The sequence below is a fragment of the Anolis sagrei genome, chromosome 3 (assembly GCF_037176765.1).
Source record: "Anolis sagrei isolate rAnoSag1 chromosome 3, rAnoSag1.mat, whole genome shotgun sequence".
In the NCBI taxonomy this organism is placed as follows: Eukaryota; Metazoa; Chordata; class Lepidosauria; order Squamata; family Dactyloidae; genus Anolis; species Anolis sagrei.
In genome coordinates, this window is record NC_090023.1 from 248,798,649 (window position 1) to 249,086,283 (window position 287,635).

At 38.2% G+C, this 287,635-nt stretch overlaps 1 protein-coding gene and 1 long non-coding RNA gene across 2 annotated transcripts; one reads left to right on the forward strand and one right to left on the reverse strand.

The window, feature by feature from the left end:
- Positions 1–3,801: 3,801 nt before the first annotated feature.
- On the forward strand, positions 3,802–11,133 carry LOC137096665 (uncharacterized). Its single transcript, XR_010909606.1, has 3 exons — positions 3,802–4,041; positions 5,502–5,643; positions 10,372–11,133. It is a non-coding gene; the product is annotated as an uncharacterized lncRNA (long non-coding RNA).
- A 17,228-nt stretch (positions 11,134–28,361) lies between these two features.
- SI (sucrase-isomaltase) lies at positions 28,362–211,317 on the reverse strand. The gene is made up of 71 exons (XM_060767585.2): positions 211,087–211,317; positions 156,363–156,480; positions 151,444–151,517; positions 142,811–142,931; positions 142,124–142,233; positions 141,143–141,294; positions 138,259–138,430; positions 133,966–134,065; positions 131,580–131,692; positions 129,516–129,641; positions 125,305–125,436; positions 123,191–123,310; positions 120,364–120,477; positions 119,259–119,343; positions 111,901–112,018; positions 110,395–110,566; positions 109,076–109,192; positions 108,825–108,979; positions 106,438–106,522; positions 104,574–104,630; positions 103,692–103,816; positions 103,027–103,115; positions 100,247–100,296; positions 94,792–94,962; positions 93,794–93,943; positions 91,968–92,174; positions 90,680–90,834; positions 86,285–86,453; positions 85,368–85,464; positions 84,568–84,680; positions 84,347–84,472; positions 83,469–83,597; positions 82,333–82,440; positions 81,242–81,304; positions 80,385–80,519; positions 77,993–78,077; positions 75,662–75,800; positions 68,710–68,843; positions 67,617–67,651; positions 67,400–67,516; positions 65,906–66,054; positions 62,878–62,962; positions 62,712–62,768; positions 60,171–60,295; positions 58,764–58,852; positions 58,159–58,208; positions 57,497–57,670; positions 55,439–55,591; positions 54,784–54,990; positions 53,805–53,959; positions 53,441–53,609; positions 52,373–52,469; positions 52,158–52,270; positions 51,726–51,851; positions 48,931–49,059; positions 48,209–48,319; positions 47,935–47,997; positions 47,362–47,478; positions 46,656–46,740; positions 41,581–41,719; positions 41,300–41,433; positions 40,880–40,914; positions 40,652–40,768; positions 39,483–39,631; positions 38,650–38,734; positions 38,475–38,531; positions 37,528–37,652; positions 36,783–36,871; positions 33,890–33,939; positions 33,096–33,263; positions 28,362–28,918 (listed from the first exon to the last, which is right to left on the reverse strand). The coding sequence occupies exons 2-71, from the start codon at positions 156,478–156,480 to the stop codon at positions 28,841–28,843; spliced, it is 8,118 nt and encodes a 2,705-aa protein (XP_060623568.2). The 5' UTR covers positions 211,087–211,317; the 3' UTR covers positions 28,362–28,840.
- Positions 211,318–287,635: the final 76,318 nt, after the last annotated feature.

The following is a 287,635-nucleotide window of genomic DNA, read 5'->3' on the forward strand; positions in this document are numbered from 1 at the left end:
TTCATTGTTTTCATTTAGGATTTTTTTGGGAGGGGGGTAGAGTTAGGGTTAGGGTTAGGGAGAGACAATAATCCAGCTGGTTCGAGCATGGGGAGCAGGCATTGTTTCAATATGTGATGTTGTGGGGAACAAGTGGTTATCACAGTAGAAAATCCACATTATCTGATTAGAACTGGGTTATCTTGGGACCCTTCTACACCACCAGTTAATCCAGGTTATCAAAGCAGGAAATCCACTTTATTTGATTTGAACTGGATTATTTTAGTCTACACTGTCATATTATCTAGTTCAAAGCAGATAATGTGGATTTATACAGCTGTGCAGTAGAAGTCCTGGGTAGAGTCAACCCCATCATGTGCCATATCCAGCACTTTGCACCACCTGCAACAACCTCTCACCATGTATACCAATAAAAGGTACCTTTCCCACAGTACTATTCACCACTCAGAGTCAGGTACATATTATTTTCTTTAGGAAATCCTATTGACATATAATTATGTTTTCCAATTATCTGATTTCAGTTTCTAATATAATTTTTATGCCCACAGGATCTGGTGCACTGTGTCTGTTGTGTCTCCAACGAGATAATTTGGAGCATATTGTTTCAACCCTACAAATTCTCATCCAGAAAATTACTCACACTTTGCCATCAACTATGATATTATCATATTTCCCCTGAAATGATTAGCTCACGTTGGTTTGTATAATATCTACAACTGGGCTAATTGAATTATGTCAGGAGGATATTACTGCATAACTGAGGAAACCTTGCTATTTCGTTTCTGTAGCGTTTCACTTGGGTCAAGTCCTTCACAGGGTAATCACTTGGAAAATATGCATTAGTGATGTTCTTATTTGGGCTGTTATCAGAGCTTGAAAATTCTACTTCAAGCATCAGAGCTTCAAGTATAAGAGCTTGAACATTCCTCCTTTTCGGAATATAAGTCCCAGATTTTTTTTAGTCAGTATAGCCAGAGACTTTATGGATGGATATATCCTACTACATTCATTGTATAGGAGCTATCTGCTAACACCATGCATCACTTATCCCTGTACCACAATATTCCTGTGAAAGCCAACCATATGCTCCCTTGGTCATTTATCAGCCAGGGGAAGGATGAGGAAACAGCATCTGGCTATAGCCAGAAGGAAAAAAAAACAGCTGTCCCAGTCCTAGATTTCCACTGTACTCACTGGAGATGTAAAAAGGAGGCAGATTCTGTTTGGTCTCAGCTGCAGATACGCAGCCAAATGTTGTCCAAGAAACTCATTTCCTAGCACCCCAAAGAGTAAATGGCAGATGAAGGGCCCTTCCACATAGCCATATAACCCAGAATATCAAGGCACTCCACAGTGTCTGCTTTGAACTGGGCTATCTGAAAGCGCATCGAGAAAACACCTAAAGTGCACGCCTTCCCACATTTTCATGTGGGGAGTCCAAATGATGCCCCCAAAAAGTGACTGCATTCAGCACAAATCAGGAAAACCTTGCTTTGTGCTGAGAAAATTTGTAAAAAGGAAATACATGGTTCTTCTTGAAAGACCCGCATCTTTCCTGCTGTGTGCGGAGTCTGGACAGCCCTCTCAGAAGTCCTGGAACTTCTGAGGGGGCTGTCTGCACAGGCCTCTCATGTATTCCAGTCTCCATGAGTCCAGAATATCTGAGAGAGCTCTAATGCTCTCCCCAGACCCCCAGAATAGTGTTTTAAAATCAAATAACTTATCTGGCCACCATTAATGTGTTGCAGAAGCTCTCTTGATGCATAGGAATTAGTGCCAAAAGAAGGGGGGGGGAATTGCTCCTGGCCCCCCTTCTCCTGGCACATTATTCCTACATGCACAAGAGAGCTCTGGCAGCACCTTAATGGCAGCCAGATAAGTTATTTAATTTTAAATCACCTTTAAAATGGGTTTTGGGAGAGGTGGAGGCTGATGCCCAGTCCTCCTGGAAGGTTTCCCAAGAAAAGCATGCACTTTCTTGGGGTGGGTGGGGGGGGGGGGAGGGGGAGGTGAACTTGATGGTGGAGTCTAAAGTAATGTATGAATGAAGTTATCTAAAATGGGGCTTCTTAAACTTTTTCTACTCGTGACCTGTTTATATACCATACAGGTATATAAAATAGGTATAAAATCAAACATCAATGATAAAAATTTTGCAAGACTTGCTAAACATGCTGATTTCCCTTTTTGTGAAGTACAGCTGAAGCATTTTCAGCAGTCTACTGTAAACACTACATGGTGTGGCTAACAGATTGGTGTAAATGGGTGGTATCCAGAAACCTTTTACTGTTGCCAAATTATTGTGACCCCAGCATTAAGCTAAGTGGACCCCATTTAAGGTTGGGATCCACAGTTTAAAAGCAGTGGTCTATTAGGGATGAATATATCCACTTTTTGATTACTCCTGTTGCTTATGTTTTCAATCATACATATTGTTTATTTTTTTTCCATTCTTCTGTTTCTTCTCCCCCATTTTTGGTGCATACAAAATCTTCTAGATGGGAAAATGGTGATGGCAACTCTTTGAAGGCTCCCCAGAAAGGAGAACCAAAAGAATTCAGGGAGGCTATATCTAAAGTGACCCTCAACAAGTCATATCAAAATCCATCATTTTGACACCAAAACTGCCCTTGATGCAAACATGAGGCCGACTTATACATGTGTATGCATTTTTTGCATATGCATTTTTACACATCAAGTTGAAAGCATAAAAAGGTAAAAAGCCCAAAGGAGAATTTAATTTTGAGGAAAGTGGATAGTATAAAGTAATAATGATTGTCTTTTGAGAAAATAAAAAGTAGCTAGTGATATTGCTACTTGTATTATAAAGATACAACTTTAGAATTGAGGGGCTTTTTGAAAGACTTGAGACCCCCCCCCCCTTTTACATTTTAGGTATTTTTAAGTACTAAGTAAAGAGAAAAATGAATAACCAGATAATCCTAATTGGATTACACCTTGAATCCCAAGATGGAAGAAAGGTGGAGTATCAAACAAACAAACACATGTTTTTTTAAAAAATGTAGATGTAATGGTAATTAGTCATTTAAAAATAACTTTCTAAATTCATGGTTCCTGGTTGGCATATTTATCTGTTTTTTAAAAGATGTAACAAACTGATACACACACTCACACATGCATACTTTTCCCCCAAGATTCTGCTTCTTTTAATAGAAGCATGGGATGTGCCTCGAAATATTTAGTCTGTTCTCCTCTGTTAAAAAAAGCCCTCAAACTTCCTTCTTTAAAATCCTTTCTGTCTCCTTGGGCAATACTACCAAATCTGTTTAATCTTTCATAATCATTTATAGAGAATGTAGGCATGGAAAGATGTCAGCATTTCCGATAACAACCTATATATCCAGAGATTTATAATACCCATGAAACACGCTCTCAGGCATGATATTTGGCCTTAAAGCTTTCTACTGAATCCTACTGGTTTTTCTGTTGATTAAGAGGAGAATAGAGGTTGGGTTATAATCCTGCTCAGTGAAACAGAATGGGTGAACCTATATATTTGAAGCTTTTTTCCTTTCCCTCGCTGCACACAAAATGCTTTTTTAAAAATATCTTGAAGCATGGTCCTGCTTTCCATCATTCTGTTTTGGGTAGTAATTTTCCTGATGTCAGGGTTAGAAAGCCAGTTTAAGGGTCCAGCTCTGCTTTTTCTCCAGGAAATCACAACTGCATTCCATTCTGTGAGTGTGTTTAGCTGTGACTCCAGACATAGTCTATTTATTAGTCATGTGCACTATTTCTGTTCCATCTGTGTTGTTATGAGGAATGTGTTTCTCTGGTTTTGGAAACAAGAGTGCCAAGTGGTTTGTTCAGTTGGTTCCCAATATGAGATCTTGGGAATGAGAATAACAGGCAACAAGGCTGAGATTCCATCTACTTTGCCAAATAATGCAGTTTCAGACTCATAATGTCTGTGAAGATGGGGCCTGAGACATCACCCAGCCCTTCCTGGTGTCAAGCCCACGATCTGGTGAGCCCATCAATCCTGTCATCTTGTAGCTGTTCCTCGGCGTGGAAGACATGGTGGGTACTGACTATCAAATGAATCTACTCTGTGCACTATTCATATGATTTTATTCATCTCCCAGACTTCATTCAGTATTATAAATCAGTTGACAATGTAGATTAAAAGATACTCCAGCCAACTTGTTGTGATGGTTTGGACATTGGACTACAACTCTGGAAACTAAGGTTTGAATTCCTACACAACCATGGAAATCCCTTGAGCAAGTCTCACTCTCTCAACCTCAGAGGAAAGCAAAGGTAAACCTTCTCTGAAATAATCCTACCAAGAAAACCCTCTGTCTCCAAGATTATATTAAAATCTTCTCTAAGATTGTATTAGCAAAAGGAAAAGTCACTATATGACAGGTCAAAGCAGAAGGACATGGGAAGCAAAATGGAAGGGTCTCATTTACAGAATAAAGGGGAAAGATAAATATACGGTGTTAAATAAGACTATTCTCAAGACTGAACAATTGTAATAAACACAGAAAAAGTACTTAACTGTTCCTGGGTGGGTGGGTGTGTGTGTGTGTGTGGTGGTGGTGGGATTGGGAAAAATACTGTTAATTTCAAAGATGGTATGTTTCTATGTATTATACAAAAAAAAAGAAACCAAGAAAACCCTCTGTCCTGGAAGCATCCTAGGATGAAGCTGAGAACACAGGAAGAGGCTTCCTGAGTTTTCATGAGTTAGAACAGGGCCAAGCATAGGGGGAGGGGAAAGCAACAGTTTTTTCCGTGTGATGTCCTCAGCGATGAGGGCAATACAGAGTGTGGGGTGATGGTTTCCTCCACTGCCCCATGGATTTACCATGCTGCCTGCTGAATGCTCCCACTGTTGCCTATATTTGGGACTTCAGTGTGTTGAGGTCTTATGACTGATCACAGTGGAACTCACTTATACAGCACACCTTATTAAGAAATCCTTCTGTGTCAACCAGTTAAAAGCCACAGACCTGTCTAAATGCAAAAAGTCTTCACCTGTATCTGAATAGAAACCAGGATGAGGTCAACAGAGCCTCCTGTGAGAAGGAATCCCACTATCTAGGACTAGCCAATGAGGATGTTTTTCTCCTGTGTCCTCACCAAATGTGTCTCTGAAGGTGAGAGCCAATAAAAACTCTACTCAAAATACCTGACAATTAAATAAGGCTCATATAAGTTTTTTTAGATATTCTAAACTTAAACTGTAGGCCAGGTGTTGTATACTACTGCACTATGTTTATTTAATTCCCTTCTTTCTCCTCCTTCTCTGTCCTCCCATAATCTCAGGATGAATACTATGTGAGTAACACGGTGATTTGCTATATTAACCCCATGTAAGTAAGTGGGTATGGGTCTGTAGAGCTTGAACTCTATTAAAATCCATGGGATGTATAAATGTCTACATGCTGGGATCTCAAGCCTGATCTCAAGTCCTTAATTTTGTTTTGTCAAGCATTATGTCTTAGTTTTTTTGTGTGCGTTCTTTCATGCAGTTGATAGTTTGGTGCTGTGTTGCAAAATAGAACAAATTAGAAGAAAATATCAGCCAATAATGCAATGGGATGTATATCTTCTGAGAAAGCCCATGATTCACCATGTAGAATCTGTGAAGGATGAAACCTAATATTTCTGAAAGTAAATATTTTTTTTACTTAAATCTTCCATGAAAGCTTTCTTGTTATCAAAATAACCGGTATGCACTTCAACTGATGTTACTGTTAAAAAAAGAAAGGAAGTTTGAGATTGCAGTTCTAATTTGTTCACCTCTTTGAACTTGTTTTTGTAAAGCTCCCATTCACAAAAGATGTGCCATTATCTTTCTGTCTAAAGTCCCAGTTCTGTCACTGAAAGCTTCTTGAGTTGTATAGGGGCACTGATTTTTATTAGTTCTAACTTTTAAGGGTTCATTTTCCCTTTGAGAAAACACATCCCTTTGTGGATGTGAGCTCTTCGTAATATCAAGAAGATACTCTTTAAAATAAGAAGTTAAGTGTCAGTTGCTTTGATGACGGCTATTTCAGGTCCATGACATTCAGTTTATTATACTTTTTCCCCTTTTTTCTATGGATTAGATTGTGTGTGTTTGTGTGTATTTGTACACATTGTCCTTTCCTGCACAATAATAAAACTGAAATTAAATGACTGGAAGCAGCGCATTGCTAAAATTAAAGTCAGTAGGAGGTTTAACCCAAACCGTAGTTCATGAGATGTTAGGTAGATTATCTAATAGCCTACATTAATGGCAATGATTTTTATTGCATTATCTCCCTTCAAACATTGATTCTTAGTATGCTACATTTAGAAGGGAAAGGAAAAAGAAAAACAAATGATGAGCTTCTTCTGCCCTATAGTTGTTCCAACTAGAGTAAACCTATTGAATAGCTTACAGAATGGTAAGTAAATGCTCATACAAATGTCATTGATCAAATGGTTTTATTCTATATAGGATAAGCAATTGAATGTATATGACATTTCGCCTGCATCTATGGCAAGCATCCTCGGAGGTAGTGAGGTCTGTTTTGGTCTATTCTGATTTGTTCAAACATAATCTGAAGTTTCTTCTACATTGCCATATAAAATCCACATTATCTGCTTTGAACTGGATTATATTAGTCTACTCTGCTATATTATCCAGCTCAAAGTAGATAATTTGGAGTTTATATGGCAGTGTAGAAGGGCCTTAGTCAATTGATCTTGGTCTCCCCCAGTGGGAGCTATGCTGGTTCCATTTTGATAGGGTACAGAAGCACAAGAAAGAAAGACCAAGTCAGATACAATTTCTCTTCTTCACTCTGCTATCCAAAATAGACCTTTGAAACCTTATAGTTGGATACATTTTTAAAAAATTCTTCTTCTCAGTTTTATGTTCTATCACCCCAAGTTAAAAATGAGCAAGTAAAATTGGAAGAGGGGACTAATCATTTTCCATGTCTTTCAATAAAAGACACACAAGACTCTGGGAAGCCATTATTCCATTGTGTGACGTGGCCTCATTGGCTATTGCATCCAGACAGTCTCTTTAATGTGGGAGTTCCCACAATTAAAAGGGGTCCATCCAGATGACATCCCAGAGAAACATGAATTCATTCACCACAAACCAGTAAAACCCTAGTTTGTCATGAATTTAATTGTTAGTGAGTTTATTCCATGCCTTTTTGGAAGACGTAGGATAAACCCATTACTTCCACTGTCTGCTCCTTCAAAAGTTGTGGGATTTTGAGGAGACAGTCCAGACAGTAGTTCCATGGTTTTCTGGGCTAAATTAGCTCAGAAAACCACAAGAACACCAACCCCCTCTCTAAAACCCCACAGAACCCCTTTTAAAAATAAATAACTTACTTGACATCCATTAATGTGGTGCTGGGGCTCTCCTGGCATGTGTGGACGAGGACCTGAAAACATTCACAATTTTAAAATGTGAATATTCCTGGGTTATAGAGTTGTCTGGATGCACCTCATGTGTGTTGCAATACTGTCTTCTCCAGTTATATATGAAGTTTTCAAATCATATGGAAAAAGATAACCATGCTAAGGTTATCGGTCTCTAGAAAAGTGAGTCAGTTTTGTTTTTGTTTTTTGTGTGTGAAAGTAGTCATGAGTATATCTCTTAAAATGTACCACATAAAACAGATAAGATATCAATTTCCCTATGATTGGATTTCACAACTTCATTGAGTTTTTGTGAAAATGAACAAAAACTTTAAAAGTATTATTTTAAAAAACTTGTGTGTATAGGTGTCTGTGTTTGTATATAATATTTTTAAATTGACAGCTATATGCATGAGTGATAGGTGTGTCCTATATCATCAGTTATGTTCACTTTCAAACCGTGCCCTCAAACATTAGATGCTGGAGACAGGCAATAGAGAATGTCTGTTTTTATTATTTAGTCCTTCATAGCAAAATGCACAGATACATCTAAATAGCAACTTTGTAAATGTTGGACTGCATGGGTTGTTTGTTTGCCTAAGATTACAGACAAATGTGTTTCATTCACATTGTAATGCAAACACACCAAATTTGTATCTCCTGAATACAAACTGAAACAAATAATATTTATCATACTCTTTAAGTTTCAGTGCATTTAACTATTCTGAAATTGTGTGTTTTGGTAGAAATTATACACAAAAAAATTCGTGAATTAGTTAAAGTATCACAGAAAAATGCATTATAGTCACTGTTTTGTAGAAATTTGCTCTCCCGGCATTGAAATAATGTGACCAGACAACAATTTAAACTTTATTGATGAATTACAATAAACTCATTAAGGGGAATGAACTTGATGTTGGATAAGCTGAGGCAGTTGGCTCTCCCAAACCTCCTCCTCAGCTAATTTGGGTGAGACACCTGAGTCTCTTGAGTGCACTTCTGCTTGAGTTGTTCTCAGGGTGACCCTTTAGGGAAGCTTAGAGTATTTCTACCCCAAGTCACAAGGCTTAGTGGGGCTAAAATTCTCACACATCTCCAAGGCCATTCCCATTTGCACCCATTTTGTTTATCTGAACACACAAGTGGGGATGTCTGTTCCTGGTCTTCACCAATACAGGGTACCCTAGGTGTACATTGAAATGTAAACTAAATCTTATTTTTTCTGCTGGACAGCCTATTTAAGGCTCCACCGTATCCAATTTTAAATTCTTAAACAGTGTAGGGTATATAAAGAAATCATAAATAAGGGGGGGGGGGGAATCCTAGCCAGTCCCAAAGCAACCGCATAAATACACTGTTTTTAGGGCGGGAGGGTGGGCCAGCATTAAAACTTGAATGTGAGAGTTGTGGGCCTGCTGTCATTAAATTGACAAGCCTCACCCCATGCAAGTAGTCCCAGCTGGGGCTGCTTACCTATAGGCCTCTTTCAAATAGCCGTCCCTTCCCAGCTGGCAGGAAGGGGAAACATAATTCTATAGGAAGGCAATTTTTTTAAAAAGAAGTGCAAACCAAATGGATAAGCAATTTCTTTTTAATTTTTTTTCAGAGTGAGATTAAGCAAATTTGGTTGGGAAAAATTATAATCTGAGAGAAAATAAAAGTAATAGATCAGAAATGATAATTGTTATATGCTTAGTGTGTGTACATGCACACATACACACTAATAGAAAATAGAATCTTGCTTTTCTGTCTTCTGTCAGATCCTGTTAAAAATTATATTTGTGCATTATTTCGTTTCTATGTCCCATGTGGCTCCTCTTACATAACCCAGTGGATGTGCACTTCATAGCAGGTATTTTGTGTTTTAAATCTGAATGGCCCACTGACAGAGCCATTATTTTCAAAATGTTTCCAACATGAGACTTTGTTCCCTATGGTGTGAGTTCAGAAGGGGGCCTGACATGCTCTTTTTAAAGTAATGCCCTCAAGTTAAACTCACTAAAGAGTTCAGAACCTCATTCTGCGGGAAGCAGTGGCATACACACAGCCTTGTCCTGTCCTGATGGTGCATCCTGCTGCTCAGTAACTGCTGGCTAATTTTCGCTAGCTTATTTCACATCTTTTAACTTGAATTATCTTTTAAATCTTGAATTGGAAGGCAGTAATTGCACAATCAGTCACCTGGTGAGAAGAAATGTCCCCCTCCCTTTTCTGAGATGGAATATAAGCCATAAGAGGAAGGCAACACTGATGCAGAACAGGACTTGTGGCTCCTCTGTGTTGATGGAGTCATAATGCTTTCATGTCTATACATTAGAAGATCTTTGCTCTTTAGTTCAGGCAACATTACAGACAGGTCTGGGTTCTTGGGTTCTTTTCATAGTTTCGGGATTCAAGTTTTCTAGTTCTTTTTATGGTTTCGGGATTCAAGTTTTCTGGGACTTTTCTATGTTCATGTTGGTTATCCTTGCTTAAGTTTCACCTATGGACTCAAGGTGCCTTTGGATTTTGGACTATTTTTGACCTGTCTTGCAACAGGCATTTGATTTCTGACTGTTTTAATTTTACATCTGCTTTCTTTATTTCTGCTGTTACTACCTATAACTTTTATGTCCTTTTTACAATAATCTGTTTACCGTTTTTCTGGACTCCTGTGTGATGCTCTGGTCATAGGTGGCTTCAGGTCTGGGGTGTGACACTGAGTGATATAGATGCCACAGGAAATGTTTCATGGTGGTATGACTAAGGTATCTATTTCTGGTGTCAATAAGCAGGATATATGAAATATTAACTGCAGTTGCATGCATAGGATGTGTCATTCATATAAATACACCAAGTCTGACAAGAAAAAATTACATTAACACAAGTGGTCCATCTTGTCCCACTGAAGATGGGATAAGACGGACCACTTGATGAGATATGTGAATATGAATCCCAAGAGAACTGCAAGCTACCCACATTAAAATCTTTTTTTTCTTTTTTTTTCTTTTGCAGAGATCTTCCAGGCAGAAGAAAAGTCATATTCTAAGCCTTTCACCCTTTCTGGCTCTTTGTTTCAGTGGGGAAGGATTGATCTACCCCATTTTCAAGTCTGGAATTGATTTAAAGGGGTGTATCTTAGGAAGGTATAGGCATAGCCTTTCATCACACCCTGAACATGTCCTTAGTATGGGTTATTTTCTATCTTCTCTGACATCAGAGCTTCAGATGAAAGTCAAAGCAGGTGTCTGCAGTTATCTCTTCTCCTCTATCAGTGCACTTTTCTCTCTGTCCTCAGAACAACAGATACAGCATATCTTCTTGCCCATAGAATTTCACATGAGTCCAAAAATTCATATTTTAATGTCTATCAGGCTGTGCTATTTCATGTCAGATCTCAATAGAAAATTATAAAGAAGAAAGAACAACTCTTTTGAAAATAACACATTGCTCTAGAGGTATAAAACATGATCAGTTTATATTATCTGAACAAAACCATCAGCACTCCAAATGTAGGAATTCTCTTTTGCTTAAAAGTAGACCTAGCCATCTACAATTTATTCAATACAGTATTTTGCTTGAGAAATACACCAGTATTAATTTGTGTAAACTTGCATGACAGAAACAAGATAAGACTTCTCTATTCAGATGTGTCATATGGTTTAATGGTATTCATAATGCAAATTTGGACTGCAATGGCAGGTGTTCACCAGTCCATAAATTAAACAGATGTTTCTGGGTTTCAGTTGTTTAGTACTATTGTTTTATTTTTTCTCTCTGAACACTATGAGTAACATAAATTACTATTTAGAAAATTAAAGCTTTCATGAAATCAGAAGTGTTGACTGTTAACTCGTCTATTTTACTAAGGTTGAGAATCTTCTTCTTTTTAAAATACAAGTTAGGAATGTAGTCCTAAATGTCCAAGATAGCCAAGGGCCAATTGAGGCAATACTAGGTTAGCTACAACTGTACTGAGTCCAAACATCTCCTGGTCTAGCAATGTTGGGAATTGCTTAGCACTCTCTTTGCCCTATGCTAATTTTTACTGATAGTAGGAATATGCCTCTGGGCTGGATAAGGCTGGGATCTAGTTTAATCCTTCTCTGCTATTTCTGAGGCTCCTTTATGGTCAGATCTTACCTAGTAGAACGGGTTTGGCAGCCTCCAGCTCAGTTACTAGATCTCTTATGTAACTTACCACCTCATCACACAAGGTGATTCTAGCGTCTTAGGATGCTGTCAGAATATTTGCTGCTTGGAACCTCATGCCACCCATCACACAATGTATGGTGACTTCCGGTGGGGTTTCTTGGAGGAAGCCCTCAGAACACAGAAGGCTTTTGTGTTCTATAGACAACCACAGGGGCAGCATGGGGGGCAGCCTTGTGGCGACGCTTCCCCAGGTGAGATGAGGAAGTATCAGCTGTGGGTGCTGTGGGGCACAATGCAGAGGGATTGCCCTGTTGCTTGTGCAGAACATGCTGCTTTCTGTGCAAAGAAATTATGCACAAATTCTGTTCAAAGTAAGTCCTGAACTGCAAAGAATCTCAAAGAATCCAGATTTCTACATGTCAAGAAACACATTTCTTATCACTTCTTAAAAATATTACCACCCCTATTTTGGGTTGCACTGCCTATCTTGAAAGCATTTAAAATCTAGTCAGTCCATATTCTACAAAATATATATTACAATACACATAACAATGCTCAAAATATAGTGGACACAAGACAGGAGTTTAAAATTCATGATTACAACTGGGTAGACCTGCCGGAAGAGATAGATAGATTTATGTGTTAGGGGCAGATTGTTCAGAAAAAGGTGATCCAGTAGATAACCTGGACCCAAATCATGCAGGGCTTTAAAGTCAAAACCAAGACTTTGTACTTTGCCTTGAAACTAATTGGCAGCCAGTGGAGTGACTTTAATATGGCTGTAATATGCTCACTCCTGGATATTCCTGTAACAAATCTGGCTGCCGTAGTTTGAACCAACTGGTGTTTCCAAACTTGGTACAAAGTTAGCCCAATTTAAAGTGCATCGCAGAAGTCCAACCATGAGGTTACCAGCACATACACTACCATCTTTAGGTCCTCCAAATCTAGGAAAGGGCACAGCTGGTGTATGAGCCAAAGCTGCTGGTAAGCACCTCTGACCATTGCATCTACCTGGGCTGACATTTGGAGAGACTGATCCAGGAGCACTCCCAGGATGTAAACAGGTTTTTTCAGGGGGAGTGTAACGTCATCTATAACTGGTTGGCACACCTCTATTCCCAGATTAGGACCCCTGATGGAAAGCACCTCTGTTTTGTCTGGATGCAGTCTCAATTTGTTTTCCCCCATCCACCCCAATATTCCTCTAGACATTCATTCAGATGAGACACACTATCCTTAGCTGAGGCTGTTTCTGAAGGCATGAAGAAAAATATTTGGGTGTCATGAACATACCAATAACACCCCGGCTCATGCCTCTGGGTGATATCTCCAAGTAGTTTCATGTAAATATTAAAAAGCATTAGGGATAGAATGGCACCTTGTGGGTATAACAGCTTTTTTTTTTTTTTTTGTGGAGCAGCTACACTCAAGCATTTGAAATCTAGTCAGTCCATATTCTACAAAATACGGACAACAGAACAACTGAAACACAGTGCCTCGAATTCCTCTCCAAGCATTCCAGAAGGATACCATGGTCAAAGGTACTGAAAACCACTGAGAGGTCTAGAACCACCAACAGGGACACACACCCATTATCCGTGTTAAGACAGAGATCATCCACTAAGGTAACCATAGCAGTCTCAACTCCTTATTCTGCTCCGAAATCAGTTTGACATGGGTTCAGAAAATGTGTGTCACACAAATGGATGGCATTCAGAAACTTCATTATTGCCAAATTTTTCAGAACCCAAACATTGTGCTTAGGAGATCCATAGCTTAAGACTCAGTGTTCTCCTGAAAATTGTCAAGCAAATTTATTTTTAAGAGAATGGTGAAGATAAATATATATATATATTTCTTACATGGATGAAACAATTGTTTCAAAGTAGCTGTAACCCTGGGTTACTAACCCAGTTATAACATAAACCACTGTAACTGCCATGCCAATATCTTTAGGTTTGTACTTTGATAAGCCATGACAGCGATGTATGAAGAAAATCTGCAAACTCCAAGATTTCATAGCCTGGAAACTGTGGCAGTTAGTGGTGTTTTAATACTATCATTGTAGGTAGTGAAAGGGCCCAATGTGAATGAAACAAATTTCCACCACTATACAGTTCCTAATGGTAAACTGATTCAACGTCTGCCATTCGCAGGGAGAAAGAGAAGGTCCCTGAGGTACTCCAAGAATATTTATGAAAGTGTTGTGACATGATAGGAGCTCTACCAAACGTAAGAGTTTCAAATGAAGACTTTCTGATGTGGTATTGATTCTGTCCACACAATTACAGTAAATATATAAGATTAGGTTGACCCTCACACCTTTGGATTTCTACATTATAAAAGTATTATTTCAAAGAAAAACCCTTTATTAAAGACTATAAGGAATGAAGAGAAAATAAATTAACAAGGATAATGTTATAGATAACAACTGTATCATACACATACACAAAAAGCACATATTTCAAAGATACTGATATCTTAGGGAGTTATGAGCTCTCAAAGAGGTATCTTATGTTGTTGCTTGAGATCAAAATAATATACGTGAGTCATGGGCTCCAGTTTTTACAAGATATCCTCAATGTAATGGAATAATCAACTTGTCTGGATACATTGTCATTAGCTCAAAAGAGAGTGTCATCCCCCTCCCATTTCTTTCTTTCCATGACCAGATCTTTTGTTTAGCATCTCTTGTCAAAATGTCAGCTGCAGAGAGCATGAAACTTTCCTCCGATGCATCAGGAAATAGTCTTAAAAGATGTTGCTAACTTCAGAATCTTTGTATTGCTTTAAAGTGGGAGCTTTGAAGTAATGTTGTTATATTCTAAAGTTGACTCTGGGGTAGATGATATCTGTTCTTGTTATCACTGAACTCTTGTTCTTTTCAAGTGAAGAAAGAGAAATGATATGTTTTGGGCATAATAAAATGCTAGTATTCTCATACCTTCCAGCTTTCCTACATTCTCACTTGCTGTTACATATTTTTGTTCATGTTGAATCAAGCCTCAAAGAAAAAAATGTAGCTTTTTGAGAAAGATAACTTACACTGTACCAGAGAATCTCTATGTGCTAATGTTGGGTTGGTAATCTAACTATCTTGAGCTCGAGTGTTAATTGACTGCAAATGTCGAAACTGTTTAGTTGCTCTGAAGTAAACAAAGTGAAATCAGAGAAAAAACAAATAGTAAAATGGACAGAGATGATGGGCCTGGCAGTTTGGAGAATAAAGCAGTCTGCTTTTTAAAAACTATTTCCTATTATTATATAACACATTTTCTTTTATCTCTGTAGAGGGATTTCTAGAAATTGCATCATGGCCCCCTCCTGTACAATTAAGTCCCAACTGTTTAATTTTGCACAATGTTTCCCGTATTTAATGGCAGTAATTATTAAAGGATAGTGAATGGATTTGAATTAAAGGCACAGAGCAATTCCTTGGAGGAGGATTGGGTCTTTACAAACAACTGAAGCTCCATATTTTTATTACATTGCACATTTTAGTATACATATTCAGATTTATAAGCCCTATTCAGGTGTTCTTGTTCTGGGTACAATGAATGCCCCCTGGAGAGCTCTGATACATTCCACACCCTCTTCCCATTCTTGTTGCTCTCTGTATTGAAAGTAAATAATGGCAATGAACAATCTTTTGCATCTATGTAAATTCCTTAGAACAATGGAATTTCAGGTATTTACATCACATAGGGAGCTTACCACAGACACAAAAGGTTATCTCCTGCTAAGGTGATGCTTATGATATTTGGAGAGTAATGATTAATGAAAAGGATAAGGATAGATGGGTGGTCCTAATTTATCTGGAGGTTTGGAGTGAGATGTCATTTGCACACAGATGATGTTCAGCTCTATCACTCCTTCCCACCTGTTACTAAGGAGGCTATTCAGGTCCTGAACTGGTGCTTGGCAGCTGTGACAGTCTGGACGAGGGCAAACAAATTGAAATTGAATCCAGACAAGACACAGGTACTCCTTGTCAGTCGCAAGGCCAAACAGGTCATAGGGTTACAGCCTGTGCTGGATTGGGTCACACTCCCCTGAAGACACAGGTTTGCAGCTTGGGAGTGATCCTAGACTCATTGCGGAGCCTGGAACTTTTTCACAATTAATACTTGTGTGCCAGTTGCACCCATACCTTGGGAAGTCAGACTTGGCCATGGTGGCTCACGTTCTTGTTACATCCAGAATAGATTACTGCAATGCACTTTCTGTGGGGTTGCCTTTGAAGACTCTTCAGAAACTTCAACTAGTCCAATGGATGGCAGCCAGGTTGATTACCGGAGTGGCATACAGAGAGCATAAACCCCTCTGCTACGCCAGCTCCACGGGTTGCCAGTCTGCTACCGAGCCCAATTCAAAGTGTTGGCTTTAGCCTATAAAGCCCTGAACAGTTCTGGCCCAGCTTACCTGTCTGAATGTATCTTCTGCTATGAACCATCACAAAGTCTAAGATTGACAGGAGAGGCCCTGCTCTCAGTCTCAGCATCCTCTCAAGCGTGATTGGTGGAGACAAGAGACAGGGCTTTCTCAGTGGTGGCCCTTCACCTGTGGAACTCTCTACCCAGTGCCCCCCTCCCTCTTGGCTTTTAGAATGAAACTCAAAACCTCATTCGGGACCAAGCGTTTGAACACTAGAAGCAGCAATTTAGAATGAGACCCATTTTGTGTGAATGACAATGGAGTGACCTGGACTATGATTTCAAACCTGTGTGATTTAAGCAATGTTTCAGTTTTATGTTTTGATTGCTTTTATAATTTGTTACTGTTGTTGTCATTGAATGAATGCCGTGCTGAGTCCCCCACCGGGGGTGAGAAAGACAGAATACAAATATGAAATAAATAAATAAATAAATAAATTGCTCACTCTCTCTCCTCCTCCTCATGTGTAACAACTGATGGCCCCAAAGGCAGCTGGTAATATCCACAATAACATAATACTTGATTTACTCCAAATTTAAGTCCAAAACATGGAACTATAGCAAAGCTTTTCACTAAATTTCCTATCTGTGGCTCCGAGTTGGGAACTTTAGACGCCTTGGTTGTTCATTTTAATTTTTGCCTTGTTTTCAGACCTTTTTAAAACACCTTTAACATTTTAAAGAATTTTTGACATTTGAATTTTGAACTACACAAATATTATTTTGCATAACAGGAATATGGGGTATTAAATACTGACACGTCCAGCCTCCTCTTGTCAGCAAAACACAGTACACTGAGGAGCTGCAACAGTACTCCATAAGCCTTCCTGCTTTTGCCTTTCACACTACAACTCAACTGACAGGAGGGTGCGAGATATGTCATTATTCAGCATTCAGCTTGTCATCACTGTAGAACTCCATCCCTTAGTGTTTCTTGGATTTTAGAATGGGTGTTGGAGGGTCAGATCAGAAGACAGAGCATAGCCACTAGAGTTGGGTATTTGGGTAAACTGGCTCCCCTTCCCATCATTTGTGGGCATCATTTGTCCTTCATTAAGAACTAGATTAAAAACACCAGAGTTAAGATACCACTCTTTCTGGGATCATTTGTCCTTATATTCTTCATTAAAACCTGGATTAAAAACAACAGAGTTAAGATACCACTCTTTCTGGAATCCCTTCTTGTCTGTCTTTAGAGGAGATCTAGGTTTAAGGCAGGGGGTTAAGAAACCCTGCTTCCTGCTATCCTTTCCCTTCTGTATTTAGAAGAAACATAGGTCTAAGGCAAGGGCTTAAGAAACTTCAATTCCTGTGATCCTTTCTGTTCTGTCTTTAGAGGAGACCTAGGTTTAAGACGAAGGCTTAAGAAATCCCAATTCCTGTGATCCCTTTCCTTTTAGTAGCTGCCTTCCTTTCTGCATCCCATGTATAACCAAAAGAAACCGAGAGCAGTCAGTTTTTCAACAGCCATTGCCTTGTTGTTGCCAAGAGAAAAAATGACCGTGGAGCCCACACCGTTATTTGAACTCCCACCATGAAATAAAGAGTCAGACAAAAGAAAATGGATCTAAAGGGCCATTTTCTGACCTATTTATTGAAAGAATTTGCAGTAAGCTGTAGAGGGAAAAATCTGTAAAAATGCAACATATAACTCATGGCTTAATGGCCACCTAGTGAGCCTAGTCCCTGGGCCAGGTGTCACTTCCTCTGACCACCTCCAAGGACAAGCGTGCACCAAGGATCCCGAGGGCCAAGCAAAATTCTTTGTCTGCACCTCTCGGCCGATCATAGTTGGAAGGCCATCATGAGGGCGCTCCCTCCCAAACCTCAGAGTTTTTAAAGAGTGAGAACCCTCAATCCAGCCCCAAGGGTAGCTCCCATTTTATGAAAACTTATGGGGACTTTTGTGGGAGTCCACCCTTCACCCCCTAAGGCGGGGGTGCCACGGTGCCTACCATAACCATTTAACCCTTAACATGCCATGGAAACTTATTAATATTCAAGGAAACCTTTTTAAATGACACCACCCAAAAGCCAATTACCACACCCATCGGAAACAGTATGGGGTAGGCGAAAAATGCAAACTTGGGGGAAAAAAATTCCTACCCGGCCCTTGTGCGAGCAGTCTATACTCAGCTGTCCATAGGGAGGGAGGGTAGGTCATGCCATCAAAAGGAAACTGAAAGAGAGGAACAGAGCAGCCTCACCCAACTTGCTGCCCCACCCCCTCACATGCATGGGCCAGTAAACTAGCTAGCCCAAACCAAGTCTGCCTCCTTCATGGGGTAATTCAAAATGCACTCCCACATCTTAAGCTTTACTTGGCTGTGGGTGGGGCAACTGTTTGATCCAGGCAAACCAGGCAAACATCATCTTTGTAAATTGAGTGGTGCACAACCCTAATAGCCACAGTATCATAGTAGCATATCCAATCCAGGATCCCAGCCCACATTTATTTATCTTGTGTTTCCCAAAGGATTCAACTTTTCTGAATATGTTTTGTTCTCCATATGTGTTATCATTCTTATTGCCCTCCTTCTGAACTGAACTATATCTTTCTTAAAATATAGCACCCAGATTGAGGCTTAATCAGCACAGAATGTAACAGAACTATTACTTCACTTGTCTTGGAAAGTGTGCTTCTTTTCGTGCTAGTTAAAATAGCATTTGCCTTCTTTGACTTAACAGCACACTGCTGACTCATAATCAACTTATGATCAACAATAACAGTAAGGTCCTTTCTGCATGCAGTACTACAAATCCTTATCTTTTTACCTGGGCATTTAGTTCCCCTGGTCTACATGTAGAAATTTGCATTTGCTTCTGTTGAATTTCAATTTATTAATTTCTGGCCAATTCTCTAGTTTATCTAGATACTTTTGCGTAACACATTGACATTCAACAACAATCTCAATATATGAGCAAGCAGACGTGAAGGTACATTATATTATCCTCCACCAAATGAAGACACAGTGGCACTCCCTGTTTTCAATTATGTGTAGAGAAACTGTCTTGATTGACAGTTGATGGTTACAAGAATGAGAGGAAAGTAGGTCTCACAGTCGTCATTTGTTGCCAAAGGATCTGGGGGAATGTGTAAGTGTCTTGTTATTTATTTCTTTTTCTTTAAAGAACTATTCCTTCTCATAAGAACTATTTCTACTAAACAAGTGAAAGGGTATTGAAAAGAAACAGCATCATACTGAAAAGGGAAAGTATATCTACTCTCTCCAGAGATTACTCCAGATAATTTTGATGAATGGTCCTCTCATCCACTGCTTTCAGAGTGTTTAGAAGTGATTTCTTTCTAAAATGCGATTGTGCCACTAGAGGTAATATGAGCACATTTTGTCTAGCTTCATGGTTGCTCAGTCTGGGAAAGCTACAGAGGAAAAGAAATGGACACAGCTGTAGTTAAAGTTAAAACCTTTGCCATGGTGATGAAATGCATTTTTAAAGAAGGGAGAACATCTATTCTCTTTTCCATGAAGAATCAAAGAAGCTTTAAACTAGTAGAAGCAGCAGAAGGTTGGGAAAGAAGGAGTAGATTTAAAGCCTGGAAACCGCTTCAAGATTCCCAAAGCAGTATGGCTATAAGCAGCACTGGTTAGAGGATTCTGGAATTGCAGTCCAACAATTCAACTTTAGCTTAACTTCCAAGACAGGATCTGGCACTTTTAAAGTATTTAGGTTTTATGGGATATATATGTTTAATAAGAAGATTGTAGGGGGTCAGTGAGGGGAGAGCATATCACAATGGCTTCATTGGGCCTATACGGGGAGGGATGTTCTTTCAAGTATCAACTTAGAGCTTTAAATGTCACCACAAGCCCCTTGGATTCAGACTGGAAATGCATTGGCAGCCATTACAATTTTTTGAAGTCTGCCGTGATATGGTGTCTATATGTTTTTCCTGTCAGCAGTCAAGCAGCTGCTTTTTGTGCTACTTACAGCTGCTGAGTCTTCTTCAAAGACTGCTCATATGCAACTCATTATAGCAGAGGTTACCAGTGCATTAACTACTATGGCTAGACTATCTCCATCCAGGAAGGGCCATAACTGGCATAAACTCGCACCAAGCACTCTGAGCCAGAGTCCACTTGAGAGATAGGGATAAATCTAAGTGTACTCCCAACCTATGCACCTGCTGCTTTAGGTTGGAAGACAGACTGTTTACTCAATTCCCAGATCCAAGAACTACTAATCCATAGAGCAGTGATTCTCAACCTGGGGTCCCCAGATGTTTTTGGCCTTCAACTCCCAGAAATCCTAACAGCTGGTAAACTGGCTGGGATTTCTGGGAGTTGTAGGCCAAAAACATCTGGGGACCCCAGGTTGAGAACCACTGCCATAGAGCCTCCACCTTATCAGGATTCAGCTTCAATTTATTCTGCCCATTTCAAGGAGAAATAGACTCAAAACCATGTTATGGCCTCACACAATAGTTTTATATAGATATTGAACAGCATGGAAAACAAGATGGAGTATTTGTCACTCTAGAGCTTAATAGCCATAGGGCTGAACAAGAACCACAATCACCTCACTGGAAATAGCCACCTAGATAGGAATAAAATTGCTCCAGAACAGTGCCTTACTGATCCAAAAAGGTACCACAATCTATGGTTTCAAAAGCTACTCTCAAACCAGGAAGAACAAAAAAGTAGCAGTTCTCCCATCTTTTCTCAAAATAGACTGTTAATCAGAGCAACAAAGTCAGTCTAAAACCAGACTGAAATGAATCCAGATAATCTGTTTCCTTCAAGAGCTCGTGCCTTTCCATCTCTTAATTCCATAGTGAAACTAAAGTCTCATGAGAATCACCCCCCCCCCCCCGCCCCGGCTGTCAGGAATCCTGATGGCTGACATGAGTGATCTCCACTGCAGAAGTCTTTCATAGCCTACCTTACTAGATGCCTCCTGTACTTCAAAGTCTCATGGCTATTATTCTCTACGTCCAGTTGCTGATAATCTTCTTTGCATATAATCTCCTATGTATATGACAAGCCATATGAAAGATGTTGAGAACTCAGGGCCCACCCAGACAGGGCCCAAAATGTGGGCCCTGTCGGATTTTTTCCTGAGGCGCCCAAATGATGCCTCAGGTGAAAGAGGAAGAATTTGCAACAAAGCAGGAAAACTCTGCTTTGTCGTGAATTATTTTGATACTTCATTAGACCCGGGTCTTCATGTGGGACAGACTATCGAGTAGTCTTGGGCTACCCAGTAATCTATCTCCAAATCCTAATTCACTTCTTCAGGCCCCATGGGCCTGGAAAAGCTAAAAGGGATACTCAGCCCCTCCCCAAATCCCCAACTAAAACCTATAAAATAAAAGAAAAACTTACCAGACCACCATTATACCTCTCTGCATGCTTCCTGGTGCATACCAATATTGTGCTAGAAGGCTGGGGAGGGATTACTCTTGCTCCCCCCCCCTTCCTGACACAACATTGGTATACACCAAGGAAGCCTGCAGTGAGGCATAATGGCATCCCAGTAAGTTTTTGTGGGGCATTTGGGTTGTCCCAATTCCAGCGAGGTAGTTACTATGCTGTAATGGGGACAAGTGACAGGAAAGCATGGGTGCAAAGCAGGGTACTTTAACCCATTTATGTATGCAATAAATTTCTGTCTTGAAGTGCCCTCAGTCTTTGGGCTACAGGTGTTTGAATTCCACAGCTACTATGACCATGCAGAAAAATCAATTTCAATAGACTCTATTGAGGCTGAGGTCAAAGCATTGGGAACTGAAGAACACTTAAACCACCAATGTTGCCAAATGTTGTTACCTCTGTAAGAGTATGTGTCATTGAGTTTTTAAAAAGATACTTCAAGTGCCAGTTGAAGATACTATGAGTCACTGCAGTGTCATACATAGACTGTTGGATAAGAGAGGGTTCAAAGCTCTACTGGTTCTCTAGGACCAATCCAACTTAGAATCATAGAATCAAAGAGTTGGAAGAGACCTCATGGGCCATCCAGTCCAACCCCCTGCCAAGAAGCAGGAATATTGCATTCAAATCACCCCTGACAAATGGCCATCCAGCCTCTGCTTAAAAGCTTCCAAAGAAGGAGCCTCCACCACACTCCGGGGCAGAGAGTTCCACTGCTGAACGGCTCTCACAGTCAGGAAGTTCTTCCTAATGTTCAGATGGAATCTCCTCTCTTGTAGTTTGAAGCCATTGTTCCGCGTCCTAGTCTCCAAGGAAGCAGAAAACAAGCTTGCTCCCTCCTCCCTGTGGCTTCCCTCACATATTTATACATGGCTATCATATCTCCTCTCAGCCTTCTCTTCTTCAGGCTAAACATGCCCAGTTCCCTAAGCCGCTCCTCATAGGGCTTGTTCTCCAGACCCTTGATCATTTTAGTCGCCCTCCTCTGGACACATTCCAGCTTGTCAATATCTCTCTTGAATTGTGGTGCCCAGAATTGGACACAGTATTCCAGATGTGGTCTAACCAAAGCAGAATAGAGGGGTAGCATTACTTCCTTAGATCTAGACACTATGCTCCTATTGATGCCAGCCAAAATCCCATTGGCTTTTTTTGCCGCCACATCACACTGTTGGCTCATGTTTAACTTGTTGTCCACGAGGACTCCAAGATCTTTTTCACACGTACTGCTCTCGAGCCAGGCGTCCCCCATTCTGTATCATTTCATTTCATTTTTTCAACTTGTCTAGTTAATTTTACAGATCTGTTGTGTAAAAACAAAATGTGATGACTCAATGTGCACCACCAATGTACACCATCCATGGAAGTTAAATGTCATCAATAGATCTAGACAGATAGTTGGATGTCTTTTGGGGGCATTATTTACATGTGTAGGGTGAATGTATAGGAAGACTCACACAAGTCCTTGCCTCAGTCAAGTTTCCATTGATCATTGCAGGCAAAGTGTTACTTTTTGAAAAGTGTCTTCTAGTAAGCTTTCTAAAAAATGAGGATATCTCCCTCAAGATATCAGATTCTCTCTACACATTGAAACATGTAAAGAAGGGGATGGGGCTAGCATGTTCCACCTCAGTTTATTCAGAGATGAATGAAGGAGGAGGAAATGAAAAAGAAAAGGGACAATCAGTCAGTTGCTATTCCTGTATCCACAGGGAACGAAAAAAAAAATACCAGAAGGTAAATAAGCAACAGAGTCTTTTGATCATCAAAGTCTTCAGGTTGACTGTGCTACAGTTTTGAAAGACAGATCTCCCAGCATGCCAGTTTCTGCAGTACCCTTGTGAAAGTCAATGTGATCTGTTAGAACCATCTGCGAGGCTGTAATAAGAGTTCATCCATGCAGGCAACGTCCACTGTGTTACAATTACCCGCTGAGTTGTCTGTGGCAAGCTACAGCTGCAGCACAGCACTTGCCAGGTTTTGCGGTCACGTGCCTCAAACAAAAGCTGCCCGTACGGAAGGATGCTGTAGATTTGCTTATCAACATGCTCATCCTGTCGTGTTTCTAAGCAAGAAGAAATAGCATCTAATGTCCTCTTTTCATTGTGGGAGTTGGGGAAGCATTTTGCATTCTAGGGTCTTTTGGGGTAGCTGAGGATGGAGCAGAGACCTTCCACCACAGTTTGCTCCTGAGATTCCCAAGGAATTTGTAGGAAACAAGGAGGATTTGGAACATAAGAGTAGAAAGAGAAATTGCAGCTGATTGAACATTTAAAAGGCACTTGCTCCTTTACAAATATAGTGCTATGATTCTCTGTGCCTGCCATGGTCCTATCCTGTGGAATCCTGGGATTTGCAGTTTAAGGAAGGTCATTCAAAACTCAAAGCTATATGTCTTACCAAAATACAAGCTCCAGGTTCCCATAGGACAGAACTATGACAGTTGAGCTAGAATCATAGTTGTGTAGTTCATGTAATAGTGATAAGTGGATCAGAGACATTTATGTGGAGTTTTGCCATAAATGCTGTGCTCATTTATAGTGTAGAATCAATGCAGTTTGGTACCACCTTAACCGCAATGGCTCAGTACTCCAGTTCTGTCAGATGGGCCTCTGACAGAAGTCCAATGACATTGTGGGATGGGCAGCATCCTTGGATGCTTTCCAAGGCCCATCTGATGAGGTGGTTAGTTTCCTCAACTTTTGATGTGGAAAATATTACAGTTTCTAAGCCCCTTGCCAGTGCACCTTCGGAACCACTAGCTGCAAAGCAGTTGTTGAGGAGGACTGCAAGCTCTGCCTCTGAGGGTGTGTGTGTTGCGGGGGGGGGGGGGTGTTCTTAAAGGGAGAGGATCTAATTGAAGTTCCAACCAACAGAAAACTATACAAAAAGGAGCTAAACCTATTCTAAATAAAGGGACAATTGAGGCACAAGAAAGAAACAGTAAGTCTCTGTGAGAGCATGACAACTACAGAATACAAAGAGTGTCTTACATTCAATTGGGAACAGCCAGCTCGTAATTCTTATTGTACTCCTCGCCATAATAGATGCTATATGAACCATTGGACTGACTCACCATTCAACAACTGATTCAATAGGTCTACTTTATTTGGCACTTAACCAGGTAATTTAAAAGACTATTTAAAACAGCTGGGAGAAGAACTACATAGGATATGAAAGAGTAAAGTACTGTTTTTCATGCCCTCTGACATGAATTGATTTTACAAGAGATTCAGGAATCTGGGGCTATTTAGTTGTGTGCATTTGTGAGCCATTCACAAAAGTTCACTTTTTTTCATGAACACAATATTTCTCCAACATGCCCTTAAACTTTGCAAATTTTTCTCATGAGGTACATGTCTTCTCACAAGGGGTTTAGGGAAAAGTAAATACATTACTTTGCCATCTGAAATCAAAAGCCATTGGGGGGGGGGGGGGGTTAAAGTTAATATCAGCAGTTTAAATAAAGCCCTGATGGTTTGTGGTTTTGGCTGATGAATCTACAACCCCAAGAAAAAAGGAATAAATGAAGCCAAATTCTTTTAGATTTAAAGCAGACTTGATTCTTCAAAATTGACATGAAGGAACAAATTAAGACTTTAGTCAGTATTTCTAAATTCTTTTCATATAACACAATGTCTCATGACAAGTGTTCTTTGTCTTTTTCAGTGCTGCAGTCAACTTTATCTTGGATATTACTAAGACTCTTGGAGAAATCTCATGATTAATCTCTTTCAATACAGTTGTCTGGCTAACCTTCTCACTTGCCCATATTTTGTAAGCTACATTGTCTTTTGAAATAATCTCTTCAACTCTGAATCTGACAGTGCAATTGTTTGGGCATTAATAATAATCTCTTTGAGAAATGCCTTTAATGATAACATAATATCTTCATAATGGCCCATTGCTCTTTGAAATTTGTATCTCAAGTGAAATCTTGCAGAATATATCCCGTACAGCCTTTCTGTCAGAACTAATTGCTCTCTGCTTAGAATTCCAGTGGTGTCTTAAGTTTTTTTTCTCCATGGCTTATAATATGCTGCACTTTGGTGAGGCATATCTTTAACATGCTACGTTTATTGGGGTTGGAATCAACAAATGTAGAACATCAATTTACCTTGTTATCCATCCAAGGCATGGATCTAGCATCTATCATCATCTACCCATTTCTATCTTATTAACATGAACTTTCACAGTGATGTTTGTATATTGCAAAACCTCCGGAGGCAAAATCTAGTTTACCTACAGTAGTAGATTTCCATCAGAAAATCTCTTGACCCCCCAGTGGCACATTGGGTTAAACCCTTGTGTTGGCAAAATTGCTGACTGACAGGGTCAGCAGTTTGAATCTGAGGAGAGCAGGTTGAACTTTTTCTGTCAGCTCCAGCTCCCCATGAGGGGACATGAGAGAAGCCTCCCACAAGGATGGTAAAACATCAAAACATCTGGGCATCCCCTGGGCAATGTACTTGAAGACAGCCAATTCTCTCACACCAGAAGTGACTTGCAGTTTCTCAAGTCATTACTGATACCAAAAAAAAGAAAGAAAGAAAGAAAGAAAGAAAGAAAGAAAGAAAGAAAGAAAGAAAATAGGGAAATCTGATTTGGACTCAGAAAGCATTAATGCCAATTGTCTAAAAAAAACAATGCCAAGCTCCATGATGCAGTTTTTCCTCCTAAATCTACTTACCCACACTGTAGACTTCACATCTGTGGCCCTCCTACAGCTGCCCATTCTAAATGAGATGAGGGAGGTGAAAAGGTTGAGGGACCTAAATGTTAGGGAGAACTTCCTTATGGTAAGAGTTGTTCTGCAGTGGGATGTGCTGACTTAGAGTGCGGTGGAGTCTCCTTCTCTGGAGGTTTTAAAGCAGAATTTATATGGCCATCTTCTGGAGATGCTTTGATTTTGTATTCCTGCATGGCAGGGGGTAGGACTGGATAGCCATTGTTGTCTCTTCTAATTTAATGATTCTATTATTGTTTCTGAAATGGCCTCTCCAGATAGATTCACCTGGTATCTACATTATGTTCTCCATCTATACCACATTATGTTCTGCACACTGCTTGGTTATTGGGTCATTTATATGTAGTCCCTAATGAATAAGTGGATAGTTTCCTTGCAGTAAGCCAACATATTAACCTGAATGTACATAGAGTTCTCGAACAAGATATTAATCACAATTTTATTTTTTAATTGAGAACATGTTCTTTATTCCTCGTAAGTCTCCTTGAATAATTATGACTGTAATTGTTTAAGAAACATATATTTCCCTCCTAACCCCACAATTTATTTTGAAAGATGAAGCTGTCGCTTATTTTAAACAATATAGCAAATACATACCTTCAAAGTAATGTATAAATAATGTTTAATTAGAAAAGGGAGATACAGAACATGATTACAACTGTACTTACTTAACAATCTTCCAACTCCTTTTTTTCTCAATAAGACATATTTATATATTACTTTTAATGCATATGCTTGCCATATCCTTTGAGATCAGATTATTCAAGATGTTGTATTTATATTCTGCAGCTGGTTGGTCTATGGAATATGGCGTGGGACTTCAAGGGCTTATAGTGTGATCACCCCCTCCACTTATAGGAAAAGGGTGTTGGGGATGAACGTGGTGGGACTGACAGATCAGTGAGCATGATATTTATCTGTAACACAGATCAAAATCCAAGATGAGAAAGTGGAAATATGAACCTCAATCTCATTCTGTGAGTATTGGTTTATTTTAGGAGTGGAACTTTTGATTACTATATATACTAGGCTTGTGCATTTCAGCTGATCCTTAATCTGTTTTTGCTGGCCAGATACCAATAGACTCCCATATCCATTTCAACATGCCTCTTGAAAATGGGTGAGTAGCCTGATAGCCATTTTTGCTTGCAGCTAATAAATGCAGCTAGATCCGGCCCACTGGCGACAATGGGGAACTTACAAGGCTCCTCTTTCTGTTCCTGGGACCCTTTCCTTTTTTCCCTTCAAGCAACAGGGTTGAGAAAGCACCCTATCTGGCCCAATATGGGGGGGGGGGCTTCCCACAGGCTCCCTTTCCATATCATTTATTAAGATACCACTCTTTCTGCAATCCTTTCCCTTCTACTTGTAGAGGAGACTGGGTTTAATGCTTCTTAAAGCTGTTTCTACTTTAGAGGAGAAACGCTGCAGGCAGCTGCACTCTGTCTTTCCCTACAGCACATCATGCAGCTTTCCAACACTCATCCTGCACATCCCCAACTCCCAGTCCGTTCCAGTAAATAAAAAGAATCAAGAAAATAAAGGAAAATGAAGGAAAATAAAAAAGATTAATCTGTGATGCCAAATTAGGGAGGAGGAGCTGAGATCGGCTGCCATGTGGTCCCATTACGGCCTGGAATCCCTGACAGCTGGGTCTTTGCCATTATGGGCACATGAACAAACTGAAAAAGCTGAATTGGCTGAAGGAAAGTGCTAAAAATGGATCCATGATCAAGCCTACTATATACATGAAAATTCACACATAGCATCAGAGTTAGTTACTACATCAGAAACAGAGAGTCCAAGGAAGTTATTTCAGCTTATGGCAACATTTCAAAGGGTGAATGTACAAGTAAATATTTCTCAGAATTCTTGGGGGCTTCACATTTGAGACCAAGTAAGAATCTCACTTCGCTTTCTTGCCATGGTTTGATATGATGGTATCACTGCCCATGGAAGAAAGAAAAGCATCCCTGTGCCTTTCTTTTCCTTTGTTATCAGGGGATTAGGATTACTTCACCTACTTAATGAAATGGGAGAAATGATGGGAAGAGTTGAGAATACTGGTGGGAAATATGACGAATAAATGCTGAGGATCTTGTTTGGTAAGGAAAGGATTCATCCATCACTCAGTTAAAGTTCTTAGCTGTAGAAGAACTGAAATGAGCATGATGAATGCATGAAACTCATTTCAGAACTGAGAAGCACAAGTCTGATATCACACGGAGATACATACACTGAGACATCTATGTAATGTAAACATTATGACACTGTTAATTACATTTTATTGCTAAACTGGAATAAATTACAAAAACTACACAGAGCTTTAGAAACATCATCATAAGGAAAAATTACATAGTCCATCATGCTAGTTATTTAGCCTCTGCAAAATAGAACAAAAAAAATTGATTCATATCATACAGTTTTGCTGCGATAATTCATCTTCAAAAAAACTTCTACTGCCTATTTTACAGAACTATTACCTTTTGTATTTCAATAAATTAAACATCCTCTTTTCATTTTTGTCTAATTTAATGGCTATAGCAACAATCCAGAATTGTCACAATTGTATATGTTCTCCTTTTTTTATATAAAAATAAAAATTAAAGTGTTTTATTACAAATATTACATTCAGGGCACAGTCATTTCTTCATTTATGTGTTTCAAACATACCACCCTGTCCCATACAGTGTAATTGCAAATAATTGTTTCACTATGGAGATGTCCTTGTCCTGTTATTTTTTCACAGACAGCTAAGTGGTCGTCACCCATTTCACTTCATTTAATTTGTAGATAAGCCAATTTTTGCCAGTGAGGTCAACTTCAAGTATCTGAACAAGAAGAATTAAAAGAGAATTAATTAATCGTACCTTTGAAAAAAAATCATAAAATGACACATACATGTTTGATGTTACATAAGGACTCATTAGGTGGTGAGGGGGTATGCCATGGGTATGCCAAGAACAAGATCTAAAAGACTCACAAATCTGTATGTCTGCAGACATTATGTCTTAACTCTAACCATTGTTTTCTTAGAGAAACATGACTGATTTTTTTTTATTTAATGGACAGGGTCTTCATATTTGGGATGGAAAGAAAAGTGTATGTGTGTGTGTGGGGGGGGGGAGGCTGAATTTCTGCATTACAGTCTAGAACACACACATTTACAAATCTTCAGCTGCACTGCATAAGTCAGGCAAAGCCCTGCTAGTGAATTGCCAAGATAGTACTACAATGTGCATCATACTGATTTCTGATGTGCATTGGGTACTTCTCTGATGCACGTTGACTATTATCATTCACATTCGGCACTTCATATGCAAGCTAAGCTGTTCAATTGAAGATTTAAAGAGTAAGATTTGCAGAATTTCTTTCCTCTGCTGAACTCTCAATTTCTCATTATGTATGTAAGATTTAAAAGACAGCCATATTAGCCTGAAATATCAGTGTAAAGGGATCTTGTTGTGCCTTTGAAACTAACTAAAATGCATTGTTGTTATTATTTTTATTGCTATTATTATTACTACAAGATTTATTTTTACCCTACTTTTTCCCAGGGATGGGACACAGCATGGCCAACAATTTAAAAAGTGAAGCGTTAAAAACATATAAATATTAAAATCAAATTAAACAAATTCAGTTATTTAAAAATCAAATTAAATACAATTATAAGATGAATAAATAAGCTGTTAAAACAATTTAGCACCTCATAACCCATTTCTGTATTAAAAGCCTGTCTGAATGACACTATCCACTAATTAGTTTGTGATTACATACACATGCCCCAGTAACCATTCTAGCCTCCTTGAGAAGGGAATTCCAGAGTCCAGGGACAACCACCAAGAAAAGCTCTTTCACGTCCACACCAACTATGCTTTAAATAGTGGTGGGACTAAGAGAAGGCCTTCTCCTGATGATATCAGAGCCTGGGGTGGCTCATGCAGAGAGATACAACATGTCAAGTAGCATGGACCTAGCCATAATGCAGGAATCCCCAGCATGATATTTTGTGTTTGATTGTGCAGGAAGAAATTGAGCCACTGTAGAACAGTGCCTCCAAGTCCCTTTCCAGCAAGCCAGCACAGAAGGATAACATGGTCAATTGTATCAAAAGTTGCTGAGAGGTCCAGCAGAACTTCTCAGTCTAGGTCATTTAAATGTGTCTCTGTCCTATTATCAGGCCTGAAACCAAACTGAAATCAATCTATATAATCCATTTCATTAAGAAAGTCCTAGAGTTGGGAAGTTATCACACATTCCAGTTTTTGGCCTGTGCAAAAAATATATATAGAAAAAATAGACACTGGGTGGTATTTATCAATTACAGGAGCATTCAGAAAAGGCAATCATAGATTTTTGTAGCATAAACTTTTTATACTTAGTCTACTTGCAAAGGTATCACATTTACTATTCTTCAGTTGCCACCTCACCAATTTCATTACATACTCTGTTGTGTGATCCAGTACTACTTCTCAGATTTCAAAGCAATATGTGTCTGCAGCAAATATTTTTGCAGGTAGCATCCCCAAAGAAGTCATTATTTATTTAAATCATTTTATTCAGCTGTTCTGCTGGAAAGGCTCTAAAACAGCTTGCAAATATTATTACAATAATAAGCCTTGCTTTTGTTACAGGTTTTTACTATAAAGATTCATAACAAAAAGAACAGAAGAAAATGTGCAAGCTCAGGCACTAGTACTTAATTATAAGCTTGCTGCTGGAAGAAGTTTATAGTTCAAAAACAAAGATTTCAGAGGCCCTCCAAAGCATAAAGTTATATTTTTACTTCCTCGGCCTCATAACAATTTGCTTCTGATGAGAAATAGGGACCAAGCCCAGGTGGTAGAAGCTTTATTTCCCATCATAAATCGACCTCTTTTAAAGGAATTAAATGTTATTGTCTCAGCCCTCAGCACTTTCCATGCATGAGGTTTCAAGTTATACATTTTAACCATATACATTATAAAATACACATTTTATTTAGCAGACACATTATATAAGTTTTGCAAATCTGTGCAATCTGAAGACAAGACTGAGTTTTTGCATCGAGATTGGTCAATTCAATGGGATGCTTTTCCATCCATTTTTGTTGTGGTTGTTATTCTTATGTATTCAAGTCATTTTTGAGTTATGCCAACACATCACAGGGTTCTGTGGGTCCAAAAGACTCTACCATGAATATCTGATGGTGTTCATAGCACAGCAAGGATTTGTACCCTAGTCTCAAAAAGCTGTAAGCCAACATTCAAACTACTATGAATGCTGGTTCTCTTTTCTAGCTCTACTGTTGAGTTGCTTGTATAGACTGGCATGAATTTTTGTTATCATTTGCAGCCACATTAGGAACACCTTCTGCTTGGCTCAAGATTCACATTTTTTTCAACCTGTGGTAATTTTCAGTGTAAAATAATAGTTTTGTTACTGTGCTGTTATAGTCTAGGAACTTAACAGGAAAGCACTGGATTGCATTTGAAAAGAACATGCAAAGCAATGTAAACCATTCTGTTTGATTTGCGATTTGAACAATTCTATAGTGTATTATAAGGTAAAATTATGCAAGACTGAAGGCAGAAATGGGACAAGGATAACAAAGAAAGGATAGTCATCCAAAAGTTCAAAGGTAGGCAGATGATCAAAGGTTAAACATGAGAAAAGAAATGATTCTATTCAAGTTGAAGATAGGACATTGTAACCCAAATAAATGTTTAGCTTCAATTAAAACTCTTGGAAACAGACTTTTGTATGCCAGGAAAAGTTCTCAAAGTCAGAACTTAGATTTCTTTCCTCCCCACTTTCCAGCTTCAAATGCAAGATGTCGAAAGAAGAAGATTTAGCTATCACTATAGTCAGGGATATCTCAATTTCATTTAAAAATGTCGCTTGTTATAAAAAGGAGAGGGCAGGGAAGATAAGATACCTTTTAAATTACCACATGGAGATGTGGAATGAAAATAGTTTAGCTTTCTAAAGCTGGTGAGGAAAAGATGGAGAAAGCAAAAACTTAAAAGGTTTTCCTTCATACCGATAGCAGCAGAAGGTCAGGAGAAGGAAGAAAAAGACTGGCAGCGAAAATGAGAAAAAGAAGAGCAAGGAGAGAGATTAGCCCAATATGAGATACATTTTATTAGAAGGGGGAAATCCAAGCTACTGGCTCACAAAATTACTAACATTTTTTGTTTTGTTGATTAGCAATTGGTTCATTAATATTTGAATAAAAGCAATGCGAGAAGGCAAAAACAAGAGCACTTCCATTACTACTTTCAGGAGAAGTGATAACTAACCTTCTTTTTTAGAATTCTGTGCTGGCCATCATTACCCATGGCTAACCAACTTTACTACAGAACTTTATAGAGATCACCTCACTTTCTTATCTCCAGTTGTGGAATATATTTTTCTTTACCGGAGGTAGCAGCAATGGAGACTGAACAGAAGGAAAATGATGCCCCTTCCACACATCTGAATAAAATCCCACATTATCTGCTTTGAACTGGAATATATGGCAGTGTGGACTCAGATAACCCAGTTCAAAACAGATATTGTCAGATTTTCTGCCCTGATATTCTGGGTTATATGGCTGTGTGGAAGGGCCCTGAGTCTCTCACACCAGAAATCCATTTGCACCACACAATTATTGTGCTAAAATCCACTTTAACTATCATGGGTGCATCCAAAGAGCACATGAGCAATATGTTGTGCATATCTGGTAATTCTTATTTAAGTTCTATGTGGCTTGCACAGAATGAAGACACCGATTGTTTGCTATTTATGAGGATGTTTCCAGGGTCTGTCACTGTTGCCATTACTCCAGAGAGGGTGGCTTAGGGGAATATTTAGACCATTTCTAGTAAAGTGCAAATGGCAGAGTTCAATAAAACAATAAAATCATGAGTGAGATGCCAGTTATTGTGTCAGAGTTGAGGTCATCAGGCTAATTATAACTTATCTGTTGAATGTGTTTTTTCTACTTTATGCCAACAATGTCACCAATAATTCGAATATTTGACATACCTGATTTGTTGGATCATACTGATGACCAGCATTTTCCGTCTTCCCATCATAAGTAATATTAACATTAGTAACTGGTGCTGTGATTCCCCAGACATGCAGGGAACCAATTGTCAAATTAACTGTGTCAGTTAAATAGTTGTTGTGGACCACAGAGACAGTCAGAGTATTCTGAAAAGACCATAATGGATTTATACGAAAAATTTAGGTATAGACTTAATATACTTCAAGCAAATTACATCAGTTCTAACTGACTTTAAAACCAGCCATAAGGACACAACACAAAATTTACACTTTTTTGTTCAATTTACAGTCACTGCATATCAAGTGACGATGTCTGAGCATGAAGCCTAGTTAAGCAGTTTAGCCTGGTATTTTCATGTGAACTCAAAATAATGGCTGATATCCAAAAGTTACTTCCAACAAAATGAGTTACTTCCTTTGTACAACTCCCATGACATACTACTGATTTTGAAATTTTCTTCAGTTATTCAAAACAATTTTGCTATACCAAAGGGAGTTCCACTGCAACAGAAACACACATCCAGTTCAGGTATGATTGCTGGCCAATTTTCCGTCATGAAATGGGGCAGCATTGCCAGGAAAATTATTGGGCCTTGGACCCCCTGTGGGGACCCAGGTTTGATCTACCACACTTATAGTACAGAGACATGATGTGGAAAATAGTTTTACAATGGGGCATGGCATTCAAAACATTTAAGAGTGTTTAGGAAATGTGTTATAGAAAATGCTTATTTTCCCTTAAATCATTTGAAGGGAAGTGTTAAGGCACATACCTCAGATACTTGAAATCTTGAGAAGTAGTAGTTGCCATTTTCATATGTATCTGCAAAAGAAGAACAGATTTTTTTTTTACTATTGCCTTTTGGATACTTGGCTAAACTTTTAGCATGGGTGAGAAGAAGCACAAGTGAATCTAGGATTTCCAAGCAAAGCTAGGGAACAGCCACAGATTTTGCAAAATCCTCCACTTAAGCAGAGAGGCTGTACTTTTGATCCTGAAATTACTGTTAGATCGTATCTTTGGCTCAAGAGATGAACATCCAAATCAGGATTAAGCCTGGAGTCTATGGTGTTCAAACCCCAGGATAGTACCAGTATCATATGTGATGAATAAGCCCAATCTATTGAAACTAAGAAGAGATTATGTCCATACAGTTCAAAAAGGTTTTAGATTAAGCTCCCTGTTCCCCTCCTTAAAATTGCCCACAAATACCTGCCAACATGAAGTGGTCTGATTAGGCATACCTTGCATAAAAAATGTAGGGATTTTTATATAAGTTGGTATATATTTTTTACTAGTTGGCCGTACTAAATGACATATGGACATATGTGGAAGGGGGCTCTCCTTCCGAAGCCCTCACTCCCTCATTGGGCAGTGGAAAGCTGTCCATTGGGCACCATTCTCAAAGGATAGATTGTCTTGATTCCTCCTCCTCCTCCTTCTAGATTGATGAATTACCTTTATGCATAAATCTCTGCTGCTAGGATTTATGACAACACACATGCATGGTCCTCATCTAATGTCAGTTTGGGGAATTTTGGAATTGAAATAGTTAATACAATATGTATTTTTCCTATATGTCTTTGACACCTCCTTTTTAATATTTAGGAAATCTTTATATGCTTATGTTTATCCTAATTCTGTCTTGTTCTGTATAAGATATTTCCATGACCAGCTTTTTGTGATCCAAAAGGATTTAAGACTGAGAGTGGCAATACTGATCTGGGTCTTCCCAAGCCTGAGTCTGTCATATAATCATAGAATCATGGTTGGAAAAGACCTTGTGGGCCATCCAGTCAAACCCCCTGCCAAGAAGCAGGAAAATTGCATTCATAGAACCCCCTAAAGATGGCCATACAGCCTCTGTTTAAAAGCCTCCAAAGAAGGAGCCTCCACCATAAACAATTTTCACCTCAAACAATTGGATTATGTTGGTTTACAATTATACGAGAGAACTTCACATTTATGACAATTGCATGAGTATTAAAGCATGATCATTCAAATAAACGTTTCTTAATGTTTTTCTAAATTTTCAAACACATCAGTACACAGAGGAAAAAATGAAAGGGAGTGGGAGTGTCTCACTTCAAAGAACAGCACATTTTCGTTGGCATATGTATTCACTGAGTTCAGTTCAGTTTTTCATATGCATAAGAAAAGGTAAAAGCTAGTGGCAATTAATTGTTATTTTTAAGATGCCATCAAATTTGTTTTTTAACTTTCGACAAAACATTAAACAAATTATATTAAATATATTTTATACCACAGAGATATTTATATATAAAAATACAGCCTGCATATGTTTGTGCTCGCAAAACTCGAAAAGCAGTTGGCCCATTGACTTGAAATTTTGACACAACATAAACATTGCATACCAATACGCGCATGTTTTTATAGTAAAATGAAAATTTAAAAATGTTGCATTTGAATATGCACATGTTTTCACAATAAAACAAGCAGTCCTGGAAAAGACAAAGTGCCCACACTTTGTGTATATGTGTGTTGGGGGTATGAGCTTTTTTAGGGTAAAACATTAATGGCCAGTAAATAAGTCATTGAGAGGCATCCCAACCTTCTACTGTAGAATGGAGTAAGGATTTTTCAAAAACTATTTATTTATCATGTCATCAGCAACCAGACATTTGTATTACATTTTAAACAAAAACAAACAAACAGACAAAACACAGAATTTGCAAGCTTGGTAGTTGATTAAATGTCCTTTGACCAGTGTCTGGCCTCTTGGAGTGCCTCTGGTGTTCCCCCAAGAAGGTCCTCCATTGTGCATGTGGCAGGGCTCAGGTTGCATTGCAGCAGGTGGTCTGTAGTTTCCTCTTCTCCACACTCGCATGTTGTGGATTCCACTTTGTAGCCCCATTTCATAAGATTGGCTCTGCATCTCGTGGTGCCAGAGCGCAGTCTGTTCAGTGCCTTCCAAGTCGCCCAGTTTTCTGTGTGCCCAGTTGGAGTCTCTCATTTGGCATCAGCCATTGATTGAGGTTCTGAGTTTGAGCCTGCCACTTTTGGACTCTCGCTTGCTGAGGTGTTCCAGCGAGTGTCTCTGTAGATCTTAGAAAACTATTTCTTGATTTAAGTCGTTGAAGTGCTGGCTGATACCCAAACAAGGGATGGGCTGGAGATGTCACTGCCTTGGTCATTTCACTATTGGCTGCTACTTCCTGGCAGATGTCAGGTGGTGTGATACCGGCTAGACAGTGTAATTTCTCCAGTGGTGTAGGGCGCAGACACCCCGTGATAAGGCAGCATATCTCATTAAGAGCCACATCCACTGTTTTAGTGTGGTGATATGTGTTCCACACCAGGCATGCATACTCAGCAGCAGAGTAGCATAGCACAAGGGCAATTGTCTTCACTGTGTCTGGTTGTGATCCCCACGTTGTGCCAGTCAGCTTTCAAAAACTGAGGAACTATGAAATGATTGTGTCATAGGAATGGTATATGACCTTTTGGGGAAGCATAAAGGCCTAGACTGGAATCTCAGAAGAGATGGCTTCAATGTCAATGCTCATTTTTTTCATAGGAAAATGTCTTTTAACTGTCTGAGAATGAAATGAGTTACACAACCCTGAAATTTACCGAGGGAGAATGAGAAAGAAATTTATTAAGTGGGAACCAGTGCTTGGCTCTTTGACTAGCAAAATACTCACCAATACCAACTCCATCGTCCCAGTAAAGTTGTCCTTGGGCAATCCCATTGTCATCCAAAGCAATGGTAAGGCCCATGGGATTTTGTCGGCTGGAAGAAAAATATATATAAAACTTTACCAAAAGGAAAATATCACGGTATCAAAGACCTTTCCTCCAAGGCACAAGAAACATGATTTTAATCTCAGCATTGTAGCCTACCAATGTTAACAGTAGTTCAACACAGATGTAGAGATAATGCATGTAAAGGCAATTCATACATGGACCTGAGGGACCACATTCAGGTCTTTGAAACTTCTGACTTAAACCTTGAAACTTCTAGAGAAGTAAAAACGTCTTATCCCCAATGTTTGTTTAAAATGTTCATTTTCATTCTTAAAGAAAAAAACATACACCAGATTACTATTAGCAACACAGCAATACACCTAAATAGGTGAAAAAAACCACCTGCTCTGACATGGATTTTGTGGAGATGTAAAGTTGTCATGTGGATATAGATGTCTACATCCCCAAGGACTGCCCAGAACAGAAGTTCAGTGAACTCTTGAAGTCAGTCCACCTCTAAAACCTGGACTACGAAATCAGCCAAAAAATAAGCAGCATGAGAATATTATGTATAAATGTCAATCCTGGGTGAATGGAGCAAAACCAGCTTTGCTCTTTCTACTAGGCATGCTGAAACACATGATACTTAAGATTAGACAAATCTACATGACACTCAAATCCACTTGATGTGAATTTCCTTACCTAGCACTGGTAGTAATATTAGGCACCTGCCAGGGAATTACATAGCCACCACGGATATGAAGATTGATATGCTCTAAAGGTGCTTCCAATGTCTTGAATTGTTTTCGCACTTTAATATCTGTCCCCTATAAGAAATTCAACATGGTAATCAAAGATCTACAGGAGAAGCTGAAAATGTCACATCTAAATTATAGTGTTCCTCCCATGCATTTACATCATAATTTCAAATGCTGTCTTTCTGTTATTTCCTAATCCACATGTTTTATCAAAGTGTCACCTAATTTGGTAAACTATCTAGTAGGACTAAAATGGTTTTGAACCTGATCCATCCACTACTACATGTACCACATGGATAAAAACACATACTTTGAATTTCTGTGTTTTCACTGATGTGTTCTGACACAATGTATTCACAAAGATCTTGCCATTGCCTTTTTTTTTCAGGCTGAGACTGTGTGCCAGTGGTTTCCTGTGACTAAGTGGAGGTTTGGAATTAAATGACATTATCAGATATCTGGCGGTAGCTGGTGGCAGTGCTGCTCTTAAGGGCAAGGCATGGAGGCCCTTGCCTCACCTCGCATCACATGGTATTCTATATTGTCCTTTTCAGTATGGGAAATGGAAGGACAGAAGAATTCTCTCTCCCTTCTGCTCTCTCACTAAAACTCGCAGATCATGAATAAAGTCACTAGATTTCATACAATTGCCATTATGATTGTTAGACAGATGATAAAAAAGCAGTAGATGATGACAATAAACAGATTTCTAAGAAATATTGTGGTAGCCAAGTGAGCCTGTTGGGGGTCATGCACAAGTCTTGGTTTAGGTAGAGTGTTGTGACTTTCATCATCATATTCTAGTTTATGAACCTTTTGTTAAAAAACCAATCTCACTTAAATTTGTGTCTGACTTTCAAAGCAGTGGGGAAACAATTTGAGATTGCTTACCGTATGATAATCATACCATCGTGCATCTGGTATGTAAGCATTAACTGTCACAGCACCCTAAGATTTAATAAGATTAACATACAATGAAGAAAAATAGAAATACTGTGAGTGCATTTCATTTACTGTATGTATTGATCCAGTTATATATAAGTACTGGAATTATAACATTGCTTACTTGATCAAGTACAGGACTAATCATCAGTGCTGGTCCCCATAAAAATTGCTTGTAGATGTCCCAGGTTGTCTTGTCATTAGCAAACCTGAGACCATTGCAAACAAGAATTAATGAAGGATTACTTAGTAATTCTGATTCACAACTTAAGTGTACTATGAAGCAACTCCTAACTGTAACACACTTTTTCTACATTCACATATCTGCATGCACATATTTCAAATGATTTCTCAATATTATGACATATCCAGTAGAAGATTTGTGTGTGTGTGTGTGTATAAATGCCAACACCATTATTTTGTCTGAGGCCTGATGTGCTTACTGAATTGATGTTAAATACGTTTCGGTATATGAGTATTTGCTTTCAAGTCACTTGTCGGTTTACTACAATTCCATTAATTTCATGGAGTTATCTTAGGCAAGGAATTCTCTGAAAAGATTTTGCCAGTTTTTTTCCCTTTGAAATATAGCCAATAACATGTGGTCTTTGTTGGCAGTCTCCCATCTAAGTACTTAATCAGGTCTGATGCTGCCTAGAATCCAAACTAAGATTGGAGTTCTAAAGCAAGAAGCCCCTGAATAGGTTTTCAGAAAGGAACAACAACCAATATTGCACTGATGCTTCAGGGGAAGTTTGGGGGGAGAAAAATTGTGGAAGAAGTAAGATTTAGAATCTTGCAGCAATGACTCCAAAGAATGAATTGTGCTAAAACTAATCTGAGCTATTTTCTGACTTAGTTTGAAAAATACCTCACCCTGCCTCACTCTACTCCAAATCATGCAATGACAAATTTATTCAGCTGTATTCCCACAGCATGAGACCATCTAATACTTACTCATGCAGCAAAGGACGTGAAACTGTGCTGCCATCAACATGGGCATTATGCATTAATGTATAGAGATAGGGTAGCAATCTGTATCGTATGTTAAGCACGTTCCGTGAGATATCTTCAAATGTTGAGTTAAAGGAGACAGGATCTTGCCTCTGCAAAAGAAACACACAGTTCATTCAAGATTTACAGAATGTTTTTCCCGGACTCCCCTACTGCAAAAGTAAATGTCGGGGAACATCAATGAGATGAGTTATAGTAGATTTGCAGACTTACACACACACACACATATAGAGAGAGAAAATACACAATAGGCTAATATACTCAACCAAATAGAAAAGGTGAGGGGTTAACAGGTAATGTTTTGTAGACTTAGCATGATGATAGTCACAACCAGAAAAAGTATAACCATCTGTACAGTTATCTGGGATTTCTGAAAATCATCTTATCAATACCAATTGCCTTTGGAGCAGGATACGAGGTAAATGGAGTATTAAGTAGAGTATCCTTTAGGGATAAATTAATACTGATATTACTTCTATCTTCCAGCCACTGAAGCAGAGATACTACATCAAACCTTTTCCAAGTAAGCGTTTAAAGGTCTTTTCAGATATGCCCATCACTGACAGGTCCATTGTTCCTCCATTTCACTTCCACGCTCTCATCCACTGAACCATTACTTTGAATGATGTGTCTGTGACACACTAAAGAGATGTCTGCTTATATATACACACAGCATTCCATGCTGTATTATAATCTAAACAATATCTAGCTTTATGGTAGGTATATTTGACTAGCAATCTTTGCCAACAGTTGTGAATTAAAGGAAAATGAACACCCAGAGGGATAATTTGTATCTAAAAGTTAATCCTTTCACTGTTCATTTCTCAAATAATTAAAAAAAAGTTGGAGAATGCCATTGAGCCAATATTGCATGAATGCAAGCCATGAACGTCCACAAATCTTTAAAATGATTAATGAGTACAGTCTTTACCACTCATAGATCAACTGGTAATAGGGAAAATTATTTCCTCATCAGTAAAATTAGATATAAAGATCAGAATAAAGGTATTATTCAAATTAACGACTTCTCATTCATTCTTGGAAGATTACCCAAGAACAATGCAGTCACTATATGACTGCATACAACACAGTGCCGAAAAGAGTTGACGCACCCGAGTTAACAATACATTATGATTTCTGGAGAAAGTGTAAAAGGCTCCAAGCTCCATCCATCGGGCACACATTTCGTAGGTTGTATCATTGAAGAATCCACAGATGTCAGCACCAGACTAAAGGCATCAAAACAAGAGAAATATTAAAATATCCCATGACAGAGTATATTTCTAGAATGTGTTTCAAAGAATTTTCAAAAAATGTTTGATTCAAACAGCATAACTTACATAAGAGATTCCAAAAAGGCTGAATTCCAAGATACCTATCAAAATGAGAGAGAATACAATTTTCTGGGAATAATGAAAATGTTTCATAAGAAAACTGCAGAAAAAATATTTTGTGTAACTATTTTGAACCTATTTTATGTACTTTCCTTCCCCGCCCTCACAAACATATATACTGCAATACGCAAAATGAGTTTTATCTAGAGATAATATTACAGACTGGGTGCTGATTTGGAATATCATTTGCATATACAGCAGAAGGTTTTGTGTATTGTGGCATGTATGTGTGTTACTAAGAATGTATACATTGGCCGGTTCCAGGCATGAGGTCACTTTAATTATAAATAACATATTCCTTCACTAAATATGTTGATAATAAATATTTTGAAATACATTTCCTGGCAAATAAGATATCTTTCATACCAATCACAGATTTATCAAGCTGATCCCATCTTGCATAGTTGTCACCGAGCCAATGTCCTGCCCATCGACCACTGGATGGATATGTTGAGCGAGTGATAATGATTCCACGTTCCCTTGTGGCATTGCGCATGCCACTGTGGGGAAGATAAAAAGATAGAGATTTGTCATGTTAATATTTTTTAAAAAAATAAACAACAACAACAAGTTATATACTCTAAATAGAGAATACGTTACTTAAAAATTCAACTGCAATTGAAATTTAAACCATGCAAACAACTTACTAGTAAGTGGACTTTGCTTGTGACCATCCATATAGGTTATGTACATCGTAATGTCTCACAGGTGTCCCATCAGGAAGTTGCTGTTCACTCTCCATGCACATCGTAACAAGACTCAGTCCTCTCTCTCTTAAGACCAATGCTAACACAGATAGAGTAAGAAGATACCATTAAGAGGAAATGTATAGCACTGTATGAATCCAAAAACTAAATCACTTCATCAGGATACGATTCAAAAAATACTTCTTCACAGGAACTGAGGATTTTACTATGTTTCAGTGACCAATTTAGCATGTGTATATATATATATAGAGAGAGAGAGAGAGAGAGAGAGAGAAAGTTTGTGCAGGTCTAGGATTGTCACCTGCTTCCAAAGCACTGTTTTATTGTTATGTACTCTGGCTCATTCAACAATGTCTTAAAGTGCCTCTTTCATGTAACTGCTTGGCAGTCTCTCATAATAATTTTGAGAATTTTTGGGCATCTATCTTTACAGAACTGTAAACAATAATCCATATTTCCAGAACAACCGGGGGTGGGAGGGGATGATTCAGCAAAGCACATCAGCTCCATCTAAATTGTCATATAATACAATTTGAAATTGCACAATATGGTCATTGTAGACCAGTGGTAGCATACCTATGGCATGCATGCCAGAAGAAAAACTCAGCATCCTCTCTCCTGGCACTTGAGCTGTTGCCCACCTCCTGCTCACCATCCCTCTCTCCCGTTTGCCTGCCCATTCACCCGTGCCTCCACTTGCTCACTTGCCTGCCCTATTTATTTATTTATTTATTTATTTATTATTTCCAATATTTCTATCCTGCCCTTCTCAACCCCCGAGGGGGGACTTAGGGTGGCTCACCAATCTCCCCCCCATTGACACCCCCTGTGTACCCCTCTCCTCAATTTGGGCACTAAATCTCTAAAAGGTTTGCTATCTCTTGTGTAGTTTCATATAATGTCACTCAGTGCAGGCAAACCACATTATATGAGTTTACACTGACCATTTAAAGCAATTTCAGAATCTCTTGGTTCATCCCATTTGACTCTATAGTAAACTTTCAAAGGAATTGACCACAGAATTGTGCTGGAGGATCTAGTTTCCTCCATATAACATATTAAGCAAATCTGTGAATAACCAAATCCTCAAAACTGAAATTTGCAAATGCAGAGTACTGTAGATTGTTTGCTAGCAGTTTGATGGTTAAATTATTTCTAGATTGATGAGGAGTAATCATTGCCCCACAAACATAAAGTGAAGACCAAATACATAACTTCTTCAGAACTACATATTTATTTAAGAACTACATTCTTTCATAATATATACATCAGTGTATTTCACAACATGGGAATTTGGTTAAATGTAAGTGATAAGGAGAAAGTCAACTCATTTGAAACGTGATACTGGAAAATATATTATAGACTTCTGAAAAGATAAAGAGTGCATGAAGTGTTAACTCCTACTAGAAGTCAAGAGGACTAAGCCGAGATTGTTAAATTTAGAAGACATCATGAAATGATACAACTCACTAGAAAAGACAATAATGCTTTGTAAGGTAGAAAGAAATAAGAAAAAAGGAAGACCTAAAATTGGTATACGAAATTGAAAAGTTACATAGGAAGAGGATAGAACTGGAAACAGAACAGATGGCTAAAAAATTTAAGTATGCGAAACAATCACATTTTTACAATGCGAACAAAATCGGAACCTGGCTGGCAAGGAAAATTGGAAAAGCGAAACAAAAGCAATACATCATGAAGATTATTGCAGATAAAAGAGAATACACGAAGGATAGTGATATAATAAATCAATTCAATGGTTACTATGGAGGGCTATACTCAAAAGGAGAATTCCGGATAGATGAAATTGCCGGTTACTTGGGAAAACAAAAGCTGGAGAAGATCTCGGAAGAACATAGAGGAAATTTAAACAAAGAAATAACGAACCAAGAAATCCAAAACGCAATTAGGAAGTTAGACCCCTCAAAAATACCGGGACCAGATGGATTTACGGCTGCTTATTACAAGACATATGAAAAAGAATTGGCTCCTAAATTAAAGGAACTAATGAATCAGGCATTGGAAAATCAAAAAATTCCAAACACATGGAAACAAGCAAAAATAACAATGATTCACAAAGAAGGGACAGATGAAACAGATGTAAAGAACTACTGCCCCATATCGTTGCTCAATGTAGATTATAAAATATTTGCAAGTATAATCGCTGAAAGATTGAAACAATTCCTTAAAGAATGGATTCAAGAAGAGCAAGCCGGCTTCCTCCGTCAGTGTCAAATTAAAGATAATATAAGAACAGTGGTGAACGTCATAGAATACTACAAAAAAAATACAGATAAAGAGTGTGCATTACTCGCACTAGATGCCGAAAAGGCCTTTGACCGAATAATTTGGGAGTTCTTCCTAACACTAGTGAAAGAATTAAACATGGGTTACCATTTCATCAACTCAATACAAGATATATATATAGTACTCAGGAAGCCAAAATATGCGTGAATGGTCACACAACAGAAAATATAAAAATACAAAAAGGTACCCGACAAGGGTGCCCTTTGTCCCCATTACTCTTTGTTATGTCACTGGAGATACTTCTAAATAACATCAGAAAAGATAAAAGGCTGAAAGGAGTGAAAATACGAAATTACTCATATAAGGTGGGAGCATTTGCAGACGACATAATTTGTATGATAGAGGACCCAATAGAAAACTTCGAAAAGTGGATGACCAAAATAGAAGAATTCGGTACACTGGCAGGATTTACTATAAACAAAAACAAAACAAAATGGTTAACAAAAAATATAACAAAAGAACGTCAACAAATACTAGAAGGAAGAAGTGGGATACAAGTGGCAGACAAAATAAAATATTTAGGCATAAACTTGACTGCAAAGAACTCACATTTAATGAAGAATAACTACGATACAAAGTGGAAAGAGATCAGTAATGTGATGGCCAAATGGAAACACCTAAACCTCTCTATGTTAGGGAGAATTTCAGCCATCAAAATGACGGTATTACCAAAACTCCTCTTACTTTTTCAAGTTATCCCAATAATCAGGAACGCACAAGTGATTAAAAACTGGAATAAAGAAATTTTGAAATTTGTGTGGAGAGGAAAGAAACTGAGAATAAAATTTACAAGCCTGATAGACGACAAGGACAGAGGCGGACTAGGGCTCCCTGACTTACAAACATACCACGATGCATGCGGGTTGACATGGGTAAAAGAATGGGCCAATATGGTGGATTTGCAACAAAGTCAAAAATTTCTGGACTGAGATACATAAAATAACGACTAAAACATTAAAACTAAGACTAGAAATGAAAGCGGAACACTATCTGCTAGGAATCACAGATCCTGAGGTGGACAAGAACAAAGACAAGTTCTTATTGCCCCTTAACCCCTGAAATAACGAGACAGACAACAAAGGTATGGATTCAAATTGGGCAACTTTTATTGAATGTTACCTATTTAACTTTTCCTGAACTAAACTAAGTGTCAAGGAACTTGGTGGCAAGCTGAGGCAGCGTCCCCAGCTACTGAGTGTGTGATGTCTGTGTGCCCTGGATCCCCAACCGGGCAACCTGAAGGTAAAAGTCTGGAGAAGCCTGTCCAGTTATTGATCTCAGCTTCTCTCTTAACTGGGCCAATGGATGTCCCCTCACCCATTTGTTGACTTCTAGGTGAGTGTTTGTTGTACAGTGCCCCCCACCCTTGATGGGTGCCATGTGTATACCTCCATGTCAGTGTTTTCCTGAACTATTTATGCTGGCCTAGTTAAACCAAACCACTCCATCTAGCCCCTAATAACAGTATAGGGTAGGCGAAAAAACCCCCCAGAACATGAGAGGCAAAAAATTCCTACCCGGCTCCAACGGGCAACCAATTATACTGTCAACGGGCGGGAGTGGCGGGCCGACAGTCAGACAAGACTGAAGGAGGGGAGCTGGCTCACGAGGTAAGCCAGCCCCCGCCCCTTTTCCAGGAGGTTCTAACTGGAACCTCCCATTCTCTCCCTTCAGGGGGTGGGGCAAATCGCTCTCCCCACCAACTGTGTTGGTGTGGAGAGTCCCTTCCATATAGCAACGGCAGCAAGACTAGTATTAGCAAGCAAGTGGAAAAACGAGGAGATCCCAACGATAGACGAAGGGAGACTAAAATTAATGGACATAATGAATATGGACACATTGACGCAATATTTGAGATCCAAACAGAGGACTGGAGGCAGTAAAACAGACTGGTCTCCAATCAGGGAGTACTTAGAAGAGAATTAAGAACTGATATAGTAACAGGAAGAAATAAAAGAAGACAGAAGATAATCACAGTAGAAGATACACTAAATACTAACAAAGCTATAGGGGACATAATAAGTAAATAAAAGTACTAACACACTCCACGTCCCACTTGCCAAACCCCGCACAACCCACCCGTTTCCCTTTAGAAGAGTTCTACCCTACCCTACCCAGCCCCTTGCTCACACCCTCCCCACCCTAGTTGATAGGACACCCAACTTCCCTATCCCATCTTCCCCTTCACTCCCTATTTGCTTCTTTTTAATTAAAACAATATGTCAATGATCAACATCTTATTGATGTACTGTTACTAGAAAACCTCAATAAAAATTATAGAAAAAGAAAAAAGGAAGACCACATTACACATGGATATACTCAATTAAGGAAACAAACCATGGCTCTGAATCTGTAAGACCTGAATAAGATGACTTGGAGGGCACTTGTTTATAGGATCACAATAAATTGAAGTCAGGAGACAACAACAACGCTTCATTATTTATTTATAGAAAGTAATGGTTTTGATTCATAAAGGTTATTATGGTAAGACTATGGTATTTCCATCATTGTGATCAGAGTTCACAAACTTTTTGTCACTAGATTTCTCTTGGTCAAACTATTTTTAATGAAAGATGCCTTGCAAAAAACAATTATTTGAATGCTTTTGATACAAAATAAATAAATAGAATCAAGAAATAAAGTCAGTTTTCTATGGAGCTTAATTAGGAGCTGGACTAGGCACTATGTATTTAAGAACATTGTTTTACCTGGCATATATGGAGGATAATTTAAATCTGGATCTCTACAGCCACCAATAGCTCCATCAATGAAATTGGATGGTTCATTCATGTCCTGTAGAATATATGAAAAACCAAAATATGAACAAATTATAAACATTAACAAGCCATATTGTTCATTGCTTCCAATATTTGAACAATGATAAATTATATAATCAATTTCAAGATATGAATGCATACATTTATTTTTGAATACACATGCTTGGCTGCCATAAAGAACCTCAAAATACTTACAAGTCATAATATATATCATAAAACATCACCAGTTTATCAACCACAGCGTACATGCTCAAAATCAACGCATCAATAACCTCAATCATTTATTAAAATAAAAAATCTAATAAATATCAGGTAGTGACTTTACTTTTCTGGAATTATTGTAATATATATCAATAAATCCTATCCTGATGACCTTTGAGATGAACCCTAGAGAAACATTTTATTTATCTTGGCTTGTACTTGAACAACAATTGGGACCATCATCAAAGTATTTCTATTTGGTTTTAATGGATAATTGTTGTTTAGCCCACCACATTGTTGATTATGCTTTAGACATTGTAAATTATGCTATATGCTTTTTATTCCAATTTTCCTGATTTTTTTCTTATAATATTATAATAATATTTTTGGTAAAACAAAAAAGAAAGAAAGAAATAGAATGTTGCATGACACTTACAGTCCATAGGCCATCAAATTGTAGAACATTGGCATAGTAATTTTCTATTTCTTCTTGCCACCACTGTGCAGTGGAATTGCGGAAATAATCGGGGAAAGCAACATCAGCTCGGCAGCACTAATTGTGATAGAGAAAACAAAATAATTTTTTTAAAAAGTTTCACACTTCTGCACAGCTTTCAGAGTGCTTTACAAAATAAGATGCAGTGCATATTTTGATTATGCATCTAATATATTACTAAAATAATTTTTGTTGAGATATTTTTTAGCATTCAAAGAAATTTGTGCAAATCAAGAATCAGTATTTAGGAGGGACTCTTCTCATAATCATCTATCCTACCCTACAAGACAGGATAAGGATCTAGAGTATGGGGTCACTTCCTAGCTCCAAGTGATCCTGGATGAAATACATTTTTGATCCATTTCATGTCTTTGTTAGTTTGATGGATGACATTTACTAGGATGTAGATGGGGAGTTACTGCTTGTTAGTTATGCTGTGTCTTTGGTTCATATGTGGTTCTGAAAAAATAATGTTGAAGGCAATCAATGTGATACTTCCCAAAATGTACATACTGCAAGTTGTTCTTCCAAGCTTGAGTCTTCAGGATATGTTACATTAGGATAATCTGGCCACACCTAGTTGGAAAAGAGACAAAGAAAACCAGGCATGAAGAATAGAAGAACTAGTCTACTGCTTTAGATTCTGGAAAGCTAATTCAAGGCAGAAGGACACTCATATGTAGAAAACCTGGTTCTGCACATCTCTCATCATTCTAGTCATCTTCTTCTACACAACAAATAATTGGTATTTTGGAGTCACATTGAACATTACAATTTGCAATAGTACCTTAGCCCAAGCGATGTCTGTGCTATTAGGCCATGTAATGAAGACCTTGTTCTGCAAACCTTTTGTAAATGTCTCATATGATTCGCTTTCATTGCCGGAAATTGCTGGATCCTATAATGGAAACAACACACTTTTACCTTTACAATCGATCAGAAGATATGTCTTTCTTTTCAGAAATCTGACAAGTCAAAAATACATGCAAAATGCAAACACAAAATATAGCGTAAACAAATGGACTGTTCATTAAATTTTGTTCTTTATTAATAATAAACATGCACAAGAAAATTATCACCTTAATTAAGTGGCCAGCAAGATTAATTTTGTGGCTCCTAATTCCATCCCCACCTCCCAATTTCCTATTTCCAATTCCTGTTTTTGTTTGCTGGGTTCTTTGTTTCAGCATTTCTGATTTTAGTTCCTTTGTTTGTTTGGCAGTCCACATAGTCCCCAAAGTTTCCCAGGATAAAGAAAAAAAGTCTCAATATGAGATTATAGGGGTCTAATATGAGAAGGCATCAAACAACCTGTTGAGCTACACAGATATTTGCTCAGACTAAGCAGTATAGCCACCTGTGTCTGAATGTGCACTTGTATGCACACATATCACAAGAAGATACAGATACACAGAGATAAGAAAAGCAAGCCTGCTAATATTAAGAATGCAAAATGTATCATACTAGAATGTTTTATGGTGAAAACTAAGGAAAGAAGGATCCACTAACCAGGATGATGATGAATCTTGAACCATCTGCTTTTATTTCATTGATAAAATCAGGAAGATCACTGAAGTCTTTGCTAAGAGTAAAATCTAGCTTCCTTTCCATGTAATCAATATCTGTATATTGTACATCCTGTATTAAAATAAAAATGGTGTGACAGTGAAGTCACAAACACACATACAGAAATTTAAAACAAAATTCAGTTCTTTACAGCGATAAAAGCAGAACTTGAAAGTGTTACTAGTTTTGACTACAGCTCTCGAATCTGGGGACTAGCATATTTAGAAACCTGTGGATTCCAGAAATGATGGCGGTGGTAATGATAATGCAATGACATCAAGATATTGTAAGATTTTTTTTTTAGGTGGGGGGTGCTATTGGCCCCACCTCCTTTGTAGGTGTGGTTGGTGGTTATGAGAGACAGAGTCTTCTCAATGGTGGCCCTCAGCTCTGGAACTCCCTCCCTAGAGGCATCAGATTAGCTCCCTCCCTCCCAACTTTAGGAAAAAATAAATACTTGGATGTGGGATCAAGCTTTTGGATAATTGATTAGTGCAGTGTGTGAATATGGAATGGTGCAATGATAACTGGAATGACCTGGACTATGATATTGGATTATGTGAATTTAATAATTTTAATGTTGAAATGTTTTTAGCACATTTTTAATGTATATGTTTTTATTTGCTGGATAGGTATTGTAAGTATTGTTTGGCATCAAATTGTGCCTTTGTGTGTGCCACTCTAAGTCCCCTTCGGGGTTGAGAAGGGCGGGATATAAATATGGAAAATAAACAAATAATCCCCCCCCCCCATTATAATTTGAAATACATGACCCAGTAATTGACCCAGGTAAATACAAAGTAGAATGGGATTTCCCCAACCCCATATATTTGGATAAGTCTGCATTTCTACATCTTTACTGTTATACATTTAACCTGCATATACTTTTTATGATAGGTAACAGCCTTAAAACTCACAGATATCAATGCAAAATGCAAAACATGCCAGTCTTACAGGCAAGATTAGATTGAGCAGTAAAAAGTATCAGTGACTTATATATTCTACCAATAGTGACTTTAAAAATGAAGTTGTCATTTCTGATGTTGTTGATTGGAACAAGGTTTGAGCTACAGAGGAACCAAAATGTTATATTCCCACATAGTTAATTATAGGCACAGTACATTGCAATTAGGCTTTATCAATGTTAAATATTAGATAACTACATTTATGGGTCACGGCAACCTCATTGAAAAAAATATTACTGTGTAAGGCCCATCAGTTTCTTTCTTTGTTATTACTGCATATCAGGAAAAAAATCCTTATCTCTCATAACCATTCATTCATGAGTGCCGTTTTGCTAGGATCAATATAGCACTTATGAACAAAGGGCGGTAAGAGATAAGAAAAATTCACTTTCAATTTAGTTTTCTAATTTAATTCTATAGCCCTGTATTAAAGTAACACTGAATTGGCTCCAAACAGGTAAAGATTAATTCAAACTGTTCCACAAAATACAATGTAAAAATCATATTAGATATATATCCTGTAATATAAATTCTACTATAATACTTATAGTTATGCTTGTGCAAATTCTAGAAGAAGCGTGGATTTAGTTTTTTACCATGTACAAAATTAAAGAGTGAAGTATAAAATAGCCTTGTGTATGCTGAACTATTTCTTCCAATTCAACCTATTTTACACAGGCATGTTTATGTGCAAGCTTTATAATTCAAATCTGTAGTTGCCTCAATTCTTACTAGATCTCTCCCACTGCCATCATTACATGAAATTTGTAAGATGCCTCAAGTCCCACTAGAGGGGGAAAGGGAGGGGGGTATAAATTAATAAAAGAATATGGCAAGCTAGTGAGTAGAAACTGGAACAAGTCTAATGGAAACTAAAACCAATGCACAGGTAAGCTTTGGCCATAATTTAAATGAGTTACCGCTCTACAGATTGTCTCAGCATGAGGCACAGATACATAACTCAGGGGACATGGTGTGCTAATGCAAGCAGAGAACATCAAATGAGAAGGAAATTAAAGAAACCATTATCTGCCATCTGAAGATGAGGGCTCTCTATGGGAAAGATAGGCTTAAAAGCGTAAACTTTCCCTAAGACTGGATCTTGTCCTGTGCCATAGCACCCAAATATGTGATAAAAAGAAGGAATAATTCCAACAAAATTAAAGGGGCATATATTAACAGTCAGAAATAATTGTTAATCCAGAAGGGAGTTACAACATTTTAAGATAGTCATCATATCAGATATAACCATCTCACATAAGTAAGCCTAACAATTCAGGGCAGGAAGACAGAAATCCATCTGAATTCACAATTCCTTGAGGACAGAGCACACCTAAATTTATGCTTCCAGGTGGACCAGAGGGAAGCCTACAACAGTCATTCAGGTGCCTCCTCATTGGCTGCTTCTTTCTAGGTACAAGTTATAACCAGGAAAGAAGAATCCAAGCCAGAAGAAGAAGACAGTACTTTGATATATCATCATCATCATCTTGTAAAAAGGCTCTGTTTATTTATACAAAGTTTTGATATGTATGCTATTTACATTTTGTTCAGGAAATAATCAATAATAAAATGCTATCATCAATATTATAATTTCTTATTGTTATTATATTTCTAATTGTAAAACATTTTTAAATTCCCATTTGAATAAAAAGAATGACATTATAACAAATTCCGGTCTGGCTGTGCTTATAAGTATTTCTTTTTTACTTACAGGTTTATTGACCATAGTAAAAAAAAAAACAGGTTTTTTTGCTCTTCCAAGAAACTTACATAGGGTATTTTAGCAGCTCTCATTGCATTATACAAATCACGGACTTCAGAAGTATTTTTGTATCCATAGCGGCAAAGCTGGAATCCCAAGGCCCAATAAGGTGGCATGACAGGTCGACCAATAAGCTACAATGCAATATTTTTTGAAAAGAATCAGAAAAGGAAATGTAAAGGAAATCAAGAAATCTAGTGTTTCTAATCCAGCAAGATATGGATGCAGTTGATAGTATGAACATAGGCACATGCATCTACCCTATTATTCAAGTTTAACATGAATAGATCAGCAAATTTGTTTAAGATCAAATTACTATGATGTATTTACTGACATGTGTATGTACTGTTACATTGATAATATTAATGGAAGACAGGGTTCAGAGCACAGTCTTCTTTGCTGGATCAGGGCATGTAAATGAAATACTTTATCTGACTTACTCTGGTGTATTCTTGAACAACTTCTTCTGGATTTGGTCCTAAAACCATATAGAAGTCCAGAATTCCTCCAATTGTGCGATATGTGAGGGCAGGTGTTGGTTGGAAGGTGACATCTGAAAAATCCAGAAAACAGGGTTAGGACTTAATCATGGTTTGAGTTTTATTATCAATAAATGAAATTCTGTTTGGAATAGATATAGATGCCATTCTTTTACCCATAGCATTACTGTTCAGCAAAAGAACTCCATGAGCACTTCCATCATTTTCCATTCCCATGTAGAAGGGGTGGAAACCATATGAATTCAGTTTGTACTATTTTAAAAACACACAAAAACACACCAATATCAGATAAATAAAGGTTACAAGAACACAGATAAATAAACTTCTTGGCAACTGGCAAATTAATGAACACAATATTTTAAAACTCAAACTGTACAGGTTATTATTTGATTAGACAACAAGATTATTGTACAAGTTCTAGATTTCATCTAGTACTATCAAGATTTTTTAAAGTAAAGGTATATATATTTACTAGACATGTAACAACAATAATAGATCTCTCAGCAATTGAATATTCTGTAAATATTATTTACATAGCAAATCTTTAAATACAACAGACCACAACATTTAACGGTTTCTAACATTCGATTTTTCTGCAGTTTTATAGGCTTCATTCACTCAGGAAATTGTATCCAAATATATTACTAAAGTACAACATTTATAGCTGTTTTCAATTTGAATGGGATGCCATACAAATCTTTTAGTGTTTTGCACGTGAAACAATTTTGATGCTGTTTGAAGCAAGCAGAAATGAACCAAACTGTTCAACTGAAAAGAGTGCTCAAAATAATGGAGTTCCTACAGGAACTGCCTTGACAGTGCCTACTTTGGTAAATGTCTGAACTCACAAAAGTCAAATTATTGTGAGCACAGCACCCTTTGCATCTTCACAGCCATTGTTTCCAATTTCTAAGATACATGATCATTGGGTCAGTTAGACAATGGTCTAATACTCAAGATAAAGATTGATTCAAGAGACCTTATTCTGATAGCCAACTCAGGAACATTGTTAGCATTATCACTATATGTCATCTTAATAGAGTAAATAAAAGTATTTTGCATTCCTAAGCTTATCTTTTTCATTTAAAATGCACCTGGCACATTGTAAAACATTCTAAGGATATTTAGCTGATTAAAAAGGTTCACTCTAATTTCCAAGCTCAAATTATCACAGATCAAGAAAGTAACTGAATGGTGAAAAGAAAGGAAAACACTCTGCTTACACCAGGAGGTTGGTCTTTCGTGAACATTCCCCAAGTCTCCCAATTCATATCTCTCCGGAATCTAGTGTGTTCAGTTTCTCCAAATCCGTATACATACTGTGATGGTAGGAGTGTAGAAATCTGAATGAACATGTCACTGAAAGTGAAGCCTGGGACCTGAGAATTCCAGCTACAAGAAAAGATTTATTATTATTGGATGGCGCACACAATACCACATATATGTAAGATATTAGAACTTGAGATAACCCATTCTTTTCCTGATGATACATTTTTGTCATAAGTAGGAAGGTGGCCTTGAGCTCATTTTGTTTTCCAGATAATCGATGTTAAATTTGATCAATCAAAAAATAAAGATTTTACTTACATAATTCTGTCAGTACTTTTCCGTTTGATCTGTATACCAAATGGATTGTTGACGATTTCTACTTGATAGAGCCGATTAGCATCTGTACTTTCAGGGTTGTTTGGGGTGAAGAGGGGGACTGGAACTTCATATCTTTTATTGTTGGGATCATAGATCTGGGGACAAGACGTTAGTCTTCAGTGGTTGTAAACTGTGGTGTATAACTATGTTTTTCTTCTGATATCACATGGGCTTTCAGTAAATAATATTGAAGAATATTGAAAAGAATGATACAATCCCTGCAACACTTGAAGCAATATAGAGGAGAATATTAAATAACCAAAAAAAATCACAGTCTGCAAGTTCCAGACTTTTCTGAATGAAAACATGCACCTGGGCAAGTGGACCACAGCATTTTCTGTGTATAGTTGTTCACTGAAAATAGTATTTTCTGAGAAAAAAAGACATCTCTACATCAAATAATCTGCTTCCCGTGTAGAAAATTATGTTTCTAAAGAATAAACTGCAACAAAAACACACCCTCACATGATTTATATAGCACAGAATAAATCTTGAACTCTCAATAGTCTTTCAAATTACTTTCTCAGAAAGAAGACAAAAGTAGTAATGTTAATTTCTTATTTGTGTGCACACGTGCACACACACACACACATATATGAAAACACACATCATATATATATGAAAACACACATCATATATATATGAAAACATCCATAGTTCAATGTATGTCAAGCATTACTGTTCCAATGGGAATGCCAGGAAGTATGTCTGCCCTTTGCTGATCAGAAACATGATCAAAATTTAACACCTGCCTACTGAGGCCACACTTTCACAGTTTTCTGAGTACATACAAATAATGACACATTTTGATTATTTTCAAACTTTACACATGTTGTGTGGACAATGCCACCATAATATTCTATGGCTTCCAGACATCAGATTCTAAGAGGAAAATGTATCTTGAGAGGCTACAGTTTACCTTAAACTGAAGCATGTCATTGTAATGATATGTCACTTCCAAACGAAGCAGGTCCACTGCTGGTGACCTAGAACCATATGGGTTAGGGAAGTCAGTGTTCCTATGGAGATCAGCTGTTAAGCCCACAGCAGTAGTTTGAATATTACTGGCAGTATACCCATATTTACTGGGATAATAACAGTGTGGCACTCTAGGAGTAGAAACAACCTGAAAAACAATAAGAAATGACAAATTTATCTCTTTATGATTTAAATACATTTAGTCAATTGCAAATTTAGGCCTATGCTTTTATATCATTGTAAATTTACTCTGTTTAAATAGCAAAACCAACAACAGTATCTAAATTTCTAAAGTCCTCTCTATTTTCTATAGTGCATTTCTCTTTCTCAAGTTTGATCTAAGCAAAGCAGAATTGTAAGACCACTTGCTTTGATCTGGACATTGTATTCTTGTTGCTTCAGCCATTGATTTTATGGGCTGTCAAAGCAAGGAATGCCAAAAATGAGTAGTCAATTGTGTTTGGTTATTCTGAGAAATTTCATTCTTTATAGGTCAAATCCCTATCCTGTTTTTATCTGCCTAAAACTGGGAGGAATTACTCCCCTGCTGTCTATTATATTTATATAGGCCTTTTCACCATTTCCTTCTTGCTCACCTCCCAGATGCACCCACGAGCTTCACAAGTGCTTTGTGTTGGTTCTGGGTATGGATGACAGTTAAATTTGTCTGTATCTTGAATTTTCTCTGGTTCCCAGCTCAGTGTATATTCTTGCCCAACTGCAAGTTGCAAGCCTGTAATATGCAAGACCTTTGAAAATAATATTAATAATAAAAATACTTACTTTCATATAAATGCATACCTTAAATCGTGCACTACTTTGATTAAAGATTATATACAAATTAAGATTTGGATTGTCACATGTTCTTTATATGAAGGATGTCCTTATTTGAGAGCCAGAAAGTGTGTCCCTTGTAGAATTGGCAGACCCCTTTTATTGGAAAGGATTTCCCCTATTTAAATATTGAAAATATTTTATTCTTACATCGACTGAACAAAATGTAAAAAAGAAAGTACTGTATTTTGGAGTCTTTGTTTACATATTTTAATTTTACAAAAATTAGATGGTTAAAGTAACTGAAATCACTAATTTCATTTGATATTTATACACAAAACAATCTTGTTTATAGCTACTTGCATGTGATGCATTTAGATTGTTTTGACATCCTGGCAACACTAAGTAAGAATTTTAATATCCTTGCTGAACAACATGGGCCAAAGCTGCTTCACATGGTCTTAAACCTTTAACCACAGGTTGATCTGAATTCGTCTCCAGGAAACAGAGCAAATTGAGATTTGGACCCATGTAAATACGTAATTGGGGAGTTTGAATGCCCCAAGGACACAGGACAGCACCCAGTGGCACATGGAGTGATGCTCGCCAGATTAATAAAGCAACCGGAGAAGGATGGTGAAAAAGAGGGGATGACCCCTCCTCTCCTACCTCCCACTTCAGTTTTTCCCCGGTGAACATGATTCCAGGTGATGAGCAACGGGCACGATATAGGTTGTGCCCACTGGTTGCTGCAATGAGAAGAATGGGAGTGAGTGATAAGGGTGGGTTTGGTGCTGCTTGAGAATCAGAAATCCACCCAACTTCTACAGCAACCAGGAGTGGAGCTGGTGTAAACCAACCCTAGGGCCAATCCAATGTTTGCCATTCCAGATTGGCCCCCAGGATAACTGCTCAGTGTAGAACTGCCTCATGTTTTGCCAAGAACTTGTACCGGGATTGTGGCACAGCTGGCTGAGTGTCAGCTGCATTAAGATCACTCTAACCAAAAGGTCATGAGTTCGAAACCAGCCCGGGTTGGAGTGGGTTTCCAACCAATTGTGTAACCTGTTGTCAACCTTTGCAACCCAAAAGACAGTTGCATCTGTCAAGTAGGAAAATTAGGTACCACCTTAAAGTGTGGGGAGGCTAAATTAACTAATTTATGAGGCCATAAAGAAGACTCCAGCAAGCACTCCAGCAAAAAGCATGCGGCAAATGCGGAAGTACTTCATCGGTGTCGAAGATAGACAATGAAAGCGACAGCTTCCCTGGCGGCCAGAAAAAGTTAAATAGCCTCTGTGTATGTCTGTATATGTTGTATGTCAAAATTGGCATTGAATGTTTGCCATATATATGTACACTGTAATCCGCCCTGAGTCCCCTGCGGGGTGAGAAGGGCAGAATATAAAAGATCTAAATAAATAAATTAATTAATTAAAAAGAGTTCACACAAGCTGTGGAAATTTTCCAAGAACTGCTTTAATTCATGATTTTTTTTTATTTCTAAGTGGTTAAGAACACCAAATTATGATTTCATATGGGAAATTGTCAAATTTGTGACCTATTCAAAATGTTCAAATATTACAAAGTCAGGCTAGTGATTCTGTGGAATGCGATGTGTTGATTGACACCAATTAGATTTCAAGAAAAAAATGGAAAATAAAAATTTTGGTGACCATGATGGTTTTGAGCTACTTAAAGGATCAGAGATAGCATGTTTCGGAATAACTTTCAATATTTGAGAAACAATGGAAAGAGGGGCCAATATATTCATACCTTCTTTGTGAATGTCACAAGAGCACTGAGTTGGGCAATGTCATAAACCAGAAGCTAGGTTAGATAGATGGCATTCACGATGATAATATTGCTATTTTTCTTACCTGAGATGAAACATTATAAGATGTGTTGTGACTGGATGGAACTTTTTCACCATTCTGAAGTACTATAACATCAGGAATGATAGTGGATACTACTCCAAGGATTTTAATTTCACCAAATTTTAAGTTGTTTGGATCAAAATATCTCTGGTGGGCAATACCAATGTTCAAGACATTCTGAAAAAAAAAATCCCCATAATATTATCAGTTACAATGTTACAATGTAAATTGTTGTTTTAATGTGACGTTTTAACTGAATGGTTTTAATCTTTTAATGTTTTTGTTTATTTATTGATGGTTTGTGTACATGGTGCATCAAATTGTTGCCTTTATAAGGCTGCCCTAAGTCACCTTCGGGGTTGAGAAGGAAGGGATATAAGTGTTGTAAATAAATAAATACTTAATACAACCACTTGCCTCAGTCTCCATTTCATTCCAATCCCCTTATCTGTGAAATTTATTCCAAAAGACACAGAACTGCTCTGGTGAGGAAACAGCATTGAATGGAACAGTACTGCAATATCACCGATGAAACCTACATCATGATGGCTTCTATAAAATGGTTGGCATTTAAAACAATCTTAGTGCATTCAATGTGAATCAACTTAAGTGACATCTGATTCAAGTTCGGTTTCTTTAAGTTGCTTGAGGTACGTTGTACATACCTGACTGGCATTAAAGGTATGCAGAAGATAAAGACCTTTCTCATATGCATCTGTAAAAAGAAAATAACAACATAACAATGTTGTGAATATGGTCTCCTCATTGTTATTGTGAACCTTTGGTGTGAAAATAGCTAATTAATATTCTATACTGTATATTGTTGTGTATACTAGACAAAACTAGAGAAAAAAATCCAGTTAAAATCTGGTTTCTGCCTGCTGCAGAATTCTGGGGTTTGTAGTTTAGTGAGGCTGTTAAAGTCTCCTCCCTAAACTACAAATCCCAGAATTCTGCAGAAGGTAGAAACTGGATTTTAAGTTATTTTTTTCTCTAGTGTGATGAAGTGGTAAATCACATGGGGTAGAGTGTGGTATATTGATCTATGTTGGAAACCGCAGAAGTATCTCCAATTTTCATTCTGGTTTTGCCCACTTATGTCTGAGATTGCAGAAATGACATAGCCCAACTGATTATTTTTTAGGAAATGCAGCCCTCAGGTTTGGGGAAGGGGACTTTATTTGTATCACAATAGTATTTTAAGTCTTTATTTATATTACTTATACAAAACCCCAATAGAATTTTTCAGTGTAACATTTATTACACTTACCAATTGTTGTTCCATCATCCCAGTACAGAAGTCCCTGTGCAGCCCCATTATCATCCAAAGCTACTGTAAGACCCATCATATTTTTTCGGCTAAAAAGAAAATGGAAATAATTAAGAGTCAATGTTCTGTCATAAATGAGACAAGAAATGCATGTATTTAAATCTACTGAAACCTAGTCATCAATGTAAGGAGGCCTCTTTAAGTTAAAACAGCCCCTGTTGGGAATATTTGGGGGGGGGGGGGTATGCTATTTAAGGTGTGTTTACCCCTGTTGCTACCGGTGCATAGCTGAAACATTCTCAGCCTATAACAATGTACTTATGGGTTGCTTCAGGACCAGGTAGAAAAGATAAACCTGTTCCCACCTCATAGAGGTTTTTTTTTTTTTTTTTTTTTGCTCACCCTACACTGTTCCGAGGTTCTGGGAAACTGGCTCAGGGTGCAGCTTTAAATGGGTTGTCCTGTGGGTAGCAGGAATGGAAATTACATCTCGGTGTGCATCTAAAGCACCCTGTTGTGATGAAGTCCAAGGGCTACCAAGGTGGGAGGAGAATGGAAATGGCCTTGAAGCTGCCAGAGAATTCTGATTTTGCTGAAGCCTCGTGGCTTGAGGTTGGAATGCTCAAGGCAGCTTTCCTGAGCAGTTACTCTGGGAACACTTAGGTGGAATTGTGCTCAGAGAACACAGGCATCTCGCCCAAGTTAACTGAGGAGTATGTCTGGGAGAGCCTACTGCCTCAGTTTATCCAGCATCAAATATATCCCCACTTTGAGCTATTGTAGTTCATGAAGAAAATTTGAATAGGTAACAATTAATAAAGTTGCCCTAGTTTTTTTCATATAGTTGTCTGGTCTCATTATTTAATTTATAGGTGAGCAGTTGATTAAAAATGTCTCTCTTGGAATCTCTAGATGTAACTCTATGGTCAACTTCCACTAGATAAAAAACTAGCAAATTATTTAATTAGTATAGGTTGTTTTTTTTCATTTTCATGCAGCCACTATGTTCCTAACACCAGCAGATGTGATTGGTTCACTCTACATGTAATAAGATTTATTTTCAATTGTTGTGATCAAGAAATATTAGGTGTGTGCAAAATGGGACAGAATTATGTTCTGTTTTCATTCTGTTTTTGTGTGCCCCACTCTCCAGTTCTGGTTTCTTCCTAAAACGGAAACTGAACTCAGGGTTCTGAATTACAAATCTGAATGCCCCCCCCCCCCAATTATCCCAGAATGTTCCCAAAAACAGAACCGAGGGCAGCTGAAATTCAAAATGAAAACAGAATGAAACGGAATGGTTTTGCACACCCCAATAAATATCTATCTCCTCTTCATTCTAATTTACCCACCCCCATCCCATCACTCTAACCATTATGTATATATTCCAAACAGATCTGACTGTACCTGGCCTGGGTATTCAAAGCAGGGATTTGCCATGAAATAATGTTGCCTCCTCTGAGATGAAGGTTGATGTGCTCAAGGGGAGTTTGTAAGTTAAGGAATCCTTTTCTTATTCCTTCAACTTCATCCTAATGATAAAAAAACAAGTGTGCAGTTTTGTTTTTAAACATGAAAGTGTGTGTCCTTCATAGTTAGGTACAAGCAAAACTAAATATTAAAAGCTCCCATCCTGTGGTGATTACAGCAAACTACAATAGATACAATTAAGGCAAAAATAATTGGATTCTCTTCTCAGCTGCTCACTTTGGTGTCTTTTTCCTTGCCACAGACAGATTGTTGCTGGCCTCATGTGAAAGTCGGGTGCATTTGATTCCCATAAGAATTAATAGGACTTTCAAATTTAGTAACTTGGAGAATGGTTTAAATGAGCAAATCATAAAAAGGGACCATTTTGTTCCTCAACTGCTACTGCTTAGTTTTTAAGTAGGTCAATGTTTTCTAGACCAGATTTTCTAAGATATGATAAATATATACTGATAAAAGTATATTCAAGTAGAGTACTAAATAGAACTAATGTTAGCTATGACTATGTGTTTCATTTGTATCAATCTGCTTTAGATTTTACAGAAACAACAGTCACAGGTTACATTTAAAAGTGTATAGTCTATGCACATCCATGAAATAGTTTTTCACGTAAAAAAATATATCAGAATATGTGCGCTACACACGTTTGTAACTGTACATGGATACAGTTACTCACATGCAGCACTTTCTTTATTTAGCTTGTAGTTCCAGCATCCAAACTTCTTGTTCAATAAATGGTAGGAAAAAAAATCTGAGTGTTTTTCAGCATTTTTTTAAATCCCCCAAATTGCAACAATTGTGAGCCAAACTCAGAAATATCAAGAAACTTGCAGAGGGAAAAAAAGATCCACAAAGTCTCTCAGCCCATCTAAGCTATGTTTGAGCCTCAAATTATATTCAGTACTAGGGAAAAAAAACATGATAACATTAAAAGCCAGTTTTGATATGTTCTGGCACGTTGTTGATTTTGTGTATCTATGTGAGTGTGCAGATAATTCAGAAAGTCTCATAACCTTTTAGCCAATGGTGAATTAATCTGAGCAGAGTTTGCCAGTCACTAATTTTAACCCAGTCTGGGTCTTTTCTACACAGAAGAGTGAAAAATAAATAAATGCAACATGTTAAATAATTGTATGATTCTTTTGTTCACTGATAAACTTCACTTAGGCACTTGCTGCAGTTGTATGCCATGTTATGGCTCTTTTGCCCATGTTTTTCTACTCTTGTCAATTACACCATAATAATAGTGTGTGCACATTTGGGTTTCTGTGTGTCCTCTGAAAATTGTAACAAGACTTTTTATGTTGACCTTGTGGGATTCATCATTATTAAATATTTACAGTGGTGAAAAATCAGGTAATACAGCTGTAGTCAGAGGTGACTTTGCCATATCAGAAAATACTTCTTATACAAGTCAAAAACCTGAGGCAACTTAAGCTGAGGCCACCATTCTTTATGAGGATGTTAAAGCACAATTACAGAACGATAGAAGTGCCCTTGGATGGAGTTCACCACAAGACATTATGTTTCTCCCATAATCACACTGCATTTGAATAATTATTGTATAACCTCCTTTGAGCTGCTTTATGTCTTAATAAAGAGATAAAGGTGAGAAATAGTAGTAGGAGTAGCAGTAGCAGTAGCAGTAGCAGCAGCAGCAGCAGTAGTAGTAGTAAGTAGTAAGGGGCTTTCTGAAGTACCAGTACACTCTCTCACACACATAATCAGCAATATGGCAGAAGATAACAAAATTAGCTTGTGATGTTACCAATTTTTATTCAAGTACTGAACGTCATTTGAGTCTCAAATTTGGAGAGGTTCAGTGACTTCATAGATCATTGATGGGGAAACACTTGTCAATGAATCCATTATTGTTGTTCTTGCATCACTTTTCCATATGTGACCTACAGCGATTCCAGTGTTGTGAAGCAAAAAAAGGTATTGTGGGAATGCTGCAATTGAGTTGTCACAAAAGAGGGAAGAAAAAATAGAGAAAACCACAGGGCATATGCACTGGGTAGGACATAAACTTATAGGAAGTGAGGCTATACGAAAGACTAATCACAGGAAATCACATCAATGAAGTACCAGTATTGTGCAACTGTGGTGAGGTGTGAAAGTGTTTGTTCTAACAATGGTATATTTCCCTTTGCTTAAAGAACATGATTGCAATGACACAATAGGGTGGTGTGATAAAGTCCTAAGAGACTCTGGAACATAACGAATATAGCACAGAAGGCTGCAATAGGTGGAAGGATCATTCTGAAATTAATACAACAACTTGGGCAAGCAGAATTCTTTCAACAGTGTATAAATTATCATGAGATACAATGACATGTAAAGTTCCTTCACATTCACCAATATATTTGAATTACATTTTTGTAATTCATATTTTGCAGGGCATTTTTACAAAGAAAGCCAATATCCATAGTGAAAAATAAATAGAAAAAAATAACTTACAGTGTAATAATTATACCAGCGGGCATCAGGAAAATAAGCATTCACTTCTGTAACATTCTGAAAATATTAATACACATGTTGATGTTACATAAATAGGGTTCTAAGGTTTGTTTGATATTTTTTAAAAATATGTTTGTATTTATTCATTTTATATATTGGTACTTACTGGATGCAGTGCAGGGCTAATAAGCAATGCAGGTCCCCAGAGAAACTGTTCATATATCTCCCATGTGACCTTATCATCTACAAATCTGAAAATAAACATAGCAAATTATTATCTAGTGTGAAAATGTCACCGGAAAAATATTGCCATGGATTACTGTACCTTGCAAAATTACAAAGGAACTGAGCTAAAGCCAGAAAAATGATTTTTGTTCTTGTGTCCTTAATCTACCTTTATCTTTTGCATCACTGAATTTGCTTAATGAATAGGCTTAAGTGTATGACATGGAAACCTGCCCCTCATCCTCTTCTTCACATTGCATGAGCTAGGAGAAATCAACTTTTTGTCATTTCTATTCTGTTGCAGAATGCTATTATTACATCCAAATTATATGGGAAAGGGCCAAAATCTATACATGGATGCCTTATTATTGGAAACAAACTAGGTTCAAAAAGTGAGTGCCTTTTTTTACCTTCACACAAACACACACACACAAACACACACGTGTGTTTAGATAAATAAACTCTCAAAATGTCTTCCTTAAAAATACATTGAACGGAGCCACTGTTGAGTTTTCAATAGCTTCTCTCACACTTGAAAAGTCTCTAAAGAAAGATTATCTCTCTTAGATATGCAACTGAATATGATGAAATGACTTGAGAATGTCTCAGAGGTTGAGGATAATACTATCAGAATACCACAGAAAGAGCCTAAATTCCCAGTAGGGTCAAGCAAGGCAGAGTGCTCATACTGGACCTACCAGACTAAGATGAATCCATTCTCTTCGGTTAGAAATGATTACTATATCAGCAAAAGTGTACAGATAGTTCTAGTGATGAGAATGACAAAGAAACTCTGGAAAATATGCTATTGTAGGAGATAACACTGGTTAAGAATTTCATAGATAATGACGATGGCACATTATCTAACTCTTCTGAATACTACATGGAAGAAAACAGTGTACACTCATTCTGACTTCCCATTATTTTGGAAACTCTATGATGACATGATATAAAATGAAACAAAGGGAAGTACTGAAAGATGAAAGGCTAGAAGTAACTCAATCCGCTACTAGAAAGAGATAAGGACAAAGATGAATATTTCTGTATTTAATTGTTTAATTAAACAACATTTACTCTAGTGTACTCCAATATATTTAAAAAGTCCAGAGTTGCACAGCACAATAAATATGACTTGGAAGCAAGTTTTTGGCAGAGAGATGCCTCCTGCCACAGTCTGTACAACAAGAGGAGGAGGGGTCCAGGAGAATGAGCTCCTGGACCCCTGACTGCATTGGAAGAAGACATGCCGCATTTGAAAAGTACAGTCTTTTAAACAATGCCAGCACTTTTTTACTTTTCACAAAAAATGCTAATAGGAGCAAGGAGAACTAGCTTTTCTTCTTTTCATTATCTATTTTTGGACTACAGTTTGCCTGAATTCTTCAGCTCCTTAAATCTGCCCTTTTTTTCTTTGGTGTGTGTCTTTGTGTGCATCAGCAAAGCATTTCATTATGCCTATTTTGAATTTCTTTCTTTCATTCATCTTTTCCTTCTTTTAGAAATTCCCTATATTGCTTAATTCAAAACCTTCTCAGTCTTGCTGATTTCTTGGTTTTAAGTTAATATTTCACCATCCCAAAGACCTGTCTTCTATTACTTATTTCTATTTTGAATGTACTGTTTACTACTTATGAAGCATACCACAGTATTAGCTATTCCCCAATGCAATTGTCAGTCTATGATACATTTTAAAACACCACCTATTTAATGTATAAGGAAAATCACAAGCAAAGTAAGGTTAGACTATGTTTCTTGGCAGGGGGTTGGACTGGATGGCCCATGAGGTCTCTTCCAACTCTATGATTCTAGGTGTAAAACTAGATATACTTATGAAACCATATTATCACATTTTACAAAAAAAGCTGATTTCAAATAACTGCTGAGAAAAGTTAATGAAACTGAAGATTAGAAGGAATTGACAGTGACAAAAGTTCAGCAGTGGAATCAATTCCACTGCACAGGTCTCCTCAAAAAGGGGCTGGAAGCTTCACATTGGGAATTCTTTAAATGAAAACCCTGAATTGAGGAGAGGGCTCAACCTGATTGCATATAGGGCTTATTCTGTGATTCTGTGTAATTGTATAATTCTATGTCAAAGAAAATGCAAAAGCAGAATTACATCTGAATACTAAAAAGACAAGATTAGCAACCATAGAACATTTTCATAACTTTTTAGTTGGTAAGGTATATATCAATGCTATTATTATTCTTTGGCTCAGACATCAATCAAAATACAAACTCTAGGTAGGAAACCAGAACACTTAGACTTTGAGATGTAGCTATGAAGTAACTAGACTAGAGCCTCAAGTGTAAAGATATCATGAGATATTAGAATTATCCATAACATATAATTTTTGATTTCTATGTATGAATTTGAAAGATGGGCAGTTATGAAAGCTGGGAAGAACATCAAGTCACCTGGAGGATAATTCTATAGATCACGTGAACTGCTTCTTGTAAAAATGTTTCTTGCAGAAATGATGATAATGCAGAATGAAAGAAGAATGTTACTGATTAAATAACTTTCAAATATATTCCATGGGACCAAGCAAAACCTGAGCAGGGGTTTTAATAACAAGATTTATTAGTGGTTTTTCATTCACTAAGTTATATTGTGAATGAGAAGACGTATTCACTAAGTAAATGTCAATGTAACAATACATAACAATGAGAGCTCCTAAGACCAGCACCTAAATCAATATATGCTAAGTCCATTCTCTATTTGTTTATGACCAACTGAAAGGACAGAAGTTGAGGGGAAAACATAATTGCATTGCTATTCATAAGGTTTGCACCATTAGGTCCAACAGCTTCATGTAAGTATGTTATCAAATATGTATATGTGAATGCATATGTAATCTTATTTGTGACTTCAAAAACTAAAATCATGCACAATGTTTTTGAGATGATAAAATGTTACCTAGTAAATTTTCCTGTCAAATGAAGTAGCTGAAATATTTAATACTTACTCATGCAGTAAGGGTCGCACAACTGTGTTACCATGGGCATGCGCTTCATACATCAGTGTATAAAGATAGGGAAGTAAAGTATATCTTGTGTTGAGCACATTTCTGGATATTTCTTGAAATTTCTCATCAAAGGCTACAGGATCTTGCCTCTTTAAAAGAAAAAGGAAAAGTCAATATAATTGTTGGGCCTTCAAAATTGTGTTAGTCACAAGTTATAGCAGTCATACAAAAAGTATTTTGATAGAACTTAGTTAAATATTTCCCCTCATTTCATGGAGTCATCTTTTCTTTGTGAATGACAATTGGGAGTACCAGTAAGGTCACACATCCCTCATGCCATGCCAGTCACTGGCTCTAGGAACAATGTTGCACTACGATACCATGCCATTTTCGGAAGACCATTCTCTTCCAGATTAGAAACACCACCAATAATCCATTCCACTTATAATAACAGAAAAATGATGTGGAATCCTCTGAGATATAGAGAAATCCTTTAGCATCTTTTCTTTCATGCTAAGTCAAATTCTTCACTCTAGGGATATAATGTTTTTACTGAAGTTCTTTGTAAATTGAGGAATGAGTCATTGCAGCAATTATCCTCCTCCTCCAAAAAAAAAAGCCTTCACAATTTGGGATGTATACTGCATCCAATTCACCTGTGTGTGTTTTTCCCATAGAAAACACTTTCTTCTATCCATGAAATGCCTTCACTGAGTAGAAAATGCAGTTTCTAAGAGTAGAAAATGCAGTTTCTAAGAAATGGTAGGCTGGACATTGGCTGATGACTATCCCGAGTCCCTCTTGGGGAGATGGTGGCGGGGTATAAATAAAGTTTTATTATTATTATTACAGTGGGATTCAAGGATGGCTTTTTCAACAAAGGTCTCACAATTGCCTCCTGGAGAAAACTTGGAATTATGCCTTGTGTGGCACTGGCTACCTCCTTCACTCACTCAACTAGTAAGGGGAAGGCTCTAGAACACATATGGTGGCTTTCAGCTTTTCATGGGACCTCCCCATACAATCTGTCTACACAAATTGTTCAGACATGGATCAGGTATGGGAATGGGAAAGGAAATACAGAAATAATGTTGTATGGAACAGGACTTTATAGATCCATCTAACGTCTCTAAAGCAAGGACATAATGAGAAAATGAGGTTCTGAGGTGGGATTTGAAAGAAGAGAAAGAGTTAATACTACATGAATGTTGAGACAGTATTTCTGTAAGAAGAGGAAGTTAGGAAGAAGGTCTTAGCCAACAGAGAGAATACCATTAAGAACATTAAATATGAGGATTTTTGAATCAAAGGGAGATAATTTAAGAAAAAGTAACATGCAAAATGGATTGTGAATGGCTTTGGCAGAAACAATATGGTGAGAAATGAAAGGAGTTGAGATGTGTCAAGGAAAAGTTCAAAAGATAAGGCTATGGTAATCAAGATGTTTACACAAAGAAAAGAAAATAAGTAATTAAAATATGAGGTTAAAAATACCACATATCCTATGCCATTATGGTTTCTGGCATATGGGTAAAAGGCACCCAGTTGTGTCCATCGGGCACACATTTGGTAATCTGTATGAAAGTTGAAGCCACAGATATCTGCACCAGTCTGAAAAAAAGAAAGAGAGAAATAGCCTGGTATTAGTGTTCCCTATCATTTCAGTCATCAAACAACAAAAATTATTGGGAGTGGGGTGACTCAGACTCACATATGACATTCCAAAGAGGCTAAATTCCATCATGCCTGTAAGAAAATTAATACCAATTTATCAAATGTTTCCTCCATCAGTGTAATAATGACTTTTTGAATATTTGGGTTGTGTTACCCAAGGAGTATTCTACATACAGATTGTTAAACTGCATTGCTGACAACAGAAAGGCCAAATGTGGTAAATGGGAAGTTCTGTTTTGGATATAGAAAATTGCAAAATCCAATCTCCATTAAATCAAAGATTTCAGAGTATAGGGCTAAGGAAAATGGTTCAAAAATATTTCTTGGTCTCAGAATAGGAAACAGGTCATTTTGACACCAAATGGTTATGTTGTTGGTATTATTATTGTTATTGTTATTACCCGACTTTATCTCCCCTGAAGGGGACTCAAAGTGGCCTAACATAAAACAATGTAAAGCATAACAATTTAAAATATACAAATATGCAAACATTAAAACAGAATTAAATATAAACAGTATTTTTAAAAATCCAATTAAAAACCATTCAAACATATTTAATGCAATACATTGCAGAGTAGGAATGGAAAGCATGTGCCACTTTCCCTTTTTCCCACACTCTAATTTTTGTCTCACTTTCCACCAAAATGTGAAGGAATTTACAAAAGTTTGAAAATTTCTTTTAAAAACTAAATGCAAATTCTAATATCAGTTATATTTACTAATAACATCAATTTCTGGGCTGATTCTTGAAGGAGTGAGCATAATAAATACTTTATATCACTCAATCATACACCACTCCTTAGACAAAAATAATTATTTCATTTTCACTCATCCTGTTATTTTCATATGTTACTTTATGTACCTAATAGGAATAATTTATTAAAAGTACATTCTACTATGGCTGGTACTCACTATTGTGGTTATATTATAATGATAGTTCTAGGAAGGTTTTTTTTTTATTTAATGATTTTGAAATGGTTTACTAAATCCCATGAGCAACATTAAAATCTTAATTAAATGTTAAAGAAAACCTGCTACTTGAAGCACAAATAACAGGGGTCACATTATAAAAAGTTTATAAAGTTATTAAACATAAAACATACAAATCACATCCGTCCATGTTTGCATACCTATTATGGATTTGTAAAGCTGATCCCACAGGGAGAAGTTATCACCAAGCCAATGTCCTGCCCACTTGCCACTTGAAGGAAATGTTGAACGAGTAATGATGATGCCACGTTGTCCAGTGACACTATGAAGGGCACTAAAAGTGGAAAGAAAACTCAGTCAGGAAAAAATGTAGACGCATAAAGACATAGAATTAATTGATATTTCAATTAAAAGCTTTCTATTGAGATTCCTGGTTTCAAGAATTGCATGCCACAGTCTAGCATACCAATATGTGGAAGCTAATTGTGACTATACCAAAAAGTATAGTTATACAAACATCCATCGGCATTTGGGGTTAGGGGGTAAATTGAAGCTGAAGATTACACATCTGACTGATTTCCTCTCTGATCTCCCATCTCCAGATTATGGTAATAAATTGCTTAGATTAAATTAACTATCGATGCTCAAGAACAGAGTGGAAAGGTTGGACTGGTGAAACGAATGGTCCAGTATAATGAGATTGCTCCTGTGGTACATGTAGTTAGAGAATGCTCCATGGCGATATTTCCATACATGTGAGACAGAGTGCATTTGAGACAATGAGGTTTTGCCCTAGTTTTATTTTGCAAGAAGATATTGGTATTTTACCATCTTTTCATGTCATTTCCAACTTATGGTGATCCTAAGATGACATTATCAACTTTTTTACTTGTCATGGCCTCACTCTGAGGCTAAGGGCACTTCCAGACGGACACTGTATCACGGGTTTTAGTGAGGGACAAAAAATCCCAGGATTTCAGGAGAGGTCCACATACACATCTGTTGGACCTGGAATTTCTGCTTTCGTTGTTTGGATTTCATGCTTTGTCCCAAGATTTAGAGGCTGTCAAGATGGCTGCTGCCGGAAACCAGCAGTTAAAAAAAAACTTTCAGGATCTGGATACTTAGAGATTCAGATAACTACAAAAGTTCTGTTCTTTGTTCTGGCCAGAAAAATTGTTTCCTCCAGATGTTTCATGAAGTACCTCCCACATTTACAAACCTCATGGGGTAGAACCACTACTGCCCAAGTCAGCAGTACACAAACAGGAACACACATTTTAAAGCCAGGAGCAGAACTTTGTGATTATCTACTATTTTTAGAGCCTGGCTGCCTGGCCATCTAGAAAGATTTGGTTGTGTACTTGTGGCACCCAACAACAAGATTCTGTTTCTGGGTTTTATTCGGCTTTCTATATTAGTGGATATGCAGATATCTGCATATCCACATCTCCGCAAAAGTGCTGATTTATGTACAGACCAAAAAACTGTGTCCTCCACATGTTTCAGCAAGTTTCTGGCACAGAAACAAAGTTTTCAGAGTAGGACTACTTTTATCCAAGTCAGCACTACACAATGAAACAGGAACACACACTTTCAAGCTAGGAACAGAACTTTGCCATTATTGTCACCTTTTACAGGCTGCCTGGCCCTTTGTCCAGACAGATTTGGTTGGATACTTGTGGCATCAAAAAACACAGAGCTGTTCCTGGGTTACACATGGCTTTTCCTATTAGCCACCTGCATGACCTTGATTCTCAGTATTTACATTCCTCTCCAGCACATTCGTGTCCCAACTGCCAGTAGTAAGTTTTTGCCATAAACTGTACACATGTTATCAGCATACAGCCAATGAGGAACCAATATGTATAACCCAGCAAAATCATCCTGTTATTCCCTGGCAGAAGTACACCATGAGATCTCTCTGCACAGATGGCCACACAAGGTCTAAGTAATTATAATTTTATATTACATGTAATATTACTAATAATATTAAAGCATAGTACAATATAGTAATATACAATACTAATATTATGCTATGGCTATAATATAATATATTATATTTACATATTACTTGTAAGCCGCTCTGAGTCCCCTTCAGGGTGAGAAGGGTGGCATATAAATATCATACATAAATAAATAAATTATTATAATAATGGCATTCTGTTCCTGGTTTGAAAGTATGTGTTTCTGTTTCATTGTGTACTAGTTACTGTGAAAGCACTTGTTGCACCCCAGGAACTTAATTTTTCTGCCACAGGCTTCATTAAATAGGTGAAGGATGAAGTTCTTCTTCCCAGGACTAAGATTTTGCCTTCTACTCAAGTGTCACCTTCTTTTTAGGAACTGGCCAATCGGAAACAAGCATCAAAAACCCAGGAACAAACCCAGATAAAAATTCCTGTGATTTCTGATTGCAGTGACATACAGACATGCAAATATCCAGATATTTAGCTCAAAACCACAATACTTCTGCCCCTGGAAATCTCGTGTTTTTTGCCTTTTGTAGAGATTACTTCTGGGTTTACAGAGAATGGTGTCTGGCCACCCTCCTCGTTGCTGTGGAAGCTCCTGCGATAACAGTACTGTCTGGATGGGACCTAAGAGAGTGTAAGTTGCCCAAGGTCACCTAATGGTGTCTGTGGCTGAACAGTTATTTAAACCATGGTCTCCTGAGTTATGGAGAAACACTAAATCATACTGGTTATATATATATAAATGTATGTCTCGAAACATATACAGGACTCGATATATGCTAACTTTGTTAAGCTTTTTCCAAATGAAATCGATGGCAAACCAGTTTACCAATTTCTTCCATTGATTTCAGTATGGCTAAATGTAATGATTTTATTTTATCCAAAAATAATGTATTAATGATTTGTGTGTGTACACACACACACAAGCTGTACCTGCCATGCATTGCTGTGACCAACCTTTCCTTCCTCTTTCTCTTCTTTCTCTCATTCCTTCCTTCTCTCCTTCTTCCCTTCTACCCCACTCCACCTTTTCTTTCCCTTCCTCTTGCTCCCCTTTCTTCCTTCTTTACCTATTCTTGGACTGCAACTCCCAGAAGTCCTCCTTATCCATCCACCCACCCACCTACCTACCTACCTACCTACCTATCTCTATTCAATCTGTCTATCTGGAGGATTGCTGGGAGTTGCAGTCCAGGAATAGAAAATTGGAAATATGCAAGGATTGGGATGCTCTCAAAAAATCCAAGGAGAAGAAAGCTTGCAGCTTGGAAGCAGTGCATTTGGATCATCCTCCTCTCCTAAAAGGCCTGGTCTAGGGGATACTGGGATCTGTAGTCTGGAAGAGAGTGTGGATATGCTATTGTGTGTTTTGTTTGCCAGGGTAAGTAATTTTTGTGCATGTGCTGTAGCGTCCTTCTGCTTTTTTTGGCTTGTTGAGTCCCTTCTGCTGTGTTTTTCAGTGTTTTTATGAGTGATAGTCACTTGTTGACCTAATAGGTGTATTGTGTCCAAATCTGGTGTCAATTCATCCAGTGGTTTTTGAGTTATGTTAATTCCACAAACAAACATTACATTTTTATTTATATAGATATATCCACTTGTAATATACCGATGAACAACATTTCAGATTAAGGAATGGAAAACATATTTCAATTTCTAGTCCATATAACTTTCCACACATTCAACTCCATTTTCATATTATTTTAAGCCTAGGTGGTGACAGTTATTATTATTTAATAACATTAATCTATAGTTGAGTATATTTAAAATTAACAGATACATTTGTTTATTTGCATTATTAATACATACATAAATCACTATTTTCTTTCAAAATTCAGAAGTCACATTGACTGGTGAAGCTTCCAAATAACCTGGACTGTTAGGGAGCACAATGAAGACTGGCTAAACAAACTTAGCAATTGTATACTCCCTAGCTCCCAAAGTTTAGAGCTTTCCTACACTCTGAATTAAAAAAATATTGAATAGAATAAAAAATAGAAAACAATCTAATTCTTGCTGAGAGGGTAGACATAACAAGATTGAAAACAAATACTAATATTCTCTATGTATCATTTTGTCCTTGAAATCTACCTTGTGTACTCATATATAAATCTAGAAACTTTAGTCAAAAAATCAACCCCAAAATCCTATGTACCTTAACTCTTATTAAAAAAAAGTAACAATCTGCTTTTCTGAATAAACTGTTGAAAGGCAAGATCTTATTTCATGCTAGAAGAACCTAAAATATACACTGACAGCCTCTACTCTCTCCAGCATGGTGCCACAACTGGCCTTTTTTAAATGACCTTCCACAAAATAATCCCAATTTATTCATGGATCATATCAAAATCCATAATTTTTGTTCCAAAACCTGCCCTTAATTTATACATGAGGTTGATTTATACATTAGTATACACAGTAAGTATCAGTTTTGATGAGCTCTCTGTACATGTAAAAAGTCAATTGGCATTTTGCAGGCAAATCAGTTAAAATGTTGAGCAGAGATTTTCTGGAAAATGAAAGTTGGTTTCATCTTAGTTCTACATTATAGCAAGTGCCTGGCAGAAAGTCCTTTAATGTTGTTGTTGTTCATTCGTTCAGTCGTCTCCGACTCTTCGTGACCTCATGGACCAGCCTACGCCAGAGCTCCCTGTCATCCGTTACCACCCCCAGCTCCCTCAAAGGTCAGTCCAGTCCTTTAATAGTTTACTATTTTCCAAACAGAGCTCCAGAATGCTTTCAAAGTAAGTTTGAACTTAGCAAAACCTATCAACAGAAGCACAATTTGAGGAGAAGAGGAATATTTCATTCTTTTCTGTTTTATCCTTCATTTTCAGCATCCAAGGTATCATTATACAGAGTGCTGAATTACTACCTTCTGACAGTGTTCAAATCATAGTGGATCTGCCTGACAGAGGAAGAATTTTAAAATCTTTCTTGTCTTGTCAGCATTTCAGTTAGCCTCTTGACAGACAGCTAAACACTGGAACACTGCCAGGTTTGAAAAATCCAAAACGTGACCTTTCCCCTCCCTCTCCTCATAGTAACATCAAACTTACCAAGGGCTTTAAGGTCATTACAGTCATATGAGACTTTTTTTTAAAAAAAATTGAATGCTTGCTCATTCAATTGGAAAGAAAACAACCTAGATATATTGTCATTAGATCAGACATTATATAAATTGGATGTAAATCAATAAGGAATAAGCATGCAATTTAACTGCCTTGGTACAGAAGAAATTCATCAACAAAGAAGTCTTGGCTATTTTCTGCACATAATAGGTATCCTCTTGTTCCTACTTAACATTTATTTTTTGAAGTGAATGGTTAAGGTTATTAATATAGGAATGAGTATACAGGATATTTAATTTAAAACAATCCATCTGCATATCCTCACACAGAATCCTGCCCAAACAGTACAAGCTTTTTAATTAAAGTAGTCCATCACATACTACACTTGGAACAAGGAGGGTTTTTTTTTTTAAAAAAAAAATGGCTACATTCTTAATGGATTGTCAAAATAGTGAATACTATTTTATGGCATCAAAGATTGGCAAAACAGTCTCCATTACAGTCCAAGTGGAATTTTCTCCATCTGCATCACACAGCATTGTCTGGAGTATGACCTGGCAGGCATCTCGTAAGAGGAATCCTTCTCACAGACTCAGCAGGAAGATAATTTTTGCAGGCATGTAATCAACACTGATATTTAACAGCATTAAAACGATGTGGTTTCACAATGTAGGTCAGCAATTAAGCTCACCCAACATTATTTTTTATGAACATAGCCATTATAATGGTGTACAAATAATTGCTCTCAATTACGTCTCATAATGTTTTGTCTAATATACTTGCTTAAAACAAGACAGCAACATTTAGTGCTTGAAAAGCTAATAAAGCTGAAAATTTAAGTGTCCACACAGAATCATAAAGATGGAAGAAGCCTCATCAGACATTGGGTCCAATCCCTTACTGTCAAGACATTTCTTCTAATGTCCAATTAGAATCTCTCAACCATTAGACCTGATCCTACCTTCTAAGGCAGAGAAGAGGGGCCATTTATTGAAAGAATGCAATCTTATTCCCCTTCATTCTTCTCTTTACCAAGCTGAACATAATCCCATATCTCATTTTCTGGACCTCTTCCTATCCTTGTGGCCCCTCTTTGAACCCTTCTCCAACATGTCCATATCCTTTTTTAAAATAAAGTGTCTAGTCCTCCATATGAGGCCTGAGAAGTGCAGAATACAGTGGGACTATTACTCCCCTCAATTTCGAACCTATGCTTCTATTAATGTGGTCTAAAATAGCATCCACTTTCTTTACTGCAGCACCACACTGTTGACTTATGTTAAATTTATGATTAACAAGAATCCCATGATCTGTCGAAGGCTTTCATGGCTGGAATCACTAGGTTCTTGTGGGTTTTTTCGGGCTATAGAGCCATGTTCTAGAGGCATTTCTCCTGACGTTTCGCCTGCATCTATGGCAAGCATCCTCAGAGGTAGAGGACCTCTACCTCTGAGGATGCTTGCCATAGATGCAGGCGAAACGTCAGGAGAAATGCCTCTAGAACATGGCTCTACAGCCCGAAAAAACCCACAAGAACCTAATCCCATGATCCTTTTTGTGTACTTCTGAGTTATACATCCCCATTTAATAACTGTGCATTTTTGTGGCCTAAAAGTAAAATTTACATTTGTGTTTATTGAAGTTTATGATAAACCATTTCTAAATATTGCACTATGCCATTACTGCTAGGTATTTACAACAAAGAAAGTGGCTTCCTGGAGGTGATTTTCCCTATTATTAAAGTCTGAGTGTGATGACAAAGATCTAATGACATGAGAGTTGCAATGGAAAGAGTTGCAACAGAAACTAATGCCCTTACTACAATACTAGATGTAAGAAATTAACTAATTTATTTGATATATTTTCAATTATTTATTCATATCTTTCATATAATTCTTCCATGTATTTTTTATTTTGTTTGGTCATATCATACTTTCCAGTATTAGACACCTCATTGGACATGACTCACTTGAAAAGACAATAATACCTAGTAAACTGGAAAACAGTAGGGATAGAGAAAAATTGCATAAGGCAACATTATAGCAAATATCACAAATTTCTAAAATAGATGGTAAACACGGCTTCAGAGGAAAATGATTACTTACTCATATGTAGGCTTAGTTTGAGACCAGCCATATAAATTGTGAACATCATAATGTCGAAGTTGAGTTCCATCAGGCAGAAGCTGTTCACTCTGCATGCACAGGGTTTTGCTACACAATCCTACTTCCTTTCCCACAATGCCTGACAAAGATATAATTCAAAAGCTGTCAAGAAAAAGCTAGAAGGGAAATGGCACATTTAACAGGTCCTTGTGAAATTTCCTGACTCTTGTACCAAAAATAACTTCTTAAAATAATCATTTATGAATAGCACAGATTCATTACTTTTCTGCATACGAGAGGCTTCAGAGTGATACACATCAACAACAAAACAGATAAAACATTTTTAAAATGTTTTCATCCATCATTCCTTAAATACTGATTAAATCAAAGTACCCTGTATTGAATTATTGTTTTTGTTTTTGTTTTTTTCTTATTCAGCGAAACGAATTTCTTTGGCTGATCAGATGTCTGCTCCAATATTGTAAAGATGCTCTAAAGTTGACAAATATAGATATCTTTTCTTGTTGGTGTTTGTTGACCATGTATCAATGTTCAGTGATCACACCATTTTCAGGTCCATTTTCATCAGATCCCTCATTTTGTTTACTAGAAAGTTACTCAAAAGGAGTGGAGTAACTAATGACATTTCATTTGGCAGAGATTTGGCCTATTGGCAACAATGGGAAACTTTAAAGGCTCAATCTTCAGCCATTGTAAGATCTATTTGCATGAAACCTACCTCAGTTGTAGACTCCAGTTACAACTGCGGCCCCACCAAGTTTCAAAACAATTCACCAACCTATTGATTTTAGAATTTTTTAAAACTTTTTTTAAAAAATAAGACATCTCATAAGAGAAGATTCTGGGAATTGTTGTCGCTGTTGTATCCATTCTTGGCCAATCAGAGCATGGACACCACCAGGCTATTTATAGGCTAAGAGACACACAGTGAGAAAAACTTCAACTTCCACCGTGCTCCAATAGGAACTTTTCAATGGACACACTAAGTTCCCAGGGCCCTTTCCAAGAAAAAAATGGAGGAGTCTTCTTCTGCTGGGGAGGGAAAAAGCGCTGCAGATATTTTGTTAACTTAACTTAACTTGCTGCTGTTTTTAAATTGTTTTTTTTAATTGTGTTCAATTTTAGCCTGTTCTTGTAAGCCGCTCTGAGCCCCAGGGGAGAGGTGGCATATAAGTTCGAATAATAAATAAATAAATAAATAAATAAATAACTCTTTCCAAAAAAAAAAATCCATTTTGCTGGTCTTTTTGTCTCTCTCTTCCCTTTTCTGTTTTCAAAAAATAAATGAAAACTACAATTTTTGTTATTAACAGTGATTTGGCCCCAATAATCTCTGTTTCTTGGTAATAATCTCTGTTTCTGGCTTTTAAAAATGACATACCAATTGTTTCTTTGTATAATATTGTATCACCTATATTTCTTTGTATTTGGTATTTCAGTCTGTCCTGTGGATCAGATAGACAAGAAGCCCTTTGAAAAGTGAGGGTACTGAATTACATGCATCCCTAAAGTTGTTTTCATCTAAATTAAACCTTTTGACATTTCTCAGATAGGGTGGTAGGTATATAAATAAAGTGTTGTTGTTATTATTATGACTAAGCAACATGGCAGTGTGATCAATATGACAAACATTATAAATGTAATCATAATTGAAATTTTGAGGATGCCACTTTTCGCTGCTATCTGAGTCTACAGAAAAAGGGAACTTTCTACCCCTTGTTTTCTTCTCCCTGGTGAGTAAACTGAGTGCAAGCTCCTTTTGCAGATTGAACTCATTTTGTAGTAATTCACAAAAGTCGGGGGGGGGGAGGGGGCAGAGTGAAATAACTGGAACATTTAAAAAACAACCAAGAAAGTGGGTTAAGAGAGGATTAATCAGTACTGTTTCTTTCAAATCAGAATACTGGGAGGTTATGATAAAATAAGTTCCTATTGTGTTAAGACACTGTTTCCAGCAATGCAACCTGTCTGATTCAAGATGTGCATTAAGACTGGAGAGAAAAATTCATTGCCTCATTTTCAGATAATAGCTGGGAAACATTTCTGGAATTGATGGTTCAGAAGTGGCTCGTCTATTGTAGCAGCCACAGTAGTATCTTGCTGATTTTTTCATTATCTTATTTAATGCTATCAGAAGGAGCAGCATCCATGCAGTTCATTGTAGTCCAGAGAAGATATGACCTTTCAAATGTGTCCACTACTGGAAAAGTATTATTTGAGTATTTTTGAATCAAATCAGAATTATTGATGTGTGAAAAGGCAAACTCAACATAGATCTTTTAAGGAAACAACATTATTAAAACAATGTACCTGGCATGTATGGAGGAAAATTGAGCTCAGAATCCCCGCAGCCATGAACTGCACCATTGACAAAATTGGCTGGTTCATTCATATCCTTGTAATTTGAAGTGGAAAAAAAAACACATAATACATTATAATATCTTTTTTACTTTTGTTAACTCTAGATAATTTCACGCTTGGAGTATATTTTATATAGTACTCTTATTTTTTACTGAAAACTTCCATAGGTATATAATGGCAGAGGTTGGACTGGATGGGACCTTGGGGTCCTTTCCACTTCAATGATTCCAATTGCTTCAAAGTGAAGAAAATATAAAAGTGTGTCTGCAGCCTTTGGACTGCCTCCATCTACAAGACTGATACTGAAGGCTACTGTACTCAAGGCTGTCCTGTGCATGCCCCCATGTTGCCCTCAAATGATAGACAAAGTGCACTAGGATGCAACAGGAAAGCCATAATTATTGATTTCTACTTTTGTAACATCCAAGTTTCACTACTGTAATATATCTAAACAATATAAGTAGTGAATTGCATGGGTATTTGTTTTTACGTAGACAAGGGAAGAAATAGTTTTGTTCCAGCTAGGGATGTATAAAGAATTTGGTTTTCACCCAAGGTCTGATGGGCTAATCTTGGCTTGTATTCCTGGACTCTCTGCAAGGAAGAAACAATTTAAATTGTATTTTTCTTGGAAACACCTTATGGATGTGTTTTCATGAACATATATATCAAAGATACACAGAACAAAATGCACACATTTCAAATGCATGCAAGATACTGCTTAAAACACATACTATGCAAACCAAGAAGGTGCATTTAGGGGGGAAACCTTTATCATTGAGATAGATAGATAGATAGATAGATAGATAGATAGATAGATAGTAGGGCTGGGCGGTTTCGTTTCATTAATTCGTAATTCATTAAAAATTCGTGATTTTTTTTGTTAACGAAGCGATAACGAACCATTCTGGAGCAACTTAAAAACGAAACGAATTTTTCAATTCGTTTCGTAAATGCTTCGTATTTCGTTATGTATTCGTTTTGTTATTGGTTTGAGGTCGTTTCGTTATTATTTCCGCATGTCTGGGGCAAGTTTTATAGTTGTTTTTTGTTTAATTAGTGAAAAAAAATTATAATAACACACCAACAGTCAACAACAGAGGGAGAGGGAAGCTTCAGAAGTTTTTTTAGCGTATTGCGCGATCGCGTCCGCCATTAACGAATCGATTCGTTATTGTTTCGTTATTGTTTTGTAATTTTTTTACCATTTACGAAATTTCATAAATATCGAACTTTTTTTAAGGAAAATTTCAGAATTCTTTTAAATATCGAAATGCAAAAAACCCCAAAAAACGAATCGATTTTAGAAACAAATTTTTCCGTTGTTACCCAGGCCTAATAGATAGATAGATAGACAGATAGACAGATAGACAGATAGATGGATGATAGATATAGGTAGGAAATACAACACTGCCTGAGCTCTGCGAGCGCAGCATTTTTCCGAATGAAGCAGAGAGTGTTTGAGGACCGGGACATCCGTAGGGATACCAAGGTGCTTGTTTATAGAGCTATTGTCCTCCCAACCCTGCTATATGCCTGTGAGACGTGGACTGTATACAGACGTCACATGCAACTCTTGGAACAATTCCATCAGCGCTGCCTCCAGAAAATCCTGCAAATCTCTTGGGAAGACAGGCAGACAAACATCAGCGTGCTGGAAGAAGCAAAGACCACCAGCATCGAAGCGATGGTCCTCCGCCATCAACTCCGCTGGACCGGCCACGTTGTACGGATGCCCGACCACCGTCTCCCAAAGCAGTTGCTCTACTCTGAACTCAAGAATGGAAAACGGAATGTTGGTGGACAGGAAAAAAGATTTAAAGATGGGCTCAAAGCCAACCTTAAAAACTCTGGCATAGACACTGAGAATTGGGAAGCCCTGGCCCTTGACTGCTCCTGCTGGAGGTCAGCTGTGACCAGCAGTGCTGCAGAATTTGAAGAGACATGAATGGAGGGCAAAAGGGAGAAGCGTGCCAAGACAAAGGTGCTTCAAGCCAACCCCGACCGAGACCGCCTTCCACCTGGAAACCAATGCCCTCACTGCGGAAGAAGACGCAGAGCAAGAATAGGGCTCCACAGCCACATACAGACCCACAAGAACACTGGAAGACAACCATCCTTGGAAAGTGAGGGATCGCCTAAGTAAGTAAATAAGTAATGATAGATATAGCTAGGTAGGTAGGTAGGTAGGTAGATAGATAGATATTGATCACATACACGCTACTTGTGGCAGAGTAAGGGTTTATCTCTACACAGTGGAATTAATGCAGTTTGACACCACTGTAACTGCTATAGTTCCATGATAAATGAAACAATAAACTTGAAAAAAGTGAAAACTTACAATCCATAATCCATCAAATTTAATACTTTTTTCAGGGTTCAAAGGGTTAGTGTGGAATTCCTGGATTTCCCTTTTCCACCACTCAGCTGTAGACTCACGGAAAAAATCTGGGAATGCAGCCCAAGCACAGTATTTCTAAAATAATAGATAGAACTACTTATTTACAGCCAAAACCAAAGTCAGCAAGTGGTAATGTCCACCTGCATGATGGCACATTCTTAATATGATACACACAGACGCCAAACCTTCCATGACTTATGGAAGTGATTTTCCAAATGTGGGTGCATATTTAGAAACTTTGAACAATCTAGGCATTACAAATACATGTTAAATCCATTTGGTCTACTATTTTTAAACAAAAAAACCTTAGCAAATGACTGACAGGAAATCATTGTATTCATGTAGACAATGCACTATTGTATGTTACTCATCTGTGCCATATGGAACAAAAAACTAAATGATAATATGGGGCCAACTAAAAGCCCATTTGGTCCAGCGACAATGCCACCATCTTCTGTTTGTATCCCTAACAACTGATGTGTAGTAGACACAAGTTTAGATGATATGTCCATCACAAACACACACATGCACACACACACACAGACAGATAAACAGACATTCAACAATCCCTTCCATCCCTAAAATGTGATGCTGAAGGAATCTTCTTTCAAACCATGGTTTTTGGATTTGGTGTCTTTCAAATTTCTCTTATATTTTTACCCATATTATTTGGTAAAGGTGAGTTAAGAGCAGCTTCTGGGCCAAATACAGTCCCCAGCCCAAGAATTGTCTTCATGGCATCAAGATTTTCTTGAGTGTCTTTGAATGAAAGCAGCATTTCAGTGATCTACACTTACTTCTACTCTTTCATCCCAGCCTAGAGATGGATCCACAACGACATCAGGCAAATATGGCCATACCTAAGAAAAACATATTTTGGGGTGAAAATAGCAGAATAACTAAATTAAATTATACAAAGGGATCTTTGTTGCATCTGATGAAGTAAGTTTAAGTCTATAAAAGCTCATGCTACTGACATCTTTCTCTCTGTTAGTCTCAAAGGTGTTACAATGTCCTGTTTTATACGGAATCAAACTAACATAACTATATGTCACTGAATTCCGCCAGAATGAAATTATGTGTTGTAGGTGACATTCCCTCAGAAATGAACAAATTGTATGAACTGGCTGACTCTTATTTTTACTAATGAGGAAAACAAAGTACTACAGTCTATTTGCAATTTGAAATAACCCAAGGGTAAAACATTCGACATTTTATGAAACTTTACTCTAGCTTCAACATATAACTAAGTAGCCCCCGGTGGTGCAGTGGGTTAAACCTCTGTGCCAGCAGAACTGAAGACCGACAGGTCACAGGTTCGAATCCAGGGAGAGGCGGATGAGCTCCCTCTATCAGCTCCAGCTCTTCATGTGGGGACATGAGAGAAGCCTCCCACAAGCATGATAAAAACATCAAATCATCCATGCATCCCCTGGGCAACGTCCTTGCAGACGGCCAATTCTCTCACACCAGAAGAGACTTGCAGTTTCTCAAGTCGCTCCTCACATGACAAAAAACAAACAAACATATAACTGAAACACATATTCTTTTTCAATGGCATCTTACACTTAACAAAAAGATATCATTATAAAGCAGTATTGCTCCAGTACTCTACCATTCTTTTGTCATACATTTTTCTGCTAATAGACTATTCCTCTATGTGACACCAACCTACAAAGACACCAAATCTGCAGGAACTATTTAAATAAAGTAAAGGATGTTTTAAAGGCTGTGTATTTTAATGTGAAATGGCTAGTGTTCTGAGGCATTTTTATTATGCAACAAATTCTGTTAGTTTTCAAAGAAGTAGATGTCAGCCTCTTGCAACATTAAAAAGAATTAATGTAGGTTGGAGTGGGGGTGGGAATACGGTATAATGGTACCATACCTTCCCCCACACAATACCACTGCCATTGGGCCATTTAATGAAGACGTCTTCCTGAACACCTCTTGTGAATGCTGGATAATTAGTTTCATTTCCTGAAATAGCCGGATCCTAAAATAAAGAACCAGATATACTTTCAAAACTTATATCAAAAACTGAATAACTCATAATACTTCATAACAATATAATATTTACTGGCTGAAGAAACATTGATTGCAGTGGAAGAATTTAATTGCTAAAAAGAAATATGCCCTAGTCAATCCACCTTCATGGGGGTTGGGTGGAGAATCTCCATAAAAGTGGAAAGCTGTGAATTAAATTAACATTTTTTCAACCAGAGATAGTGACTTTCTAGGAATCTCTAGGACTTCCTGGACTCTATCATGCTGGAAGACCTATAAATACCTCGGGAAAGATTTTATCTAGGAAACTCTAGGTCTTCCAGTAAGACTCTGTTCCACTTTCAGCAGACATTGATTACAGTGTCTTGCTGGTGGACCTAGAGCCTCCTAGAAAGAAATATATTAATCAAATCTACAGATAATCAAATATGCAAATGTTTAAACTCACACATGTATATGCCTAACTGTTTTTTACTCTACCTACTAATGTCACCACAGTGAAGTTTAACAGTTAGACAGCATGCCATCAGTGGTATAGGAACCTCACTCCAACAGACACAGTTCAGATGAAGGGGTTTGAAACATGAACATATGTCTTTTTGGCCTCAAGATCCATATGTTTGAAGCTGACAAGGCAATATTCCAAGAAGAGAAAACCAATGAGAAGAAAACACCATTCAAAATGAGAGCACTTTTCACTGGTAGCTTACCACTGGAACATTAGGCCCCTTCTACACTGCCATAAAATCCAGATGATCAAGGCAGATAATCCACATTATGTCTTTGAGCTAGGTAATATGAGTCTACACTGCCATACCACCCAGTTCAAAGCAGATAATCTAGATTTTATATGGCAGTATAGAAGGGGCAATAGAAGATTGGGTAAGAATAGGTTACAAGGGCAGTTCTGCCATTATAGCAGCAGAATCTCTCCTCTTACCACACCAAGAAATGAAGTATGCTATTTCTTTATAAATCAAATATATACCATGCACAAAGAGTAACATGAACACTGACCAAAATGATGACAAATCTCATGCCATCCTCTTTAATCCTGTCTACCACAGATGAAAGGTTTGAAAATTTGGGACTGAGTGTGAAGTCCATCTGCCGCTCCATGTAATCAATATCTGCATACTGTACATCCTATAGAAAAAGAAGAAGCTTGTGAATGCTTTTAATTCAATTGTGTTTAATTTGGGTTGTTGTAGGTTTTTCCAGGCTATATGGCCATGTTCTAGAACATGGCCATATAGCCCGGAAAAACCTACAACAACCCAGTGATTCCGGCCATGAAAGCCTTCGACAATGTGTTTAATTTGTTTGCATTCAAACATCCCCATTATTTGGCTGTCTTGATTATGAGCCCTTTAGGTTCCTGTTCTGAGAGAAAGGACAGGAAATAAATAAATATCCCAGTCAATATCTTTCAGCCTACTCTACAGATCTCCTGATCAATAGTTTTCAGCATACTTTACCTCACAAGAATATTCTTAGGGGAAAATAATTTGTGGAAAACCTTTCCAGTTACCCTGATCCTATCAGAGAATGGTAGGCTAACCATGATATTGATTCAGATGATTTTTAATTATTGGTTTAAAATTATAAAGCAACTGATTTAAATAAATATGCTCTTTTAACTGGTGCTATGTTCTTTTAACAAACATTTTGCATTTATAACTGATGTAATGTCCTTTTAACTGACTTTTCCCCCTATCTGTTCTATTTTAATCTGTTTCTCTTCATCTTGATCCACAGACAGAGGCGGGATGATGATGGTGATGGTGATGAAGATAATTTACTATTACCACTATTTCCCCAGGATTTGAAGTCAGGCTGTTTAGATACTAAAGCAAAGACAATGTAATAATTATTCATATATTCACAGAACTTACATAAGGAATTTTAGCTGCCTTCATTTCATTGTACAAATTAGAGATATCTCCATCAGTTTCATATCCATAACGGCTCAACTGGAATCCTAAACCCCAATAGGGAGGCATGACTGGGCGTCCAATAAGCTATTAATAGTAAAATGAAATAAAGATTATTAGGATGACAAAAGAGGAAAGTGAAAAATGAGAGAATATATTTTGTAAAATAATGTCAGGCTTACTGCAGTGTATTGCTGAACCACTTGTTCTGGAGTTGGGCCCAGCACTACATAGAAGTCCAAAATCCCTCCTAGGGTACGATAAGTCAAAGCTGGGGTAGGCTGTAATTTCACCTCTGGAAATGTATAATGGAAGGAATACAATACAAAATTATCATATGTATTAGTAATGGTAAATATTTAATACTCATAGAATGGAGTTGGAATAGACCACATGGGCCATCAAGTCTAACCCCTGCCATATAGGAAAAGTACAAAGTATCCCTGACAGATCAACATCTAGCCTCTTTTTGAAAGCCCCCAACGAAGGAACTTCCACTACACACCCCTTCTTCTTCTAGGCTGCAGAAGGCTGAATGGGAAGTCTTAGCAGATTCTGCCTTAAAAAATTAAAATTCTGCTTGGGGTACATAGAAACTGTATTAATTTGCATTCCCTAGTGGTAAGAGTATCTACCAGAGAAAAAACATGTGTAATGGACATAAATGATATGTAGCTTGATTAACAGCTGTTCCTGAGAATGTCCCATGAGAGTACAGTAGCTAAATCCAGATACACTGCACTATTTGTAATCCTGATATGCTTTTTCCCATTTATCAGAAATGATCCGTTATCTTATTGCTCTTATTTATAGGTAAATAGCAAAGGTACTTTCTAAACCAAAAGCAGCATTTCACTTTCATGTTCAATGACAAGAAAAGTCAGGCTGAGGACTCACATGACTCACAATCCGTCTATTTAGAAATCTGACACCATTATAGCTCAGAAACACAAATATAGTTGAGGTACTAGAGATAACTGACCCATTCCATTACTGTTCAGCAAGAGAACTCCATGAGCATTTCCATCATTTTCCAAACCCATGTAAAAGGGGTGAACTCCATAAGTGTTCAATTTATACTGTAGGCACGAAAGAAGAGACGCATCATGAACAAATAACTTGTTTAGAAAAAAATCAATTTTCTTCCTAACATACTTTTGCACATGTCAAAAAGGGACAGAAATTTCTATATCAAGGAAATAATGAGTATTCATTCTCCAATTTCTTTATTCAGGGTTCAGACTAAAAAGTAATACAGGAATGAGATGGCCAAGACTTTTTTTTCATTTCGCACAATTAATTATAAGATCTTAATTCTGTGGATAGTTGCTGGTGTTAAATGAACTCCTTTCATATGTTACTCATCCAAAAATGAAGAATGCCAAAACTGACCATATAAAAGGCAGCTCTCTTTGTGATGATCATTAAAGGTTGTACTTTACCATCTTCAGATTCAATCTTCAAATCCAACCAGGGTGGGTGTGAAATAAATCAAATCCAGTTAACTATAATTGTAATGGGACTCTCCTTATGATCAAGTTTTAAAATGGATTCCAATGGGACCTAAGTGCCATTATTTTAATCAAGATTCAGCTCATGGCACTTGTCCAGTTGTTCTTTGGACTAATGATGGAAAAGAAGGAAATTACAACAAGCAGTATGGTGCAGTGATTTGAGCGTTGAACTACCACTCTGGAGACTAACGTTTGAATCACTACTCAACCATAGAAACTCACCGGATGGTTTTGGGCAAGTCACACTCATTCATCCTCAGAGGAAGGCAAAGGCAAACCTTATCTCCACAAATCTTGTCACGAAAACCCCATGACAGGTTTGCTTCAGAGTCAGCATAAAATAAAGACAACTTGGAGGCACACAACAACAACACTCAATACTCACTCCAGGAGACTGATCCCTTGCAAACATTGACCAAGTATGCCAGTCCATTTCATGCCGATATTGTTTGTGCTCTGTTTCCCCAAAGCCATACACATACTGTGATGGTAAGCGAGTTGAAATCTGAATGAACATGTCACTGAAGATGAAACTAGGTAATTGTGAATCCCAGCTGCAATAAAAGAGCAGGTTTTGTTAACAAGATATGACTAGGAATCAAATGTTCATGATATATAAGGACCTTTAGATTATAAGTCTTTTTTTGGTTTAGATTTTAATGCAAACTTAATGTATATTTGAAGAAATGTAATTCTGAAGTTAAAAGTTATTCCTTTAATATTTGCAATTTTCTGATATGTGTCCAAAATACCTTGTTTGCACCTTGGTCATTTCCCAAACCCATTGTCTCCCTCTCATTATTTTGGACAAAAATACCGTTAATGTTCCCCCAAAATCCAGTGCTTTGCACCCAAACTGCCTACCTGAGTCTCAGTCTACAAAAATGCCAATACCTGCCTCCTAAGTAGTGAAATGCAATAGTGCAAAATGGAAGCTCAAAGATTTTTTGGGGAAAACTAAATTCATAACTGATGAAAAAAAACTCTTCAATATGTTTTTTAAAAATCACAAACATAAAGTGAAATGAACTGAATCATTCATGTCGTGTCCCATAAAGACCCTAACTGTTTACCTCCAGTTAAGCCCTTTTAGTTAAAGAGTTTGATATTTTATGTACAGTTTTGGGGGGATCAGTTTAGACAGTCTCTTTACATTTGAAGCCTCCAATGCCCTGCCCCTTTAAGAATCATCTCAGGGGCAGAGCCTCAGGCTGGGCACTTCTGGTTCTTGGAAAAGTAAGTCTTTTTTTGTGACTGGAAGGTGAAGAGAGAGGAAGGCTGGAAGGTCTACAAAATAGTATGTCCCGTCAGAGCTGTATTCACATCCAGTCGGAGCCTTATTCAAGTCAAGTTGGATCTATATTGAAGTCCAGTCAAAGTTAAATATTGAGATCATCTTAGAGACACCATACAAGAAAGAGACAATAAGAAGAAATAAAGATTCAAGAGCCTCCGTTTGGCCAGAACTGTGTCTATCTCTCAAAGCCTTTACCTCTCCTCATAAAGACTTTGTACTGAGACTCAGGAGGAGAGAAAGTCTAAAATTCTTGTCAGTTAATAAATTCTTGTTTGATTCAACTATATAGTCTCTGATATGTTCCCTGCTTGGTCAGTTCACCTTCCAAGTAGTTAAGATAGCATGTGGGCAGAACAATCCAACTCCAAGTTTCATTTAGAAAGTACAGCAGACTTACTTTTTTTAAAAAAAAAACTTTCTGTTTTAAAAACATATTGGAGTAAGAAGTCTTTGCCTGACGATAGAAGGAATTTAGGGAAGAGGCTATTCTGTCTTCCTTAGGAAAAGAGTTCCAGAGTCCAGGAGCAGTGGGTGCAAAGGCCCTATCAAGAAGACCTTTAACTGGAAATTTTATAAAAGCTAAATAAGGGGCTCAAGATGTTAAAATATAAGATAACATCTTTTTTTCCCCTGTCTTTCATGCAGCCTGCAGGTGCATCAAAAAAGTGTGCTATATTCCTATGATACTACAAGGAAAGTTTCAAACAGACCAGTTTTTGGAAACCCTTTTACAGAAACTAATCTGCTTAGAATTTGATTGTGACAACCACCAGGAATTCCATCAAACATTTTACCAATACATTCAGTTTTAGAAGTTCTTAAAACACAAGGGTTGAAGTGAGGGATTTTCTTTCAAATGATGTGATGAAGACAATAACAAGAATCAGAAATCCTTCTGAATTTGAGGGGGAAATACTTTAAAGCTTGGAAAGGTTTTCAGTTATCTATAATATATCTATGTTGTGCTTCTCTGCTTAATAGCATACTTATATCTATCTATGCTGTCTGATCTTTTGATATATGACAGAAATTGGAGAGAAAAGGCGAAAGCTAAGCTTGGTCTGTTGCCTGCTGATCCGAAATGGAAACAGGGGAAATTCTTTGGTCCACAAAGCATTTACTGAAAAGCTTACACCAGAACTAAATACTTAGAGAGGTTTAAACCACAAAAACAGTTCCACAATTCCTTTTCATGTCAGGTCCCACACATCTTTAATAGGTACCTGGCAGATAAAAGGTGTTCTTTTCTATACCAGGGATAACTGTGGACACCTATATGGTTCGATTTGGATTGATTGATGGGTGGCAGTGTATGAAGACTGAGTTAGATCAAATAAATAGCCTTGGTTTTAGTATTAGAAGGAAATCTGCCTTGGTTTTAGTATTAGAAGAATTTAGCCATGAGAAACACACACACACACACACAGAGGAAAAGGCTCACATAAACAGAACAAAGAAAACATACACCAAATGGAACCCTAATGAGAGAAGCAGGACAATAAACAGGCTATCACCTTCTTTAGAGATTCAAAGAACTCTGTGTAACCCAGGGAAGTCATACAAGCAGGCAATGGCAATAAAACCTTAGAGACAGCAGCCTTGGATGTGGGAATTAGAAATGACATTTTGATGTATTTTTATTTTGATAAATTGAACCAAATGAAAACCTCAAATAGTCCCAGGAAATCCCAGATGGTATACTGATATATTAAATTATTGTATTCTGATCAAAGTGCCAATGAGCAAGATGAAAAGCAAGGAGGGACATGAGAGCCAGGATGAAAGGATTAAAGGCGTGAATTGTATGGGGGGAAACCTATAAGAACCTTGTAAGAGAATTCATTGGTGTGTCATCTTTTCAAGATGGTCACCTGCAGCTTACTTGCAAACGAATCTGTCGGGTTTTTTTCTATCTCCTCTGCCTCCTATTTCCTTATTTTTAAAATCAGGACTAGGTTTTGTTTTTGTTTTGTTTTTTGTTTTTTGGTTTGCCTTCTTGAAGAGGGGCATTGCATCTGGGCCTCTTCACTATGCCTTCCAAATATTATTTTTCAAACACTTTCAATTGGAATTTTGAATCTTCATTATTGCCTTTAAGATTATGGAAGACAGAAAACCAGACCATGATGTTTTTGCATTAAAATAATGGCAGCTTTGTACATTGATTATGAAGTAAATAATCTGAATAGTCATCCTTGCCTATTTTGTAATGGAAGTCACTGAGAGGAAAAGTTTTTGTTTCCCTGTTATATGGTTTGTTCACATTATAGGGAAATCTTTGGGGACTATTATTATTATGATTATTATTATTATTATTATTATTATTATTATTATTATTATTATTTACAGCTTTTATATTCTGCCCTTCTCACCCCGCAGGGGACTCAGGGCGGATTACAGTGTACACATATATGGCAAACATTCAATGCCAATTTTAACATACAACATATACAGACATACACAGAAGCTATTTAACTTTTTCTGGCTGCCAGGGGAGCTGTCGCTTTCATCGTCCGTCTGCGAAACTGATGAAGTACTTCCACATTCCCCACGTGCTTTTCTGCTGGGATGCTTTGCTGGAGTCTTTTTATGGCCTCATAAATTAGTTAATTTAGCCTCCCCACACTTTAAGGTGGTACCTAATTTTCCTACTTGACAGATGGAACTGTCTTTCGGGTTGCAAAGGTCGATAACAGGCTACACAATTGGTTGGAAACCCACTCCAACCCGGGCTGGCTTCAAACTCATGACCTTTGGTCAGAGTGATCTTAATGCAGCTGACACTCAGCCAGCTGCGCCACAATCCTGGTTTTATTTTCTCAAAACAAGGTAAAAGGGAAAGTGAAAGGTGAAGAGTTGGCTTAATAATCAAGTTGTATAGAGTGGCTTTATACTTCCAGTATAAATCAATACACAGTTTTGAAGACATGAACCCAAATGTTCTTAAAGTAACAGAATAAAAACTAATGTAAAATGTGTCAGTTGGTGAGTGTGCTGTCACACTCTGGGTTCTGTATGCCCAACGGGACGCCAGGGATGCCTCAGATTAGAAGCCTTTTGGTCCTTACCAAACAGAGTCCTTTTGTAGATTTCCAAGAGGAAAGAAGGTCTTCAATTCTCAGAGAAGGCTGACTAAAGCTGTGGGACTGGATCCCCCCAGCAAAAGCTGTAAAAAACAAAGCTTTCTACAGGTGGAACTGATTCACGTCCTATACAAAAAGCTTCTCTGTGTGAACCAGATAAAGGGGTGGAACTAAAGAACCTAATGATGATTGCAAACCAAGGGAAGCCACCTTATTGCGAAATGCATTGAACCTTGGAATACATGCAAATGCTCAAAGAAAGAAAAAGAAGTTGGAGCTCCTAGTACAGCTGTACAAGCACAGGGAAAAGAAGCCAAACAAATATTTCAACCTCTGTCATTATATTGTTAAACACACAGTGCTGAATATAGCCTCATTACTGTATAAAACACCCACTTACATGACTGTCCCAGTACTTCTGCGCAGAATTTGGATACCAAATGGATTGTTTTGAACTGAAACATCATAGAGACGATTCTCAGTGGTGCCTGCAGGAGTGCTGGGGAGGTTCAATGGGACCGGAACTTCATATCTTTTATTGCTATAATCATAAATCTACAAAAAAGAATAGTTATTAGACTTACATTGTTGTTGTTCATTCGTTCAGTCATCTCTGACTCTTCATGTCCTCATGGACCAGCCCACGCCAGAGCTCCCTGTCAGCCATCACCACCCCCAGCTCTTTCAAGGTCAGTCCAGTCACTTCAAGGATGCCGTCCATCCATCTTGCCCTTGGTCGGCCCCTCTTCCTTTTACCTTCTACTTTCCCCAGCATAATTGTCTTCTCTAGGCTTTGCTGTCTCCTCATGACTTACATTACACTTACACAATATATATCTCAGACAGCAACTGTTTTATGTAAGAATAGAAATCTCTTTATCAAAGGAACACTTTGGAGCTTATCTGCTTTAACCAGAAGCTAATAGGTTTTAATGACTTGGCCAGATTTCCCTCAACAGATCTTTGTATGTGTGACTGTGAAGAATCGGCTTCACATTTTTGTGACTTTTCTTGAAATTCACCATAACATGGACTTTTCCTTCATAATATTGGAATTTTGAGGTCTGAACCACCTGGTTCATACTGTCCTGAGAACAAGGACTTACAAGTGAACTGAAACAAGAGTGTATCTTGCTACAGGTCTTAAAATGTGTTGTTGCTGCTGCTGTGTAACTTCAAGTTACTTCTGCCTGAGTTTGGCATTCATTTCATTGAACAGAAAATAAGAATATGAATATTGCTTAGGTTTTAAAAAATCTGACTATTACTTAGAAAAGTAACTAGTACGGTGTAGTGGTTTAAATGTTGGGCTATGATTCTAGAGACTAGGAATTGTATCCCTGCTCAGCTATGAAAACCCACTGGATAACCTGGACAAGTCACACACTCCCAGTCTTAGAGAATGTAAAATAGGTTCACCCTATAATCCTCTCAAGCCGGAAATTGCATGGGGCACACAACAACAAAAGCCATTTTGCTTGAAAGACAAGTGAACAACTATGACAACATGATTTCTTTGGAAAGGCCTATCACTGAAATAAGATTGGATGCTGTACTGATCTTTTCTCTGGTTATTTAAGGATGGGTGAAAAGCTCCATAAGAATTAAAGAAAAACTTGTCAACAAACACATGTTTTTCTGACAGATTTTGTAAACAACATACACAACAATTCATTTATTTTTTTTACCTTAAACTGAAACATGTGGTTTTCATGATATTTAACCTCCAAGCGCAGTGTGTTAATAGGAGTTATGGACAGTTTTGCAGCTCTAACAGATCTCTGGCTTGTGCTAAGGTCTGCGGTAAAACCAGAAGATGTGTACTGAACATTGTTGATGGTATAACCAGCATTGTTATGGAAGTAACAGTATGGAACTCCTGGAGTTGGGGAAGACTGTAAAAAAAACATTTTGCTATAACATATATAGGAACTAATCAGTTAGGAAATGTTAAAGAAATTCAGCATAGCCAGTATTTACTAATGATAAACAAATCCACACAGAACTCATTGCAACTAGCTCAACTTTTCAAAATATATTCAGAGAATTTGGGATAGAGTTAGAATTTAGTGTTTTTTCAAGTTGTCCAAAATATTTCATATGGAAACTGAAGGTACAAACCCTACTATTGTTCTCCCTCCACAACCAAACCCATTATTGCAATTCATAAATCACAATATTCAGCAGGAAAGTCTGGCTAGTAACAGAAGAAGCCTATAATTCAGGTCCAGTTGCTCAGGACCATGCTTTGTCAGTCAATCAAGAGGTACTGGAAACCAGATATATGCACAAACAACATAGTTCAATTCAAGTCCTGATTTAGTGCTTTAGAAAACAGTCCGATTCAACTCAGATTCATTCTGAGGCTATCTGATTCAACTTGGGCCAAAAACTCAAAGTGATATTCTACAATCAAAACTTAATTGAAAATTCATGGGAAAGTCATAAACAGGTCAAAACTTGGAATGAGATTGGGTGTAACTTGAAAGCATGAAAGATGCTTTTGATGGTGTGCCAAAAAAATAGAGGAATAAGTGGAGGAGTGTTGGTACTTGCTTCAAGTTATTTTAGTAAAATAGCCTCCCCTTTCTCCTTCTCCCTCTTCCCACTCACTCTTCTTTTCCTTCCACATATTCTTTAGTCCCTGAGACACCACACTATAGAACAAAAATCTTACAGTATAGTTGGAGAGTAACAAAAGGACTAAAGCAGTTAACAATAGAAAGAAACACATTTCTTGGAATTGTTTGGCCATCACTAAAATCACAGCATCAAAATAATGTTTAGAAGGAGCACCAAAAATAAAAAAGTTGAGACTAGTATTTTCTCATTTCAATAGCACCAGTAGGAAACAGGAATGAGACATTTTCAGCATACTTGGAAGAATCACAAAGATTGCGAAAAATATTTATTAACAAACAAACAACCTTCTAAAACAAAGATACAAGAACTGAACATAGGCAGAAAGCATGTAATGTTGTGAGAATGGGAAAAAATAAATCATAACACAAAGAGAAGGAAATACCCTTGTCATAGAGACTACCTAGCTGAATCATGCTACAATTCAGTATTTTTTCACGATTTATAGGTTCTATTTTTATTTTAAAATTACATGCCGAGGGAGAGGGGCATACTTGACAATGACAATATACAAAACCAAACTAAGAAGAAAAGTGAAAGAGGTTAGTCAATTTTAATGAGAATTTATTCAATTATATTACACTACTATTAATGCAGTTTGAGGCTATTTTATCTATCATAGCTCAAGGCTATAAAATCAAGGGATTTGTAGTTTGGCCAGGCACTCTTTTGGTAAAGAAAGCTAAAGACCTTGTAAAACCACATTTTCCATGATTCCACAGTATTGAATCATGGCAGTCAAGGGGCATTAATTCCACAGTGTAGATACAGCTTCAGCCAACATACATCTAAAATGCAAAACGTATTCAGAAAGCAAATGTTTAGTTATTAAATCACTTGATGTTTCCACTACCACCACCATCATCATGCTTACCTCCCAGGTACAGCCTAGGGCTTGACAATTTGCCTGTGTTGCATCTTGATAAGGATAACAATCAAATTTATCACTATCTTTCAAGACCTGGTTCCAGGAGACTGTGTGTTCTTCCCCTAGTTTAAGCTGAAGGCCTGTTATATGAACAACCTATGAAAATAAGAATAATAATATACAACCTCACACAAATTGAGATCATTTATCTTGTCTACCGTACAATTAAAATTCAATTTTATATGAATGAAATGATAACTGCCAATGTTAATCTTTTCCATTGCTTGGTTGTTGATTTTTAATTTGTTTTTATTTAGACAAGTGATTCTTCGCTATGTTTCTTCTTCAAGATAGCAATGAGTTCAGCGATTTTCTTCACACCACAAAAACTTTATCTGCCATAGTTCCATACTATTGAACATTAGGATTTTTAGTTTTAATTACTAGAACTTTCTTGTTCATAATTTGATTGGTGCATTCCAAAACCATCAGTCTCAAGATTCCATAGCATGAAACCGTGATGTTTCCCCACTTGCTCAATTACTTGATGAAAAAAGTAACAAAAATTTATTACTTTGTTAAAATTACAAAAAAATTAGGTTCATAATTTCAGGAACACCTTCAAAAACTATTCACCCCTCCCCAATTTTAATGAGTATTGAAACATATTTTTCATTGATCGCACAGGCCTAATATCAGTACTTTGTGAATCTGGTTCGTACAGTGAGTAATAAATTCATTTTAGTTTGTTTTGACGGGGAAGCAAAAATATTCCCAAATGTCTTCTCTTAGATTTTTTAAAAGTCAGGCTTAAAAGTAGACATTTGATTGATATGCAAAGGCCATGCATTCATTTTATTTTAGTTTGGTAAATAAATTCCCTCCTCCCAGTTCAACTATCATGACCAGAAATCTTTAAAATGGCTAATTATAACACATGTCACTTCTATTTGAAACATTTCTCTTCTAGGAATTTATGAAAACATTTATCAATATTTATTTACCTTATCTGCAGCATTATAATTGAAATTGACAGGATAATTCTGAGCCACGTTGTTTGATGTGACTTTCACTTCTGTAACTTCTAGGGATAATCCAAAGATCTTGACATCCTGAAATTCTAAGTTATTTGGATCTTGGTAACCATTTTGTGCCACAGACATAGTTAAGACATCCTGGAAGATAGCAAAAGTACACATACTGAGTGAGGGCCTGATAAAGCAGTAAAACAATGTTTCATGGGTGTGTTTTACTTGCTTATTTTTAATTATTTCAGCACAAAGTCCTATAATGTAGATGTAGTATGAAGTGGATTGTTGCTGTCTTACACTGCTATCTCTTTTTGTGCATTGTGTTATATTAGATTATAATCCTTAAGATCAGAAACTATCCAATCAACAATTTGTAAGTTGCTTTGACTGCCTTTTTGGATGAAGAATGGGGAATTAGTGCTATAAATAAATGCAATGTAGTAAGCCCTCCACTTTCAAATTAGTTAGGGCCACAAGACTCCCACAGAAGTGGATAAACCATGAAAAAACCTATCATTTTTTACCTGAGAGAACAATTGCTGCAGCCCAGCCACCTACTTGATCCCCTTTTCATCCAAACATCACACATATGAACAAGAATAGTATGTTTGTTAAAAAAGGTATCTAATATAAAAACAGTTTCAAAATACATTCATGAGCAAGATTTCCAGAAGCTTAACTAAAAGCAATGACCAACTCTGAATAGGAATGTCAAAACTCACTTAAGCCAAAAGCAAGAAACTGTAATTCCAGGGTTGTTGCACTTAAACTAGAATTATATACAAACACTTAAAAGCATGAACATGATCATAATCCAAAGGATGGATACTTGAACTTGATTATAATTCCAAAGGCTTGAAACTTTAAACAAGATTTGTAATTCAAACAGAAGGCATGGAACTTAATCAGGAAAACAAGACACAGATCCAAGAACAGAACTCATAACTCGGACCTCCCAAGATAGGCAACTTGACACATGAAAATCCAATGTTGATCTCCCCACCCAACATTGACTCTAATTCCTTAAGAATACTCCCACTTGCCCATGACATCAGTCTTTCTCACACCTGGGTTCCCTTAGTTTAACTTTCAGTCTCTGGGAACTCTGGATTTGTCTCTGTTTCACACTATCCCTTTAGATCTGTAAATACTGGGTTGACTGTAACCCTCCTGTCTCATCCCCATTCCTTTTAGAGTCAATCGCTGGCCAATGAGAATCACTTCCTGTTTCCCCAACATCAGATCAATGCAAAACATTCCCATCGTCTCAAAAAACAGCTTTGCTTTCCCCCACAGAAACACCAGGTTCAACCAGAAAATCCTCATTCTCATCCTCAGAGGCTTCACAGGCCTCAACAACATATCTTTTAGAATCTCTGTATACTCCAGAGCAACTTCTACCAGAGGTTGACCATAAAGTTGTACTGTAGGATGCAGAGATTCCTAGAGAGCTCATATTAATCAAATTTGTTAATAGTTAAATCTGCAAAAGTTAAAACTACAAATGTGAAAGGGCAACTGTATAATACAATGCAGCCAATATCCTTTGAAGAAGAAAGACAAAATGCAGTTTTCTCCTCCCAGAATCTACCTACTATAACATAATGGGTTGAACCCTTGTGGCAGCAGGACTAAAGACTGACAGATCAAAGGTTCGAATCCGGGGAAAACACAGATGAGCTCCCTCTGTCTGTTCTAGCTCCCCATGCAGGAACATGAGAGAAGCCTCCCATAAAGATGGTAAAACATCAAGGCATCAGGGTGCCAAGTTCCAAGGAGCATATTATTGAATACGGCTTCTTAATTTTTTTTCACTTGCATCCCATTTTTTGCTTGAGAAATGTTTACATGAAATTTTACTTGCTATATAGGCATATAAAATAAACAGACATTTTTAGAAATCCCTATCACTCTTTCTAGCACTACCAAGTATCACAGGGCTGTGCATTCAGTTGCCATTACAGTCTAGGGAAACCCAAACCCAACTGCTTTCTGCAGACACCCTACATTCTTAAGATATAGCTCTCTCTATTTATTTTTGTTTCCAATGGATACAGTGGTCCCTTGGTATCTAGTGGGGTTTTATTACAATACATAAACTCATGGATGCCCAAGTTCCAATGGTCAAGTAAAATGGCGCCCTTTATATAAAATGATATGTCTGTATGGTTGAATCTATGGATACAGAGGGCCGACTTTATTCTAAGTCAAGATCTGCAGGAATAATAATAATAATAATAATAATAATAATAATAATAATAATTTTTGTCAGTAAAATAATAATAACTATAGCAACAACAACAACAATAATAACAACAACTTTTATTTATAATTTGCCCTATCTCCTCAAGGGGAGTCAAGAAGTCTATCAGATCAATACTCTAGCTCCACATTATCCCTGAATTTAATATTTAAGAGTATTGTGAAAGAAAGATAAATTTGTACTGTAAGAGAATCCAAGAGCATCAGATAACTAACCTGAGAGGAAAGAAGGCTGGAGAAGAGTAGACTGATGATAGAAATCAGTATTGACATTCTCCTTCTCACGGTAGCACTAATACTACCAGCCTAATGAAAGAAAGCCTTCCACTAAATGCTGTTAATTATTAATCTTAGTCTAAGAAGAGAAAGCCAAACACAAAACCCATGTTCCTCAGAACAAGTGTTGGGTACAACCTGAAAATATTTAATTACAAATAATCATTTACTAGCAATTAATTCATTTTTTTCAGTAGCAAAGATATAGCTCTAACATTATTACTGATGGGAACATTTAAAAAGAGTAGCAAAAGAAGGGTCCAGAATGGGGAGAAGGAATAAAAGCTAATGAGGAATGTAATGGTCCATTTGTAGCATAACTGTAACTTCTCATTTAGCTTTATAGGAACATGATATGACCTTTCTAAATGGTGCAGAGGGAAGATCACATGTGAGATCATCTTTTTCTAATGAATAAAAAACATTCAGGATTTTATAAATAACTAATGAAATTCTTAGTTACTTCTGAGAAATACAACAGTAAAGCACCACTTAGAAAATAAAATGAATTCCTTTAAAAATATATAATTCCCAGTACTAATCTTCTCATTATTATATTTGTTCAGTTCATTTGAACTTTGTAGCCTGATCTTTCTTTAGGACATATTTAGAACATGCATTTTTTTTTTATAAAGCTTGAAACAAATTGCAGAGACAACCTTAAATAACTCCCCACTTCAGAATGATGGATTGATTGCAAGCTGCACTGCAGTAATTGTTATGGTTGCTGCAGCAACTGTTATGAGTATAAGACCCGGAGAAAAGCAGTGGGGGATGCATAGAAGTAGCAAAGGGAACCTTTAAAAATAGGAAAGTGGGGGGCATTTGACTATGCAGGAAAAAAAAGATCAGTAGAGTTCAAGCTTGTTGGAGAAGAATATAGAATAAATTCTAGAGAGTAAAGATGATGACGACTCATGGAACCGGAAGAATGAGACTTTCACTGCAAAGGAATATCTAGAAGCATTAGTAAGAAGATGGCTGCAGGAAGAAGAGCAATCATAGCTTGGGCAAGTCTATAAAAACTGACAATGATACTGTAAATGTCACAGTGGCAGTTCGAGGGAAGAAGACTTGTCAAAGAATTACACTAGGGGTCCTTTCAGATAGGCCCTATATCCCAGGTTTTGGTCCCAGGTTTTCTGCTTTAAACTGGATTATATGACTCTGCACTGCCATATAATATGGGATAAACACAAAACCTGGGATCAGATCCTGGGATATAGGACTGGTCTTGAAGGGCCCTAGGTATCCTTATTCTTATTGTTCAATAATGTTAGAGTTTTTCTAAGACATTCACTTCTGAGAGATAGGCAAATTGGAACAGATAGCTAATCAGTATGTTTACTCTTATAAATGTAAAACTGTATTTTGGATTTTATTTTTTTCTCTCCCTTTCATAATACACATCTGAAAAATGTTAAATATAATCTAAATACTTTTACTTTAAATTGACGATCGTAACAATAGTTGAAGAATAATAGGCTCACAAAACAACATGAGTTCAAACCCAAAGAAACCAGTATCTACAAGCCTGCCATTATGATATATGGCATAAACCTATACAAAGGAAGCTGCAGGTCTGTTCCTAAGAGAGTTCCTACACAAGACTACACAATAAGATGGCAGGAAAATGTGTCATGGTTGATTTATAAAAACTCTTGTAATATTTAAAAGTACATGAGATTAATTATAAAAAATATTACTGTCAACTATTTATAAGCAATCATTAAATTGGGTTGTTGTGTCTTTTCCAGGCTGTATGGCCATGTTCCAGATGCCTGCCTTCATCTATGTCAGGCATCCTCTGAGGTTGTGAGGTCACATCCTCTGAGGATGCCTGCCATAGATGCAGATGAAACGTCAGGAGAGAATGCTTTTGGAACATGACCATATTGTCCAGAAAACACACAACAACCCAGTGATTTCAGCCATGATAGCCTTTGACAAACATTAAATTATTGTTGTTAGCACTACAATCCATATATATGTATACAGAAAGTGAAAAGTTTCTGTATATATTTCAACCTTCAATATTAATGTCAAAAATATGTAATACAATTTAATGTAGGATATATTGTAAAAGGCAAAGGACAAGAGCATTCTTGATAAGCACAGAACTGCAATTAATCTTTACAAACATTCAGAATTTCCTCAAATTTCCAGTTCCACTGCTCAAACTTTGAAATGATTATTACAGTCAACCGGGAAGTTGAATATTTAAGTTCTAAACATAATGTATTTGTAAGTTCTAAACATAATGTATCCTAAAGCAAGGATTCCTTATAATTTGGTCTATTTTCAGGACTAGACTCATTCTATCAGATATCAGAATAAGAGGAGTCTTCCAGGCTATTTGATGGTAGGTGGATGTCCACACTGTATGGCACCAAGCCAGTCTGGTGGTGAAAAAGGAGTCCACACAGCCTAGTGGCACTAAACCTGGTTACCATCACAGTCATTTTCTTGGTTTAGTGGCTATCACCAGGAGCAAAATTGCTAGTAGTTGTCCCTCTTTGAATGTATTGTTGCTGGTTGAGCCGCCAGATCAACATGGGAAATGGAACGGGGAACGAAACAACTTTAAATCACACAGCAACAATATGGCAGCTATTATCAATTGCAAAATAACATGGCACATCAAGGAATTGATTTTGAAATCCTACTTTATGACACTAGTGTAAATGCTACTTTTTTGACAGCTATCAAACACTAGCAATACTAAATTCACTATTGACTATCTGATACCAACTATCAAACAAAATATTTAGCAATATTCACATTTTTCAAATTCTCAGATAATTTTTGTATTTTTGACATCAGTATCCACAAAGAGCATCAGTTGGAGAATAATGTTACTTATCTCTACTCCTGGTGAAAGCATACTTACATTGGAGGCAGTAAATTGATATAAGAGGTAGGCTTTATTTTCCACTGTACCTAAATTATAAAAAAATACATATTTAAAATAAATATCTTAAAGAAAAACACTGATTAAATAAAATTGATTATCACTCTAGCTACATGACAATGCAAAATTGACGTTTGTTCACAAACAAAATCCATTACTGGCAGAAAGAAAAATAAAATGCAACTGGGTGAATCACCAAATATGTAATAATAATGGTAGGATGTAAAAATATTTGCAAATTTCTAACATTTGAAGAAAAAGACTGCATCACATTGAGAGATTAAGAAACACTTTTAAAAATGCATTAAGTTTTGGCCAGAACACATCAGAAAGGACAGGAATTCCTCTCACCTTTGGAGGTATTAGGATAGGAGGGGCAGGAGGGAATTTGCACAAAAAGATCTTATGCAATACACTTGCAAGAAATGATGAATATTATTATCATCAGAATCATCATCACCAACCCCAATGAATATGTTATATCCCTATTGGTTGTGTCAAATGCCGGAATTAATGTTTGAAAGGTGATAACATGGAATATGTGTGTGGTGGGGGAGGTGAAGTTACATATGTACAATATCAACTCATTGATTTGATATGTTATTTTGGGTGAGATTCCTGGCCAATTCTGACCATGTTATTCAAGTATATTAAAAGATGTTCCAAACTCTTGAGATAATATGCTAATTGTTGTTGTATACAACTGCATGTCCATTTAAAACATGACAGGTTAAGGTCCTCTCAACATGGAAATGCTTTTCCCTTGGCATTTATGTTTGCAAGACTGCTGTTAAAGGCACAAAAGACCCATCACAAAAAACAAACAAACAAAAAAGTGAGTTCCTTATGCATCAGAACAGTAGGACCACTGAAACAAAAAGAAAGAAAAGACATGTAGCTATGTAGGCTTGATAAATAGAGAATTTTAAAATGCTGGTATAAAAAGAACATTTTGTGTGTGTTTCCTACTTCAGGTTCAATGGAGTTACCACCATTTGCCTTATCCACTATATTTATGGTTTTATGGTTGGATTGCTAAGGAGCAATTAACAGAGGATAATGTTTATCGTTACACCCCACTTGTTGATCTTCACACACTGCTATTAAAGGCAAAAGAGGATGGCAGGGCAATTTATTATTGCTGGTAAATTGGCAGCCCTAAGCCCTACAGCTACAAAATTGCAGCCTCTGTTCTGAAATGGAGTAGAAATAGTGGGAATGTTTGTACTAAATAATTTAGAATTTACTCTGACATTCTAATATTCTGAGTTTACACGTGGGATTCACTGCACTTGTGACATTTCACTCCCACGCGCTTACTTTCAAAGTTCAAAACTTGAAAACACCATGGAGTTATAGAGAAAGAAAGCTTAATAAATGGTATGTCTATCAAAGGCGTATGCTGTTTGGAGTTAGCACTGCCATTTTAGCCTCAGAGAGTTAGGATTGCAAAGCAGATGGTACCATTTCCTATAGTAACAGCTGTTAAGAAGAGCTTGTGTGTGCATATCTTCAATCTTGAGCAGCAAAAGAAATGCACACAGCAGGTACTGAGCATCCAGGACTTTCAAGACCTTTCTCAATCATTTTAATGGGGAGAATTGGTTTATAAAACAAATAAAAAAATTCTAGGCACATTTGGTTTTGCTATCTCTCTCTCTCTCTCTCTCTCTTTAAAATGATTATTTTTTTTTAAAAAAAAAACATTACTGAAGCATTAGAAGTACCTATTAATAAAACTAAAGGATGCTACAATTATCAGCCAATTTATTAACTCAGAAGTTCAGTCCTCTGCTAGATATCAGTGATTAGAGACACTGGGAGGTTGATTGTAGAAGAAGAAAAAAACATATTTTTATAAAAGGCAAGAGCCTGAGTATAATTACTAGACTATACCCACTGAGTCAATTGTATAAATGGTTTCTGACAATCTATAGATTAATTTGGTACTTCTAACTAATGATAGTATCTAGATGTAAGGCAAAAGGTCAAACCGTTTTGGCATTTTTTAAAAGAAATTAGTACCATTAACAACAAATACATTTTTAAAAGTTTCTACTTGAGCAGTAAGTCTCTGAGTTATTGAGCTCCTTTTGTATATCCCCCAAAAATTCAGAAAGTCAAGTGGTCCTGGAGGATCTGTGACTCATTCAGAAATTGGGATAATAGCAATTCAGAAATAGTTGGGCATGCACATAATGCTAGCCTCTAGTAGAAATGTTGTTGTTGTTGTTCATTCGTTCAGTCGTCTCCGACTCTTCGTGACCTCATGGACCAGCCCACGCCAGAGCTCCCTGTCGGTCCATTTAGTTTTCTTGGCAAGGATACTGGAGTGGTTTGCCATTGCCTTCCCCAGGGATCACGCTTGGTCTGACCTCTCTGCCACAACCGTCCCGTCTTGGGTGTCCCTTCACGGTTTCGCTCATGACATCATTGAGGTGCTCAAGCTCCAGCGCCCCGACAAGGCGGTGATCCTTTGCTGGAGTCTAGTAGAAATACTTGAAATAATTTTGTATCCACTTTTGGCACTCATCGTTATTTTATGGTCATTATTCACACAATATGATCATTCTGAACAGAAAATCACAATTAACATCATACCCCATATTTTATACACATCACTTCAATGATCATCCTTCTATCTCAATTTTGCAAATATTGTGATAGAGGGACCTTGTACTTTGCCCTCAGACTGGCATTATACAGTAAGACCTCTGGACGTGTGTATTCTTTTTTAGTATATATTTTTTTGTGATTACCTCTTGTTTCACCATCATCCCAGAATAATTCTCCTGTTGCTGTTCCATTGTCATTTAAGGCAATTATAAGCCCCATAGGGTTTACACGACTGTAAAAAAATGTGATAGTGTTCATGTCACCTGAAGCATTATAATTTTAAAAGTCTGGACAATAAAGTAATTGACAATGATGGTTACACTTGATTGAAAGATACAGTCATTTTCAGTATCTGATTTTCATTATTACAATGTGGACATCACTACTGATCTACACAGTTTGTTGAAAATATATGAAACATTTGAAAAGTTCAGTCATTATCAAGATGTTCATAATGTTCATTGTCATACTAAAATTTAATCTGTATGAATGTGACACATAAAATAGGGCTCTTCTAAACTAAACTAATGTCAGACCTGGTTAGCACTTGAATATAGTCTTATACAGATGGAAAAGGGGAAAATAAAAAGAATACAAACAAGAAACAAGAAAAGACAATTATACTGCTCACTACTGAAAATCTGTACACACTTTTAACTGATATCTGAAATAGGGGAGTGTGCATCAATAATAGTACATTGTTTAACTGGTTTACTGCAATGATGCTAACTTTGGATATTTTAGGAATCTACAAAAATTAAAAGGGTTTAGAGTAAAACAGACTTCAAATGCAGCCTTCATACAGTACCTGAAAACGGTTGTGTTGGCTGGTTGTTGAGTAGGAAAGATGTAGCCTCCTCTGAGATGAAGTCCTAGTTTATCTGCTGGGAGATACATCTGACATTGTTGTTTCCTCCAAATTGCCTTTCTGCCCTAATTCATGGAAATGAAAAGGCCAAAATACAAATTTACAATATTCATACATTCAAGTTTCCATCTGAGTGCATCCAAAGAAGAGTTGTCTTTCTCATATTTCTAGAAATCACAGTTAGTGTTATTGCAAAAGCTCTTACTTCAAAATATTGATATCATAAAATGACACACTATATTAATCTGCTGATCAGTCTGGGAAGAAAAGCTGTCCTCCTTAGAAATCTATGTTGTTTTATATCAAATATTGAAATCCCCTTTCTCTAAAAATCCCTGTGAGCAAACAGTTATTGAAGGTGCAGTCCTATACATACATCTATTTCTATTCTGACAGTCATAACCAGACCTTCTCCTTCCTCCTTGCAGCTCTTTCCTTCTCTTGTAAAGGGCCTCCTTTGGGGTTTTTTTTTTTTGGAGCTTTTTGTTGTTGTGTTATGGGATGCAGAGGAAGATACAATTGGTGATGTGTTTTTGGAAGCTGCCCTGAGTCCCCTTGGGGAGAGAGGGCAGGTTAAAAATAAAGTTTTATTATTTATTTATTTCTTATTCATCATTCTGTTAGACTCTGCTATTGTATCAATGGGAGTCTGTGGACAGGAGTTAGCTCAATTGAAAGACAATGAATCTTACCACGAGATGTACACCGAATTGCCATTGAACTTGCTTTTTTGTAGCAGATAATGGTGTTATAATTTTTTAGTATCACATCTTTTAAAAAATTGACATTTTGTTGTTGTTGTTGTTATAGTTATATACTTACTGTTTCATACTCATACCACACAGCATCAGGCATATACGCATCCACTGTGTTTGCACCCTGAAATGTAAATAAACAGGAGAAGAGATTATAGGACATCCTCACATAACACAAACTCCATACCAATAAAAGTACATAATGTAATTTATTTTGAGATTTCCTCAAAGCAGAGAGCAATCCATTACAAAATTGTCTTGTACGTGCATCCTTCAATGGGGATTATGCAACAGGACAAAAACACTCCCAATCACTTTACTGTTGATGGCACTAAGAATGAAAACAATGTTTTCAATTATTCATTTCCACGTTAAAAAAGTAGATTTCCCAAATGTTAGTAAAGACCATTGGGAAATATATCAGAACAATCTAGACTATGAACATATAAATTGTTGTGGGGAAATTACTCTGTAGAAAAAAACCCCACACATTTTAATCAATTTTTGGGACACTCAAATACACGGAGAATACTATAGAGAAATATTCATTTTCTCCTGCAGAAAGAAAGAAAACCACCATAGTTATTAATCCTTTCATGCCAAAATGATAGAGTTACATATTTAAAATACCTAGCTGGTACAAACGAAACAAGATCTCATTTTATTTCAGAGGTTTTCAATAACTACTATTTTCTATAGATTATTAGTATGCTTTGACTTCTAGTAGCTTCCTTGAATTCCAGGTGGGATATAAAACCCTTCTCCTACTCCTCCAGACATTTATTTTTGCTGGGTTGTTGTAGGCTTTTTGGGTTGTATGGCCATGTTCTAGAAGAATTCTCTCCTGACGTTTCGACTGCATCTGTGGCAAGAATCCTCAGAGGTTGTGAGATTATTTTTGCTGTTAGAATGATATTCTTAAGCTTGTTTTTTTTAATAATAATAAAAAAGTTGTAAGCCATCTCAAAATCTCTTGTCAGAAGGACTGACATAAATGTTTTAGGAAGGAAGGAAATCTGGTCTGTCTTTCTCTTTCTAAAGGTTTAATATCAGATGGGGAGAAGGTCAAGAAAGAAGCCAATGGCAGGCCTGTAGCCAGAGGGAGAATTAAAGATTCAACTTCCTCCCACCCCCAACCACCAAAATGTATCAGTTTTTTTAAAAAAAACCCTGGTTTACTTATAATTTTAACTGCTTAACCAATTTATGAGGAAACCAGGTTTTTTTTTTAACCTGACACATGGGGGGGGGGGGTGGGTCTTGAACCATACTTAGAAATTGTTATTTTTCTACATATATTGGGCCTGTTTTTACTTAAGCAGAGCGCTTAGTTATTCGTAACTCTTAGAAGACTGGGTTGCTGTGAGTTTTTTGGCCTGTATGGCCATGTTCCAGCATATACAATTTTGAATAAGTGCTGGAGGGAGCTGAAGATCTGTGAAATGGTAGGAGCTTACAGCAGGATACATCTATACACTAGTGTGCGACAAAATCAAGAACTGCCTTCTGTATTTTTCCTCAAATAGTTGAATCCATGTCCTTTGACCAGTAATATATATTACTAAATATTATTTAAATATTTAAATTAAAATTATTTAAATACTAAATATAAATAAATAAATTAATAAATGCCCTTTGACCAGTAATATATATGCAGCAAGCCTTCCATATCCATGGGACATTTAATATAATGCCAAGTTTTTTTAAACTTTGTGTTTTTTTAAAAAGACATTACAATTGTATTCTTGGTCCACTTCTGATATGAAAAATAAACAAATACTGCATATATAAACATTTGTGTGAACATAATATTTTTCCAGTTTAGATTTCATATAAGAGAATTTTCAATGCATGCTGAATTCATGCATTATATACTTTATAAATGATTAATTAGATAATAACATTAATAAAGTTAATAAAATTAGATATACCTCATCCAGGACTGGAGTAATAAGCAGCCCAGGCCCCCACAAGAACTGTTTGTCAATAGCCCAGGTGGCTTCATCTGAGTAGAACCTGCACAAATAAGATGACACTCATTTTGTTGATGGAGCACATCTCAGGCAATAAATCGTGTTAATGAGGCATTTCTTCTGGAACACGTACAAAACATTGTAACATTAAATGTTGCAAATTATAATATAGTAGCATAGTATTATAATGTAATACAGAGATGAGCATCAACATGTCTATGCAACCTTATTTTTACTCATCTTTACAGGACTAGACATCTCTGATCAGTATAGTTCCATTTAATGTGAATAAAGAGTAGAAGTTCACCAAGGGAATGCAATTCCAGTCTCTTTATGCTTACTAAGGACCTTCAATGAAGAGGAGCTCTATTGGTAAGTCTGAACTGGAAATTGAAATTACATGGGCTGAGAGCTGAAATAATTATATGCCAAGCTAGGAGCAGTGATGTGAAAATCTGTCAGCTTTGTTTATATTGCATCTCCCAGAACCCACACAATATCCAACCAATCTCCCTACCAGGGTAAGATATTTCAACATGGAAATTCATGTGTATTTTAACATACAATTCATTTGATGGATCCATTTTCATGCCATTCCTCAACTGATGAAAGTATGTCTTGAGAGTTTTCACAATGAACTTATTTGGGTACATTAATTTGGGTCCCACCCCCATCACACATGTGGATGGCAGGGATGAAAAGCAGGGTCTTCTCAGTAGTGGCCCCACAGCTGTGGAACTCCCTCCCCAGTGACATCAGAAGAACCCCCTCACTCTGAAGCTTCAGGAAAAAAAATCTTAAGATTTGGCTATTTAAGTAAGCCTTTGGGGATTAATATGACCCATATGATGGAACCTGTATAAAAACAGTGGAAGCAATTGCTTTTATGTTTATAAAGTTAAGTTGGTTCTAGACCTTTGTTATGTTTTAAGCATCTTAAAGATTTATAATTGATATGTATATGTTTTTCCAGTTTTATAATATTGTGTTTTACTATTATTGTTTGAATCTGGCATTGAGTGATTGCCATAGTTTGTAAGCTGCCCTGAGTCCCCCTTCGTGGGTGAGAAGAGTGGGGTATAAGTACAGTAAATACTCAGCTCAACGAGGCCAACTCCTACATCCAATCCTGACCCGATAGTCTAACCATTCCCTGCAAGGGAAGGTCAGATAACTTTTGGAGGACAAGCACCATGGGGTGACCCTCATGGTGCCAAAGTTTTTTTGCAGTGGAAGCAAGGCCAAGAAAGAGCCCAGTCTCTGACCAGGGTATTACCTGACACTGTGTAGTATGTGCCTGTATAGTATATTTTCCCTGATATGAGTGATCTGTTAACTTCTGTATGTTGTCTATTTAACAGATGCAGGTCCATGGACCATAATAAAGTTTATATGTACAGTAAATAAATCTTTAACTTTAAAAAGAAAGGGAAATGATATTAAGAAATGAAATTATAAGTGCTTTTTAAAGATATCATAGGCCAAAAATGAGGCCATTTTCATTTTACAAAACTTCACTTATGACTTCATCACACATGCCTTCGCAAGTGTCCTATGACAGCACAGTTGATCCACAGAGTGTCATGCCAGTCATTACATGATGCACACTCACTTTCAGCGGGGCTCCATAGATCAACTGTAGCACAAACATCATATGGCACTTTGCCCAGAACACAGGAGACTTCCTGTGTTCCACAAGGAACAACAGAGCCAGCGTTGGGAGAAGCCACATGGCGACACTTCCCTGTGTGTGATGGGAAGTCATCAGCGAGAGTGAGGCTGGGCGCTGGGATTGCCCTGCTGCCCCTCATCAATGTGACAAGGTCCTCAGATATGAAATAATTTTTCCACTTATAGGAAAAATTAATTTACATTTTATATGTAACTTATATACATAACCTAAAGGTAATTTTATACAACGTATTTGATAATTTTGTGCAAGAAGCAATATATACATTGAACCACCAGAAAGCAAAGATATCACTATCTCAGTCACCCATTTTGGATTATTTTGGACTCCAAATAAGAGATGCTCAACCTGTATTCACTTGTCCTTATTTTTTGAATGTTGGATTTCTGTAGAAGAGAGAGTTAATTTATCACCATCACCACCTTAATCTCTTACAGAGTTTAAACCTAGAGAAGTCTTCTACCCTCTCTATTGAAGCATCTAAAGATTTTAGCATTATGATCAATGTTAATACTGACACAAATACTAGGATTTAGTATTAGGGGTTAAATTATAATAATATTCAATGGATTTTGAGAAAAGCATTGTCTTTTATTGCTGATTATAAATACAAGAAATAGAAAATATTTTCTTAAAAACAAAACTGTCTACTTACTCATGTAGAACAGGTCTCACAACTGTCTCTCCATGGGCATGTGCTTTATAAAAGAGGGTGTAGAGATATGGTAACAAGGTGTAACGTATGTTTAGATAATGTTTGGTTGAATTCACCAAGAGAGAGTCTTGCCCAAAATATGCAGGATCCTTAGGCTGAAAGTGAATTATCAAATTATTATTGAAATAATTTGCAGGGGGAAACGAATTCAAAAGAGTAAAAAAAGTGACCTGCTTTTAAAAGAAACTTACATCATTTTTTTCACTATTGTGATTCCTTGAAAATGGGTAAAATGCTCCAACTTGTAACCACCGTCTACAAAGTTCTTCAGAGACGTTTAGGAGAAAGCCACAAATATCTGCTCCAATCTGAAAATTATACACATTAGATAAGTGTCTAAATGGCATTTCAGGTTTGCAATAGAGCTATAATAATATAGATCAGGATTTTTTTTTATCATGAAGTGGTTGCCATGGGAGGAGGCAGTTGCTAGGACTAAGTGGCTTATTTCTAAATAGGGAGAGGCAGAGCCTTCAGAGCAAAAGACCTTTGACTATCTTAGTGAATGGGCAGTTTTGTGACATGGACCATTTTCTAAGCTACTCTACCCTAAGCTACTCTTTCTAAGCTACTCTTTTGAGCCAGGCATTTGAAAATACACCAACTGAAGTAATCTGGAGACTTGTGGTCTGGAGTTGCCCCAGATACAGCATGGGATAGTCCTGGAGCCCTTTTCTATTCACCTAACCGGGCTAAATGCACATGGGTCACTGCTGCTGTTTCTCCAGTCAATAAGTAGCTCTACAGCTGAATCCTTGCTAGCAATGTCTCTTTTTTAAAAGATCACAACAGGAGAAGTGATATTGCCAGCAAGGATCTACTGGGGAGTTGCTTCCCTCCTGTTATGCACAGGTGGATCTGTTTGATGTGTGGACACTGAAGCGTCTCTGGGACTTTTTGGAAGCTTCATAGTAAATTGTGATTCCCCAATGTGTCAGATTATCAGATGGAAGAAGTGCTTCTGCTTCAAAAACAGCAATATGAATTACTTGCAGCGGTTGCAAAGTGAGCTCGTTTTATTTTGCCTATGACCTAGGACACTCAAAATCAGCAGCTATGTTTTCTCATGGCTGCTATCAAAGATTTATTTGTTCTCTTGGTGCTATGGAGCTTTTGGTCTCATTCATCAAAGCACTTGCTGGTTTTGTCTCCATTGGCTACTGTCCCATCAGATGATCCTAACCACTAATGTCCTACCCCATTTTATGGTAATGCATTTTCAAATTAGTGACATAACTGGCTTAGTGGATCATAAGTTTTATTAGCCTGGCCTTTAGGATGCAGTGCATTCCTACAGACAAGTGCTGTACCGCTAAGGAGATGCATCCGAAAGAAAGAATCAGCAAATGGAATTACAATTGGCGGGGGAGGGGGACACACCATCTAATAGTTATATCATCACATCAAACAGTAATGTAAGATATGGATCAGAGCCAAATTAACAGTATGTTGTTTATGAGCATAGCTGGCAATTCAACTACACCTTATTATTAGAATACAAATGACTCACATAAGGGTAGCCAAAAAGATTAAATTCCAACATTCCTGGTATGGCCCATTTCATATTATTCCAGGTGGCATCATTATCACCCAGCCAGTGTCCTGTGAATTTTCCAGATCCAGCAAAAGTAGATCGAGAAAGAAGTAAGCTTCTCTTGCCAGGAAAAACAGTTTGAAGAGCTCTAAAAGAAAATATATATGATATTAGAACAAAAATTTCCATGCTGAGTTAAGCAGTGTTTAAGGACAGTACCCAGATTTCTTTCCTATAGTACTAATTCCCTTCTAGGGCCCTTTTAAGCATGCATTATAATCCAGGTTAAATCAGGTTAAAAACGGGGTAGGGGGATGTCTAATTTATGTTTAGCTAAAATGAAGGAGGAATCAGGAGGAATCAGGTTAAGGGCTGGAAAAGACATCTTAAAAAGATGCCCTTTAAACTGGATTCCTCCTGAAAAAAGTGCACCTGTCCATGCCTGTGTATCCCTGCAGGCATGGAAAATGTGTTTTCCTTCTCTCCACCCTGAATGGACTCCTCCCGAGCACGTGCATGTCTGTCAAGCCCTAACAGCTGATCAGGTGTTAAACACAGACACATATGGCTCAGGGAAGCAGAAGAGAAAAGGAAATAAAAATTTCTATTGTTTACACTTTGTAATGTTAAAGAAAGCTTGACTAGGAAAAATATGATGATACATACATTTTACAGGGAAGCAAGACTAGTGTTGAATGCATTAAGTGTTTCATTGGTAAATATGTTGCACATTCTAGTACATGTGCAATTGGACAACCTTCAATAGGCCATATTTGTCTATGGCTGCAACTACACTGCAGAATTAATGCACTTTGATACCACTTTAACTGCCAAGGCTCAATGCTATGGAAGCCTTGGATTTGTAGTTCAATGAGATACCAGCATTTTTCGGCAGAGAAGCCTGGTAAAACAATTACTCCCATGATTTCACATTAAACCACAGTAGTTAAAATGGTATCAAACTACACACATTCGACAGCATAGATACACTCTATGACTTCTTGTCCCATTATCAACTACTCATTGAGAACATTAAAAAAGACATGAAGATATGTATATAAACAGCAAAAAAATTTATCAAGAGGAGTAGTGACAAAAATGAAAGCTTCATGACTGAGAAGGAAAAAATGGCAGGTGAAGAGATGGAGTGTTTCTCTCCAGATTATTTTTCTTTGCAACAGCTGGATTTGGCAATGAACATTAAAACACAGTCTGCAGCTATTTGGAGGACATAAACAACCCTCCTTTATCCTAATATATGGCATATTTCTAAGCTATGAGGCATCTGAATATTCATGTAGGAAACAGTATTACATCTTTAATTAAAACTTCCAAACAATTTGATTTCCTTCCCGCCACCCCACCAAAAAAGGTTCACATAATTTTAAACAAACATTTCACTGGTCAAACACTTTGTTCCCCAAAGCTTGTTACATGCAAAGTAGCAAAAATTAATTTAGAAAGAAAGGAAGAATTCCTTACTGGTCAGTAGCAGTACTCATGAAAAATCCATAGAGGCTGTGGACATCATACTCTTTGCCTGCCTTCTGCACTGCATCCATACAAAGTGTTTTTGAGTACATGACACCATCAAGAATTTCTGTGGGAATGAAGAGAGGAGAAATTCCACCCAAGAAAAAACAAATGCTTTGGTAGACAAAGTCTCAGGATGATGGTTTTATACTTAAGGAAAGAACAGTTTTACAGAAGCACAGAGTATTTATTTATTTATTTATTATTTATTTATTTAGTACACTTGTATACCGCTAATATCTCAGCCTGTGCGGCGACTCATTGCGGTTTACAACATATTTAAAAATACAATATTCACTTTAAAAATATAAAATAAAATATAAAAATACATACATATACATACATAGTATTGGGCCACCAATACAGACCGGAGCATCTCATAGTTAAAGTCGTAATCCAATTCGTTATCCTTGATTGCTAGTCCATGATCAAAACATTATCACATCGGAATTAGTTGAAAACTTGCTCGAACATCCAAGTTTTCAGTTTTTTCCGAAATGCCATTAGCGAGGTGGCTGATCTTATTTCAGTAGGGAGGGCATTCCAAAGCCGGGGGGCCACCACAGAAAAGGCCCTATCTCTCGTTCCCGCAAGCCGCACTTGTGAAGCAGGCGGGATGGAGAGAAGGGCTTCTCCTGAAGATCTTAGGGTCCTGGTGGGCTGATAGGCCGAGATACGTTCGGATAGGTATGTAGGGCCAGAACCGTTTAGGGCTTTAAAGGTCAAAGCCAGCACTTTGAATTGGGCTCGGTAGCTAATCGGTAGCCAGTGGAGCTGGTACAGCAGAGGAGTTGTATGCTCCCTGTGCCCTGCTCCTGTTAATACCATGGCTGCCGCCCGTTGGACTAATTGGAGCTTCCGGGCCGTCTTCAAAGGCAACCCCACGTAGAGAGCGTTGCAGTAGTCAAGGCGGGATGTAACCAGAGCGTGGACTACGGTGGCCAAGTCAGACTTCCCAAGGTACGGTCGCAGTTGGCGCACGAGTCTTAACTGTGCGAATGCTCCCCTGGTCACCGCCGAAACCTGGGGATCCAGGCTCAGCGATGAGTCCAGGATCACACCCAAACTGCGAACCTGTGTCTTCAGGGGGAGTGCGACCCCGTCTAACACAGGCTGTAACCCTATACCCTGTTCGGCCCTGCGACTGACCAGGAGTACCTCTGTCTTGTCTGGATTCAATTTCAATTTGTTCGCCCCCATCCAGACCGTCACAGCGGCCAAGCACCGGTTCAGGACCTCGACAGCCTCCTTAGTAGCGGGTGGGAAGGAGTGACAGAGCTGGACATCATCTGCGTACAGATGACACCGCACCCCGAAACTCCGGATGATCTCGCCCAGCGGCTTCATGTAGATGTTAAACAACATGGGGGACAGTATTGAACCCTGAGGAACCCCACAAAACAAAGGTTGTGGGGTAGAACAGGAGTCCCCCAGTGACACCTTCTGAGACCGACCCTCGAGGAATGACCGGAGCCACTGCAGAGCAGTACCTCCGAGACCCATTCCCGCGAGGCGTCCCAGAAGGATAACATGGTCGACGGTATCGAAGGCCGCTGAGAGGTCGAGTAGCACCAACAGGGACACACTCCCCCTGTTGAGCTCCCGACGGAGATCATCCACTAAGGCGACCAAGGCTGTCTCGGTACCATGTCCCGGCCTAAAGCCAGACTGTGCCGGGTCTAGATAATCCGTGTCTACCAAGAATGCCTGGAGTTGTGAGGCCACCACACGTTCCATGACTTTGCCCAAAAAGGGAAGATTGGAAACAGGCCGATAGTTTACCAATTGAGTGGGGTGCAGTGATGGTTTCTTCAACAGCGGTTTTATCACAGCTTGCTTTAAGCTGGCTGGAAAAATGCCTTCCCGAAGGGAGGCATTAACCACCACCTTAACCCACTCGGCCAATCCCCCTCTGGCCTCCTTTAGAAGCCAGGATGGGCAGGGGTCTAGGATGCATGTGGTAGCTTTCATTCCTCCAAGCACCTTGTCCACATCCTCGGTTTGAACCAATTTAAATGAATCCATCAAAATCGGACAAGCAGATGCTCGTGTTACATCCTCAGAGACTGCCGTTAATATGGTGTCCAGTCCAGAGCGGATCAAAGCGACTTTGTCTGTAAAGAACCGAGCAAAAGCTTCACAGCGAGCTGCCGCGTCATCAGGGCACCCATCCTGAATGGTGGGTTTTAAAAGGCCTCTGACAACTCGGAACAGTTCAGCCGGACGGTTCTTTGCAGACGCAATAGTGGCCGCAAAGAAAGTTTTCTTTGCGGCTCTTATTGCCGCGGCATATGACCTTAAAAAGGACACAAACCGTGTTCGGTTTGGCTCGCTCGGATCCGAACGCCACACGCTCTCTAGTTCCCTCTTCTTTCGCTTCAACACCGCCAGCTCCTCAGTAAACCAAGGAGCTGGTTTAGTTCGGCTACTTGAGAGGGGACGTTCTGGAGCGATCATGTCTATTGCCCTGGTCATCTCCCCATTCCAGAGAGCGACCAGGGCATCAACAGGATCACCAACCGAGGTGGCGGGGAAATCCCCAAGAGCCATCAGGAATCCTTCCGGATCCATAAGCCTCCTGGGGCGGACCAATTTAATAGGTCCTCCACCTCTGTGGAGGTTAGGGGGCGCAGTAAGTCTAAAGCTGACCAGGTGGTGGTCGGTCCATGGCAACGGAGAGATGGATAACTCCTCAACACCGCCACCTTCCTCCCATCCCTGGCAGAAAACCAAGTCCAATGTATGTCCAGCACTGTGGGTGGGGCCAGATACTTGTTGGGACAGACCCATGGTCGCCATGGTAGACATGAAGTCCTGAGCCGCTCCCGTTAGGGCAGCCTCGGCGTGGACGTTGAAGTCCCCCAGCACAAGCAGCCGTTGGGACTCCAATGCCAGGTCCGAGATTACCCCCGCTAGCTCAGGTAGGGAGACTGTAGTGCAGCGAGGTGGACGGTACACTAGCAGAATCCCTAATCTGTCCCGGTCACCCACCCTCAGGTGGACGCATTCAAAATTTGTTGACTGCGGGATGGGGGTCCTGGTCAGAGAAATGGAATCTCTATAGACTACTGCAACCCCGCCTCCCCGCCCTCCGGATCTCGGTTGATGCTGCACAGAGAACCCGGGTGGACAAAGCTGGGTCAAGTTTACACCTCCAGCTTCGTCCAGCCAGGTCTCTGTGATGCACGCCAGATCTGCCTGTTCAGATGTAACCAGAGCGTGGTTCAGATGTAACCAGAGCAGGGGAGCATTCGCACAGTTAAGACTCGTGCGCCAACTGCGACCGTACCTTGGGAAGTCTGACTTGACCACGGTAGTCCACGCTCTGGTTACATCTGAACGGGCAGATCTGGCGTGCATCACAGAGAGTACTGTACATATTCATGTATAAGTCTAGAAATATCAGTCAAAATCAACCCCCTTAAGCTTATTGACAAGTTAATGTAAGTACTGTACCTTTACTCCTAGTATAAGGGAATGGTCCCCATCTCTGAATAGAGTGGTGAATGGCAAGGGTTTAGTCCTTTTATTATCTCAGAGCTCCTTTGAGGAGAAGAATCAAAGAGCTGCCATCACCATCATCCAGACAGGTGGGGTTTTAAACCCATGTCTGGTTGCAAAATGCTCAGGGAATCCATTTCTTTCATGAATTCCTTTCACATTTTGCCCAGTATGAAAGGGCCACAGTTTCAGTAGTTACTAAACAGCCCCTGTGTTCATGTAATGTGGACACTCAAAACCATGGGTAATAGTGAACTCTGTTAAAATGAAGAACACCTGGCCCAAGAATACCCTAGAGCAGTGGTTCTCAACCTGGGGTCCCCAGATGTTTTTGGCCTTCAACTCCCAGAAATCCTAACAGTTGGTAAACTGGCTGGGATTTCTGGGAGTTGTAGGCCAAAAACATCTGGGGACCCCAGGTTGAGAACCATTGCCTTAGATCAAATTAGTGTAGTTTGACGCCACTTTAACTGTCATGGCTCAATTTTATGAAATCCTGGGATTTTAAATTATTATTAAACTTTATTTGTACCCCGCTAGCATCTCCCGAAGGACTCGATGCGGCTTACAAAGGCCAAGGCCTTAACACACAATATAACAACACAAAACCTAAAGCAAATTAAAAACAATTAAAGCAACATAAACAACAAGCAATAAACAATACACTAAGACACAATAAAACTGGGCCGGGCCAGAGTAATGGGTACAGGATTAAAAGCGCTGATGTGACAGGTGGTATATAAGGCTTATAGGGCAAGTGCAGTATGCAGTGTGTGGCAATCATAATTTTAATAAAGTGCTTATGGGACTTGGTATTGGAGGTTTCCTATTCTGGGAAGGCACATCAGAACAGCCAGGTCTTCAAGTTCTTTCTGAAGACTGCCAATGTAGGGGCCTTAAACAGAGAAGGCTGTAAAACTATAACTATTATAGGATTGTTGTAGGTTTTTTGGGCTATATGGTCATGTTCTAGAAGCATTCTCTCCTGATGTTTTGCCTGCATTTATGGCAGGCATCCTCAGAGGTTGTGAGGAGCTCCCAGTGGCACAATGGGTTAAACCCTTGTGCAGGCAGGATTGAAGACTGACAGGTTGCAGGTTCAAATCTATGGAGAGCACGGATGAGCTCCCTCTGTCAGCTCCAGCTCCCCATGTAGGAAAATGAGAGAAGCCTCTCAAAAGGATGGTAAAACACCAAAAACATCCAGGCATCCTCTGGGCAATGTCCTTGCAGATGGCTAATTCTCTCACACCAGAAGTGAATTGCAGTTTCTCAAGTCGCTCCTGATACAAAAAAAAAATGACCATATAGCCCAAAAACCTACAACAACCCAGTGGCCCTCCAAGTGTGTTGGACTTCAATTCCTCGAAATCCCAGCTAGCTTAGTGGCTGTTAGGAATTGTTAAAGTCCAAAATACCTGGATGACCAAAGTTTTCCCATGCCTGTTATATAGCCTAAACTGTACTAGACATATACAAGAAGGATCCGACAGGACCCCAAAAGATGTAAGAAGTGGGAAGAAAAAGAGACTAAAGGAAAATGATGAGAAAGGGAGAGAAAAATAATAGTACTTAAAAGAAATTCCACTAAAATGAAGTTAAACGTCCAAATGCATCTCCCCCTATGAACCACCGTGGAGATTAAGATCTGCGGAGGCCCTGCTCTCGGTCCCACCACCATCACAGGTGCATTTGGCAGGAACGAGAGACAGGGCCTTCTCAGTAATTGCCCCTTGGATATTGAACTCCCTTCCTAATGAGATCAGGTCAGCTCCCTCCCTCTTGTCCTTTAGAAGGATGATAAAAACGTGGCTGTGGGACCGAGCCTTTGGGACTGTGCAATGAGGCAGCGATAGGAACCCTTAATATGCCAACAAAATTCAATATGGTTGTTAAGACAGTTTTAACTAGTGGATTTAAACGTCGAGATAAGTGATTTTAATGCTTTTGTATCTGTATGGTCTAATATGTTTCGGCATTGAATGTTTGCCGTTTATATGTTGTGCTCCGCCCTGAGTGGAAGGGTGGAATATAAATGCTTTGAATAAATAAATAAATAAATAAATAAAGTCTGAATAGAGATGGAATTCCAACCATGGGGGTGAACCTTGATTGAGTGAATGTAGCAGATTAAAGGAAAAACCCTAAAAGAATGTATTTCACATTGTAACATTTTGTCACACTTTGATTATGCCTAGAACACCAAACAATTATAAGATTAGAAACAAAAACAGTACAATTACCAAGGCTGTATCTGGAGTTTGAACCACCAAATTTGAACAGTCTGTACAGTTTCATAGTTGTAAAATATTTCTGAGGAGTCATGACAACTACAGTTCAGTTCAGCCTCCAAGTGAAATATATCAGCCAGAAAGAGAGAATCAATGTGATGCAGAGTGGGGAGCATGAATGGACAACATTTCACCACTTTGTACACCATTTTGAGTCCCCCCAGGGGTGAAAAATGTGGTATAGAAATGCAATAAATAACTCTGGGTATATTCTGCACATCAGATAGTTCTCAAACTCTCCAGACTTCAGTGAGGCCCTTTTCTGAGGTCAACCCCCTTTTTTAAATAGGTTGCAGCTCCCCACTCTAATGTTTTACATTTCAAAAGAAGAAGAGAGAAGGAAGCGGAAAGAAGGAAAAAGAAAGCACCAACATTTTTTTTCAAAATTAGAAATTGATTTCTGGATGCTTCCAGGTAGTTGGCAGTTCTGGTTTTTTACAGTGTTTTTGGTCATCTATCTATCCCCTATGAACCATCAAGGACGCTAAGATCTCCCGGAGAGGCCCTGCTTGCAGTCCCGCCACCTTCACAAGTGTGTCTGGTGGGGACGAGAAACAGAGCCTTCTCTGTGGTGGCCCCCCAGCTATGGAACTTTCTCCTGAGTGAGATCATATCTGCCCCCTCCCTCTTGTCCTTCAGGAAGCTAGTGAAGTCCTGGCTATGGAACGAAGCATTCCCAGAATAATGGCTAAGACCGGTTAAAGACCAAAGTGAGTGACCACATATGCAGACTGAGTTGAATATGATTTTATCTTGGCAATGTGGCTAATATGTATTTATTCTATATGTATTTTAATCTTGTGTTGTTGTTTGATGTTTTAGTTTGCATTAGTAGCATTGAATCTTTGCTTCCCACCTCTGTAGAGGTGGGAAGATTGGGATATAAAAATTTTAAATAAATAAATGAATGAATACAGTCCATAGAGTTGGCCGAAAACAGCCCCCAAATCTTCACCAGTTATCAATCATGATTTAGAGCAGGGGTCCTCAAACTAAGGCCCGGGGGCAGAATACGGCCCTCCAAGGTCATTTACCCGGCCCTCGCTCAGGGTCAATCTAAGTCTGAAATGACTTGAAAGCACACAATAACAACAACAATCCTATCTCATCAGCGAAAAGCAGGTCCGCACTTCCCATTGAAATACTAATACGTTTATATTTGTTAAACATTGTTCTTCATTTTAATTATTGTATTGCTTTTAAGTGTTTTTGCACTAAAAATAATATATGTGCAGTGTGCAAATGAATTCACTATTTTTTTTTCAAATTATAATCTGGCCCTCCAACAGTTTGAGGGACTGTGACTTGGCCCTCTGTTTAAAAAGTTTGTGGACCCCTGATTTAGAGCAACACAACTAATGTTTAGAAAAGTTACCTTTATGATTTTGGAAATAACTACATGTCTGATTTCCATCTAGTCCAAAATTTAAGGTTATAAACTATTATATACAGTATGTTGCTTTCCTTAACAATCTCACAAACTGAATAGCTATGAATTTTAACTCAAGAACATACTTGGAGTAAATGGTGGATAGTTCAAGTTGTTTTGTGCACAGCCAGTTGTGGACCCTTTAACAAAATTGGATACTTCATTCATATCCTAGGGAGAAAGGGATTTGTAAAATGTGTTAATTAATAGAGAAAATTAGAACACTTTCAGTAGGAGATAGGCACACTTTCTCCCACATCCAAATATAGTCTAAAGTTTTCAGGATCTAAAGAGGCACAAAACTGGTGCCAAGGTGTTCAACACAAGACATATGTTTTCTTCCCCACTATCTTCCATGAAAAAAGGACATTCATCCTTTTAGTCCCTTTCTCCTTCCATGCTGGCCAAAAGAATCTTCACTTCTTGTTGCAAATCACTCAGAAAATAACTAACTGAAAGCAGGGAAATCATCAAACAATGAGAAAATGGTCTTGTCAGTTTCCGTTCCAGGGTCTCAGACCCACATCTCTGCTGTATCAAACCATGCCACTGAGCATTATTGCTCTTTTGCATTATGAGTTTAATCCCACTATCATTGTTTTCTTTTCTCACTGCTGTGGTCCAGTTTGAGCACTAGTAGGAATTTACACATTATTTATTTATTTATTTATTTATTTATTTATTTACCATATTTATATACCACCCCTCTCAACCTGGATAAAGGCAGGTTTCTTTCTCTATTACAGATGAACTACACCCACATTTGCCAGAACACACAACAGGCTTGGAAACAATTTGTAGTATAAATTTAGTACATTTCCAGGCGCACATGCTATTTTGCAGAAAAAGAAAAAAAAGCTTTAAAATGTACATTGAAAAAAAATACAAAGAAAAAAATAGAATACAAAGTTGTTGTAAATAATATTTTCACATATCAAGATCAAAAAGTTTATGACTTATATTGTTCTTCGCAATGAGCACAACATCATCTGATGGCATGGGATGGGGTGCACAAGATCCTATCTCTAATAAAACAAATAGTCTTTAAGTTTCCAGCAGACTGTTCTATTTGTTATGGAAAATATATTTTCCCCAAAGCAATTTTACTCAGCCCTAGTTGGCTGAGTAAAATTTTACTCAGCCCTGGTTGCCCAGAAAGTACTCTTTTGAATTAAAATATGTAGGACTTACAATCCACAATCCATCAAACTGAATAGTCTCATGAAAAGTTTTGCACTCATTAGACCACCATGTAACAGTATCGGGATTGGAAAAATCAGGATAGACACTTATTCCTGGCCACACCTGCAGGTGACAAAAGAGAGAACACGAGAGAGAAACAATCAATAAATCAGTCCATAAAATGCATTGAAGGAGAAGACAAAAATGTAATGGAATTTTTTTGGTCATGTATTATTTGAACTGGAACCAGCACAGATGTTTTCCAATAAGAACAAAAATTAGTGGTTTGTGTTCCAAATGGAGAAAAAGGAAAAGAAATATAAAACTATATGTCAACTACTAAACTACATTATTTTTATTTAGTTGGATTGATTTTCTCCTTTCAGCGCTCCTTAAGGAAAAACTCAGTGGGCACTGGAAATATGACCCCATGACTATATTTGCATATAAACTTTGTATATGCAAATACAGATATTCCAAAATAAAGAAATAAAAAAAAACCCTTATGCTCCCAAACATTTCAGATCAGGGAGTCTCAAACTGTATGTTGTTCTTAAATGTCAAATCACCTTTCATTTATGGTGATTCTATGACCTCCATGAGTATGTTATCAATAGCTTTGCTCAGTGCTTGCAAACTCAGAGACATGGCTTCCTTTCAATCAACAATAATGTGGTCTTTCATTTTTCTTACTATCATGGAATGTTCACATGTGTGCTTTTAAAACAGAAACACCATTTAAAACCCCTTAATCATAAGACACTTTCTAACAACTTGTACGGAAAATTGCCATGTATCAAAATATGTGTGTATCCCAGCACTGATACATATAAACAATAAATCCCAGTTGTTATCAAGAAATTGACCCTCCTCAACTAATAGTAACAATTATAAATTTATAACCTATTTTTAGAGCTTGGCTGGATCCCAGCTGTTCTCTCTTTTTCTCTGCTTTGGATGTGATGTCAGGAGGAAGTCTCAGACAATGAGAAGGAGGATTCTAGGAGATATGTCTACTGATCACCCAGGGGAGGAGTGAGAGTTGAATATCTACCAAACTTTATAAAATGTACTTAACTTTTCTGTATGAGTTTTGTCAGTTCTTTTGGCAATTATGCTGTTCTGTCATCCACCTGGCCAGGGGAATAAACCTCTATCATTGCCTTCAAACTGGCCATGTTTTTCCTGGCTTTCCAAGTAGCAAGGGGTGCCAGGCAATGGCCCTACACTACCCCGGGTGGCAGATAGCTGATTTTGGTAACAAACACATCCCGCACAAATAATTGTATCCTACTATTTTAATAACTTTTTTTCTTTATTTCTTGTAACCACTAGGCCTGGGTAACAACGGAAAAATTTGTTTCTAAAATCGATTTGTATTTGGGTTTTTTTTTTGTTTCGATATTTAAAATAATTACAAAATTTCCCTTTTAAAAAGTTCGATATTTACGAAATTTCGTAAATGGTAAAAAATTAACGAATCGATTTCCGAAACAATAACGAATCGATTCGTTAATGGCGGACGCAACCGCGAAATACGCTAAAAAACCTCCAAAACCTTCTGAAGCTTCCCTCTCCCTCTGTTGTTGACTGTTGGTGTGATATTATATTTTTTTTTCACTAATTAAACCATAAAACTGGCCCAGACATGCGGAAATAATAACGAAACGACCTCAAAACAATAACGAAACGAATACAATATCAAAATACGAAGCATTTACAAAACGTTTTTGCAAATTCGTTTTTTTTTAAATAATTGCTCCAGAATGGTTCGTTATCGTTTTGTAATTGAAAAAATTAACGAATTATTAACGAATTACGAATTAACGAAATGAAACCGCCCAGCCCTAGTAACCACCTCTTTTAATATTTCCAGAAGTATGGAAATCAGCATAGAGCACTTTTACTGAAGCACATGAAATTAACTCAATTTCTTTTTATTTCATATTAATCACATTTGAAAATTCATGATGCAAATATTTCTGATGCAGGTGAAACGTCAGGAGAAATGCCTCTAGAACATGGCCATATAGCCTGAAAAAACCCACAAGAACTTAGTGTTTCCAGCCATGAAAGCCTTTGACAATACATTTCTATCTTACTTTTTTTAAAACAATAAAATGAACCTAAAACACACAACAAAAACAGAATGAAGTTCATTAAACTAGTGCAAGAAACTATGGTCACTTCTCGCTTTTTTGATCACAAACTGTTTTTTTGGGGTAGAGGAAATCTTATCTGGCAATTTGTTCAAAGAGGCTAGTGTTGAAGTTTCATTTTAATTTTAATTTTATTTAATTAATTGTTTAATTTAATAATGTACATGTTGTCTTTCTCCAAGAGCAGGATTTAAGGCAGTTTAACTCATATTTGCAAAGAAAGGAAGTCAAGGCATACTGCTGAGAAAATGGCCAATTACTGTAAATGTTTCAGTGCATTTTAGGTATCTACAAAAGGAATGCCCCCCCCCCTCCTCCCCACTTCTCTATAGTTTTTTTTTTTAAATCTTGTTCAGTGCAAAAAAAGTATCAATGCTAAGGTATTTGGCACAATCATTTTTTGTATAAAAACCTCCAAATGTGAACATTTGTCAAAAATACACTGAAACCATTTGTACTCATATTCATCCATTTTTAAAAGGCCATTCTAGTAGTTAATGGCTAACAATATTTGCCCTTGAGATCAATGGACTCTTTGGAAGATTTAAAAATGTATCTGTGTTTTGAAATGTTTTGGGGAAGTCCTTCTCTCTGTGTCATAGGTAGAGCTGCTGGAACATGGAGAAAACTTTCTCGTAGCTGTCCTCTGTCTCCCAGAAAGATTAGCTAATACTTACCTCTCCAATGAGAGGCTTTATTCCATCTGACTCATTGATCCACACTTTCATCTCATTGCCCCTTCTATAGGCCTCATAGGGTGTATTGTTGCGGAGATCATGAATAGAAATGGCTGGGTCCTAAAAAAAAAATAGAACAGACAATGTTATTCTTTACCAGTCTTTACTGAATTATGCAACTGAATAATCATCTTAATATCTTGTCTTAATGACAAATACGGGCAATAATAAAACACACTGCTATGGAAAATTTCAGGATAAACAATAAACACACTATGCCCAAGAGTTTGCATGTCTAGTGGTTTGAATATTGGACTAGGATTCCAGGAGGCTGGGATTTCCCCATGGAAACCCTCAGGGTGACGTTGGGCAAGTCACACTCTCTCAGCCTCAAAGGAATGTGATGGCACCCCTCTCTCTGAAGAAATCTCTATAATGGGGTCATCTTATAGAGTTCACATATAGGGTTGACGTAAGTCAGAACCAATTTAAAGGTGCATCGCAATAACAGATAACATAAGACTACAGAGATCAGAGGCAAAATGAGTAATCTGTGAACTCAGCTGCCTAGGGCCCCTTCGACACTGCCATATAATCCAGATTATCAAATCAGATAACCCAGATTATCAAAGCAGATAATCCAGATTATCTGCTTTGAACTGAATTATATGAGTCTACACTGCCATATAATCCAGTTCAAAGCAGATAATCTGGATTTTATATGACAATGTAGCAACGGCCTTGGTCTATTGCATATTTGCTCAATAGCACATGTTGCTATTGTTCAAGAAGTGGTCAAGATAAAGTTGCCATGGGACATAAATCTATAACTGTCTAATTGGAGTCAAGTTATTACTTCCAGTATCGGAAACAATATGCATTTAAATACAAGTTGATGGAAAACATAAGTGAGAGAAGGTTCTTGTATTCATACCCTGCTTAGAGTGTTTTAAAGCACCTGGCCACTGTGAATTGAGGTCTAAAGGTGCTATTAGCCCTCAATTCACAGAGCACTGCAAACAAGAGCACTGAATGGAAAACCAACACTTATGTACTTTCCATTAGTTCAATCATTCTGTTCACTTTGTAACTAACAATAGGATTCAGATCAACATGCTGAGCTTAATAAGTGGCTGGCCTAATGTATACAAGGTTTCCATTCCCACAGTTTGGCTGCTTTCTCAGATTTTAGGGTTTCTTAGAGTGCACTTTGGACCATAATCAAGACCAGATTGCAAGCTTTAATTAAAAATAAAAAATAAAAACTGTAGCCCCTGTTGAGCCAAGATATAGAACAAAATGTGAAAGAACTCTTCTGTGAAATTGCGGAAATTCGTGTTTTTTGGGGCATCATCTGGGCGCCCCACTTGAAGAAGCGGGAAGGTACACCTGTCTGGATGGCCCCTATAACTTCCATTGATCTACTTACTGTTGCTTATGGTAACTCAGAAGGGTGGCCGTTGCAACAAAATCTGGGGATCAAAACATCCCAACTACTGCTTTGTAAGCATATAGCATCCTGTGGCCCAGCATGTGTGTCTCACTCTGCATGTGTGTGTATGTGTAGAGATAGTAGATGGTGCAAGCCCCCAGTGGTGCAATGGTTTAAACGCTTGTGCCGGCAGGACTGTTGACCGATAGCTCAGTGGTTCAAATCTGGGGAGCGCAGGTTGAGCTCCCTCTGTCAGCTCCAGGTCCCCATGCAGAGACATGAGAGAAGCCTTCCATAAGGATGGTAAAACATCAAACATGCAGGCATCCCCTGGGCAACATCCTTGCAGATGGCCAATTCTCTCACACAAGAAGCTACTTGCAGTTTCCCAAGTTGCTCCTGACACACACAAAAAGGTAGATGGTAGGGATATAATGATTACAGGATATATGATTTATGACAGGCAATCCCAAAAAACTATCTGTTCTCTAAATGTCTTGGATTTGGTTCATGAGACCATCCTGATTTTTGGTCTTATCACCACATCTAGTAAATAAGCACATTAAAAATTTGTAACAGTAAAGTGCAAAACTACTTGGTAATTGAAAGCACAATGAGGTAAAACAAAATTTCTATGTTTTCCTCTTCAGTATACAAAATCATTACACTGCATTGGAATTACCAATATTATGATGTATTTCTGTCCATGGTCATGAAGGTCTTGAGCAAACTCAGGAAGGCCTGCAAATTTTATTTTGTCATAGGTAAAAGCTTTGGCATCTTCCATGTAGTCAATATCAGTGTATTGAATATCCTAAAGGAAAAATAAGAGCAATCTGCATATTAAAAGCATTCAACCTTCCACATTGTTCTACTTTTATTCATATTGGGTTCTTTTTAAAAGTACTGTCCTCCCATAGAGTAAAAGAATTTCAACAAAATAGTGCACCTTATAAGAAGATATTTGACAAAACCAAACAAGGCACCAAGTGCTGCTCACATATACTGTACATCAAGACATACTGATTAAATATTATTTTCATCTACACTGGCACTAGCATAAATATTTCAATTTCTTAACCATACTTGCCACACCTGCAGCCAGCAGGCAAAGCCTATGGTGCTGAAGGGAAGGGGAATTTAGCGGCAGGCTATTTAAGGTTGAGCCTCCCCTCATCGGCCCTCCTTCAAATTTTACAAGAGATCAGAGATTACTCCCTTTCTTCACCCTTTCTACTTTATGTCATGCTCTTCTCCTTCTCCTTACCATCTTTCATTTAGCAGACTCACTAGCATATTATACTATGGCCCTACACGGGCATATAATCCATTTTTTCAAAGCAGATCATCTACATTATTTGAACTGGATTATATGAGTCTACGCTGCCACATAATCCAGTTCAAAGAAGATAATCTGGATTGTATGGCAGTTTAGAAAGGGCCTAAATTTATGTCCAAATTCCCACTTTAGGTGTATCTATACTCTATTACTGGCTGGTTCACAAACTGTGCTCCTCCATGTGTTTTGAACTTCAGCTCCCAGGAAATTTCAGCCATTTTACCAGCTGTTAGGAATTATGAGAGCTGAAGTCCAAAATGTCTGAAGGAGAAACTCTGCTCTAGAATTAAGTCAGTTTGATATCACTTTAACTGCTATGGATTCCTGGGATTTGTAGTTTGGTGAGGCACCAGCATTCCTTCGCAGAGAATGCTAAAACCTTTAAAACTACAACTGGTATGAATCAAGAGCATTGAACCATAGCAGTTATAGTGGAGTCAAACTGCATTAATTTTACAGTATAGAAGCATCCTTAGCTACACATGTTGTGGCCTTGGCTAATGTAAGCTAGGCTATACATTAGCCTAGCTTACTGTGAAGAATAATTATTTATAAAAAAAAACTTAGAGGAGAAAAGTGGGGGTTTTTTTTCAGTGTAACTTAATATCTAAAAGAAACGATTACTTCTGCACTAATACTAGTTAGGATTGTCTTTAGTTAGGGTTACAATTAGCAGTAAATCTGGTTTCATAATCTAGTTTATATCACTGTGTAAATGACTCATGAATGTGACACACAGAATAGTCTAAAAGAAAGAGCACTTCGGCAAAAAATCAACTCTCAATGTTTCAACCACAGTCAAACAATTGGAGCCATGATATTCAATGGTCTGATCTCTCAATCCCATCTTGAGAACATATGTGATAAAGGCCGCTTTACTACATCATTCTCACCCCTTCTTTACAATGGTAAATTAATTCTGAAATACATTTTAACTGTGCAGTTTCATGCATGTAAAGCCACATTTGCTGTGTGTTGCATAATTTATTTCTTCATCTTCCATTACCATGGTAACATGTGCTATGTCTATATTTTATGCAATTTCACATTAATATATGAAAAAGTTAAAGGGTTTGATGAAAACTGGACTCTAAAAAGCAATAAATAAATAAATAAAAATAAGAATCACAAGCATCACCTTCCATTAAGTTTCCATAGAAATTGGTTTCCCACATACCAACATCATTAATAGTAGCAATAATATACCTTTTCATTATCAGATAAAATTGACTTTTAGTATAGACAGCTGTTCTTTGCAATAAGTGAAATAAAGATTCCCAGGTGTAACAAAATTTGGTACTAGATCTTATTTTAGTTCTTCAACCTCCAGCGAAGAGAATCTCCTTATACAATACAATCTTTAATTTTATTTTCTACACATTTTTAGTTTAAGTCTTTAGAAAACTTTTATTATAATTCTGGAAAGGCCAGCCTAGTGCATTTAAATTCCAGTTAAAGAAAACACCATTTGTCACCTTCGACAATTCAAAAAATCAAGATTCGAAATGATCTCAGTCATCCCAGGTTATTAAAATAATACATTCATGCTATTAACCCATGATCAGCCATTATATATGCTACCTATCCGCTAATATTAATCCTATGATTATTTATATAGATTAATTAACTGCATGATCATTGGACCTACAAATTCTGGAAACATCAAGCCCAAACATCAGAGGAAAGATATCACAGCACTTGGCAGACCAATATCTGGAATCCAAAGAGTAGGCAAAGTGTATTCATCCCATCTGGAATCTCATGGCTGCCTCCTGCAGAATTCTGTGGCTTGTAGTTTAATGAGGCACAAAACCTCTCTGGCTGAGCATTTTAATGTCTCCTCCCCTAAACTGCAAGCCCCAGATTTCTACAGGAGGCAGCCACAGGATTTCTGATGGGATGCATACTCTTTCTCTATTATTTAAGCTCTAGTGTGATACCGGTGAATGTGCCCTCATTTCTGATTTTCACTCCATTCTATGCATGCCCCTAGTGAATGGGGAATTGCTTTTCTATGGTAGGATCCAATTAAACATTCTTGTGCATACAAATATAGAACAAATCAATTCAATGATAGTGTCCCCACAATTATAGTTCATGGATTCATATTTAGTATGAGATAATCTTCTCAAGAAAACTCCAGCCAACCTCCATTGATATTGTAATAAGCCAATCTTATTACCATATTTCATTCATGCACATCTATTTTATATCCACCCAGCCACCCTAAACTGTATTTCTAGACCCAATTTTTTTGGCTTTATCCCTAGATTTCTACCTTCAATAACTCACACTACAAAGATTAAATTTATAAGATGTTATAGACTAAGGACCCATTCCATGGAGTTCCTTAAGCTGGGGAACAACAGGGCATCCAAGGGGCAACGTGGCAAATCCATGAGGCAATGGGTAAATCATGGCCCCCTGCCTCACCCTTTTACCAGCATACACTGAAATCTGTCCATCCCTGGATTGATCCTGGTTTGATGACCCATGTTATCACAACTGCTGCTTAGCACACTGCCAAGGCACAGCATGTTCGGAGCTGGCAGAGAGCCCTGTCAGAAGAAACCCTACATCATGTAATGTGCTCCAGCAGGCTCCATCCTGGCTGCTTCTCAGTAGTGTCCTAGGACAGGGCTGAAAGCCCATGTGATGAGGTCATAAGAGAAAATTCCTGCAAGATGATGTATAAATGGTTCATAACACCAGAAAGATTAGCAAAGATGGAACATTTTTTAAAATGTTTGTTGGAAATGTCATCAAAATTGAGGAACTTTTCGCCATATATGGTGGACATGTCCTAAAGTTACAATAATGGATCATAATTCATAAGAACACTGGAAACATCTTTAAAATTACAGTAGTATTAGAGCATTTCTAATATTAACACCATTAAAAAAATCTGATACTTTTTTATAAATGGTAACTGCAACAACGATTGTTTATGCTTACTACTGAAAACTAGAAGAAATTCCCACCCAAGATGTATGGATTACAGAAATGTTGGCCATGACAGAATTGGACAAACTGACTAGGTTATACAGTCACCAGATCCTTCCATATATGAAGAATTTCAGCCTTTTATTAACTATTTTAAAGAAGAAAATAAAATGAAAAGATTGTGTTTTTACAGCATTAAGGGAAAATCCATAGTACAGGGGTGTAGGAATAGAGAATTAAAAATTAAAAATAGAGAATTATCTATTAAAAATAGAGAATTTAGTGACACTAATATCCAAGGGATCCTGGAAAGTTAATTTACCAGAGATAAGAAGATTTATGTCAAAAAGCATATTTTTAAAATTATTATCACGAAGACAGCAGAGACATATTAGGAGGTGTTAGGGTTTTCAATTTTCCATTTCTCAACTTTTCTATCTATTTTTTTTTAAAAAAACACTGTACACCATTTTTTTTCTATCTTTCGATTTTAGATTAAGAAAAAATGTTTTCTTGTTCTTCTATTTTCTTTTTTTAACACCATGGGAATTCTTTTTGTATCAGGTAACAATGGAAGAAGACAAAGATTTAAAATATTGCACTATACTTACATAAGGTATTCCAGCTGCCCTATTCCTTTCCACTGTGGCTTTTACATCATCAAGATCAGCATAATCCCAGCGAGAGATCTGAAATCCAAGATTCCAATATGATGGCATCCATGGAAGTCCTATCAGCTGTAAATTTGTTGCATAAAAAGAAACTAATTAGTTATTATACTTTTGCTTCACCTTATTTTTTAGAGAAATAAAACATGTGGGAGAAGGTCAAAGGTATAGGTAAACCTCTAAATTTGGCATGAGGTATTATTCTTTCCAAAGAAATGGTAGCTTCTAAATAATCTCTCCACAGAAAATTACACCTAATTATTGTCTATGGAGTGTATTTCCCCCTAAATGTGTCATTCCCAGCATTTTAAGAACACCAAAACTACTATAATTGGTTTGGAATGAAGAATCTGAATCTTGTGAACTATAGGCCTATATTTTGGCTTCATTGTGGAGTAATAAATAGTACTGAACAACCACATTCTTACAATTTTAATTTTATTCCAGGCATATCATCTTAAGCTAGGACAGTGTCTAACTAAGTTTCTCGTTTAAATCAATCCATCTTGTGGATGCTGTGCATTTGGTGGTACTTTTGGGCTGAATTATGATGAAGTAATGTAAAGCAGACCTAGATAAACTGGAGGTATTAATTGGGGACACGATGATGTAGTAGTGGAATTACAGCTTTATCTGGAAAAGGTGGCATCTCTATGAAGCAGAATTTCTAGGCCCATTTTTTATGGCTTTATCCTTAGATTTTCAAGAGATAGTGGCAACCATTATGGATCCTTACCCAATTTCAGTTTGTCAACTGGACTTCTAAAAGCAGATATGTACTACATAAAACTGTCTTTAAACATAGTTTGGACACTCCTATTGTTTTAAAAACAATGTTGTTGCCAGTGTGTTGTCTAGAACCACTGGACTGAATTGCATGACTCACTTCTTTACCAGCTACGGTGTCTACCAATTTGTCTCTAGGTAAATATCTGGACCTGTTAAAAAGTTGGCTCAGGACATCTCAAAATCCCTCCCCATTCAAGGAGGTCTCTAGAAAACTTATTTTGAACTACAGGCTAAGTATCCTTATTCAAAATGTTTGGGATCAGAAGTGTACTATATTTTGGCTATAGAATGAGAAATCTTGGGGACAGTATCTAGGCCTAAACATGACATTCATGCATGTTTCGTATATACCTTATATGCATAGTCTGAAGACAATTGTATACACAATATTTTAATTTCCTAATTTTGTGCATGAAACAAAGTTTTTGTACAATAAACCATCACAAACCCAAGGTATCATTATTTCAATCAATCATATGGACATTTTAAGATTCTGAAGTATGTCAGATTTTGGAATTCTGGATAAGGAATAGTTAGCCAGTGTTTGGGATATTTCATTTTAATAAATTATTGTATTCTATGTTTATAAACCACCAGAGTAAAAACCAACATGTTTACATATAACACAAAATAACATTTTATTGTACATAAAAATAACTCTGTACAAATAGGCATTTTATACACATTTAAAATAACATGAAAGTATATGTGGGCTTTGGTACATGATAAATCAGTCTGTCTGTATTAACTCAAAGGCTGAACAAAAACAATGGCTGGTTTTTGGAATGGAAGAGTCTGTCTCAATAAGGACTGTTCTTCCCTAATTTGGACGTGTGAACCATTAAAGAATGAAAAATTATTTTTAATTATAAATAATAAACTAAATTAAAGATGAATAACTAAAAGGGAAAACTAAGCAATGTATAAGACTTAAAAGCAAAGGAAAAGTCAATGAGTAAATCATTTGTAATGTTTCCAAATCTATGCTTCATTGCTTCCTTTCATCTTAAAAAAAAGAACTGAAAGTATTTACTAGACATGAAAACGTTTCCTGCAAAGTATCTAGACTGAAATAAAAGATATGTGTATCAAACGAATGGTTAACTTGTTGTTTGATCATAGTAACATTAGTACTATAAGATTGTAACATAGAAGTACTAATTGTTAACAGGGCCATGGGTTATTTATATCCACAAGATATTGAAAGCAAAAACATACCTCTAGATATTCTTGGACAACCTGTTCTGGAGTGTTTCCCAATAATATGTAGAAATCTAGAATTCCACCAATTGTTCTGTATGTAACTGCTGGGGCAGGTTGGAGAGCAAAATCTGTCAGAAGAAATATCTTAACATTAATGAAACACAAGGGCATGTTCAACATAGTTCACCACAGCCAACTGACATTGTGGAAAAAAGAAATCATTCCTGTGGGGTTTTTCTGCTGTTGCATTATAATTTCCAAGCATGTTGCTACCAACGTGAGTCCTAGTAATCTAGAAGTTCACAGCTGGTATAAAGAGATGTACGAGTACAAACCTGCATGCATTTTATTTTTCATTATATAATGTGAGTCTCTGTTGATCCCTATAGAAAATTACTTTGATCTATAGAACAGTATCTTGGTACATGAGATGAATTACACAGCATCCTGAAAAGACCAAGCTATCCATGGTCTTGAATCATTGCTGGATTTATACTAATTAGAATTTCATATGTAACAAATTCACATGACACAAAGCACATGTTGTGTTATTCCTTTGTAGTATGAGCCATAATGATATTGGCTGTGTAAAAGGGCTTAATGGTTAACTTTGAGGCCCCTTCTACATTGCCATATAAAATCCAGATTATCTTCTTTGAACTGGATTATATCACAGTGTAGACTCATATAATCTAGTTCAAAGCAGATAATTTGGGACCAGATCCTGGGATATAGGCCAGTATATGCACGTGAGCAATCTCCAGTTTTAAAAATTAGGTAGCCCTACCTAGATAGATATGATGTATCTCTGAAGGGTTTCTCAGTTCTCTGAAGCAGCTTTTTAGTGCACATGCAAACCACTTCTTAGCAGTAGGATTGCATATACAGCAGCTGAATGCTGCTACAAAGCAAAAAGGTTTTCACAAGAAAATAGCTCACTTAGTATATAATCTTTTTTTTTAAAAAACAAACCCAAATGCTAGGTGTATAGCATATTGGTGACTCATAGCAGTTGGTATGTGGATTTATTGCATGCAAAAAGAAGAGAAAGAGAAGAAGTAGGAAAAAAGGGAGAAACCATGAGGCTTTGTTAAAGATCACAACACTATTAAGGCCCTCATGCTGGATCTAGACTGCCATATAATCCAATATCTGATTCCAAATTATCTGCTTTGAACTGGATTATATGAGTTTACACTGTCATATAATCCAAATAGTATAATCTGGAATTAGATATTGAATTATATGACAGTGTAGAAGAGGCCTCAGAGACTGCTCCTGATCTCTGGAAATCCCTTCCTAGGGCCCATTTAGACAGGGCACAAAATGCACACCCTCCCAATTATTTGAGGGGGAGAGGGGGAACGTCCAAACGACGCTCCATACAAAATCAAATGTATTCAGCACAAAGCAGGAAAACCCTGATTTGTGCAGAGATAATTTTATAGTGGGTTAGATCCATCCTTCTTGAAAGACACAGGTCAAACCTACTGTGGACACTGTCTGGACTTCCCCTCAATAGTCCTGGACATCTGAGATAGCCCTCCCATATTTTTCTGGGCTGAATCAAAATGCGAGGGCACCAACCCCTTCAACCACCCCCCCCCCAAAAGCATATTTAAAACACATAACTTACAGGGGCAGCATTTTCCTACTGCCGGTGCCCTCCTGGTGCTTAGGAATGACTCACCAGGAGAAGGGGGGGGGGGGGAATCGCTCCTGTCTCCCTTCTCCTGGTGCATCATTCCTAAGCACCAGGAAAGCTCCAGCAGCACTTTAATGTCGGCTGGGTAAGTTATTTTATTTTTAAAGGGTTTGGAGGGGTTGGGGAGGGCTGCTGAGTGTCTCGCTGTCCTCCAGGAAAGTTCTGGGAGGGCATCTAGACACTCAGCCCCAAAAGAACATGTTTACCAGGCTGGTGTGCAGACTACAGTCCACCCCAATCTGGGTTTTTTAAAGCTGGGTCAGTGCAAACTTTATCGCTGTCTGGAACTGCCCCTAGAGAGGTTAGATCTGCTCTCCCATTTGGAGAATTGACTATTCATAAGAAAATAATATTTAATAGTGTATTAAATATATTTATTTCTTACTTGTTTAACAGATCTGTTCAGATTTCTCTCACTGATATAGTTTTCTTTGCTTATATTTTAATACTTCTGTATGTTTTTACTCATGTATTCATATTTGAAGGGGCTTTCTCATTGATAGGGTTACCATAAGTCAACTTGACAGTAGTTAACAACAACAAAATTCTATCTAAATCTGTTAACTTCTGAAATTAAGTTTTTTCCCCTAGAATTCAAATCCCATGGAAAAGGCAGGATATAAATAAATGGGAGGAGAATTAAGAGAGCTACCTGATCATCACCATAATCAGAAATAGCATGTTTTTTTTTTTTACCCATGGCATTGCTGTTCATCAAGAATACACCAAAGGAGTGTCCACTGGCATCTTCCAGACACAAGAAGAAAGTCTGAGCACCATAAAGGTTATGCATGTCCTTAAATAAATAAATAAACAGCAAATTAAAATGTACAAAATGGAAATACTCGACACCTCTATTTGTCATTTTATACATCTTCACAATTAGTCAGTAATCAAAGAACTAAAGCAGAATAAGTTAAAATAAACATTTTGCACCATTACCTCCATCCCTAACACTAACCAATAACAATAGTCTGATAATACAGCATGAGTTCTTGGCCTGCTATAAGAATTGAGGCTGTATACGTCAGTTGACATAGGTGTCCTTGAATTTGGACCATGACAATCAGTTTACTGTATTCAGTTTTATGAGACCTGTTTATTTCAGCTGTAATTAATAACAGGAATGCAAGTAATTGGAAAAATAATAACAGATAATTAGAAACTACTGACTGTGGAGTGTCATGCCATAGTCACTTTACTACAAAAAATGAATACACATCAAGCTAAGTTATATTTGTCTTGACTTAGTCTCCTTGTTTACAGATTTGACTTTCAGGAAACTACTAAAGACCTGGCTCTGGAATGTGGCATTCGAGGACTCTATAACCTATAACCTCCATCCACAAGGAAGGAGGACGATGAACTGTGACTATGACTGTGACTGGATTGACAACTTGGCTTGGGTAATTGTGATGATGATGTTTTTATTGTACTTTATTGTACTATTTTAATATGTAATGATGTTGCACTCTGTTGTACTTATATATTATTGTATTTGCATATATGTTGTAAACCGACCTGAGTCCCTCGTTGAGGTGAGAAGGCCGGTATAGAAAACTTCCAAATAAATAAATAAGGTTGTATAAGGGGCTGTTTGCCTCAAAAACATTTCTAATGGTCACATTGTGCATAGCTATGAAATCCAATTATTAAAAGCCCCAAATCTTTTTTTTAAACAAAGCTACCCTTGAATTCTCATTTGTTATACTTAGGAGTGTATATTTAACACACATGACTTAACACATTTATCAAAGACACAGCCATGTTAGTCTGGAATATCAGTGTTCAAATAAATACTGTAACATTTCAGAGACTAAAAAAAAAAAAGACAAAGTTGGCAGCATAAGCTTCTTTAGAAATACAGACCATCCCTACTGCTGAATTATAGCAGTTTGACACCACTTTAACTGCCATGGATCCATCTTATGCTATCCTAGGATTTGTAGTTTGTTGTGGCAACAGAGCTCTCTGACAGAAAGGGTAAATATCCCACAAAACCACAAATCCCAGAACAGTTAATGTATTCTTTAACTGCAATAATTCAGCAATATGGAGACAGCCTACGAAACCTTATGCTACCAACTTTGTTCATGCAGTTTGTCTCTAAAGTGCTACAAGATCCTTTTTCACATCAATACTATATTATTTTACTATTGGTTCCTATCTTAACTCATGAGAAACTAGTAACCCTAAATGTGAGCTGCATAGAGTGCAAGTGGGGTTCACATGACTTAATGTTCTTCCGCTCAAACATAATTGAATTCACAGACATAGCAAATCAGATTTCCTATAGAAGCACTCTAGTCCAGGGATGTCAAACTGATGTACACAAAGGGCCACATCAGCCTTATGGTTACCTTCAAGGGACCATTTGTAATTGTAAGACTGTATAAATAAACATGTTTTCCCTGCATTGAAAGCATCATGGGGTACATAAAATGATATGGCAGGTTGGAATCGGCTTACACGACTTATGTTTGACACATGTGCTCTAGGCTGTATATTTTTCTTCCAATTGATGAGTAACAAGCTATCTTAACATGATGCACAGCTTGGAAAAATTACTTCTCCAACTACCCTCAGAATTCCCTAACTTGCGTGGTCTTTGTTTGAAAGAAGGTAATCATGATACCATGCCTTGGCCATCTATATTCACTTGTGGGGTCCCACCATCAAACACCATTCAGTGTAATAAGGAGGACTACAGCATATGAAATACTATGAGGAAAGAAGAGTCACAGATAAGCTGTTCATTCTAAGACTGTACTTCCTCTGGCACAGTAAAGCAGAGGAGCTAAGTTTTCTATGGTCTATGGAAGTGGTTTCCGACCTTTGGTCCTCCGGGTTTTGTTTTTTTTGGACTTCAACTCCCAGACTTCCCAACCAGCTTAACAAGGGTTAGGAATTGTGGGACCTGGAGTCTGAAAAACCTGGTGAACCATAGGTTGGGAACCACTGGTCTACTGTAAGTGGCCCATGTTAGAAGCCTGAAGGAAAGAGTTGCTGGAAAGTCCCAGCTGGTGGTAAAAGTTATGTCATTTGTCCCTGACAACACAGTAGAACCCCATCACAAGAACAGACTGATTGATCAGCACTTGGCACTTGGTAGAAAGAACGCCATATGCAGAGATATAAGACAATATCTGAAAAATAGTCAAACAATGTGTTTCTCAAGAGTTTGAGACCCTGATGTAGAAGAAAGCTGGACAAATAAGAATTTTTGCAGCTCAGGAATGATTCTGTAAAAAATTATTTTCAGACAAAGATTGTGGTTTACCATGAAAAAATTACATATCCAAACTGTGCAAAAATAAGCCTTAAATGGTGTATTGTCTTTGAAAACCTGCAGTTTCTGAAGACTTTATCTCAGCAGGAAGAACATTGCTAAATTATGTATTGCTTCATTCAGGAACAAAATTAGTGAAGAATTACATCCTAAACATATGCAGCACCATCTGCACACCATGATTTCCATGTAGATGTGTAGGGTCATAACAGTATCAGTTCTGTTGTAAAAGCTGCCTGAAATTGCACTCATGGAATATCTCAGGATTTTAAAAAGTGTGAAAGAATTCCAGGAAACCCTTTTCTAATATATGTATGTTGTTCTCCTTGTCTATAATTCCCTTTACTCCTACAGGGTGTCCAGTAGGGCTGTGCAAAATCTTTTTAAGAGGGTCATATATTGTAATGGTTTCATAAAATCCCTACTTACAACCAGATTTTGACCCCCTGAACTACCCCTCCATCACACAAATTTGTCAAAACACCCACCACCCAAAACACCACATTTCGTAAAGAAGTTGGTTTGGTTGCAGCTGTGGACAAGTCTACACAGGGACCATCAAACGCTGTTCCCAAACACAAATCAAGGAACATGAAACGCATTGCAGACTAATGCAACCAGTGAAGTCAGCCATAACAGAGTACTTGATCAACCAACTTGGACACAGCATATTATTTGAAAGCATAGAAATGCTGGACCACTCTAACAATCACCATGCCAGACTACACAGAGAAGCCACTGGAATAAACAAACTTAAGGACAATTTCAACAGACAGAAGGAAACCATGAAAATAAACAAAATCTGACTACCAGTATTTAAACATTCATGACAGTAAATAAAGAGTAACACTAAAAAAATGGAATTCCAGACATGAAACAATCAAAGCCAGCTCATACCTCCTAACAAAGGATTCCCCAGGCAGTAAGCAGCCGGCTTTAAAGCTACAAGGCCATTCAGTGCTGATCAAGGTGGTCAAGTACAACATTCACACTTGCCTCAAACAGACAAGAGTTTTTTCTCCCACCCTGGACATTCCACAGATATATAAACTCCACTTGCCTAGTTTCCAACAGACCTCACAACCTCTGAGGGTGCCTGTCATAGATGTGGGAGAAATGTCAGGAAATAATGCTTCTGGAACATGGCTAGACAGCCTGGAAAGCTCACAGCAACTCACAATAAAAACTTTAAACTGGAGCTTCTTAAACCTTAAATGTGGAATATGTGACAGCCTGTAGACTCTGGGCACCATAACTAAAATGGCTGCAAAAGCAATGCTGGGGAGGACTAATAGACTGCAATCTCTGCCTTGAGGTGGGTGGCTTAAAGGGACAGGGTCTAGCTAAGATTCCCTTCCACAGAAAACCAAAGAAAACAATTAAACCCATTTTAACTAAGGGAATAACCGAGAGTTAACAAAGAAAATAATAAAAGCCTCTGTTGGGGCATGACAAAGGCCATTCTTTCTCTCCCTTCCCACCTCCCTAGGAAATACTTGAAATTCAGCTTTCTCATCAAATAGATAACCTATTTGAGGAAAAGCTAGAGTCAGCATTGTTAATAGTTTCTGTTAGTAATAATCATTTCCTTCTTAAATAGGAAATAATGGAATTACATTTCACATTTTTTTGTTGAAGATGCAATTCTACTGAGATGAAATGGCTTCATGCTAATAGCATGATACAATTTTGTTACTCACTCCAAGAGGTGCAGCATCCCGGGTAAATATTGACCATGTTTTCCAGTTAAAGTCATGCCTATACTGTTTATGAACATGTTCTCCAATTCCATAAACATTTTGACTGGGCAGTCTGATGGAGAGTTGCAAGAACTGGTCGGCATACACAAGTGGTCCAATGCTGGTGTTAAAGCTGTTGGAACAGTGACAAAATGCCATCATGTTTTTGCACAGAAGACTTCTATATAAGCAAATATATGAATAAGGAAATAATATTCTTAAAAACTCTTCACTTGTAATGGAAATTAAAGAATTTTGATGGGACATATGGGCAGCAGACCACTCCAAAACAGACCCAGTTCTAGTGCCCACACTATGCCAAAGGCATGAAATTGTTGAAGGGTTTGAGCCAAATTCTGTAGTATCTTCCATCTTTTCTTAACATGTAATGAACCCATGTTAATCTGGTTTACCCCATTGGAAATTGCAAAATGTCACAGAAACAGCCAGGAGCAACTGCACAATGAGCCCATGTATACAAGCCCTGTGTTTTCCAACACATTTCTACGGGGAAATATCATCATTTGGTATCTTTAACATAATAAGTTTCTTGTGATTCTAGGTATTTGTTAGGGGCATATTTTTGTTTGTAATGCTAAGAGCAATAAGAAGGATTTCAGGTCAATTTAGGAAATGTGCAGCTTTCCATTTTTGTCCCAAGAACTAGTCTGAATGTACACAATTGATTCCTATACTGACAATACCATAGATAATTTAATATACAGACAGTTCCCAGGTTACAAACAACATAGGTTCTGTAGGTTTGTTGTTAAGTTGTATTTGTTTGTAAGTTGGAACTGATACACACATGCACAAGTTTTGGATAGCATAGAGAAGGATTAACATCCCTGTAACATTTCTTTTGCTTTCTGTGTCCCTGTTTGAAAGGTTTCACCTCACATTCTGTCCCTGTGAGAATTGGATTTTGAAAAATGTGGCTGCTGTGGAAATAAGGATTGGTTATAAAACTTTAGTAGAAACACCTTTCCCCTATAATAACTCTTCTAGGAGTGAGTTTCCTAGGGGAGATTTTTTTTCTCACTGTTGTCTCACACCGTTCTTAAGCACAAGCTGGATGGAAATTGGATGTCAGTAAGTTAGGTACTGCCTGTACAGATACACTGAAACTTTTACCTTTTTCTGATGTAGAAGAATTAAAAAAAATTAGACATATGTGTCTCAAATGCTGTATGTTTTCCTCCATAATTTAGAAAAATGCAGATTTTGTAAACATTTTTCAGATTCTAGGCATTGTTTTCACACATCCAGTCATTGTCTACAGCCTATTCGCACACATTTTGGAACAAATATTTCTTTATGCATTCAATTTTTAGATGTTTGCATTTTTCTGAACATTTCTTCAGTGTTTGTAAACTTTTCAATGAAAAGTCTGTTCAATTAAAATATATGTGTGGTAAGGACTGGAGCAATTTAAGATTGTTGAATTAATACATTCTGTTTATCCAGGAGGTCTATTCTATTTTGACCTAACAGTTAACTTAGCCCATAGCTTCTTGTGGGAGGCTAATTCCTTTAAATTATGTGGAAATTGATACAAATAATATTATGTAGAAGAACAAAAGTGACTTCAGTGATATTTCAAAGTCCACACTGTGTTTACATACATTTTTCTCTTTTCTTTCACTGTTAGTTTTACCAAGCAGTGCTTGTAATTTTGAAATAATACAACACCCATCAAACCAAAGTTAATACAGAATAAATAATATAAAATCCACCCAACCGAATAATACAAAATGTATCTAATCAATCATATCTATCAAAGCAGAAATAAGATGAGTGTCTTTTCTATGAGCAGTGATCGGAATTTGAAACCATCTTCTATTCTCTTAAAATCAGATAAAACTACTGAAAACTGCCTTTTTTTAGAAGAAATGCTTTCATTTAATTCTTCTTGAAAATAATGGTACATTTGCACTAAGAGTGTCCTCCTGATTTCCGAATGATGCTATATAAGCTTTTTTTCTGACTTGGTTAACCGTTTTCTATACTTGCCTCCAAATGCATAGCTTGTTTCAGTACTATCACCTTGAATTCTTTTACCTGTCACTATAACAATGACTGCAAAAGCAACCAGTTGTGTTTTGAACTCTCTCTTTCGCTGTTTCTTCTCCCTTCCCATTTGATTTTACATTATAGGTTATCATCAAGAGAATAGTAATTTCTCCATTGTCTATCAAAGCACTAAGCCTTTCATGTTATAATGTCATTGGACAAGAAGGATACAGCTGTTATCCAGCTATTGCAATGGTTTTAAACATCTGTCCTATAGTAGTTGAATCAACTGTGATGTAAGGACAATGCATACTAGATCCAGTAGAGCAGATATGAAATAATTAGATAAGATCAACAGGTGTAAAGATGTTATCACCAAATACCAAAGTCAGAATAATTTATGCCACAGTACTTCTGAATTCTATATATGAGTTTAAGAAGATAAACTACTCATTTGAAATGTTGTACTCGGGGAGAGTACAAAGCTTTCTAAGAACAAATCAAGCTTGAACTCTCCCTGGAAGCTTAAAACAACAACAATAGGCTATGGTAATTTGGATGCATCATGAAACAACTTGACTCATCCATAAATAATATAATGCTTAGCATAGTGAAAGTCAAATACTACAGCAATGGAGCTGAAGAAAGCATGAAAGGGGGAAGAACATATTGCAGGTGGTTTGATTCAATCAAGGAAGCCATGGCCCTGAGTTTGCAAGAACAGAGAAGAGCTATACACGGTTCTTGAAGGTCTCTCTTTCAGAAACTTGATAGCAACTGAGAAATAATTAGCCTCAGTGTTACTTATAATTAAATGAAATTGTTAACTTACAGAACTTTATTATTGATATTCCTAATCACTTGGATGCTGAAAGGACTGTCAGTAATTTCAACCCTGTAGCTTGGATTGGTTGCTTTGGGTCCTTCAAAAGGTTTAACATTGGCATGTGGGACTTCATATCTATTATGAGCAGGATCTGTAATCTGTAAAAATGAAACAAAATGAAGTGAATAGGGATCCCAGGGCTAACCCCTGCTTTGTATATATCAGCTTTCCCTTATCATGATGTATCCTGTATCAGTTCTGACTGTGCTACATACTTAATGAACATAATGAATCGGGTTAGATACTGTATACATAAGCTCTCTATTTATTTTCCCGCTCCTGCTGTAGTTCAATCCACACACTTTTTCTAATTTATGGAGCATTCTTCTGACTTATTCACTAATAATTGTGTTTCTATTTATTTCATTATCTCATTATAAATTCAAAGGGTTTTTCCTAATCAACTTGCTTTATACTGGGAGATCTAAATATCCCGAAGGCACCAGATCACATCTTATCTTGGAAATATATATGGAGGTCAAAATTATGGAGCTCATAGCCACGGAGAGGTGATCAATGCTGCTTGGATTTAGGTGCACCAGCTGCTCTCTCAAGATGGCTATCCAAAGCTATTCATGTATTTGTAATATATTGTTTTATGTATTTTGGCATACTCAGTCCAGAACATTTCATTCTTAAGATATATTTTCTACTATAGTTCTGCATACAATGATTAACATGTTTATCTATATACCTAAAAATATATGATTACTCTGAAAATCTCAAGTGATACACACATCATGTGTAAATATTCTATCATCCTTAAGAAATACATACACATATGACGACAAACGTGGGTTATGCAATTTTTACCACATGCATATATGGTATCAGTAATGTTTGAGTGACCTCCCCCTTCGCAAACAAAATCAGGTTGCTGGATCTGACCCACCAGTTGAAGATTACTGCTTTAAGAAATAATCTAACCTTGAACCGAAAGCGGTTTGCTGTCTGATATTCTGCAGTGAGGAGAACTTCTTCAACATCAGCTCCAAAGAGGGATGGTGCAGGCAATCTTTTTAGTTTAACTTCAAATCCTTAATAAGAAAAGTGATTAAAGTGCTTCCATAATTTTTTACAATAGGTGCATAGATTTCAATACCTTGAACTAAAAACATCCTAATGTTCCCAAACTAAAGTCAAAAGAGAAATATGGTAGAAATAAAGAATTTCATTTGATTCTAAATACTTGACCAAAACAATTGATTTGCATCCCTTAAGACTCACTATTCATCTTGCTTTACAAATTTATATCATATTACAGTTTAGTGGTATTGTAAGGTATGTATGAAACAGTATGCACACATGAAATGTGAACCGCTTTGGCAAATTGAAAAGAAATGCACAAACAATGCATTTAATGGGGAAATGCTGTGATATAAACCCAATTCTGAGGGGAAAGTATGTCAAATAACAAAATCCAGAAATGCATAAAAATTCCATGCCAGTTCAACTCACCAGCTGAGAGCTCCAATCCAATATAAAGTAATGGCAAATAATAAAAAAAAGTTTTGCATTTCCGATCATATTATGCATTTTTAACAGCTACACCACCTAGTTTTCATAACATTTAAGAAGCATATGTATTATATCCAGAGCAAATTATTTTCCTACCTGTATTTGTCTGTTTTTGGCCTCCGTCAGCTTTGTACCCATGACTATTAGAAAAATAGCACCAAGGGATGAATGTTTCATTCTGAGGATCCCAGCAGCAGCCACGGAGTGTGCAGAGACTCTTTATATCATGAATAAGAAAAGCAGAGTTAATTCAGGAAGGGCAGTAATATAAAAATACACAGATCCATAGAATAACAGAGTTGAAAGAGGCCATATACTCCAACCCCCTGCCATGCAGGAAAAGCATAATCAAAGTACCCAATACTTGGACAACAGCATATATTTCACAAGTACTTGAAATGCAGTCATCTACTTGCTAATGGCAACATAAGGAGTCCCTGCTAAGCACAGAAATTCCTATACAGACTCCCCTTCCTTGATGAGGAAGTAAACCTTTGGTTAAGCTTGGGACCAGCCTCTCAATCGCTAGATTACACCCACATACCAGATATAGCATTGTTTTCAGTTTATACATATTTGACATTTACTTCTTAATATACAATTTGCATGTACTGAACTTCTGTTAATTAATTATATAACAATACACACACAAGCTTTTCTTTAATAGCTTGAGACAGTATATATGCATAGGGTGCTTTTTGCATAGGGTGCTTACATTTTGTTTCTTGAGGAGCTAGATAACCAGTTCAATGTTTTAACCATTTATAGATCCTGAAAATGCTGTGTGAAGAATGAACCATACGACCAATGAAAACAGCCTGATAGGTTACCATTGCCAGTAATCTTAAGAAATTGCTCAGCTTGGAAACAGCCTCAGGATCTTCCAGTCATTTCTCAGAACCATCATATAATTCTTTATGCACACATTTATCATTGATCTTCAATAGTGGGGTCAATAATTCTTTACACCTCTCCATTTAGTCACCACAAGCCAGAGGATACTAGTATTCACCAGATAAAGTAAACTCAAACCACCATTTAAATCCATCAATTGATATATTTCTAATGCAGACATGTTTTATACAATTCCTCAATTGTGTCCTATCAACCTCTTATAGAAAACCAAGGACTTCTGCATTATCCTACACAAACTTCAAATAATCATGGATAAATTTGAAAAGATATGGTATGCACACAGTACTTGACCATATGAAGCTTCCATCAAAATGTATTGTTATTAAATGTCTCTTCTTCAGAGTGGAACTAGCACTCACAAAAAAGCTGCCATACAATAATATTGTGAATAGGATACCATTTCTAAGGCATAAATAGCAGCAGAAATAATAACAGCAATGACAACTTAACTCTAGTTCAACAAGAGCAACAAGAACAATTAAACTGTAGTTCATGGCTACACCAGGGTAATTATGTTCAGACTCATTCAGAAAGACATGGGCTAAATGGAAAGAGAAGAAAAGAAAAAAATGCTATTGTCTGCAAAAAAAAGTGTTATGCTTTTATTTGCTATTGATTAATGCCCTCCTCTACCAGCTTCCAGGTGCATTAGGCAGGGGGAATAAGGGTCCTTCCAGACAGGTCCTATATCCCAGGATCTGATCCCAGGTTTTCTAATTTAAACTTGATTATATGAGTCCACACTGCCAGATGCTCTGGGAAAAACAGAAAACCTGGGATCAGATCCTGGGACATAAGGCCTGTCTGGAAAGGTCCTAAGAAACTCCCAGGTATCCTAACCCTTACCTGAAGTCTGAACACTGCTTCATTCTCATTTACAGAAAGACAAAGTGGGTTCAAATCAAATATCTATTGAGTCCTCTAGTTGCATTCACATATTAAAAGCACCTAGTCAGAAGCATATGTTTATTGATGTTACTGGGGAACAATATTCAGAGATAGGTTACCTCTGATGCTAGAGGTGGTGCAAGTTGAGTATTCCTTATTTGGAATGCTTCGAACCAGAAGTTTTCAGATTATTTTCCTCCAGATTTTGGAATACTTGCATATTTGTAATGAGATATCTTGTAGCTGGGATCTAAATCTTTGTTGGAAGTGAAAAAGCATCAAACTTTTGGAGCAATTAGGGCAGAGGGAACCCTGTGGTGCTTGCCTTCTGTCTAGTTTTCACCTCCATTTTTTTTAGATCTATATAACTTAATCTCTTATTGCTTCCTGCATGCACCCCACTCTTCTTCTCAAAAGTCTTTATAGTCCTTTGTTTGAATAGGAACCTGCCTCAAGATACCTTACAGAGACATGAAAATCAGCATTAGAAACTCTTTGACTAAAGTTAGGTAACTTTCTTTTGAAAATATATGCTTTTATCTGAAACGTATTACCTGCAACAATAAAAGTAGCTCTTTGCCTTTTTTAACCTCACTTGCATAGTTTCTCTCCTGCTTCCTACTATAAGCTCATATATAGCACCGACAGCTCTGCACTCTACTATAGATACCAAACATACATACCATATACACAATGTACAATGAAAATTTAATGCACAATATTTGTAGTAATTTTGTGTTTGAAATAAAGTTTGTGCATATTGAACCATGAGAAAGCAAAGGTGTCATAAAATCAGCCACTCATGGGGATAATTTTGGATTCTGGAACATTTTTTATTTTTTATTTCCAGATAAGGTTTATTCAACTTTCACACCAAATAGACTCAGATTAGCTTAATTTTTGTGTGTTACTAAAGGGAAAGTAGAAAAATGTCAGGAATCTCCCAGATTTATTTTCACTCATCTACACTTACATCTTGGGAGAGTACCATGAGGAGCAAAGACTTCTTCAATGTTCTTGGCCCCTTTTTATTCTGTGAGCTAGGAAATGGCCTCCAAGTCCTTGGAACTCCCCACCCCAGATTTGCAGATTTAAATGTTGACATTAGACTTGTTGCTATGCACATGATTTAAAAAGAAATTAAAACATTTATCTTGCCCCACATCTATACAGAAACTACAATGGGAGATTTTCAAGTTTAAGTGGTCACTCAAACTTTCCATTTGACAGTTGTTCCCTTTTCTCAAAAATGGTTTTTAAAAGGAGATGCCAGAAAAATTGGGGAATTCCCAAATCAGTCAAGAACCATGCAGAAAACAAACTTGTATGAACCGATTATGATTAACCTTACAGAAATTTGTGGGCTTTATCATTTATATTGAATTACCAAGATGTTTCCTTGGAAGTCTGGTTTCTTACCACAAGGAAAGAGCACATTAACATGAACAATGTTTCTGAAATTTCCGAACACATTAGAATCTTAATGGAAATCTGTGGTTTTTCCACATTACACATGCATCATTCCACTTTCACTGTCATGGCTTTATTCTGCAGAATTTTGTAGTTTGTAAGGCACTAGAACTCACTGTCCAAACATTCTAAATACCCCCTCCCCCCCCCCCACCACCACCACCAAAAAACCTGTAAATTTTAGTATTCCATAGGATGAAACCATGGCAGTTAAAGTGAAATCACTATGCTACATTTGTGTTGTGGAAGGACCTCCGATTTACATGCCTATCCACTCTATTTGAAGCACCTATAATTATTATATCAATATGGATAAAATAATGTACACTCTTGTAGAATCATGCCAACTTTTTCCACGACAAAAGAAAAAAAAGAGTTTTGATATTGTTTTGTTTCTTTGAATGAAAGTGTTGCTACGGGAAAGGCACTATATATTTTGGAAATGGCCAAAGAGTAGAACTTTTATTGTGGTCTAAAAGAATTTATGTGGTTCAGTCTTAACAGATTTTATTTTATATAATTTCATTTTATTGACAATGAGTTAGATAATGATGATGTCAAGTGATCATTAATTTACTGGTGGCAGCCTAAATAAGCATTGATTTTCCTTTGAAGGAATCTTTCTCTTCTCTCAGACTTTTTAAAATAGAATTAGTGATATAGTGGTAATGATAAAATTAACTTATAGTCTTCTAGAGAAAATCAGACATATGGGTCACCCTGTAAAAGAAAGAATGTTATTTATTGAATTAAGTATTGAAGGAAAATGTATGACTGATTTCCCTCTATGTCCTATTTCATGAAAATCTACTCAATGTTTGTACATATATTATATATACATATGCATATCATGTGCAGTATGGTTATATATTCATACTAGCTGTCGCCTGCCATGCATTGGTGTGGCCTACTCTGTGTATATGTGTTTGTATGTATATATACTTGTGTATATGTGTATATATGTGTTTTTGTGTATATATGTTGTTTTTTGTGCATGCAGTGTAATCTATTGTTATTTGGCTTTTTATGTCTCTTCTGCTGTGTTTTTCAGTGTTTTTACAAGTTATGGTCACTCATTGGCCTGATAGGTGTATTGTGTCCAAATTTGGTGTTAATTCATCCAGTGGTTTTTGAGTTATGTTAATCCCACAAATGAACATTACATTTTTATTTATATAGATTAAAATAATACGTCATATTCCAGAAGCTAATGCCAGTAAAATACATACATTCTCTTGTTCATATTTTGATCCAAGCAGGCATGAACCCGGGGGGGGGGGGGGCTTTGGGGGCTTCAGCAAAATTCTCATGCTGGTCTGTGAAAAGGCCTTACTGGTACATTATTTAAACTGTTATGTTTATATCATGATCTGATCACCATGCTCAATATATCTCATACGCATGGGGGTATTGGGGTAACAATACAAAAGGTTTGCTAGGGTAGACCCTCTTTCACTCAGACTCAGCCCCCCCCCCCCCAAATCAAAATCCTGGATACAGGCCTGGCTCTAAGATGCTAGAAGCTGTTTACATCTGTCACAAACAATTATCTTTTAAAGAATCCTAGATAAGAAGCAGAACTGATGTGTCAAACTCATTTTTATTGAGGGCCACATCAGCCTTGTTTGTCTCAAAGGGGTGTTGAATCCATAGATGGAGAACTATTTTTTAACATGGTGGCCAGTGCTCTTTAACTTTTATCTAGTTTGAGTCTCTAGACCAAAATGACAACTTCCACCATTTTTTATTATCTGGGGATGATGAGAATTACATAGAATGTTCTTTTATGAGCATAATGTGAAGTAAAATTAGGATGCTGGGCACTCTGTTGAATGCTAGTTCCACAATGAAATGGGATAAATAATATCTCTATTTATTCCATATACATCAGAATATATTTGTAAAAAAATGTGGTTTTCGTTAGGAATGAAGTTTTGTTCAGTGATACTGGCTGCATTTGGACATCATGCCAAAGCACAGATTATTGTGACAGATTTAACATACACATCCCTCTTTTCTTCTCCTTTTGAGGTGGAGCTGTGAGGAGGAAATGGTTGTGCCCTAGATATAATCAGAAATGTAAAAGTTCTTTTGTGGGACTACAGTTCCTGAAATATCATAGTCACAATGGGCAATGACCATAGCTGCACAAGGCTATGATATATCTTCACAGACTTGCTTGGATATCTTTGCCCAGTTGGAGAAATGCACTTATAACACTGATGATTAACACTAAAGAAAAGATGTATTAGCTGCAGTGCTAAAAAAAACTTGCTAAAATTAATTAAACTTATCCCTGCATACACCTTTGCAAAACAAATTAACTAATATCAGTTTTATCAAAAGTGAAAAGAAGGAACTAAAAATGCCCAATAGCACATTAGTATTCATAATAATCAATGAAACCCACACTATGATGATAATAGTTCTCATAAAAACGATAAGAGGGAGAAAAGGTCAAAGCTCAAGTACAGCTAATTTCACTAATAACTTTATTAATAGTTCATGAAGGCAAATATTACTAGAAGGAGGGCATTTGCTGCTGAGAAAAACTCTTATCAGGGCTTAAATAATAACCGCTCTAGAATTTTCACCTATATAAATAAATGATAGAGAACACTAATTGCTTTCTGGTTTGTTTAGCCGAGCAGAGGTCAATAGCAATTCCAAGGGTGAGAGTAGGTGAAGGATATTGAACCATACAAACCCATCCATTTGACATGTTTCTTGGACCCGACCTGGCTACATGTTCACTAAATATGTACAGCCATGGCCCACTGTGTGTACAAGCCCTTTTCCATGCTAACAATGTTCACCCAATGTATCCTGTTACGATTTGTGTGTGTGGTGCACATAATGGTCATAGATCTGGCACGAATATGTAGAGATTTTTATAGTGTAAAATGCTTCTAGGGATGTCCTATGTTTTAAATTTCTGGGGTATGTTTGCATGAACTGTAGATAAGCACATTTTCATCTTAAGGAATTGCTGTTTGTGAGAGAGGAGATACAGGCCCATTCTACACTGCTATATAATTCAGATTATATAGGGTCTCACAGGACTCTATTTTGTCCCCCATGTTTTTCAATATCTACATGAAACCAGAGTGTGATCATCCTGAGTTTTGGAGTTCAGTGTCATATTTATACAAATGACACTCAACTCTATTACTCCTTTCCACCAAAAATCAAGGATGCCATCCTGATCCTAAAACGGTGCCTGTAATCAGTAATGGACTGGATGAGGGTTAACAAATTGAAATTGAATCCTGACAAAACAGATGTGCTGCTGGTCAGTCATAAAACAGATCAGGGTATAGGGTTACAGCCTGTGCTGGATGGGGTTACACCCCCCTGAAGTCACAGGTGATCCTGGATTCACCATTGACTCTGGAACTTCAGGTGTTGGCGGTGGCCAGGAGCACCTTTTCACAATTAAAACTTGTGCACCAGCTGTGCTTATACCTTGAGACACCAGATCTGGCTATGGTAGTCCACACCTTAGTCACATCACATTTGGATTACTGCAACATGCTCTACATAGGGCTGCCTTTGAAGATATTCCAGAAGCTTCAACTGGTACAGAGATCAGCAGCCAGATTACTAACTGGGGCTCTGTTCAGGGAGTGAACCACTCCCATGTTGTGGTAGCTCCACTGTTTAGCAGTTTGCTTCCAGGCTAAATTCAAAGTGCTGGTTATTACCTTTAAAATCCTAAACAGTTCAAGCCCAGACTATCTAGCAAATCACATCTTCTTTTAAGCCTGCCCGGGGTCTTTGATCAGTAGAGTAGGCCCTGCTCTTGGTCCCACCCCCATTTCCATGGGAATGAGAGAGGGGACCTTCTCAGCAGTCACCCTCGGCCTTTGGAACTCCCTCCACAAGGAGATCAATATGGCCCCCTTTTTACTGTCTTTTTAAAAACAGCTTAAACCTTTCTGTGCTCCCAAGTATTTAGTGAAGAGAAGGTATAGAATTTGTAACATAGACAAAATGGAAAAGAATTGGTATGACACTCTGGCTAGGCTGGGATTTAAATTTAAATTTAGTTTTCGTGATTTTCTGTTTAGATCAAAGACAGTCATTGTCTTTGATACTGGCATTGAATATTTGCTTTTTGTTTGTTGGAAAACACCCAAAGTTCTCACAAGGAGATAGGGCAGAATATAAATAAAGATTATCATCATCATCATCATCATCATCAAAGCAGATAAGCCACATTATCTGCTTAGAACTGGATTATATGAGTCTACCCTGCGCTAAGCAGATAATCTGGATTTTATATGGCAGTGTAGAAGGGGGCAGAGAGAAAGAAACAGAAGCAGAACATTAAAGTTCACCCCTACGTGTAGATGTATTAAGGCCCAAATAGGAGAAGGAAAATAAAAAAGTGAATATACCATGCAATATCCCTCTGGTTTAGTGTGCATTTGCTTCTCCACACAACACTGCTAAGGCTGACATTATTCCAAATAGAGGGAAGGGCACTTAATCATGTTAGATGAAAAGGCCAGTGAAATTCACTTATATCTCTCAACTTACAAAAAAAATGTAACTCTGTCCATACTGTGAAAGTTACAACCAAACAAGCATTTGTCATGTTTATCTCCCATGGAGTTCCACATGAGTTTCTCATGTGTGTACTCATCCAGTTCAAATGTCCTTAGCTTCACCAAGTCACTAACTCTGGTGATACCTTGGGAACATATGCATGCTTGCACCTTAAAATGATGGACATAGGATCACTGTATGAAATTATTATTATTATTATTATTATTATTATTATTATGTTTATTTATATTCTGCCTTCTCTTTTCATACAGTGATTCAAAGTGACTCACGATTAAAAATATTACAATATAATTTAAAATATAAAATATACAAATGTTAAAACAGCATTAAACATAATTAGTATTAAAACAATTCAGATTAAATCTATAAAATAGTTAAAAACCAGAGCAGCCCCTAACATGATCTTAAAAACTTTTTTCTTTAGAAACCAGCTCCCCCCCCCCCCCCAAAAAAAAAAGACTTTAGCCTGTCACCAAAAGGACAACAGAGAGAAGGCCATTCTGGCTTCCTTGGATAGGCAGTTTCAGAGTCAATTGGATCAAGTTTCAATTTGTTTACACTCATCCAGTCAAAAGGGAAAGAATCATGGATCAGAAGTTGAACCATCATAATAGTGAGTAGAGTGCTTGCAAGTCATGTTTGTCTGCAGTGAATTAGCACAACCCTCCCAGAAAATTTTTAGGGGGACAACAACTGGACTTATAGAAAGCCTGCCTTTGGTGTCCATAACTATGCACAAAAACCACCTCAGCCCCATGGTCACCAGCCTTCTCTTTCTTCCCTATATAGGCATGGCAGGGAACTAATCAACATTATATCCTTAGGCAATCTTACTAATAAATTATTAATCACCAGTTACTGTAATCAGTTGTGATTTTTCATACCTTTGTGGCCACTTGATCTGAAATGCAGTCTATTCGGTCAGAGAATGGTACAGCTGGACATGTTGGTGAAAAGTCTATGAGAAAACAAGTAATTATCAACTGAAGGCCAAAACAGTAATAGTAACACCTAGTAATAATAACACCTATATGGAGAACAGAGTAAGCAACAGTAGTATATATTTAAACACAATAACATACCCCTTTGTTGTTACATATTAAAAATTATATTAAACTCTTGTAACTGCCTTTACAAAACAATGTTCACATCAAAAATTCATTTTAATAAATTTCAGGCAATGAGCTAGAACAAACTTTAATTATGTTGTGATGAGCAGCCATATCTTTAAATGGTTGCAAGCTCTAGGCAGACTCAGAGCATGTAGCAGAAATGCCAAATTGAGAACCCATGAACATTGGCTGATATTCTACATATGTATGTAGAAACTATAGTTTATTTCTGTTTTGACTATCTGCAAAAAGCTAAGGAGTCAGGCAATGGATAAAACCAGCAAAAATGAATTTCTACACATCTGACTATATGGGAATACAGAGTTGACCTATAATAATTTGTTCCTAGTGAACCAGAAAATGTTGTGTCCCAGCAGTGGATCAGAATCCAAGGCAGCCCAATTATTTTGACACTTATGTACAGAAAACCAACAGTGCCTCTCGCTTCCCTGACAGTAAAAATAGAAACATCATAAATCCAATGACCAAGAAGTGGTTGAATGACATCTAAATTCATCAGGTGCCTGAAGTGGGCACCTCACTCTTCCTAAAAGTAGGACCAATAACTGAAAGTTAGTTTTAATAATACATTTTTGACATCATATCTTTTATTTATTCCACTATCTACTCTTATGAAAATTCTTATAGTTGGGTCGTATATGGGAACAGTTGTATTTGTTTCCTCTGACAGGTTGATTGAGGGGGTTTGGAAAAGCTACATTCTTCGAATTTCTTGACCAATGATCATTGTAGCTGTGAGATTGTGTTACTTTAGTACAAGAAGATATCTTTTCCAAGTTCAAATGACTGAATTATAAATTTGATATTAGCTTGAAGACTAATTTTAAAAATGTAATAAATAAAGAATATGATTTTAATTAATCTTCATTTTTATATATGTTCTTTTGGTTTTGTTCAGCAAAGCACAGTAACCTAAATTTTAACATTTCCATGTTCTCACTGCTATGCCAATAGCTGAAAGCACAAACGTGTCACTTACTGTAAAAACAAACCCACTATTTTTTAAATAATTGCACAGTAACTAATTTTGCTTTTCTCTCCCTCAGAGCATTTAGGCTGCACCAGCATGCTCTCATTTAAGAAACATTTTATCAAAACCCACTTATTTTACAATGATTCCCTAACAGCTCACTTCAGACAAATTGCTTGTATTAAGACATTTTATTCACAGCAACGATATTTTAAAAAATAATAATTGAGTTCACTTGTTTTGCTTTCTTTTCCATTTCAATCTTGTTCTGTGTGGACTGAATATCATGTTTCAAAACTAAGCCAAATTATAAAAGAAAATTATGGGACATTATATTACCAAAGTGAAGTGCTTGGTTTTTTGTTTTGATTTTTTTTAAAAGACATATGGGTTGCAATGGAAGAGTGTTAAAAATATTAAGCAAAATTAGAACTGTAATTTAAGAGTACATTAAGTACACAATTTTCAGTACAAAAAATTCAGTTTCAAGTTAATATACCATGCCAATAAGGTTTCATATGATATCTCTTGCACTGCAAACACCAAAGGCAGGGAGAAAGTTCCATCACATGTGTTGCTATGAATGAACTACACTGAGAGAACAATATTGTCATTATTCGATTTAAGCATATGACCTTATCACATTGAGAAATTTCCTAGTTGTAGGACACTTCAGCCTCTTTTCAAGCATGGAGAGATACTGAGCTCATCACATGAGTTAAAATACTTCTAGCCATCATGTATAGTCTGTGGTTGAAAAGAGGCAGAACTCCAGCAATCTGACCTCATCACAGTGAAAATTTTCCCCTTCATAGAACACTTCAGTCTCTTTTCAAGCATGGAGAGGCACAGAACTCATCACATGTTCCAGGGTTAAAAAGAGGCAAAAATGTCCTGAAAGGAGGGAACTCTGAACATGGGTCAGCGATAGTGTTCAGAGCTCCTATATCTTATCCTGCTTTGTTCCCATGGTTCCAAATGAAAAACAGGTGGGATGGTTGTTTCATTGTCCAACCATCAGCAGTCTCTTGTATCCTATGGGATTTTATGCAGAACCATACGGTCCCATGGAAAGCAATGTTTTTAACCTGGATCACTTTCTCTTGTATCCTATGGGGTTTGGGGGAGAACAATTTTATCTCATGGAAAGAAGTAGTTTCAAACTGGTGTCAGTCTTCTTTACTGTAAGGGGCTTTGGGCAGGGCAAGGGATCTCTTGGTTTTCAGCTTTTATTGTAAAGTAAAAGTAATTCTGATTTTGTGATGGTGTAAGATGACTGTATTGTCAGCTCTTAAGTTTCCACATGTGAGTGTGATGGGGAGGTAGAACTTGAAAGGGTACTACTGATAATATAAGAGGAGTGATTCTCTATGTTCAAAGGACAGTTACTAATGCTTTCCCTTCTCAATGTGATGGGGTCAATAAAGAGATTTATAATCCTGCGTTTTCCCCCATGGACAACTGTAAAATAGAAGCCATATGTGTGTAACCATGGACAAAGTAATTTCTGTTACATTATTCTTTAGCTCACCAGAAGACTTGAACACAAATAATATTATCCCTGTCAATAAAGATTTAGGGTACACTTCTAGGATAGCTGCATAAGTGATTACTGAGATAGTACACAATATACTTATCATAAATCAGGTATTGTTGGAAATTACATCCCTTGCTTTCAATTTTTAAAAATAATCTTTTAACATAGGTTTCTATGGTTTGGTGAGAACTGGTATTTATGTGATATAAATATGAATTTTCTCTGCAGTGGGTAGAAACTATGGAGTTATTATTCTCATATGCAAGAACAAAATATTCCAGTATTAACAGATGTAATATATTCATTTTTTTAAAAAAAGAAATCTGATCTTATACCGTAGTACACCCTCTATGCTCTTATCGCAAAGAAATAATGGCAGGACAAAATTATTGATTTCAATGACAAAGAGGAATTCTGGGATAAATGGTTAAAAACAGAGAAGAAAAACATAACAAAAATATGTAACAAACTTCTAAAATGTTGCTTGATCAATTGGGCCAAGAATATTGGTGGACAAATAAGGATGCAGGGAACAAATATGGACAAGGAAATTAAAATACACCTATTCATTGACCCTTAAAGAAAATTGGCTGAAGATGTTCCATTGTTGGTATGTAACCCTCCAGAAATTAGGCTTAATGTATAAAGACAAACAGAATACTTGCTGGAAATGTCAATCACATGTAGGAAGTTTTTTCCACATGTGGTGGATTTGTAAGGAAACTGCCAGGTATTGGGAAATGATACAGGAAGAATCTCAAAAGATCTTAAAAAGGAAAGTTCCAATGAAACTGGAGTATTTTCTTTTGGGTATTACTGACAAAGAATTGGAGCTAGACCAAAATGAGGACATTTTATTAACTTATCTCACGACAGCGGCACGGATAGTATTTGCAAAATACTGGAAAATTGAGAAGATTCCAACAAAAGAACAGTGGTTAGAAAAAAATATCAGAGATAAAAGACATGGATAAATTAACTTAAAAAAACACAGGAAGATTTATAAAACAAACAGACTGGAAATTATTCGAAGAATACTTAAAAATTGAAGATAAATAAAGCACAATAAGAAGGAAAGGGGGCAATATTAGCTCAAAAAACAAGGGGAAAAGAAGGATGGAAATTTCCCTCTGTACAAAGAGGGGGAGGACAATCATATATAGAACTGCAAAGAACAAGAATGGAAGTTGCAACATTTTTACACTCTTTTTAGTATTTTATTATTCTTCAAAAAAATTGTGCATGCCCTTTTCACATCAAACCCTCCCCTCCACACACACTTTTTAAAATCCTTGTTTCTCCTCCTGGTCTTTCCCTTTTTATTACTCATGTACAATGTTTCTTTTCTTTTGAAAAATCCAATAAATTTTTCTTTAAAAAAATAATGGCCTTAAGAGAGATCTCAAAATCCAGAGAAGAGGTAATTTTATCATAAGAAACATGGAAAATATTTTCGTATTATCTTTATTTATTTTAACTGACACTATGCGCCTATCTTTACATAGCACAGTAAAATGCACTTTCAATCTATATGCTGCTCTATTTTTAATAAACTGTGGTTAGGACAATTCATTAAAGTACCCATAATTGACACTCCATGCAAAAACAAATGCTTTCGGGACAAAGCAGGAAAAGCCTGCTTTGTTATGAAATTATTTGCCAGCTGGAAAGACCCAGAACTTCCCAGCTGCCAGCACTGTGTGGATGGGGACTGGGGATCATGCCATGTGACTTTTGGTGCCCATATACATAGCTGTCTCAGGTTTCTTCAGCTTCTGGAGACTAAGAAACCCAAAACAGCTCCCACTACCTCCCCAAACCCCTTAAAAAGCCTTTAAAAAAGAAAGTAACTTACCTGGCTGCCATTATTCTGCTGCCAGAGCTCTCCTGGCACATGGAAATGATGTGCCAGTAACTGGGGGTGAAGCAGGAGTGATTTTCCTCTCCCCCCATTCTCCTGGCGTGTCATTTCTATTCACTGGAAGAGCTCCAGCAGCAGAGTAATGGTGGCCGGGTAAGTTACTTTCTTTTTTAAAGGCTTTTCTGAGGGGTTTTGTGTTGTGTCCGCATGCCCTATAAACTCTATAAACATACTTCTTTTATTTCACTTAAGGTGTTCTCTATATATGGTTCACTGAAAGTGGTAGTTTTATGAGCCGTTACCTTTGAGACCAGAATGACCTGTTGCAAGAAGTCCAATTAAGGCACAAGCCACAATCGCCACCAGAATGAAGAGAGTGATCAGAGTGACTTCTAATCCACTGAATTTCTTCTTACCCATCTAAACAGAGAGAGTAAAACAAGCAAACAAAATAAAATCATAAGAAGAAATATTCAAGTTTAATCTCATTAACTTACAAACATGTGCTCTTTGAACCAAATTGTTAAAATATAACAATGTCATTTAAGATTAAATAAAGTATTAAGCTTTGTTCTTCATTTCTCCCCACAGGTGTTATAGTAGTAGTAGTAGTAGTAGTAGTAGTAGTAGTAATAATAATAATAATAATAATAATAATAATAATAATAAAGCTGACACGATACAAGGATTTAAAGATCGACTGCAAAGACTCTGGCACAAACCAGTAAAGGTGTTCCCAGTGGTGATTGGCACACTGGATGCAGTGCCTAAAGACCTTGGCCTGCACTTAAACACAATCGGAGCTGACCAAATTACCATTGTCAGCTGCAAAAGGCCACCCTACTGGGATCTGCACACATTATTCTCTGATACATCACACGGTCCTAGACGCTTGGGAAGTGTCCAACATGTGATCCAATACAATAGCCAGCAGAGTGATCTTGTTTGCTGTGGACTCATCTTGTTGTGTTTCAAACAACAACAACAACAACAACAACAACAATATATTTTAACTCGGCCTTTGTCCCCAAGGGGACTCAGGGCAGCTAGATGTGTTTCAGGTGTAGAACTAATACTGTTGATGGAAATAGCTGTAGCTATTTAATTCATTTTTTACATTCTACAAAACAAGGTTCATAGGTATCTTTAAAAAAAAGAAGAAGGAGACCTGTCTTGTGGACGAAGATCAATGCCTCCAGGATGAAAAACTTTGCACTTGTGAAAAATAAATACTCCAGACAAAAGCTTTGATTGTCCTAATCAATATGCCCAATAAGTTCCTGAAAAATATACAGTGGATTCATTTGTACAAGGAAACCAACAAGAATCTGGATTAAAATACACTGTAAATTTGATCTCTTAGCTTGTGGTTTTCAAGAAATAAATATAGCAGCTGCTCATCTTGGCAGAAATCCTTGGGGAAGCTGAATATTTAGTAAAGTTAGGAACAGTGCCCATCTTTGACAAATGCTGACTGTTGAAGTGTTAGGGTTCCTCAGCCAACTGTTCAATCTTGTGTAAACAACGACATGGTACCATTAATGTTTAACTCCAACTCACAATAAAAATCATTTAAACCAGTCTCTAACATTCAGATCAATACACCAGTTGGGTTTCAATTTGTCATGGGGATAAAAACATTTCACTAGATTGCTGAACTACAGTGGAAACAAGGTTTTTGTTTGTTTGTATTGACAAAAAATAACAGTTGGGATGTTTAAATTTTATTTTTTTAAAATTGCTGAAGTGTTTTAATATATTTGCAATGAAGTAAAGGAACTCAAAAATACCTGCACGAGAAATGATAACATATTCTATGTTATCTATAGACAACTGTGTTTTAGGAGACTGACACAAATTAGTTGTTAAAAGGTAATCAGTAAGTAAAGTAGTGGACACTGTGCAGGTAGTTCTGAATAATGAGCCACAGTGCAATCCCAAACAGGTGCGCCTCTAATAAGTCCCTTCCAATTAATTGGGACAGGCTCCTATGTGGGAGGTTATAGAACTGCAACTTTGGAAAACACCAAGTTGTAAACAAATGAGTAGCACAAAGGCAATTGAAGTTTAAAGTTACATTTGAGAATACACATTTTTCCAAAATTCCATCAGTGCCTTAGAGTGAATTCACACTGTAGAATTAATGGAGTTTGACAGCACTTTCACTGCCGTGTTATGGTAGCACAGTAATTGTAGATTTGCATAGGCTTTCAACTTGCTTCCCAAAGAGTGCTGGTACTTCATCTAACTGCAAATCCCAGGATTGGAGTAATGCTCAATAGCACTGAGCCACATCAGCTAAAGTGGTGAAAACTCCAGTCACTGTACAGTGTACTTGTGTAAATTGTCCTGTATAAACAATTGGACTTTTTTCCAGTGCAGGATGTTTATCGTGATTTTTCTTTTTGCTTTTAATTTCCAATTTGGTATTTTGGTTCAGTTGTGAAATAGTGCATTCACGCTAAAGAGTCACACACAATTAATGAGTAACAAACCATGATAGAAATATAGCATATAAAGCTAAATCTATATAATGCCTTTATTGTAATTCCCTCCTACATTCATAAAGGCTGGCCATGTGTTCTACTGTCCAAAGGACTTCTTTACTGAAATATGTCTTCTAGTTTAAAGACTGTGTCCAGTGCATGTCAGCCTGCAGATGAAAAACACTAAAGGGAACAAGTGCCATGCAGGTTTCCATGAAGCATTAGCAGCAATACACAACCAACAAAGCTGTAAACTTATCATAGACAATAACCAACTGATCACAATTCATTCAGGTGAGATGTAATTTTACCTGTAAATCTGCATCTATAACTTATAAATTTGCACATGTAATTTCTACAAAAATCTGCATCTTCTTTTAAAAAGGGAATTATCTTTCTTGACTCATTATATAATTATCCACTCTGCATTCATTCAAAGAATGAGATGATTATAAAGGAGTGATACATTTTTGTTTTATCACTGCATTTTATCTCAATTCCAGGAACTCTTGTTTGAATATGAGCTCACTTAATTCACCTGAAACTTGGCATTAGATGGGCTCCCGTTGATCTCCAAGGCATGACAAAATCAGATGTGGTTTCAGTGCTACTGTTGTAATGGACCCAAAATCAGACCTTGCACTTTACTATTGTTCTTATCCTAATACTGCCACGTGAGCTATACACTTTACTTACTAGCCTATCCTTTAAATTATCATTGCACCTGTCTGCCCACCTATGACGATAAATTGAATTTGTTATTGGTTGTTGGTTTGGATGCCTGTTTTATATATTGTTATAATGTTGTTGCTTTATACTGTTGTTTGCATTTTAGTGTGTTACTTTTTAACTGTTGATCAGGCTTGGCCCCATGTAAGCCACCCCATGGATTTGCTGTAACAATCCATCTCACAATACAGTCCCCCAAGGCCCAATATGCTTCATATATGTGGGTTTTTTCTTAATAAAGCAGCCATACTTTAATGCTTCTGAATCAGCTTCTAGAGCACCCAACCATTTACCACATTCCAGTGAGGATGTTACTGCATCACAAATGGCTATACTTGGACTACACATCACTTATTAGAGTATTTTCTGCTCTCATTATTGAAATGTATTACTTTTCATCAAAGAAATGTAGTCAAATTTTAGATTCATTCGTGAGCCCTTCATTTTATTCTAGTTCTTCATTATAGACAAGTAGTATAGATATAGAACCTAGTTCATAAACAAGCACATTTTTGCAAGATTTCTGCTTTATAAAGATAGATAATATATTACACTGCAAACTCAGAGTATAAGCAATAACTTTGTAAAGTGAGGAGAAACACAATAGAGCAGGAAAGAGCTCAACTTTTTTCCTATGGAGGATAATTACTGACAACTAAAAAGAAATCATTGTCTCTTTCACACACATGCACACACACACACAAATTCAACAGCTATTTTAAAACAATAAATTAAGGCACATCACAACTCTCTCTTGCATTCTGTGGTTGTTTGATTCACAGTAAAACATGTGCTGACTTGCTACTTAGACAACAGTTGAACTTAAGCAACAATTATGCATTAATACATACCTCTATGCTCCCTTGATTTCTTCCATATATCAGAACCAAGGTAGATAGTCCCAGGAACAGTAGTGATGATTTACCTTGTTGCCTCTGACTATATGTACTGCTTCATTCTCCTATCAGTTTATTGCATTATACTTTAACTAGGCTATCAGTAGATGATATACATATTCACAGTCATCTTATTACAACCTGGGAATTGCTAGTTAATTAATAATATGTTCCCTTCACATATCAGCTATGTGACACTTAGCACGTGGAAGAACAGAGAAAGTACAGGCATCACTTCTCTTTTCGCCACTCCTGAGCAGCAGATCATTGTAGTTTATTACTTTCATTGGAAGTTCACGTGTTCTTATCTACTTTTCCATACTCCTTAACCTCAATCTTGTCAATTACACATGTTTCATAATGTTTGGGAAGAGATATTTAAAGTGAGTTCATGGTGTGGCTAATACAGTTTTAATATTGCTAATGTACAACTGTAATCTATTGATGGATGGAATGATGTGTTATTCTAGACTTTTAAAAATGTAGCTCCCAACATTCCTCACTATTGGTTATGTTGGGAATGGGCAGACCAACAGCATCTAGAGGGCTTTGTGATTCCCACTCCAATCTACTAATAGTTAGAGAAGTACTCATATGGACCAATGGAGAAAGAACAGATAAATGGTGAATAATGAGCAAGAATACTATGAGATCCCTCAATAAAATTAAGAAGTCCTTCTTTGCATTTATCCAACAGTCAGTAAAAAAAGAGGAAGGAAGACTTGCACTTGTGGTTGAAAGACATCACACGTGATGGTATTTTATGGCTAATGTCACATAGACTCATAGTGTTGGAAGAGACCACAAGGGTCACTACTATAGAACTCAATTTACAGGGTACAAAAGTCAAGATGCAATTAAAATTTCATAAAGTTAATAAAACAGCAAATAACTGTCCAGCACATAATTTTTCCTTTTTTAAAAAATAGAGTCCTGCTAGATAATAAAAAGGCTTTTGCCTACTTGTGGGAAAATAGTAAGGAAAGGCAAGTCCAGAGCCTGGAACTAGGCAATGAGAAGGACTTCTGATGTCTTCCCATCACATGTTGGTGCTAGGACAGAGAGGAGGAGTTTTGCAGAAGATCTCAAACATGGGAGAATAAGTCTTTTGAATAAGGAGGAGCACTGGGTCCCAATCTGCCATCAGGTGCTTCACACACAATTGAAAAAAAATCACAAATGTTCTCAGGGAACGGGGGCTGTTTTGCTACATTTACAGTGCTACTCAGAACTCAATTTCTATGTCACCTCCTGTTGGGAAAAAAGGTCATTTGTATTCCTGAAGTGACCCAAGGCAGATCATTTCCTGTTGAAATCTCCCTGCTCCTGTTTTATAGCTTTCAATTTTGCAAGATCTATAATGCCACAAGTAACATTTCTCCTGTGGCACATTTTCTGCCATGCAAGAAATGATATGCAATTTGAATTCATAGCTTTGGGTACTAACTTCTAGAACAGTAGAAAACAAATTTGTTTCATCTTCCATATGATAACTCTTCAAGTATTTAAACAGGACTGTGATATCACCTCTCATTCCTTTCCTCCCAAGCTAAACGTACTCAACTTACTCAAGCACTACTTGTGAAGCTCACTTCCCAGACCCTTATAACTACTGTTACCCCTTTGGGGACATGCCACAATTCAGCAGCATCCTTCTTAAAATCTGGTGTCAATACTTCCATCACCATTATATCTCTCCATGCCCCCCCCCCCAGCTTAAAAGCAGGAGTTAATATGACTTAAAATAATAGTTAGTACAATGTAGTTTTTAAAACATTGTATTTTTAATACAAAATCAATATTAAATTAGAATTAAACTATTAGCAACATTACAGAAAAATGTAAACATTTTAATTTAAAATATTTTAACATAGTTAAACATTGACCAAATGCAACATTAAACACAATATAACATTATTGAAAAGGCCTTTAAAAAACATTCTTTTCTTAAAAGACTGTCTAAATTGGAAAGTACAATGCCAAGTTCAGTACATTAATGTTGAAGCGACTGCAATCCTACTATATAGTTGGTTGCCTTCTGCTTAAAGCATTCCAGGGATAGAAAGCCCACTGCATCCTAACATAATCTATATTACATTGTTGAGCAGCTCCTGTGGTTAGGACATTTCTCCTAACGTTCATCTAAAACCTACTTCTCTCTAGTTTCCAAATAATCATGAAGGCCCACATTATTCTGAACACAAAACTCAAAGTGTTCAGCAGCACATAACCAAAACAAAATAAATGAAGACACTATTTGTTATGAAAACATAAAAATCAGTACCGAACTCAGCAGGGGAGAAAATGAGTCAGTACATATTAGAAGATCAATCTCAGTTCTAAACTCAAAGCTCCAGACAAGGGAAGAACAAAAATTATTGGTTTATATAACCAATATAGAAACATAGAAGTTTGTACCATGGAATAGAAAATATATAGGAAATATAAAATAGTCTCCAGTAAATTACCCACTGCTTAACAGTCTTCACATTCCATTCCTGTTGAAAGTCTATTGTTAGGATATTTACCCATCAATACCTAAGATGGGGTTAATGGTTTCACATGATTCCAAAGAAACAAGCAACAATAAAATTTGTTTCACATCGAATTCTATGAAAAATTGTTTGGGGCCCATCCAGACAGGCCCCAAAACCAGGACCATCCAAATGATGCCTCCGGGAAAAATGCATCCATTCAGAACAAAACAAATTTTCTTTGCTCTGTTCTGAATTAATTTGTTACCCTATTAGATTTGAGTCTTCCTGAAAGGCCCGGGTATAATAGGCTATTGGACATGTGGAGACTCACTTCTAGGTACTGTTGGAACTACTCGGGGATCTCCATTGCCATCCTGAACCATTTGGGCTCCTGGAGTCCAAAAGTGTGGGATAACACCCACTTCCCTCCCCCAAAACCCACAATTTCTTCCTAAAAGTAACTAAAAGGCACCTGGCCACCATAACTTTCCTTCATCCTCCTGGCATGAGGACATGATGTGTGATGAGATAGGGAGGTGGCATTTTCCTTGTTGTCCCTTTCCTCTCCTCAGGCATCATTTCCTCATGCCAGGAGGATGCGAGGAGGGGAAATTGGAGGGATTCAGGGGTGGCTTTTTGCCATCCTAATTTTAATTGGAATGAATCGATCTTGTTTGTAACTTGGGGACTGCCTGTATGTCAATCTAAATTTATAGAGCCACAAACTTGGAACATAACTCAGTATGTCGAGTATAACCACCTGCCATGCACAGATAGATTACCATCCAGAGAAGAAAACTCCACCACACTCCAAACTAGAAATATTATCAAATAACTAACTGCCAGGAAATACTTCCCAATGTTTAGGTATAATCTCTTTTTCTGCAGTTTGAATCCATTACTCTGTGTCATAGTCTCTGGAACAGCAGAAAGCAAGCCTGCTTCAATAAGGCATCCTTACAAATATTTAAACATGGCTATCATATAACCTCCTTATCCTTTTCTTCTCCAGGCCAAGTATATCCAGGTCTCTAAGCTGATTTTCATAGGCGATAGTGACCAGACCTTTTACCACTTTGGTTACTGTCTTCCGGACATATTCCAGCTTGCCAATATACTTCTGGATTTGTGACGTCCAAAACTGCATACAGTATATCAGGTGAGGTCTAACCAAAGCAAAATACAGTGGTACTATTACTCCCCTCAGTCTACAAACTATAACTCATCCTGGAGAGACGTGACTATGGAAATTCCACAGGGTTTGTTCCAGGCTCTGTGCTATTCAACATCTATATAAATATCTTGGATGACAGAACAGAGGGCATGCTTATCTAATTTGCAAATGACATTTAGGAGGGGTGGCTAATATTCTTGTGGACAGAATCAAAATTCACAGTGACCTCAACAGATTAAAGCAAGTATTGGTTCAAGTCCAAAATTTACAACAGTCTCAATTTTCATATCATTAGAAAACACTAGATTCTGGAGTATTAAGTAAAAATGTTAAATTGAACATGTTAAACATAAGAGGTTGTAGGATTAATTAACTACATTAAACACTGTTTTTAAAATATTTTATTAGATTATTTATTTATTTATTTATTTAATTTCCAGCATTTCTACTCTGTCCTTCTCAAGAAAGCAATATAACAACAATTAAAACAATAAATAGAACATTAATTAAAACAATAAAAACAGTATTAACCACCGTATCACAATTCCAGTCCAATTCCATATCCAAACCGCTATTTATGCCTGCTGTCCAAAAGCCTGGTCCCAGAACCACGACTTCAATTTCTTCCTAAAAGGCAGGAGGGATGAAACTGATCTTATCTTGTTGGGAAGTGAGTTCCACAGGCGGGGGGAAAACAGCCGAGAAGGCCCTGTCTCTCGTCCCCGCCAGATTTATTTGCGACGCTGGCGGGAGCAAGAGCAGGGTCTCCCCTGATGATCTTAGACTGCAAGGTAGGATGTAGTTATGGCTGACGAATCTGTTCATTGGTGTGGTGCCAGACATTTACACAAAAAGGCATGGACATTGTCACTATTGATTCCAGTGGAACACATTTTGTTATTGGTGCCTTCAAAAAGACTCTCTGCTACCTTTAAAATTGCCTGCTTCCAATCTGGGACAGCCCCCCCCCCCCCCCACACACACATGAACTACAAAATCCATAATATGATTGTGGATTGGGAATTTTAAAAGTCCAGCAACTGCCAAAAATGCAATTGGTTGTTCTATAGCATGTGATCTCATCTTACAAACGCTTCAGTTCAGTTTCCCATTCATCACATTTCTCTTTTCTTTCTACGCCACTGACATGAGCAGTTCACTCACTTTTCAAATGTCTTTTTTGTTAAAGATTAACGAAGAGTGATTTATTTCAATTAGAGCACACTGATCCACATCAAGTTCAGTAATAAGTGGCAAGCTACAAAGAGCAATCACTGCAGGAGGGGTGGAGAACTTTTAATCTGCAATGATTTGAGATTTTCTGAGCACATGCAGAATCTTCTTCTGTGTAGCTCAATCCTTTCTCTCTCCTTGCATTCCACTTCCTAATCAAGAAGCACAGTCTGCAAAAAGCAGTGATGGTAAACCATATGTTTTGCATGCAGGAACTATAAAGTCCAAATTTAATTTAGTTTTAAAGATCACATATCTAATGACCTCATTATTCTTTATGCCCTTCTTAATTTAATATCTATTTATTTAAAACCCTTAACCTTGCATTGTGAAGCTAATGAAAGAAAGTGGTATGTGCACTCATACATTTTAAATGAATGAATCCTGACTCTAGAATCTGAGCTACCTGAAATGTACAAAAGAAGAAAAATACCTTGGTGACTTCAGATTTTTCAGTTTGATTCTCTCTGGAAAATTGTCTTATTAGCAGTGGATAGACAAGTCCTATCCTCCTTACATAGGAGTAAGTGTCACTTAATTGAAGTCAAGCCCTTCTCAAAAACCTGAATAAATTTTTCACCAAATAAAATGTGTAATAGGACATGAATTTTGAAAGCTTTTCTGTTCTAGGTTCCAACCTTACCTATAAAATATGTGACCATGAAGAAATTGGAAAAAATGCAGAATGGGAAAGATTGAGAGAGGGAGAAGTTAATATGATATACAGGCAGTCCCCAAGTTACAAACAGGATAGGTTATATAGGTTTGCTCTTAAGTTGAACAGGTATATTTATTTGTTTACTTGTTTATTTATTTATTTATTTGCTATATTTATACTCTGCTCTGAGGGGGACACAATTTTTAAAGTGTATATTTTAAGATATGTTTTTAAGTCTAACTCCATTCTCCCCCCCCCCTCTCTCTCTCTATCTATCTATCTATCCATATATATATATGGGAGCCGGCACACTTTTTAAAGCACCAAAGAGGCACAGAAAAGAACAGTAAGTAAACAAAAGGTATCGGAAGGAGGCGGGAGAAAAGCCCCCCTGGCACAAATCGTTAAACAGTTAAACAGTGGCGAGATAAACGCCGAGCAAGGGCTCAGGCGGACAAAATAGAAAAAAGACACGGAGAAGCAGACAATTCTAAGGGAAAGTCCAATATTGGAGGCTCCGGGTAGTACGTAGGACTAAATACAAACTAAACTAAATACCTAAATATAAGCTAAGAAAAGACTGAGAAAGAAGAGGTAAGAAGGCAAACGGAAGGTGGAGGATATATGTAGGATATATGATCAGAAGAAGAACAGAGAAATAGAGGAAAGAGCCCCGAGAGACGGGGGCAAAGCGAGATTTGGTGGATAAAAGAGAAGCAAAGATTGCAAAGATAACGAACAATAAAAATAATAAGCAAGCCACAGATATCAAAGAAGAAAGATAAGTAAATAAATAAATAAAGAGAAAAGGAAGTAGGGAAAGAAGGAGAGGCGCTTCAAAAGGAGGCTCTAAAGGGTTAACTAAGGCAGTGAAGAAAGACAGGAGAGATAAGGAGTCCGGTCTGACCTTGGGGAAACGCCACAGTGCTTGCTCCCTTTGGAACCCGGCTCTGACCTCGACGCGGAGGAGGCTCCACATTCGAGATAAGAAAGAGGCTGCAGAGAAGAAGAGGAGAGGCGGGGCCAGGACATCGCTGGAAGCGCGCTACGCGAAGAGCCCAAACAACGCCCAAACAACGCGAGAGGTCCAGGATAGCGTGAGAAGTCGCGGGAAGAAGAAGAAAACGCGAGAGGCCTTAGGGGCCGCAAAATCTCGCGAGAAGGCAAAATCTCGCGACAATAAAACCGGGAAGGGAAACCAGGAAATAAACAGAGACCAACGCAGGACATAAACAGAAGAAGACAGTAGAGCGACGGGCGGAAGGAGCAAGGAGTAAGGAGCACAGAGGCAAAGAGAAGGAGAAGAGAACGAAGGCAAGAAGAGAAAGGTAACGGGGAAAAAAAAGAAGTGGGACATAACAGAGTAAAGAAATAAGGAGAATATCACATAAATTAAATTAAATTAAATTGAATTAAATAAAATTAAATAAAACAAATAAAACCAAACAAAACAAAACAAAATAAGCAATTGAACATCAAGAAAACAAATAAATAACCAACTAAATAAATTAACAAGGGTGGAGAACCAGAGGGTACCACAACCCATTAGAAGAACTGCCTCTGCACATCAAAAGTAAAACCAGCAGAAATAGGTACCATCAGTCTGACATTATAACAATAAAGCTAAACATTAATCATCCACAGACCCCCCAAAAGAATATAAAAGAAGAAGACCCCTGGTGATTATTCAAAAGAACTTAAAAGAAAGAAGAGAAGAGATGACGACTCCAAAGTTGAAAGAGATGAAAGAAGGGAAAGAGAACAAAGTGATAGCAAGGAAAGGCTCTGTCTCAGAAGAACCATCCGTGAAAGATATGCTGAAAGAAATAATCAAAGAACTACAAACAGTGAAAGGAAACCAAGAAGAACACCAGAAAACAACCAAAGAACAGGCACAAAGCCTAAAAGAAATAAAAGAAGCAATGAAAGGGATGAAGACAGAGATAGTACTGCTACAAAGCGAAATCAAGAGTATGAAAATGGAGAAGGAAGAACTAAAGAGGACACAAGAAAGTCTAGAAAGAAAGATCAAGATACTACACCTGGAAAAAGAAAGATTAGAAGAAAAACAGTTACACTCAGAAATAAAGGACATGGAACACCAATTAAGACTAAGAAACATCCAAGAAGAACAGGGGGAGAATATAAGAGAAAAAGTAAAAGAAATATTGTGAGAACTGATGGAAACGACAGACCAAGAAATCGAAGAACAAGCAGACAGAATATACAGAATTAACACTAATTTTGCAAGAAGAAACAACTCGGCTAGAGACGTCCTAGTACATTTTACAAAAAAAACACAAAGAGATGAGATCTTAAGGACCAACAGTAAAAGAACAGTCTTTTACAAAGGCAAGAAAGTGGTGATCCTGAAAGAAATACCAGGAGTCATTCTAAGTAGAAGGAAAAAATACGCCCCACTTGTGGAAGAACTCAAAAGGCAGAAGATACGCTTTCGCTGGGAAAGGGGTGAAGGACTGATGGCAACGTTTCATGAACAGAAACACTGGATTACAAATGAAGAAACGGCAAAAGACTTTCTAGAAAGAATCACAAGAGAAAGACAAAATAAAACGAATCACAACAGAAAGGGAGAGAAAGAAAGAAAAAGAGCCCGTACCGAATCACCAGAGAAAGAAGACCTGGACAAGGAAAATTACAAAATGGATCTAGGAAAAGCAATAGACACAACAATCCTAAACAGAGTGGAAGAAGGGACAGAAAGCGAAGGAGAAGAAGACAAAGAGGAAGAGGGAGAAGAAAGAGAAGAAGGAGAAAACCAGGAAGAAAGAACAGAGGAAGAAAGACACTAAAAGCGTAACACACCTCAAAAGTACCTAGTCAACTCTGGATACACTAAGAATATACTCTAATAATAGCAATGGTTTTAACTGTAAAAATAAACGAAATAAAGTATTTAACAGAATAAAAAAGAAACGGTATCATGTAATTGCTTTCCAAGAAACGCATATTGCCCAGAAACACATAGCCCATCTAGACAATAAAAATCTAGGAAAAACATACTATTCAGCAGCCCCGGAAAAAAAGAGAGGAGTAGTGACCTACATAAACGAAGACATTCCTTCAAGCCAAACATTCAAAGACGATGAGGGAAGATTCGTAGGGGTAACAATAACGATAAGAGACAAGAGAATTCTATTGTGCAACATATACGCATCCAATGATTCTAAAACAAAATTTGCAGAAAAACTAAGAACAAGGATTAGCGAAAATGAATTTGACCACCTGATTATTATGGGAGACTTTAATGGAGTAATTGACATAGCCCAAGACAGAAGTAACAATGAACACATAAAGAAAGGGGAAAGAAAAAAAAGAGGAGGAACCCTCCCAAAAATAGTAACAAACATGATGTCAGAGCTGAATCTGGAAGATGCCTGGAGAAGGAAAAATGAAGGAAAGAAAGATTTCACATACTATTCGGCCAGACACGAAACATGGTCTAGAATTGACATGGCCTGGATGTCAAAATCACTAGTTACAGAGGTGGAAGAGGTAAATATCCTACCAAGAATGGAATCAGACCATTGCCCTATAGAAATCAAAATAAAATTTGAAGAGAAAACTAGAAGATGGAGATTAGACGATAACCTATTGAGAAGTGAAGAAGATGTGGAAAAGAACAGGAAATTACTAAAGGAATATCTGGATATAAATGACATACAAGAAACACACTCGTTCATAGTTTGGGAGGCGAGCAAAGCGGTGATGAGAGGAAATTTCATACAACAAAAAGCAATAAAAAACAAAATTAAAAATAAAAAGGAAAAAGAAATAATGAATAAAATCATACGAGAAGAAACTAATCTAAAGAAAAATCCAAGAAATAAACAAATTAGTGAAAACCTGATCAGATTACAGAAACAGAAAGAATTCCTAGAACAAGAGGAAAGGGCAAAACAATTGAAATTCTTAAGACAAGACCACTTCGAAAACTCAAATAAACCAGGGAGATGGCTTTCGAATAAATTGAGGAAAAGAAGAGAAACAACATATATAACAAGGATAAAGGAAGGAGATAAGACATTCACACAAGGAAAGCAGATAAAACACCAATTCGAAAACTTTTTTCAAAAACTGTATAAAGAAGAAAAAATAGATAAAAATGCAATCTACAAATATCTAGGGGAAAAAAAACATACCACATATAACAGAAAAACAAAGAGAAACGCTGAATAGCGAAATATCCGAAAAAGAAATTAAAAAGGCAATAAATGAACTGAAAAAAGACAAAGCCCCGGGCCCTGACGGGCTAACGGCCATATATTATAAAACATTTCAAGATGAACTGACCCCCCTGCTCAAGAGAGTAATGAATGAAATTAGAGACAAAAAAGAAATGCCCCAAACATGGAGACAAGCCCTGATAACCTTAATACATAAAGAAAATACAACCCCAGAAGATGTAAAGAATTACCGGCCCATTTCACTATTAAATTTAGATTATAAATTATTTGGAAATATTATTGCAGAAAGATTAAAAAAAATACTGAGCAAAAGAATTAAAGAAGAACAAGCAGGCTTTTTACCTAAAAGATCACAAGCGGACAATGTTAGAACAATTATAAACCTTATAGAACACTACGGAAACAACATACAGAAGAAGGTAATGTTCCTAGCACTAGATGCTGAAAAAGCCTTCGACAATGTAAATTGGGATTTTATCAAAATTGTAATAAAAGAGATGGATATGGGTCACTATTTCGGTAATATAATTGAAGCAATATATAGTAATCAGGAAGCGAAACTTATAATAAATGGTCAACAAACTGAAACAATATATATCCAAAAAGGAACAAGACAAGGCTGCCCAATATCACCGCTGATCTTCATCCTGACATTAGAAACCCTACTGGATAGAATTAGAGAAGACAAAGAAATCAAAGGAGCACGAATTCAAGGACAGGACTATAAGATAAGAGCGTTCGCGGACAACATCATTGGAATAATAGAGGACCCAAAAAATAATCTAGAAAAATGGCTAAAGATAATAAAGGACTACGGCGAAGTCTCAGGATTTAGAATCAATTTAGAAAAGACCAAAGCAATAACAAAAAACATTACAAAGAAAGAACAGGAGAAAATTGGGAAAGATTGGAACATTCAAATTACACAAAAAATAAAATACCTAGGAATAATTCTTACGGCTAAGAATTTGTAACTATTGGAAAATAACTACATAGAAAAATGGAAAAAAATAAAAAAAGATCTGGAAAATTGGGGCAACATGAAATTATCCTTACTAGGAAGAGTAGCAGCGGTGAAAATGTCAATTCTGCCAAAATTAGTGTTTCTATTTCAAAACTTGCCAATAATTAGATGCCAAAAAATAATTAACAATTGGAAAAAAGATATAATGAGATTTATCTGGCAGAAGAAAACACCAAGAATAAATTACAGAAACATGACAGAGGGTAAAAGCAAAGGTGGTTTAGCTACCCCGAATATCAAACTATACCACGATGCGTGCGCTCTCATTTGGATAAGAGACTGGGCAAAACTTAAGAAAGTGAAGATCTTAAACATAGAAGGGGAAGGACTGAGATCAGGTTGGCATGCTTACCTAGGATATGACAAAGCCAGTAAAGAAAAACAATTCGGCAACCATTTTGTACGTTCATCTTTAATCAAGGTGTGGAAGAGATACAAAGATAAATTCTATAAAAAAAACCCCACTATGGCTGTCGCCACTCGAAGCCTCACAAAGTAGAAATCTAGGATGGAATGATTGGCCCAACTACAAGGACATAATAAGAAAAGAAAGAGGAGAATTCAAGATCAAATCACAACAAGAACTAAAAGACATAAATAGTAAAATCTCATGGTACCAATACGAACAAATTAAACATTTTAAGAGAGATAAAGAAAAAGGATTCGAAGAAGGTCCCTGTTTCTGGGACAAAATAATGCAATCAGAAAACAAATTAATTTCCAAAATATATAAAAAACTACTAGAGGAAGAAGGAGATGCAGGAAAAGAAAAAACATACATGAAGAAGTGGAGGGACAACATAGGAAGAGAGATCAAAAAAGAAGAATGGGAAGAAGTATGGAACAAGAAATTAAAATATTCAAAGGCAATGGAACTCAAAGAAAATTGGTTTAAGGTTGCTTACAGGTGGTACATAACGCCCCACAGATTAGGAAAAATCAACAAAAATACAAACTCCAAATGTTGGAAATGCGGAAAACAGGAAGGGACATATTACCACCTATGGTGGACCTGCCCAAAAGCAACAAACTATTGGAGAAAAATACAAAAAACATTACAAAAAATACTGAAGACTAATATACCGTGGAAACCCAAAACCTTCTTATTAGGGATTCATAACATCAAATTAGAAAAAAACAAAGATAAAATATTATTTCTATTGTTGACCGCAGCCAGAATAGTCTATGCAAGACAATGGAAAGGAAAAGATCCTCCAGAAGAAGAGGAATGGTTAACGAAAATCCTGGATATAAGAAATATGGATAAGCTAACATGCATACTCTCAAAAAAAAGGGGCACTCCAACAGCGGAAACAGACTGGAAAGATGTAACAACATATCTAGCAGAAGGAAAAAATATGGAAATACTCGTATGAAAGAAGCTGAAAGAAAGGACAAATAAGGGGAGAACTGAAAAGAGGTGAAGAGGGAAAGCAAGAAGACGGAAAGAACAAAGGAATAGGAAGAACCTCCCAAAGATACCAGGAAGTCAACAACAGAACAGAACACACATACCCCCTATCCCCCACGCCCTTCCTCACAATTCCTTACCAATTCCTGGTTTCTACACCCTGTACACCATAATCATAAATATACCACCCGTTGTAAATACTCAGAAATCACATTGCTCTCTACTCTCTTCTAAGCCTTTAACCCCTACCTTACCCCCCCCCCCATACCCTCTTCCCTACCCCCTCCCTATCAGACTTTTCATGTTTGTTTTTACTTTTTATGAAAATTTAATAAAGATTATTTTAAACATATATATATATGGGAGCCCCCGGTGACACAGTGGGTTAAACCACTGAGCTGCTAAACTTGTTGACCGAAAGGTTGCAGGTTCAAATCCTGGGAGTGGCGTAAGCTTCCACTGTCAGCCCCAGCTTCTGCCAACCTAGCAGTTTGAAAACATGAAAAAATGAAAGTAGAGCAATAGGTATCTCTCTGGCGGGAAGGTAGCGGCGTTCCATGTAATCAAGCTGTCCACATGACCTTGGAGATGTCTACGGACAATGCTGGCTCTTTGGCTTAGAAATGGAGATGAGCACCACACCCCAGAGTCGGACATGACTAGACTTAATGTAAGGGGACAAGCTTTACCCATATATATATATATAAGCTTTGGATAGCATAGGGAAGGGTTAACACCCATGTGGTGAGAAGGCTTTAGTTGATACACCTATTTCCCATGATAATTCTTTCAAGAGTGAATTTATCTTCCAAGAGGTAGAGTTCTCTCATTGCAAATACAAAACTAGAATCAAAACTTTATTAGGATATCAATGGAATTTGCAATTTGACATCCCTTTAACTGCCATGGCACAATGCTATGGAATCTTCGGAGTTGTTGTTTCACAAGGTCTTTAGCCTTCTTTGTTGAAAAGCTCTGCTGCCTTCCCAAAGACAGAGAAGACCTTCTGGAACTACACAGCTTTGAGTTATGGCAGTTAAAGTGCTCTCAAAGGAGATAAAAGCTTCAATTTTGTTTTTGCAGCTGGAAAGAAAAGGACTATGTTTTGGTTTTGTACCCAGAAGCTCAGCTCAAAATGGGCTTCACATCCACCCCCACCTCCCAGACCCTCTGTCTGAATCATTTCCACCTTATCATATATGAAATAACCTACTTCAGAGGGGTAGGTAGGAGATAGATGGAAATTTCCTTTATTAAAAAAAAACTTCTGTCTGTCTGTCTATCTATGTTTTTCCAAAGAACCTCCTATGAAAGGTGATGATGTCATATGGAAGAATCCACCTTCATCTATTTGTGAAGAGGCTGGAACATGAGTCAAAGGCCCATAGTCATTTTCATATGTGCCATTCATCATAGGATTATAAAGCTGGAAGAGACCTCAAGGGCCATCCAGTTCAACCCTACTCTGCCATGCAGGATCACATATCTGCAATCAAAGCACTTCTGACAAATGGCTATCCAGTGTCAGTTTTAAAAATTCCATAGAAGGAGACTTCACTATACTCCGAAAAAGAATATTCCACTGCTAAACAGTTCTTACCACCAGGAAGTTCTTCCTAATGTTTTGGTGGAATATCGTTTCCTTCAATTTAAATCCATTACTCCATTATGATACCACTGTGTGTTCAATCAAATATAAAACAATAATGGTCTATGCATATAATCACATACATTAAGTTATTTTTTTAAAAAAGTAGAAGTGCAAATTTAAATTAAAAAATTGCATGCAATGATAACTAGCTTAGCTTCCAAATTAATCTTATTGAATGGTGGTTGGGAAGCTATAAAGACCTTTTAATTCATTTGCTATTAGCAGCAAAATTATGTGTAGGCAAACAGTTGAAAATTCTCAGCCTCCTACAGCTACTCAGCGGGCAAGAAAATGTTGGGGTATTAGAGCCCATGAAACCTAGCAGATCTCATTATGCAGATGACTCAAATTCTTTAGAAGAATAATTGGGCTCTCTTGCTAAGCTTTGCAGATATCAGTAATAAACAAAAATGCTCTTAATATGAGAAATACAAAGTCATGTGTACATTATATCAAAAGTGAAGATGTTTATTTTGGTTAACTATATTAGAAACATTTGGAAATAACAGACAGGAAAATAGTAAAAAACATAAACAGAAGCATGCTGGGTCACACTGAAAACCTACCTACTCTATTATTCTCTTCATAGCTTGGTTATACAAATGCCCATAGTGAATCTATATTATGCAACCAAAGCCCTTTGCTCCCATTATCCAGCAGCTGGAACTGAAACTTATACTGCCTCAGATAGAAAATAGCCATATGATCAGTATTCATGAATATTTATATTTTCATGAATTTATCTTTTTATAAAGCTATCCATATTGATCGCCACAACTACTGTATATACTCATGTATAAATCCATTTCATGTATAAGTTGAAGGCAGGTTTGGGGGCAAATTATGGAATTAGATATGATCCATGGATGTTGAGATACTTTTTTTAAAAAAAATCATTTTCTCTCCACACATATGAAATCTGTCATAATTAAGACTTTAATTGCCCTTGGAAGACTATTTTTTTGTAACAAAAACAATAACATCATAGTAAAAATGATTCAGTCATGTAAAATAATGTCAAAATGCCACAATATTGTAATGCTAAGATCCAGTGGTAACCATTGGATCAAATATATGTCACTGCATTAGGAAGGCCTTGGTTTAATACTTAATTGTTGCTGGTGATAATACCAGAGAAATCGTTTGTAGGAAGACTTTGAATAGATTTATAACTCTCCCTTTCTATCTCAACTGTTTTTCCATGTAATGCTGTACAAGGAGAATAAAAATGTAAGAGATCACATTTTTAAAGATATAGTCATTGGCTAAAACACACTTGCAAGTCCCAGCAGGAACAGATTCATTGAATTAATTGTTGAAAAATAAATCAACACTTGTGCAAATCTCTGATGAAAATTAATCAAAACCCATTAGTTCTAGCCTCTGCCGGAATTTTCTCTTTTCTCTGTTACTTTTTTTTTCTTTCAAGCTGTACAATCTCTCTCCCCACCTCTCCTTCCCTTCCTGCATCTCCCTCCTTATCTCGATCCCGATACTAATTTAGACTGTAGTAGATATGCCTCAGTTGCAAATCCCTTTACTTTCATTCCCCCCCCCCCCATTCTGTCTCTGGTCTTTCCTTCCATCCAGTGTTCATATAGCCTTTGTCATGTCTAATTCTTCTCCCTATCCTTAGAAGACAGCAAGATTTTCCTTCTATCTTTCTTTCTGTCTGGATTACAAGTCTATTTTGCAACAACCAGGGAGTCAGATATGTGCATTATGCAAATTATTTTCTCTAAGTCATATCTTGAATCATGAACATACATACCACCAATTTCATTTATAAAACTGAAATATCTATTTGATTGTCTGTCTACCATCTATTTATTTAGCTGGTTAGATATATCTATCTATCTGTCTACCCAGCTATCCTTCTTTGAATGTATATTAGGTTGCACAACTTAGTGCTCAAGGAATTGGTCCAGCTCATAATATCTTTTCACTACCATCCTTTTCTACTCACCTAGCACCTGTCTTTATAACAGCTGCTAAGGATGCAGATATTTGCAAAGTGTTGCTTTCCAAGAAATGTTAATCTGCCTTAAACACCTAAAGTTATGCAACAATGTGGAAATTCTGTGTTATGTATGCTTTCATGCTTCTCTATATTGAATGTACAGCTAATAGGTTTGTGTGACCAATTAAAAACATGTTTCAAAAGTCAGTACAAAATGAGTGAGGGGGTGTTTGTACAGTTTTGTTATGGAAAAAAATGTTGCTATAATAAGATTAATGAAATTTTGTTACTTTTTGTTATAGTAATTGTGCATAATTATCATAATTGGGGAAACTACAGGGGCTTCTTTCTCCCTCATTTTTACCACTATTGGGGTGGAACTTGTTACCATAGTAGAAAACATTTACCACTGCTAGGCCACCAAATTTCAGAAGGTTTGTGTATTTATGGTTATTTGGGGAATTTTCAAAGTTTTTATAAACAACTATTAATAATAAACATGTTCCTAAATTTGAAAGTGTCATTTCTTGTTTAATGGTAAAGTCCTTACTTTGAAAGTCATTGTTCTACTTCAGAATCTTTGTGTGGCATAAACTATATTTAATTGGTTGAGACTTGATGATGAAATATTCATTGAAAAATGATCATGCTATAGCACGATTCCCTACTACAATGACAAAGTTTTGGCAGTTCAATAAATTTTACCCATATTTTTAATGATAGAATCAATTAGGAAATGACATTTATAATCCAGGAACAAAAATCAATAGTGCATAATATTAACCAATTCATTGGAATTCTGGCAGGATACAGAGGGGAAAATAGCTCTCCTCTATCCTGATTGGGAATTTCTGATGCTGATGCATTCTTAGAAATGTAGTTTAGGGCATGACCTTTTGAATTTTCTGGCATAGGGCTCCTCATCTTCCCAAACTACATTTTTCAGAGTTCTGTGTTTCTTCACAAGGAACTCTGCTTTCCCCCTCCATTGAACTGTGCAAAGAGGGAAGAAGGGCACAAAAGAAGAGCTTTTAAAACAGGCAGGGGCAAACTTTGGTCCTCCAGATGTCTTGGATTTCAATTCCTACAACTTCCTAACAGATGGTAAGCTGGCTAAAACACCTGGAAGGCCAAAGTTTCCCCATGCCTGTTTTAAAAGAACTCATTGAACACATATGAGAACCAACCAAAAACCTAGTCAGAAAAATGTCAGAAAAGATTTTTTATCTCTTGCCTGCTGTTTCAAGCTGTCTCTTTTTGCCCTGGCAGAACAGAGAATCTGGGCAAGACTAATCTCTGAAATTGCAATCAACTGTGCTTGGGATGCTTTTAACTAATAATGGTTAATTATGTAGTTTTAATAATGCTGTATCTATTTGGTTTTACCTGGTTTTTAATTATGCAGGTGCGAATCCATATTGTATGTAGAATTTTAAGGGTGCATCTTACCATCAATATATGTATCATTTTAATGATTTATAGGATTTTATTGTGTATTTTACATTGTATTTAATAATCTGGTGTTCATGTATTTATCTATTTGCCTTGTATGTGAAAGACCTATGGTCTAAGAATCGAATAAACAAACAGTATAAAAACCTAGTCTAAAAATACAGCACTGAAATGGGATGAGAATTAGGACAGCATCTCTTTCCCATACAATTAGTACTACTAAAATTATAATGAGATCAACATGTAGACTTCTGTCCATAAACACATATATAAAATAAGTAAAGATAGGACTGCACTGTGAAATAATTAGGAAAAACTAGTGAAGGTAGGTACTATGGCAACATCCAAGGCAAATATGTTCATTTTCTATCTATGGTTATGAAAGCTGGACTGTGAAAAAAGCTGACAGAATGATAATTCACTCATTTGAAATGTGTTGTTGGACTGCTAAATGGACAAATAGCTTGCCACAGAGTACATCAATCCAGAAGTATCTCTGGGAGCCAAAATGAGTACACTGAGACTATCACACTTTGGACATATCCTGAGACAGTAAAACTGATTCCAAAAGACAATAATGCTTAGTAAAGAGGATGAGACAGTGATAGATAGGGGAAGAGGAGTAGACAAATAAAGCCAGGGAAATTGTGGGCAAGAGCATGATAGGAATCTCTTTTTCTTGCATTTCTACTTAGACACTTGATTTTTTTTACTCTTCTAATTCTAAATTTCACACCTCTCCCTCTGATTTTCTCATCTTTTTTCTTCCCACCCCACTCATAGCTACAGAGCTTCTCCTTCTTTTACTGTCCTTCCTCATTCTACTTTTTTCTCACTTACCACAACTTCTGGGGTTTTTTTTATTCTGAGAACAAGGGAATGTTCTGGAATCTGACTACAAAAAAGAAATTAAATAAACATCTGCATGAATCAGTGGGATTTACAAAAGTGATGATTCACTATTCAACACTTGATTCAACATTTGATTGCTGGGAGTAAATTTTGGGTTCAGGTCTTCCTCCACTTTATTAATCATATATATATATAGAAGTAAGACAGTGGGGTTTACTTGCAGGTAGATCTGCACAAAATTGCTGTGTCCAAGTTGTTTCATTAAGCGCTCTGCTCCAACCATCAACCAAGTCAACAAAGAAGCACAATTAACGTCCTGGCAGACCATGCAAAAAGAATCTGCAAACCCACCTCATCCAAGGTGAACGGGGCCACCTAAATTGGGTTCTACAGGCCAATGGATAATCCACCACAGACATCAGAAGGGCTGCAAAACTAAGAACAAGCCACTAGAATCAAGACAAAGATCCACCCAGAGGAAACGTGTTCTTACCATACATCAAGGGAACCACTGACAGCATAGGGAAGCTGATGAAGAAACACAACCTACAAACAATCTACAGACCCACTAAGAAAATCCAACAAATGCTATGTTCAGCAAAGGACGAGAGGGATCCTCTCACCTCTGCAGAAGTCTACCATATACCATGCAAATGTGGACAAGTCTACATAGGAACCACCAAACACAACATTGCCCTAACATGAATCAAAGAACATGAAAGGCACTGCAGACTACTTCAACCAGAGAACTCAGCCATAGCGGAACACTTGATGAACCAACCTGGACACAGCATATTATTTGAAAACACAGAAATGCTGGACCATTCTAACAACTATCATGTCAGATTACACAGAGAGGCCATTAAAATCCACAGGCATGTGGACAAATATTAGGAGAGAATGTTTCTGGAAGATGGCCATACAATCCAGAAAACTCACAACAACCCAGTGGATTGATATCCTGTCAGCTTTCTTCACCATCCATCTTTCACAACTATAAATAGAAAATGAAAATATTTTGGCATGGGTTTTGCTACAGTACACACCTTCTCTAGCTCTTTCCTAATTCTTTACCAATTCAGGTACATTATGGACAGGAGTCTCTGTGTTGATCTCATTATAATTTTGGTAGTTTTTATATGAAGTAGCTGTGCTTCCTTCATCTTCATCCCATTTTTGTTCAATTTGTATAGGCTTGTTTTTGGTTTGGTGTCTATCTGTGTTCAATGCAATCTTTTAAAAGCTCTCTTCTTGTGCCAATTTTCTGTGCTTTGTGAGCTAATTATATATACACAGTAAGTCTTACTTAACAAGGTGGATATGCATGCACATCACAGGTGCTGCCATTTTACAGAAAAAAGCCATATTAGCAAATGTTAAAAATTAAAGATGTTTCATATAAAACCACTAAACCCATATATAAAGAAAATCAAATGTGTGCATTGACCTTTCTGACTTTGGCAAGGGGGAAGACTCTTCAATCCCACCGCTGCGACCAGTATAATGAAAGATCAAAGATACCTGGGGCAGGGGGGGGGACAAAGAATCCCACCTCTGACACCAGTGTAAAATAATTAGCAGCTGACCATAGGTTAAATATATCAATGAGCGGTGTTTTTGGTAGATATGACTGCCACCACCTCAGTTTTATTGGTGTGAGGAATCAAAAGGTGTGAGTGCATTGTAGGTAAAGTGTGTTTGCCCTTGGTTCTTCTGTAACTGCTTCTTCACTGGCTGACTGGACTTAGTTCTGAGGAGATTGACAGACTAAAGCTGACACCAGTTAACAGTGAACTAGAAAAGGTTTATTAAACTTTAAACAAATATCTACTCATAGAATGAGCGGTACAGCAGCTTGATTCAGTTGTAGAGACTTGATATATTTAAACAATTAATTTCACTGACAGTAAAGCTTTTAAAACTGTGAGTTTCCTTAAACATGCTGCTCTATTCTTAGAAACAGTATCACTTAGAGAACAGACTCCTATCTGTCTCTCACACAGGGCAATAAGCTCTCTTAAACTCCTCCTAAGTCTAAGAAGACAAGTCTTTCTTTTACTGGCCCTCTCAACACAGTAAAACCCTAGCCCTTGTCTCAACCTTATTCCCTATCCTTAAGGCTCACTTTAAAGCTTTCTTTTCCCTGTCAGAACTCTATCTAGCTTCCTCTCCTAAAAATCTCATCCTTCTGTGTCTGATGTCAAGACACTTCTCTCCTCTGTCAAAAGCTGACAGCCTCGTTCCCTCTCTCAACCGACTCCTCCCCTAATTTCTCTACCCAATCAGGAGTCGGCTTGACTCCTCCTCCTGCTTCTGCCTGTCTTTCAAGACGACAGCCACTGATACTCAGGCTTCGGCCTGGTCGCCTTAAAGGTAGATTTCACTACACCATATGTCTGTAATTCATCAGGAGTAATTCCCCTTGAAGGGGCAACCATGTTCGTATATTCCATGGATTTGGGAGAGGGGGAGTTGACTTTTTAACTAAGTGCAAAATTAATTACCTTGCATTTTGGAAGGATTAATAATCTCGAGCAAATCTACACTGTACAAGCATAAAGTAAAATAAAACAGTTACATCTATTTATGGTTACCAATACAGTTCAATCAACAATGCAAAGCTTTATATTTCTGCTTTTTTGTTTTAGATTCCAGATTGAATTAAACAAAAATCTTAATCTAACAGTGTAGTTGGGTCCAGAATCAAATAGGGTGGGAATGGGGAGGTCTAGCACAGCCATTGATTTATTTATTTATTAGCTAAATGTATCATCTCAATGCTAAACCCATGGCATGGATATGAGAAGTAAAGGAGGAGGATAACAATAATAACAGCACCCATGAAACAAAGCCAGTTATGCAAAGAAATTAATCTAAATAAGCTGACCCTTCTCTATCAGTGCGGGAAAGGCCCAGTTTGGACTATGGGACACTTAGCTAGTAAGGAGTTTTAAGAAAATCAAATGACCTTAGCATAGTATTTAATGCAACATGTAGTTTAGTTCTTAAACCGTATTGGAACAGGGCTATAAAGGAGCTTTAGTCAAGAATTATTTCAAAAGTTCAATATGTCACTGTCAGCATGAATGGGTGAGGATTGTCTTGATTCATTCCCTGATTAATTTCAAGGACATATCTCTTATTTTATATTTGGGATAGCATAGGCACCTGAATTTTCTTTCTTTATGAGAAGAACAATTCTACGGGGGCTCTCTTGCCTCGTAGCCTTAATCTTGCAGAGTGAATACAAAACATTTCTATGTTTAATACAGTTGCTGTGATAAGCCTTATGAATTTTCATGTTGGAAAGAAAATCAATGTAAAATGTAAATTAAAATATGCCCTGATCTCCCAGACCTGTCCTCATGGAAAGAACAGCATGAGATCCCCTGTTGCATTCAAATAAACACTGCACTCCAAAAGAAAGCAAATTGGAACAAAGCACTTATGGAGGAATGTAAAAAATGGAAAAATGCATTAATCTAGAACTAAGTGATCCTAGATTTTTTGCCTTACACATTTTTATTTCTTGCCCGCCTTTCCTTATGGATTGAGGCAGGTAAAAACATTGCAAAAACACACATTAATCTAAAAAACATTCTTTATAATACATATATTAAAACATATTTCCACAGAATACATATTAAAATACACAAAACAAAGGTTCCTAGAACTTTACACAAAATTACAGGTGAAGTCTGACCAATACTACTACTTCCCTTGATCTAGACACTGGAGTATAGTTTTTAGTTGAGTCCTAACTAATAGGCCATACTGGTAGACCCAAGACCACCCATTTGCCTTCTTAGCTAAATTCATATTTTAACCTAGCATGACAGTCATATTCCAGAACTAACCACTATACTACACAAGATTGAAAAAAATGACTTATCATCTCATGAGATGAAAGGATGGAACGCAGCAGGGAAGTGACACCATGTTACAATCACACATGCATGTAAGCTTTCCTTTCAAGGGTTGGACAGAGGTGCCTTTCATATCCATTACTAATGATGAGTTTTTAATTATGCAGTATGTTTTTTTTTCATTTATTTTATATGATTTTAATGAGTTTTAAGGTTTAAAATTTAAGTACTTGTTTAATTGTTTTTAAATTACTTTTATGCTCTTTTTTGCTAATGGTTTTTATAGTTTTTAATCTGTAATGTTTTTAGCAAGTTCTAAACTTTCCTGAGAGATAAGCTCCAGTGTGGTATAATGGTTTATGTTGAACTATGACTCTGGATAAAAGGGTTCAATACTTTTCTCAAGACATGAAGACCACTGAGTGACCTTCATTAAGTCACACTCCCTCGGTCTTAAAGGAAGGCAAAGGCAAACACCCTATGAACAAATACTGGCAAATAATAAAAAACAAAAACAAAAAAGGTTTGCCTTAAAGTTGTCATAAGACAGAAACAGCTTGATGACACACAACAAAAACAAATCTGCCTTGAGTCCATTATTGCTGAGAAAACAATAATATAGATATATTCGTATATATGAATAAAGCAAGAAGTAGGAGAGAACTAGAGAAAGAACATTCACATATATTCAAAGCAAACATGAAAAGCGTGTTTTGCAAACATCAGAAACCCCTGAGGAGGAGAATTCTGAATGAAATAAGAAGCATCATAATTCTGTTACAATGGTATGTGGGTTGTGCAGAATATGACACAGTTTTTTTCTGAGCAGAAAAGCACATTTTCTACTCATAAAAATGTGTAGTTCGTACAGAAAAGCTTTTTTTTCTGTGATCAACCTTCAAAACTAGTTTCCCAGAACTGTCTCATAGAGCAGAAAAAAGCTGCTGAAGGAAATATTTGCCTGGAAGAATAACAGTAATCTGAAAATGAATCAATTCAGACTCATCTTTAAGACAGCTATGAGCCAGGTTGCTTGTATTAACTAAATTGTTTTTCATAAAGTGATTAGCTGTTAATGAAGCCATGTGAAAGAGAATAACAGCTACTTTATGTGCAGAATGACCAGAATGACTTTTAAAGATGATTTGAAGCAGTGAAGTACAGCTCAAACTGGAAATTATCCATCCCCCACAACAGTTCTGGCCCAGTTTACTTGTCTGAACTTATCTCTCACTACAATCCATCTAGGGCCCTAAGATCATCTGAGGAGACCCTGCTCATTGTCCCCACATTGTCACAATCGCGTCTGGTGGGGACAAGGGACAGGGCCTTTTCTGTGGTGGCCCCCCCGGCTGTGGAACTCCCTCCTGAGTGAAATTAGATCTGCTGCATTCCTCTTGACCTTCCAGAAACAAGTAAAATCCTGGCTATGGGATCAGGCCCTTGGAGAATAGGCTGACCTACTGACGTGTTGACTTATTTAGAACTGATGGACTGCCCTTGGATAATTATTTAAATCGGTGACCACTGACTATTTGTTGTCTGTTTTTATATTGTTTTTATATTGTTTATATGAATTTATACTATTTATACTGTTTTATATTGTTATTATTACATTACTGCTAATTGTATATTTATGTTTTGATGTGGGCGCCATGGGGGTGCCACTTTGTTAGCCGTCCTGAGTCCCTCTGCGGAAGTTGAGAAAGGACGGGATCTAAAAGCCCTAAATAAATAAATAAATAAATAGATAATCCCATTTTGATGTTGGGATGGCTAACGGAGACATTCACACCATTAAGAGAAATGGAAGGCTGGGGTGCCAGTGCTTATATCATGCAAGTAGTTAATTATCACCTAATATTCTGGGAATCAAGGAAAGAAATGCATACATTGAGAACCAGTTAGTTAGGAACCAATGGGAATTGCTGTGGATAGGGCAACTTGTAAATGTCTCATTCATGGAATCTCCTTAAGTCAAAGCTGATTTTTAGGCAATTAACAACTAGAAAATGTGATCTTGAAAGCTGAGAATAGATCTTGAAAGCTGGAAGGTAGAGTGAGTTTCGGAAGTTCATGTTTAGCTTGATTATCATATATTAAAATTTTACTGGTTATATTTTCTCAAATTAGATTTGTTTGTTTTCATTTAAGAAAGAGAGAACTGGTGGTTACACTTTGTCATATTGAACTCACTTCTTATGTGTCAGATCCAGAGTGGAATCATGTATCAGATACAGAGAGGGATCTTAGGGTAAAAGAATACAATGAGGAGTCCAATGGTTTTGAGATCATGAGACATGCCTACATAGGGCTTCCATCACATTCACCATTTATATTAATAAGTGCTGATGTGGGATTGGAGTCTAACAATATGTGGAGGACCACATGATTTCCATCCTTGATCTCTGGGGGATGATGCTGATGACAATGATTTATGAACTAAACTTTCATATGGCATCCCTTTAAATGACACTGACAGGACTACCCCAAAACAACCCTTCAATTAGGAAACTACCTACTTTGAAGCCAATCTGCCATTATCAACAGCATCATAATTGTCACCATCATCCTGCTATAATATTAGTCATAATATTTGCAGACATCAAGATGTAATTAGGTGCCCTCTTGCTTTAGGGCAGTGTGTGTGCAAGGGAGAGAGAATCTCACTGGAGATTTTAAGAACACAAGATCAGAAACACTGACTGTTCCTTATCATTTCAATTCTTCTCTAGGCTCAAGATTTTTTTTCCTCTCCCAACCAAAATAGAAGCATGTGTGGGTGAAGTAGAAAGATAAAAGAGGAACAGCCAAGAAGCAAAGAATGGAGGGGAGAAAAGGCAGGTGAACTTTTAAGACAAATAAGGAGCTTCTTACAAAGAGGTTGCATAGCAAAATATAACAAAAGGCCCTGTTTTGAGAAAGCAAACTGGCTTGAAATTTCTCTTGATTGTTTGTTATGAAACCTGTTATCTAAAGAAAATAGAAGAAGCTTAAAAATACTTCCCAGCTGAATATTATTATTTTTAATATGAACAATTCATGTTTAGGAAGGGATATGTGACACTTTCCCTGCCTTCTCCACACTCGGTAAAAGTAACTTCTAGAATAATGTAAAAGTCTGCTTTATTCAAGACATGAAATAAGGAATGGAAAGTGACTGACATTACTGAGAATATGCTAAGATCTATGTGGCAGTACTAATTACCCTGGATAAGACAAGCCCTGAGCATGTCCCACTAGGTATGTAAGTGTTCAGTAATACATTCCTTCTTCTCTCCACAATCACCAATAGTCTTTTTTTGTAACTGTTAACATCCACTGGTAGGTCTCTTGACCTGTAATGTGTAATGAACGTACACAAAGTACATGAAAGAGAAAGTGGAAAGAAAGAAACTAGATTACATGTGAACAAATAGTTTAAGATTATTAGAAAATTTGCCCTGAATATCTAACATAGGTACATGCCAAAACTGAAAGAAGTCTTCTCAATTGGAACATTCCAACTTATGGAGTAGTTTCTCTCAATAAAAGTGTGACTGGCACCAAAACTGAAGTTGCAATAATTCTTTTGAGAAACCTACCAATTTTAACAAGCTGATTTTGGCCCTATCTATATTGTCATATAATGCAGTTTGAAACTGCACTATGCGGTCAGTGTAGGCCAGTGGTTCTCAACCTGGGGTCCCCAAATGTTTTTGGCCTTCAACTCCCAGAAATCCTAACAGCTGGTAAACTGGCTGGGATTTCTGGGAGTTGTAGGCCAAAAATATCTGGGGACCCAAGGTTGAGAACCACTGGTGCAGGCTCATATAAAGTAGTTCAATGCAGTTAAACTGCATTATATAGTAGTGCAAATAGGGCCATTGTCTTATTTGTTCTCTTTATTTGTGTGCCTTATTTTCACAATAGCAGAAAACTTTGGTACGCATGATTATGAGTGGATCTTCTAAAATGTAATATTTATTTATCGTATCAGGAGCGAACACACAAAGTTTTAAAACTTGGCATTCTATTAAATGTCCTTTGACCAGTAGCTGGCTACTTGGAGTGCCCCTGGTGTTGTTATAAGAAGGTCCTCCACTGTGCATGTGGCAGGGCTCAGGCTGCATTGTAATAAGTGGCCTGTGGTTTGCTCTTCTCCACACTCACACTCACATATTGTGATCCCATTTCTTAAGATTGGATCTGCACATCATGGTGCCAGAGCGCAGTCTGTTCAGCACCTTCCAAGTTGCCCAGTCTTCTGTGTGCCCAGGAGGGAATCTCTCATTTGGTATCAGCCATGGATCGATGTTCTGGGTTTTAGCCTGCCACTTTTGGACTCTCACTTGCTGAGGTGTTCTTGCAAGTATCTCTGTAGATCTTAGAAAACTATTTATTGATTTAAGGCATGCTGGCTGATATCCAAACAGGGGTGGGCTGGAGATGTCACTGCCTTGGTCCTTTCATTATTGGCTGCTACTTCCCAGCAGATGTCAGGTGGTGCAATACCGGCAAAGCAGTGTAATTTCTCCAGTGGTATAGGGTGCAGACAGCCTGTGAAAATGTGGCATGTCTCATTAAGAGCCACATGTACTGTTTTAGTGTGGTGAGATGTATTCCATGCTGGGCAAGCATACTCAGCAGCAGAGTAGCAAAGTGCAAGGGCAGATGTCTTCACTGTGTCTGGTTGTGATCCCCAGGTTCTAAAATGTAATAAAATAACTGATAACATCAATAAAATAGCCCAGGAAAAGGAGGATGTGAGAATGATACCACATGAAAAAATGTAAAATATTCTCTGTGCTCCTCCTTTTCCTTCTTGATCTTTATTGAAGCTTAGACCCCTGTTTATCCCAGATTATCTGGCAGTGGAGACTCATATAACTCAGTTTAAAGCAGATAACCTAGGATCAAATCCTGGGGTGCCTAGATGTTTTGATGTTTTACCATTTTACCATTGTGGGAGGCTTCTCTCATGTCCCCGCATGTGGAGCTGGCGCTCACAGAGGGAGCTCATCTGTGCTTTCTACTGATTCAAACCTCCAACCTGTCGGTCTTCAGTCCTGCTGGCACAAGGGTTTTTTTAACCCACTGTGTCATGTAGTGTGGTGCACCCTAAATGATACCACTATATCTGTTTTTCTTAAATACTACAGAAAAAGTCAGCCGCTCCCTTAAAATATTTTTGATCTTCAGAATCTATCCTTTGCTGCCTGGCTGTATCCAAACTAGCATGTATTCACTCATTTTTTACAAATAATTTTATTATTAGCTTATTTTGTTTCTTTTTTGTTTTGTTTTGTTTTGTTGTCATTTATCTGTTTTTATCTTTATCTTAAAGGAAAGATAGGGAGACCAGTATTTGCAACCAAACAAACTCTGCTTGAGTTTCACAAATGCTGAACTAGATACAATATTACTTCCTTCATGTGTCTTTCCTCCACTTCACTGTGTTGCTGTAGCACCTTTGATGCCAACGTGTACCAATGTCACTTTTGCTCAGAAAGTTCTTAATTATAATGTGGACTCTAAGCCCACCTGAAAATTCACAAAGACTGAACTCATTTTTTTTAAAAAAAGTCATATTCATTCATCATCAGAAACCCTAACATTGCCCAAGGTTTATGCAAAATACACAGTCTTTGAGCATAGAGCCCCATGGCCTACCAAGTACCTTTTTTTCTTCTGTTATTTTTTTTTAATAATTTGGAATATATCTATATCCCAACCTTAATCTAAAAAGATTCCCAACACTGTTTATAAATTCTTAACTTGACAGTTTCCTGCCTTCAGGTTTAAAATCCAAATTCACACATACCAAGAAGACACCAACAACTGGCCAGAATTTGAAATGAAGTGATGCGATGTCACTTCCAGTCACGTTAGAGGTAATGGCACAGGTTGTGGAGATGTTTGGGTGAAAAATGACCCATGTTCCCTTTGCAGTTGTCCATCTAATGTAATTGGAGGTGTTTATGAGTCCTACATTTAAGGGAAATATTTACACGGAAACTTCAGTTGAGGACTCAAAAACTTCACCTCAAAAAGACTCTATAAAATTACCTTAAGACAAGGGTTCTCAACCTTTGATCCCCCTGCCTTTTTTACTTCAGTTCCAAGAAGCCTCTGCTGGATGCTGGGAGCTGAAGTCCATACCAAATAGAGGACCAAAGATAAAGAACTACTGCTGTAAACGACATTTAACAACAAATGTGCTTGAATATTAACTTACACACAATAGCCAAATGATTTTCAAGGAGTGAAATGCCATGTTGAATCAAATTAACATCTTTGACATTGTCTTGTATATGAATAATATGAACAGTCCTACTGTAATGTGTTCAGTTTAAAGGCACCTTTTGAATAATATCCATAAATTCATATTTTACTAATATAGGGACCTCATGGCTCCCTTTTGTTTCAATTATCCAGCAATCACCAGTGAAACAAAAAGTGTGTGTGGCACCTTGCGGCAACCCGTGCACCGTCCCTCCTTTCCCCATCACATGGGGGTATTCGGGTATGGTGCCCTGTCCCTTCCCTCATCCGACAGGGGAAAGTGTGGCAACACATGTTGCTGAATTGCCATTTCCCCCATCAAATGGGGGGAAAGGCCAAAAAACAGCAGGTTGCTCCATCAGAGCTACCCAAAAGTCAATTCCCTTACCGTGGTTGGTGAGGAAGCTCTTGCAGTGCTTCCTTGCCACATTGGCCATCAATGGGGAGAGGGCCATAGTCTGTTTCACAGCCTGTGTCTTTATGTTTCTAGGGAGTGGTATAATTCTTACATTTAAACCAAAAAAAATAAAAATATAAAAATGTGAAAGGGCAGAACATGAATGGCTTTACTCAGAGGACCTATCACAAAGGGAAAGTTTTTCTCTGACTGCCAAAGTATATGGCCATCTGATTCAACATTCCCAGCATAAGCCTTGGCAGAGTCCACTCCACATTTATTTGACACACTGGATTTTTTTAAATTATTATTTTCATGTCAGGAATGACTCAAGAAACTGCAAGTCACTTCTGGTGTGAGAGAATTGGCTGTCTGCAAGGATGTTGCCCAGGGGTCACCTGGATATTTTGATGTTTTTCCATCCTTGGGGGAGGCTTCTCTCATGTCCCTGCATGGGGAACTGGAGCTGACAGAAGGAGCTCATCCGCGCTCTCCCTGGATTCAAACCTGTGACCTGTTGGACTTCAGTCCTGCAAGTCAAGGGTTTAACCCATTGCCCCATCAGGAGCTCCGGTGGATTGCAGTCCACAAAAGCTTACAGTGGACATTTCTTTTTCTGATTTAGTCTCAAATAGACAACAGGATTTCCACACAATTTTCTGTGCTGAATCAGTTGTCTTTGATTATGTCTACCTGGGAAAAAGATCGTTTAAATTCTGCATTCTCACAAAACCTAGACTGCGATTCTATACTGGGGCTTAGCCCCAACTGTACTTTCTTTGACATGCGTAAGAATGCCAGGATGGATTTCCACTGGAATATGAGCAGAATTTGGTTAATGACATTTGCAAAGCAATAAAAAAAATTTCTATGATTTCAGAATGGTTGCAAGAAAAGTCATATATAGAAAGTACTTCAAATATGTTTTAGAGGCATCTGCTCATTTGGAATCTTTACCATCATCCTATGGATCCCTTGTCAGTTAAACAAGTGTGTGTATTTTCCCTCGATCATAGAATGGGAAGTTATTCCATGATTATTTGAAGTGTCATTTGTTCCCAGGTAATATTAATATGTCTGTTGTGTGAACTGTTATCAGCATGGTGTTATTAAAAGGGGAACCAAAATCAGCAAGAAGGCAAGTGATCTCATTAAAATGCAGTGTAAGAGGAATCTGTTTTTAAAAACCAGCCTGTTTTCACGTTCACAAAGTGGAAGGCTTCTGTTACCTCTATAAAGATAAGGCAACCCAGAGCCTTTGGATTCTTCCCCTCCTAAAAATATCAGTTTGCAGTTTTGTTGGCCTTTTTGAAAACATCATTTAAAATCAAGTGCCCTGCACTTCAGAGGTTTACTTCACATACTAGTTCAGGATCCTAGAGAAATACAATCTATTATTGCTTCTTTGTGTTTGAAGGTGAGAAGAATAATGAGTCTCCAAGGAGAGAAAAGGAAATAATAACATAAAAGAAGAGAAGAGTTTCATCGCTCTTAAAGGCAATTCACAAACTATTTAAGTTGGGCATTTTCTCCTAAAGTGCACACTGATTATTGTTTGTGTGGGACATTCTGACAGATCATTTTCAAAACATTTTAAAGATGTGTCACATCAATTCTTAAAGGTGTATCATATCTTACAATGGGTAAATCTGTCTATTTCTGGTCTGATTCATTTATGGAGTTTTTAAATTATTCTGCTTCATTTCCATATTTATCTGAAAACCAGAAAGATTGTGAGATATATATCTCAAAATAATATTGTAATGCACACTTTCCTGCAGCTAAACTGGTGAAATCTGTGTCAAAACATTGGAATGAATTCAAAATCTGCTGAAGTTTTAATTTGCACTTTCTTCAACACAAGGGCGATCCAGATCTTAATTCAATTTTTATCCCAGGTTAAGTAAAACAGGATGTGCATAGATGTTGCTTTACATTCACCAGTCAATCAAATAGGTATGCTCCTACTAAAAACTGGAATAAAGCCAAGGAGACCATTCACAATATTCAATGGTAGCACTATTATTCCACTCTGATATCTGTGATTCCATCCTATAGAATCCTGGGGTTTGTAGTTAATTAGGCAGCGAAGCTCTCTGGTTGAGGAATCTAAGGATGTTTTCCCACCAGTGATATAGAGCGGAGACTATAAACTGATCTGCTCATGCAAAATTCTGGGAAATGTAGTTTAGGGAAGCTGAGGACCTCTCTAGCTGAAAATTCTGCCTGAACTACATTACCCAGAATTCTGCAGAAGCAACTCTGATTCTGCCTCCATTCTATAACACTGGTGGGGAAAACGTCCTAACTGTGGGTGCATCTACAATGTAGAATTAATGCATTTAACTACTATGGGTCAATGCTATATAATCATGGGGACTGTAGTTTTACAAGGCCTTTAGCCTTTTCTGCCAAAGACTGCTGGTGCCTTGACAAATTACAGTCCTCAGGATTCCATAGCATTGAGCCATGACAATTAAAGTGGTGTCTAGTAATTCTGCTATGTAAATGCACCTTACATCTCCCTAAAGTATCAGTTCAATGATTCCATTGGATGGAATAATAGTAATTACAGTGGAATAATAGTGCTATAATTCTGCTGTGTGAATAGACCCCTCGTTTTTTTCATATAATAATCTGCAAAGACTAAGCTATTCAGAAATCCCTGGTGTCCATATATTTGTGTGATAATTGTATCTATGACTCACTAACACAAGTCATTGAGAACATTTCTTCCATTCTGCAAGAATAGTGTTTCTCAGTAAAGGTCAAAGTACTGACTTGAAGTTTCACAGATCTAAGGTCTTAAAAAGAATGTTTTTTTTTCATCTATTACACTTTGGTCTTCAGCTGCAGACCATCTTTGAATACATGGTTCAGCTGAGAATAGAATAGAATAGGGTGCTTCCATATAGTAGGAAGCTTTTAGAAGCCCGAAGAAGTGAGATGGCAGTGGGGACTGGCCCCCAGGTAGTCCCACAACTACATGGAAGCCACTCCCCACAGGGCCCATTAGACCTGGGCTTTCCAGGAAGGCCCAGGTCTAATGGGGTATCAAATTAATTCAGGACAAAGCAGGTTTACCTGTTTTGTCTCCAATTACTTTACTTTTACCTAAGGCCAAGACTGGCCAACACAGAATATAATATAATACTGCAATGCACTCTACATGGGGCTGCCCTTGAAAACGGCCCAGAAATTTCAGATGATCCAACGGGCGGCAGCCAGGTTGTTAACTGGGGCTCCTTACAGAGAGCGGTCCTCCCTCCTGTTCAAGGAGCTCCACTGGCTGCCATTCATCTACCGGACCCAATTCAAGGTTCAGGTTCTTACCTATAAAGCCCTGAATGGTTTGGGATCGCATCTCTGTATACGAACCCACACGATCCCTTCGATCTTCCAGAGAGGCCTTGCTCTTGATCCCACCAGCATCGCAGGTGCATCTGGTGGGGATGAGGGAGAGGGCCTTTTCGGTGGTGGCCCTTCGACTCTGAAACTCACTCCCTTAAGACATCAGACAGGCCCCAACCCTGGCAATCTTCAAGAAGAGCTTAAAGACGTGGCTGTTCAAGTGTGCCTTCCCAGAATAATGAATCCCATAGCACTTTGTCCTCCAAAGCACTTTACATTTCCCTGAGTCTGCTTGTATGCCCTCCACAAACACTAGTATCACCTTACGCTGATGGCCCAGCATTATTTCTAATTTTACCTCTACATTTAGCCTTCCCACTGTTTTTAATTATGTGTTGCTTTTTTGATAATGTTGTGTACTTTATTGTCTATGCTTTTTAACTCCTTGTATTGATATTTTATTGCTTTTGTTGTTGTGTTTGGGCTCGGCCTCATGTAAGCCGCACCGAGTCCCTTGGGGAGATGGTAGCGGGGTGCAAATAAAGTTAATAAATAATAATATAATATAATATAATAGTATCTTACCTTTTCTTATAATATAATATAGATTCATCCATCCATCAATGCAGTATCGGATTCTTGTTAGATATGAGAAGAGGCACTAACAGAGGGCAAAAAGGAAAAAAAAATGTGCCAAAAAGAAGGCACATCAAGCAAACCTTTGTTGTGACTGCCTGCCATCTGGATATCTATGTTTGCTAAATACCATGCAGATCCAGAATAGGTCTCTACAGTCAATTATAGACCCATTGTCAAGTCTCTATGTCTGGAAGACAATCATATTCAGCCACAATATAGAAAGTCAACATTTTACATGTACAAACTGATATCAAGAAAATATCAACGATGTGTATGTACCCTGAGACATTGAATGTCTAAGCCTTATTTCACATGAAATTCTAAATTAGAACCATAATTCATAATGTATCTGCTAGGTTTTAATTCCAGTCTGGAATGCAATCCCCTTGACCTGAACCTCTTTTTCATATTATGAACAGAGATACATTGGACTCCTTACATACTTTTTCATAAGATTTACTTCCTAATAATATGCATAATAATATGCACAGTACATATTACAAAATTTAATAATTTAGCACTTGGACAACTAAGGCTATAGATATACAGAAAGGGACAAGATAAGGTTACCCACTTTTGCCTCTACTATTTATTTTGGGATTGGAAATTCTGAGCATAAAAATCAGAGAGGACATGTAAATCAAAAGGTTTAAAAAGGTTCAAAGTAAGAGGCTAGGAAATCAAAACCAGAACATATGTGGATGACATGGTATGTATTCTATCTAACCCAACACAGATCATTCCAAAATTATTAGAGGTATTTATTTATTATTAATTATTAACTACATTTCTATACCGCTTTTCTCACCCCTAGGGGGACTCAAAGCGGTTTACAACATAATAAATGGCAAATTCAATGCCTCATATATACAGGGTTAGTCAAAATGCATAGGCCAATAAGCCATTCAATTGAATGGCTTATTGGCCTATGCATTTTGACTAACCCTGTATATATAAAATAACATATAACTGCAGATAAAAACCATTAAAACATCAAACATAGACATAAGCATGAAACATATTATTTTACATAGATTTTGTCAGTTGTGGTGTAATAAGTTAGGTGTGAGCTACTGGGATTTAAAATAAATAAAGCCAAATCCAATTTTATTACAAAAATATAGACACAAAATTGATTTGGAGACTGGAAGAGGCTGCTGATTGTAAGGCAATCCCAAAGATAAAATATCTTTGTATAATGATCACGAGCAAAAACATTAACCTATTTCAAGATAATTATGGAAAGACGTGGGTGGAAATCAAAAGAAATCGGAATAATTGGCAGAAGTTACCATTAACATGGCTGGGCAGGATAGCAATAATCAAGATGAGGATACTTCCCAAAATGATTTTCTTATTTCAGAATATACTGTTACTAAAGGGACCAAAATCTTTAACTTATGGAAAAGGGACATCATGAAATTTGTTTGAGCAGGGGGGAAAGCTAGAAGTTCTTACAAGAAGTTAATTGATGCCAAAGAGAGAGGGGGACTAAATTTACCAGACTTAAAAACTTACTATGAAGCTGCCTGAATGAGCTGGCTTAGAGATTGGATACAAACCAAGAATAAAAATTTACTTGATCTAGAAGGACACAGAATAAGATTTGGGTGGCACATTATCAATGATATGAAGGTGAGAGATTTTAAAAGGCTTTTAACAAACATATAACTAGAGGAAGCCTCATAGATGTCTGGAACAGGTACAAGTTGGGCATGGAACCTAAAACACCCCTGCGGCTGAGATCAATAGAAGCTATTGTGAAACCCACTTTCAAGGATGATATAAGGGCAAATGGGGAAACTACTTATCAGACTTAATGGCCAATGGGCACTGAGGGGGAAAGATGAACTGGGATCAAAGATTGGTTTCAGTATCACCAATTATATGAAAGATTTATAAAAGATGAAAAAGGGGGATTTGCCTCAAAAAATCATAACTGGAGACTATATTAGAAAAAGGGGGAGAAAGGTTTAATAGGCAGATTGTATAAATATATCCTATGTTATAACCTGGAAGACAGTCAAGTTAAAATCTCCATGATTTCATGGGCAAGAGATCTAGGGAGAAATATAGATCTCGATAATTGGGAATACCTGTGAAACAAAGGTTTCAAATTTACAGTGGCGGCTTCAATTTGAGACAATTCATATAAAATGTTCTACAGGTGTTACATAACCCCAGCTTTCCCAGCTAAAATGGATAATTCGCAGGGACCTTTTACCATGTATGGTGGTCTTGTGAATTGGTGGAGGATTATTGGAATTTTTTTTAACGGAAACAAATAAAATGATCCACAACAAAGTAAAACAAAAATCCAGGAATGTACCTATTAAGGTTATTCAGAGACAATCTAGATCAGCCAGAAAGAGAAATTTGCCAGTAAAGCTTCACGGCTGCACATATAACAATTATCAAAGATTGGAAAAGTGAAAAAACATAAAGCATCACAAATTGGAAAGATAAACTGTGGTATCTCACATATGGCCAAGTTTTCTAGTAATTTGAAACATGAAAGTTATGAAGTTTTTTGGAAGAAACCAGACACTGGCTTTAGCATATCTGATGGGAGAATTTAAAACAAGAGGAATTTATTGACCTAGAAGCATAGAGGGGTAAATACAATGTGCATAAACTCTCAGAGGATTAGTGACCAAAGCCAAGATGATGGGTTTCACTGGGGGTGGATGATAGGTAATTTGCAATGTGTATTTTGAGTGTATTATAATTGTAAAATAATTTTTTTATTATTAATAATAATTTAGCACATACAGTGATTATCCTATACTATAATATGACAGATAATGGAGAATCAATATGAAGTTTTGGATCATGCTGTCACACTAGAACTTTCTGGCAACTATAAAGTTACAAAATCCAACAGCTATAATTTCTTTAAAGTTTTATTGATGAAGAGAAATCCTCACCTGGAGCTCAAAGGTTAAAAATCTGGTTTTGCAACCAGGAAATATATTTTTATCTTTATTCTCTGAGTACCTTCCTTCATGGAATGAACATCAAATGCCTCACATAAGAAAACATGACACAATAAAAAAAATGAGCATAAAATTACAAAGAAATGAAATGTTCAAAGCAAAACAACATCAATCATACAGGTAAAAGAAGTATGTAAAAACTAATAAAAAATCTAACTAACTCGGACAATGCCTCACTCCAACAGAGCAATTTGGGCAAAGTTGTACATCTTAATATTGATGACTTAGGAGAAACAGAGCAAAGCACATTTTATTTATAGGCTTTTAGTACTTCTAGTCTGCTCTGTAAATTTACCTTAAAACTTCTACTTTCAAGGGTACATATGGAGTATCTTACACTGTTGCTTCTCTTGACATTGCTGCTCCATCCCCATACTAATGGCAAATATGAATAGCTTCTTTCAACTAAATGAACTCTTAATGGTTTTCTTTCTCCAAGACTTTCCAATTGCTTTTTAGAGGAATTACCCAAAAGAGTAAGACAAATCAGATTTGTCTTACTGTGTATCTGTTTAGGCATCTCCAGTACTTACTCTTTATTTAGCGTAATTTATCCAGTAAATCAGAATTATGTAGTATTTTTTTTCTTTGCAATATTAAAAATGGGAATAAAGCATGGTTAAAATCATTGTTATCTGAAAAATTGGAGATTTTTACAGATCATTGAATGAAATTCTGCTGCAGCAATTCATCTCATTTTTCTCTAAGTGCATCTGTAGTCTTAAACACATCACTCAATGCAGACAATTCATTTGCTCTTTTTTTTACTGAGGTACTTTAACAATGTCAAGAAATCCTGGTACAATTTATTTCCCTTTTGTATTATCTCCTTCACCAAGCAGCAAAAATAAGCTACAGTTTGATTTTATTTTAAACTAAAAAGACCCTCCTCCACCAAATTTCTCTTGGGTAGTTCTGATGTTTTCAAAATCTCTGCTTAATCATCTTGTTTTCTAGGGAGAGTTCTCAATGGATTTTGCTAAGATCTACTAGATATATTTAATGACTCATATATTTGTAGAAGAAAATTATACTATATTTTTAAGACACATTTTTAGGTTGGAAACTATGGACTGTACAATTTGAATGTCTTCTAATTGGGCTATATGAGTTTTCTCTGAAAAAGGTCCTATGGTCAAAATCAAACATCTCCAGCTAGAAGGACTGGATCTCAAAAGTTGGGAAATATCTCTTTCTGGATCTTGTGAAGTTGCTGCTAATTAGAGAAGACAATACTGGCAAGATAGACTTTGTATAATGTACTCTAGCTACTCTAAGTCCATGCAATTTGAAAAACTTGAAGGCATTAGATAAATGCTTTCTGGACCTGAAGCTGATGAATGTTGGAGTTCAACAAGACCTGGACGATATTATATATTATATATTCTCTGAACTTTTTGTTTTGAATATATATATATATATATTCAAAACAAAAAGTTCAGAGAAGTTTATTGCTTTTGTCTCTGAAAATTCTAGACACGTTCCTCAAGTACTTTTTATTATATTAATTGATGCTCAACTGTTTTTCCTTTTTGAGTTTGTGGTTGCAAATCCATATATTTTGTAGTTTGAATTTTTTTTCTTTTGTTATTTGTAAGTTAATGGAAAGGTGAGAGAAAAAATAAATAATTCAGCAGATAATTATCGTGGATTTGCAAGTGAATCATTACCATAAATATTTCTAATTCATACAGGTTGAAAATTGCATGAACACAGACATTACTTTCTTATAATTGTTATGCTAAGAGGAAAAAAAATGTTTCATGCTCACCTCTGGAACAATCAACTGTGTATTAAGATCAAAAAGTAGCTTGTAACAGATGAGAACTGGGAAGAACTTGAATGGTTTATTTCTTTGTTTTTGTTCAGTAACATAAGAAAAAAGTAATGGGAGGCTTGGCTTCTTCCCCACACTTTCTGTGGCCGCCTTGCTTTTCCTAAGTATATTTATGTAAAGTTACCAGTGTGCTTGCTTTTGATAGATGATATAAGAACTTCAATCAACATGTTCCCTTTTGTTCAGATAAGCTCATCTTTTTTGTGTCCCCTTGTAGAAAAGAGATACAAATTAAGTTTCAAAACAAAAATGCAAGACATGGAAGCAAAGTAAATGAGCCAACGGGTGTTTGGCTTGTGAGGGAAAACCTTTATGCTGGAACACAATTGTTACATTTGTATTCTTGATGTAAAAAAAAAACCCATGCTGTTATGCTGTGGGGATAGTGAATGTGTTCCAGCTGTTCTTAAACAACATATCCCATCACTTGTCATATTTTGTTCTGTTCTTTAGGGCTCAAGGGAATACCAGGCCAGGAACATCTGTACAGCCATATCTTTCTCTAGTATTTTTCCATTAAACTATTAGATTTTAGGACATTATGACATACTTGTTGCTATCCCACACCATGTCTGTGACATGGGAAAACTGCAACCTACAGTTATGGTGATGGGTGGCTTTGTTCACAGCTCTGTGAAGCTGGAGTTCCACATGTTTGACAAAACTGTTCACCTCCTCCTTGTATGTTTGTTTTAAATATTGTTATTGTTCTTTCAATAAAAATACTGTCTGGGGAACACAGCAGATGATGAGACAAAAGCATCCAGACTCATTGCACAAAGTAACTCCCAGGACTGTGACATCATTGCAGAGAGGTAGTAGATCAGCAACAGTTATTGACATTGTGCAATAGGAACCAGAAGTGACATTACTGCTATTGTGCCAGTTCACCACCTCCATGCGATAAAGTCCTTAGAGTGTATCTCCACTATATAGCTACGGTGATCCAGGCCACGGTCATCTCAAGACTGGACTACTGTAACACTCTCTACATTGGCCTTCCTCTGTCGGTGATCCGGAAGCTCAAGTTGGTACAAAATGCAGCTGCTTGGCTGCTTGCGGGAATTCCGACGAGATGCCACATAACACCAATCTTACTACAGCTGCATTGGTTACCAATTGAGCACTGGATCACTTTCAAAGTGATGGTACTCACCTTTAAGGCCTTGCATGGTCTGGGGCCGATGTATCTGAGGGACTGCCTCACTCCCTACCAACCCCAGAGATCCCTCCATTCTGAGGACCAAGATCTATTGGAAGTCCCCAGTGTCAAGACCTTGCGTCTAACAGCAACCAGACGCAGAGCCTTCACAGCAGTGGCACCATCACTCTGGAATACTCTGCCACCTGAAGTCTGTGCCTTGCGGGACTTACCAACTTTCCGCAGGGCATGTAAGACATACCTGTTTCGACAGGCTTTTAATGTTTGATATTGCTGTTTTTAAATTGTTTTAAATTGCTTTTAAATTTTGTTAGATTTTAGCTATTCTTGTAAGCCGCTCTGAGCCCCAGGGGAGTGGCGGCATATAAGTTTAAATAATAAATAAATAAATAAATAAATAAATAAATAAACAAATAAACAAATAAATAAAATATAGGTAGTTTGATACTACTAAGCTGCCATGCTATATCCTATGAGATTCTAAGATTTTTAGATTGCTGATGTACTTATAATTCTGCTAAAAACTCTAGCCTGAGGTACAACAAGGAATTTTAAGTACCTCCTCAGACTACAAATCCCAGGATTCCATAGCAGTTAAGGTGATATTAAACTGATATGCCTGTGTAATGGAGATATATCCACTGACTCTACTTTTCCTTGCAATATGCCCTTTGTACCAGCTGGAATTATCACTCCTAGGACTTTGCTCTTTTTTAGCACAGCAGAAAGAAGCATGACCTTTGTTTTTACAGAGGAGCCTTTTTTTGACAGCATTGCTGTAGATAGTTTAGTTTTGTATTCCAGTTCCTTTCAATTCAAGAACTTCCTTACAAATGAGAAAAAAGATTTACTTCCCTGGGGGCACTTTACTTTCCTACTGCTGAAAGTGTAAAAGAAAGCAACTTTATTAATGATTGGTCATATCAGAGGATGTTTCAATATATAGCCCAAAGATGAGCTACTTTACTGGTGGTCAATTCTGGATCCGGTATGCAACACACTCAAAAGACCAAATGGTTACATTTTGGGCATCTAGATGGTCACTTCAGGTTTGGATTTAATTTGGATGACCTGCATATTTTTTCAAAAGAGTTTGGAAATGAAGCCTCACGGGGATATGAATAAAGTTCAAGCTTTCATATGTTGGAAGACTGTTGCTGAGATGTGGGTTGTCTACACCTCACTTTATTTTCTTTCTCTCGTTTCATGCTTTTTTATTATGAGCATTCTGTAATACATATTTGCACCATAAAACACAGCACTATAAATAAATTCTAGATTCTTATTGCTTCTGGGAATGCAGTAACAAAGCAAAGGGATTCACATTTCTCATTATTTTGCATCTTTATGTACATTATATAATGCATGACTTTGCCATGAATGTACCTGCATCTAATTGCAAATTCCAGTTGTTTTAACAATGCTCTTGTTTGCTCTCAAATGAAATGACACCTGTCAGAGACTGTTCACCTTCCCGTTGGAGAGGTTAGGCATGTTGTTGTAATCCGTTTTTGTCAGACATTTTGAAGATCTCTCAGATTACCCAAAGAATTTCCTAGCCTGTCCATGTTGACAGGCTTTGCTCCAATATTCTGCATAGTGTTAAGAACATCTGAAAATATTTAGAACAGGAGAATCAATGAGTTTCAGAATAGTTGGGAACCCCTGAGAAAGAAACTTCTGGGCAGAGGTTTTTTTGGCACAGAAAACTGGCACATTATGTCCATAAGATCTGAGGATTGCAAAGATGGGGCAGGTTTGTCCTCTCTTCTGGGAGAAGAATAGATTCTCTGGGTGGCACTGCACAACATCACTATGTTGTTGGGGTGAGGGAGAGGAGCTCAGAGGTTTTTATAAGCCCAATTCCACAGCACCTTATGGCTCAGTGTATGTCTTGGTTGATCAATTTGGGACAAAGCAGGATTTTTTTGGTCCATCTCATTTGATTGGCAAATGGGAGTGGATGTGGAGATAGTGGTATAGTTTTTTGCGTAACTTGCACTAAGGGCCTTGTTCAAATTGGAAGTATGGATTTAGAGTGTAGTATGAATTCTGAATTCAGTCACTGCTTACTCTGGGAAAGAATTATGAAGAGTGGACACCTATTTGTATATCTTTTCGATGAGAAGAAATTCCCTGGCTTGCACTTAGACTTGGGAGGAGCTCAGGTGTGGAAAAAGGAATAACCTTTGGGACCAGCCCAAGTCAGGTTTCCAACAAAGTTGTTGGTCTGGGAGGGTCTTCCTGGTTACATTGACAAGATTATCACTGTCACCATATGTGACCTTCTTCTTAGGTGATTCCTCAATGTCCGAGTAGGATAGTCTTCCAAGATCAGTGTACTTGATCTGCATCTTCTGCCACAGTGAGGGCATTGGTTTCCAGGTGGAAGCCAGTCCCAGTTGGGGTTGGCTTGATGCGCCTTCCTCTTGGCATGTTTCTCTCTTTCGCCCTCCATTCATGCCTCTTCAACTTCTACAGCACTGCTGGTCACAGCTGATCTCCAGCTGGAGTGCTCAAGGGCTTCCCAGTTCTCGGTGTCTATGCCAGAGTTTTTAAGGTTGGCTTTGAGCCTATATTTAAATCTCTTTTCCTGCCCACCAACATTCTGTTTTCCGTTCTTGAGTTCGGAGTAGAGCCACTGCTTTGGGAGATGGTGGTCAGGTATCCGGACAATGTGGCCGGTCCAGCAGAGTTGATCGCTTCAATGCTGGTGGTTTTTGCTTCTTCCAGCACGCTGACATTTGTCCACCTGTCTTCCCAAGAGATTTGCAGGATTTTCCGGAGGCAGCACTGATGGAATTGTTCCAGGAGTTGCATGTGACGTCTGTAGACAGTCCATGTCTTACAGGCATATAGCAGAGTTGAGAGGATAATAGCTTTATAAACAAGCACCTTGGTATCTGTTGGGGTTCAGCCTGAGTTTGAACTTGAACCTGATTCTCTGTTTGTTCCTCCTGATGCTAATGACAGTATATTTACTGATGCTAATGGAATTGTATCTTTTGATGCCAATGCTCCTGAAATTAGTGAGGAAGAAACTGCTGTAGGTTTGGAAAATGCCAATGTTCCTGAAATTAGTGAGGAAGGAACTTCTGTAGATTTGGAAAATGAAAGTACCAGTGTTCATGAGAATGTTTCAGAGGGAGACCTTGAACTTTCCCTCCCTTCTGCACCTGTTAACTGTAATGACAACAGAAGGGGCCAAATTTGGGAAGACAGAAGTAAATCACTCAGTTTGCGTCGATCCTCCCGAATTCAAGAATTAAAAACATTGGCTTCAAAAAAGAAGGGCGGTTCACGGAGCCAATTCTTGAGTTAATTGCCTTACGCCGGGCTGACTGTCTCAGTTCAGGCATCGTTTCAGAATTGATGAAGACCTTGGCAGTTCTCCCGGTTCCCTGGCCATAGTTTGGGAAGATTTCTAGGATATCAAGTACAGTTAGTGGATTGCTAACAGATTCCAGTATTTCACAGTGAGGCTTTTGGTTTTGCTTTGTCCATTTAAATTCATGTTTGCTGATTTTGCTGTGGCTTTTGACTTGCATTTTTCCTTTATTTTGTAACCATTTTTCTTCAATAAAAAAGGATTGTTTTTCACAGCCAAGTGTGGTGGATAGTTATCTTAGGGCCTCGTTCCCTGCTCTGGATCGCAACAGTATCCCTATGGATGTCCCGGTCCTCAAACTCTCTCTGCTTCATTCAGAAAAATGCTGCACTTGCAGAGCTCAGTTGGTGTTGTATTTCAGTGTCAATGTTGACTTTTGTGGCGAGGTGGCTGCCAAGGTAGCGGAAATGATCAACATTTTCTAATGTTACACCATTAAGCTGTATTTCTGGCATTGGAGAGGGATTGGCTGGTGACTGCTGGAAGAGCACTTTGGTTTTCTCAGTGTTCAATGACAGGCCGAGCTTCTCATATGCTTCTGCGAAGGTGTTTAGAGTGGCTTGTAGATCTTCTTCTAAATGCGCACAGATGATGTCATCAGCATATTGGAGTTCTATCACAGATGTTGTTGTAACCTTGGATTTGGCTTTCAGTCTGCTGAGGTAAATAGCTTGCCATCTGTCAGATGATTTCCACTCCGGTGGGTAGCTTCCCATCAACAAAATGAAGTATCATAGCAATGAAGATGGAAAATAAAGTTGGGGCAATAACACATCCCTGCTTGACACCTGATTTCATCTTAAATGGGTCACTTTGGGAGCTATTGCTGTCCAAGATTGTTGCCATCATGTCATCATGGAGAAGCCACAGGATGTTCACAAATTTGTTAAAACACTTGATTTTTTGGAGGATGGTCCAGAGAGCACTGCAATTCACTGTGTCGAATTCCTTTGCAAGGTCAATGAATGCCATGTACAGTGGTTGATTTTGTTCCCTGCATTTTTCTTGGAGCTGTCGTGCAGTGAAGATCATGTCCACGGTTCCTCCACAGAAGGCGGTTTGCAAGGATTCTTGCAAGGATTTTCCCAGCAGAGGTTAGAAGGGAGATATCTCGATAGTTTCCGCAGTCTGTTCTTTCCCCTTTTTTGTAGAGGGTGATGATGGTGGCATCTTTGAAATCTGCTGGGATTTTCTCGGGCACCCACACTTTTTCTATGAGCTGTTGTGTCAGCTCAGGTCCTCCCTCTTTAAAGATTTCAGCAGGGGTCCCATCAGGTCCGCTGGCTTTGTTATGTTCTGTTGGCTGATGGCATTGTTGACTTCTTCCAAACTAGGCAATGCTGCAAGCTCATCCCTGGTTTGTTGTAGTGGGATTTGTGAGAGAACCTCTTCGGCCACATTGCAGCTGCGATTCAGGAGGCTTTGGTAGTGTTCTTTCCAATTGATTTTTTATCCTTCAGAAGTTTGGTTCCATCTGATGAGTGTAGAGGCTGTATGCCATGGTTTCTTGGTCCATAGATGACCTTTGTGGCTTTGAAAAATCCCTGAGCATCATGGTTATCTGCCAGGTGTTGGATTTCTTCAGCCTTCTTTGTCCACCAGATGTTCTTGAGTTCTCTTGTCCTTCTTTGGACCTCAGCCTTTGCACTGGCGTAGATCTTTTTCTTAGCAGCACAGTTGATGTCTCTCTGCCATGTTTGGAAGGCTTTCCTTTTCTTGTCAATTAGGTGTTGGATCTCGTTGTCATTTTTGTCATACCAATCTTGATTTTTTTTTTGGTTTTGTATCTAATAGTTTCTTCACAGGCTGTGATTATGAAGGTCTTCAGTTTGTTCCAATGTTCCTCAACATTTTTGGGATGTTCTATCAGTAGATGGTCCTTGAGTGCTGTTTGGAGAAGGGCTCGTTTGGAGGGTTCCTGAAGGGCTTGGTTGATCATTTTGCACCTTGTCTTTCTTCCTTGGAGTCTGTGTTTGGGGATGATCTTGATAGCCATCATGGATATGTGAAAAAAGGGTTGCATTGAGCCATCTGGTACTCACCTTTGGCTGTTGAGGAAATCATGAGGAGGAAAAGATCACAATTTTCCTTCTCATTACCAGATAATATTCCAAAATCTTTCCTCAACTATGTCAACATTATTCATGTACTGCAACTGAATACCAAGAAGCAGGAAAAAATGTGACTTTCCTGCTTCTTGATAGGAGGTTGGACTGGATGGCTCATGAAGTATCTTTCAACTCTATGATTCTATGACTTCACTGCAGGTTGGAGTTAAAGGAAATGACTCCAGATTAGTCCTTCACTTGTATCTCCATTCCCTTTTCTATGTTGGAGAGCAGTAGCATTTTCCCATAGAAAACAAGAAATTCTGTGTGAGAGATGAAAAGCTATAAGAAGCTTGTTTTTCGTCCAAAACTGTTATTTTCAGAAAACACTATTTTATGTTGGAAACTTGCTTTTGTGCAAAATGCTGTTTCATGTGCAAGAATCCCATATGCAACTGTTCTTTCTGGCTCATACATTTCACAGTTCTTGTGGAATGCTTTGAGGTGGGTCAGATGTCCATAGAAAGATTATTTACCTATGTACTAAGAAGACAAAGTGTGTTCAAAATAGATTCCTTATGATATGGCGCAGGATTCAATTTATCCTAATGATATGTGGCAGATATTTACATCCTGTTTGTTTCTCAGTTAGCATCCTTTCATACGTTCTGTGGATTACAAAAAAGTTAGAGACATAGATTCTATGTAGGAATACTGCTTTAATCTAACAGGTTAGACTACAGTTCTTCTGGTACCAACATTTACCCAAGCTCTTTTGAGTCAGATTCCATCTTATTTAAATTCCATTAGGCAACTGAATACTATTATGCCTGTTGTACACAGGAGTGCAGGAGGTACTAATAGCTGCACAATATTTTGTACAGTAAATCTCAAAGACTCCAAAGTGAAGGGGGTGAAAAGTGAAATTGACAAAGAGTATAAGAACGACTCATTGTCCATTTCAGCTTTATAGTGGAAGGGACTCTGGCTCATGCTTTTGTGATTTATCACTGCTCCCTCTAACTTAATAATAAGGACCCTGACAGTATAGTATAATGAAAACCAGAAGAACTGTGTGGAAAAGGCTTTCCTCCATTACTTCTCTTCGGCAGCAAACCAAATGATTCTCTCGCTGCAGAAAGCTGCTTTTTTCAGATGAAGACAAAAGAAAAACTAATTGAATGAAGTAATCAGTCAGTTTTAAATTCCCAAAGATTTATGTGCCAAATGATTAAAGGTGCATGGCTGATTCAACTCCAGGACTACTACTACCAGCAGAAAGATCCAACTTGTTCAGATGATGACCTTGAACTATTTTACTGATATCCCTTTTTCCAGGGGGATCTTAGCTCAAACAAAGATGGAACAATGCACTTTATATGTTTTAATCTGTTTTTATTGTTCTATGAGTTTATTTGCTCACAGGTTTTAATTGTTTTATAGTTGATGAGATATGTTTTTATTGTTATGCTCACATTCAAGGTCTGTAAGCTGCCTTGAGTCCCTGCAGAGTGAGAAAGGTGGGATATAAATTAAGTAAATAAACAAATAATAAATAAATGATGCATCAGTTCCCATCTGGGTTGTATTTGATATAAAGTTTCAGTTCAGTAAAATTAAAAATTAGACACAATATTTTCCATTCATTCATATTCCTTGATTGCTACTGTTACTGTTATAATTATTTTAATTCATAGCAGTGTATCCCAAATACTACTTTCCCAAGTGTTTTGAACTTTAACTCCCAGAATCCTTGATAATTGACCAAGGCAGGTGAGACTTCTAGTAGTTGAAGTCCAAAATACCTAGAGAACTAGAGCTTGATTTATAACTTGTCTTTCTCCCAATACTGGGACTCAAGGTGTGCCTCCAATTTCTTCCAGCCTATGCTAACCCTAAAGTGAATCTATCACAGGGGGCAGTTCTACACTTACAACTGAAGTGAGATCAGTCCAGCATCTGCCCTGAGTCCCTTCGGGGAGACAGAGCAGAATATAAATAAAGTATTATTATTATTATATTATCCCAAACACTAGATCAGTTATGTTTGGTGACACAAAAGGGAATCCCTGAATCACCACAGCAGTGGAAGGGAATCATGGTATCTCTTAAATAAAATGGCAAAATCAAGGTTTATTTTATGGGTTTTCTTTAATGGGAAGGGGATATTTTGAAGCCATGCATGTATATTGAGGGGGGGGGGTAAGCCTAACAGCTTTCATATCAAGAATTATTAAGATACCAATCATATACAGCTTTGTCTAAACTAAACACATGAATTAGTTTAGACAAAGTTTAGAACTATGAATGTTCCAAAAATGTAATTTTCCAAGCTCTAACATTGAAAATGCAGGGCTTTCTTCTGAGTAAACATGCTTATTAAGATAGCTGAAATTTTTATTTCTATCTAGTAGGTACAAGTATAGTTTTTATATAATTATATTCATTATATAATGATTTGTAATATCTAAAATACAAGGATATTTTTGAAATTGAGCAATTAAATGGAGCTGATATGAAATTACTATATCTCTGTAACCACCAACTGCCCATGAATGAAACTCTTACCACTTGAAAGAGTGTGGCAGAGAGTTTCAAATGATTTTGCTAGATGCCTTTCTCAGAGCACAAACCACCCCTAGCCTCAGTCATTGGTAAGATGGCAATCTCACAATATAAAACACTGTAAAGTAAGTAAGGGAGCCCCCAGTGGTGCAGTGGGCTAAACCACTGAGCTGCTGAGCTTGTTGACCAAAAGGTTGCAGGTTTGAATCCGGGGAGCAGCATGGGCTTCCGATGTCAACCCTAGCTTCTGACAACCTAGCAGCTCAAAAGCGTGCAACTGTGAGTAGATCAATAGGTACCACTCCAGCGGGAAGGTAACGGTGTTCCATGCAGTCATGGTGGCCACATGACCTTGGAGGTCATGGTGGCCACATGACCTTCAGCTTAGAGATGGAGATGAGCACCACACCACAGAGTCGGACACGACTGTACTTAATGTCAGGGGAAAATCTTTACCTTTTATCTAAGTAAGACTCAGTAAGTAAAGGAATTGTAGTGCAGTGTGTGCTTCAACGGTGTTTGAGGAGATTTTGTGTTGCAGAGGTATAGCGATTTCAAATTGGGTCCATCTTTTCGAAACACCCTGCATTATGGCATTTATGCTGGTTATTCTTCACTTGCTAAGAAAGTGACCAGAATTTCATTGTGGGAGTTGTATAGTCTGTTTTTCATTTGACTGGAGAGTTGAAGAATAGCCCATGTCAAGTCAGCGTCATTAAGCTAAACCAAAGCCATCAGAAATACAAAGGATCTTGAACAAGAAGAGAATCCTTTCTTTTTTCAAAAAAAGTTTAAACTTTCTGTTACCTTGTTATTTTCAATTTAAGATGGAAGGTTTCTCTCACTTTCTATTTACAGATGGAGGTTAGCAATTATTTATTCTTATCTAGGCTAAGTTAGCAAATGTGTATCAGGAAGAATTGGTTGCACCAAACACCATTATAAGAAAGGAAAGAAAATTCATCTCTAGTTCCTCAGATTAGCCCAACTTACAGACATTTTACAAGAAAAGAAGATCTACATCTTAGTCAATGCTTTTCAGTTGATTATCCCCATAACTTTCTGTAATGTTTTCCAAAGCAGACAACACACTGTGAAGGATGTTTGGATTAAGAACACTGCACAAGTCTATGATACGTGATTTTTTGTCTTTTTAAATAAAACTGAGCAGCAAATTAAGTTAGTAAAATAAGAAAATAAGACAGACATGCTAATTTCATGTGATATCATTATACTATTCTGTAGGTACATACAAGTATGCAATAATTGTGGAAACAATGACCAGAATTCACTAAGGTAGTTACAAATGCAGAATTCTTCATGACTGGTTTGTTTTCATCTTCTCTGTTTTATGGAATAAGTAGAGATTGAATGTCCACCAGTCCCCACTTAACAGGTAGTATCTACTGCCAATTATGGGGGTCTGTTCTCATTGGTTGAGAATAAGTTAACTCACATTCCCACTTCTCTTCATGCAAGTGTGATGAGGAATTGTGACAGATGGCGTTTCTACACTGGCCACTTCTCCTGGGGCTGATCTACCATGACAAATGCCAGATCATCTACCAGATTATTTAGATCACCACCATTCCTGGGCCTACTGCAGAGGCAGGAGAGAATCATGACCATCTAGATGGATGGCTACCCTTATGGTTCCTTCATATTCTCCTCATCATAGTGGCTAGCAGGAAAAGGGAGGGGGAAGAGAAAGAATTGTGTCCTCCTTTCCCCCCTTCCTTCTCCAATCACCCTTGCACTCTGGCTGAAATCACTCCAGGCAATGAGTGATGGACACTAGCTATATCAGGGCTGTCGGTATGACAAGAATGGGAGGGGGGGGGCTGTAAGTGACTTCCTGTGTCCCTGAGTCACTTGAGCCTGGAAAATATTGGATAGTTGGGTAAATACGTGTGGCCAGTTGAAGGCTAAAACATCTAGGGATCCACAGGCTGAGATCCACTGCGCTAGATTCTCAGATTTTTAATACAGGCCACATTAAGCAGCTTTGGCCCCTGGTGACATGAATCAGCTCTATCCATCATACAACCACCATGGAGCTGATTAAATCTCCTCCCCCCTTAAGATAACATGTCAGTGTCGATGTGCCTTTGTCAATATCCTATATGAACAGTGGTACCCAAAATTGAAAACAGTATTCCAGGTGAGCTCTGACCAAGGTGGAATAGAGTGATATTACTATTTCCTTCAGTTAGGATATTATACTGCTGTTAAAGCAGCCTAGAATGGCATTGGGTTTTTCAGACATTGTATGACACTGTTAATTGATGTTTAGCCTGTGCTGAGTTGAGAATCCTTTTCATATGTACTTTCAAGTCAGATATATAATTTTTCCAATCCTAAATATAGTGCATTGCAGGTACCCAACTAAAATATATTCTGCTAGTTTCAACCACCCAGTTCTCCAATCTGTTAGTCATTTTGAATTTTGATCTTGTTTCCCAGGATATTCACTACCCACCTGCTCTGCATATGGTTTCATCTGCAAACTTGATAACCATGCCTTCAGTTCCATCAACTGAAGGAATTTTTATGTTGACAACTTAGATCCATGTGCAGATGGAGCAGCGCCACTGTGGCTAATCCAGACTAACTCCCTTCCTCCTTCAAGTCTTCTTAGCAACACTCTGGCAGAATCCTACTGGATCTCTGATTATAAGCTAAATGGTTGAGCCACAGCTGAGGCCAGCCATATAGACACGTTGAACAATGGAAGGTACTTGTCAGTTGGAAGATTGCCCATCTAACTGAACTGCCCAACTAACCACATAGCTTCTTGTATGATGAGAAGATTGCTTTAACTTTACTTTGTGTCTTGTTATATGGACTGATTGTTCTGTTATCACTTTTTAAAGTTACCAAATAGAGTTACATGAAAGATAAAATGACAAAGCAAACATTGCATGTCTAACGGAAAACATTTTGAAAAGGATGCTTGTACAGTATTTGTATAGAACCACATGGCTATAGAGCAGTAGGACATTCATTAAAAATAATAGATACATAACAACCATTACCAGTTAATGGATAGGTCCATGGGAAAAGGACCATGTCTAAAGCTATTGAAACAGACACACATTTTTCACCTCAATTATCATGGCCACTTGGGTAAATATTCTCAGAGCTGCATTTTACAGTTGCTGATAACACTCAAAAGCTTCTTATAAGCCATTTGAACAAATCTCCACTACCAGCTACAATTCTTTAATTTTTCACACTCTGTACATTCTTCTATTTAGAGAAGGATATAATATCATGTAGATAATGAGCTCAGCTCGTAGTTTATATTGAAAATAAATCAATGTAATAAGGGGCAAAGCAAACGAAAGTGTTGATATTACCCTAAGTTGGATTATTCTTTCAGAAACCATCTGTTGAATATGCTTAAACCTGTTGGCAACAAGGGAGTGAATCAAATTCCCTCAATCCTTATTTGTTCACTATGCACTTTGCCAGCAGTGCAAAAGAGGACAGAGACAGATTTAAGAAGTTGTCAAATAGCCAGCAACAATAGAGGAGTGCCACATCAACCTCTGGAATGGCCTAATTATATGTTTATGCAAAGAACTCTGTCTAAAGATTTAATATCACTAACTCAGAGCAGACTTGCATTCAGAAAAGAGAAATTCATAGGAGCAAAAGGGAGGCTATGTTGGATCAGATCAATGGCCTAGCTAGTCCAGCATTCTGGTTTGCACAGTGACCAATTAGATGCCTAATGGAAGCTCACAAAAGGCATGAATTCACCAATACCTTCCAACATATGTTCTCCAGTTACCGCAATGAACAGACCTATTGACACTGATATTAAGGTGAATATATAGCCATTATTATTAGCAGACACTTTTAGTGCTATACTCTGATAATTTGACTATGTAAATCAGCTAGAAGCAAAATCTAAAAGAAATGCCAAAAAAAAAACCCTTACAACTATTTCAAGCACATTTAGTATGTTGAGAAGGCTAGTGGTGCTTCTCTGGTGGTGACAATATGAAAGGGTGCTCCTCAGTTATTTCTCCATCATACATTGCATATTAGTAAATGTTAGTAAACATTTAAATAAAAATGCATTGTGATTTAGTTCAGCTCAAAAAGTGGGATCAGTTCTAAACATAAAATTTGTGATCTCTTCCACAATTTCAGAAAAAATAACTAAAATCTCTCATCAATGAAAAGTGCATGTACAGTTGAAAAATATTAGTAAAATCTTCAAAACTAGCAAGGAGAGCCAAGTGAAAACTTGATATTCCCCATGTCTACATCTGCCAATTAAAACAAACTCACCTTGAACTCACTATGAGCAATTCATTTGCACTATGGTCAACTCTGCAGCAGAAGTGCTGTTTCCAGCCTTTAATCATCAGAATAAGAACCACAACTCTGGAGCAACACCCAGTATTGTGTGTAGATAGATGAATTCAGCTGGATCTGGGACAACCCAGTTTCCACACATCAGAAAGACCCACTGTGATTTCATCAATTGGAAGCAGTCCCTGGCAAAGCCTTCCTGGCTATGTCACTTCTTGTTATACCATGGCTGGAAGCCCTGTTATGACCTCACCAGAAGTGATATTGCTAGCAAGTCTCTGCCTGCTCACTGCTTCTGCCTGTTAAAACAGCAGCAGTGGCAGCAGCCCCCAGGAGGACAGGGCACTGGCATCAATCTACTATTGGTCCTGTCAGCCAAGTGAACTGTAAAATGGTTTCAAGGTACTTCCGTGCTGTTGCAAGTAGACTCCAGATGGAGTATCTAAGGAAGTTCCAGAGCAGGGTAGTCCAGAACTGCTTGGTATATCCAAACAAGAATGCCTGGTTAGATCCAGGGTAACTGTGTTGAAAATTTCCTCACTAAAGAAATGGCCCTGATTCTTTCTTAGTTCACAGGTTCCTATGTCCCTGGACAATCTCCATTGAAAATTTGAGAACAGTGGGTGTGGGAAACAGGGAAGAAAAATCAGTGCATCTCTGTCCTTTCTTCTTTCAATGGGAGCTTCTCCCTTTCATATATTCATTTCAATTTGTAAAACAAAGTAGGGTTTTAGCAAAATCATTAAATCATTAAATTATTAACATCACCACCAAGTTCAGAATTAGTTGAAGATTCATACCTGCAAAAACATTATTTCAATACTTTGTTGTCTAAGAGGTGGTTGTTTCCACTACACTGAATTTTCATTCACTACACAGCTACTTGAATGGACATTCATTTATGATTTTTAAAACAAAAATGTATGCTGGAGTCTTACTAGCCCTGATCTTGAAACTAACCCTACCGAAACACATAACTTATTGCATCCCGTTTTGCAGATATTCTTACCAAACAAGAAAATATTTGAATGTCATCTCTTAATACTTCTACACTCCTTTAAAGTATACAATTAATATTTACTTTAGCAGCTAACCTTGACCTTACCTTGCTGAGTCATATGAAATCTGAATCAGTAGTGTAGAAGTAGCTCTACTTCCTTATCAGATTTTCATTTTTTTTCCTCAGAGGGTGTGTTAACTAGGCTGTTTAAAGTTGAAATATATCAGAATGCTATTATTTTAACATATCCATTCTTTTACAACAAAAATAGTGATCCACACACCGTACAATTAACTAATAGATGAGATTTTGATATATTAGATAGCTTATATACGGTACGTTGAAAGACACAAACTAATCACAAATTTTAAACTTCAATTTTATGCCTAATTTTTGTTTGTGTATATATATGTTGTATGTAAAATGTGCATTTTACAAAGTGTTTTTTAAATGATTATGTGTTTTGATTGTGTGTTTTAACAATGTTGTAACCTTCCTTGAGCCGTGAAAGGGGGGGGGGGAGAAAATGATAATAATTATTATTATTATTATTGCAGAAAAACCTTTGAAAAGTGTGCCAGTAATTCGCAGACATTTTGTACCATCATTTTGTACCAGCATTTGAAAGACTGTCATGAGTTTTAGTGAAGAAAGCAGTGTTTTTGCCTTTATGATCCCGGATAATGATTTCATTTTAACAGATATACATTAGGCCTGTTTGATCAAGAAAAAATTTGTTTCTAAAATTGATTTGTAATTGGGGTGTTTTTTTGTTTCGTTATTTAAAATATTTACAAAACTTTACAAAAAAATGTTTTGTTATTTACGAAATTTCGTAAATATTTACAAAACATTTTTTAAACTCCATTTGCCTAGTTTCCAACAGACCTCTGAGGATGCCTGCCAAGATGTGGGCAAAATGTCAGGAGAGAATGCTTCTGGAACATGGTCATACATACAGCCCTGAAAACTCACACAACCGGCCTCCGCGCGCCATCCAATTGGCTACGGCTCCTGCGCCCTCCTCCTCCTCCTCCTCGCGCGCGCGCTCACCCTTACAACCGGCCTCCGCGCGCCACCCTCCTCCTCCTCCTCCTCCTCCTCCTCCTCCTCCTCCTCCTGACACTTCCTGCAACACAGCTGGGAGGAGGAGGAGGAGGAGGAGGAGGAGGAGGAGGAGGAGGATGGCGCGCGGAGGCCGGTTGTAAGGATGAGCGTGCGCGCGCCATCCAATCGGCTCCGGCTCCTGCGCCCTCCTCCTCCTCCTCCCAGCTGTGTTGCAGGAAGTGTCAGGAGGAGGAGGAGGAGGAGGAGGGCGCAGGAGCCGGAGCCGTTTGGATGGCGCGCGCGCGCGCTCACCCTTACAACCGGCCTCCGCGCGCCATCCTCCTCCTCCTCCTCCTCCTCCTCCTCCTCCTCCTCCTCCTCCTGACACTTCCTGCAACACAGCTGGGAGGAGGAGGAGGAGGAGGAGGAGGAGGAGGAGGATGGCGCGCGGAGGCCGGTTGTAAGGGTGAGCGCGCGCGCGCGCGCGCCATCCAATCGGCTCCGGCTCCTGCGCCCTCCTCCTCCTCCTCCCAGCTGTGTTGCAGGAAGTGTCAGGAGGAGGAGGAGGAGGAGGAGGGCGCAGGAGCCGGAGCCGTTTGGATGGCGCGCGCTGCGCTCACCCTTACAACCGGCCTCCGCGCGCCATCCTCCTCCTCCTCCTCCTCCTCCTCCTCCTCCTCCTGACACTTCCTGCAACACAGCTGGGAGGAGGAGGAGGAGGAGGAGGAGGAGGAGGAGGATGGCGCGCGGAGGCCGGTTGTAAGGGTGAGCGCGCGCGCGCGCGCGCCATCCAATCGGCTCCGGCTCCTGCGCCCTCCTCCTCCTCCTCCTCCCAGCTGTGTTGCAGGAAGTGTCAGGAGGAGGAGGAGGAGGAGGAGGGCGCAGGAGCCGGAGCCGTTTGGATGGCGCGCGCGCGCTCACCCTTACAACCGGCCTCCGCGCGCCATCCGGCTCCGGCTCCTGCGCCCTCCTCCTCCTCCTCCTGACACTTCCTGCAACACAGCTGGGAGGAGGAGGAGGAGGGCGCAGGAGCCGGAGCCGGATGGCGCGCGGAGGCCGGTTGTAAGGGTGAGCGCGCGCGGGCCGGGCGCCCAACAGGCAGGGGCGGTGCACTGCTGGGGTGCTTGGGAGCGCGGGATTGGCTCCCAGGCACCAGCAGCACTCAGCAGCCTCCATCCCATTAACGACACGAGCTGAAGCTCGTAAAAAAAATGGGGCTGCTGTTTCGATATTTTTAAACCCTTCCGGGTTTAAAAATATGTTTTGAAATCGCTTCGGATATGGTAAAAATAACGATTTAATTACGAAATAACGAATTAACGAACGAAACCGCACAGGCCTAATATACATGTTAACCTGTCAGTAGGTTAACTCTTTGCAAATATCTAGTATGTCACCAGGGAAGAGAGAGGGTGTTGAGTGGATGGAGGGAAACACACTATACAGAATTATCGTTGTTGCATCTAATTCTTCATCTCTGTTACCCTTAGACACATTACTGAAGGTATTAAACATGTTACAAATTCCATATATTTTCTAAAACAAAGAGAAATAATATCATCATCTACTTTTAAAACCTAATAGTCATCTTCTTATATTTTCTGTATTATTCCATGTTCTTGTCTTCTTCTCCAGTTCTTCTTCATTAAAAGTTTGTCTTGATTGTTCTTATTTAGATGATTTCTTTTAACTCTTTAACTCTTTTATCAAATTTTAATTATTGTCTAAATAATCTAAGGGTTTAGCTTATTCTGTTAGTTATTAGGGCTGTGCAAAAATTTGGACACAGGTCGTAAGTCATATGTGTTTTGGAAAATCCGTACTTGCGACCCAATTTATGAAGCCTGTGTCTGACATCAGAGCCAAAGTTGACAAAAGGCAAGAGAAGCAGAAAGCCTGTAGTGGGTTTGCATTTCTTTTCTGTTGAGGTACCAAGTGCCCATGTGGGGATCAATGGATATGAACAGCCCCTGTTTTCCCATATTTTTAAAAATGAATTAATCTCATACCTTCTAACTGTCTCAATTTTTGTCTCTGAAGTTATCTGGGGAAAATAGGGGAGACCACTGATTTCACAACAATTTCTGATGCAATTATATTGATGATCCCACTGTGGATGCTTCTAGACAGCAGCAAATTGTGGGTTTTAATCAGGGGCAAAAAATCCTGGCACTTCAGAAGAGATTCACTTACAGACCTGTTGGTCCAGGGATTTCTGTCTCCATCGTCCTCACTTGCTGTTTCATTGCAGGATTTAGAGGATCCCAAGATGGCTGTTGCAGGACGTCAGGGTTTTATTTTTTAAAAAGAAACGCAAGATGTGAATATGTGAAGATGTGAATCATTGTATAAGTTACATTCCTGGGTTCTATAAGTTGCAGGACCATCTGTGCAGACAGGTTGTTGTTCCTGAATTATATATGTCTGTTCCTGATTATTGTGAAAAGTTGTACAATATGGACTAGGGGGCCACAACTTTGTCCTGGCCAGATAAAATGTGCCCTCCACAACAAAGTTTTTGCATTCTACTCAACTGTCATTTTTTAGGAACTGACCAATCAGGAACAAACAACTAAAACCCAGGAAAAAACCTAGACAAATAATCCTGTGATTTCTGATTGCAGGGACGTACAGACATTCGAAGATGCAGATTTTTGGCTCAGAACCGAGATATTGTTTATAGCTATTGCTTCCTCATTTACAGGGAATGGCATCTGGCTATACTCCTGTTTGCTGCAGAAGCTGCTAGGATCAAGGTACTGTCTGGATGGGCCCTGGGTCTTGCCATTGAAATGCTGCCTTAAGATAAATTCAAAGCAAATTTGGGGCTCCTCCTCTATTAAATTTACTGAGCAAATTTCAAATTTTCATGACAGTCAAAACTGTATTGAAAATTTGAGTGGAAAAATATTGGGCTGCTGAACTATTTTTTAAGGGGATAATACTGTAATAAAGTTGTCATAATTGGCATCTTTAAATGAAAATTAAATTTTACTGAGTTATATGAGTAAGACAATCAAATAGAAAAGTTTGCTCTTCTGACTTCTTCTTTGGTATCATTTTATTTGTATGCCATTTTCCTGTTGTGTACAGTTCAAAATATTGAATGCTTTGTAATGTAATAACAATTTTAAAGATTTTGTTAAAACCTACAAGATATAATATTTAAAACAACACCTATCACATTTAGCCCTGATAGAGTTGACCCATTAATCCATCCATTATTTATCTATTAACCCACCATTCAACAATTGAATGCATCTACTCTAGTTGCCAAGCTTAGTGAAATTAAACCATTCATACATATATATGAATTGTTAAAGAATTCATGCTGAAGGCTCACAGCTTTTCCACTGTAAGTATAATGATTCAGGAAAAGGCAAGTGTGACTAATCAACCATTAATGCTGCTGACCTAGTGCTATCATGATAAAGAGCTTCTAAAGTTATTTATTGTCTCGATCTTGCTTGGCATAATCCTTAACTAGTAGTTTTTGAAAGATAATCACTGGATAGCAGGATCACGTATCTGTAGAGTACTTGTCCACATGCTTAAAGGAATTCAAATCTAGTTGTTTAGAATCATAGAGCTGGAAAAAAGGCCATCCAGTCCAACCTCCTGTCCTACAGGTATACATAATCAAAGCACTACTGACAGATAGTATACATTGTCAATATTCAGCCTAGGTTTCATAAGCATTGGAGCTTATTTTGGGCAGCTGCTTTCAAATACAGTATGAATTCTCTATCAAAGGGGAATGCATTCCATGACCTCATGGATACTTGGAACTGCAGATAAATACCAACTCTACAATTGACTGTACTTGGGCCAGAAGCATACCATAGAATCGCATTGGAAGATCTCGGGTGAATATTAGGCCTGGGTAACAACCAACGCAAAAATTTGTTTCTAAAATCGATTTGTATTTGGGGTTTTTTTTTGTTTCGATATTTAAAATAATTACAAAATTTTCCCTTAAAAAAGTTTGGTATTTACGAAATTTCGTTAATATTTACAAAACATTTTGTAAAGATGGCGCCCTTTTTTTCAATATTTTTTAAATATTTTTTTAATTTAATTATTAATTTAGTAGAATAGGGAGGAGAAATTATTATTGAGGGAAGGCAGGCACTCACTCTGGCGGGCCCTCTCGCTCCCCGCTCGCTCGCCGCTCGCCCTCTCGCTCGCCGCTCGCCCTCTCGCTCGCCCTCTCGCCCTCTCGCTAGGATGGGTTCCTTCCAGGAGGGGCTCTTTTTCCCAGGCTGCCAAACTACAACTCCCAGGATGCTACAGCATTGAGCCAATGTGGTGCCAAACCTCATCCAGGCTGCAGTGTAGATGGCTGCAGGATGGAGGGGTTTCCTGCCTCGAATTGGGAGAGAGAGAGAGAGAGAAGAGGAAGCAAGTGAGACGTTTCCAAGGCTCTGCTGATCTGCTTCTGCCATGGCTGAGAAAGAAGGGCACAATGGGGGCTGCCTTTCCAACCAGGAGGGAAAGAAAGGGGAGCCTTCTTTGGAAGAGAGCTCAGAACCCCCCTGCGAAAGGTGAGAGAGAGAGAAAGAAGAGAAAAGGAAAGAAAGAGAAGGAGACCTCCCTCTCGCCCTCTCGCTCGCCCTCTCACTCGCCCTCTCGCTCGCCGCTCGCCCTCTTGCTCGCCGCTCGCCCTCTCGCTCGCCCTCTCGCTCGCCGCTCGCCCTCTCGCTCGCCCTCTCGCTCGCTTGCTCAGCCGGCGCCGAGAGAGGAGAGCTCCCAGCAAGCATCGCCAGGCGGCCATCTTATGTATTTCCGAAATGGACAGAAATACAAATTTTTTTGGCGCCTGCCGTTTCGATATTTAAAAACACTTCCAGGTTTAAAAATAAGTTTTGTAATCGTTTTGTAATTCAAAAATTAACGAATTTTTTAACGAATTACGAATTAACGAAACGAATTGCCCAGCCCTAGTGAATATATATGATCAAATTAAGGGAACTTGACACAAGTTACATTTATTTATTTATTTATTTATTCATTTGCTGTATTTATACCCCACCCTTCTCAACCTCGTAGGGGACTCAAGGCGGCTTACACATATAGGCAAATTAGATGCCAAAAACACACACAATAAAAACATAAGCATTGCAACACAGTCTTGAGCAAAAATTAATTGTTCAATGTTATGGAATCCTGGAAGTTTTAACAAGGATTATTCGGCAGAGAAAGGTGAAAACCTTGTAAAACTACAATTCCCAACTATTTCCATAAGATTGAGCCATGGCACTTAAATTGGTGTCCAACTACATTGATTCTACCATGTATATGTGCCCCTAGAGAGGCCACAAATGCTTCTATTTGTGAGCCTGTTTGGTTGGATCTACACTGTCATGTACTTCAGTTACTGAATGCAGATTAACAGCATTGGATGGAATTATATGGCAGATGTGGCCTCTAAGGGTGCTTCCAAACAGGCCCTATATCCCAATATCTGATCCCAGATTATCTGGCAGTGTGGACCCAGTTTTAAGCGGAAAACCCAGGATCAGATCTTGGGATATAGAGCCTATCGGGAAGGGCCCCAAGGACTCTTCCAGACAACAGCTTAATCCAGAGTAAGGAAGTTGGATTAATAACCGTGGTATCTCAAGGAGAGTCCACACATGGAGCTCTCAGTCCTGGGTAATGGTCTCACAACTTCCAGAAAGATTTGGGTAATGCAAATTGTATGGTGGGTCATCTGCCTGAAGTTTTCTTTTAATACTCCCCCAATGATTCTCCAAATCATGGAAGGAAAGGGAAAGGGAACCCTAAAAGGTTAGTGTGTTTTTTAAAAAATGTTTTGCTAAAGTGGAAGTATTATGAAGTAGCTTACCACCAAACCTCTACCTGCTTGTTGAGCAAAAGGAAATGGCAGAAAGAGTATTTTGGTCTTTCCCACAATTTCTCCTCCCACAAATTGGGTAACCCTAGACCTTAGGGCAATAAATGCTACTACATTAGAAATCTTGAGAAGACAATTATGCTGGGGAAAGTAGAAGGTAAAAGGAAGAGGGGCCGACCAAGGGCAAGATGGATGGATGGCATCCTTGAAGTAACTGGACTGACCTTGAAGGAGCTGGGGGTGGTGACAGCCAACAGGGAGCTCTGGCATGGGCTGGTCCATGAGGTCACGAAGAGTCAGAGACGACTGAACGAATGAACAAATTAGAAATCTGGCAAAAAAAAACCCTGAGAATTGAGAAAAATCCATTTCCTCACCTCTTCCTGATACGTTGAAAAAGACTGCTGCCCCCTACATTTAAAAGACTCAAAAGCAGCTATGCTCTACACTTTAATGTGATGAGCCCAATGGATTACCAGATTTAAAGTGTATTTATTTATTTTATTTATTTACAGTATTTATATACCGCTTTTCTCACCTCTAGGGGGACTCAAAGCGGTGTAGAACTTGGTGGAATTTAACTAATGTGATGAAGTCCCATGTTTGCCCTCTTGAACCCCGTTTTCCTTTGGGGTCATTTGCTTGCCACGTGTTACTGCTCACTGTGTAATTACAAGCTTAAATTCCCTTCAATAATGCACAGGAAATGAAAACAAAGGAATGACTGGATAGTGTTTTCATAGGAATTGCTTTCTTTTCATGCTTCCATTTAACCATTGGTGCATTCGTGGCTCCATCTGTTTGATCCCTCCATCAACCATTTCTGGAGTTTAAGGATAAGGGTAAGCTTTGTAACAGTCTCCACCAGCATGCCACAAGGAACTCTCATTTTTGGGGAGTGCTGGGACATGCTGTGTTCCGTATCAGTGCTTTTTCACCCATGTAAGATTTGATCCTAACCTTCTTATGTGTTTTTCATGCTGTCCCGCGATCAAGCATGTATTATGGGTGTGTATTTTGTAGCTACCCTTCCTTTTTATCCCATTTTCTATCAGGTTTTCAGGCCTGTGTAGATTTATTTATTTATTTACTTACTTTGCTTATATACCGCTGTACCTCAAGCCCAGTAAAAACAGTAGAAAGAGCAGTGGTTCCATACAACATATAACAACACATTATCCATATATTATCAATAAGCTATTACAATGCACAATTATTACAAAAAACAACCATACCCAATCTTCTCATCATCCAAGCGTAGTCCAGGTCCGTCGTCCATTGTTCCATTCCTATGTTCCATTACCAGATTGCACTAAATTACTCAAAATCCTGCACAAACATTCAGGTCTTCAACTTTCTTCGGAATGCCATGAGAGATGGCGCCAGCCTAATGTCTGTAGGAAGGGCATTCCACAGCCGAGGAGCCACCACCGAGAAGGCCCTATCTCTCGTCCCCACCAACCGTGCTTGAGAGTCCTAAGTCTTCCTGTGCTATTTTATGATATGCTAGGAGTGGAGAATTTCTCATCCTAGGACACTTTCAACCCATTTAATGGATGGAGCCATCAATTACACGATGTTGTGTGACTTCTGGCAGAGGCCCCATCCCAACTGGAGTGAAAGCATTGCTGGACGCTTTCCCCACAACATGGGAGGCTTCACCAGGAGCTACACAAAGCATAATGAATTCACTCTGCTGTTCATCTCTTTTCTCAGTGAAGCCAGGAAAAGCAAAATACCTTTGTGACCTTTGTGATTTTTTATTGTGTCAGACACAAATTGAGAATATACTGCAAGTTGCTTCTGAAGTGAGAGAATCAGCCATCTGCAAGGACGTTGCCCAGGGGACATTGTCTAGGGGCTTTTGTGATGAGGCTCCTAGAGAGGCTCACAAACACATCTGGGGGGGGGATATTTCTTAGAGTGTGGTGTAAGTAAGACCTTAGATATACACTCCATGGGTAAGGAGGCTGTACTGTACAATAAGGAAAGTCTAAAAATCTCATTTAAGTCTATAAAGCTCACATTTGAAGCCCATTCAAGCTCTAAGATCCTGGGCAGGCATCTCAAGGGAAGGATGGAAAACAATTTTCTGCCTTTAAGCATAGACAACACTGAGTTATAGGGCCAGGCTCAATTTAAAATATATTCTTAATTATTATTTAGATTAATATTTTTAAAGGTTCTGCGCTGACTTTTTCTGCAATTTATTTTGATGATTTTCCTAAGCAAAAAGAGAGGATGAATATTAAATATTAGGACTCAGGAACTACAATTATTTCTTTTTGTCAATTGATGATTTTTTTTCCTTATCTTTCTAATAATCACTTCTGTGTGTCATGGTCACAGGCCAAAAAGAAAAAGGAAAAAAAAGCTTTCAAAGTAACAAGTGAAAACGAAGCAGGAAGCAAATGTGATCTTATTGGTAAATGAATGCATTTCTTAATCTTCATTCTCAGAAGGAAATTGCAGAAAAGGCGTAACACTTCAAAAACAAAGAAAAGGCAGCCACAAAAGATGCTAAAGGAGATTAGTGTCAGAGGGTATTTGTCATTTATTGACTAGGCTGCCAACAATGGGTAAGCAAGTGTTGAAAGATCAGATTTATATCATTTGTAGGAAGTTGTAAAGGGAAGCCAATTTCCTGGCATAGGTAAAAAAACAAGATCAGCCTGATGTTCATTGAACTAAAGCCCCCTCAGATACTTAGCTCTAGTGTGCAATGAAAACACGGATTGGAAGAATCACAAGTCCATTGAATCTATCAATGGAGCTGCTTTGTGTACAGCTACTGTACACAGAGTGGCCTGTTCTCATTCATGTCTCCTTCCATGGGAACTGTTATTGATTGCTTTACTAAAACATGGACAACAGGACTGGCCCTATCATTAGACAGAGTAAAGTGATTCTCTCAGAAAGTAGATGCTGAGAGCAAGTCGGTAAAGACAATCTCCCAGCATTTCTTCCTGAATGTGCTGATTGTTTCCTTTCTCTTAGAAGATACCACTATGTATGTCATCCAAACATCCAAAGGAAGGGATCCCAAGAGTGACACCAAATTTGAACATTTATTACATGTTTGCACTACCTTGTCCACCAGATCCGTACAGGATTAGGTTGTAGGCTGCTTCATGTCACTTTTAAAACATTATTTTCCTTTATGACTGCATACATACCTGAGCTAAGTCTTGGAGAAGTCATACCAGGCTATCACTTCAAAAATATTTCTGCAAGTTCATTTGTGAAATTCAAAGGCACTTAGGATTTGAATAAACATGCAGATGTCACTCACCATTGACATTTCATAGCCTCACTCTATTGCCAGTGCTTCCACAAAGGAATGTCCCCACCACCCTTGCAGTCACAATTATTAAAGGGATCATGTTCACATGTATGACTGGAACAAGTTGCTTGGATGAGGGATGACTTGGCAGTAATTAGGTTCCCATTCATTTTTTTTCAAAAGTCCAAAAATAAGAACATGAAAGAAAACTAGTAACACATTTTCTGAAATACTTGTGGTTTGCTTCAGATGTCCACTTTAAACCTCTGCCTCAAGTGTATGCACAGACTTTGCACTTACAAATCTGCTTTCATCGGTTTAATCGTAATGAATATTTCCATGATCTACGGCAGTATAATTGTCTTAATCACCATAACTCCAGAGGCATAATTATACATATTTCTTGTCTTGATTAAAAATTAATACTAATAACTTATATCCCCGTATTGCTGCTGCCTCCTTACCCATGGCAACAAAGTGAAGATAATAGTTTGTCTGCCTATATTGCCTAGTCACATCTAAATATTGCTATTAATGCATATAAATTATTCTGGGATGCTGAAAGATGCCTGCATTTGTACTGAGTTACAATGAAATAACAATAATACTTATGTTTGTTTTGTGTGCATCTATAAACTGCATTGTTTATCACTACACATTATTGGTAAAACAATACATGTGCCCAAATCTCCATGCAGAACTATTCCACAAATTCAGCCCAATAGCTGAATTGACATGACTGATCTGATGCAGCCACAATTAACCAGTAATTTGCAAAGTGGATGACAAATTGGACCAAAAACTCTGGGTCCTTCTGCACTGCCATGTCATCTAGAATATCAAGGCAGATAATCCACATTACAAGTCTTGGCCGGCTCTCCCGGTGCGTAGAAATGACATGCCAGGAGAGCAGGGAGGGGGGAGAGCGATTTTCCTATTTACCCCAGTAAACTATGGGAATAAACCCACTATCTAATCAATTCGCTACAAACCAGGGTTTTCCTGGTTTGTAGCAAATTAATTTTGGACTGTCCAGAATGTTGTCTGGACAGCCCCTCCTTTATTGCAGTAAATCCTGTCTGGATGGGCCCTGTCTGGATGGGCCCTAGGTCAAACAACGACAAAGAAAAATGTCATCCCCTTTTCTCTGAGCTGTGAAGGGAAAATGAGATGGTAGCACTGCTATGGAATCTAGGTTGCACATTCAGGGTAACACCTCTCCCAGACCCAGAAACAAGAAACATGACACATAAGATTGGATAACAAAGGCCACAACTTGTTTATTGCTTACAGCTGAAATAATATTGTCAGACACACAAGGGTCCTGGATTGTCGAAAAGGTCAGCCCTAATGCTGTACTGACAGACCCTAGAAGGGGCATTCAGACATGCCTGGAGGGGGTGCCCATGCCCAACACAAAGTGCTGGAACCAAAAGTAGGGTGTAGTCCAGGCTGATTGTATTGTGTCATTCCCAACACACAACAGGAAAATCCTTCAGCCAAGGGCAAACTATACATGACAGGATCCAGGGCCCATGCCAACCGCCCCCCAAGTTGTGACAAGATTAAAAAAACCAAAGCAGCAACAGCCAAGAACCAAGGGTGAGTGGGAGGGAAGCATGGAAGGCAACGGAGCTGCAAAGCTCCAGAGCTTCAAATAAATTGCCAGTAGGTAGACCAGAGTGAAGAGTGTTTCATCTGACCTGCCAAAAGGAACCTATCAGATTGAACTGAGTGATCCAATCTGATTAGCTAAAAATGCCACAGGATTCCACAACATTGAGCCAAGGCAAGTGGTGTCAACCTGCATTAATTCTATAGTGTAGAATTATATTATTTTCCTCAATGTTCCCTTTCTTCCCTCAAGTTGTTCCCTCCGAGCCACAAGATGCATAGGTAGCTTGGGGCCCTTCTACACATGGCAGAAACCCAAGAAGAAGCAGGTTAAAATAACCCACTTCCTCTCAGATTTCTGTTCCCATCTCCTCCCACAATCCTGGGCTTTCCCTTGGGAAGTGGCTAGATGCCATCTAGTGTCAACCAAAAGTTGACCCAGGATGTCATCTTGTCATGCCAGCCACCCATTTTCCTCCAAAAAAAATGTAATTGAGGGGCCTGACAGCAACACAGGCCCATCTGCAGAGTGCTCCTGATGCTTGAATATTCTTCCCCAATCTCCTAATGTGTCATTTTCATGTGTGATCAGCACTGCTGACAGGCCCCTCAGATAACTTGGGGTGGGGAGGGCTGGGGTGGGCTCCAGGAGGAACCAGGATGGTTGTGGAGATCAACTCCCAGGATTGTGGAATGTGGTTTCAGGAGCATGTCCCACAGTGTCAGCACTTCAACATATCTGGAACTTTTGATAAGATCTAGATCTGTAGAGGGGTTTTATTAATCCGAAGTAAATCCCAGTTTACTTTAGATCAATCCGGGTTAACCTGAGGAGCTGTTTGAATTCCTCAGGTAAACTCGTGTTGGTTGAGAGTTCTGGGCCTGTATAGAAGGGCCCATAGGCCCTTTCTACACTGCCATATAAAATACAGATTCTCTTATTTGAACTGTATTATATGGCCGTGTAGACTCATATAATCCAGTTCAAAGCAGATAATTTGGAATGGATTCTCTGATTTGATAATCTGGATTATATGGCAGTGTAGAAGGGACCTTAAAGTAGTTACTGCCAAATTAATGTGAAGTAAGTTATATCTAGTCTTCAGTATGGAAATAAATTATCCTGTCAGTGCCATCATCTTCTGAACTTGGAATCATGGATGGTCCATGGCCTAGCACAAGACAAAAGCATCTCACTCCTGTTATACCAGCAATGCTTGGAATGTGTAGGCCCCAAAATATATTCGATTGGGTTTTGTGTCCAATCTCCACTTTCCTATGTCCATGTATACAAATGAAGTACACTTCTCTCTGCACACTGGATTGTTTTTCAATTGGAATTAGTTGCCACCTGAAACTTATATGACTTGGAATAGCAGTGGTTATTCTGGCTAGATTGAGATGCTAGGAAATCTGGTTAACAGCTGTGCTTCTTTGCTGTTTATTAAAGTGCTTGTTTGATTTTGTGTTTTTACACAACTGGTTCATAATAAATAAAGGTCAATAATCAAGTAAAAGGATTTTAGTGAGATTGGTTATGTTGACCAGTAATACATTTTATTTTGTTGTCATTACTCTCACTGTTATCAACTCATTTTTTCTTATGTTGGTGTTCTCAGATTTTTACAACTCTTCTCACACATGCTACATGCTCACCCTCTGTGTTCCTTTCTTCAGGCAGTCATTTGACATTGCAATCTGCTTTATTTTCTTGGGATAACTGTTAGAGTAGGAATGTGGATTTTGGAACCAGTGTTCAATGGATTTCTATTTACTACCACCTATCATGAAAAATAGATGCACTTCCCTCTATGGATGAAGTGTGTGTGTGAAGTGATCCAACCATGCATCTTGGTGTATTAGAGTTAGGAAAATGAATATGCCTATTTGAGTTGTTGCATTTTCTCAAAGAATTCTGGCATAATAGGTATTCATGTCATTTTCTTTTTATTGGTTTTATTCAGAATTTCTCTCTTCCTCAATAAATTAGTGTCTGAGCTTCTTCCCCCTCAATTTAGTAATCTGCAGTTCTTTATTTCACAGAGACTTTCACCATGAAATTGTATGACACTTATAGTATTTCCAAGTAAATATATGTTCATTCAATGTGTTTTCACAGGACAATGCTCAGAACCATTGTACCATATCTTCTGTATGTGAAGGTGTGGGAGTAGTAGTTGCTCACTTTCCACTTGCAAGTATTAATTACTTTATTTATGGAATACACTACTATATTTCATATTCCTCACTGCAACACCCTAAGTTGACCATGTCCAGCAAAATAGATTCATGACACTTGGCTCATCATGAGTTGATCTGTTGGCACAAGTAGGTATCTCTTGTCAGCACCAAATTTTCCCAAGATAGGGTAGTTAATTTACATTTTGTGTGCTCAGTCCTCACTATCTCCTGATATCATGAGGATAGTAATGCCACGTCTACACTGCCATAAAATCCAGTTTATCTGCTCTGAACTGGATTATATGGCAGTGTAGATTCATACAATCTAGTTCTGTATTATAAGGCAGTTTAGATCCAACCTAAAAGACCCAGCCTACTCAGTTCAAGGCCTTGATAGAGCACACAATGAAAAACATATAGCCAGAGACATGCAAAAATGCAAAAAAAAAACTTCAGTGGTTTCTCGTTTCAATGGCAGGCTCATACTCTGTCATAGTCCATTTGGGGCAGGTGGACATAGCATGTCTCTAGCCTAGAATGGTCCAGCATAGATATTAATGCTGCCTGTCAGCATGAATGTTGGCTTTCATTATGCCATGCTCACAGAATGATCACTCACCTGATAAGGTTGATGTACCCTGCAACCACCATATTTATTATTTTATTTGCTTATACATGAGGAAACAAAGCAAGTGCTCAAAGTAAAATAGCTGCTGTTATCACATAACAGTATTATCAAACTGAACCCTGACCATTAGTAGCAAGATAATTTGGCTTCTATGCTTTTGAACAAACAACTTCATTTAAAAAGCTGAAGTCCTCATGTGTACCAGAAAGGGAGGAAGGGCAAAACACAACCTAAGCAAATAAACTTCAAGAGGACATACAATTCACTGTGTCTGCCACATTTATGGTTCTTTAATAAACCCTAAAAGTCATATAACTCAGATAATGATGGCAGATGTTACATTTTTCTTACTAGTTTTTAGGGTGTGCTGATTTATGAGTAAGACTAAAATATGTCTCCTCAACTAATTTTCTCTTTTTCTCCTCCCACAGTATATCTATCATTTCTTCATTTGCAATATTCACATGGCTCAGTTATCTTCTTCCTCTCTCTCCAGTCTTTTTATAGATCCATTTTTGCCAATTAAGCATGAGGAAGACTTTTGTTTGGTTCACATTATTATACGCCATGAATTAATATCTTATATACTGATATAGATATTTACAGACACACATTTTACTTTAGGATCAAATATTTGGAAATAAATATATTACAAATGTGAAAAACTAAAAAATGCTGAAAAACCGCCTTACCCAATGTGGAGAACACACACACACACACACACACATCTCAGAGAATGAGTTGTGTAACAATTATAGAATATAGAATAATAGAGTTGAAAGAGACCGCATGGGCCATCTAGTCCAACCCCCTCTCATGCAGGAAACACACAATCAAAGTATCCCTGACAGATGGCCATCCAACCTCAGTTTAAAAGTTTCCAAGAAAGGAGCTTCCACCACACCCTGAGGCAAAGAGTTCCACTGCTTAACAGATCATATGGTCAGGAAGTTCCTCCTAATGTTCAGGTGGAATCTCCTTTCCTGTAGTTTGAATCCATGTCTCCGAGTCCCATTTTCTGGTGCAGCAGAAAACAAGTCTGTTTCCTCTTCCTTGTGACACCTTTGCACGTATTTATTAGGCGTGTGCATTTTGGCTAAATTTCGGGCCGTCTCTGCTATCCAGATTTCGAGGGACCTATCAAGATATGTTACATCCACAGCATTCTCTGCATCTACTAAGCTTCTAACTCTATCGAAAAAAAAGAGATAAGATTAGTGTGGCATGACTTGTTTTTGAGAAATACATGTTGACTTTTAGTGATCACAGCATTCTTTTTGAAGTGATTGCAGACTGCTTCCTTAACGATCTGCTCCAGAATCTTTCCTGGTATTGGTGTCAGGCTGACTAGTGGATGGTAACTGAAGAGAGGGACAGCATTTGCCCTCCAGTCTGCTGGGACTTTTGTTCTCCAAGAATTCTCAAGTATTATTGCCAGTGGTTCAGAAATTACTTCTGCTAGTTGCTTCAGTATTCTTGGACATAGTTTATCTGGCCCGATTGATAACTTTATATTCTTATACAGATGTTGCTTACTTCTGAGGCAGTATGCATAGGAGTACAGTCATCTTAATAAGTCAAATATTGAAATTTGATTTTGCCATCTAAAATTAAAATTAGAACAGTAATGAGTTCAATTACTTATTAAGATTGATTTAAAGTAGAATAAGCTAGGGAGAATAGCCATAAATGAAGGGGGTGGGGTGAGGGTGGGATAAAACATACCCACAAAAAAAAAGTAAAGGGAGAGAAAATAATGCAATTCTATATTGGAGGGCTTATGAGCAAATTCTGTACAACATTGGTAAAAATAATCATAGGTGTAATTTATTCTGTATAATAATAATAATAAATAACCATATAGAAAGACTATGCTGTACATGTAGCATACCTGGACTTCAGTAATGCCTTTGACAAGGTCCCCCATGATCTTCTGGCAAACAAACTAGTCAACTGTGGGCTGAGTAAAACTATGGTTAGGTGGATCTGTAATTGGTTAAGCAGACGAACCCAGAGGGTGCTCACCAATGGTCCTCTTCATCCTGGAAAGAAGTGACAAGTGGAGTGCTGCAGGGTTCCATCCTGGGCCCGGTTCTGTTCAACATCTTTATTAACGACTTAGATGAAGGCTTAGAAGGCATGATCATCAAGTTTGCAGATGACACCAAATTGGGAGGAATGGCCAATACTCCAGAAGACAGGAGCAGAATTCAAAACGATCTTTACAGTTTAGAGAAATGGGCCAAAACTAACAAAATGAAGTTCAACAGTGACAAATGCAAGGTACTCCACTTAGGCAGAAAAAAATGAAATGCAAAGATATGGGGAACGAATGGCTCGAGTGCAGTACGTGTGAAAAAGATATTGAAGTCCTCATGGACAACAAGTTAAACATCAGCCAACAATGTGATATGGTGGCAAAAAAAACCAATGGAATTTTGGCCTGCATCAATAGGAGCATAGTGTCTAGATCCAGGGAAGTCATGCTATCTCTCTATTCTGCCTTGGTTAGACCAAACCTGGAATACTGTGTCCAATCCTGGCACCACAATTGAAGGGAGATGTTGATAAGCTGGAATGTGTCCAGAGGAGGGCAACTAAAATGATCAATGGTTTGGAGAATAAGACCTATGAGCAGGGGCTTAAAGAGCTAGGCATGTTTAGCCAGAAGAAGAGAAGGCTGAGAGGAGACATGATAGCCATGTATAAGTAGGTGAGAGGAAGCCACAGGGAGGAGGGAGCAAGCTTGTTTTCTGCTGCCTTGGAGACTAGGATGCAGAACAATGGCTTCAAACTACAAGAAAGGAGATTCCATCTGAACATTAGGAAGAACTTCCTGACTGTGAGAGCTGTTCAGCAGTGGAACTCTCTGCCCTGGAGTGTGGTAGAGGCTCCTTCTTTGAAGGTTTTTAAACAGAGGCTGGATGGTCATCTGTCGGGGGTGCTTTGAATGCAATTTTCCTGCTTCTTGGCAGGGGGTTGGACTGGATGGCCCATGAGGTCTCTTCCAACTCTATGATTATATGATTCTATGATTCTATATAATACTATTGATTTTTACCAATTTTCATGGTTTTTTAAATGCCTTTTTTGATGTTGCTGATTACTGTTTTATGTTTTGAGCCATATGCCATTAATATTAGATGGTTTGAACACCATCTAACAGGTGGGGAACAGACTAAAATAAAACAAGCAATGTGATAAATAAATTGGAAACAGCTGCATAAGCTTTTCTTTGAGAAGGCACAGAAGACAAAAATAAAATTTCAGAGATGATAGAAGGAAGCCATAAAATCTTTCCATTACACATTTGAAAGTGGTCCAAGAACTCTAGCTCTTCCACAGCAAGATATCTAACTTTTAACTAGGACATTGCCTCTCACATCTTCCTATCCTAGATTCAGTATTATTATTATTTGAAGGTGTCTTTACTTAATGAGGTGAGGTGACTTGTCAGATAATCTCCTCTGAGGTAATCTTCTGTCTATGGAATGTGAAATAAAGATGGACAGTTGATGCCTTTCTTCATGGATGTTTCAGTTGTACCTATAGACCTTTCTATTCCCTAATTCAGCCTAAGGTCACACCTACATTGACCACTTAAGGCACTTTCACACAACCATATAAATCAGAATATCAGGGAAGATAATCCACATCATCTGTTTTGAACTGGGTTATCTGAGTCCATACTTCCATATAATCCAGTTCAGTGTAGATTTTATACAGCTGTGTGGAGGGGGCTAAGTCAGTGTGGTGCTAGATCACCTCCACGTTGGCCAAACTGTGTTTGGATCTGATCTGTGGTAATGGAGGGCAAGTCCATCTTAACATGATCAGAGAAGTTCAGTGAATGGGTAATATAAATTAGTAAGTTATTCCTGCATCTGCTTCTCTTTAAATACTTAGGAAATGAGAGCAAGTAAGGGAAAAGATATAAAATAATCTGAAAAACATAACTGATGTTTTAAAATAATGGAATATAAAAGAAATAAGTGTAGGAGGACTACAGGTTGCATATACTTGCTGCCTTCATGGTTTATAACTGATGTTTTGTATTACTTTTTAATGTTAGCAAGGTTTTAAAGAAAGTTCTTAGGGAAAAAAAGATGGATTACACATTTTTGATTAGCAGAATTGCTTAAGGTACTGAAAGCACACAAAAGGCCTCATTTTTTCTTGCCAAATTGTTTAATTTGAGCAGATGTACTGTGTAGGATGAAGGTTTATGTATTGTAACAGCTAAAGCTAACCTTGTATCTGCACTGAAATGGATTTGCCCTGTAGCAGGTAAAGTCAATTCACTGGAGTAGACAAGTATACTCCAGAGACTGACAGTAAGAAATAATAGTAATGGAAGTTTGACCTTAATTCATTGGGTCCTCATATATTTATCTTGAATGATGTACATAATCAAGGCACAGTGTAAGCTTGGGAAAACATTATAGACAGGAAGATTTTAAATTGTACACAAGAAGAGCAGATTTGTTAGGAGTTATCTGGCTCCCTATACAAATTATCTTGAAAGGTGGATTTGTACTTGTAGGAGAACTGGTACAACCTAATATTGGAGATTCCAATTATACATTAAATAGAGCCCTCTTCTGTTTTCTCAGCTGATTCAATGAAGTTATCCAGGAGAATGATGTAAGGTGAGACCTACCTTGCCACCATCAAATATCTCAAAATCCTGGTACAATACCGATGACAATTATGAAGAAAAAACATAAATCACCTTTAAATGTTTTAACATGCATCTGCCTTTAAAAGAGTAATATCCAAAGTTGGGAAGAAATACATGGTTCTTGAGTAGCAAGAAACCTTGATGAAGAGACACCTGGACTAATAGAATCTTCACAGATCACAATTTATTCTGAACTAGTTTAGATACCCAGCGGTTATATCTTTAGCAATGATAAATATTAGTAGTCATTGTTTGTTTTGGGGTTTTATGACTGGTTGCATTAGAAAAGCTATTAAAATGCAGGTGAACTATTACTCCCAAAGTTCAAGGTCAATTCTCCCTAAACCCCACCAGTATTCAAAGTTGACCATGTTGAGTATGCATGCCAAGTTTGGTCCAGATACATTATTAGTTGGGTCCACGGTGCTCTCTGGTGGGAGTAAACTGTAACCCCTGAAAGTCAAGGTCAATCCCCTCCAAACCTTGCAGTTAAGTAGGAAACATACACCCAGAAACATATGCCACCATATTTTCACTTTTATTATAGATAGATAGAGATAATTATAATTGCATGTGGGGGGTTTGTTTAGATAATGGTATTTTATGTGCAGAAAAATATGCTTTTTGTGCAGAAAATTCTGTTTTATGCAACTTCATCCCAAAACTTTATTTTCCGAGCAGAAAAGGCTATTATATTAACAAAGACATATTTTGGCACACAAATACCATGTGAAAATCCCAAGCTGCACAATTTTTGAACATTTTATCACAGTGGGTAGAAACTTGATTAAATTATTTTTTGTGGTTTTCAAGAGCAATATTCGAAAATAATAATATTCATAGCTTTTCAATTTTTAACATGCGGTAACCATTAAAGCAGTGTTTCTCAAACTCTGCTCCTTCAGGTGTTTTGGACTTCAGCTCCCAGAAATCCCAGCCAGCTTACTACCTGTTAGGAATTGTGGTAGCTGAAATCCAAAACATCTGGGGGAGCATACTTTGCTTTAAAGATTTTCTGCAAAAATTGCTACATCCATGCACACACACTGCAATTAAAAATGCAGACAGTAGGGCCCTCTTACATCAAGACATCCTTTCTCAGGTCTAGCAGATCAGAACCCCCCAATTCCTCCTATACACCTTAATTTTTAATATTATAAAAGGACTCCAGTAGGCTGTAGATCAGTGATGGGGAACCTTTTAGAGTTGGAGTGCCCAATCTGAGAGAAGGGGGTTGGACACTTGGGGGAGTGAAAGACAGGGATGAGCAGGTGGGTGAGCAGGCAAGTGGGTGAGCAGCAGGCGGGAGAGCAGCAGGCAAGCAGTTGGTGGGGAGAAGGGGTGAGCAGCAAGTGGGGAGGGGGAGAGCAGTGGGCAGGGAGGAAGGGTAAGCAAGGGTGGATGTGGGGGCAAGGGGATAGGCATGTGAGTGGGTGAGTGGGAGGTGAGGAGGGTGGGTGAGCAGGGGAGTGGGCAGAGAGGAGAGCAGTGGGTGAATAAGCAAGCAGGCAAGTGAACAAGCAAGGGGGCGAGCAAGCGAGCTAGTGGGGACAGGGGCAGGTGTTGGCGAACATGCCAGAAGAGAGGGAACTTCTGACATGTGAGCCATAGCTTCAACATCACTACTCTATATGGTGGGAGAGGCAATTTCGCTATGTTTTGCTGCATGCCTGGTCTGGTTGTAAACTGGGAGTGCCTCCAGTTTTTATGTGTGGGAATGAAGTTCTCATATACAAAATTACCATTCATATCACTTAAAAGAAACATTGTAAATTTTAAAAATGAATAAATAAATATAAAGAAAAACTGGAGGGAGAGATCTTAAGAATTGCAAAAATGGTCTTTAGATCAGAAGTGAGCCACAGGCTATGTTTTATTCTCCCCTTGTAGAGATCCATGGATTTTTCATTTCCTAGGACCATAATTGAAAATGAAAAGAAGACATATATAATGTGTGTTTGGGAGAGAGGAAGGAAGAAAAAATAGAGAGATAAAGCTATTCCACTTCTTTTAGAGAAGTGCCTTGGTTGATCTCACTGGAAGTCATAATTCCAGGCTTCTGTCATCACAGTTGGTACCTAGGAGGTGGTTATGATGTTTCCAACCAGGGAAAGTAATTACAAGTGAGAATTAAGCAACAGGAATATATGAACTACTGTACAACAAAAACCTGCTCAAATAGATTTCATGACAAAATATGCACAGGTAAGAAGTAAATGTATTGATAGATACGTGTGTGTGTGTGTGTGTGTGTGTGTGTGTGTGTGTGTGTGTATATATATATATATATATATATTAGGGCTGGGCGGTTTCGTTTCGTTAATTCGTAATTCGTTAAAAAATTCGTTAATTTTTCAATTACAAAAAGATAACGAACCAGTCTGGAGCATTTTTTTAAAAAAACAAATTTTTAAATCGTTTCGTAAATGTTTTGTATTTCGTTATTGTATTCGTTTCGTTATCGTTTTGAGGTCGTTTTGTTATTATTTCCGCACATCTGGGGCAAGTTTTATAGTTGTTTTTGGTTTTCTAAGGGTTTTTATAGTTGTTTTTTGTTTAATTAAGCTTCAGAAGTCCCCCCTGTCCCATTTGGAGGTTTTTTAGCGTATTGCGCGGTCGCGTCCGCCATTAACGAATCGATTCGTTATTGTTTCGGAAATCGATTCGTTATTGTTTTGTAATTTTTTCACATTTACGAAATTTCGTAAATATTGAACTTTTTTAAAGGAAAATTTTGTAATTATTTTAAATAACGAAACGCAAAAACCCCCAAAAAACGAATCGATTTTAGAAACAATTTTTTCCGTTGTTACCCAGGCCTAATATATATATATATAAACAGGGGAGAACAAATATCTATTCTTTTGGACACCATAGTATTTTTTGCAATAAATGTTAAAATAGCCAAACATGTATTATTTTATGAAAAGAAATTACACATAGTAACAAAATTTCCTGCTTAATTGTGTGGAACTTATTTTGAAAGTAGTTGTTATACTCCAAGAACTTCATTTCTGTGGCTTCCACAAACTATGTCGAATTGGTTGAGACTATGAAATGCTAATTGAAGCAATAGAATTATAATAGAAATGTATATAATTTCAATGATGTGGACATTATATATATGAAGACCTACACACACACACACACACACACATTCTGTGTGGACGATAGACTAATATAACAACCATACAGTAATATAACAATATAATATAATGTATTACTAACTGATTAACAAAAGAAATTAACTCTGGGATATGCAAATAGATGGATATTATTAAAACCAGGGGAAAATGGAGTATGTATTAGTAAACTGAAAAAATGATTAGAAGGAACACTTCCTATGCAGGCTTAGAGGAGAAGATGAAAAAGATGGGGGCAATCTAAGAAGACAGAAGATTAACATGAATGCTAGATGATAGGTGTTCTTGGAATATAAGATATTGTAGATGGAATGTCTTTTTTTGTTAGAAGATAGGTATAACAATATCCTCCCCTTCCACATCCCCCAAGACTCCTTTGTGGATTTAATTTACTAACAAAACTCTGTTACCTACATATTTTACTTTGTTTTATCTCTCACCCTTTTTTATTTCCCCCCTCCCTTTTCTTTATGTTAAAGAACTCTGAAAATGGAACAAAAACTTGTAAAAATAAGAAAAACTATATCAAAATGTGCTGCAGGATGTCCCCCAAAAACGGTTTTTGCAGTTTAATACACTTTTTCCATGTTTTATGATAGAAACAATTCAGAAATGACATTTATAAACCAGAAACAAAATTGTGTTCCATAGTGTTTTCGATGTGAAAATGCTAGCTCTTTCCTGGTGTTTTCTTTTGCATAGTAGTAGTAGTAGTAGTAGTAGTAGTAGTAACAACAACACAAGCAGAGCTGAATGATCTGTACAGAAAAACAAGAAAACTGATGATAATCTACGACTCATTACAAATGCGTAATGATGTTGACAGACTTTACCACCTAGAAAATCAGGAGGCAGAGGGCTTCTGCAAGTGAAACAAATGGTAGAAGAAGAGAAACATGTACTGGCAGATTATGTTAAAGGCAGTCAAGAACCAACATTGATGGAAGTCAATAGTAGTAAACTGCTTCGAGTGCAAAAGACAAAGAGGGAATACTGTAAAAATACAGTGCAGAGAAAAAGAGAAAACTGGCAAAAGAAGGCTCTCCATGGACAGTTCCTGGGAAAAATTGAGAGCAAATTTGACAAACAAACAAACATGGATGTTGCTCACAAATGAAACTTTGAAAAAGGAGATGAAGGGCCTGATTCTGGTAGCCCCAAGAGCAAGCCATTAGAACAAATGCCATCAAAGCCAAAACTGAAAAGTCGATGACAGATCCCAAGTGTAGACTCTGTAAGGAAGCAGATGAAACAATAGATCACATCGTCAGCTGCTGCACGAAGATCATGCAGACAGACTACAAGCAGAGACATAACACAGTTGCTCAGATTATTCATTGGAACTTGTGCCACAATACCATCTACCTGCGATAAAGAACTGGTGGGATCACAAGCCAGAGAAAGTTACAGAAAATGAACACGTCAAACTACTCTGGGATTTCTGAATTCAGACTGACAGAGTTTTGGAGCACAATACTCCTGACCTCACAATCATTAAAAAAAAGAAACAAGTATGGATTGTCGATGTTGCAATCCCAGGTGATAGCAGGATTGAAAAGAAACAACTGGAAAAGCTTACACAATATGAGGATTAAAGATCGAACTACTAAGGCTCTGGCACAAGCCAGTAACGATGTTCCCAGTGGCAATTAGCACATTGGGTGCAGTGCCTAAATATCTTGGCCTGTAGTTAAAAACAATTGGCGCTGACAAAATTACCATATGTCAGCTACAAAAGGCCACCCTACTCAGATCTGCATGCATTATTCGCTGATACATAACACAGTCCTAGACACTTGGGAAGTGTATGACATGTGATTCAATAGAAAAGCCAGCATTGTGATCTTGTTTGCTGTGTACTAATCTTGTTATGTATATAATAATAATAATAATAATAATAATAATAATAATAATAATAACAACAACAACAACAACAACAACCTTGGCCTGCACTTAAACACAATCGGTGTTGACAAAATTACCATCTGCTAGCTGCAAAAGGCCACCTTACTGGGATCTGCACACATTATTCGTCGATACATCACAGTCCAAGACACTTGGGAAGTGTCAGACATGTGATCCAATACAACAGAATGATTTTGTTTGCTATGGGGCTCATCATTTTGTGTTTTAAATAATAAATGAAAGGGTTGGTTATTATTTTCATGTCGATGTATCTGCTTCTGGATCTGAAAGGAGGCCAATCTTTTTCTCACCCCAATCCTTACACGCTCTATATAAGCTTCAGAAGTCTATGCACCCTTCTGGGCAGGTTATTGAGTGTCAATGAAAATAGAAATTGAAATAAGCAACAGTTTCCCAATATTCTGCTGAGAGTTTTTTTCTATCTCCCCCTCCCCACAATTTTTTTAAAATTACTATCAATTGAGTTCACTAATTTATCTCAGTTATTACCATTTAATGATGCATGAAGAGCGAAGAGGAAGAGATATACTAATCTTAATTGAATTATAAGTGCAAAAATATGGTAAACATACTAGCTGTATGTCACTTACCTTTGTGATGCCTTAGTTTTTAGAAATTGATTCAAAGATTCTACTCTAGTTGGGAGAAATAATTAAATTTAAAACCGAAACCTCTAATTTTTAGCTAAAATTCTTAAAACAAATACTAGAGATTAAATTCATATAAAAAGACAACATATCTTAGTATATACCTTATCACAACATATAGCCTTTACTTTGCTTATGTCTCACCAAAGGATTCTGGGTGACCTATGAAAATGTAGAGGAAGTGAAAGAAAGAAAAGGTGTACAAGTGCTTGTTCTGTTTAGAACCTATGCCTGATACTACCCAGTGCCACCCTGCCTTCCACTAGCTATTATTGTAACTTGACAAGTAGATTGCCACTGCACACCCTCTCCTGTTTATCATGTGACCCAAGGGTTGGAGCTTCTTCTAGGATGGACTCAGGACCCATCTACATTTCACTAAAACCAGAGAAGAAGCAAATTAAAGCAACCTGTTTCCTCTCAGATTTCAGTCCCCACCCCTCACCCAAATCCTGGGCTTTCCAACAAAGGTTGACAAGAGATGCCATTCAGCCCCCCCTCCAGTCCCCCATTTGGGCCCCAAAATTTACCAGAGAGGCTGGCTAGCGGCACAGGCTTCTCTCTACAGACCTCCTGGTGCGAGAAAAAGAAGTGTCAGGAGGAGGGGGAAAATCCCTCTTCCCTCTACCTCCTGAGACACCATTTTCGCACACCAGGAGAAGTGTAGAGAGAGGATTGCACTGCTGGCAGGCCTCTCTAATAAGTTTGGGAGTCCAAATGGAGGGGGTGTAGGGGATGGGTGGGCACTATCTTCAGAGCCCGAAGAAGAAGAAGAAGAACAACAACAACAATAATCTTTATTTAGAACCCGCCACCATCTCCCCAGAGGGGACTCGGGGCAGCTAACATGAGGCCAAGCCCAAAATAATACAACATGATTAAACACAAGATAGACAAAAAATAAATCATAACAAAATATATAAAATAACAAATACAGGAAACAATATAAAATAACATAATAAAACCGAAACATAGAGGGCAGGCCAGATGTATGAAGTAAAATGTTAAAAGGTTAAGACCCTGGTGAGATAGGGATAAAACTGCATTTATAAAAGAGGGGCCTGGAAGAGAGGAGCTATGGGATTTGGCCTTTATAGAGGGCAGTGGGATGGCGTGCTTTATTCTGAGGGCAACTGTAAATGGAAGCAACCAGATGGGTTGATTGGTCACTCTCTGAAGGCACATCAGAAGAGCCAAGTTTTGAGATCTTTCTTGAAAGCGGCTAGGGTTGGGGACTGATCTCCCTAGGCAGCGAGTTCCAGAAGTGGGGGGCCACAGTAGAGAAGGCCCTCTCCCTCATTCCCACAAGTCGAAGGAAGAGGAAGGGGCAAAAGATGATCGAAGAGATAGTGCAGGTTTATGGAAGGAAGTGCAAAGGTAGGAGGGTCCCAAACCATTCAGGACTTTATAGGTGATGACCTGCACCTTGAATTGAGACCAAAAGATAAATGGCAGCCAATGGAGCTCCTTAAACAGGGGGGGGTTGAGCGCTCCCTGTAATTCACCCCAGTTAAAAGTCTGACTGCTGAGCGTTGGATCAATTGAAGTTTCTGGGCTGTCTTCAAGGGAAGTCCCATGTAGAGTGCATTGCAATAATCCAGTCTAGAGGTAACTAAAGCATGAACCACCATGGTCAACTCAGGCTTCACGAGGTATGGTCACAGCTGGCGCACAAGTTTTATCTGTGTGAAGGCCCTCCTGACCACCGCCAATACGTGCACATTAAGCATCAGCACTGAGTCCAGGAGGACCCCCAAGCTGTGGATCTGTGCCTTCAGGGGGAGTGCAACCCCGTCCAACACAGGTTGCCACCCAATACCCTGGTCAGGTGTACGACTGACCTGGAGGACCTCTGTCTTGTCAGGATTGATCTTCAGCTTGTTTGCCCTCATCCAGATCGACACAGCAGCCAGGCACCGGTCCAGCGTCCAAGGGGCTTTCTTGGATTCCGGTGGAAAAGAGTAGTGGAGTTGGCCATCAAAACTCCAGATGACCTCTCTCAGTGGTTTCATATAGGTATTAAAAAGCATGGGGGATAGAATGGAACCTTGTGGGACCCCACAGGTCAATGGTTAGGGGTCTGAGCAGGTGTCACCCAGCTTTACCATCTGGGAACGACCCTCCAGAAAGGACTGAAGCCACGGTAAAACCGTGCCCCAAGTCCCAGAAAGAAGTGGAATGGCTGTGGGGACTTATCCCTGGGACTGCAGAAGCAGTCCAGGAAGTCAGCCCTCACAGGTCCAGTACCTCAACAAAACCAGGCTTTTCAGTAAGGCTTGGATCTGTTGAGGTGTTTAATTAATCTGAAGTAAACTGGGAAAACCCAGTTTATTTTGGATTAATCCAGATTTACTGAAGGGGTCATTTGAATGTTTCTGACAAGCCCACTACCTATCATGGGTTTTGGGCCTGCATGGAAGGGTCCTATGCTCTCACCTTTTTCTACTTACTCAGAGAAGGGAATGGTTCCTTACACTGACCCAGGCATGTAGCTGGGGGGGGGGGGGGGGGGTTAAGGGGCTTCATCCCCCCCCCCCCCCTGAAATTCTCATGGTGGTTCACGAAAAGGCCTTACTGGTGCATTATTTAAACTGTTATGTTTATTCATATCATGATCTCATCACCATACTCAATATATCCCATATGCATGGGGGTATTGGGGTAATGATACAAAAGGTTTGCTAGGGTAGACTCTTTCAGACTCAGCCCCCCTGAAACTCACCCCCCCTCGAAACCCCCCCTGAAAAAAATCACCCCCCCCCCCCGAAACGAAATCCTGGCTATGGGCCTGCACTGACCCATGGATATGTCAGCCCAGGTGTTTTGGTCTTATTACTGATATTTCTAGATTTATATATGGCCGTATAGAGTGATTTTTTTTTACTATATTTATGTACCGCCCCTCTCAGCCCGCAGACAACTCAGGGCGGTTTACAGTCAGCATCAAAAACATAAAATACGATTAAAACAATTAACTTAAATATAAAACCAAATAAAAAAGTAAATATCAATAAAACATGTATCAATTAGAGTCTCCTTGTTAAAATGATTTAAAAAGTCAAATCTACAGATCAGTGTTAACCTATTTTTCTTAATAGAAATATGAACTTTTCCCCATTCCTTCTAAACAAAGTATATTATTTCATTGTGTTTTGAATTACACAAGTGTTTGCAAATGCTTCTGTTTAAATGGCAAATGTCTACCTAACTGCAGATTCATTGCTCTGAATACTTCAAATCAGATTTGATGCATTTTATGGCTGGTTACAGTTAAACATTAATGGTACCATGGTGCTGTTCACACAAGATTGAGCAGTTGGCTGTGGAGCCCTAGCACTTCAACAAACAGTGTTTGTCAAAGATGGGCACCATTCCTAACCTCACTAAGAATGATGCCTCCCTGGGGATTTCAGCCAAAATGAGCTGCTGGTATAATTATTTCTTGCAAAACAAGCTAAGAGGTCAAGCTGCATTGTAGTTTAATCTAGATTCTTGATTATTTCCTTTTACAAACAAACATTATGAATCAGGATTGTGTGTCTTTCAAGAATTAAGTAAAGATATTGATTGGGGCTATCAGAATACCATTATTTGATTTGGCTATTACTGGGACAATGTTTACCATTCTGGAAGTATATTGGCCTATAGGAGTTGCTCTTTTACTTTCCTAAATAAGATAAAACAAATATTTGCCTAAGCAGGTTTGGTCAACTGCATTCTTACTAACATGAAGACAAGAGCATACACTTTATACAGTTTGGCTATCAAGGTATCAACACTGTAGAATGAATGCAGTTTGACACTGTTTTAGTTGCCATGGCTCAATTATATGTATTTATGAGAGTTATGTTTTACAAGGTCTTTAGTTTTCTCCACCAAAGATTGCTACTGCCTCACCAAAGTACAACTCCCAGTTAAAGCAATGTCAAACTGCATTAATTGCAGTTGACATGCACTTCTAAATAATAATAATAATAATAATAATAATAATAATAATAATAATAATAATAACAGACAAAGTTTTGGAATACAATACACCAGACATCACAATTGTGGAAAAGAAAAAAGTTTGGATTATTGATGTCGCCATACCAGATGACAGCTGAATTGATGAAAAGCAACAGGAAAAGCTCAGCCGTTATCAAGTCCTCAAAATTGAACGGCAAAGGCTCCGGCATAAACCAGTACAGGTACTCCCAGTGGTTATTGGCACACTGGGTGCCATGCCAAAAGATCTCAGCCAGCATTTGGAAACAATAAACATTGACAAAATCATGATCTGTCAACTGCAAAAGGCACCTTACTTTGAAGAAATATTTGCTACTTATATAGGTTTCCCCCCTTAAGAGTTGCGGAACTGGAAACCCTCTTTATTGTTATTTTTTTTCTTCCTTTTCCTTTTGATTTCAGTGGATATTTTGTTGGGTTTATATAGCGATGGATCACACAAATATCAGAAGTAACGGTATATAATCCATGCTTTCCATTTTGCCAAGCCTGAAACAATGTTTCATGTAGAAGAAAAAATAAAGACTTCCCTGATAACATGAGAAATTCCTATGAGGTACTGTGTATTATATCTGCTAAGACAAATATTGCAATAGCTTGTATTTACTCTTTCTTTCATTGACTAAAATTTTGTGTTCTTTGCTTATTTGTTTTTCCAAAAGAAACTTTTGTTTGAAGAAAACTAATGTGTTCTGATCTGCACTGATTCCAAATATTATATCATTATTTCATTCTATATTGCAGTGCAGTCTTCTCAGCCAAGTTACGATGAAAGTGTACTAATCCTTTATGGGATTTGAGTAGGCAGACTAGCAGCTGGCAGATTTATAACTCACTTTTCTTAATCCCACTGCTCTTTAAATGAGTAGATGGTGACAGCAAGTGACTCATTTGGTTATTTCAGGGATACCAATAAAATTAAACTGAACCTACAGACCCTTTTGTGCTGCCAAGATAAGTAAAACAGTTAAATAACCAATTTTCTAAGAGTATCAGAAATTTTATGTCAAGCTTTTCCTGAATGGACAACACAGAAGAGGGTGCATTGTTTTTATTTTGCCAGAAAATAAATGGAAACTTTATTTTCCATTTCCAGAAAATAATGAAAACATTAGAGAAAACATCTGAATAAAGAGGGTTTTTGTTCACCTGGGTGAAAATTGTATATCTCTCTTGAGATGCTGATGTAGAGGCAAGATATCCACCCATAAAGGATGTTTTAATCATCATTTTCCTGCATTTAAGAGGACACTTGATTTTATTTCTTCCTAGCTTGGGTACCCAGCGATGCCCAGGTGACTTCAGAAAGGCAGTATTTGTTTTGGGAAGTTTGGTAATATCTCTGGATGCAGGGTGAACTACAACCCCTGTGCGGGCAGGTAGTTTCCCCAAACCCCTCCAGTATGTTATGTTAGCCCGAGTTATTTGAAAATGTTTGTTTTAGGGTGTTAGGTAATATCAGTTTGGTAATTTGTAGCTCTATTTCTTAGAAAAAAGTCAGTCTTTCCTATCATTTTTATAAATACTCCCACAAGAAAATGCACATGGATGTGGGTGAACTGCAATTCCCAAAATCGTGGGCCAATCACCCCAAACCTCACCAGTATTCAAAGTTGGACATGTTGGGTCTGTGTGCCAGGTTTGGTCCAGATCCGACGTCATCTGCCTTCAGTGCTTTCTGGATAAAGGTGAACTACAACTCCCAGATCAGAGGTCATTAACCCCCAACCCCCGCTTGTATGCACAGTTGATCATGTTGGATCTGTGTGCCAGGTTTGATCCAGATCCATAATTGGTTGGGTTCAGTGCTCTCTTGATAAGGGTGAACTACAACTTCCAGAGCCAAGGACAATCACCCCCAAACCTGTATTGGCCATGTTGGGTCTGTGTACCAAATGCGATCCAGATGTGATGTCATCTGGTTTCAGGGCTCTCTGGATAAGGGTGATACCAAGAAAATTAAACTGAACCTACAGACCCTTTTGTGGTGCCAAGATAAGTAAAACAGTTAAATAACTCTCAGAGCCAAGGTCATTCACCCCCAAACCCTGGCCATGTTGGGTCCGTGTGCCAAGTTTGATCCAGATCCGACACAGGCTGGTTTCAGGGCTCTCTGAATAAGAGTGAACTATGACTCCCAGTTCCAAGACCATTCACCCCTCAAGCCTGAGTGTATGCACATTTGGGCATGTTGGGTCTGTGTACCAAGTTTGGTGCGGATCTGATGTCGGCTGGGTTCAGTGCTTTCTGTATAAGGGTGAAGTACAGCTCCCAACATCAAGGTCCATTCCCCCAAATCCCTGCAGTATGTAGTTGGTCATAGGGCTTCTCTGTGCCAAGTTTTGTCCTGGTCCATTGTTGGTGATCTCTGGATGTAGGTGAACTATAACTCTCATGAAGGTCAATTTCCCTCAAACATCTCCAGTATGGTCATGGGGGGTCCAGGTCCATCATTAGTGGGGTCACAGTGACCTGTGGGAGGTGAATCAGGTGAAGGTACTGCGTATCCCATCATCTGTGGTCCATCCTCCCCCAAACCATACCAGGACATATAGTGGTAGGTCATGATCGTCTGTGGGCTAAATGTGGACCAGGTCCATCATTCACGGGGGTTGCAGTGGTCTCTGGAGCAGAGTGAAGGTGCTGCCAGTCCCATCATCAGTGTCAAGTTTGGTCCAGATCTATCATTAGTTGGGTTCATAGTGCTCTCTGAATGTAGATGAACTACAACTCCTATAAATCATGGTGAATTCTTCCCAAGCCTCTTGTTCAGTTGGTGATCAATTCCTGCTTGCTGTGTGTCAAAGGAATGGGTAGGAAAGGGTGAAGGGAGACGCAGTGATCTGGGTCATGCAAATTTGGAGAGAGAAAGGAACCCTGGAATGTCCATTCTGGAGAAAAATCAAAACATCAAAGATGAAACGGTCCCGGAATGAAAGCATTCCTTGGGTAGTTAGTGTTTGGGGAAGACATTGGCACAGCTTGAGCTACATATTCATGGCACGCTCACTGTAGCCTGTAATGTCAGTTGAGGGAGTACCTTTGGAAGCTTATCAGCACTTCAAACTATAGTCTCTTTGTGGTGGCCGGAGGCTGTCTGTGTGGTGGTCGGAGGCTGTCTGCCACAAAGACGCATAAACACATTTTCACTTTTATGTATAGATAGATAGATAAGTTCCTCCTCAAGAGCACAATTTCATGAAAAACCTATCCTCCTCTCTGATTCTGCTGAAGAACACATATGCAGTGGGATATTCTCCGTATATCAGTGTCATCATATGGATCTGCTCTATGGACCAGTTCTCTCATTTCACAAATGATATTTACCACAGAGGGAGGAAAGCATCAACACTGAGACCAGATGACAATTATAATGTTACATAACAACCGCAGGTTGTGATGTTCATTCAGAATCATGTTGAAAGTGGTACACAAATTTTCAGCTTTCCTAGTTCTCATCTTTAGGTTGGAACAATGAGTTGTGCTTGTATTTCTCCAAAACAATTTAGCAATCTTATGAACTATTTTATAAGAAGACAGCCCATTGGGTAATGCAAACAGAAAATTGCAATATATAGTTCTAGTTTCTGTACTGGGTTTGGTTTTCACTCAATCATTCACTCCAAAACTCCCCCTGCCACCATGTGATTCTACCATCCCTAGCAGTTAATGGGTAAAAACCATCTATAGCTCTATATCCTACAACATTCCCATTACCTATTTTGACTGGTAGAATTAGGAACCCTTTTAAGATTCTAAAAAGCTTTAGGCAAGCATATTAATTCAGATTTTCTTGTGTGAACAGAACAGTATACAAACTTTTGCACATTGTATGCATATAACCTTTGAGTCACCAAACCAAATCAAGTCACCCACTGATTGCGAAACAGGAAGATTGTCTCTACACACGTTGCCATACTTTCCTTATGGGTTATATGAGGCAGTTCATAAATGGTGAGTTGATCCTTGAAGGCTGAAGAAGGAGGACTTTAGTTCAGACCTCACATTTCCCCCCATACCTGTGGTTTTTGTATTGAAAAAAAAAGCTTCCAATTTATTTTATGAAATTAATGTATGTGAAGCATTTTGAACACTTGCAATGTGGTAGGGGAATGCTCAATATTACTTTACATGGAATTGTGAAATGCTCGTATAGGTTTTTGGGAAGGAAGAGCTCAGATGCTTAAAATGGACAATCAGGTAAAATAACATGTTTAGCATCAAAGTGGTTATTAAAATAAACATCAAATGCATCTTGATGTTGTACATAAACAGCTTAGATTCAAAACATTACTCTTATCACTAGACACTTTTGCATGATAAAAGAATCAGCCTTCCAATACAGACAAATGTGTGTTGATGATTGCAAGCATTTATAGAAATTCATTCATTCTCAATGTGTTATAAAATAAATCACACAGGTTATAGGAGAACATCAAAGAATGATGTGTACTTAATTCTTGATTGATATGGTAACTGTTTGAACTGGAATGCATCATATAAGGAGGTATTGGAAGATCAGTGAATGAATGCAAAGGAAATATTTTCATCTCTTTATTATCAGAGCCAAAGACCAACATGCTGTGCATGAAAATGCTACCATTGTAATTTTTGCCCAAGCATAATTGCAGCAGGACACAAAACTGACTATCTATTTTCTTTGATTATATAAAAAGTGAATGCCAGAAGGTGTTACGTTATTTTATATGACTGGAAAATAAGAACAAGTATTTATATCACAAGAAAATCTGTATCATAAGGCTTAAACCAGAACTTTCATGAAGAATTTCATTGTGTCTCTAGACATTAATGGTGAATGGAGCCTCCCAACACAAATTCGGAATTAACCTAGGATAATCATGTATGCCTGTCTTTCTTTGTGTGTAGTAGGAAAAAAAAGATGAAATCACTTTTGTGTGGAGTGATACAGCCTCATCAGACAGGCAAAATTGCCTGTTTTATGACACTTCATTTGCATCATGGAGACAGCCAGCTCCCACCCCATGATGTCAATTTACTTCCGGCAAGGCTCCATGCCACAACTGCCACAAGTGGAAGCATGGTAAGCTGCTGCGGCAACATGTGAGGCTTCCTGTGTTGCATAGGAAACAACGGTGGGGAGCAGGGCAGTGAAAGCTTTCCCTCATAGAATGGGGTGAGGGGAAAGGTGGGCAATATGGATCATGGGGCAATGGGTTTCCCCTACCAGATTTCCTGCGATGCATGATGAATTCCAGCCTTAACATGATGAGGTCCATATGTAACATAGAGTCAAAGACTAAAAAGCATGAGGGAAAGTATGAGTGAGACACGACTGGGAAGAGTGCAAGGAAATAGGGTTCTTTAATTATACTTATCTCGCTACTTCTGTAAAAATACCAAAATTGCCCCTTGATGTGGTTAGAACAGTTAAACTTTCAAATGAATTGACAATTTTTCAAGACTGAATTGCTAGGCTAGGCACACAGTGAGTTTGCTAAATTCTCACATTAAAATAAATATGACTTAGTATAGAGAAACTGTAGCCAAGAAAATAGGTGGTAGGGCACACATTAAAGAATATATAAAAATAATGCCTGTATATCAAAAAACAAAGGCTTCATAATAATAACAATAAAATAGAAAAAATAAACATGTTTACCTAGTCCAGGGATTATAGATTTATAAGCTTCCAGATGTTATTTAGCTCCAGTCACTATCATCCCTAGACAATATGACAAAGAGTCAGGAATAATAGAAGTTGTAGCCTAACAATATTTCCGTTCCTGACTTTGGCTGATGTCTTTCTTCAATGCTTTATGAAAGAACTGTGTCTAATATATTACCTATCATGCTACAATATAAAATAGACTTGTTGCTGACATGCCTCTAGATTGATACAAGCTGCAGTTTTCTTCAAGTGAAAGCCAGCTTCTTGGTACAGATGTAATGATTTGTTAGTTGTTTCTGAATCTGCAAGAAATTTTTCAATGTTGCCCCAGGTAAATTGATGTTTTTACATACTTTCCCTATGAATCAAAAATGCCTGTGACACTTTTTGGCTTCTAAATCAATGGTGCACATTGAGGAGGTTCTGGAGCTATCTGCATGCTATTGTAGAGCATATCTGTCTGAAAGAAACTGTTATTTTCATCTTTATACAGACCTCATCCAGATGTACTGTAACACCTTTACTCTCTTTTTCTCTCCCCATGTCAATGGGGATGTGAATCTACTCTGGGTTTCAGTCTAAACTTTACAAGAGCAACCCAGAATGTTGAATCCTCTCACTAAAATAATTAGCACTCAATGGAAAGTTCCTCTGAAATATGGATTATAGCCCGAAATGTATTCATGTCACATTGACAAAGAAGCAGCAGTTTAGGTAGCAGGGTTGGTGGCAGCGGCAAAAGGTGGCAATTGCTTTCCCAACTTAAAATTATTTATCCCTGTCCAAAACTAAGTATTTTTTCAGTTCTCAAATTTCTAGCATTGCAGCAAATTCAAGCTTCAGTTGAGCATTTAGAAGAACAGTTTAGGTATCCAAAGAAAATGGACAAGTAAAAGTATCAAAGGAATGGGAACACAGCAAATATGTGGATGATTTTCAATCAATACATAATATTTGGGGACAGAAGAAAAAATAAGAGACATAATTCTTCTTTGGGTAACCCATAAGTACAGCCATGCCTAACTCTAGACACTGCTAATGATGTGGAAATGTGTCTGAATGTTGGCATTTTCACATTTCATAGACTTAGAATCATACCTTCATTTTATGCTTTCTAGAAAGAATTGTGAAACTAGGGATGCATCTACATTTCAGAATTAGTGCAGCTTAACACCACTTATCTGCAATGGCTCAATGATATGGCTCATGGGACTTGTAGTTTAGTGAGATCCCAGCATTCTTTGACAGAGAAAGTTAAATACCTTGTCTACTTTTGGACTGCTTGCTAACATAGTTTTCTGAAGGACACCCATATACAATGATCAACGCCAATCTGTAAATCAACTTTAGTGAAGACCATTTTGCCCTGAAACTTAGCCTTTTCTTCCAAACTATTATTATTATTAAGAATTATTATTAAACTTTATTTGTACCCCGCTAGCATCTCCCAAAGGACTCGATGCGGCTTACAAAGGCCAAGGCCTCAACACACAACATAACAATAAAAAACCCAAGGCAAATTAAAAACAATTAAAGCAATATAACAACAAGCAATAAACAATACACTAGGACACAATGAAACTGGGCCTGGCCAGAGTAATGGGTACAGGATTAAAAGTGCTGATGTGACAGGTGGTATATAAGGCTTATAGGGCAAGTGCAGTGTGCAGCAAACTACACATCTCTGGGTCTACAGTGCAGATACACTCTGATTAATAGCAGGAAAGGAAACCATTCATTGGAGGATAAGAGCAGGGTATCAATATGGGGTGATTTCCCCTAGATATGGAGCTTCAGAAAGTCAGTCTGGTAGCAAAAGAACCACATCCCATCATTAGGCAAAATGAGGCAACTAACCCAGGAGCGGATACAGGGGAGATAACAGGAAAAGCTTCTCAGTATTTTTTTCTGAGCCTTCTCATCATCCCCCTTTCTTGGAGTCAGGACTTCGTGTGTTCTGAACCCCATAAATTAGTCTGCTGATCTTAGATGTACCAAAAGGACTCCACTCCGCTGCCAATGAAGGATTGTCCACTTGCCGTAACAGTCAGCTTTTGTGCATGAAGTAACGGAGGTATCATCTTGACTTTTGCTTCTTTGGCTAACTTTGTCAGGGACTATAAGAGGATCTTCATAGGTTCATCAGTCACCTCAGACCATAACATTAGGAAGGGAAAGACTGAATGAAGCCACAACAGAAGTTGAACAAACCACACTAGGATATCACAGGGCTGTCTGCTGAGTCCTGTGCTTTACACTTTGTACACAAATGTTTGCATCCACATCCATCAGAGCAATATGATTACCAAATTTGCGGTTGATACAACAGTGGTGGGGCTTATCACTGAAGGGCATGAGTCTGCTTATCAGAATGAGGTGGATCGGTTGCTCTTGTGGTGCAGGAACAATAATCTGGTTTTTAACATAGTAAGACCAAGGAGCTCATAGTGAACTACAGGAAGAACAGACCAGAAAGGTCTGTTCCACTTGGTCAGAAAGGGAGACCAAGTGGAGCAGGTGGCCAGTTTTAAGTTCCTGGGTGTCACTGTTAAGGAGGATCTGACCTGGGGCGTTCATACAGCAGCCCAGCAGAGATTGTACTGTCTGAGACTTCTAAGGAATTAACAATTCAATGAAATACTGCTGGTGACTTTCTACCGCTGTTCTATAGAGAGTGTCCTAACTTACTGCGTTTGCACATGATGTGGTAACTGCACAGTGGCAGATAGGAAGGCACTCCAAAGGGTCACCACTACTGCACAGAGAATCATTGGTTGCCCTCTCCCCTCTTTGGGAGACCTTTATAAGTCCTGTAACTTTAAAGAATTTCAGGGCATTCTTAATAATCCATCTCACCCAGCATATTCTTTTTTTAATTGAATTGTTACCATCTAGCAGATGGTACAGGGTGATAAAAACAATGACAAACAGACTGAAAAATAGTTATTATCCTAGAGCTGTAACTATTAGGCCTGGGTAACAACGCAAAAATTTGTTTCTAAAATCGATTTGTATTTGGGGGGTTTTTGCGTTTCGATATTTAAAATAATTACAAAATTTTCCTTTGAAAAAGTTCAGTATTTACGAAATTTCGTTAATTTCGTTAATAGAATATTTTTTGAATTTTTTTGAAATATTTATTTATAAATATTTTTTGAAATATTTAAAAATGGAAAATTAACAATGCTTGCCCTGTTGTGGAGCGAACACAGCCACAGGACAGGGACAAACTCACACACACAGGAACACAAGGGTCTTTTCTTTTTTTAGATTTTTTTTGAATTTTTGAAGAATAAAAGAAAGATATTTTTTGAAATATTTAAAAATGGAAAATTAACAATGCTTGCCCTGTTGTGGAGCGAACACAGCCACAGGACAGGGACAAACTCACACACACAGGCACAGAAGGGTCTTTTCTTTTTTTAGAATATTTTTTGAATTTTTTGAAGAATAAAAAAAAGATATTTTTCAGAAATATTTAAAAATGGAAAATTAACAATACTTGCCCTGTTGTGGAGCGAACACAGCCACAGGACAGGGACAAACTCTCACACACAGGCACACAAGGGTCTTTTCTTTTTTTAGAATATTTTTTGAATTTTTTTAAGAATAAAAGAAAGATATTTTTCAGAAATATTTAAAAATGGAAAATTAACAATGCTTGCCCTGTTGTGGAGCGAACACAGCCACAGGACAGGGACAAACTCACACACACAGGCACACAAGGGTCTTTTCTTTTTTTAGAATATTTTTTGAATTTTTTTAAGAATAAAAGAAAGATATTTTTCAGAAATATTTAAAAATGCTTGCCCTGTTGTGGAGCGAACGGCAAAGCCTCCCCGCTGCTCCCAGCCCAGGGAATGAATGAATGCAAGCAATGAATGAATGCAAGCCAAGCCTCCCTCCCGAACCTCCCGTCTCCTCGCCTTCCCCAGCAATGAGCAATGTGGCCACTCGGAGCCGCTTTTAAAGGGCAGCCCGCCCAATCACAATCAGCCACGGTGCTTGGGAGTGCAGGATTGGCTCCCAGCGCACCCAGCATCCTCCATCCCTAAAACGTCATTTCCGAAATGGGCGGAAGCCCGTAAAAAAGATGGAGGATGCCGTTTCGATATTTAAAAACACGTCCGGGTTTGAAAATATGTTTTGTAATCGTTTTGTAATTGCTAAAAATAACAAATATTTAACGAATTACAAAATTAACAAACGAAACCGCCCAGGCCTAGTAACTATATTGACTTCATGGTTTCACATTGATGTGGCAATGGGTGCTGTGTGGTGGTGGTTGAAGTGTGAGGGATGGATGTGTTGTGTTTGTGATGTGTGTTGGAGAAAGCATTTAATTTTGTTGTGCAGTATACAATGTCAATAAAGTTGGTCTATTAAAGAGAAGAGGGAAATATAACCAGGAGCTGAAGACATGTGGAAAATGAAAGTATTTATTTAGAATTCTTATGCATAAGGACTAAGAAGAATAAACATATTGTACTATATTCAATTTTATTAAAACAAATGATAAACACCTTACCTTTAAAAAAAGCAAATACCTTTTGAGTAACAATGTATTGGTCAGAAAACACACATGCATTTATTTCCTTTCAATTTATAATAATAGGATTAAATTGATAGAAATATGCTTTTAATGAACAAGTCTGAAGAACGCTCAGCAAATCAGAACATTTGCATGGATTCATTAACTACAGCTGCAGAGGGTTGGCTAATGAATAGTGTTTAACTCTACAGCAGACTAATACAATTAATTATATTCATTAAACATGTATCATGTATACCATTGATTCAAAATTACATCATAATGAGTTAAAGCATCCTATTAGCAAAGCAGAAGTTCATTTTGGGAATCCTGTTAACTTTGTTTTAATTGTCTCATTATTTATTTATTTATTTATTTATTCGTTCATTGATTTATTTTTTGCAGAGAATGGATTGTAAAACTAAAAGTTAGGAAGTTAGACATGAGAATGCTAAACTTTTTGATAGATTGGAGAGCTTTAATTTAAAGGACAAGGATAAAGTCACTTGAAATCTGTAGCATATGGGCTTTATACCAAAGGTATCAAAATGACTCAGCTAGATCTAATTGGAGAGCAAAGGATAAATTTATAGAAGAAACAGGTACTATAAAAAGAATCAGCTATGTGTCTTCATGTGCTTCTTAAGCAGGAAATGGATCCTTACAAGATGCAGAATCAAGCTGAACTACGATATTTTCTTGCCTTAGGTAGAAACACAGGTATTGCTTCCCACCCATAAATTAATTCTTCACTCAATTTCTATATAGGTAGCAATGACCAATTTCAGTCATCTTTTCCCTGCTGCAAGAAAGTCATTGAAGGCTATGGAGTTTATGAAGATTATTTGCAATTTGAGACTTATTCTGGGCAATATTTTCACATGGTATTTTTCTTTAGACAATAACATTTGCTGCAAAGAAAGCAGCATGTTCTGCACAGAAAATATTTCAACCCAGAAATATTGATTCTTCAAATGCTGTTTTCTGTATGTAACCAGTTTGTGCTTGAGTACAACAGACAAAATAAACAGTTGCCTCCCGAATCACTTATTGAACATGTGTGAAAACCAAAACAGAGGGGAAAGGTTAGCCTGCCTCATCAGTTCCCCTGGCATGTTGAAAAAACATAGATAATTCTATAAGTTGCACCACCAAAATTAAAATCATAAGAAAATTGGGGTGAAGGGGCTATTGAAAGAAAATAGTCCTCCTAGGATGCATTTTAGAAGAAACTTTCAAGTGGCCTCTAGATGATTCAAATTCTTTTGTTTGCTCACTGATAGTTTACTCGACCTGGTTGTTTCATTTTTCATGTTGCAGAAACATATTGAACCATGCCTTGTTGTGGTGTACAACATTATCTTATTATTTCCATGTTGTGACAGAGTTTTTGTTTAAAATGTAAAGCCCAGGAGCCCTACTTTATTAACTGAGATATACATCCACATAAAATACCAGGATTTCTCTGCTTAAAATAGAAGTTTAGTGTGTCCTTCCTCCATTGTAACTTTTCCTGTCACATCCTTTTGACTATACTCTGATGTGGCTCAGTCATACATGTTCTAGTTTTCATTTGTTAAATGAAACCATGCTTAAGGGAGTACCCACAGTGTTTTAAGGTATTCACTATCTGAGTCCATGCTAGCCTGGTTTGTTATTATCTGCCCTCAGACAAAGGCAGAGCTACTGGAGCTATGAGGAGTGGCTTAAAGCCTGAAAAAGAGAAGGCTGAGAGGAGACATGATAGCCATATATAAATATGTGGGAGGAAGTCACAGGGAGAAGGGAGCAAGCTCGTTTTCTCCTGCCCTGGAGATTAGGACGTGGAACAATGGCTTCAAACTACAAGAAAGGAGATTCCGTCTGAACATTAGGAAGAATTTCCTGACTGTGAGAGTTGTTCAGCAGTGGAACTCTCTGTTCCAAAGTGTGGTGGAGGCTCCTTCTTTGGAGGCTTTTAAGAGGCTGGGTAGTCATCTGTCGGGGGTAATTTGAATGCAATTTTCCTACTTCTTGGCAGGGGATTGGACTGGGTGGCCCATGAGGTCTCTTCCAACTCTATGATTCTATGATTCTGTTGGCCTAAATTTGTTGACTAGAGCACGGCTTCTTAAACTGAGGTCCCTTTAGCTTAATGTTGGGATCCCAAAAGATTGGCAACAGTAAAAGTTTATGAACATCATCTAGAGCCTTTTTAGACATTTACATGAATATGTTGTGCAGTGTTTATAGTGGACTATGCAGAAGATACTTCAACTGTACTTTGTAAAAAGGAAAATCTGCCTTTTTTAGCAAGCCTTGAAAATTATTATTTGTTATCAGTAAATGTTTTATTTTTATATCTATTTTATATGCCTATATAGCTGGGGCACTCATGACATTTCTCAGGCTGAAAGGGGTCATGAGTGGAAAAAGTTTACATACATGAATACTAGGGCTGGGCGGTTTCGTTTCGTTAATTCGTAATTCGTTAATAATTCATTAATTTTGTTGATTACGAAGTGATAACGAACCATTCTGGAGCATTTTTTTAAAAAAACGAATTTTTAAAGACGTTTTGTAAATGCTTCGTATTTCGTTATTGTATTCGTTTCGTTATTGTTCTGAGGTCGTTTTGTTATTATTTCCGCATGTCTGGGCCAGTTTTATGGTTTAATTAGTGAAAAAAAATTATAATATCACACCAACAGTCAACAACAGAGGGAGAGGGAAGCTTCAGAAGTTTTTGGAGGTTTTTTAGCGTATTTCGCGGTCGCGTCCGCAATTAACAAATCGATTCGTTATTGTTTCGGAAATCAATTCGTTAATGTTTTGTAATTTTTTTCACATTTACGAAATTTCATAAATATTGAACTTTTTAAAAGGAAAATTTTGTAATTATTTTAAATATCGAAATGCAAAAACCCCCAAAAAACGAATCGATTTTAGAAACAAATTTTTCCGTTGTTACCCAGGCCTAATGAATACATGTAGCTAATATTCATTGAACAATGGAATATAGCAACACATTGTCTCACCATTCAATAGTTGATTCAGTTGGTCTAAGTGATTGGAATTAAGTAAAGAGATTCCCATCAAAAATTTCAAGCCGTTGTTACTGTCTATCAACATGCATGCTTTTTATGATACAGTTTTCTAATACTCCCTTCTGCATCCTCTCTCTATATTTGAAATACTTTCGACTCTACTTCATACTTACTCAGACTTGCACAGAAGAAACAAACCATGCTTCTCATTTTTTAACCACAATGACCTGCTAAATGCAAGTCTATCGAGAATTGATGGTGTACAGTTGGGCATGCCAAACAGGAGCTTCTGATTAAAAATAATCCAAGTTCATTTTCTACTTGTCACTGATGCTGACCTCCCATTTTCATGCACAACCCTTTCTATTCTGTTGGGGATCTTGATAATTATACCTCCTTATTATATTTATGCATAGCTTCCCCTTTTAACAACAGAAACAGTCTGCAAAGGCATGTAAACACTGTCATAAACCAGAGCTTCAAACAAGAAGTCAAAGCCTCTCTGGCTCAAGCCTCGTATATGTTTTGATGTGAAAAGCAGATTATGTGTTGAATTATCTTCTAAGAAGTAATTTATTTATGTTTTCACTGTGCATGCCCCATGCAATTAGATAATAAAATTAAAGAGTCCATCATAAATCCATGGTATCCATAAGGGCTGGGCTATTTCAGTAGTTATTGAAGCTTACACATGAGGCTTGACATACCACCTTGTCCATCAAATTTTATCTGGAAGAAGTTTCTATATAAGTGAAGATCCTGGTCACATAGAATTTTACAGTGGAGTTTTCAGCATTGTTCTGGAGTAGCTTCTATATGAAAAGTTCCCTCAGCATAGGTTAGGGCTTCTTCTAAATTATTATTATTATTATTATTATTATTATTATCATCATCATTATTATTATCATTAACAAGAAATGAAGAGGAGAAGCTTTATCAGGAATGGGGAGAGTGTGACCTTCTAGATATAGCTGGACTTTGCTTCCCATCAATGATGGGTAATGAACTTGTTGACAGTTGCTTCTTCTGAGTCTGTGACCAAGCTTACATGCATCGCATTCATATGTACTTTGTAGCAATGTTGGAACATAAATTAGGGAAGAAACTACTACAAAGTTTTGTAGATTGGGTGAAATCGCCATACAAGTAATCAAAGAGGTAGTATACCTGAGTTTGTGAAATTCACAGTGATCTGCGAATGATGCAAGAAGTAGCAATGAAATTTCTTTATCATTGGCAGACAAGGGCAACGCTGGATAATAGTCATATTTACCAAATATTGGTTCATTTATAAAGGGGATGGCCTTTAACTTGAAATTCATTATGAGAAGATTGGCCTTCTGGTCATGTAAAAAGGTTTTCAATAGGCTTTCAGAATGGTTTTATAGGTCAGGACAGCAATTTAGATATATGTAGAGTTTTCAAAATCAAGGATGTCACTTCAAAGAAGTTATTCCCACTGGAGACTAGTGGGAAAACTGTCTTCCCCGGAGGCTGAAAATGAGAGCGGGAGCTACATTTCTTCATACCTTGAAGAATTTATTTGCTGCAAAGAACAGCTGCCTATGCTAAAAAATCAGTTTCATTTGAAAGTGGAAAGGTATTTTCCTACTACATTTAAATGTGCTGGATTTGAGGGAAACCAATTTTCTCTATAACATTAATGTCCAGGAATGCCTGTGATCATTTTTTTGGGTTCTGAAAGTTCACTTTTCATCAATCTCCTTTACTTTTATATATTAGGGTGGAAATTATATAAAATATAGCCACACAGCAGGTTACCATGGTAATGGAAGTGGGAAAATGAATTATACAACATGTAGTAAATGCTTCTTATTCAGGCTCTACATTAGTGAAACTGCACAGTTGGAAAGCATTTCAGCTTCTACATTTATCGGTATAAACAGGGAAGTGGATGGCTGAAAACTATATGTTAGGGATGTTTTGCCGAATGTCTCATTTCCCTGACTGCAAATGTATTTTGGCCCTTGTCTACATCAATTTGTAAATGTGACAAAACTAATCCAAATATGTCTACATGAAGGTTGTTATGTTTTTGTGTGTTTGCATTTCTCATAGAATGTATTTGATGCATTCCCCTCCTCCATACAAGGCATGTATCCTGCCCATATTTTTGTTGTTAATAAATAATTTTGCATACATTTTAAAGTTACAAAACAGACTGAAAATTTCTGGAAAGTACACATTTTGGTGCATATGTAAAGCCAATTTGCTTGTAAATTATAGGTTCAGCAGGTCTAAATTAGGTAAATTTGTACAAAAATGTTGAATTAACAATTTTCCCCTGTGTGTATGTTAACTTATGATAATATTATGGATTTATTGGGCTTTTTAAAGTAAGTAACAATGAGAGGTGGTTTTGCCAGTTTCTTCCTCTGATATTGAGGCTATAGCACCTGATATTTCTTGCAAGACTTTCACTGAAGTACTAACCATGGCTGATATTGCTTAACCTCCAAGATCATGTCCTAATTAAATACTAAATATAAACATACCATTTTACAGAGAAATGACTGTAATCTATATTATCTCATAGTTGGTAGATATAAACAGAAGACGAAGAGAATTTCAGTACACACACATGACACAACAATGAGGGATTATAGAAAATCTGTCTGTGATTTTTCCAGACTAAGCACTTTCCAGTCCGGACTACCAACTTGGCTCCTGACATTTAAATGGAAAGGTGTTTCTGTTCGGCAAGGAGAGGCTTTCACTAACACATCTTCATTTCCTCGTTTCTATCAGGGAATATTTTGCATTTTTGTTTGTTTTTTTTTCTTGTAGGTTTAAGGGATTGGGGAGGGAAGGTTGAAGGACACTGCTGTATCCTTACAGGCTCCAATTTTATTTGATTTGGCTCTGTTTTAGGGCAATTATTCCATCTCAGGGCTCTTCCAGACAAGCCCCAAAATGTGAGGCCTACCTGGCTTTTACCAGAGGCATCGAAACAACACTCCCGGTAAAAGCAAATTAATTCAGAATAACAATGGCTATTTGAAATTAATTAAATACCCCATTAGACCCAGGTTTTCCTTGGCCTGTAGGGACTGACTTCCGGGTAGTCCTGGAGGTCAGTCCTCAAAACAATCTTGCACTTTTGGGCTCCTGGGGCCCAAAGATGTGAGATGGCACCTACCTCCTCCCCCAAAGCCCCTGAAACTATCCTTTTTTTTAAAAAAAAACAAAACTTACTGGGTCACCATTAAGCAGATCCAGTAGTCTTCCTGGTGCATAGAAATGACATGCCATGAAGATTCCTGAAGCAGTTTCATGGTGGTTTGGCAAGATTTACTAAAATGTTGAGGCTAGTTTGGGGGGGGGGGGTTTCTGGGTGTCCTCCTAGTTACCAGGAGGGCATCTAACCCCCCCCCCCCGAAAGCTATGCTTTGGGGTGGACCCAAACTCGATTTGGCATAGATTTGGGTGCTGTCTCGAAGTGCCCTCAGACAAAGTTGCTAGTGGTTGGAATAATTAAACCACTACTGTAAAGAAATAACTTTGTCAAATCTGAAAAGATCCCACCAATCAGAAGTCATTGAATGCTATGAGAGTGGGTTATGAGAGAAAATATATAATCAATGGCTTTTCTGTAAGGTAAGGGCAGTTAGAAATAAAGGTAGGGACAGGGGCAGACAGCCATAGATTAAATGTTGAATGGAACAATTAAAGATAGGATCAGATAGATTAAGATAGGACTCAAAAGATCTGAATGGGTGGCCCAATATCCTGTTCAGCATTCAAGAAGTTTAGTACATTCTTTGAATGGGCACTGATATGCAAAACTGGATTTAAAGGGATGGTGTACTATTTAGATGATTTCATGTTTATTGGGAGAGCTGGCTTAGGGGAATGTGCCACTCTGCTGGAGTCTTTTCAGCATTTGACTGTGCAATTGGTAGTATATTTGGCAGATAAAAAAGACTGATGGCCCTGTTACACAATTGACATTCTAGGGTATTAAAATTGATACTGTGAAGCGGTTCTCAAGATTACCCCCGCCCCCCTCTAAAGTTTCAGATTTAGTTACTAGAATCCAATGACTTTTTAAATGCAGCAAGGCAACACTCTGGAGTTTTAGGAGCTTATTGGCCACCTAAACTTTGCTTCAAGGGTGGTTGCTCTGGGAAGGGTTTTGGGGTTTTATTTCAATGGTCATTGGAGTGCCAAAACATGGCCCCTGCTCTGGCATGTCAAAGACATAACTTCAGATTTAACATTTTTAGAATTTTTCCTGGTGGTGGTCATGTTGTGGGCACAGGAGTTTGCAAATTCCACAGTACATTTTTGGCGAGACAACATGGTCACCATTCAGGTCCTTAATTAATTGACCTCTAAATCATTATAAGTCACGGAGGCAGTCTGTTATTTTACGCTCCACTGTCTGAGATATAATATTTGGTTTTACACGTTTCATATAACTGGAACGGACAACACTTTAGCCAATGCTCTGTCCCATATGCAGCTAGAGTGATTCAGGCAGCTTGCACCCAGCGCTGATATTCAGCAGGAACCCATACCAGACTACCTATGGCAAATTGGAACAATGAATTAGTAAGGGGTATAGGATTGCCTTTGTCACCGAGTTCTAGGAGGTCATACATCAAAGCCATCTGAGAATTTGAGGAAGTCAGACAAAATTGTACATTAGGCTTGATCATGCAGGTTTCAGTGGAACATGTCATACAAGTTTCTATTTCTTTTAAAAGAAAGTCTTTGGCCCCACAGTCCATTCGGATAAAGATATCTGCATTGTTCTTTTGGCTCAAGGCCCAGGGCATCTCTGACGTTACTACAGATTTTCAGGTCCGCAAAACTCTTGGAGGGATGGTCGCAAGTGTCTTGTTAAGGCTATGGCAAGTTATGTGGTCCTAAGGAATGACCTGGGTGACATCCGCTCACTAAATACCAATTTTAGTCAGTCACGTCCAGAGCGCTCAAAGTGCTGGTCATTCAAGGCCAAAGATTTGGAACATACCCTTTTTGAATTGGGACTGCCTTGACAGCAGCAGCCATGGGTTACAATGTTACCAAAATTCAAATGCTGGGCAGATGGAAGTCCAAAGCTTATCGTTCTTGTGTTTCCCCTGTTTTGTTGCACTAATTTCTATGTTTTTTCAGATGTGATGTTGCGACATGTAACTAGAGGACACATAGACGACTGGTTCTGATTTGCGACCACAGTTATGTACACTGGGCAGAGACAGGCCTGCAGAAGTCCCTATGGTCAACATCTGGGCCTTGCATCATGGGCCACTATTGAGTGGAGAGGTAGGAGAAGCCTCCATTGGCACGGTTTGTGCTTGTTGCTGTTTGCTTTGGAGAGTGCTTTCTTCCTATGTGTTTGTGATCCACTTGGGTGGAAATGACCTGGACCTACTTAAAGGCAAAGTTTTAGTTATTCAGGCTTTGGCTTATTTTCTTAAGATCAAGGAGGCATGATATCACACCCATATGTCATGGTCAGCTATTATACAGAGATTCAAGTGGCCAGGTGACAGTGATGTCAACAAGCTTGATGCAGCTAGAGAGAGTGAAATGAGTTGTACACAAGGTGTTGGCCAATGGTATGGGCTCTTACATTCAATATAACGACATCTCACACCTTCGGCCCGATTTCTTCTGTGGCAATTGTATCCATCTCTTGGATGCAGGCAACCATCAATTCCTATGTAATTTGCAAAGGAGCGTTAAGGCTGCTTTAGATAGCTTAGTGGGGGATAGGGGTAAAGTGGATGCTTACCCCTAATCTGTGGTGGAGAGCAGCCATAGAATTACCTTTGATGTACACCTAAGGCACTCCTTTGGCACCCCCAGGAACAGAAACCCTCACCTGTGGTGTAATTATATAGGGTGAGGGTGAACAGAAATGGCTTTGAAACGGGGAGAGTTCTGGCCTCAGTAAAATCCTTTGGACTTGTGGTAGAATCCTTTGTATGTTTTCTGGATGGAAACCCTGGAAATGTTACAGTTTACCACATCCAGGGACCCAGATGTTTCATTCAACTTAACTGAGGGGTAGGCCATGGAGAACCACTACCATGACTTAAATTCACACCAGGTTCATGCCACTTTAGTTACATGTTGCAAGTCACATAAAGTTAATTCAGATAACATTTTAATAAAGTTGGCCATAGTTCATTCAACACTGTTGTCTGGTCTCTTATTTCGGTGGTGGGATGGCAATGTTAAACCATTCCTGTTTATTGGCCATTTCCATCTAAATGTTTTTTAATAAATATTATTGATTTATTTTATTGATCACCCCAATCCCACCCTCCATCCCCTCCCCCGGACATACAGTTGTACAATAAACTACAGAAATTACATCTGAAATATCAGTCTGAGTCTCAATGTTTCCACTCCACATCTTAATACATTTTCTAAATAATTCCTAACTGGATCCCACATGTTCTTAATTATTACAGCACTTTCTATTTTGTCTCTATCATTCAATTTACAATTTGTTATTTCCACATTTAACATATTTACTATATAATTATACCAATTTGTCAGAGTCCACTTAGTTTTATCTTTCCAACCCCTCACAAAAACAATTTGAGCACACACTATTAATTTGTCAATCACTCTTTGCACATTATACACTCTTGATATTCTTGCATATGATACATTTCTATTGGCTATTATGATTTGAAGATTTAACATTCTATTTATTTCTTCAATCATTTTCCAATACGCCTGTACTTTGTCACATTCCCATATCATGTGATTAAACACACCTCATTAATCATGCCAACACCCATCCTTTATCCCTGGTAAAAAAAAGTGAAAGTTGTGCAGGAGTCCTGAACCATTTTTTTGTAATATCTTCCTTCTTGCTTCCCTAAGTATATTATCATTTTCTTTGCTATATTACTTATTTCCCTTTGGATATCTTCCCTCTCAATTTTCATATCCATTCTCCACATTTTAAATATTTCCTCTATTTGTGACAGCGCAACTGGCGCCACCTGTATGTAAAACGTTAAGTTACAAAGGTTTGAACTGTTGTAACATGTTCAGACTTGCCTGGTTACCTTGTAAATGTATAGTTGAATTGATTGGTTATCTACAGCTGTCAATCAATGTTGTATTACATCAGTTGGCTTGCGCCCCCAGCTCAATTGTTTGGCTCCACCCCTTCTTAGGGAGAAAGACAACACTATCGTTTTCATCCTTGCCACCAAAAGCTCAACAGATGGACGTGCAAAAGGCTTGGCTCAAAGCCCTTGGTCAAGTCATTTCTTAGCACCAATTCTCAAGTTTGTACACTTAGGATTCATACTTCATGCCCAGCTCATCTGGACGACGTTGAGGAATCTTAACCGCCTTCAAACCAGTCTTTCGGCATCAAGAGGAAGACTTTGTGCCTTCAATATAGACCATTGGACTAGGGTTGGGAGTCTTTCGACCTCATAGCCATTGAGAAAGAGGGAACTTTGAAGCTACTCACCTGGAAAACTCCTTGGACCCTAGACAACGAGAGACTGTAATGTTTATTTTCTTTACCCTTTTTGGAACATCAAGTTTAATGCCTCAGAAAGATAACTCTTTGTAAACAATAAAGCCTATTTCAAGTTATCTATAGTGTCTTGTTGATCCTCGAGAGTTCTAGTTCTCTAAAGGAAAGCAAGAAGCAATCCCCTGGGGAAAAGTTGCCATGTCCTTGTTTTTTCACTAAGAGCTATAGTTCCCCAGACAACGATGGCGCACTTTTTTCTTTTTTTTTCTTTTTTTTCCTCTTTTTACCATTACAATTTGTTCTTACAAGTCTCCTGCCACTTTTTTCTCCTCTCTCTTTTCCTAATCACCTTCTTAAATGGACTGTCCTGTTCTCTAATTCTCTCCTTCCATCTATAAGTCTTATAGTCCCACTTTGGATCCAATTTCCTGCTTCTATCCAATTCTGAATTTCTTTTTGTTCTAAAGGATTCCTGTCTTCTGTACTAGTCCTCAACTAATCTTTCCCCTCTACTTTCAATTGATCTCAATGCTCTTCCTACATTTACATCTTTGTTGTGATTTATTTGCTATATTGTTGTCAGTTTATTCTCATTGTCTGGACCTAAATTCTCTCCCCGCTCCCACACACACACACACACACGTATTGTTCCTTTAAATTAATGAAACCACTGGGAGAGGTCATCTGGAGTTTTGGAGCTGGGTGTCACCTCTATGCAGATGACTTGCAACTCTGCTACTCTTTTCCACCTAATTCCAAGGAAGCTCCTTGGGTGCTGGACGAGTGTCTGGCTGCTGTGGCTGTCTGGATGAGGAGGAACAAGCTGTAGATCAATCCCAACAAGACAGAGGCCCTCCTGGTCGATCGGAAACCGGATCGGGGTATAGGGTGGCAACCTGTGCTGAACGGCGTTGCACTCCCCCTGAAGTCACAGGTCTGCAGTCTGAGTGTCCTCTGGATTCATCACTTACGTTTGAAGCTCCGGCGCAGGCGGTGGCCGGGAGGGCTTTCACACAATTAAGACTCGTGCGCCAGCTGTGACCGTACCTCGTGAAGTCGGATCTGGCCAGGGTGGATCATGCCTTAGTCACTTCCTGATTGGACTACTGTAATGCACTCTACATGGGGCTGCCCTTGAAAATGGCCCGGAAATTTCAATTGGTACAATGGGCGGCAGCCAGGTTATTAACTGGTGCTTCTTACAGGGAGGGTCAACCCTCCTGTTTAAGGAGCTCCACTGGCTGCCGCTCATTTTCCAGTCCCAATTCAAGGTGCAGGTTTGCGCATTTCTGTGTACGAACCCACTTGATCTCTTCGATTGTCTGGAGAGGCCTTGCTCACGCTCCCACCTCCTTCGCAGGCACAATTGGTGGGGACGAGGGAGAGGGACTTTTCGGTGGTGGCCCCTCGACTCTGGAACTCATTTCCCTGGGACATTCGACATGCCCCAACTTTGGCAGTCTTTAGGAGGTGTCTGAAAATAAGGTTGTTCCAGTGTGCCTTCCCAGAATAAGGAAACTCTCAGCAATGCACTTTACCATTGATCTAGGACTAACTGCATTCCCTCAATTCTCTGAAAATGCTCACATCACGTCAGCATTATTTTTATTTTAATCTATTACATTTGGCCCGGCCATTGGTTTTTAACATGTTTGCATGTCACTGTTGATTGTTTATTGCTTATTTTTGTTATGTTTTATGAATTGTATTGTATTGATTGTTTTTTTTTTTTGATGTTTTGTTTATGGATGTGTTGTGGGCTTGGCCTCATGTAAGCCGCACCAAGTCCCTTGGAGAGATGGTAGTGGGGTACAAATAAAGTTTTATTATCTATTATATTATTATAAATGGTTCCTTACATTCTGTTTCCTTTCTCTTATTCCATTCTTTAAATACTATTTCTTTTTCTTTAATATTATTTATTATTTTCTTCCATATTTACCCATTTTTCTTAGTATACTGCATTTTAAGTCTTTGAATTTGAAATGCACCATGGTATGCTTCTAAACTTGGGATTCCTCTTTGGCATTTAACCATTTATCTCTTATTGTGGGTCTTTTTTTCTCCAATTGCCCATTTTTTTATTCTTCTATCCCATATCTTTAACATCCCCAGTTCTACTGTATTTGGCAACGTTTGAAACAACATTAGTTTGGTTATTATAAACATTTTAAGACCCCAATTTTATCCACTCTTGTTAATGTTTTTCCTTCCCATTTCTTGAATTTTCTTTCTATTACTTTCCATATTTTCTTATAATTCCCCTTAACTATACTCTTTGGGTTTTTTTGTATATCCATATTCCTAATTATTTCAACTTCTTTAATCCTAATCTCAATCCTGATTTCTTTCTAATCACTAATTGTTTCCATCTAAATATTAACTAGGGTTGACCCTGCTTATTTTCCAAGTTCAGGCAAGATCTGGACCTTTAGGGTCATTATTACACTATAATAAATGAAAGGATCACATGCCTCTAGTGTTCTTAATGCTAACTGTGACAGATCTAACAAATCAATGGAGGCTTGATAAATTGGTACATTATGATTCAATTAGCTTTCAGAAATGACCCAGTTGAAGAATTTTGACCCAGCAACTGGAAACATTGATGAAATGCTGGAATATTTTTAAACATTATCAAAATGTATATTCTAAAATAACATAAATGCAATTATATATATATTCTTCTCTTCTCATCTATAGCAAACATTCCAAGAAGAAAAAGGTACCAAGCAACCTAACACAAGGAGGTTTTGTTCACCAAACTCTTAGAAGCTAATTAACTATATTAAAAATTGTGCACAAATATGGACCCTTGGTGGGTTTTAGTTCTAATATGATGCTTTTAGTTCTGATTTTTTTCTTTCCTCTTGGCACTTTGCTATCTTGTTACTTCTGCATTTGATGAGGGGAACACAGCATGGAGCTGTTGGCAACATTTAGGTAGTTCTGGCTAATCCACTGTTAATGTTGCTGACAAAGGAAAAGGAAAGAATAGAGTTCCTTTCTTATCTGAATGCTTCAGTTCTATAAACAGCTGCATTGTTTTGCAAAAAGATATTCCTTCATTCTATAATGGCATGAAAGGCACCTAGGCTTCTTTTCAGCACATTACCTCTTTAATGGAAAAAAGGTGGATTGATCCTATTATTATTATTATTATTATTATTATTATTATTATTATTATTTCTGTTACATGTTCTTCATGTAACTTTGTAATATATCCTTGATTTATAAGTGTATAAACAGAAGCAGGCTTTCTCCAGAATCCAAGACCCACCCACAACAGAGATTATCATAGCTTGGACATATAATGAGAAGATATGACTCATTAGAAAAGACAGTGGAGACCAAAATCCACTGATAGTGGTCATATGAAAATAACTAAATTAACTCAATGTATATATTACAAATACACATATCAAAAACTGCCACATACACATAAGTAGAAACAATTGGTTCTTCTCTTGAAGTATAAAGCAAAGACTTCATTTGAGAAAATGTCCTTTCTTTATTACATGTGAGTAGACTCCAGTACACACTCGCCACAGAATAAAACTCCTTGCAGAGTACACTGCTCAACAAAGAATAGTTGATCCACCCCACCAGAAGACTGTTGGTGAATTTCTCACCTTAAAAGTTGGGCTTGTTTTTGATAATTTGAACTCAACAGCCTGACAAAGACACTTGTGAGTCGAAACCGGTAGCAGGTTGGGGTCAATTCATGTGATTACCAGTTCCTCTCAGTATTGAGGCCACACAGTAACCCCAAACCTCAGGATTTTGCAGGGGGGTTGGGGTTTTTTTGGGGGGAGGAGGTTGCAGGGAGTGGGATTGCCAGAGTTTTCCCCCTCCACTCTTCAAAGTTCAGGATTGCAGAAGGTGGTCCCAAGAGTCAGTCCCCACAGGCCTAACACCTCAACAGATCTGGACCTTGTTGAGGTGTTTTTTTTTTTTAAAAAAAAAACTGGAATAAACTGGCAAATCCCAGTTTATTCTGGATTCTGGGGGTCACTTGGATGCCTCTGGTTAACCCAAAACCCACCACAGGTTTTGGGCTTATCTGAAAGGGCCCTCACTCAAGGAAGCCATGCTGCTGAGCAGAGCTGTTGATGAAAGTGTATCTTGACAGTCTCTTATTCATAGGATTGCAACTTGTCAGATGTTAGCAACCATTCTTCTTTACATTTCTTCTAAAGGTGGCAATCAGTAATTTCAGCATTTCTTTACACTACAAGAAGCTCTTTGAAGATCACGGTTTTCAATGGCTTTTCAAAATGTGGGGCTTGTTTTGTGCAAAATTCACTTGTAGTTGTTTTGGGCATAATATAGCATTTTCTGCATAGGAAGAGCATGTTTGCATGGAAAATAATATTTAATTAATACCCTGAACAGACAATGCAAAACAACCATGTACACCTTTTATGAAGAATATATCTATAATTATAGCACCTTCTTCAATGTAATATTTTTCCATGCAGAAATTGCTGTTTTCTATACAATGTAAATTCTGTAAAAAAAAAAAAAAAGCCCCAAACTGTGAAATTTCTCTTCACTCCAGGATTTTTTCCTTTGGAGTTTCTCAAACCTCAGAAAAGCATGTTTTTTAAATAACTTTTTGAATATCTTAATAATATTTCTATCTTTACTACCTAAACACATGATCAGGATAACAAGTAGTGAAAAAAACTCTTCTTGCAACTTTAAGGTATAGACATTATGTGTCCCTATCATGGGACACACCAGAGAAGGTCAACAATAATGGAATGGATTGCAAAACATGAGGGAAAGTTGAGGACGGTGATCATGTTCAGCCTGGTGAAGAGAAGAGAAGAAGAGAAAAATATTCTTCAAATATCTATGGCTGAATCTAAACTGCCCCAAGTCCCAGAATCTTATCTCGGATTATCTGCTTCAGTCTATGTGGCAGTGTGGACTCATATAATCCAGTTCAAAGCAGATAATGTGGTTTATGTGTTTTAATAATCTGGATTCTATGGTAGTGTAGAAAGGGCCCGAGGGTGTTGCTTGTATAACTGGCTGAATGCCAAACTGGATTCATTCCCCTTGTTCTTCCCCAGCTGGAGAACAGTGGGAGTTTGCAGAATCAATTGAGAAAGGGCCCATTTCAGAAACTCTGTGGGCTATGTGTGGTGGGAGAAGCTTGATTGATGGCTATAAATCTCTCCTCTCTTCTGTAAAAGAAGTGGAGCCTGGAGATAAAATTTGATTTTGCCTGTGTCATGGTGTAAGTGAGTATTTGAGCAGCTGGCTCTTACAGTCACTGCAAACAGTAAGTGGATGAGTTCCTATGGTTTCTAGCCAGGAGAGCTGTGACAGTGTCTCATGGTTATATTTATGTTTTACCTTGTTCTGAAAATTGGAAAAAAAGTGAAACAGAAGCCTGGAACCATCTAATACTGCAGAAAGTCCTAAAGCTGGGAATATCATATTAGACAAAAGTTGGAAGCATGATAAAAGAATCAAACTGGGTCAGCGTGTACTCCTCCCCCCCCCCTTTTTTTTTTTTTTTTACAATTTACACCGAGCTTTCTTTTACAGAAGGTAAGGTAATATATAATCAGTTATTCTGAGGAAGTATCTGAAATATAGCCATTCTATTGTGCTTTGGGTGACTTCTTTTATTATGAACATCCCAATTTATTCAGTTAAAAGTAGGAACTTGATATGTAAAGAAATCCAGCTCCAGTGAAAAGTTTACATTTTAAGAGCAAGTTTTGGGAAGAATAGCACCAGGAGACATATTGTGATTATGTGTAATACACACACTTCAAAATGAAGGATCTTAACATTTAAATCTTGAGGTATATTTTCTTCTGTGGATGGAAAACAAAGAAGGTTGTCCCCTAATGGTCTAAATGGTCTAAATGCATAAGCAGGTTGTTGAGGGAGCAGAAACCAATTTAGATAATTGAGGCTGGGAGAACTGTGGCTATTATCAATTTGAAAAACTTGGAGTGGAACCAGAGTTTTCTAGGCCGAACCTAGCAAATAATTTACAATATGGTTATTTATGGATGGGCATCAGACCCATGTTCTTTTTCATACTTAGATTTTGATATAATGTGAAATCTTTTTTAAAAAAAAATCATATGTGGGATTTCTGGAAAGATGTACTTGTATTTTGGAAGAAAACTACCGTGACAGTTCCTTTCTTTTCCCCTTTCCCTTTTCTTCTTCTTCTTTTTTTGCCAGCTGTTAGGTTATTGTGTTCAAAAGTTTGCACAATAACAGTTACTCATCTTGCCTTTCAAATATGATTCTTCTTTTTATACCAGTAAATTGTCAAAAACATAACCTTTCAGGATATCTACAGTCACTGAAATGTCATAAAAGTCTGGTCTTCATTATTTAAGGGAGAATAGAAAAGGAAAAATGCTACAAGTTGGTTGCTAATAATTACAATCAATATCGAATACCTTGAGTGGCTGCTGTTCAAGCAACAATGAATATTTGTTTTCTATTTTTTCATCACTTAAAATAAACATTGTTTTATTTTGGTAATTTTAAGAAAGAAAACAATATTAAAAGTTTTCTTACTTTTGAAAACGGTATGCCGAATAAGGTATGCCGGATCTGGACATCTTCCATAGATTGAAGGAGGGCCGGTGAATCTAACATTGAACCTTGTTTTATCTTCCCACCAGTCAGGACATTCCAAAAACAACACTGATCCAAAAGAGTCCCTGCTTGGACATGGAAGCCCACTGGGTGACTTTAGTCAAGTCACATTCTCTCAGCCTCAGCAATGGCAAACCCCCTCTGAATAAATCTTGCCAAGAAAACTCTGTGGTGGGTTCACCTTAGGAGCACAATGAGACAGAAATCATTAAGGCAAGAAGAAGAAGAAGAACAGCATTCTCCTACATTCATCTGGCCATTTTTTAAGTAAAGTTTGAGAATAATTAGCTGGACTCAGACATGGCAGACATAGACCCCTCTACACTGCTCTATATCCCAGGATGTAATCCAAGATTATCTGCTTTATCTTGGATTATATGAGTCTCCACTGCCAAATAATCTGGAATAAGAAGATAATCTTGGATCAGAATATGGGATATAGGGGCAATGTGGAAGGGGCCATACTCAGGTTTTCCTCCAATGAATGTTCTTCAAACCAAATAAGACAGCAAATTGTAATTTGTACCAATCAGATTAATGTCTATTCTTCTCAAATATCTATAAAATACTGAAGTCTTTAAATGGATGGCATGTCAGATCTGGGATTTCCCTCTAGAATCATAGAATAATAGAGCTGGAAAAGACCACATGGACCCTCTAGTCCAACCCCTTTCATGCAGGAAAAGCACAATCAAAGTATCCCTGACATATGACCATCTAGCCCTTGGCATCTCTTATTTGGCCAGCAAAGTAATAAAATGATCTCTGCCTTCATCTCTGCATGTTTTGAATGGAACCCATTGGAGTTGGTTCTCCAGGAATGGACTCTGGAATTGATTTCTGGACAATATTGTCAACACCATTAAAGCAGAATCACAATGTTATAAATGTGTAGTGTGAGGGAACCACAGTATTTCAAACTGGACCAACAAACTGAAAGCAAGTTACTTGATACTAAATTGCAATTAATACCTGTCAATATTTATTAGCTGACGAAAGATAGCAACATTATTCAGAAAGGAGAATTATAATCCAAATTATAATTAAATATATATTTGGTGAAGTTGTCAGTTTTAATAAATCTGTAGTATTCACAAAAGGTTCTTCCTATCTTTATTTGATATCTTCTTTTCTCATCTCCCCTTTGTGTTTTGTCACTTGCATGGTATTTCTTTTGGTGCTACAATAAACAAATAACACAATCTCCTTATCTCTTTTGTTCTGACAAAGTTTATCAAGCTCAGCATTTGAAGGCCACATCATACACTTTTATCATACGTACTTTATGAGAGTATGAAATTTATTGTTTTCAACTGACAAGGTATGAGGTAAAATTTAGCAAAACTTACATGGGGCAGTCTTATGTTTTCAATGGAATTACACCAATAAAATTGGACATGGACTCCCCCTAAAAGTGCATTAAATTATAGCTTAATGTTTTTTTCTCCATTTAATGGCTTCATTGACAATTTTGGCCATAGTGGATCTGGTTGGTGTGCTAGCAATGGAGGCAGATGCTTGGGTTTAATATGCATGATATTGACTTCTGGCAAGAATAATGTAGAAGATGAAATTGGCTGTGCACTTTCTTTTTTTAAAGAGACCTTAACAGGTACATTGTGTGACATTGTCTGCATCACCATTTTGCTAGCTTGAAATTAATGGGCTGGATCCAGATAAAGCAAGGTGCCCTCTTTGGTAGATTTTTCCCTTCTTCCAAAGGCCAGCCTTCTCCAGTCTTCATCAATCATATGCCCTTGAAATATACTGGACAAATCACATTATCCTTACCCCACATTATGACTTACCTTACATGCATTATTTTTGTTTCATTGATTTCAGTAGATCCACTTTAATGATTTCTATATCTTAAACCAAACAAGCTGGAAGGTGTCCAACAAGCTGGAAGGCATCCAGAGGAGGGCAACTAAAAGGATCAAAGGTCTGGAAACCATGACCTATGAGGAGCATCTTAAAGAATTGGGTATGTTTAGCCTGCAGAAGAGAAGGCTGAGAGGAGACATGATAACCATGCATAAATATATGAAAGGATGTCATAAGGAAGAGGGAGCAGGCTTGTTTTCTGCTGCCCTGGAAACTAGGACTCAGAGCAATGGGTTCAAATTACAGGAAAGGAGATTCCACCTGAACATTAGGAAGAACAGCCTGTTAAATAGTGGAACTCTGCCTTGGAGTGTGGAGGAAGATCCTTCCTTGGAGGCTATTATACAGTGGCTGGATGGCCATCTGTCAGGGGTACTTTGCTTTTCCAACGTTATTATTCTATGATTCTATGAAACAGTGTGTGTGTGTGTGGGGGGGGGGGGTGTTCCGCTTTGCCCATCTTGACTTCTTCCAGCTTCTATTTGGGAAACATTTGCTTAACAAGAACACTGAGGGTTAATAAATATCTGCAGAGAATAATAAATAGGTTCATGCAATTTGATACGATTTGTTTCAGTTCCACGTGCTTGTAAATTGGACAAGTTGGATGACCTGAAAAGTCTATTGCCCTCAAGCAAAAAGATGGGACAATTATTGGATATTTGGTTTCATTTTAGACACTTGATATATTGTTTTGGAGGATTGGCAGATTTGGAACCAGAACATCTCTTTCAATGCAGCATTGGTTGAACCAGATTACCAGGGAATTGATCTTTGGCATATGGCATAAGCTATGGTCTTGCTTGAGCTACAGTAGCTTTGGTAGGAGATGGGAGATGGAACACACTTCTTGTGGTAGTTTTAGCATGGGGCCCAGATCCAGTTGGGGTAGACAAACATGGGTGCCTGTCAGACCCAGTTGGGAGTTCTCCACTGAGATGTTGAGGTATAGCCTACCAGGGGCAGCTGATGTGATCCATCTCCAGGTGGCAGGGGAACCATTGGAGATTCCATGTGGAATCTCTTAGCTGTCATTCCAAATGTATACTCATCAAGTTAACTAGTAGAGTAGGTTTCCATACTCAGGCAGATGATTAGTTCCCACTGGTCAGCAGGAGGGTCACGCAATGCCTTGATCTGGAGTCATGTTGAAGCTAATCCTCTATAACTGTAACTAATAAAAGGTTGTGGCCATTTTCATCTCAACTCATGATATTTGTGTTGCTAAATCTCTTCTTATCAATCAGCACTAAACCCACAATTTAACCCTTTCCTCTCCCACCACAATCCCGACAGCAAAAGCAACAATCTTTTCCTTCTTTGAGAATACCATTAGGGAAGTGATCCCCACCCCCCAGAATCATGCTGTGGGATGAGGAGAGACCCATGTGAAGTGGGAGCAATAAGAAACAAATCATTGTGTGTTAATACAATGCTAATGGTGCATAAGAATTACATGTTATTTGACCTGTTTTGAGAAATCATTTGCTGATTTTCTAATAATTCTTAAGTAGCAGAATAGCCTGAAACTTTTAACACCATTTACAAGTTTCATTGGCTTCACTATAAAAGAAGAAAATCAGGAAAGAAGAGGAAGCTGTTGAACTCAATTTATCTGGGATGACAGTTCCCCTAGCTTCAGCAATGGAGTTGATAAACTAAAACTGTGAAAGGGTAAAAACAAGGATAAATAAGTGAAAAAGCAGTGTTGAAATTTTTTAAAAAACCACAAAAACATTGGTACTGTTACCAATGCTGATTCAACATTTCATTTGGGAAAAAAGAGTTGCTAACTAAAAGACTGAAACAGTACATTTTGTTTTCCTTCCAGTTGTGTATTGATGAGAAAAGATTTAATATCCCTTGCTATTCTGGGTTTTTAAGAAAGCTTGATTTTTCTTTATTATCATCAGTCTAGAGAAGATTGAATGCCTTGACCAGCGTAGAGTATTCGGCCCTTGTAATATAGGAACCAGACCTAATTATTCAGAAACAAACAACTAAATATAGAAAAACACAAAGAAACCTTCTTTTGATTTAGTTTTTGTTTCTATCTACAGGAAACAAAGGCTTGTGTGCCGTTAAACTAGCAATAAGATGTGATCTTCATATTTGTCTTTCCATAGTTGTTTTAACCAGAAGCTGATGTAAGGGAAGAAAGAGATTGGTACTGTACAATAGCATACAGTATTTTCTCCACAAAACAAGTCCTGATCAAAATCACTTTCCACTCCAATGCATGCTGTTTGAATTGACAGAAAAGCTCCCAATGGCACAAGTGATGGTAGGAGTCAGGGGTTCTTGCTTAAAGTGTGATAGAACAAAGGTTAAAGCCTCATCTTCCATGCTGTGCTTCTGATTTGTTTGGACTCCCATTATTAACTACTGGATAGAGGAAAATAGTTCTTGTAAAGACATGCCATATGATAAACATAGCATCCAGTTTGACCTTCATAAGATACCATGACCCCATCTACACTGACACTATAATGCAGCTTTGAAATTACTCAAAACCATAGTGATCACAAAATGCAAACCATCAACGCACACTGCAGGACACATTTAAGGGTATACAGTACACTTAAAAGTCATAGGAAAGTTCAAGTTTAGCCAAATAAATGTGCTGCAACAGATGCCAGTGTATCCCCTAAACTAGGTTTAAATTGGCTTGCAAAATGCATAGTGCATGACACCACTTGTGCTGAAGTGCATGAGGCTACTCGAGTCTAGACTTCTGGATGCAAGAATGGGGCTGCTGAAAACCATGCTGGATAATGAGGAAGTACGCCATAGTCTTCTTCATTGTGGTTCTTCTTTTTACCTGTTCTTTGCTGTCCTATTTTCCACTTTCAGTCACTTCCCTCACAGTGCAAATTCTAAAGAGGAGGGCAGGTGAAGTGATGAAGAGGTGAAACCACGTAGCGAAAAATGACTCCCCTTCCCCATTTTCTGGAATATATCCTTTAATTGACATTAATTTGCTTTTGAAAAAAATTCTTTATGTTCTGCTTAAAGTTTTAGTGATATCATAAATGACCAAAACATCATTACTCATTGGTCCCAATTTCTATGGGGGAACAAATGTAATTATTAGACCCAGCTAGAATATGTAAACTGAAAAAATTAAACTTAGATAAGCATTGATTTAGCAAGTTGCCATTTATTCAACATGTCTACTTTAGAAGGGATTAACAAATGGATTTAGGCCTGTGTGAGCACAATCCACCTTTACCTGCCACACTTGAAATACTTAAAGTTAATTCAAAATGACCTGTTTCAGTTTCCATAGCATCCTATATGAATACAGAATAACAACTGAAACAGAGACATATATCTGTGCACATCATCAAAGCGTGTTATGTTCAAAACAATTCATAAGTTGAACAGTGATAGTTTTAAAACAGGTCCTAAACAGATTATGATTCAAAGACCATGTTTTCCTTGATAATTTTTCTGATCATGGAAACTTTTGGAATTTTTGTTTTATGTTGGGAAAGTGCGCCCCCAAGACTCTAAATTAACAGAAACAAAACAAAAATAGAATTGGAGGAGTGAAGCCTAGAGATGAAAAAATTCCTCCACAAACCACCTGAGATTGGTTTAAAATAAAAATAGATTCAGATCCATTAAAGAAAAGGTTGTTGTTGGTTTTTTTTTAAAAAAAAACAACCTTACATTTGTAAACCACTTTCAATCTATGGATTTGTAGAAAGAAGTAAGCAGTTTGGGATCAGTGATTCTGAGCAAACAGCTAGAAGAGAAAGGATTAATAAAGTAGCTACCCATCTAGACCCTCTTTCGGTTCTGACTACATCCCTATGGACTGCCTTTTCAGGTGGAAAACAACATATAGCCAATTTCTAATATGAAGTTGGGACTCAAATTTTGAACTTACCTGTTTTCTAATGGACTAAACCATTTAATTCTCTATTGTGGGTGCTGAATAACTTTCTTAAATGAAATGGGCAGTTTGATGGGTGATTTTAATCTATTTTAATATAGAGATATAATTACATTTCACATGCAGTTTTGTCTCAATACACTCAGTGCAATGTGTTGAGATAATTTGAGGGACTCCTATGATCTAGAGACGCCTTGAGAGAGTACTTTGTATTGCAACACATTTGGGAAATCCTAATAGAGAATGCTCTGCCATACTTTGCGAACACATAGCACTGTTTTTTTTTGTTTTGTATTTTCATAAACTATTACATTATAATGATCCCAATGAAATTAAGAAGTGTGTAACCCATTGCTCTAAGCATGGCTTGTGATGGACTATTTTAATTAAAAACTTGCATTGTTTGACATAACAGTGGTTCCCAAGAAAGCGCTCTGTATGTTCCTTGTTGAAGGAATAGCCTTAATTTCAGGGGGAAATGTAAACAAGGAGAAAGATTATGTATATTATATATAGAAATGAGCAAGATTTACCATTTAAAATGTATTTCCTTTGCTCTTCTCAGGCCCGTAGCCAGGATTTTGATTCGGGGGGAGCTGAGTTTGATTCGGGGGGAGGGGGCTGAGTCTGAGTGAAAGAGGGTCTACCTTAACAAACCTTTTGTATTGTTACCCCAATACCCCATGCATATGGGATATATTGAGCATGGTGATCAGATCATGATATGAATAAACATAACAGTTTAAATAATGTACCAGTAAAGCCTTCTCACGGACCACCATGAGAATTTCGGTGGGGGGGGGGGGCTTGCCTGGCTCTTATCCAAATATATTACAAGCCAACTCCTTATTGACTTGAAGACCATGTTTGACAATATGTAATCCAATGATATTATGAACTTTGTTGTATGAACCCGTTATTCCACTTCAGTTTGGCGATCATATCATGATGAGTACCTTCAATACTGCACCACTCTTCAATCACACACTTGCCCTGATTTCACAATTCTTATGATTGTGCTTCTGCATATCCTTATATCTGCTTTTCTGCAATACTACTATACCATAATTGATTAATTTTTATTTTAGAGGAATTTTGACACCCCAGCTTTTTTAAAAAAAACAAAACAAAACAAGATAAGTATAACTATAAAATCTAAAATAAACAGAAAACAGACATTTTGGGAGTAGTGAGGTAGAAATAAGGGGAATTCCACCCCCTGACATCACTTTACTGCCAGTGTGTCAGAACAGAAGTGGAATGGACCCACTGTAACAAGATAGGCGATGGAACATTGTAGGATGGGGAGCTATCAATAGTGAGGGATGCAATAATCATGGGTAGGAGTAAAGTGGCAGTGAGATGCACACAGCATCATGTAAGAAGGCTCATCATCTGTGGTGACTGTCCAGTTGCAATGCCGCTTTGGCTGCCGCATGTGATGAAATCCTTGATCTAGATTGTTTCATTGCTAGTTCAATGAACTATCAAAGCACTGACTTCCAGATAACAGAAAAGAATACATTAATAATCCAAGGTCAAGCTGAAAGTTCAACAGAAATACAATATTTAACAGAATAACACAGAAAAAGAAAGCAAATGTCAGTTCCAAGATCGTAAACTGATTACCAGAGTGCCCAGAGTGCCCTGAGTCTGAGTGAAAGAGGGTCTACCTTAACAAACCTTTTGTATTGTTACCCCAATACCCCATGCATATGGGATATATTGAGCATGGTGATCAGATCATGATATGAATAAACATAACAGTTTAAATAATGTACCAGTAAAGCCTTCTCACGGACCACCATGAGAATTTCGGTGGGGGGGGGGGCTTGCCTGGCTCTTATCCAAATATATTACAAGCCAACTCCTTATTGACTTGAAGACCATGTTTGACAATGTGTAATCCAATGATATTATGAACTTTGTTGTATGAACCCGTTATTCCACTTCAGTTTGGCGATCATATCATGATGAGTACCTTCAATACTGCACCTCTCTTCAATCACACACTTGCCCTGATTTCACAATTCTTATGATTGTGCTTCTGCATATCCTTATATCTGCTTTTCTGCAATACTACTATACCATAATTGATTAATTTTTATTTTAGAGGAATTTTGACACCCCAGCTTTTTTAAAAAAAACAAAACAAAACAAGATAAGTATAACTATAAAATCTAAAATAAACAGAAAACAGACATTTTGGGAGTAGTGAGGTAGAAATAAGGGGAATTCCACCCCCTGACATCACTTTACTGCCAGTGTGTCAGAACAGAAGTGGAATGGACCCACTGTAACAAGATAGGCGATGGAACATTGTAGGATGGGGAGCTATCAATAGTGAGGGATGCAATAATCATGGGTAGGAGTAAAGTGGCAGTGAGATGCACACAGCATCATGTAAGAAGGCTCATCATCTGTGGTGACTGTCCAGTTGCAATGCCGCTTTGGCTGCCGCATGTGATGAAATCCTTGATCTAGATTGTTTCATTGCTAGTTCAATGAACTATCAAAGCACTGACTTCCAGATAACAGAAAAGAATACATTAATAATCCAAGGTCAAGCTGAAAGTTCAACAGAAATACAATATTTAACAGAATAACACAGAAAAAGAAAGCAAATGTCAGTTCCAAGATCGTAAACTGATTACCAGAGTGCCCAGAGTGCCCTGAGTCTGAGTGAAAGAGGGTCTACCTTAACAAACCTTTTGTATTGTTACCCCAATACCCCATGCATATGGGATATATTGAGCATGGTGATCAGATCATGATATGAATAAACATAACAGTTTAAATAATGTACCAGTAAAGCCTTCTCACGGACCACCATGAGAATTTCGGTGGGGGGGGGGGCTTGCCTGGCTCTTATCCAAATATATTACAAGCCAACTCCTTATTGACTTGAAGACCATGTTTGACAATGTGTAATCCAATGATATTATGAACTTTGTTGTATGAACCCGTTATTCCACTTCAGTTTGGCGATCATATCATGATGAGTACCTTCAATACTGCACCTCTCTTCAATCACACACTTGCCCTGATTTCACAATTCTTATGATTGTGCTTCTGCATATCCTTATATCTGCTTTTCTGCAATACTACTATACCATAATTGATTAATTTTTATTTTAGAGGAATTTTGACACCCCAGCTTTTTTAAAAAAAACAAAACAAAACAAGATAAGTATAACTATAAAATCTAAAATAAACAGAAAACAGACATTTTGGGAGTAGTGAGGTAGAAATAAGGGGAATTCCACCCCCTGACATCACTTTACTGCCAGTGTGTCAGAACAGAAGTGGAATGGACCCACTGTAACAAGATAGGCGATGGAACATTGTAGGATGGGGAGCTATCAATAGTGAGGGATGCAATAATCATGGGTAGGAGTAAAGTGGCAGTGAGATGCACACAGCATCATGTAAGAAGGCTCATCATCTGTGGTGACTGTCCAGTTGCAATGCCGCTTTGGCTGCCGCATGTGATGAAATCCTTGATCTAGATTGTTTCATTGCTAGTTCAATGAACTATCAAAGCACTGACTTCCAGATAACAGAAAAGAATACATTAATAATCCAAGGTCAAGCTGAAAGTTCAACAGAAATACAATATTTAACAGAATAACACAGAAAAAGAAAGCAAATGTCAGTTCCAAGATCGTAAACTGATTACCAGAGTGCCCAGAGTACAACATAAGCCGATATCCAAGGTATGTCCAGGGTTCAGGAAACACAAAATATCAAGTGTCCAGGGTCATAGCTTCTAGAACTGACAATGCAGCCAGCAACCAGGTACCAGTCTTCAGTTCCTTAAATCCTAGATTCACATATGTTACCTGTTGTTGGTTCTCTTCTCAGGTAAACTCAATGACCTTCGAAGGGGAGACCTCTCCTTTTGCAGATTCCTGAAAGCTGGAACAGTTAACTGCTCAGAGGAACTAACTTGCACTTGTTCAGCAGGCTAAGGACTAGTAGCTCCTTCCATTGTTGTTGCTTCAAAACTTGGATGAGTGAGCTGCTGTGCTCCAGTTCTACTGCTGAACCATCCAGCAGTATTTCTTCATCTATATTTTCCAAGCTGTCCATGACATGAACAAGGGAACAAGCAAAGATGGAAGCAAAACAATGCTAAGGAAGAAGAAAGGGACGGAAGAAGAGAGGGAGAAGGGATGAAAAATATTTTCCCTCTATGAATTTTAATGGCCTGAAGACCCTTGGCAAGTCTGGTATTGCCATGCTGGGGGAAATATGCTAAAGACCTTCCAAAAACACCAGAATAAAAGCAGAGAAGATTCCATCTCTGGCAACATTTTAACATTCAGCTGTCAATCAATACACAAAACTGCTGATAGAATAAAATAAAAACCAGATTCTTCTCCTGTCAGCCAAATCAACATATGATTTGAGTATTGCCACCAGACAATAATTTAGCCCTGTGGATAATGTTATATTTGATGCTGAGTGTGAAGGATAAAACAACAGCAGCAATGCTTGTTTGTTTTCTAAAAGAGGCTTCTGTTGAAAGGAAATTACTAAAATCAATAATACTGTTTCAGAATACACATTTTACATCTGAAAAGCTGCAGAAGTTCTATTCTAAACATAACAATTTAAAGAAAAAATATCACATCCATCCTTCAATTCTCTCATTTTGCATTGTTATGTGGGGCAACTGGTGCCAGACTGCACTTTGGTACTATAGCTCTCACCATAATCCAGACACAAATTTTCTATGCCATGCAAAACTTGCCACAAGATGCAGTACTTAAATATTCAGTTAAATGAAAAAAAAAAATATTCAAGCTCAAAAATTATTTTTAAAAATGAATGAATGCAAAGCTGGGGTGAAAATTGCTGGAAGAAACATTAACAATCTCAGATATGCAGATGGCACCACTCTGATGGCCGAAAGTAGGAGGAGCTGAAGAGCCTTCTAATCAAGGTGAAAGAAGAAAGCGCAAAAGCTGGGTTGCAGCTAAACATAAAAAAACAAGATTATGGCAACAAGAATGGCATTTCATTTCAATGATTTATTATGGTCTTTGACCAGCACAGAATAGAATGGGGCACAGGAGCCCAAGGAAGGGAATCGCAGTTCCCAAGTAGGTCAGATAAAAAGCAGATTAAAAACATGTTAAAAAAGAGACAGATTAAAAAGCAGACTAAACTTACAGTTTAAAGTGCATGTATGAATCTAAAATAGGGGGGCGGCTAATACAAATATCAGACAACTGGGAAGCTCTAAAAAGGGATGAGAGAGGAGCATTTACAGCATTTCAGTTATTACAAATAGTTCTAACTATATTCCCGGCAGGAAGTTGCCTGGTGGAGTCGGTCATCAGCCGTCTAATGTTAATTGCTGCTGCACAGAACTTGGCAACACTGTAGGTTGTCGCAGAGCAAGAGTCCGAGAGCAACAGGGAGGTATAATATCTTTCAGTGCACCCTGGATGTTTTAAAAGCCATGGAGTGATGAAATTAGTTCTAATGTCTCTATAGAATACACATTGGAGGAGCACATGTTCAGTTGTTTCAATGTAGCCAGACTCGCACGGGCATAGCCCCTCCTGGGCAGGGTTCTTCCGGTACCTCCCCTCCAAGAATGATGGCAACAAGAATGATTGACAACTGGAAAATAGAGGGATAAAATGTGGAGGCTGTGACAGGCTTTGTATTTCTAGGTGCATAGATTACTGCAGATGCAGACTGTGGCCAGGAAATCAGAAGACGCTTACTTCTTGGGAGGAGAGCAATGTCCAATCTCGATAAAATAGTAAAGAGTAGAGACATCACACTGGCAACAAAGATCTGCATAGTCAAAGCCATGGTATTCCCTGTAGTAACCTACGGATGTGAGAGCTGGACCTTAGGGAGGGCTGAGCGAAGGAAGATAGATGCTTTTGAACTGTGGTGTTGGAGGAAATTTCTGAGAGTGCCTTGGACTGCGAGAAGATCCAACCAGTCCATCCTCCAGGAAATAAAGCCCAATTGCTCACTGGAGGGAAGGATACTAGAGACAAAGTTGAAGTACTTTGGCCACATCATGAGGAGACAGCAAAGCCTAGAGAAGACAATTATGCTGGGGAAAGTGGAAGGTAAAAGGAAGAGGGGCCGACCAAGGGCAAAATGGATGGATGGCATCCTTGAAGTGACTGGACTGACCTTGAAGGAGCTGGGGGTGGTGACGGCCGACAGGGAGCTCTGGTGTGGGCTGGTCCATGAGGTCACGAAGAGTCAGAAATGACTGAACGAATGAACAACAACAACAAGTATGGGATAGTCCATGGCAGAAGACTGTACCTAATTGTTAGTCCTCTATTCCATGGAAATATGAACATGTTTTTGCATCCCATTGATGCTTTTGCTACATGATGTTAATGTACATGGCAAGTAATTCCATCCAAAGAGAATTTTAAACTAGCAGTGAATCTCAAAGTTTGTATGATACATCCCTCTGATATGGTCACAGGTGTTTCTCCTCACTTCTCAATTTACGTCTCTCAAACAGGATTTTTATTACTTTTGTAATCTTGAAACAAAACACCCTGTATTATATGTGAACATTTCCTTGTAGCACTGAATGAGCAAAAGAGCTGAGAGAATTTGTGGTACAGGAAGAATTCAAGCTCTGGCTGTCATAGATTAATGGCCTGCATTCAAAGGTAAACCAAGCACTTTGATGACAAAATTGTCCACTTTCACACAGACTTAAACACTGCTATTGATATAATGTTTGTTGAGGTTACTTGTGCTTTGTCTCCTTGTAGACAAAATACTTCCACCTGTCTAATCTACCGGATATTCTCTTGATTCCTGCTCAACGTGACATCTTAAAATTACCCATAGAGGATCGATGATTATGTGAAGATGAAGTCCTTACTGCGTTGAGGTCAAAAGTGATGCAGTAATTCCTGGCAAAAAAACCTTTTAAACCCAAAGATTTATATAGTGAAGCTAAGAGAATAGTTTTATCTCAATTGCAGAAAAGGAGATTCCACCTAATTATCAGGAAGAACTTCCTGATAGTAAGAACCATTTGACAGAGGAGTGGGGAGGAGTTTTCCTCTCAGAAAGCTTTTAAACAGAGAATGACTAGTCATCTGTTGGGAGTGCCTTGATTGTGTATTTCTGTATGACAAGAGATTCAACTAAATGACCCTTGTGGAATCTATGGTTTTACAAGTATTCTTGAATTCTGCATTTTTCTTCGTGGTCTCTGCGAATGCACACTTGAGGAGAGACTGCGCCTGCGCGGGCTCCAACGGAAACTTCTATAGTTTAAACTTTTCAAGTTTTGACGGTAACCCCGCCCAGCCCCGGCAGCGGATAAAAGGGCGCCCCGCGCATACTGACACAATTCCTTTTTTTCCGCCGCACGGCTCGCTTCAATACTTCTACTTGGTAATTGGATAGAGATTCTACTAGCGATTTTTGGATAGAGCTTCTTTGAGTTGTTCGACAATATTATGTCAACAACTCGCTTCAAAAGATGCGCGAATTGTCCGAGGAAGATCCCTGATTCGGACAACCACGCTCTTTGTCTTTTGTGTCTCGATGAGGCACATATCACCTCTTCGTGTCGTCATTGTCAATCGTTGACGGCACAGTCCCATAAGAATCGGGTTCATCGGCTTCGATACCTCTTGTACCAGCAGACGTTGGCTCCGGTACCTTCAACATCGACATCGGCGTCAACGTCAGCCGTGGTATCCAGGCCATCGACATCTACATCGACGTCGAAGGAGGCATCGACATCAAAATCCGTCGATCCCTCGACTGAGGCCGAGCCTCGCCAGACAAGGGCGAAAAAGGCGGCACAGAAAAGACCGAGAGCAGCCATGTCGACAGCCTCTAAAGCCTCAGTGTCGACAGCTTCTAAGGCCGCAAAGCCTGCGAAGCAGAAGGCTCCATGCACGGTCACGACTGAGACCATACGCATTCGACACTCCTCGACCAGTTCGGTGGCGTCGGTGAGATCGATTAGATCCACGAGGTCGACATCGGCAACTCCGCCATCTTCCACGGCGGTTCGCATCACTTTTCGCCGGTCTCAAGAAGAGTCTCGGCGTGCTTCCACCTCGTCCTCCGTCCCGCCCACCCCGGGCAAGTCTCTGTCTAAGACCTCACAGCCGCCGGCGAAGAAGAAGAAGACGATGCCGCCTCCATCCTCGTCGTCTTCTTCTTCCCGAAAGCAGACCACTGCCTCCTCGGCCACCTCGTCAGCGAGGTCATCGCCGCTGCGGCCTGCTCAACCCTAGCCGACCGCTCAGCCAGTTGAGGAACCACAGCCGTTGCCAGAGCCACCGTCAGAACAGCCCGCATCCCCGGTGATTTCGGTGGACACGGTGATCGAGGCACCAACTCGACATGTGACAGCCAGACAGGAGCTCTTCCCGTCTGTGTCAACCTTGACAACTGTGATGGCAAGACAGGAGACTTCTCCAGTGATGGAGACTCCGGAAAGGGGCAGACAGACTATGAGATTGGCCCGTGCCATTCAGGCCTCGGCCTCAAAAGCCCCTCCAACGGCTCCACCGCAACGTCCAAGTCGAGATGTTTCCTCATCCCCTCCTCCCCAGTCCGTCACTACCGATGATGAAGAGGAAGATGGCGAGTTACCAGGATTGGTACACTCGGGATCGGTGTTATCTCTCAGGATCGAGAGATCACCCACTCACGACGCTTATGAGGCTGATCCACCATCTCCCACGGACAATGTCCGAGCCTTTGTGGATCAAATGGCTCGCATGGCTGATGCCCTAGGCTTGGAGGTCAAGCAGACTTCCAAAGCAGTGCAAGACCCGGTGTTTAAAAGGGTACAATCGGAATCTCCACCTGCTCCTCTTCTACCCTTCCTTCCCTATCTCCTTGAAGTGATCCAGGGCTCCTGGAAGACCCCTTCCTCCATCCCCCCAACCTCTAAGAAAATTGAATCATGGTACAGAACGGACGATGAGGACTTGGAGTGGCTGAAACATCACCCCGACCCCAACTCGGTGGTCGTGAAAGCGGCTCAGTCATTTGGGAGACAATTGTCGGCGCCGTCCGACCGGGAGGGGAAGAGATTTGACGCTGTGGGCCGAAAGCTCTACTCTGGTGCCCTCTTATTGGCCCGCATGGCCAACTATGGTGCTTGTATGGGAGCATACCAGCAAATCCTTTGGGAAAAAGCGGCTCCGTTTTTCCAAAGGATGTCTGATGAAGATCGCACTGCCCTTTCCACCTTGGCTCAGGAAGCGAACTCGCTGGCGCATCACCAGATGCAGATGGCCAAGCACACAGGAGACACTGCGGGCAAGATGATCGCCCACACCTTGGCAATCAGGAGGCATGCTTGGCTCAGACCCTCTGGCCTCTCCACATCATCGAGGCAGGTCATCGAGGACCTCCCGTTCGATACCTTGGGACTCTTTAACGCCGGGACGGACGACAAGCTAAAGTCAAATCATGACTTCAAGACTTTAGCCGCCAAGTGCGGGTTCGAGAACCAGAACAAGGCACAGAGAACCAGATGGTTCCAGTACAAGCGTCGGCACACGGTCCCGTACCGTACCATCCAGTATCGGCAGCCAGCCCGTCCTCTGCAGGCTTCTCAACAAACCCACCCTCAACAACAACAACAACAACGGAGGCAGCACCAGCAGCAGCGTTCACGATCTCGCCAGGCCTCAGGAGGCAACCAGGCCAGACGCCGCATTTGACGCCCTTGCGGACGATACCGTTTACAGTTCCGTTACCGATGTTGTTCCCATGTCCCTCCCAATGGTACCCGCCCTCTTCCTTCCATCCGGCTCGACACCGTTCAGGGATCGCCTGACGAACTTCCTCCCTGCATGGGAAAATATCACCTCAGATGCATGGGTTTTAAAGATTGTCGACGAAGGCTATGCATTGTAGTTCGAAGAGCTCCCACCAACGGGGCAGATTGTCGATACCGAACCATCTTCGGCAATCCTGGCAGAAATCAACACCTTGCTTCTGAAAGGGGCCATTTCCCCTCTACCGGACTCTCAAAACCATCGAGCCTTCTTTTCCAGATACTTTACTGTCCCAAAGCCGGATGGCTCCCTCCGCCCAATTCTCGATCTCAGAGACTTAAACTCTTTCATCGAACCACAAAAGTTCCGGATGGTGACGGTATCGTCCATACTCCCTCTCCTCAGATACGGAGACTTCTTCGCGTCCGTTGATCTCCGGGACGCTTATTTTCATCTATCAGTCAGAAAACACCACAGGCGCTTCCTGGCTTTCAGGGTAGCGGCACAAACTTATGCCTTCAACGTGCTTCCATTCGGGCTCGTAACGGCACCGAGAACTTTCACCAAATGCATGTCGGTGGTCGCAGCAGCCCTCAGAAGGGAGAAAATCCGCATTTTCCCATACCTAGACGATTGGTTGTTGGCGGCACGCTCCCCAGACCTCTGCGGATTCAGGTCACAAGGACACTCTCCCTCCTCGAAAATCTGGGCCTCCAGCTCAACGAGGAAAAATCTCAGCTGGAACCCACCACTTGCATAAAGTTCATAGGCGCCATGTTCGATTCTCTCTCCCAGTCGGTGTTCCTCCCGGAGGAGAGATTCAGGGCTCTTCGTGCCAAGGCGCTAAAAGTTCGTCGATCCCAAGTAGTTCCAGCGAAGCAGATACAGGTTCTCCTCGGGCACATGGCCTCCACGGTGATGGTGACACCGTTGGCGAGACTCCGCTTCTGGCCCCTCCAGAGATGGTTTCTGGACCACTTCAACCCCATGCGGGACAGTGCCGCAAAACGCTTGCTGATACCGAGGTCGGTAAAGGACTCCTTAAACTGGTGGATGAACCGCCAGCATGTCTGCAAGGGCATTCCCTTTCACCCAGAGCCTCCAACCCTCACGATAACGACGGACGCCTCGATGTTCGCATGGGGATGCCATACAGGAGAACTCTCGGTGCACGACCTCTGGTCTCCTCAAGAAAGACAATGCCACATAAATTACTTGGAATTTCTGGCAATCTTCAAAGCCCTGAGGGCTTTTGCCCTCTTGGTCACCGGGCAGTTGGTCCAGATTCTCACGGACAACATGGTGGCGATGTTCTACGTGAACAAACAGGGCGGAACGGGCTCGAGGAAACTGTCACTGGAACTATGGGAGTGGTGTGTAGCCAGGTCGGTGTCGATAACAGCTCTGCACCTTCCGGGCGAGACCAATGTCGAGGCAGACGCACTCAGCAGAACCAAGTCGACCTCGCACGAGTGGAGGCTGAACCCCGACGAACTGGCCGAGATCTTCAGGGATTGGGGCCTTCTGGCTGCAGATCTCTTCGCATCGCCACAAAACGCTCAGCTCCTGCAGTTCGGTGCTCGACTTGCTCCGAACACGGTACCGGGGTGTCTCGGAGACGCGTTTCTTCTAGATTGGTCAAGGCATCTGCTCTACCTCTTCCCACCCTTCCCGCTCATCCCGAGGGTGATCGAGAGGATCCAATCGGCGCAAACGAACTGCATCTTAATAGCGCCGGAATGGCCACGACAACCGTGGTTCTCGGTCCTCCTCCAGTTGTCCGAGGGACGGATGAGGCGCCTTCCACTTCGGCAGGACCTGCTCTCCAGGGAAGACGGTCAGCTACTCCATTCCGACCTCGCTTCTCTTCATCTTTCGGCGTGGAGGATCCAGTTCTGAGATCCCTATGTCCAGGGGTACTCCCGATCCTGGCTGCAGCTCACAAGCCAGCAACCAAAAAATGCTACTCGGCATGCCTCAACCTCTTCCAAGCCTTCCTCTCTGAGAGGGGATTAGACGATCATCAGCCTTCGGTACCGTCAATTCTCTTGTTCTTATTGCACCTTACCGAACGGGGCTTGTCGCTATCGTCGCTCAAGTCCCACCTAGCGGCCATTTCTTGGCAGCTTCAACGGACAGGAGAAGCTTCCTTGTTCAAGGATAGCTCCGTGAAGTCTTTCCTGCGGGGTTTCAACAACCTGCACCCCCCAGTCCGTTCCCCAACTCCAGGCTGGGACCTCGACCTTGTGCTGGCTCGGCTCGCTCAAGCGCCCTTTGAACCTTTGGCATCGATCGACCTTTGGCTGCTGTCGTGGAAGGTAGCCTTTCTGGTTGCTATCACCTCGGCCCGTCGGCCGTCGGAGCTCGTGGCACTGCGTATCGACGAACCGTACTTTGTTGTCCATGAGGACAGGGTAGTTCTCTGCACAGACGTGACATTCCTCCCTAAAGTTGTATCCCCTTTCCATGTTAATGAGGACATTGTCCTTCCCTCGTTGTGTCAATCTCCCTCTACCCCGACGGAGAGAAGACTTCACATGCTCGATGTGCGGAGAGCATTACTGTGTTACAGAGACAGAACTGCTCAGTCTCGAAGAACCCAACGACTGTTTGTTGCATACGCCCATGATAAGGTGGGCTTGCCGATTACGGCACAACGCTTGTCTCATTGGATCACCTCGACCATCGAGCTCTGTTACCAGCTGGCTCGACAGCAACCTCCCTCGGTTGTCCGGGCTCGGTCAACCAGAGCTATGGCGGCATCGACAGCCTTCCTTAAGGGAATTCCTCTGGACGCTATTTGTAAGGCGGCCATTTGGAAGAATCCTCAGACTTTTGTTTCACATTACAGACTGAATACCAGGTATACACCTGACATGGCCTTTGGGAGGGCAATTCTGGAGTCGTGTCCACATTAGGACCCTTCAACACTACTTGGTTGCGTCGATACTGTGAACTTTTTCGGTACCGTACATTGTTGTGAAATTTTATTGCCATGTGTTTGCTCGATTAGAGCTGTTTACCAATGATGGTGAATGTAAATGTACCTGTTGTACTTGCACTATAGCCTCGTTAGGCTCATTACGGGTAGCGCTTTGTTTCGCTGTCGACCATTTTGCCTTGCAAATGTATTTTTGCACTTGTTAACAATGACGTTTTTGTGTAACTACTTAAAGTGCCCTCATTGCAATGAGTGTTTCGATAATCACTATGTTGTTTGTTTCCAAGGGTCAAAGTTTATATAATTGTTCAAGAATGCCCTCGATCGTCGAGTGTCTTTCACTGTGAATTGGCCATCCTCACGTGGCCGGGAGGAACACGTACTCCCATAAGTTTATGCACTGTGCCTTTCTTCGGAAATGTTTGCAATCTCTTGTTTGGTAACTGTTGGCACTTAATAAAATTGTTTGGCCCTTGGCTTTATTGGTCGGTTTGCCTTCTTCCCGCCTCTGGGACCTAAGCTTGCTAGTCTCCACAAGTGTGCATTCGCAGAGACCACGGAGAAAAATGGTAGGTTACATACCTGTGACCATCTTTCTTCGAGTGTTGCTCTGCGAATTCACACTAACCCGCCCAGCCTCCCCTCAGTCAAACCGTCAATTTCTCGTTGCCGTAGCGGCGTAGGAATT

Excerpts from the sequence above, each read along its gene's own strand:
- SI (XM_060767585.2), bottom strand. The coding sequence starts at position 156,480 with ATGGGTAAGAAGAAATTCAGTGGATTAGAAGTCACTCTGATCACTCTC. Across the intron at positions 123,311-125,304 it reads AGAAATACATCATAATATTG|GACCCAGCCATTTCTATTCA; the intron begins GTAATTCCAATG and ends TTTTTTTTTTAG. Across the intron at positions 84,473-84,567 it reads TGGTTCAGCAATACACTGCA|CTTATTGGACGCCCAGTCAT; the intron begins GTAAGCCTGACA and ends TACTATTAATAG.